Below are 251,706 nucleotides of genomic sequence, written 5' to 3'. Positions count from 1 at the left end.
TACAAACTTACAAACTTACAAACTTTTTTTGTTCAACACATATATAACTTGAGTTCAATATTTTTTTAACATATTTTGTTGAACATCGATTAAAATAGTGGCGGAGAAGTACATAAACCAATTTTTAAATGTAAGAACTAAGGTAAACATGTTATATAACTAATATTTATGTTTCTAGACCCTACCCAAACCCTAGAGGTATAGTTTAAACATCTTTTTAGATATATTCAACACAATGATAATTAGTGTTCAACACCCGATGTTGAACCCCAGTTATAAATGTGTTGAAAACGCGATTTATTTATGCGTTATTTTTAAAAATTGTGATGTTTTTTGAAGAATTTTCAACATGGATACTTTATATAACTAAGGATTAACACGATGGGAGAATAAAAAAAAGTTTGTAAGTTTGTAACTTAAAAAAGTTTTTATTTGATCCTATCCCTATATATATATATATATATATATATATATATATATATATATATATATATATATCAAAATACTTGTCAAAATAATATAGAAAAATATAATCGTTAAAATGGTGTCGATTATAATCGTTGGCTAAATTGGACCTGCAAGACATTATGTAAAATTTGGTGAACTTGTAAAACATTGTGCTTCAATGATATTGGCTATATTGGTTGGTTATAAATTAAGATTAGTATGTTATTAACATTTTAGACTGTTAAAATAGAATATATCAGTTTAATATGATAATAAATTATGTGCCATTTTCTTATAGATTTCTTACTAGGGATGGCAACGGGCCGGATCGGGCCGAATCTTTCAAGATCCAGATCCAGATCCGAAAATTATGACAATACCCGAACCCGATCCGAACCCGAAAAAACCCAAAAGGTAAGACCCGAATCGGATCCAACCGGATTTCGGATCGGATTTTACCCAAAACCCAAAATAGATCGGATATTACCCGAAATCCGGACTCGAACCCATAAGCTTACAAATCATCCAAATAGAAGTTTAATGGAAATGAAAAAACAGGAAAATCGAAGACTAAAGATGATGTCCTTAATTATGCTCTTCTGCCTCTTCAAAACTGAAAAAATCAAACAATACAGCAAAAATCAGTTCATCATACATGATATGAGAAAGTGGTAGATTGATGACGTGAGACGGAGGAGTAAGGATGTGGTAGGCTAATAGTTGCGGCCAGCGGCTGCGTCGAAGTGGAAGAACCCTAATAATAAGATGGAGTCATGTGAAGGGTGAACTTTGTGTCTGTGCCAGAGTCATGTGAGATTGACCGAGTGAAAGACCGGTAAGACTACCAACTATTCAAACTCATTTAAGTAATAAAATTATACAATAACATTTAAATCGTATATAAATTATATATAATACTTATATGAATATATAAATATAAATATATTATATCATTAAATAGTATATAATTATATATAATACTTATATGAATTTGTAAATATAAATATATTTATAATATATTTATATTATATGTATTGGGCTTTTAATCGGATTTCGGTTCTGGATCGGGTCTCGGGTTTCGCTGTTTCGATTCGGGATACCAAAGATCTAGATCCAGATCCAAACTCTTTCGGGTCCAAAAAAATATCCGGATCCGGATCCAGATCCAAAAAAATCGGGTTCGGGTAGATCTAATCTGGTCGGATATTTCCGTCATCCCTTTTTCTTACAGAGCTGTAGAGGTTCGGCAAATATAGTCATCCATAGGAGGTGACAACAGATAGGTACGCTTGGAGCGAGTTCTGTAGAGGTTAACTATATTTTTTAATTTTGTAAAACATATAAACCTGTATTGTCAAAAAAAATCACATTTCAGCTAAAAAAGTTTTCATGGCGGGAGATACTCGTCAAAATCCAACAGGTATTCGAGCATGGTTAGAATTTAGAAACCCACTCTCTCAAAATGATAGATAAATCACCAATGTTTTCAATCCAAGCCGTCAATTATCACACCAAAACTCTCGCCCATCGACGCCCCAAAATCCTGCCATCTCATCGATCCGCGTCTCCTCTTCCCCTCCAATTACATGTGAGATTGACCGAGTGAAAGACCGGTAAGACTACCAACTATTCAAACTCATTTAAGTAATAAAATTATACAATAACATTTAAATCGTATATAAATTATATATAATACTTATATGAATATATAAATATAAATATATTATATCATTAAATAGTATATAATTATATATAATACTTATATGAATTTGTAAATATAAATATATTTATAATATATTTATATTATATGTATTGGGCTTTTAATCGGATTTCGGTTCTGGATCGGGTCTCGGGTTTCGCTGTTTCGATTCGGGATACCAAAGATCTAGATCCAGATCCAAACTCTTTCGGGTCCAAAAAAATATCCGGATCCGGATCCAGATCCAAAAAAATCGGGTTCGGGTAGATCTAATCTGGTCCGAACGGGTCGGGTATCCATCGGGTCGGATATTTCCGTCATCCCTTTTTCTTACAGAGCTGTAGAGGTTCGGCAAATATAGTCATTCATAGGAGGTGACAACATAGGTACGCTTGGAGCGAGTTCTGTAGAGGTTGACTATATTTTTTAATTTTGTAAAACATATAAACCTGTATTGTCAAAAAAAATCACATTTCAGCTAAAAAAGTTTTCATGGCGGGAGATACTCGTCAAAATCCAACAGGTATTCGAGCATGGTTAGAATTTAGAAACCCACTCTCTCAAAATGATAGATAAATCACCAATGTTTTCAATCCAAGCCGTCAATTATCACACCAAAACTCTCGCCCATCGACGCCCCAAAATCCTGCCATCTCATCGATCCGCGTCTCCTCTTCCCCTCCAATTACATGTGAGATTGACCGAGTGAAAGACCGGTAAGACTACCAACTATTCAAACTCATTTAAGTAATAAAATTATACAATAACATTTAAATCGTATATAAATTATATATAATACTTATATGAATATATAAATATAAATATATTATATCATTAAATAGTATATAATTATATATAATACTTATATGAATTTGTAAATATAAATATATTTATAATATATTTATATTATATGTATTGGGCTTTTAATCGGATTTCGGTTCTGGATCGGGTCTCGGGTTTCGCTGTTTCGATTCGGGATACCAAAGATCTAGATCCAGATCCAAACTCTTTCGGGTCCAAAAAAATATCCGGATCCGGATCCAGATCCAAAAAAATCGGGTTCGGGTAGATCTAATCTGGTCGGATATTTCCGTCATCCCTTTTTCTTACAGAGCTGTAGAGGTTCGGCAAATATAGTCATCCATAGGAGGTGACAACAGATAGGTACGCTTGGAGCGAGTTCTGTAGAGGTTAACTATATTTTTTAATTTTGTAAAACATATAAACCTGTATTGTCAAAAAAAATCACATTTCAGCTAAAAAAGTTTTCATGGCGGGAGATACTCGTCAAAATCCAACAGGTATTCGAGCATGGTTAGAATTTAGAAACCCACTCTCTCAAAATGATAGATAAATCACCAATGTTTTCAATCCAAGCCGTCAATTATCACACCAAAACTCTCGCCCATCGACGCCCCAAAATCCTGCCATCTCATCGATCCGCGTCTCCTCTTCCCCTCCAATTACATCAATCTCCTCCCACTATATATATTCTAACCGCTACCCCCTTTTCTCACATCTCTTAATCGGTTAATCCCCCTTTCTTTTAGCCTTCCCCAACAAACTCAAACCCTAGATCTCAATTCTCAACCAATGGCTCCCAAAGCAGCAGAGAAAAAACCGGCCGAGAAGAAGCCCGCCGCCGAGAAAGCCCCGGCCGAGAAGAAGCCCAAGGCCGGCAAGAAGCTCCCCAAGGAAGCCGGCGCCGGCGCCGTCGACAAGAAGAAGAAGAGAGTTAAAAAGAGCGTGGAGACCTACAAGATCTATATCTTCAAGGTGCTCAAACAGGTTCACCCTGACATCGGTATCTCCAGCAAGGCCATGGGGATTATGAACAGCTTCATCAACGATATCTTCGAGAAGCTCGCTCAGGAGTCTTCCAAGCTTGCGAGGTACAACAAGAAGCCAACCATCACTTCTCGGGAGATTCAGACGGCTGTGAGGCTTGTGCTCCCCGGTGAATTGGCCAAGCATGCTGTTTCCGAAGGCACCAAGGCGGTGACCAAATTTACTAGTTCTTAAATTTCTGTTTGATTAAATGTCTAGGTTATATAATTGGTTAGGACTCTTTTATGTTTTGTGTCTAAGTATGAAGTTTCTGTTGGTAACTGAATATTTCTGATCTATTTTCATGTGATGTAACTACTAGTGTTCTCAATTAATGATATGATATTTTTAGATCTATCCGTCTCTTTAAATTGAAGCTTTGAGCCTGTTGTTGATTCTTCTGAACGAAATCTGATATAAGCTTGAGAAGTTAATCTATAACTTTGTGGTGCACATAATTCATGACTTATGCCTATAATTTGATTAATGATTTAACTGATGATAATTTTACTTCCACTCTAACTTCTCAAGGGCTGTTTGGTAACAGACATGCCATACAATTTATAGAGTATAAGCTATTGCGTTCTCTTGCACTTTTATATTACATTTGTTATGTTGCATTGTTTGGGCAACTCACTCTAATTGGAACTTAATTCACCTGCTAAATTTTCAATGTAGAAGCCGATTAATATTTGAAAGCTACCGACTTAACTGAAATGAATTGCTCAGTACTAGGCAAGTGGACTGCTTACTAGTATGTGTGTTTCTTAATGTAGTTGGTAAGAAACTAAGCAGAGATTGAAAGTCCCAGATCTGAAGAACAATGGATCATGAATTGCTTCCTTATGATTCTTTATGTTATTTTTTTGTTGCTAATAATTTTTTTTGCTTTTGTGTTGCATGTTTATACAAATTTTTATAAATATATTCCTGAAAGCTTATGTACATTCTAAGCTACAGAAGAATGTACTTCAAGCTTATTTACAATTTGAAGTTGCCACTGGCAAGTGATTGTTCCAGTTTTCCATATGCCACTGGACTGAGCAATAATGCGGTATGTCCTGTCTTATTTGAAATTTTCTTATTAATATTGCTGCAAGGTTGTATGTAGTCTTGTAGAGTTCCACTTACTCCTACTTACCTATTTCAAGTTCCTGTTTTGCTATGTTGTTGCACACCTGTAATTATATTAACTGAAAATAGTGATGATATCATGAGACAGGGTCTTTGATGAGGGAATCTGAAGTTATTTATATTCGAGTTAAGTGCTTGGTTTGGGTGAATGTATGTTATTTACAAACCTCTGAATCGGTACTTTGTTGCCAGTCTAGTTGGGAAAGTATTTAGAAGCTTCCATATAATTCGGACTGTTGAAGACTTGAAGCTGACAATGATCAATAACATGATACTGTGTAAATAATATTTGATAGGATTGTTAAATATTATAAGTGTTCTCAAAAGCTAGGTGTTTTTATTGGAAAAGCCTCTCTAGGGTAAGGTTTGTGTTGATCTCCCTTTCATAGATCCTGAGTTCGGTACATTTTGTTTTTCAGTTATGTATGCTTATGTGAATAGCGTCTTCAGGACATGATGGCTAAATCATCTCCAAACTAAAATGCATGAATATTATACAATTTGTCTGTACGTGATAAATGAATGAATGCAATGTCACAAGATATTGAAAATATGATATCTTTTGTGTATGACAGAGCTGGGCCCTAGTGTTTCAGTATGAATGCGCATAAATATTGTGTATTAATATTATATCAGAGAACAAGCTTTATCTTCGGATGAAATCTGGAGTCCTGCCGTTTTGTGTCTTTAGGTGATTATATACATTGATGATTGGTCCGTGTGTGAAAGCTGAAATCATCCGACCAAAGTGCTACAAAACTAAGTTACAGAGGTCTTACAGCTACCCTTATTTTTGAAAACCGTGCTAAGATGAGGTAACTTTGTGGAAATGGGGCGTGATGCTTTAAATTACAATCTAATAGGGTGACTTTTTTTTGGCTCAGTTGAACTTCTTTCAAATGTCATTACTGGATCAAGCAACATGCCCCCCCCCCCCCCCCCCCCCCCCCTCTCCCCCCTCCCCAACCACTACCCCACACTTTTTGTATTAGAAATTATCATTTTATGATTAAGAAGTTTTTAATTGCCTTGTAGCTATTATGTTCATGAGAAATGCAGCTATTATGCACATAAGATATTGGAGCTTTCTAAAGGTGTTATGTATTAGTACATACTAATATCAGTGCCAGGCCAGAATATCTCTTTTGCACTCGGAGGTGCAAATTTTGTACATCAGAGATGCTGAATTGGTGACACAGGCTTTGCAAAAGAATGGCATTTAAAGCTTTCAGCACTATCATGTAAGTGAGTTTTCTGTAGTTACCAAATTTGTGCTGAAAAGAATTGGTTTTCGGCAGTTTAAATGATTTATGGTTTTTAAGTGAAGTTGAATATGATAAAATATGTGATAGTTAACTTGTCATGATTTGGATTTGTGATATTTTGTTATCTACCTATTCTGATACAGACATGTTACTTCTCTTTGTTGTCTACTTTTAGTTAGTTAGGCCATGCTTGTCGGGGGATTGTAATCCTAAGAATGTTGCCTTATTCATGTAATTCTTAAGTTGTCTTATGAGTTATGATGTTACATTTCAATCATTTTTCTAGTTTACATCCATATTATTTTTGATACCTGGTGAGGGTGGAAATATGTAGTTGCCCCATATTGAACTGAAAACAGATCAAAACTTGTTCATGGGATATATTTGACGGATTAAGTATATGATAATGTGAGTACAAATCATATATAGCGAAAGGTTTTTCTTTTTGCTAAATTAAATAGTGAAAGAGTTTTTTTTTGTGTGTGTGTGTTAAATTAGATAGTGAAAGGATGATGGTCCTTGCAAAACAAACATAGCCTCATTAGTCATTACATTGTCATAAGTAAAGTTCATTAGGAAATTGGAGAAGGCCCGGTTAACTATTCTCTTTTTACACTTCAGCATTATTTTTTTGGAACAACACCAATTTACTTTAAATTGCTATGAAAGGTTTCCAAAAAAATAGGCTTAATTAGAACATCTGATGTTTACACTTAATGCATGTGACCTCTACTCATCTCCATCAAATAAATATCTTCTTAACTTGTTGGAACTCTTCTTTTAACAATTTTTACAGCCTTTTGCAAACAGAACAAAAGCTAGGAAATTAGTTTGTGAATTTTATTGAAGCTTGTTGAAGCTGATACTGTGAAACGTTGATTGTGAGTTCTTTATATGTTATTCTTGCTCTTATATCTTAATGTATTAATAGAGTGTTATCAAGTGAACTCAGTAAATGAAGCTATGAATAGAATTCAGCTAACTAACTTGGTGAATCGACCCATGATTGGCAGGGCACAAATTTTTTGGCTAGTTTTGGATTTTACTTGAAAGTTCTTTTTGTAGTTGAAGGTTATTTTTCAGTGCTCAAAATTTACTTGTTTGCAGATATGTTATATGCAATAATGGATAGATCTATAAATTCTATCGAGATCTAGGTGATAAATGAGTTCAGTTACAGAGCAGGATTTTTTAGGTTAAAAGAGAAGAGAAGGATTTGAAACAAAAACTCCTGCTTTAAAGATGTTTTTGCAGGTAAGTTTAAGTTTAAAAGTGGCTAAGAGTATGACAGGCATAATTTGGATGAAAGTGACATGGCTACGTATGTGGGAAGGTATGATGACCCATGGTTAGATTTGGAAATTATGAATGCTAATAGTCTGGACCAGGACGAGGTTGTAGAAGCAATAGAAGTCCTAATGCTCTTTTTCCTGAATTAACAAAAGGTAAAGATAAAACATTGACATATAAACAAACATACAGTCTGACAGTCTGTGACCAGGGTTTGAAGTTTACATCATTTTTCATGATTTTCATAATTTAATTGTTTTATTGTGCTGATGCCAAATCAACAATAATTTTAAAGAAAATTATCTTCTACGGAGTACACACTACTTCTTCCCCATCTCTTTTCTATTCTTGCCTTTTCATATATTCCATGCCTCCCAATTATTACCGATAAGTATACATATATGGTTGTCTGGCAGTGGGGAGACATGATTTACTTGCTTGATGTTGGTGTAAGAACCGTATTATTTTGTTAATTGGATTACTATCTGGTTTTAATGTAATTATTTTGTTAATTGGAGTACTATTCTGTTTTAATCTCTAATGTGTGCTGGATTGTATTCAGCTAGATTGCATAGACATTATATGGGTGGCCCGATCCAGCTGTGACCAGTGAGACACGGTCTCTTGTGTAGCTGAGCCTTCTCAGGTAACCTGCACACGGAAAGGAACCTACCTTGTGTAGTGCGAATTATTCAAGGAATTTGGATATGTTGTGCTGTCAAAATCAACAGTTTCCCTGTAAGATATTGTGCTGTCAAATCAACAGCTTCCCTGTCTATACTATACTGAATGGGGTATTATTATGATTGGAATTGGAATGGTGTATGTTTACTGTTTAGTTGGTACGGTAATTTGGTTACCACAAGGTTTAAAATAAAACAAACACTATATATATGTTTTATATTAGTTTATTATATAATTGAACAGAACTGACATACTGGAGACTCAACATACACAATAACTTCTGACAATATCAACATACGACTCTGTCTCTCAGCTTGCAGCTACTCAATTCTCCTAGAATCTTTAGGCAACACATTTATCTCTGTTTCCAATAGTAGCTTTATCTTCTTTTCTATAGTTTGGATTCATTAGGTGTTTCAATAATCGCTTTATCTTCTCACCCAGTCTAGTATGTTACTCCCTCTGTCCCTCTCATTTCTTTACAGTTACTATTTTGCGATGTCCCTCTCATTTCTTTACATTACCATAAATAGTAAGTTTTTTCCATCATTACACCCACTATCTCATATTTAACAATAAAAACTACTATTACACCCACTACTTTCCTCCACTATCTCAAATCTATTATTAAAAATTGATGGGTCCCATCACTTTACCCACTTTTCATCTAATTTTACTCATTTTTCATACATTATCTTGGTCTCCGTGTCCCCCTCCAATGTAAACAATTGAGGGGGAAGGAGGGAGTATGTGTTTGTGTGATTATCACAGTGATATGAGTTGTCTAATAAAAGTACTGAATTTGGGTATCCTCGTTTAGATTTTTTCATTATGTTATTGATGTGGGCTGTATAATTTTTTGTTACAGGCCCTGTTATAGACCAGTGTAAGAATTTTTAATCATGTCACAATATTTACACTGACAAGCTTTTACAAAGTTTTCTGACTTGATCCGAATATATAAGATTCTTCTTGCTTTCATTTGGTCATCTGGTTTGTGAGGTTGCAATAAATTTTTGGCTAGAATCGCAGCTAAATTTACATTATGGTGATGGAGGAAAAATTGTGAACTAAGGTCTAAGGATCCCTGATTAGCATGTATTTTCATTTTGTTGCTTCTTGATGAACCCTTTCGATTCGAGTTGGTTGTACTACAATATGATTCCTGGCAGGTAGCAATTTTGTATCACTGTTCACAATATACTGGAGTAGTAACAAACTTATGTATTTCCTGCACTGATTACATGATTGTCCTGATATTTATACAGCTCATATCATTAGCTATAGGCTCCGTATCATTTCTAACCAATTTGTTCGACCACTTTTCAAAAGTAACCAGTTTTTTTTCATGCTTTCAAAACTAACCAGTCTAAATGAATCGAGAAAGAGCGACCCGAGCGGGAGAGTTTTACAAGTTAGGGGCGCGCTTTGAAAACGCGACCCAAGCTTGAAAAAGCCACATACGGGTCGCGTTTTCAAACAGCGACCCAAGCTGTTTAAAAACCACCATAAAAACCCTACCCACAGGCCACAACATACAGTCAAGCATAAAAACTGAGAAAAAAACAGAAGAGCGGCGGAAGAAAGAAAGAGGGCAGCCGGAGAGGGGAGTCCGAGAGGGTCGACGGAGAGCTGAAAAGGGAGGAAAGGGTCGCCCAAAGTCTGATTTTAAGCTTCAAATCAACCCCGATTAGCATTAATTTGAAGGTATTATCCTAATCTTCTCTCAAGATTTGTGTATATATGTATGTATAATGCCTTGATTTTAATTAATTTGTTGTATGATATACTAGAATTTGCATGCAGATTTTATATGAGATTTGATATGAAACCGTTTAACAATTTAGAGATTTTAGGATTTTTACTTGTTAAGAATTTCTAAATTGGATCTTTAGTCTAAGTTCATGATTTTAGGATTTTAAGATTTTTAAATTCGAATTAAAATATACGAATATAATAAATTGGTAAATAAGGTCAAGTGTTTGAGCAGTGACAAAAGGTTCTTCTTGTGCTTGAAGAGGTCTAGAGCTTAACACCCACCTCCCGGTCTACCGATATTTAAAATACATTAAAAAAATACCCAAAAAAAGAATCTATATTTTTAATAAATACACATGGAATTCCAAAATTTGCTAAAATTAAACAAATCAATATGATGCACACTAGTGTTTTGGTTGTTACTGAATGACGAATATAGCTTGTGAATCTATATAAATTGTCACGAAACTGGGACTTAAACTCTGGCATCAGTGTCGCGTGTGATATTTGTATTGATTAGTACGAAGATATTTGGAATAAATATATTAAATATAATAATCGAATTAAAATATATATAAATATTAATATTCAAATATAATATATTAAAATATTAACATATAGTATAAACATGTAATATTCGAATATAATAAATTAAAATATGAATATTATTAAAATTCGAATATTATTAAAATTAAAATATGAATATTAAAATATGACTATTATTAATATAATCAACATAACTGGAATTAATATATATATATATAATAATAAAAATTTTAACATTATTCGAATTATTAAAATATTAATATTATAATATTCGAAAAACATAATATTCAAATTAAAATATTAATATTAAAATTCGAAATTAAAATATCAAATGAAAAACATAATATTCGAAATATTAATATTGTAACTAAAATATTAATATCTGAATTTAGATTTTAAATTATGCTTATTTTGACTTAAAATATAAATATTTAGATTTTAAATTAAAATATAAATATTAATATGCTATAATATACGAATATAATATATTCGGAATTAAAATATTAATATAATATTCATAAGAAAATATTAACATATATAAATATACTATTTGAATTAAAATTTCAAAAAATAAAAATATATCGAAAAAAATTCACTTTTAACACATTCGAATATATATATATATATATATATATATATATATATAATATTTGAATTAATAAAAAACTATAAAATCGGAATATATATATATATATATATATATATATATATGGGATTTGATATGAAATTTAGAAATTTGAAATAGTTTAATAATTTTAAATTTGAGATTTATATTTGAAATTAAGGGTACTTGTTAGGAATTTTTAAATTGAATTTTTAAATTCGACTTAAAATTGAAATTTATTTGTTGGCGCAGATGGATCCCGTAGTTTACCATCCCGGCCCAATCGATGGCAGCTTGTTGACATTGCAGAGGGATCACAGGTCTGAGGCGGTGTGGAACAGGAGAGGGGTAATGACCTGACTTATTGCTATTTATTAGAATAAAACGTCTACTTTATGATAAACTACTGACACATTTTGCATTTTAATTGTGCCAGCCACCGGAGGATTTGGTAGTGAGGGGCAACTTCGGTGATTATTGGAACACAGTTAAAAATCACCGGCCGCATGTCTCGATAGTGACTGCCATCACGGCCGCGGGTTTTGGATGGATTTTCAGGTTAGGGAAGGTCAGGCATGACAGGGGGTGATCACAACCTTCATTGAGAGGTGGCGTCCAGAGACGCACACTTTCCACTTTTCATTTGGCGAGGCCACCATCACACTGGAGGATGTTCATCACATTCTCGGCTTACGGACCACTGGCCGACCACTTATCCTGCACGGGTACACCTCCACTCCAGCTCAGAGGGTGGCTTTGGTACGGGATTTACTTGGACTGGCTCCTGACACCGATGATTTGAGGAAGGACAATTTGAAGATCCGGTGGTTGATTACACACTTTGGCAGATGTCACCGGTTGGACGAGTTGGCTGGTGATTTTGGTGCGCAGTCTATCTTTCACATTAGGGCACACCTACTTTGTGTGATCGGATCGTTATTCGGGGCACCTGCGTTTCCAGTTACACCGGCAGGGGTGAGGTCCACTCATACTCCTGTACATATGCATAGTTTTGGTGCGTACGCTGCTGAGAGTAGCCCGTGGGCAGTACGAGATTAGTCGGAACCCGAGGGGCCGTCCCAGCCTGAGCAGAGACAGCAGCCACCCAGAGATGCAAAGGGGAAGGGCAGGAGATGTCACACGGGCAGCCATATCTTCGAACATAAGAAGAAGTAGTTTATGTCTTTTGAGTTTATGTATTTTCAGTTTGTAGTTGCGTTGTTTGCTTATGTATGTTTATTTGGTACTTGTTGCTTATGTATGAACACTTGGTAGTTGTTGCTGCTTTTCAGTTTAGGTGTCATTATGTATGTAAACATTATTGCATAACATTATTCCGACAAACAATGACAAAGCCACATAAACATAGTAAGCATCAACGTAACACTTAAAATGCCACTCAAACATAGCATATTTAAATGACCTTATATATCTCATATTTTAATTACGCCTAATTTTCTGGAAGTTAAATTACGCAAGAGAAGAAGGCATGAAACACTCAAAATATATTTCTTCGTATGAAAATCAAATATTTCTTCGTTTGTTCATAAGCCCATTCTTCCATCCCCTCGTCTTCCTTTCTCGATCTTTTATGGTTCTCCATTCAGAGCTTTGTTTGTACGAGTCGATCTAGAATATGTGTGTATGTGTGAGAATGGCTAAAAACCTAATGGTATTTTATAGAAACATATAGGTTACAAAAATTCACAATTTTATTACTAGCTATGTAATTACAACATTATTAATTAGATACTTACTAAAACTTGAATTAAATATATAAATATAAATATATATATATATATATATATATATATAATTAACTTTTAAATTATACTTCAATATGAGCTTAAATATTTAAATATTACAATCTATAATATTATATTATATCATTACATAATATAATAATATAAAATATAATATCACAAATAATGTATAAGAATTATATGATTTTTTTTATATTATATCATTATATAATATAATATTATAAAAATATTATATTATTTTAAAGAAAATTATATTATAATTAGGGCTGTTTTAAAGAAATTACAGGGATCATTTACCCAGCTTGGGTCGCTGTTTGAAAACGCGACCCGTATGTGGCTTTTTCAAGCTTGGGTCGCGTTTTCAAAGCGCGCCCCTAGCTTGCAAAACTCTCCCGCTCGGGTCGCTCTTTCTCGATTCATTTAAACTGGTTAGTTTTGAAAATTCGAAAAAAAACTGATTACTTTTGAAAAGTGTTGAACAAACTGGTTAGAAATGAGACGGAGCTAGCCATTAGCTGTACATTGTAATTCAATGGGGGCATATATTGTTTTGAAAATACACTGCGTGTTTGTAGATATTATCCAGAAGAAATGTGAGAGAATCTAAGAAGATTCTTAATTTAAACTAATTTCAAAACATATTAGAAATTGCAACTTAGATTTACTTTTTAAAATTTGTCATTTTTAATTTAAATGATCAACTTATATGTTACTCGTGTTATATTTCGATGCACTCCCTCCGTCCCAGTCATTTCTATACAATTTCCTCTTTGGGACGTCCAATCATTTCTATACATTCCTAAAATAGCAACTTTTAATAATATAAAACACTATTATACCAACTACTTTTTTCCACTATCTTCATTTTATAATAATATAAACACTATTACACCCACTACTTTCCCTCACTATCACACATCTATAATTAAATATAAATGGGTCCCGCCACTTTACTAACTTTCCATCTAACTTTACTCATTTTTTTACATTTTTTTTTGGTCTCTGTGTCCACACCAAATGTATACAATCTGTTGGGACGGAGGGATTAACTTAGATCTACTTTTTAAAATTTATAATTCTTAATTTTAAAATTGTCACCCTGTATTTGTAGAAAGACTATATGTATATTTGCAAAAGTTCTCATTTGTTTGTGAGTTGTGACTAGCGGGGAAAAATAAAGGGAGGGTCGGTGGAAAGACTATTTGTATATTTACAAAAGTTTTCATTTGTTTGTGACCAACTGGGGGAAAAAGGCGAGGACGAGTAGATATAAAATGAGAAGTTCGAGCAGAATGGATAGTTAGGATGAGAAGTAATTGTATGATGAAGATAAGGAAGGTGCGGTATAATGTGAGTTCAATAATATCCTAACGAGACAAATAATTTTTTCTAGTTATAAATATTAGCATTTTGGATTTGAATACAACAGTAGATTGTGTACCTATTATTCACTAAATATGTAACTCGTATCAGTTATAATATGACATGATTTTCATAAATGCTCGACGAATGAGATTAAAATTATAAAACATTTATAAATATTACAGTATCGTAATCTATGGTACTTGGTCAATGTTGACTTGGTAAAACCTATAATGAATATTTGGTCAATTACTCGAAAAATCTCACATGAAAGAAAGTTTTAAGAATATTGTAAAACATAAATCATGTATAGAATAATATTTAAATGGTTAGTCTTAAGTTTCATTCATCTTGACAAGTGAAAATATTTTATTTATAATAAAAACAAAATTTTAAGCTTTAAGTTTCCGAAAAGAGTGTGATATCTCTTTTGATGATATTTTATAGGGATTTTGGCTAAAATTAAGACTTGAATAAAAGTCTGAAATTTATTTACTAAATATAAAATAATTTTGTGTGCAGTAAAATATTTTTTGAATATTTAAAATAATTTCCTGTAAAAAGTAGTGATTTAAGAAATATTCTTTGGAAAAATCGATTAAACCCTTTAACTAAAATTTTAAAATAAAATACCTAAAAAATGTCTTTCATGATAAGTCTTGATTTTTATTAGCTTAAAACACTTCACAAGGTCTATGAGGTAATAATTTTTTAGACGCGGAATTAATTACTTCAAATACGCGAATTTTAAAAATAATGCGGTAAGAATTGTTTAAAAATATCAAACCTTAATTGTTATTTTCAAGATTCTTATGAGTTTAATTTTACAACAATTATCAATATAATATCAAATCTCGATATTTGTTTATCTTAATGCATTATTACCTTTGAGATAAATTAATTTTGATACGGAAGAATATCAGATGAATTTTAAGACGACTTGTCAGAAATAGCTTTCAACTTAATATATATTAATTAAATTAATGCATATTAGGGAGAATTTTATGTGAATTTAGATTTTTATGTCATAAAAATCAAAATTATTATTATTGAGATACATTTTAAAAAATGTTAATTATGGTGTTTGAAAAGTAAGCATAATGTAACATAATATGTTTTAGCGATAACTCAACATGATAAATAAGACATGAAACAGTAAATAAGTATGACACTAGAAGCTACAGAATGAAGATTAGGTGATACAGGATTAGACATGCAAGCAAACTGAAGCATTCGTGGTCCACTCCAATGTTTTTTTTAACTCTCACACACACACAGGCAATTGTTCAAATACAAACCACTAAAATAAAAACTAAAATACAAACTAAGAGAAACTATACATAAATGACATCACTCACCCCCTATATGTCATCACCCACCTAGGACCCACCCTCGCCCCCACTCAATCCACCCAGGGCCCGCTGGGCCTCGCCAAGGCTCCACACAGGCCCTGGACAGGCTCCAGACAGCCTTAAGAGTCAAAAGTTGGCCCCAATATGGTTCCACTAGGTCCAGCCCCGACCCTACTAGGCCCCATTTAGACCTCGTCTAGGCCCATCGTGGGGTCCATTTCCGGTCCCAAAATCCTTACCATTCTACTTAATCAAATTGGTTTGTATTTAGTTTGTATTTTAATAATTTGAATTGGTTTAGAACCCCCCCCACACACATGTATACTCATTTATATTTGTGTGGAGCCAAGTGTGTTTTACTTAGTAAATTGACTAAGTAAGGCACCTAGCGCCACAATAGTGTATTAGTGTACATATATATGTATGGAGGCGCTAGGTTGGTTTAAAGGAGTGTTTTATTGGCTAGGGGAAGACCTAGCGCCACTACACAACAATTCCTATGTGTATGCGCCGGGTGGGAATATTGCTTAAAGATTCAACGAGCCAGACCTGATGCTCCATATAGTGCTCTCACTGTAGGAGGCGCTAGGTGATCCTTTCCCTCTCATAATTTAAGGCAAGGACCTAACGCAATCTACACAATAACCCTTGTGTACGCGCCAAGTGGTACAAACTGAAGAATATGCTAAGTAATGAAGTACATGGCACCAACAACATCCAATAAATGTATTGGGCAACAAGTTTCAATCCTTAACTACACTTGGTGCTAAGTGAAGATCATACAGTCATGCACATTGAATAGCTTGAGGACATAGATCCCAGCTAACCATAAGCATGAAAGTCTATAAATAGGGATTGTAATTTCATTTGAAATCAATTACACACAATCGTATTTATGCACACACTTCACTTACACTCTCCGTGAGTTTAGAAAGAAAGATCGATAGACTAGTCGAGTTCGTGATTTGTGTAACGTAGTCTTGTAGCCAACTTGATAGTTGGATCTATAGCACCTTCGAGATTAATATCAATACGATTATTACCCCGAACTTGTTAGAGTATTTATTTCGATTAAGGACGAACTGAAATGAACATTCCGCAAATCGACATAAATCAAACGAATTTGATGATGACGTATTCAACCCCTCCCTTCTACGTCAACTTGAGACTAACAATAATTATGGGTGAAAATTTATTTGCTAGCTCCATAAAAAGACCATGTCAATTTGATATAATATTTGTAAGTTTTAATAAAAAAATATAAAGACCAATCATTCAGACAAAATGTGTATATTGCTATAATCAATCATGATAGACATATGAAAGTTGTTCACCCCGTTAAAAGAAATGATCTCCACTCTTCCATATGAAGTTAACACTATAAACATGTTAAAACCACGTTATCATCCATCTCTTAACTATATTAATATGTCATACATAAGCAATTTATAGTTTTATACGTATTGTTAAATATACAATATTATCATGCTAAACCTTTTCTTAACACCTTAAGATTTAAAAAGAACTTGTTAGTTAACATGGTATTTGAACCCAGGTCGTCATGGGATGGAAATTTGACTCTCTGATCCCATAACATTCTCCTAATTTACATTATGAATGCGAAGACAAATATATAATCGGCGTCCGAGATCAACTTTTTAACCAAAAAATGAGCTTTCGACTTAAGGAGGGGAATTGGGCACTTAACACTCACGTGCGATCACGTGCACACGCACATATTAGATAAACTTTTGGTCTATACAAATTTAAAAACTATCCACGGATACTATAAAAAATAGGATACAGATACTATAAAAAATAGGATATGGATAGACTCTTATCGTATGACCATTACATTTTATTGACAATAACGCCTATATATTGAGTTCGATTGAACTCACCATCCATGAGTAGTGTTACATAATTATCAATAGGGTCAATTCCTCAATTTCTATCTAGGCAAACAATTTAAGAGAAATGTATCGATTTTTGGTAGTGGACGATGATGAGAAATGTCGAACTGAAATTTGTGATTTTCTTAGGGGATGGCAATATTATGGTATTATATTGTTAATCGTCAATTAATCAATTTATGGACAGTTGTTTCAGTATTTATTGCATAATACACACACACACACATATGATATAAAGTTAAAGCTCTTTTAATATGAAGAAAGATTTTATGAAATATATTTTCATAAATTACGTGTATTTTTTTTACTGATTTCTATGCTATTTATTTTAGCGACGGCTGCCAAAGATGCTACTGAGGCTTTAAGCATGTTGAAGGCCGAGTATTTTCATCTAGTAATAGCTGAACTGAAACTTCCAGACATAGATGGGCTTCAGTTGATGCGACAGATTTACTCGCAATTCAAGTTGCCGGTTATTCGTGAGTTCGTTTATAAATTACATATGACACACGGTGGACCTATTAAGGGTCCAATTGAGAGTTACCGTTATTAAGTTAATATATATGCCATATATTAGCTTAGTTACTAAAAAAAAAATAAGTACAGAAACCTTCATAAATTAACTGGATATTTATGTATACTTGTTATGCATGTGGACACTACTCTAGGCAAATCAAATATATTGTTATTTAATGTTATAACTTTTTTAAAATGCATTTATGTATTAATTGTGTTTGATTAAGTTGACTTTTATATATTCCTTCATATTTATCGTAGTCTCTAGTAAATTAAAATATCGGGTATGCTTATACATGCAGTTATGTCAGCTGATGTCAATAGGAATATTGTTATAAATGCACGCGGTGAAGGGGCAATGTGGTTCATTCTGAAGCCTGTTATAGCAGAGGATTTTAGATATATGTGGCAATATGTGCTTAGGTGGCAAAATGAAATTCGTGAGGAGGTAACTTAATTATTTTATTTGTTTATTTTATTAATATTTATGTGTTTGGAAAGAACATATATGGCAATGTGATTTTGTTTGTACTATTAGTATGCATTTTATTTATTTATATATTTGTGTTTGTATAGAAGGGAAAGGGAAAAGCCGATCCAGATCCAGATGAAGATATTGGCACCTCGTCATCTCATCGTCTCATTTAATGATGAAGAAAGATAACGAGGAACGTAATTACAATTTCATAGATCGATAAATGCAAATATTATTTTTATAGTAATGATCATGAGTTCAGAATTTGTGTATGCCATATCAACAAAAGTATATGGATATTAATGTATTGCCTAATACTTTATATAAACAGACGTCTTTATATACGTTATATTATATACAACAATATCAAATGGAACGTTAATAATTCAGGATTGTTGATTAGAAATTGCTCGATTCATATTTCTTTACATGCGTCTACAACCCTCAATATCAAAGAGGGCTTTAATGTTAGGGGTGGGTGTTCCATGTCCAAGTAAAAAACAGATCAATTCCGGATTGTGGCGAATACTATTAAAATTTATAAAATTGAATATTTGAGTTTGTGAGAATAGAGAATAAATTAGTAATAGATGAATTACAATAACGGTCCAATCATTTCGGGGGTCTTAAACCGAGTGTAAATTGAGACATTTTTTTGACTATTAAACATTGGAATTTGTAATAATTTTTTGCATTTTCATATGAATTTTGTTGTTTTATTATATTACAGATATGATTTGCTAAAATTTTAAAGAGTTTATTGAACTATTTTATAATATAAATATCATCGTCAATAGCTTATTATAAATATTATAGCATATGATTTACTAATTTTGCGACATGCTAAAATTTGGAGTATAGGCCATTACATAATTGGCTTAATGGATAAATCAACCTTGAGTAGTATGTTATTCCCTCTTTGTGAGAATTCGGTGTGTTTCTTGTGTGTTTTGGTGTGATTTAATGTTCAGAATCTTAGATCTGTAGGATTTTCAAGAGTTTGATTCAGTTATGAAATTTTGAACGAGATTGCAATTACGATCGATAACTCAAACTAATTGTGGTCAAGCCGATACATGTACATATATCAATTCCAATAAATCGCTTGATTGTGTCTCCATAAAGACTAGATTAATCAGCAATATGATCCGTTTAATATTTGTTCAACTCGGTAATTTTTTAGATGGCGTATAACTTTTCACTATTAAATTAATTTCTCTTTTTCGAAAAAAATGAAAGTAATGTTATAAAGTTTTATCAACCATGTTTATAAGTGAATATGATTATCTTTTTAATAATTTTTTATATCATTAACACTATTTAACAACTATACAGTTTAGTGTATGTGTGTGTGTATATATTACTGAAGTTTTGCAAAATAATGAATTATTTAAAGTAATTTCAATAATATAGTTAGACTATGATTAATTTCTTTTAAGAGATAATGATTTTGACTATGTGACCAACGCAATTGAAATTTATGAATAAAAGGCAAACAAAAAAATATTAAAAATAAGACGGAATAATAATTAGACGTATTAAATAAATTAAATTATAAACATAATTAAGGATTGTGTCTTAATTATAATATGTAAATGTGCTTTAATTTAAATAGAGTAAATTCGTCAATATTCCAACAAAAAAGAGTAGATAAGATTATATATATATATATATATATATATATATATATATATATATATATATATATATATATATATATTATACGATATATATTCATTTTCAAAACAAAATCACCCCTCCAGTTACAGACCGAATGATCAAACCGAACAATTTTTTTATTTTTTTAAATTTTGTGTAATACTAAATATTAGAAATTTTATATATTATATTAGTATAGATGGATACATTGAGTTTAGATATTTCATACCAATATAGCTACATTAGATTAGTTTTTGAGTTTAAAATTCAATTTATGCAAAAGATTTAATCGAACTAGAAACAGGGAAATTTGATCGTCAAAAAACAAATAGTTTGTGAACTGCTCGAACTTGGGTCGTAAAATATTCAAATTCGGTTTGAAAATAATCGAGGCGAACTCGAGCTATTCGAATAGCTTATCAAGCCGAGTTTGAGCTTCATATTACTTGGTTCGTGAGGCTCGCGAGCCTAATTGAGCCTGTATTATTATTATTAATTTTATATATTATTATATAAAAGATTTTATATTATTATATAAAATATATAATTTTTATATCTTTTGTATATATTTAATTGAATCGAACTCGAACTGAATCGATCATGTTTCGAGTTTTTGTTGATATTCGGTGAAATCATTTGAGCTGAACTCGAGCCTATCTACTTTCACGAGCCTATCTTACTTTCACGAGCCGAGTTTCGAGTTTAAAATTGAAGACTTAGTCAAACTCGAGTCTCAAATTTTTTAATCGAGCTCGTCAACTCGAACCGAGCATTATTCGTCTTGACTCGATTACTCTAGGTCACCCATGCTTCTTACGGGTCCAAAACAAAAATATTGAAAACCCCGGGCAACTAATACCCGCTCTCTCTTTTGCATTTTCGTGTTCAAAAATTTCAAAAAATCACAAGCTAAATCTACGAGCCTTGAAACTTGAATCACCCAATAAGATCTTTCTTTATCTTGTCACGCGGATCTCAAAACTCAGCCATAGGATCAAACCTATAATCCAACGACCGCGAACACACCCCGCCTCAGCTTGAAATTCCCAAACCCCCAAATCTGAATCTATAAAAACCAAACCTCACAAATCAACACTCCACCAAAACAAAAGAATAAAAATCTAGATTCAACAAATTCTTGTGAAAAAATGTCTGGGCGAGGAAAGGGAGGAAAGGGACTGGGAAAAGGCGGAGCCAAGAGGCACAGGAAAGTGCTTCGAGACAACATCCAGGGCATCACCAAGCCTGCTATTCGAAGACTTGCCAGAAGAGGCGGTGTCAAGAGGATTTCAGGTCTCATTTACGAAGAGACTCGCGGAGTGCTCAAGATCTTCTTGGAGAATGTGATTCGTGATGCGGTTACTTACACGGAGCATGCTAGGAGGAAGACGGTCACTGCAATGGATGTTGTTTATGCTCTCAAGAGGCAGGGCAGGACCCTTTATGGATTTGGTGGTTAGATAGATTAGGTGCTGTTAGGTGTGATTTCAGAGCTTGTTTCTGTTTCTCATCTAGGTTTTTATTTTGCTGTCAATTTAGATTCTATCTATGTAATTCGTGGTTTAGTGAAATGAGCAAATGAAATGATAAGTTGATATTTGATGGCACTACTACTACCCCAATTTCAACAACAGCAGATAAATTAAATTTAATTTGTGGAAGATAATACTCGTGGATATTGGCAGAATATTTGAATTCAGAGTTATTATTACCTGGAAAGATAGCATCATAATTTTTGAAATTGAGTTGGTATCTTAGAATTCTGTGTTATCTAGTTATGCTTTTGGAAGAGTTGTCATGGTTACATACAGATCGTTGTGTAATTGTTATTATTATCATTATAAGATGGACTATGATTTTCTGTTTTCCTTGTCTATTTAATAAGTGGGATAGAATCATAGAAGTAGTTATAAGGGAAGACAATTGGTATGAAAGAATTTGGTTTAAATGAGGGTAATCAGATATTAATCCATAAGTTTGTAAGTTCCAGCATTTACATAGCCTATTTTGTAATAATTTTAAAAGTTATAGACCTTTAAACTGCTGTCAGGATGAAGTCGACATTCTCCTGAATGAGATTTCAGCGAAGCAATGGAAATGTTCATCTGAAGCTGTTGTGGTCGGTTGAACACATCCATTACACACTGTCAAAGGATCAATCAAACAATTCTCAACAAATTCTTCTAAGAAGAATATGTTGGTGTGTGGGCGTGGAATAGGAGGCTAGGGGTTGGGCAAAGATGGAGCAAGGAGGCACTGCAAAGTCTTGAGAGACAACATTCAAGGCATCAGAAAACAGCTAGGATATATTTGGATGTGGTGGTCAGATATGCAGCTAGGAGCTGTGATTATTTTGTTAGCCGTAGCTGCAGATGTATGTTGATTATGAGTAATTGTTTTAACCTGAGGATGCATTCACAAAAATATTCCTGATTTAATAATTATAATTGTTTTAATATGAGGGTGTAATTGTGACAAAAAAAATAAAAAATCTGAGGATACCCTCAAACACAACAAGTTCTTGTACAACAAATCTCATAATCATACAAGACTTTGTGGTTCAATGTTAAATTCATACTATTTCATAATACTGTAATACATATCATATGTACTGGCTTTCTCTAAGATATATGGCCTTTTATCCCATTCTCAGTTTTGTGATGACATTATCAAATAGAAAAAGAAAAGTACATACAAGATTTGAACTTGCCAAAGTTGCCTCAGGTTTTATGAACAAAGAGGACTAAAAGTATCGGTCATAACGGAAGTACATTTATGTTAAGCAAAATTGAATTGAGGAACAACTACATCTATATGACTATATCAGTATCAGTAAAGCAAGTTATTTCTTTCATATCTATAACTGTTCTCGTCACCAATGATTTGTTTAACCTTGTTCTTGATTTCCCCTTGCCTGGTGATACCACCTTCACTTTCCTCAAAATCCAATCTTTCAAACATCACAATTGTAGCTCAAAGTATCTACTAATATTTAGTTTTCTGAAGGAAATTTCATCTAAAAAAAATCTTAAACGTAATAACTGCCTCCAACTTAATTAAGCATGTATCCCGCTTTGTTCAGTCTCTTAAAGGCATTCCTTTGATCCTTCTCAAATTGGTAGGTGTAACTCTTGGCCTGATCAAGTTTTTTCTTAGGCATGAACTTCTTTTCCATACGTAGAACAACCCTATCTTATAATCTGTGCTCTATTCACCTGATAAAAACCTAAATATAGACACTTCTACAATCCAAACAGCAATCCTAGCTTAAAATTGGTGTACTCAATATTACCACATCCTCAATCAAACTCATGTCATATAAATTAAAAGAAAAAACGTTTGTATTGATCTAACTTCACAAAAATTTATCAAGATGTAATTTAATTTAAAATGAGTGATGCAAATGAGATCAAAAAATTAACAGTGATCTACTTGATATATTGAGACAAAACAAGTGACGTAACTGATAATTAACCCGTTTAAAAACCATCTCTTGAGAAAGCAGGTCCCTAAGCTTTTTAAAAAAGTTGTTTAAACATTTTTGCAACAGCTAATTGTTACAAGCACACCATGATAGTTTTGAACAGCACTCAGCACTCCCAGATAGACCATAAGATAATCGGTGATACTCAATGTAAGCACACCAGAGAGCCGGATCACTTCACAAAACAATGGCGGAGGCAAAGCACCTGCAGGCAATAGATCCCCGATAAATCACTTCCCATCCTGAATTCTCCCTGTAGCGTTCGACCTGTCATCCAATATGCATGTTAGACAAGTGACTGTAAGTCCAGATTAAATAACTCAGAATATAGACCAATCACCAATTACATGAAATGCATCTTACCGTGTCTGTCATAGTGACACCATCTATAACTCCTCCTATTACATACATTGATTCCTTTACAACAGCCGCAGCAGAAAATCCCCTGGGTATATTCATTGCTGGTCCAGTCATCCATGATCCATTACGAGGATCATATATTTCAACACTTGGGACCATTTCCTTTCCGTCAAAACCTCCCAGAACATACCTGCATAAAAATTTCATAACTTGCGATTAAAGTTGCGCTAGCTTTTAGTGGAGACCAATAAATTCAACATAACTCTTTTCATCTATTAAAATAGCCTTTTGACAGGATTTATTCAAGATATATCTTATAGATCACAAAAGTTTTAACAGGATGTTGCATATGAGTTGAGAGCACCTACTAGCTGGTGGTACATAATTTAGGGGAAAAAAACTCTCAAATAAACAGGTGAATCGGAGATATCAACTTACAATTTTTCATTCATAACAGTTAAAGCAGGGCAACTCCGCTTTGTAGTCATGCTCTGGATTCTGGTCCATGAATGTTCCCTGGGGTCAAATCTCTCAGCGGACCTGTATCGCAAAGGATTTTCACGAGGCAATAGAATAAAATATCACTACAGATCCAACATCTGAGACCAAATAAAATTGCATTTCTATGTGAAGAATTCTAATTTCAATATATCACAGGCTATTGTACAAGAGATTTTATTAAAACCAGCCCTAAGACAAGGTAACAAGGATTAGGAATTCCATGTTTGTGTAGAAACCTTCACTGGTATTAATGTTTCAAGAAGGGTGCTCCACGCACAGATACAAATCTATAATTTAATGATAGAAAGATAATTCCACTTCTTATCTTACTTTAAGCAGTGCTTTCCATCACATCCACCAACAACATAGATAGCCCCATTAAGCTCCGCTGCAGCATGAGTAAATCGCTGGAATGATAAAGTCATAAGCAGACTGAATGTTAATTCTTATATAACACATTAAATTGATACCAGGCATACAGTGATGAGCAGTAAAAGACTAAAAGCTGAAGGTCCAGGCATTTGGGGGTCAGCTGCGACAGGCGTTAAAATGAACTAATTCAAGGGTAATGCCATGAACAAATTTAGCATGATTTTATTCAGTTTTCCTGGTTACTCGTGTTGATGGAAATATGTGATACAAATAATCAAACGTGATATACCAACCTTAGAATTGTCCTTAAACATGTACCATTTTTGAAATCAAATTATCCCAGAGAATAGTGCAGTACCTTTTCAAGCATAGATTGTGTCATAATCCAGCGTCCAAGATCTAAGTCTAGCATTTCAACCCCGGAGAAGAACTCAGACCCATTCTCCCCACCAATAGCAAAAATCTTGTTTTCTAATCTGGCACCAGCTAAGCTTCCCCTTGGTTGTCCACTCAGAGAGGGGCGAAGAATCCATTTGTTGTCAGTTGGATTATACGATTCAACTTAAGAGGCATGAAGCAATAAATGTAAGTGACAAACGAGGTTTAAATTAAAAAACATAGAAGAAAGGAGCCACAGTATAGACAAGCACCTGTGTTGTACCATTCAGAGTCTATGCGACCACCAAACACATAAAGCTCCCCACATATCTGAGCAACTGAGGCAGAAGAACGAGCAATACTCATTGGCGTCAGAGACTTCATCTTATTTTTTGATGGTAAATAAGCATCCAATGAAGTTAAGTATGCTTTCCCATTGTATCCACCCACAAGTAACATCGACTCTTCAATATTAAGATCAGGCTCGGTAGAGAACTCAATCAGCCCTTCTTTAACAGGTTCTATGCACGGATTAGGTCTGCATTCCTCTTCTATATACTGTTGTTCAAGCAGTTCTATTTCTTCCTCAACCTGATATATCACACGATGCTATGAGAGACCAAGGTAACATAAGCAATAAAACAGCAAATGTCATAGGCAGTGTCTTTGATTACATAGCCAGAAAACTTAAAGACCACATATAAGTTGTTACTCTCTCGGCTGCATAATGTTAGTTGATCTTACTTTTTGACACTGATTTAGGGCTATAATTATTCTGCTGATCTTTAATTATTGACTATTTTTTGAGATTATATTAGAGAAGTTTATATAAGTTTGAATCTGCAAGGAAGTCATCTAGATACTCCTCGGATAGATGTATTTGCTGTCCTGAGAGGTGATATATATGACTGAATAGCTTTAACCTTCATGACTCGAGGACATATTCATGGACATAAGGAGAAGGATGGTCGAAGTGGAGGTGGTAATTAGGTGGATAGAGAAAGAAGAGAAGGTTAAAATTTAGCTATTTTTTTTATGTTGATAATAAAGAAAGTGAAATGCCAAGAGAACTCATCAAAATACTATAAGAAGGGTCAAAATATCTTATATAAATACAACATCATGATCAAAGACATGATATATCGTACCAAATTCTGCTCTTCATATTCAGTCCCCCAGAGTTTTTCGTCTTCAAAAGACTCTTGCTCTTCTAGCTGTTTCGTCAACTGCAAATGAACACCAAAGAATTAATAGATGTCCATAGACAGGATACAACAATGGATATAAGATAGCAGATACTAGACAATAATAACATCAGATACCTGACTTATGACATCAAAATAGTCATACGAGGTATCAGGTTCAACTTTCTCTCTTGATACCTCTTGTCCTTCAGGAATGCTGCTCTGCTCCATGCTCACATCATTTACAATATTAGTATTTTCAACACTTTTCTTCAGCAATGAATCAGAATGATGGCATGCAAAGGATATTTCTTTTAGTTTCATTAATACATAATCCCTCTCGTCCTCAGGCACAGTTCTTTTTTCAAGGCGAAGTCCTGATGACTGGCCATTGCCGCTATAACCTGGAACAACATCTGAATTAGCAGATGGCATATCCAAGCTCGCTTCATTTATAATATTAGTATCTTCAACACTTTTCTTCAGCAAAGACTCAGAATGCTGACGGGCAAGGGATATTTCTTTTAGTTTCATTAAAATATAATCCTTCTCATCCTCAGGCACGGTTCTTTTTTCAAGGCCAAGTCCTGATGACTGGCCATTGTCGCTATAACCTGGAACAACCTCTAAACTAGCAGATGGCATATCTCGGTTTAATTCTTCTAACAGATAAAAGTCAACATCTGAATTAGCATCATTTCCTTCATTTTCCACTCCTTTGTGAGCTAAGGGTATTTCTTTACGCACATTTTTACATCTGGCTGCATTCTGTGGCAAGGAGGTGCTCGGAGAAAAAGCTAAAGATGACATCAAAGACATCAATTTGTCTGTTTGTTCATGGTCCAGCTCAAACCAGAAACGGCTCTCAGTGAAGTAATTGTCGTTGATTATTGGTTTGAATTGATCTTCATGCAACGCTTGGCACTGCAGCCGGAGACAAATTTGAACCTTCATGTACAAAAAAACAAAGGTAATTACCAGAAACCAATTATACTATTTCCACAATCTATCAGCATAACCATTCACTAGAAATTTAATTACAATTACCTGAGCCGGATACATTGTTCTTCCCGAACCATCTGCAGTCCACATATATGGATCAATATTCATCTTCCCAGAGCTAGCCGATTCAAAAATTCCGTGGAGTTTTCTTTCGTTGTAGTTAAATAGAAATAATGGCAAACCAGGGTCAATGTTACTCACATATGACATGTGTGAAGCAGGCATGCCTGTAACAAGTTGAAAAAGTAACCGTTATGGACTGCTGGTAAAAAAAAAGTAACCGTTATGGATTGCTGTAAAAAAAAATGTTTTTAATAATGTTTGATATTGAAATCTACAACAGTTTCTTTAAAAACTGAAAAACTACTTGTTAAAAAAGTTTGGGTAGACATGCTTTTTTCAAAAGCAACTTTTAACCGAAAAATTATTTTTACTTTTAGATTTATCAAACAATTTTTCACTTGCTTTTCAACAATTTGCAGTTGTTGTTTGCAACATCAATACCAAATAGCACCTTCAATAGTATAAAACGAAATTGTAAACCGCTTAATATTACAAATATGCAACTAGCAGCAAGAAGTGAATAATGTTAATCATTTGAAATAACTGACCAAAGAGTTGTTTAACAAGAGATTCTTTAAACGTAGTATTTGTGCAGCCAAAGATGACACCGCCAAGATTCTTCTTCTTCAAATTTCTGAAGTTTGTAGTGAGTGCCCAATTCTGAAACGCCAATGTCCTCCCTGCTCCCTTCCTGCTTATGTAAAGATTCACAAGTAATATGCAGAATTAGACATACAATTAGTTCCATGCAGAAGAAGTGTAGTTAATAGCACAGTTCCTACTTTTCAAATAGTATCATATTTGAATATGAATATGAGCAATGAGCATAATAATAGTGTATATAATTAACTATCCAATGTGATTTTTATTTTTAATGTGGCATTTTATAAACCGCAATTTTAGAAAAATACATATCCGACCGTTATATATCAAAATCTTTCGTAGTTTGAATATAAAAATAAGAATATACAGTTACTTTTCCAAATAAAACATACTCCACTGTCTTTTGACAGACAAAAAAGAAGAAGAAAAATCATGCTCCGCTCTCAAAAAAATTAGAAACCGATAAAAAATTTCTAACTTTAACTAATTTAATTTTACTTAATCTTGATCAGATCGGATCGAATATCCAATGAGCCGATTAAATTAATAAGTAGAAACTTCTAAATTTAAATTATTGATGAGTAATATAATACACACACTTATATAGCTGTATCACATCGCAATAAGCTCCATTTTTTATTAATTCAAATCATTTTTAAAAATTAGTTTCTACATGATCCATATAATCATGGATTGGAATTAGACTGAATATCCAAAACTTGTTAATACGCATAGAAATAAAAATAAAAATAGGAAACAAATTTAGGTATACAATGATTTCTTGCATAAATGTTTCTTACTTAATTTTGTCATAGTTTTCTTTTTTAAATCCTTGTCTTTAGATATGAAAATTTGCAATATTAGATATGATGATATTGCATCATATAATAGGATAAAAACTAACTAGGAAAAGGGAAAAATTGATATTACCTCGTCTTTAAGCTCCGGTCTTTTCGAGATTTCATGATGTGAGCCAATTATCCAGCAGTAAATGTTGTTTCCCAAGTACTTTCCAATTTACTACTACTTTGGTTTGATATTTTTATGTAGCCGCACTTTGACGAATAAATCGATGTAATTTCTGATCAACACAATCGATTAATTTTTTGCTAGTATTGGCTTTACAAAGATTTTCTCTTATTGGGATGAGGAGTTGGTAGGTGTAATATGTTATAGATGGGTGAAAAAAAAATATGAATTACCTATTCTGTTCGGTCTGTCTTTTATAGAGTATCATCGTCGATTTTTTGTTCCAATCTTATTGATGATAGGGCACAACTTTTTTCTCACTAACTTCTAGATGGTTCGCGAATTTGTTATCGTATCTTTTGATATTGCTGTTATAGATAATAATAATACTTTACGAGAAAAACAAATTAATTATTACGATCCTTGCACACTCAGCTCAGCCAATCAGATTCATTTGTATAGTTCACCCGGATCACAAACCTCAGCCGTCCTATCATATCCTCAATCCAACGACAACAAACACACCCCGCCTCAGCTTCAAATTTTTAAACCCCCAAATCAATCTATAAATACCAAGCCTCACAAACAAATACTCAACCAAACCAAACAATTAAAATCTTAATTTAACAAGTTCTTCTGAAAACATGTCTGGGCGCGGTAAGGGAGGAAAGGGACTAGGCAAAGGCGGAGCCAAGAGGCACCGGAAAGTGCTTAGAGACAACATCCAGGGCATCACCAAGCCTGCTATTCGACGTCTTGCCAGAAGAGGCGGTGTCAAGAGGATTTCAGGTCTCATTTACGAAGAGACTCGCGGTGTGCTCAAGATCTTCTTGGAGAATGTGATTCGTGATGCGGTGACTTACACCGAGCACGCTAGGAGGAAGACGGTGACTGCTATGGATGTGGTTTATGCTCTCAAGAGGCAGGGCAGGACTCTTTACGGATTCGGGGGTTAATTAGATGGATTAGCTTTTGTTAGCTGTGATTGTAGATCTCTGTGTATCTCTCTGTTATCAATCAATTTCTATCTATATGATTCTTCTTGTGTTTTACTCTTTTTTTTTAATCTAAATGCTGAACACAAGTCATATATGTTTTCTGGTTCATGAGTTTCCTAATAAATGAATTTAGAAACCAATCAACTCATCTCCAAAGTTTTGTGAACTTACACATAGTATTGTAGATATGACAAGAACAACTGGCACTTGGTTTTAAGTTTCATGGTGATATTTGATTTTGAAGTTTCTTTACAAGTACAATATTAAAGCCGGTTTTTCTATGGTGTGCCCATGGGCACATGCTAAGCGCGGAAAATTTTGTGCTTAGATCATTTTGATTGGTTCTTCTCTCTTGATAATGGTGGACCCCCCTGCAAATACACCAACCACCCCAATCAAAATCTCCCAAATACAAAAATTTCCGCGCTTAGCATGTGCCCATGGGCACACACTAGACAAACCGTATTAAAGCAGTGCTGAATTGGCTCTAAGATCAAGCACAATTAGGCATATGCCTAATTAAACAAAGAAATTGGATTGTTTATTTTATTGAGTTCAATTTCAATATCTTTAAAGTTTCAAGCTATTTTCATGGAATCTGTTGAATTAACTTTGGGTAAAAGAAAACCAAAATTTACAAAGAGTGAAGCTATCTACACGGCTGCTACGGCGTTCTTTTTGTCATGATATTATAATCTTTGTAAGAACACTAGCCCAGAACCAGATATTCATACCCTTGCTGTAGTCAAAGGCGGAATCCCAATCAATGGTTAGTCTAGCCTTCATTCCTCCTGCTTACCGAAGGCTTATGTGCATCTAGCTTAGTTCTATGGCCTTCTTAAGCTCTTACTCCGATAGCCAGGGTCTTGGAAAATTTGCCTTCTTGATTGATGGAAGCAGCTGCAATTGCTTTCGTGCTCCTGGGTGCCCCAATCATGCCAGCATAAGCTGTCTTCCTAAGCTTTGCTTTAAATCTATGATTTGATCAAAAATTAATTAGACACAATTAATGGTATAACATCCATTTCATAGAAACTAGTGTTGCCAATTGTTGGCATTATGACTCAATTAACCTCTAAACCATTAATGCAAAATCTGGCCAAGAAAAGTAACAAGAGTTTAGTAAATCAGTAAAGAGAACAACTCGGTAAATAAAAATTAATACTCCCTCCATCCCATTTTAAGTATCCACTTTGTAAAAAAAAAAATTCCCAAAATATGTATCATACTCTTTAACCCATGCAATTTTTTACTAGTTTCAATATAGTATTAAATACAACCAACTACTTCTAATATGAAGAAAGGTCAAATACACACTAGGAGTAATGTTATATGTAATTAATGTTTATAAAAACCAAGGTGAATAGGTGTGGGAAGATAATGATAAAAACATTACATTAATTGTTTCTTAAGATGTGTGAAATTTGCAAAGTGGACACTTAAAATGGGATGGAGGGAGTATAAGCCAACACTAAAATTTATATTAACTATATAACTGAACAGAACAGCTACATCATAAATCAATAAACGACCAAAAACCCATAATTTTCGACATAGTTTATGTAACAAAAGAAAATTCACTTACAATTTAGGAGTCGATACTGAAAACTTCAGAACTGAAGAGGCACCGCTCACCATCTCCACTATACAAAAGTATCACCTTCCTAGGTGCAACCAAAAAACTCTTATTCATAAATGTCAAGCCAAATTCTTTAAAAAATGAAATTAAAAATAAAAAAGAAACCTTGAGGCTTTTCTTTGAAATGATAATTTCAAATACAACAGGATATATATGCACACAACAAATTGCTTAATCCAACGACTGATAAGTGGAAATAGGGAGCTAGTAAAATGCTGGAGGCTCCTTCAATTTACAGGTCACAGCATACGAATCCATTTCCAAAACTTTGATCTTTTTGTATTATCTCTCAAAGGTTACCTAATATAAAATAAGGTGTACGACCCCATTCCCCAACTATCAGATCTTTGCGCTTAAAACTTCGTCTGGATAATTTTAGCTCAAGCACAGATTCGTAGACATATATTTCCCCAAACACAAAAGCAGAGGATCAATGAGGCGTAAGAACAAGGTAAAGCTTGTTTCACTATTTTTTTAGTTGCTCTCTGCTGCATTGTGCTTACTGCCAAGTAACTCCTATTAATCATTTATGAGAAGCGTGGTCATGCCAGACTTGGTCGAATGAGTATTTATTCATCCATCTCGATCCAACAATTTACATAACATACTTTCCAATTTCAAAATAAATCACCAGACCTTTTTCCAACTGATATTATTGGACAATTTTATCAATTAAAGTTTACAGTGTGTCATGTTGTTCACCAATACCCATTTCACGCTTCAACTGAGTTCAACATATACCAGTGATATAAAGATTTCTAATTATGCAGAACCTCTTTAGTACATTAGTAAACTGATAGGCTATAGATCAAGGACTCAGAGGTTGCTATACTTTAACATAAGATCACTAGATGAAGTATTTAAGTAAAAAAAACATGATAATTTGATTCCTTTGTCATTTTCCAGACTCATGGAAATAATAGTGCACACCAGTCCGGAGTATCAAGCTAGCCAGTGACTACGTGAAAACTACTGTCAACAAAATGAGAATCTGGGTGTCTAGAAATACCTCCTTTGGAAACTGGCAAATAAAGACGGGTCAAGATTATCCAAACAAAATGCAAATAGAATAAGTGAGACAGTATTAGTTCAACTAATATAGCTTAAATGACTAGATATTTCCAAGTACACTAGCAAAAACTTATATGAATGTGAAACTGTGAATATAAATATAGTTTTTTGAAATAATAAGCAATATGCTGAACTAGCTAACTGGCCTTCCTTCAGCTATCGCCTATGATATGGCAAACTCACACATGTAAGGACTTCAATTTTCTTCACTATTTTCAATTAACAGATGAATAGGTGAAGGCAACATGATTCCAGATATAACATGAGACTTAAAGCAAGTTGAGAGAGATTGAAAAAAGTTAATTCTAGCTATGCAATGTTATTAAAATTTTTGAAAAGAAAAAATAAACATAGTAGGAAGAGAATATTTACCAAATTGCTTGGTCCGCTCGCTTATGTTGAAGATGAATGACACAATGGCAGCTCCGTAGACTTAATCCTTTATAGATCTGGATCATTTTCTTATGCAAACTACGCATTAGGACAATGAAATTCTTCCTTTTGTAACTTTGCAGCAGAGAACTAAAGACACATGCATATGTACATGCAATACAGAAGCAGAAGTATTACGTAGATTTCAGAAGCAAAGCTTATCCCATTATGTGTTTGCTATTTTGCACTTTAAATCTCTATTAAGTTGTGGACAGCAACTTCCCTAAGAGACAACAATCATCAGAAGTTGGCTTCATTTATACGGTGTAATTCTTCTAATATATGGAACCTGACACAGATTTATCAGGGAATTGAAGTTGAGAAGATAAAATAAGTTACTTCAGCATTATACCACTTAAAATAAACACGATATACAAGTGCAATATGCAGTCAATACAGAGTTATAACTCCATAATGTATGTTGCATTGTCTATCAGTGTACAAATGAGAGACCACGCGTAGAGGGTAATCTCTGAGTAAGAACCTTAAACATCTGAAAATTTCACTTATGATAACAAGAAAGACTACAAATACACATTCCACAATAGATTAGATGTGGGCCTTAATGTTCCTCATCCTATATTCTTTCTTGCCTAAACATCGGTACCACAATTTCCATAAGCGTGTATTTTTCTTTCTTAAAAATACAAGACTAGATACATCGAGAAACAACGGCCAGATCTTAACAAGGCAAAAGTTAAGATGCAGAAAAAGGTAAAACATGGAATACCACATATTTCAAGTGATTCAAATGTCAAAAAGGATAAGTATACCACCACATAAGTGATAGGAGTGGCTTTTTTTCCTCCTTCAATACACAAGATTTAACAACAGCAATCAAGTGCAACAGAACACCTAAAGATGCTCTTAAAGGACCAGCCACCTTCAGGCCACAGTTAATATTTTAATTTAAGCACCTTGTAGAGGACAAAATTCAATCTATCCCCAACCTGTACTTCAAAAATAATTAGTAAACCTGGGAAAATATTAACCACAATGTAATCACCCACAAGAATATTTGGCAGACAAAGTGTTGAGACCACCTCTGTTAAAGCAAATATTGTAATCCCGACTACAAATAATTCTAATTATCAATGTAGGCTTCTAAATTAATACGGAAACTACAAAAAATATTTCAAACAATCAAGTCAATTACCCATTAAATCAAGCTATATACTGAACTGCCATACAAGATAATGATCACTTCAAATTCAAATAGGCATTACTAATGTTAGGAGGCAAACTATTCAAACCAACAACAGAAACTAAATTGATTCATAAACCTTTAGAAAATAATCAGTTAACAATACAATGTCACTCAGGATTTAAATATAGGGACAAGACAAGCATATCCTATTCTAAAGTGATTCTTATGTCAAACAACAATAAGTATAACTGCAGAAAACACTATGAAACCATATCAATTCATCATTCCTGTGCTCAGATATAGGTCATAAAATAGAATTAACAGAAAGAGATAAGAAAACATATCCAAGCTTCAAATCATATATATCATTAATCCAGAACCATGATAGTTACACAACTTCAGAAACAGATAACAAAGACCTAAGTCTATCTCCTAGACATTTAATCAAACACTTTCAGAACACAATCTAGACATTCAACAAACGCAAATTTAAGAGCTGGTAAATTTGGTGACCGCCTTGGTGCCTTCCGAAACAGCGTGCTTGGCCAATTCACCAGGGAGAACAAGCCTCACAGCAGTCTGAATCTCGCGAGAAGTGATGGTTGGCTTCTTGTTGTACCTGGCCAGCTTGGAAGACTCCTGGGCGAGCTTCTCGAAGATATCGTTGATGAAGCTGTTCATGATCCCCATGGCCTTGCTGGAGATACCAATGTCCGGGTGAACCTGCTTGAGCACCTTGAAGATGTAGATCTTGTAGGTCTCAACGCTCTTCTTGCTTCTCTTCTTCTTCTTGTCAGTAGCGGCTGCGCCGGCTTCCTTGGGGAGCTTCTTGCCGGCCTTGGGCTTCTTCTCGGCCGGGGCTTTCTCGGCGGCGGGCTTCTTCTCGGCCGGCTTCTTCTCTGCTGCTTTGGGAGCCATTGAACAAATCTAGTGTTTGAGAATTAGGGGGAACTAGAGAGAGGATTAGAGAGAGATTTGTTTGTGTGTGTGATTGTTGAGAAGAGATTGAGATGTGTATATATAGGGACATGTGAAGGAGTCTTATTGGATGGTTATGTTTCACGGGGATTGATGACTTGGCGTGTGTTATAATCGTTGGATTAACTGATTACACAGCGGATGAAATATTCACGGTCAAGATGTGATTTTGTTTTCTGGCCGAGATGAGAAAGGAGGGAACCTTCAAATTTTGGATTACCGCCCTTTCAAGTGCAAATTCAGTTTTTTCTCTCATTCGGGTACTCCCTCCGTCCCCCTCAATTGTTTACATTGGAGGGGGGCACGGAGACCAAGACAATATCTCAAAAATAGTAAAGTTAGATTAAAAGTGGGTAAAGTGGTGGGACCTACCAATATTTAATACTCCCTCTGTTCCTCTCATTTGTTTACAGTTACTATTTTGGGATGTCCTTCTCATTTCTTTACATTACCATAAATAGTAAGTTTTTCTCATCATTACACCCACTATCTTCCCCCACTATCTCATATTTAATAATAAAAACTACTATTACACCCACTACTTTCCTCCACTATCTCAAATCTATTACTCCCTCCGTCCCTATTTATCTGTCCATTTTGGAAGTAAAAATTTGTCCCTATTTATCTGTCCATTTATACTTTCAAAACCAATTTAATGATAGTTTTTCAAATATATCTCCATAATTTCAATTTTCAAGACTTGACTTATTTAAAACTTGGTTGAATTCATGTTTTCAAGACATAAAGTAGGGGTATTCCACCATTTTCAAGATATTAATTAGAGGTATTTAATGAAAAAGTTCATACAATCAATTATTCCTTGGTATGTGTTTTTTTTTCCAAAATGGACAGATAAAAAGGGACGGAGGGAGTATTAAATATTGATAGGTCCCACCACTTTACCCACTTTTCATCTAACTTTACTCATTTTTCATACATTGTCTTGGTTTCCGTGTCCCCCTCCAATGTAAACAATTGAGGGGGATGGAGGGAGTAGTAGATTTGAGATAGTGGAGGAAAGTAGTGGTTGTAATAGTAGTTTTTATTGTTAAATATGAGATAGTAGAGGAAGATAATGGGTGTAATGATGGGAAAAACTTACTATTTATAGTAACGTAAAAAAATGAGAGGGACATCCTAAAATAGTAACTGTAAAGAAATGAGAGGGACAGAGGGAGTATAATTTATTTTTCAGTAAATTTCTGAGTATAGTTTGTTTCGCTGGTTTCAAAATAAGAATTGAAAAGGTGAGGGTTAGAAACGAAAGTGGGTTACTTTTTCAAGCCAAGACCACTTGTGCCCTCATGGAAAAAAAATTATGGATTTACAAAATAACTTCTAGTTTCAAATTAGAAAATATATATTTGTGTAATAATTTAGAAAATGATTTATAATATTTAAACTTTTCACTTTGAACAATTGGAAAAGATTTGTTCATAAGTATTGATTTTAAATTTAAATTTATAAAGACAAACTCTTTACGCAAATGAAAATGAAAAAATTGGGTTCGACGAGTATGGTATACACAGAACGTGCTTCGATTAAGGGGCGGTCGGACTCGGTGCGTGTTTGGCTAACGTCGCTTATGATTTTTTTGTTGATAAAAAACTAATTTCTAAGTTTCTTGATCCGCTTATATTAAAAGTCATAAGCATTTAAAAAAACTGAGAATGCTGTCTTTGTTTTGGAATTTCTACTTTTTCATCACTGTTTAATCACTTATAAATCTTAATTTACTTCTCATTTCTATTTCACTTCTTTACATTAAGCAAGAAGCACTTTTTTAAATTTACCCAAAGGGTCTCATAGTTTGAATAAGGTCCAATCTTGACCCATTTTTAAAAATATTATTTGTGTCGGTAGACTTCGTTTATTTTTTAATTTAAACATTTTATAAAGTACAAATGTTGCTGCAACAATCTAAAATTAAAGTTCATTTTTATTCGTCTTAGCATGTTAAATTTTTGTCTTATGTTCTCCCATATGTTTGTTGTAATCTTTGCATGTTTGTAACAATGCATTGCAGGTATAACTAGGATTGTGCATTCAGTTATAACCAGTTTGAACAGAATTTTTTGGGGTCAAACGAAATCGAATTTTTGAAAAATCCCTACCTAGTGACTAACTGACTACATAATAAATTTTAAAATACGGGCTAACAAATCAATTAAGTAAGAAACATTCACTTCTGTCATAAAAAAAAAAAAAAAGTAAGAAACATTCACTAAGTTTTAACACAAGAAGTAGTCAAGCACAAAAATCAGTCAAGTGTTAATCAAAAGAAACAAAATAAATTCAAAACTACAAAAATTAAATAAGTTCAAAACTAAAAACATTAAGATATGTATAGAAATTTAGTTTCAAAAAAAAAAAAGATATGTATAGAAATTCAAAACCCTATCAGAAAACAAGCTAAGTCGTTAAATCTTCAACTAAGTCACGCATTAAATCCAAACAAATTAAGCTAATACCAAATCCATTCATTAGGGGAAAAAAATCTCGATATTCATGGTCAAAACTCTGTCGGTAAACGACTTGACCAAATTAATTAAGTCACCCACTGATTCAATTAAAAAAAAATCAAAATACTTCTCCTAATTAAATTTACCTTAGTATATACGCTCAGCAATCCAACTCGTAAGAGCATCTCCAACGGCGTTTGGCTATAATCGTTGGCTAAATTGGACCTGCAAGACTTTATGTAAAATTTGCTGAACCTGTAACACATTTTGCTTCAATGGTATTGGCTATCTTGGTTGGCTATAATTTAAAAGTAGTATGTTATTAATATTTCAAATTGTTAAAATAGAATATATCAGTTCAATATGGTAATAAATGATGTGCAATCTTGCTACAGATTTTCTTACAGACCTGTAGAGGTTCGACAAATTTAGCCATCCATAGGAGGTTGGCTAAAATTATAGACAACAGGTGGGCGTGGTTGGAGTGTACTTTTTTGACGATGTTGGCTATAATTTTTAATTATGGTATACCAACTCACATTTTAGCTAAGGGTACTCTATGGTTGGAGATGCTCTAAATTGACTTTTAAGACAATAAATCACTAATCACAAATACTCCCTCCGTCCCTTTTACATGTCTCAATTTAACTTTTGACCATTCAAATTGACTAAATTTTGATTAAACATTATAAATTATCTCTTTTTTATTTTCGAAATCTGAAAGTTGCATATTAAAATACACTAAATATACATTCTAATGATATAATTTTTATTATTTTTTGAATTATATGATATACGTAAAATTTCAATCAAAATATAATCAATTTGACTGATCAAAAGTCAAACAGGGACATGTAAAAAGGGACGGAGGGAGTACGCTCAATAATTCTCTCAATACATCACGATTTTAGTTTCGAAGTGTTTAAGTGGACTGTGCATGATTACAAAATGTTGTTATTTTCAAATATAAATACTTAGCGCTGACATTTTGTTTTGAGATAACTTTACTTTTTCAAGACGTATATTTGTGACAAAAATTTTCTCGGGCAATGATCTCATTTTTTCAAAATCACATCTATTTACTTTTCAAATTACCTCAACTTGTAAACCCTAGCTCTATGCTATGAATAATGGCTACATCCGAAAACACGCAAAAGGGAAGAAACTGGTTCCTCCTAGTCGTGCAGCTTACTCCATATTCTCTGTTTCTTTGTGTTTCGGGTTTCACGATGATGATTACAAATCAGCAAATAACAGCATGCCCAGAGGATCGATGACGCCGGCCAGGATTGTCGGGGTCGGGGTTGTAAGAGGGAGGGGAAACAGCTTGGTCAAGACGGCGGTTAAAGTTTACGCACTCGAGGCTGCGCCTTCGTTGATCATAACAAGGGAAGATTCTGTCTTTTTCTTCTTGTTTGTTTACATGCCCTACTTGTATTTTGTGGCTTGTCATAAGCACTAATATGATAAATTAAAGGTAATAGCCTAATGTTCGTGTAAAGACTACGTAACCTTGTGTGTGTATGAATGAGTGACATCGCAATCTCTTTCTCTCTCTCATATTATCACATGTCTCGTTGGAATCTCTATCTAATTCATAAATTTCATGAAGATTATATTTGTTTCGTAATTCCGGATAAAAGCAAGATCGGATGATAGGATCGATGGCATGCTATACATCTTACTCAATTTTGATCAAAGCGGTCGTGTGCGAGAGAGATAGCACAGAGGTGGTGGCCGAGGGTAGCGACGACGGCGGTTCCGGGATCGGTAGGGAATCCGGTTTCAAGAAGGAAGGCGTTTATTATGCCTCGTAATTAGGCGTTAATTGTGCCTCTTAATTGAGGGCTTAATTTGTGCCTCTTAATTGAAGGCGTTAATTGTGCCCTAATTGAGGGCGTTAATTGTGTTTAAATTAAGGACATTAATATTTTATTAATTGTGCCTTAATTGAGAGCTTAATTGTCTCAATTATGAGTTATCATGATTGTGAGAATATTTTGATATAATCTGTTATATATATCGACTTATATTCTTCTTGTTTCCTTTGTTCTATTTTCAGGATTCTTGGAAGAATACCGGTTTTCTTTTCGGACATTAAAATTTTATTGTTTAAATTTCCCCGGTCATCTTGCATGTCCGACGGTTAGATAATAAGTTTTCTTGAATGAAAGAATTATCACGGTGAATTGCCGATTCATATTCGTTGAGATTCATTCTCATTTTCAGAAGAAAAAAAAAAAGAAAAAAAAACTTGGCGCTATTTATAAGCTTCAGATCTAACCAAGATTATTTCTTGTAGTTCGTTTTTTGGCCTTTCAATGTGTCTATCAGTATAATTCGTTCGACGACACATAGAATAAATAATGTGATCTTAATTTGGGGCCTTTAAGTGTTCCCACAGAGATTACGCAAGATAAGATTAATTAATCAAGAGTTGGAGCCATAGATAGAGTTGGCTCATGTATAGTAACTAGCATAAAAACCCGTGCCTCGCACGGGACTCTAGTTTTTTTGTGTTTTAAATAATATTCGTGTGTCATCATATTATTTCGAGCATAATTATTATGTCTTTTTTAAAACAGAATATGTAAATATGAAATGTAACATTTGCAATCTAATAGCATTGATAGTAATAATATGTACTATATTTTAAAAAAATTATGGATCAAAAACAACATTTGAACTGATTTTTCAATATTCAAATTCGTTAGGATATAGAGGCCACTACCATATTATCTATACGTTCAAAATTATATTGGAAATTAATACTGAAACTTTTAGAATTTAAATATATTATATCTCATTAAAAAGATCTGTAATTCATTGTTGAAAATTATTAAATTATTTCATCCAATATGAAAACTTGTTCTTGATATGTGAATTACAATATCCTAAATCATGATTAGATGAAGATGTGTGGTCCGCGTTATTTTATATTTATTTCTCTTTTTTGAGCGTACGTTTGTGTAATTGTTAAATGATATATGATGGACAGACCATCAACACATTCTTTTTTATCATATGTTGCACACACCTTACCTTACTTTATCATAAAAGCATCAATTGAACTAATAACCTTATAATTGTACCCGAAAAATTCCGACACGTTTGATGTGGCTTACCCTTTTAATTTTCATATCAATTATATAGTATTTCAATGTCTTATATTTTTTTTTATTAATTTAAAATATTAGATGATTATTACTTTGATACCGCGTGTTATAATATTGTCTAGTTATAAAATATTAATTTTTTATCATTAGTTTTCTGAGCTTGTTGATTAAAACTTTCAATGAATTTTCATGTAATTGTTATAAACCAGATCTCAAATAGCAAAAATAGAGTAGATGTCAGTTAGGCACCATGAAGTTCATAAAAATAAGAAATTTTTAGTTTAATTAGTCCTATAGTTACTTTTTTAGTTTTGTGCAAACTCACATTTTTAAATATTTTGATACTCTTATTTCTTAGGGGTGAGCAATGTAGTATATCATGTTCAGTTGTTAAAGATCAAATCAGGTGTTCGATATTCTGGATCATGGAAAACTATTCTTGTTCTATTCCCGTTTAATCAGATATTAGTTTTCACCTTATCGCGTCGGATTATCCATTTCAGAATTAATTATATTTTATTAGTTTAATTGTAAATGATTAATTAATTTAATTATAGTTTGAATCATTTTATTTAACTCGTATGTTATACATTGATGGATGGCATATTAAAATTATAGTTTTAAGACTTTAATATATATATATATATATATATATATATATATATATATATATATAACTTATTTCTCTGTGTTATTTTATTTTAAGCAAGTAAAATTTATAACTCAATTATTTTTAGTATCTCGTAAACACGTTTTATTATTATTTGGTTGACTTTTGATTAACAACATTAAATTTCCCTAAATTCACCTTTGTATCACAAGTTATAATATTTCAAATTCATATATCACCAAAATCACATCATTTAGACATATTTTCTAACACCAAATTTGATGTCTTTGTCACTATTCTTATATCTATAAATTTTTTTTTGAAAAGATTTGGTTACACGTCGAATTCTGAATTCATAAGTTTAAAATAAAAAATATTTTAAACAAAAATATTCTTTCAGTTATCTTATTTCATTTTCTTAAAAATATTGTAATCTCTTTATAAGTCACCTTTTATAAAAATAAAAAAAAAATATGACATAGTCCATGTTGAAAGTCCATCAATTTTTTCTTTCAAATATGCTCACCGAAATCTTAGTTTTTGTGCTTATTTCTCACATTCATGAATTAAATTTCTCTAATATTGTATCGGTACTCGTTTAAAGTATTAAGTTAGATTTGAATTCGTCCAATTTTATTCAAATATGAATTATATCCATTTTTTGAAGTCTGAAACATGGCTCGAGCCCAATTGTTCAAATTATTTATCAAATTTAAATTTATTACATAAGTAATTAATTTATAGATATTAATCTATCATGTAAAAAATATATGAGACTTACCTGAAATAATAACTTATCTCAAATAAATAAAATATTGAAAAGAATATAAATACAACAGTTTTAATGTATGAGTTTAATGCATTTGAATAAAAAAAATTAATTGCCTGTGTAGCTCAAGTGGTTTGAGTGGTGTGATTGTAATGAACAGGGCTTGGGTTCGAGTCCTATTAATAACATTTTTTTTATATGTATGAGGAGGAGTTAGGTTCGGAGTTAGGCTCAGGTTCGGAGCTAGGTAATTTATTTGCTCAGGAGGGAGGCTTGACACGAACGTGTTGGTTCGAAGCTAGGTAATTTATTTGCTCAGGATGGAGGCTTGACACGAACGTGTTGGGCTATTACACGTATCAGTAGGCACAAACTCATTTTTACTTAACCATATATTGAGTCTGCGCCTCATACAAACTCCCCTCCTAACTTGGATGTTTTCCTTTTTTTCACGAGTTGGCACTGTACCATATAATACCATATAGGAGCATCTACATGTACCAACCCTTTTTTGCACTTTATAAAATAATTTCTGATAGAGTTGGAGCTGTGGTGTAATGGAGCCGAGCTGAGCCGAGTCGAACGCTGCCAAGCTTGGCTCGAGCTTGATTAAAAAATTCGGGGCTCGAGTTCGAGTTTGATCAAGCCTTTAATTTCAAGTTCGAAGCTCGGTTTGTAAACAGTTCGATAGGCTCGAGTTCGGTTCGAAAGCTCGAATCGGGTTATCCAATATTGACAAAAATTCAAAATATGATCGATTTGGCTTGAGTTCGATTTGATTAAATAAATAAATTATAAATAAAATATTAAATATATTTGTAAAAAAATATTTATAATAAAAAAATTAAAAAACAGTAGAGGCTCGATAAGGCTCGCGAACCTTACGAGCCGAGTAATTTGAAACTCGAGCTCGGTTCGGTAAAACATCCAAATAGCTCGAGCTCGAGCTCGGCTCAATTATTACCGAATCGAATTCGAATATTTTACGAGCCGAGTTCGAATAGCTCACGAATAGTATGGTTTGTTTGCACTCCTAGTTGGAGCCTACACATATATGCACCAGTGTACAAGTCCAGTTTATTGTCACAAATTCCTCCTACCTATCAAGAAAAAGAACATTTCTACTTATATATATATATATATATATATATATATATATATAGGGGAGGGTTCTGGTACAAACTTACAAACTTACAAACTTTTTTTGTTCAACACATATATAACTTGAGTTCAACATTTTTTTAACATATTTTGTTGAACATCGATTAAAATAGTGGCGGAGAAGTACATAAACCAATTTTTAAATGTAAGAACTAAGGTAAACATGTTATATAACTAATATTTATGTTTCTAGACCCTACCCAAACCCTAGAGGTATAGTTTAAACATCTTTTTAGATATATTCAACACAATGATAATTAGTGTTCAACACCCGATGTTGAACCCCAGTTATAAATGTGTTGAAAACGCGATTTATTTATGCGTTATTTTTAAAAATTGTGATGTTTTTTGAAGAATTTTCAACATGGATACTTTATATAACTAAGGATTAACACGATGGGAGAATAAAAAAAAGTTTGTAAGTTTGTAACTTAAAAAAGTTTTTATTTGATCCTATCCCTATATATATATATATATATATATAAACTAATGATCAAATACATACCACTAAATGCGAACCTTAAATACGAACATCACCCACCTCTTAGATATCAACACCCACCCGGGGCCCACTCTCGCCCCCACTCAATCCACTTGGGACCCACTAAAATCTCATTATGGCTCCGGACACGATCCAGAGGGACTCCAGACAAGCTGAGAGCCAATATTTTACCCCACCCCCTTCCCACTAGAGCCCACCCCCGTCCACTAGGGCCCACCTAGGCCTTGTCAAGGCCCACCTAGGGCCCATTCTCGAGGCCCACAAACCTTCCAATACTCTTAAGAGCATTAGTTCGCATTTAAGGATGTATTTAGTAGTTTGTACTGAAGCAAGACCCTATATATATATATATATAGAGTAAAGTTCTATGGAGTACACAAAATATTGGAGTATTGGAGTACAAAGTTGGATAAAATGTAATCTATTCATCTAAATTTCAATTTTTTTGTTCAATAATATTCGTAAACATTTAATAACCTGCACATTATGTTCTACACAACATAAACATTGTAATCAAAAGGTAGAATAATGACTTTTATAAATTATAGGACTCTATGTTCTGCAATATAACTAATAAGCAGAACAATAATGTTAATACTTGTTAAAGTTGAAATACATTAACGATTGATAGATAATTATGTGCAAGACAACTTATAAATGATAGATTGTATATAAATTTGTATAATCGAATATATTATTTATGATTAAACTAAAAAATTAAGACTTGTACTCCAATACTCCAATGTTTTTGTGTACTCGATAGAACTTAACTCTCTCTCTCTCTCTCTCTCTCTATATATATATATATATATATATATATATATATATATATAACTTATCATGGAGTTAGTGAACACAAGTATATTATTATTTAAAATAAGAAATATTCATATATAACTAATGAAATTATAAATTTAAAATCCTTCAAAAAATTTATTTTAAGTTATAAATTTCTGAAAATACAATTAGACACATCAAATATATAGTCAGAAAAAATAAATTCATCGTATATGTATTAGAAAGTAGAATAGTATCTTTATGCATAAATTCTTATATAATCAAATAAAATAATTGATGCATGCATATAATAATCCATATGCGTCCGATGTAATAAGTATATGAATAAAATAAATGATAGGTGGCAGATGGAAGGCGGGCTCAGGGGCTTAAACATGTAAAAATCAAATAGGGTGCTTCTCGGTGAGTAACCCAAAAACTAATAACTTAGAGAAGTCCGAGAGATGCCCTATATCATATCCTAAATTATAATTTAGGGCAATTGACCAAAAAACTTGATCCAACAATGTCCTAGTGATGCCTTATATCACTAGGACAACCTCCCCAAGCCCTATTTTTGGGCACATCTCACCTTGCCCTATTCAATATTTTATTATAAATTCTCATCACACTCTCTTTCTCTCTCTACTTTTATATTATGCTTAAATGATGAAAGAGAGTCTTTAATAATAAAATATTAAACATAGTGTGAGAATAAGGCACATTGTTGGAGTTCAAGTTAGTAAATAATGTCCTAAATTACTAGGACATAATATTTTATATTATATTTGGGGCATGAACTAGGACACTCTTGGACTTGCTCTTAGGAACTAAAACGGTATGAATAAACGCAAGGCAGGTGCATGTGACAAAAGCGGGAAGAAGTTACGTATAAACATAAAAATAGAGCAGTTACATTTTCATATGCAAATATATAACTTTGATCTTTCATTTGTTTTAATTTTTGGGTTTAATATATTTTTATTAAATACTTTTTTGTTCTAATTTATTATTGTGCTTAAATATTTTTGCTCATTGTATTTTTTTTTTTTGTGGTTTTTTACTTTTTTGATTTGGCATTGTTTTCCGTTATAATTTCTCTTTCATTTTTCTTGTCCTGTATATTACTTACTTTAGCTTTCTTTTGAACGTTTTATAGATTCTGTAGTTTTTTTTTATAGAATTAGTTATTGATGTTCAACCCTAATGAACTTCTGTAAAAATATACCATAAGTTCTGTAGACACATACTCATAAAAATCAAAAACTCAAGAATTAAAAATACAAAATACATAACAATCCAATGTCCTGTATATTTTTATACTCTAAAGTTCTGTGACATGTTGTTCTTTAGTTTTTAACGTGTTTGCTATTTTTCTTTGCGTAAATATATTTTTTCTACTTTGTAATTTTTTTTTAAAATAAAGTACTTTAAATCATATAAAATACAGGACATACATAAAAAAATACAGGACATAAATTTATAAGAAAATCACATTTGTTCTTATTTTTTCATATTTAAAAAACTTATATTCTGTATTTTTTATAATTTTAAGTGTTTTTTTATTAAAATTAATATTTACACCAGAGAACATTATGTTCTGTATATAAAAAAACTTATAACATGTAACATAAAAAATATTACAAATCACAGAACACAGAATAAAAACTTAAAAATATAACACCTAAAATACAGAACATGTGAGAAAAAATAAAAAAAATATTTACACAAATAAAAATACCGAACACTCTAAAAATAAAAATTTATAAATCATAAAAACAAATAAAATACTGAATTTTTGAGAGAATATGATATAAAAAATACAGGATATTGTATTTGCTGTATTTTATATTTTGTATTCTTTAATTTTTTATAAAAAAAATATTATAAATGAAAGAACAAACATATCAAAACATATATGACAAAAAATACACGACATTATATTTGTTGTATTCTGTATTTAATTTGTTATTTGATTTTTATTTTATTCTAAAAACAAAATAGTAAGTTCGAATATATTTATTTATTACGTATTAGGTGTTACTAGATAAATCAAAAAGTACGGTGAATATATTTAAAAATTAAGAATTATATTTATATAAAAATAGTGTGCATTTATTCTTATTTTTCAAATATTTAAAAATTTGTATCCTGTATTTTATATAAAAAATTAAAAACATATCACAAAAAATTTTGTTTGAAAATAAAAGTTAAAGAATTAATAACAATAAATAGAAAATCAAAAGTAGAAAAGTATACGTGGGTAGGTGTTTGAGGGTGTTTTAGGCTTACAAGTTTGCAGTTACAGAAGTATAGTCACAAAAGGAGAGCGCATGCGTGTGTACGGCTGAGATGTAAAGTTACTCGGTTACCCGTATAAAGGAGTTCCTCCTTGAACTATACCCTATATATATATATAGGCAAGTGCTCAAATACAAACTCCTTAGTGTACAAACGTACAAACAATCACTAAATGACTTGAACACAATCACTAAATGATTGAACATAATCACTAAATCTACCAGGAGGGTCTGATGGAGAGATAAGGGGAGGGGAGCACTTACGGGGCGGCATAGCCGAGTGGTGGTGCAGCGCGGCCGGCGGCAGCCGCGACGTCGGCGCAAGGGCAGTGCTAGAAACACGATTGAGGGATAGAGACACGATTGAGGGAGATGAGAAAAGCAGTGGTGAATGTGTGTGTTTGTGTGTGTATAGCACTAATCAGTGAGGGAACAACCAGAGAGAGAGAGCCGCTAGCAGTGGTGGTGGTTGGTGGTGGTGGGTGGTGATAGGTGGTGGGTGGTGGTGAGAGAGAGAGAGGCGCTGGGCAGTGGTGGTTGGTGGTGGATGGTGGAGAGAGAGAGAGAGTGGCGCTGGGCAGTCGTGGTGGTGGTGGGTGGGGTGGTCGTGATTGGAGGTGATTGTGGTGGCGGTGGTGATGAATGTATGTATGTATTTGTTAAATTAAAATATGCTAATCACTAAATATTATTGTTATAATCACTGGTTTGTACAGTAAGGAATTTGTACTGGAGTAAGACCCTATATATATATATATATATATGGCATTACTCAAAACAGAACACCCTTAAAAGAAAAGAAGAACAAAGAAGAACACTTTGGAATCGAACATAGAATCTCATCTAAAACTTGAATTAAATTCTAACTTTAAGCTAATTAACCATTTTTTATGAATAATAATAGTATCTAGCATGTTTAACCACAATTATGGATTAAAAATAACATTATTCTATGTGATATTAGTCATGTAAAGAATACGTACATGATTCTATTCTGGATTCTGTTTTGGATTCCGTTCTGAATTCTATAATATTTCATATTAATAATTTGGATAGATTTGGATGTTAGATTTCATATATTAAGTTTAGTTAGTGCTTAACTATGTAATTATAATCATAACAAATCATTTTTTATGAAAGAAAAAGTGTTATGATAGTGTTCTGTGTTGTTCTTTTTTTAAAGTGTTCTGTGTGGAGTGCAACCTATATATATATATATATATATATATATATATATATATATATATATATATATATATATATATATATATATATATATATATATATATATATATATATATATATATATATGACCTTATATTTAACTATTACTCCCTCCGTCCCCCTCAATTGTTTACATTGGAGGGGGACACGGAGACCAAGACAATGTATAAAAAATGAGTAAAGTTAGATGAAAAGTGGGTAAAGTGGTGAGACCTATCAATATTTAATAATAGATTTGAGATAGTGTAGGAAAGTAGTGGGTGTAATAGTAGTTTTTATTGTTAAATATGAGATAGTGGGGGATGATAGTGGGTGTAATGATGGGAAAAACTTACTATTTATGGTAACATAAAGAAATTAGAGGGACATCCCAAAATAGTAACTGTAAAGAAATGAGAGGAACAGAGGGAGTAAATCATAAAAAGTTTTAATATTAATTGAATCTCATTTTTTCAATTTTAGAGATCCATTAAGTATTATAATATATGCAAAATTTTGCACCTGTCAGATATATTAATATTATAAAATTTATAATAATATGTTGTATGTTGAATATTATAATTATTCAATTAACATTAAACAATCATGAAAATAATGTGTTAGGCAATTATAAATTACATGAGTATTATAATTGATACATATTGAGTATTATAATGTGTATAAATTTTTAACAGCGTAAGATACATGGATATAATAAAATTAAACTAATAGTTCATACGTTAAATTATAACTGATCAATGAATATATAATATTTATAAATATAACAATTAATATATGGCGGATATTATAGATTATATGAATAATGTAACCGATACATGATGTTGAGTATTATAACGTATCAAAATTTTAACTTACAGGTGAACTCTTGGTCAAATATTATTTCCGTTATGTAGCGAATGTTATCTCGTAACATTCTAAAAGATATATATTGTTTACTTAATAATAAAAAAAATCAATAACATGTGATGGTGTTATATATGTGTGCATGAGTCATAAACATTCTTTAACACTATTTATGAGTTAGTATGGTTGAATTATATACAAGAATATATAAAATAATAATTATTATATTTTAAATTTTTGTAAAGCCAGATTTATTTTTTACAATAATTTTTGGTGAGATTTTTCATTTTAACCCCCTATTAATATCTTGACAGAAATATTTAAATATTTAATTAGTTTATATTTTTACAAAGGTTCACATAATAATTGTATTAAACATGTTAAATTTTAATGTCATAATTTGAGATTATATAAATAATGAAGAAATTCGCTAAACCAGCCACATATACGGATATGATTCTTAATATAATAAACTTATGTCATGATAATGAAAGAGCATCTCCGATCCATCAAAATTCTTAGCTAAAATTCATTAAATCATACCACAAATAAAAATTATTGATAATGTGTGAAATTTGCTTAACTCTGATCACACATAACCTTTGTCTAAACACATAGTTAATCAATTGATGTTGACTATATTTGGTAAGATTCGTATCATTTATTACCATATGATAATATACATTCTATTTATAACAACTTGAAAGAATAATAACTTATTATTTCTAAAATATAGCCAACCAATATAGCCAGTACCATCGAAGTAAAATGGCTTACAGTTTCGACAAATTTTACCGGTCCAATTTAGCCAACCACTTAAAGCCAAACACCGTTAGAGATGTTTTGATCAACTATATTTGTATATTTAATAAAAAAAGAAAAAAACTACTCTATATGATTTTGTTAGAAGACTTTCATGATCACGTGATCAACAACGTAATATACAAAAGATGGCGCAAAGCAAAGGTGTGCAGATATATTGAACCAAATACAGAATTTTGGTGATTCAAATTTTTTCCATACTTTATATATACGATACAGATTCATAACTAATTCATGCATCTCATATCCATTCCACTAAATTTAGAAAAAGAATACCGTATTTAGAAAATTAAGGCCGGACTACTGTTATACATAAATTTAACTTAAATAGGAAAAAACTTAAATAGGTAAAGTATTATAAAATAGGTAAATTTTTTTTATATTTTTGAAATCATAAAATAAGTAAAGTTGTGCAATATAACCGCCTCCCGAATATGTCATCGGTGTAGACAAGCGATGCAGATTTTGAACTGAAACTTATACGATGCAGATTCTTAACTGATGCTTGAACGTTATAATTCACTAATCTAAATTTGACAAATCTTCTCTCAGAATTTGCCTATAAATTGGAGAGATTTGTGATGGAGTAGGAAAAAACACAATCGAGACTCGAAAAATAAAAAAACAATGGAGCAGACTCTACTTCTCTATGCATTTCCAGCTTTTGTTTTGCCAGTGGTTTGCATGATGGATGCATTTCGTGTGCTTGTGGTTTCAATGGTTTGTTTGGTGATCTATGTTGTTTATGATTTTATCCTGAGACCGAAATCGCTTCGAGCAAAGCTCGTGAAGCAAGGAGTGAATGGCCCTGAGCCTACTCTCATCCTCGGAAACTTTCCTGACATAAAACAGATTGGGGATGAGGCGCAGGCTGCAGGGGCTAAAACTCGCGATTCGAGTGAGGCGTTTTCGCTTGATTGTTGCTCTATTCTGCTACCAGAACTCAAAAAATGGACCAAGGAATTTGGTAAGTTGATATCTTTCTAGCCGTGTGCATATTTTGTGAAATAGAAATTGTTTTTGTGAATACATGAGTAAAGTTGATGTGAATGTGCAGGAAAAACGTTCACTTTTGCACTTGGAAAGACGCAGTTTTTGTATGTGGGAGATCATGAATTGGTGAAAGAGATGAGTACTTGCAAATCACTAGACCTGGGAAAGCCGGCTTACATGTGGAAGGAACGCGGGCCTCTTCTGGCCAGAGGTATTCTCACGACGAGCAAGGAAGCTTGGGTGCACCAGAGGAAAACCATCGCTCCTACTTTCTATATCGACAAAGTTAAGGTATAAATTTTAAGCTCAGAGAAAGCGGACCTCATATTTGTTTGAAATATTCTGTTTTTAACACTTAATTGTTTCAGAACATGGTTGGCATAGCGGTTGAATCTGGGAAAACGCTTGTTAAAGCATGGGAGAAAGTGATTGAAACTGAGGGTGGGATTGCTGATATAAAAGTGGACGATGATGTGAAGACTTTCACCTCAAGTATATTCTCTATGATCATGTTTGGCAGATATGAAGCTGCAGAAAAAGTCTTGTTTTCTAAGTGTAGGGATCTCATGGAGGTTTCTGGATCACCAACGGTGGTAGATGGCCGTCCTTTCCACAGGTGATCTGGACCTCCAGGCTCCTTAAAATTTTTTAATTTCACCTTCAAGTGAAAATTTTATAGTCGTGTTGAGTAACTTTTGGATTGTGCTAACTATGGTCCGTACTTTTTAATTTGCAGATTCTATCCCACCAAGAAGCATAGAGAGCAATGGAGGCTAAGAAAGGAGATATACTCGATCATCAAAGACTTGGAGAAGAAATATAGAAGTCAGGGGGAAAGCATAATACAAATTCTTGCAGAGGCTTCTAATCATGGAGAGCTCGGGTCCTGTTCACCTCAACAATTTATAGTTGATAACTGCCAGGAGCTTTGCATTGTAGGCCAGGAAGTCCCGGGCAACACTGCAATTTGGGGTCTGATGTTACTGGCAATGCATCCGGAATGGCAGGAACGTGCTCGTGCTGAGGTGCTAGAAATCTGTGGAGACCAGCCTTTAGATAATGAAAAGCTTAGCAAGATGAAATTAGTATGTATTTCACTACATTATCTCTACATTTTTTTAGACCCCTGACATTTTAACATGTGCATTTTAATACTGATTTATTTGGTGCAGATGAAGCTGATAATTATGGAAATTGTGAGGCTTTATCCGGGAGTAGGATTCACAGCCAGGGAGGCCTTAGCAGACGTGCAAATAGGCAAGAGCGTGTGGGTTCCCAAAGGAGTGAACATCTGGATATGGCCAGCAGCTCTGCACCGAGACCCGGAGCTCTGGGGTCCTGATGCTCTCAAGTTCAACCCGGAGAGATTTGCTAATGGGACCCCAGCAGCCTGTAAGATCCCGCAGTCATACACACCATTTGGCATTGGTCCGCGAACATGTCCTGGAATGAACCTGGGAATAATGGAGCTCAAAGTTCTGTATGCGCTGCTCCTGCCCAAGTTCTCTTTCTCGCTCTCGCCTAATTATCAGCATGTTCCCAACTTTGATGTTCTTCTGGAGCCCAAGTATGGAGTTAGACTCCTTGTGCGCAGGGTCTGATATTGTACCTCAGAATAAGCATAACATCTTTCAAGTTTCATTGTATTGTTTCTCATAAACCGTGTCCTTTCAACATATATGTTGATAAACTATTATGTTGAAAAGTTTGGATTCTAATAAACGGTGATTTTCAATTTTTATGTTATATGTTACGGTCTTTAAATTTTAATACGGTATTATTACTGTGCATGATTTGATAAAATCCAGAAAATAATAATAAATTCAACTTCATTTATGATAAAATAATCAATTATGATTTTAATAATAGAAAGGTTCTCATATATCAAATTTCGTTATCGGATGATCATAATCTTATTTGGATAAAAAATATATATAATAATTACTGAGTCTAGATAATAGTAAATGATAATTTAATATTTTATGAAAAAATTATGCTTTTTGTAATATAATAGTAAGACGCAGAAATTTATACTTCTAATAAATAATGTATGTAATATAATATAAAAATAACAAAACCAAAAAATTGTATATAAATTTCTAATATTTTAACATGATCATAAAAAGAGTCGAAAGATTTAAAGAAACTTATACATTAAATTAATCATAATTATTTATATAATTTTAAATCAATCAAACTATTTATACAATGACCGAAATATTTGGATCAATCAAATTATTATATATAATTACTGAAACATTTGAATTAATTATTTTTTTTAAAAATGTGAGTACTAATGGGTAAAAATGTGTACTACTAAATATCATATGTAATAGTATTGTCGACTATGACTTAGTTATCAACAGTGGACTCCATGCGTTTATAATATTTTGACTAATTAAAATATTACATTTTGATATTATATTATTTTATTATAATTTTTTGTGCTTAAATCGAGCTATCTAGGGTGCAGTACTCCACTGCTTCGCCTAGCACACGACGCTTGTATTGCTCTCCCACAACCTTTTTCACGATTTAGACTGCTCCCATTTCTCTCGTCGCCACTACGGGAATCGTATTTGCTTTCTTTTCCTCTTGTTAGTAAGATGTTTCAGTTCGCCAGTTTGTCTCTTGCCCGCCCATGGATTCAGCAGTTTGAAAGGTTGACCTATTCGAGAATCTCTGGATCTATGCTTATTTTCAACTCTCCGAAACATTTCATCGCTTACTACGCCCTTCCTCGTATCTGAGTGCCTGGGTATCCACCGTAAGCTTTTCCTCGTTAGGACCTCGTCCTTAACTTTAAGGCTATGCCATCCTAAGGTGCTGCTAAACGGATGGATCTTATCAACGTATCATAAATTAGGCACTATTATATAATTTTGTATCGGCTACGTTCACGAGTTGGAGATAAGCGGACTCGAACCGCTGACATCCGTCGTAAGGTAAACTACCGCCTCTCAGGTCCCCGACTTATTCTACCAGAGACCAGTGACAGACAATAAAAGTTACCCGGAGCAACTCTAACAAGATGATAACATCAAGTCAAGTAATTAAGCCTGTCAAAAAAATCCGAAAAATTCGTATCCATCCGAAAAATCTGTTACCGTGTCCAGGAAAAAACGGATATAATCCGTATCCAAAAGAAACCGGATATTATCCGTATTCGAATCCGGGGATTGCGGATACGGATATGGATATAGGCGTATCTGTATCCGAAATTATTTAAATAAATAAATACATAAACATGTATACATATTAATATATATATATATATAATAGTATTTATATAAATTTATTGTATATTTATATTTTTTAATTTTGTCATGTAAATTTGAACAAGAATAAATATTTTAAAATAAGAAAAATTAAGTCAAAAACAAAAAGAAAATCGAATACACATACTCACATGCATGATACAGATTACACTTTACGACTACTACATAGTGCACACGATTGAGCGACCAAACAAAACCAATCTGATACTGCCACAAAAACTCTTCTAACCCTAATATGACACTTTGGTGATGTTTTGAAAAAACGAATCCCGATATTATTCGTATTCGGATAATATCCGGCGGATACGGGTACAGATTTTTTTATTATAAAATTTGTGGATACGGATACGGATATCGTTTTAAGTTGGCCGATCCGGATACGAATATGGACCAATCCGTATCCGTTTTATCCGTTTGACAGTCCTAATGCAATGCAAGATGGATGGGGTACCATACCAACACGAGGTGTTTGGAAGTTCACATTTTTAAGCCAATTTATTGATGGGTTAATGTTCTGTTTCATACCAAGTCATAATTTTGAATTAATCTGTAGGGTGAAAATGCTTTTGAATATATAATTAAACATGTGAAAATTTACAATCATTAGACTGAATTTAAAAAAATTAAATCGTGTTAATGTTTGTTGATTGTCCTGGACATTTCATTAAACATCTTATGCGTATTTCATATCACCTCACATTTCACATATATATCCATTACATATCCATTACAGAACTTTGCATAGATGCGTCCAAAATAAACCCAGTTCATCTAACTATTTCATCATGTCGATTTGGGAGAGCTCGTGGCTAGCTAAATCATGTTAAATTTGCACAACAGTTAAATCATGTTAATGTTTTTTTGATTGTATCAATAAAATCATTATTTTCTTAATTATAATATCAATCACATATTTTTATTTAGATTTTTTTTTAAAAAATAATGATTTTAAATATGTTTCAAAAGTTTTAGAGAAATATATATCTAAAAATATATACATAAATTATTTTTTAAAATCCTAAATTTTATAAAATATTAATTTATAAAATTCAAACAAAATTTGGTTAATTTTGACTAAAAAAATCAAAACTGTACATGTAAATTAAGGGGATAGTATAATTCATTAGGGAATTTATCTAATGTATGCTTTTTTCAAGTCTTTTTTCTAAGAAAGCGTTCTTCCAAAGTAAGTTTTGAATATACCGTCTTCACTTTCTTTTATTCCAATTCTACGACACGGCTTTTCTTCTTACTCATCTTTAACTCTCTCGCTCTCTTACCTTCTCTCCTCCTAATATCTTGACTCTCTTACAATTGACCGATGACGACACTCAAATTTGTTCTGACGATCCATCTCCGAAGCTCGTGCAAGTCCAATCACTTTTCTGACAAGTTTGGATTCTAAATTCGCTCTAGTCTAAACTTCGATGACGATGATTAGACACTCCGTTACACACGAAGAACAGACGATGCTAGTGAGATTGGTGATTAAATATTTGGTGCACTTCATCTCTTGGCTCTCCGTACAAAACATCAGAACATGTTTGTGTATGTATTTATACGTGTTTAGGTGTGTATGATTGAAGATGTGGCGGAGAAATCAATGAGGAAAAGAATGTGATGTGGTTGCTTTTTGTGTTGATTTTTTGATTGCAATGCTTGTTAATTTTACTTTTGCGGTTATTTTTTGTGATATTAGTATTGGACCCGCAAGGGTATTCATTTTTCGGTTTTTTGCAACCGAGTGCAACTTATTATGCAACCATATATAATTTTTAATTTTTTTTTTCAAAGTTACGTTTCTGGTTGCAGGTGGTTGCTAGCAGGTTGCGAGCAGTTGCAGACATGATTACATATGCAACCACCTTATTTTTTAAAATATTTTCAGAAATATAGTATTTTCGCAATATGTTTTAAAAGGTGATAGTATTTTTGAAATATGTTTTAAAAAGTGATAATATTTCAGCAAAATTTTTTCTAAACTTGGTCATGTATAAAAAAAAGCCCATTCATTATAGTTCACATATTGTTATTAATTAATTTATTAAAATCTGAATTCTATACACCCTTATATTTAAATGTTATATTTAGAAAAGCTATAAAGAAAAATAACCAATAATAAAACAAATTAGTGAAACTGAGAAAATAAAAAACTCGTGTGCCGCTTGATGTCGATCTTAAGATCCTAACCAAAATATCCGAAATTTTGAAAATGCCGCGGATAGCCAGTAAGCCAGATACGTAAATTGTGCTACTTGCCCTCCCTTTTTCATTTGAAAACACAAATTTAATTTGGAAGCCATACACACTCGTATCAGCCAATGACATGCATTCCATCTTATCACGCGGATCAGAATCTCAACCCTAGGATGAGACCTCCAATCCAACGACCAGAAACACACCCCGCCTCAGCTTGAAATTCCCAAACCCCCAAAATCTGAATCTATAAAAACCAAACCTCACAAACAAACACTCATCCAAAACCAAACAATTAAAATCTTCATTTAACAAATTCTTCTGAGAAAATGTCTGGGCGTGGAAAGGGAGGAAAGGGACTGGGCAAAGGTGGAGCCAAGAGGCACCGGAAAGTGCTTAGAGACAACATCCAGGGCATCACCAAGCCTGCTATTCGAAGACTCGCCAGAAGAGGCGGTGTCAAGAGGATTTCAGGTCTCATTTATGAAGAGACTCGCGGAGTGCTCAAGATCTTCTTGGAGAATGTGATTCGTGATGCGGTGACTTACACGGAGCACGCTAGGAGGAAGACGGTGACTGCTATGGATGTGGTGTATGCTCTCAAGAGGCAGGGCAGGACTCTTTACGGATTCGGTGGATAGATTAGCTTCTGTTAGCTTACTTTTGTTGTCAATTAAAGTTCTATCTATGTGATTGTTATGTATTCGTGGTTTAGTGAAATGAACAATTGAAATGGTAAATTCATGCTAATTTACCCAATATCCAACAGGAGCAAATGAATCAATTAAACATTAGTCTTGTACAAGAAGGTTGTGAACTGAGAATTGTTCTAAAACACAAAATGAGCTTAATTGATATGCAAATGACTAAAATCAAGGAATAGGCACATCAGATGGTGAAAGTCAATTGTGATAGTATCAACTTCTTATGATATTCATGATATTGTTTAGTACATCAGATGTTCATGATATTGTTTGTTGTGAAACATCTTCTATGTAAACGTGGGAGAGTGAAACTCATGACTGACAGACCTCCGGTGCTTCCAAGTTCCAAGTTTACCATTATGTGATTGTTGAATGCACTAGGGATGAAAATATTGATCAGACCATCTCCAACCCATAACACCATTTTGGTGTGAAAAATACACCAATTTGGTGTGAAAACTACACCAAATCAAAATTTCACTCCAACCCATCAACACCATATCCTACACCAAAAAGAATCTTTTACACATTAAATGGAATATTCTCTCTTTTTAAGTTATTTATATCATTATTGAATTTGTACTTAAATTTTAACATGTTCAATAAACAAGGACCTAAAATAATTATAAATTCATTAATAAATTTAAGAGGACAACTTAATTATATGAATTCCGATGCTCTTCCCATATGTGCTCGATCAAGACGTTGCGAAGTTCAAAATGAGCTTCCTTATCTTTAATTTGTCGATATCTACCAAAAAAATCTTAAAATTGGTCATCTCCATTTCTTTCCATTTCGACAGCAGCAGAAGATGTTTCCACGTAATCATGTACATGCAAATTCAAGTCTCGTTCATCCTCAACTATCAAGTTGTGCATTTTATTTTTAATCATTGTGTATTTTATTTTTAATCAAATCTATTTAAAAAACATATCTTCTATATAAGAATATAAATTTATTGATATTTGGAAATAAATAAAAAACTTGAGTAAAATAGTAAAGAAAGAAAATTTAAAACAATTATGATTAAAGAATAAATAATATAACATAAAACAACTTTAATGAGACATAGATGGAATAATTTTGTTTTCATTAACATATGTGAGGGTATAGTAGGTATTTTGGAAAACTCCAAATTTGGTGTAAAAGTTGCACCAAATCAATACTTGACACCAAATTTGGTGTCAACCAATTCATTTGGTGTCAACTTTACACCAATTTGGTGTTGGGTTGGAGTGAATTTGACACCAAATTTGACACCAAAATGGTGTTTTGGTGTTGGGTTGGAGTTGCCCTCAAAGCCAAGCTTCTTAATTACCTCCAGCTTGCATATCTCGCATTTGCTTAGGCCCTGGTGATAGATAAAAAAAATGTAATGTCAATCTCATAATTTTACATGTCGCTGCAAGTTTCACATGTGTATCCAACTCCGAAGAGTATAAGTTCCAAACCCGTTGCAAGTTTTCTCTGATGTTCCGGGATAGCCCTGAACTGAGGGTGCTTGTGATACTCATGCTCTATTTTCCAGGGCTCCAGACAACAACATATATCAATATTTCATAAACATGTCCCAGACTCGTATACAATCCTTTGGTACATAAAGTTCAGGATTCACAGTAGTCTATTTGCAGTGAACCAGTGTAGTTACAGAGCTTTAAAGTGTTTCAAGATAGAGGGTACATTTTCCTGAGGGAGATTTATATGGTAATTGATTAGCAACAAAGTTACAAAGGTGTGGAGAAGAAAGCTGCAACTAATATTCAGCCATAGTAATTTTGACATAAAACTGTTGAGATCGGTATAACACATCCATTGCATACCGATATCTCATCCATACGGTTGTCATTGTCGCTCTAATTATCAACGTCATCATTAGAAGCACCATCACTAATTCACTATTACAACCATTCCAATTTCATCCCAAAGAATCAGCTAATGTCCCTATGACTCCAATCATGAATTACTGGACCCTCCTTTACATTATCATCATTTTCTTTTATTTTGCTGGTATGGACGGGCTTTCCTGATTGGTTCTATGTAATTATATCCGCCATTAACATATTTGTGTCAAGGCATGGAAATTGCACCAAATCAGGTTATGTTTTCCTATTGGCATCTCTGATTTCAGTCACATTTGTCCCCGGCCTGAAAAATGCTGATCCGTAAAATTAACAAGGCAATACAGATAGAAAAATAGGTACAACTGAAGAACTAAATAGCTATTGCTTTCTTATTGGCCGACACTTATATTGTGTTTGGTTGGGGAGAATGGAATGGAATGGAATGTAATGGAATGAGTAAAAATACTTTGAAACTAATAAAAATAGGAAGAAAGTTTTGAAAAAAAATTGAGGAAGTGCAAAATTGTTATGATGAGATTTGAGAAGAAATTGCGGATGGAAGAGAATGGAGCATTCCATCTCAAATTGAAGGTGTGATATCTAGCACATGATGTAAGGAATGAATGGAGGAAGGAATGATTTTTCTTAATAATTGTCTATAAGATAGTTCATTTTTCATTCCATTCCTTCCGGTATCATTCACCCCAACCAAACACAACATTTGACAAAAACATTTTATGTGCCTATAAAATTTGAGATGAAAGAATTCTTATAGACTATAAGTGGGGACAAAAGGCCTACCGCAGACAGCCCCGCAGAAATTGGTCACAAACTAGGGAATTATTTGGAAACTCGATCCTAACTCTACAAAATGCATATGCAGTTTGATCTTGCAGGTGCAACCTGCAGAAGAGATGTAGGTTTGAACCGGTGATACCCTTAAAAAGCCGTGTCATTGGTAAATGGTAATTTTAGTATTTCAAGGACAAGGCGGTGTTGTGGGTGCATGAGGTGTTTGATACCTTCTGATGATTTTGCACATCTTTTGTGAGTTGAACAAGGACTATGCTCCTGAGAGCTTGTCTAGGCAGGAGAGACTCCTATTATCTGAGCTTCGCATGACCACATGCAAGTTGTGGTGTAATGCTACTAGCATTGAATTGTTGTTGAGGACCAGTGGATGCTCATGGCTGAAATGAACAAGCTTCATTAACGCCATAATTACAAGGAACTCGCAGTGTGTTGAGGATATTCTAGGAGAATTTGCATGTGAGGATGAAGACCTTGACTGCTACGGCAGTGGTCACTTTGCTCGCAAAAAGTTTGCTGAAGGACTGTAAATAGTAAAGACATATCAACTGATACTGATGTAGGCCAAGTACAAATAATACAATGAACTATGACACTGTATTATAAAGTTAATCAGGAGAAATTCTTACCTGCTTCGAGTTTTAATCTCTTTGTTCAGGCTACAAGACTTTGCTCTCCAGAACTGATCTAAGTGTTGTCACTGACGGATCCAGAGATTTTCCTGAAGATGAAACCAAGTAATTTAGGAAAATTAGTTTTAAATTTTTTAAGGGGTACTTTCATAAATTTTAAAATCTGTCACATATCCTCCACAAAAGCACCACAGCTCAAATTACACCCGGTCTCCAAAGTATAGAAAGAAAGTGGTACATGTTTTAGACATTTCCACCTGCTTCACTGGAGATGACCCTGCTGCATTGTTCCACCTTCGTCGCCCTATAACCATATCAAATTGACTGGCCAATTTCAAATTAAACGGAAGTCTCCGGGAGACCGGGGCCAGGCAAGTTTCTTGAGAGTGTGGAAACATGTATAGCATATATCTACATTGTTAATTACGCAGGTGCTCAGAGTTCTCCACTTTTAACTCACAAATTCAATGTGCAGAGCTGCAGCCAATGATTTTAATTGTGATAATCAATCCCAATATTTTTTACATATTTTAGCTAAAAAATCATTTGGTGCTCCTCAATATGTTAATTTATTTCTTGTTGAGTCGTCATGATTATTAATAGTGTTTAGTTATTTCTGGTGAGAAGCGTATTCGAAAATAATCAAAAGTAAAATAATGCGGTATTCAATTGGATGTTAAATTATTTTTTGGCAAGTGATAATGATTGCTACAGTAATAATATTTGTGGATGAGTGACTTAGCTGTGATGAAGAGAGAAATTATTTATAGATATTACATGCTAACTGTAATACGTAGATATCATCTGCAATATATTTTTATTGCTACATTTTTCGTGAAACATATTTTTGATTAACAATTAACTTATGCACTTAATAAGAATGATATAAATATATAACATGTAAATTTATTCAGATATTTTTATCCATATTAATGTCAGTATGAATCGTGACAGAATTCGACGAACGAAAATTTTCGTCGAATTTAAAACATGTTATATACAAGTCATGAACTAATATTTCTTAGAAGGAATTTTTAAATTACTTAAATTTTATGTTATTTATTTTTGAGACGTCCGAGTACGATAATCATTAATCAGTGAGATAAGTTCACTCGACCAAGAATAAAACCGCAGTCGAATTACTAATTCATCATCCTGGTCCCTGGATATATTATTGAGGGTAACATGGTCAACGTACACAGTGAATCCTCAATCTAACCCGTAGTGTGCACATCAAGCTTTCAACAATCAACGGTCCAGACGCTGCCATATCACTGATCCGCGTCTACTCTTTCCAACCAATCACATCAATTCTTCAAACAATATAAAGTCTAAACACCACCAAACACTTTTTCCTCACATCTGCGATTCCCCCTTTCGTCTACCAATCAGTTCTTTAAACTCCCCCAATTTTTAAACCCTAGTTCTCACTTCTCAACCAATGGCTCCCAAAGCAGCAGAGAAGAAGCCGGCCGAGAAGAAGCCCGCCGCCGAGAAAGCCCCGGCCGAGAAGAAGCCCAAGGCCGGCAAGAAGCTCCCCAAGGAAGCCGGCGCAGCCGCTGCCGACAAGAAGAAGAAGAGAAGCAAGAAGAGCGTGGAGACTTACAAGATCTACATCTTCAAGGTGCTCAAGCAGGTTCACCCTGACATCGGTATCTCCAGCAAGGCCATGGGGATTATGAACAGCTTCATCAACGATATCTTCGAGAAGCTCGCCCAGGAGTCTTCCAAGCTGGCAAGGTACAACAAGAAGCCAACCATCACTTCGCGGGAGATTCAGACTGCTGTGAGGCTTGTGCTCCCTGGTGAATTGGCCAAGCACGCTGTTTCCGAAGGCACCAAGGCGGTGACCAAATTTACTAGCTCTTAAAGTGTTTGATGAAATGTTTAGGCAGTTAAAAAGTATTAGGTCGTTTTCAGTTTGTGTTGAATTATTAAGCTTCTGTAGTCTATGTTATCTGTCTTGATGTGCTGTAACTATCAGTGTTTTGGATTATTAATGAATTTGTCGTGTTTAGTATGATATGCTGTTATTGTTTCATATTTTGAAATCTATGCTTGATTTTATGCATCCAATTAGATCTGTTTAAAAATAATTAGGTTAAGATATCTGATTAACTATGAAAAGTTTATATTGGAGGGATGATGCAATGGTGTTGTTTGTACCACAACTGTAAGATTTTTATATATTGATTAGAATGATCGCATATTAGTTTTACTTTGATGTGAAACTTAGTAAAACTTCAAGTGGTAAAATTATTTTTAATCTCATGAGATTCCCAGAGTGCTTCAGTTTATGGTGATGAGAAAAGTTGAACTTTGCAGCAGACTTGAAACCCTTAGGTTGGTTAGTCCTTATATGTACAAGGAAGAAAATTCTCGTCTATGAAAGAAGAAAAATACATGTAGAATATATGCTCTTAAAGTTTATTGTTTAGATATTAGCCTGTAGTTTTATTTTGTTGTTGGAATATGCCATGTACATATTAATATCGTATATATTCTCATGTTATGATGCTGTAGCAAATAGTCTCTTGATTTGAACTTCGATGACTTTCTAAATCTGTGATTTAAAATAAAGCAAACAAAGTCAACATGTTAAAGCTGTGGAATCAATTATAAAGAATTGCAGATTAAAATCGAGGCCAACTCCTTATGTTTGGTGTCATTAGTCAAGTTGCTGAGCACAACTTAGCTGAGATTAAAACTGTGGGACATCAAGCACACTGGAACAAGGTTTGCTTATGTATTTTCTAAGAATCTTTTGATGAAAAATTTCATGTTTATGTGTATCTTTAGTGGTCATTGATTATACACAAACGAAGCTACAAAAGGACTTTTATTGTTCTATACCTGAATAATGATCCAAATATGCAGATACACAGGATTTCAAGTCTGTTAGCTGGCATTCGGTGCTTCGGTTTACATTTAAAATTCGCCCCCCATCAATTGATTGGTGCACCATGCAACTTCAGCGTCAGTGGGTGGACCCAGAAATATGGTAACAATGTTTTTTTTATTTAATTTATTAATATCTATTTATTTATTTTTACATTTGGATTGCAGCTGCTTAGCAAGCATGAAATTTGCTGCTTGGTTTGTAGAGTTTCTCTATCCTTGCTTTATATAACCGTCTACTACATATGGGTTTTTCTACTTGGGATTGCAGGTTTTTTTGGCTGAAATCAAGTCACTGCTATTTAAACAAAAAAAAAATGAAGAAATTTCTTTAACCTCTACTTATGATGTGTCTACTGATAGCTGAAATTAGGTGGATTAGCTGTTTAAAATATTGCTAAAACATAAACGTTATATCTGGACTCCTTATATTTTCTTCTTTATAATAGTTTTTTGCTTGATTTACCTGTGAATATTAGTCATGTATGCTATATTATTCAAAGAAGTGTTATTTCACTTCTTTAATCATGCATTTAATATTAATCCGTCTTTATATGCGAAAGTTACATCTGGCCTCCTAATTTTTCATTATAATCAAAGATTTTTTCCTTAATCTAGCTTGATACTAAGGAGTTGTGTACTCTGTTTAACTAGACGAGGCGGTATGTTTAATGCATTGAAAGGGTTATTACTATTATAATTTAGTTAAGTTATTGCTTTGGTAATTCTGTAATAAAGTTTTACAACCTTCGAATCTTACTTCAAGCTAATTATCTATAAGAAAGCTTCCGCATAGCTTGGATTTTTTGTGGCATTGACACATTGAACTGGGGAAGCTTGAAATGGGTAAGGGTGATAACACGATTCCATTGTAAATTTTATTTTGATAGATTGTTCAATAATTTAGTGAGGAAAAGAAATGGCAATTTATTTCAAAACTGGAATGAATCAATGTTATGTAAATGGTTCCAACGAGATGAATGTCTTGTTAATCATGCTCCTCATAAATGATGTATTTAATTGGAGTTGATCAGCATAATTTAACGAAGACCAACATAAAAATCGATAAAACAAGCTTTCTTATGTCTCTGTGATCTTTTTGTTTTTTATGTTTGGGTGGTTATATGTTTGTAGGATTCTCTGCCTGAAAGCTAAATTGTTCAAATGAAGCTTCAAATGCAAGAACCTCATAATTGGTACCTTTCCTCTGACTTCAGGAAATGTTTCATATAACTGAAAATTTACTTCGTGGGAATGGAGCCAGATGCTTAAGCTTACCTTTTGCAGGAACCTATATAAGTGATTAGTTCCTAATAGTCATTGTGTTGAGCACTTCAGTGCATATCAATATTTATATCCTGTTTCATTTGTAGTTATCATTTTTGAACCACGTTTTATGCTAATTTTTGTTTAGCTTGAAGCTATAATAAACAAGATTTTCTTGTTTTTTTGCACTTAGGGGGATACTACTTTTGTGGAGTGGAGATGGTGAATGGTCACAGATATACTTTGCAGATCAACGGACTTTTAAGTTCTGAAGCTCTCAGTACTAAAATGTAATTAACATTTCAATACTCAGAGAGTATATGTGTGAACTAATTAGTAGTTTTGAGATGTTTATGGTTGCATAATTACCCAGTCGAGTATAAATATGATCTTCAAATCAATGATGGTGTTGTCGAGGATGAGGTTAATGAAGCAGAAGCTAAAGATCCTTGTTTTGCTTTCTTAACTAGGAATTGACAATAAGAATGAAATAGATCTAGCAGCCTTGAAATCCGAGTTGCTTGGTTGCGTCAATTGCCATTTTCCGACTTACTAATCAGTCGTTGTCCAGTCGATGACTTAAGAGCAATGATATTAAGAATAAATCTAGCTAAGAATCGAGATATATTTAAATATTGGACCTTGCCCCTTGGTAGTTATAAGTTATAACTTATAAATTGATTTCACATTTTTCAGTATAATATTATACGGAAGTAGGGAGGGACTTACACTATTGGATCAACAGTAACATACACATATGCAAGTATATAGGATCAATAAGCTGAATTCAAAAAGCTTATAGGAGGATGACTATCTATTTGGAAGTTATATGTACTTTCTTCGAAGTAGTTTTAACTAGGATCTTTTAGATATTTTGTTTTACTTTCTTTAATCTTCTTACTTTATTAATTTCACTAGCTTAATCTTCTATCTTTAAACAACCATTTATATGGTTCCATAATTTGCTTATGCACGATGACATGATAGGTGACATAACATCTTAGCATTTTATAAACAAGGGCATCTGACCCCCGGTCGTATGATCCTATGGTTTTATAAACAAGGGCATCTGACCCCCGGTCGTATGATCCTATGGAGAGGGAGTATATTGTTGGCTTGTATTCATTGATGTGGATCTCTTTAAGAATTGTTATTGCATCGATGTTCAGAGTACCCTTTTGGTTATCTATATTTCACTAAATTTGGCAGGTAGGGATGACAACGGGTTGGATCGGTTCGGATATTTGAGATATCCAAACCTAAATCCAAATTATTTTTAAAATCCAAATCCAAATCCAAATCCAATCGGGTTTCACATATCAAATTCAAATCCAAATCCACGGGTTTCGGATCGGGTTCGGGTTTGTTCGGGTTTATCCAAAACTCGAATCCCAAAATGTAAGTAGTATTATAAAAATATTTTTTTTGATTTTTTCACCTTTGAATTTCATTATATTTAAAATTAAACTACACTAATAATAAAGTATTGCACACTAATAAAATCTCGAACCATATTTAATAATTTCTAAAGACAAATCTTCACTATATAGAGTATGAAATTTTAAAGTAATTCATTGGTTTAACAAAAAAAAGACACTATCGCCCAAGAATATACACATTTACACTTTATCTATATATATATTATAAACAAAATTAAGTATATTTAAATTTGAAAAAAAAGTATATTATAATACTCTATACATATACATACATACATACATACACACACACACACAGATATTTTTTCGGGTTTGGATCGGGTCCGGATCGGATTCGAGTTTCGGGTCTGGTTTCGATTCGGGTCAAAACGGTCGGGTATCCATTCGGATCGGATTTTTCTGCCATCCCTATTGGCAGGTAGACGTACTATGTGCATCATTTGGTGTCAGAGAAGTTAAAATACAGATGACGGGATAATTATATATCTCAATAATGTGTTCAATATTCATTGATCTTACTTCTGATATCCCTTGTTTATACATAACGGCACATCAATTAGCAGATATGCATATTTTAATACTCCCTCCATCCCAATTTAGATGAGTTTTTTGCTCATTTCACACATATTAAGAAGTATTAAATGATTGTTATTTTTTCCATCTTTACCCATATTTATTTTGTTGACTTTTTATAGTATAAGGTAGATGGTACATTGTAAATGATAAAAAAGAAGGGGCAAGGATGGAAGATTGTTGATAAATGTGCATTAAAAAGAGAGAAGCTCAACTATTTTGAGATAAATATTTTTTTCAAAAGGGTCATCTAATTTGGGATGGAGGGAGTATCATATATATATATATATATATATATATATATATATATATATATGTGTGTGTGTGTGTGTGTGTGTTTGTGTCATATATCGTATGTATCATATAAATACTACTCCCTCCGTCCCTTCCATTTCTTTACACTTTCCTTTTTGGGGTGTCCCATTCAATTCTTTACATTTCAAAACTTACCCAAAATAGTCAATGGGTCCCACCACTTCTTCACTTTTCTTTCCTTTTCACACTACTTTTACTCCACTATCTTCTTTTAATACATTATCAATCAATGGGTCCCACCACTTCACCCACTTTTCTTTCTCTTTTTCACTATTTTATACATATTTCTTAACCTCCGTGCCCAACCCAAACGATAAGAAATGGGAGGGACGGAGGGAGTATGTTGGTGTTTGGCCCGGGCTTAAAAGCCCGGCTTCTGGAGTTATAAGTTAGAAGCACTTATTCGTATCGTTTGTGTAAAAAATCAAAAAGTCAAAAAGTACTTATAAAAAACTAAGAATACTAGCTTTTGTTTCATGATTTCAACTTTTTTTCCAAATTTAGTACTCCAATGGGCTCTCTAAACAAGCTCTTAAGTCTAAAATTTAGGAGCAAATCAAAATTTAGTACTCCAATGGGCTCCTAGATGCTTTTTAAAAATTTAGGAGTCTACTCTCTCTCCTTTCTTTTAAAGAGCATCTAGTAGCTCGTAACTCAATATTATATTATTTTTCCTTCAATCTTCTCTCTCTTTTAGTTAACTTTTTCTCTCATTTATGTAAAATAAATATAAAATGTGAATAAGGAGCCAAATATAAAGAGTAGCATTGGAGTTCTCACGTTTTCCGGTGTATTAACTTATTAGGAGCCACATTTTATATTATTGTTTAGGGAATGATTTAGGAGTACCGTTGGAGATGCTCTTAATAAGTCTTAACTTGCTTTTAACTTTTACATCACTTTTTTTAGTTGTATAACTGTACAAGGCTAACAAATCCAACTCCGTATTATATTAGTGATGCTAATCATAAAATCTGCATTCACTTCCTGTCCTCGACCAGATGAATAGTTCAGAAGATGAAAGATGTCAAATTCAGTGATCAGTTTCTTGTGTCCTTCACGATAATCATCTTCTTGATCATCTTCAAGTCTTCAAGAATAGGCTGAACATGGACCACTACTCTTCTCTTATATCAATTATATTGTGCTTATCCAGTTATATAGTAGAACTTCCCCTTCTGCTGAAAGCGTAGGTCAACAAACTAGACGTGCATTCAGTATTTCGACCATGACCATTTCCCCAAGTACCGGTAGTCTATCTACAGATAATAACATTCACTTTAGTATACTTGCTATATCAAGACATGTCAAAAATGTATATGATAATAATGTGGAAGAACTGTTAAGCTTCTACAATAATTAATCAAAGAAACAAATCTTTTTGGTACAACTTCACTATGCAAATCCTGCTTCTACTGGGGAGTACAATTAATTGGTTGATATATTTCAATAATTTAAACTTGGTCATTGTTTAATTATTTATAAATTTTAATTTATGTCTCATTTCTAGTCCGATTTTTTATTTCAAGCACAACGAAGATTTCAGAAGTTGTGGGTGGTTTGGATTTCCATGATCATAATTTAGACACTAGCGATTCTACATGTTTCTAATAGTTACTCCTAAATATATAGTGGTATTTGAAACGTGTGTAATAGATATTTATACTCTTCGGTCCCATTTTATACGAACTGTATACGTGTATTTTAATTTGTTCGATAAATATAATTTTATATAATATTTTTTTTATAAATTTTATTTTGTATAAAAAGTAAAGTTTAAATTTTTGTAAAAAAAATCACGAAAAGATATTATATAGAAATAACTCTTTTATATATTAAAAAAGCGGACAAAAAGTTATAAGATCATATAAAATATATTAAGATCATATAAAATGGGACGGAGGGAGTATAAAATTGGAAATGATCTTATGCATTACAGAACAGATGAAAAGAGTTTGACGAACATATATATAAACATGTTAGTAACATGGATAATATATGTGTGTTATGCATTACAGAACAGATGAAAAGAGTTTGACGAACATATATATAAACATGTTAGTAACATGGATAATATATGTGTGTTAGTAACACAAATTTAACAGAATAATAATAGTGGACGTAAAAATCATAATTATCTGATACTGTGACATCAATATATATGTGTAATTTAGAATCAAGTTATTCAACATTCTCTTTCACATTTAACATATTTATCAAGTATATGCTTGTTATAGAAGATGAAGGACCACTGATGATGAGTGATGAGAATTATGAGTGCTCCGGGGTTGACAGCTGCTAGTGCCCAGCCGTGTCTAGCTTTGGGTTCTCACATCCCTTTCAGTCTTTCACTTCAACAATACACTGCCTTTTGACAGCTTTCTTGCTTGCTTGATTTTGTCGTAAATCACTGTCTCTATCTAAAATCTTGAAGTCAATACTTTTATCAATATTCTCTTCTTAGTAGTTTATTTTTAAAATTAATAATATGTTGATTCAATATATCAAGTAGTTAAGAGCTTTTTGTAAATATAATTTCATAATATTTTTTTAATTTAAACTTTTATTTGAAAAAAAACAAATCAAAAACCGTCATAGAACTATATTTTATAGGAGTCTCAAAAGGTAAACAAGATGATGGGACGAAGGAAGTATATCTTTGTATTTTGTTATAATAAAAATATATGTATTTTATTTTCTTTTTCCACAATATATTCATTTAGTCATTTTATTTTAATTGAGAAAATAAATCAAATACAACATAATATATATGAGATAGATAATATTACATTACAATGATATTGAAATAATATTTTCCATAAAATAAATTTTCATGAGATAAATACTTATATATTACAATAATATCGAAATAAAAATAATTTTTTTTTTATATGTTAGATATACAATATAGGACATGATATTCAACTTCCGCTACAACATTAAAATCTTTCAAATGTAAAAGTAGTCCAGATCTTAAACATAAAGCACTCCACATCGCTTATCAACTTTTTCTCTCATCTTGTAAAAATTATTATATATTTTCATTCAAATAAAAATTATGATTTATTATTGATAAATAATTTTTTTAAACATTTTAAATATATTAAATATAATAATTTACAAAATTATTAGAAAAACCCATGCATCGCACGGGTTAGTATTTATTCGATAACTATACCAAAATAACAAAATTATGCTCTTTATGTTTGTTATACTATATGGATATAGTATATTATAGGATATGTAAAATTCCTCAACTCTAATGAGACATTATTGCTCCCTAAAATTTTAACTAACCTCATAATGTTGGTTATATTTGCTCAACCTCTCGAGATGTGTAGCAAGATTTTATATCATCTATGTATATTATAATTTTCAAATGTGTCCACGTCACAAAGTCCACGCAATCGTCTGTTAATCCACCCCGATTCCAAATAATCACTCAATAAGCCACATCATGCATTGTTCAAATTTGAAAAAAAGATAGATTAGTAGTTTTTTATCGGGTTAATTATCAAATTGGTCACTAAAGTGGGCTTAATGTATCAAGTTGGTCACTGAACTGAAAACGGTATCAAGATGGTCACTAAAGTCACCGTAAAACAATAAAAATATTATTTATAGAATTTTACACATCATTTTTAAATGTTACCACAACCAACTAAAAGGTTATGATTTCTACTCCCTCTGTCCCTCTCATTTCTTTACCGTTACTATTTTGGGATGTCCCTCTCATTTCTTTACGTTACTATAAATAGTAAATTTTTCCCATCATTACACCCACTATCTTCCCCTACTATCTCATATTTAACAATAAAAACTACTATTACACCCACTACTTTCCTCCACAATCTCAAATCTATTATTAAATATTGATAATATTGATAGGTCCCACCATTTTACCCACTTTTTATCTAACTTTGCTATTTTTTATACATTGTCTTGGTCTCCGTGTCTCCCTCCAATGTAAACAATTGAGGGGGACGGAGGGAGTAGTATTTATGATAATATATTTAGATTTTATCAAGTTTATTTTTTTATTATATAGTTATTTTCTTTGTTTTAATTAAAAATAATAAATAAACTTGAAAAAATCTAAATATATTATTATAAATACTATAAATCATAACCTTTCACTTGGTTGTGGTAACATTCAAGAATAATGTGTAAAACTCTATAAATAATATTTTTACTACTTGAACTCATATTTCGAGGTACTTGTTTGATATTTATGATGACTTTAGTGACCATCTTGATACCGTTTTCACTTCAGTGACCAATTTGATACATTAAGCTCACTTCAGTGACCAATTAAATAACTAATCCGTTTTTTATCCTCTGTTTTTTCCTTGATCACAACAATAAAACGTAACAACAAAATTTAGAGTTTTGATCGTATCGATCATAGTAATTCGTTCCAAAAGATTTTGAACCAAATTAGGTTGCATGGCCAATTGTAACATCAACAAAAATCATTCCGAATTTTCCAGAATCGAGGACGAACCCAAACTGATTCTGAACACAAAATACGGCTAGAAAAAGAGGAAGACTTGCAAAATATCCCGTATTAAAAGATCTTGGTTCCGTTGATTCATCACTTGATAATGATTATGTCTGTCGCAAGAGGGGACATCCAAAAAAAAAATTCTGATAGGTCAAGCGTGTGGACAGTGTTTTTGTGATTTGTTTGTGTTTGGTTTAATCCATTCTTATAAAACTTAATTTTTGTGTGTGTTAGTGATTGATATCAGAACATGGAGAATTGGTAAGCCTCCATCTGATAAAGAGAACCGGCATGTTGACAACGTATGCTGTCCTTCTGGGATTTGTTGAAGGAGGTTCATTTAGTTCGAGGAAATCAAACATACATCAAGGAAGTATGCATATGGATACGCCTAATATTGATTTTGTTGTACATTGTGTTTTATATGGTTTCCAGCTTCTAAAATCCAGCGCGATAGTTTGTCTGACTGAAAAAAAAGTAAACCAGAGCAAAACAACATCCATTCTGGTATATTTAATTTATCTTTATATCATTTGATAAACATTAGTCAAGTTTGTGTTATTATATGTTAATTTTTTTTTTAATTTTATGGATATTCTCATAGATGACATTGCGTTGAGAAGGTTGGGTAAACAAACTATAGTATCGTCTAAAGAACACAACAACATGATTTGAATAGTTTCACTGTACAAGAGCAATCGCCCAATACACCCTCGAGGATACTCTCAGTATTCCATAATTTAAAGAGAAGCGCGAGAGATACAAAATTGGGTATAATGATACATACTGTCATATTTTTTTGTTGGTTATAACTTAAATAATAAAGATAGGCCATCTTTGCATGACCTTAGACTAGTCGGTAGATTTTTTTTTATTGAACCTTTTCTTTTTAGGTCCACGGATTTTGTTTTTCTTTCAAGTGTTTTTTTCCAAAGATCAAGATTTTTTTATCTAAATTTTCATGGGACATAGCATGTCCCGTGGTTAGGTGAAAGATCTTCATGTCTAATAGAAGCTCTTTCTTTCGGTATTGTATTTTGGTAATATGAAAGTGTTATGACAAAATAATAGTGCACAATAATCGATAATTTATAGATAAAGGGAAGAGATACAAAATTGGTACAAAGATGCATAGTGTCATATTTTTTGTTCGTTATAACTTAAATAAAAGTGGGCCCCTGTTGCTTTTAAAAAACAGTGGACCCCTGTATTCACATTAATTTTCTCAATTCACAGTATCACGTCATTTTGTAACAAAATTTTGTACCCAATATCATTATTGTGATTTATTATCTCTATAAATGCACTCACAACTTGACAAATATTAAAAATAGTACTCCCTCCATCCCATTTTAAGTGTCTACTTTGCAAATTTCACACATCTTAAGAAACAATTAATGTGATGTTTTTATCATTATCTTCACACACCTATTCACCTTGGTTTTTATAAATATTAATTACGTATAGCATCACTCCTACTTAAATACCGTGTATTTGACCTTTTTTCACTTCAAATTATACTCCCTCCGTTTCAATTTACATGTCCACTTTCAAGAAAATTTTTTGTTTCAAATTACTTGTCCACTTCAACTTTCAATGCAAAATCATATTTCCAAAGTCAATTTTCCCCCACATATCTCTTATTTATATTTCCTAGATCAATCTCACACCACATATTATACTCATTTAATGCAATTAATTTGTGAACAACCACTTTTCTTAAACTGTGTGATTTTTTGAAAGTGGACATCTAATTTGAAACGGAGGGAGTACTATACATTCATATTCCCTACATTAATGCATTAATGAATTTAGGAAAGGCTTGTTGGTTGTATTTAATACTATATTGGAACTAGTAAAAAATTGCATGGGTTAAAGAGTATGACACATATTTTGGGAATTTTTTTTTTTGGCAAAGTGGACACTTAAAATGGGATGGAGGGAGTAGTGCTTATCTCATTTTTTTAAATGACGTGACTGATAAATGATTGATTTTAATTAAATAATTTATACGCATGGACTGAGTGCCATTAGTGGGAATTTACCAACTAAGATTTGGAAAAAAATTGAAAATATTTTTTGGAGTCTAGCATTTTCCTTAAAAATATGAATTAACCAACCAACATTTTTTAATCTAAAAATATTTACTAAATTGTTATTTTAAAAGATTTTTTTTCATTTATGAAATCTAAGTGCATTCAACTCGGACTTTAAAAAATTCATCAGATTATTAGGGTATTCAATTAGGATTTTAAATTAATATGGTAATATTCAATCATTATTTTAAATTATGCTTAAAAAACGATGGTATTGAATTACTCCCTCCGTTTCAAATTACATGTCCACTTTTAAAAAATCACATAATTTAAGAAAAGTGGATTGTGAGAAAAAAGATGTGTATTAAGTCATTAATTGAACATAATATGTGGTGTATAATATGTGGTGTATGGTTGATCTTGGAAATATTATATACTTATATATAATAAGCGTAAGGGAGATAATTTGGTCGCATGGTCCTATGATTCAAAAGCTTATCATCCGTTGGATCGTATATTGAACAAATAAGTACCGTTAGATTAAGACAAAATTAAATTATGTTATATAAGGAAACTGATATCTACATGTTTATAATTCTTTTTCTAAATCCAAAACAAATTCTGTCTTTCATGTGTTTTTGGTTTTTTTTAATCCAAAATAAATGTTTCCTACCAATTTTAATTGTAGAATCGTATAAATCGCACCGTCACAAAATTATTTTTATCTAATATATTTTAAAATAAATATGCCCGATTTATGTGAGGAACGAATACTAAAACGTTTTCTTAATCCAAAACAAATTCTACTATCTTATTGCATGTTTATGATTCATCTTCTTAGTTCAAAATAAATTGTGTTTATCAATTTTAATCTCGAACCATAAAAATTTTTAGAAAAATATTTGAATCACAGTATAATAATTCTAATATAAAATATATTTATAAATATAATCTAATAGGAGTTGGCGTCACATATTCTACTTAAAAAATTTTAAAATTTGATAGAAAGAATTTAATACTTTGGCATGATACATATAATTTTAATTTATTATTTATAAATTTAATTTTTCACACCATTTAAAATATATTTTAAAAATTTATAAATAATTAAAAAGCTCCCGTGCCTTGCACGGGCTATAAGCTAGTAAATTAGTAATATGTGAAGGAGAGTTGATTTTGGGACTATAAATTAACATTGAAAGTTGAAGTGAACAAGTATTTTGAAACAATTTTTTTTTCTAAGGTGGACATATATTTTGAAACGGAGGGAGGAGGATTATTTAAAATATATTAAAATCTGATAGTATTTAAATGGTGATGGAGTTTTTTGGACATTATAAAATGATGAATTATCTGCAACTGATCGGTGTATTTCAATTTATCAAATCCTAAATCCTCTATATCAACTATGCGACATTTATATAGAATCTGTATAAAATCAATATCACATAAAATCAGTGAGTATTGCTTGGTGCGCATAGTTGTGTACATAAAATTTGTATATAATGACATGACAATTGATGTGGAATATTTTAATTGGGGTGCTTGATGTGAATGCAGGAGGGCCCATTCCAACTAAAATCCAGCACATTATGCACAAAATTTTGTACACATTATGTGCATCATGCATTTTCCAAAATCAATTAAAATCCGGGTTTAATACAACCTTCCAAATTTAATTATTGGAGATACTCCCTCCGCCCTTTTTAGTTGTCACATTTCGATTTTTGTCGGTTAAATTGACTAAGTTTTGACCAAAGATTATAAGTCAATTTTTCATTATCTTAAAAAATTGAAAATTACATGTTAAAGTATATTAAAAATTATTTTCGATAACATATTTTTTTTATTTTATCTATTGATAAAACATTAATAAAATTCAGTCAAACTTTAGTCAATTTAACCGGTACAATGTGACAACTAAAATGAGACAGAGGGAGTGAGGGACTACTATATAGGCCGGAATTGGTCGGAGTGAAACATTAACCATCTCTCCCTGAAGTGCGCTTTCTTTGATTACAAACACTCTCCTTTTCAAAATGTCCCTCACAGAATTTGCCGTTCTGCTTGTGCTTATTGCAGCCTTTTGGCCGTTCCTCCGTCTCTGCAAAACCATCTTCCCCAAAACCTCAGACAGCCACCAAAAACCACCGCCTGGTCCTTCAGGCCTCCCTGTCATAGGCCATCTCCACATGCTAGGAAAACTCCCACACCAAACTCTCTACAAGCTGTCCCAAAAATACGGTCCCATAATGTCCCTCCGTCTCGGCTCCGTTCCCACTATTGTAGTCACCTCTCCAGGCGCCGCCGAGCTCTTTCTCAGAACCCATGATGCTGTTTTCGCCAGCCGGCCCAAGATGCAAGTTGCGGAGAACTTATGGTATGGCAGCAAAGGCATGATTTTTACAGAGTATGGGGCGTACTGGCGGAATGTCAGGAAGTTTTGCACACTGGAGCTTCTGAGTGCCTCGAAGATCGATTCCTTCGCGGGGCGGAGAAGGAAGGAGCTGGGGATGCTGGTGGAGTCACTCAGGAAATCTGCGGGGGCAGGGGAGGTGGTGGATGTTAGCGAAAAGGTGGCTCATCTGACAGTGGACATGACTTGTAAGATGTTGTTTGGGGAGATCATAAAGGACAAGTGTGAGTTGAATGAGATTATACACGAGATGGCAGAGATCATGGGAGCCTTCAACATTGCGGATTATGTGCCCCTTTTGGGGGCACTTGATCTCCAGGTCTTTCAAATCTTATACTGACATTTTTAGATGATTATACTGTATCTTGATCTTGATTGAAAACTATGCTAAAACAATTAAACTTTTCATATCTATTATCTCGGATTTTTTAGGGGTAATTATCAGTTAGGCCACTTGCCTCGTTCCAATGTATCAAGTGGATCACCGATACATTTCTGGTCTTATTTGCAGTACTCATTTCAAATTAAATTACATCTTGGTAAATTTTGCGAAGTTAGATCAAAATAAACGTTTTTTGTTAAATTATATGACATGAATATATGATTGGGGGTTAACGCTGAAGTAACTTGCGTAGAGGCACATAAATTAAGTACTAGGGAGTGATCTCTTCTGGATATTATTCAAGTTTAAAAACATGTAAATAATATGATCAGATATAATTATTGTTTTTTCAGGGATGGACTCGGCGAATCAGGGCAGCTAGCAAGGCAGTAGACAGAATCTTGGAAAATATTATTGATGATCATGAAGAAGATGCTAGTAAAGGCCACAACAAGCCTCATGGGGATTTTGTTGATATCATCCTATCTTTGAAAAACAGTGAAAGGAGCACTCATGAGCATTTGGCGCAAATCGTTGACAGAACAAATATCAAAGCAATCTTGCTGGACATGATTTTCGGATCCATAGATACCTCCCAAATTACAATTGAATGGATCATGTCAGAGCTTATGCGGAATCCAAGGGTGATGCAACATCTCCAAGCAGAAATCAGGAATGTGATATCAGATTGCGAATTTGTGGAAGAATCACATTTGTCAAAGCTGACCTACCTAGATATGGTAGTCAAGGAAGGCATGAGACTCCATCCAGCAGGACCACTGTTGGTTCATCATGAGTCTATGGAGGACATTATGATTGATGGCTATCACATACCGAAGCAATCCCGTATCATAGTCAATATCTGGGGCATGGCAAGAGATCCGAAGATTTGGTCTGCAAATGCTGAAGAATTTTGTCCTGAAAGATTTATGGACAGTAACATAGATCTTCGGGGGAAGAACTTTGAACTCATACCATTTGGTTCAGGACGAAGAGTTTGCCCAGGTATGTACCTGGGCCTGATAAATGTGAAACTGGTAGTAGCTCAATTGGTACACAGCTTCAACTGGGAGCTACCTTCTGGCATGTCTCCTGCTGAGTTGGATATGGATGAAATGTACGGTGCAACAGTGCCAAGAGCAAACCATCTGCTTGCTGTACCAACTCTTCGCTTTCCATAATTTCCATTTTATTTCAATCATGTTTGCTTTATCTGCTAAATTGAACTGTTAGACTTTCAAACTCTTCAGGAAAAATGTAATGACTAAAACAGCTTTGCACCAGCTGGTTTGTTTGTTTCATTTTTTTTCTTTTTTAATTTTATTTTATCAGCAGTCGAGTTTGATCATACATATGGTGCCGATATCAGCTATGCATAGGGTAAATGAAAGACTTGTCAGTTGTCCATACGAGGGTCCGATTATCCATATAGAGTAAATGAAAGACTTGTCCATACGAGGGTCCGATAATGCATATAGAGTAAATGAAAGTTAATTTCTTTGGGTGATTCCATATTGCAGCCCTTTGAGGTCTTGTTTCAAAGCTAATCAGTTTGAGAAAGCTTCCACATAGTTTTGAAATTTCATGGCATTGAGTCCAGGTATGCACTTGGGCCTCATAAATATAAAAGTTGTAGTAGCTCAGTTGGTTAAAGAGCTTCAATATATGGATGATATTTTCGGTTTGCCATAAAGAGCAAAACATCTGGTTGCTGTACCAAGTCTTCGCTTTCCATAAATTCTATATTGAAGATATACCGGTTATGCATGACTTTGACGTTAAAATTTGTTAAATTTAATGTTTTTCGTGTACCTGTGATTGTCAGGGCAAAACAAGATGTATGGAAATCTAAGTAGTATGTGTGTTCAACCAGGCAATCAAAGATAGCAAGTTGTATTTTATACTCAAAAGAAAGCATGTTGGTTCTTAGCAATCAAAACTACGTTTTTTGATTTAGCAAGTTCAGAGATGCATATAGATTTATCCTTAAATACTTCTTTCTCAAAATCTACACTCTTTATAAATAAGTAAAATTATGTGGAGTATCAAATACGAAAAATACCAAATTTTAGTTATCTAATATTTATTTTTATTTAATAATTATTATTATAATACTCCTCTTGAAAAGATTTTCATATTGGCCACGATTTTGTAAGATAAAATTCTAGAATTACACCCCCAACTAATAATACTTTGCCCGAGCTTTTAAATCAGACTTCTGCAGTTATAAGTCAGAAACTTGTACCGTTTGTGTAAAAAGTCAAGAAAACTTGTAAAAAGCTAAGAATACAACCTTTTGTGTGGCATGACTTTTACTTCTTTCCCAAACACTTTAATCACTTATAAATCTTAACTTGCTTTTAACTTCTATTTCACTTTTTTACTTTAAGCAAGAAACACTTATTTTAAACTCTGACAAACGGCCCCATAATATTGACGTTTTTTAAACCAAAATTAGAGCGGATTAATTAGATTCTATGTTTAAATGTACATTTAACTAGATTATTTTACAAATCATAGAGCATGGAAGTTTTTTTGCTAATTTTGGAGGTGTTGAATCCTGCATGTATCCAGAAGAACAGGTATTGATGGAGACTGACTGCAGTAACGGGAACGAGTGCCAAACTTTCAGTTATTTTTGGAAAATAGTGAATAATTCAGTGTCCTTAAGTCTATAAAGTTCGGCAACAGTACAGAGTAAGAGATTACTGTGTTTGTATATTTACATGTTTAATGTCACGGCTGCCAAACAGGCCACAGATGGATTGAAGTACCTATGATTTGCATTTTTCTCAAATAATACAGGTTTTCGTTTGCTACAAGTTCTGAATCATTCGTCAGTTTTAGCCAGCTGGTACTCTAGTAATCAGTTATTACTCAACTCTTATTAGTAAGAAGAGATCCATAATAATAAGAGGAGTCTGTTCCTGACAAATGATTGATGCAGTATACTATCAACGATTTTTTGAAGGCATTAAGCCTAAATTTATGATGCGAATGTAGGGGCCAATGTCATGATATTTGATTTTTACATGTGCCACTTAGATGTTTAAATGGAAGATATCAGAAAAAGGCAAAGACACTTGTAGTTATCGGAAAATTCTCGCGGAGAGAGCATGAAATGGTAGTTCAGTGTAATTCAATTTTTCGGTTCAGTTTCGACCCCGTATTTGCACACCCCTAACTCAAACTTTAGGGGAACTAGTTGCCTATATATAGAGTAGCTTTCACTTGATCTAATTAGAACTAAATATTTTAGTCACTTGTGCTATATTATATGAGTGAAATATTGCTCTGATTTTTCTAATGTGTTCTTATACCAGGCAATAAGCATAGTAATACTGTGAAGTCTCAGGTTATACATTTTTTTTTCAGATTTGCGATGCTTAACTTGCGGAATTTGGGATATTCAAAAGTTTTAGTAGTATACTTTGATCAGAAGGTGCACAAAAATTACTGTCAAGAAAGTACAATGGAACAAAGATCGATTTCTAATGCATTAGCTCTACTTGTTTTACTACTGTGTTGCTTGATAATATATGCCATCTATGATTTATGCCTGAAAGCCAAAATTCTCCGAGCAAAGCTTCGAAGGCAAGGAATTGATGGTCCTCGGCCTAGTCTTATTTTAGGGAATGTTCCTGATATACAAAAAATTGAGTCCAAGGAACTGGATTCGGATGCTTCAACTTCCAACTTGAATGAGCCCCTGTCACTAGACTGTCGTTCGGTACTGCTTCCACATATCAGTCAGTGGACCAACCAATATGGTATGTATATTATCGACTCTCGTCTGATTCGGAACAAACATTTTTCCTTGAATATTTGCTGCTAGGTTTCTAGAGCTTCCTCACCATTGCTTCTACAGATGCTAAATAATAATATCAATGGCAGGAAAAACCTTCTCTTTTGCACTGGGAAACATACAAATTTTGTATATAGGAGACAGTGAATTGGTAAAAGAGATAAGCCTTTGCAGATCATTAGACCTGGGGAAGCCATCTTACTTGCAGAAGGACCGAGGCCCTCTATTGGGCAAGGGTCTTCTCACAACGAATAAGGAGGTTTGGACTCATCAGAGAAAAACCATTGCTCCTACTCTTTACGTTGACAAAGTTAAGGTACTTGAATTAAAATTTAATACGCTAAACTAGGAGTCCTGAGCTTACAATCTGTGTTCAAGAGTTAAGACAGCTTAATTGTAATTTCAGGGAAAGCAGCCGTAGTGCTTGTGTTTTAAATGTATCCTCACATCATATTGATAACTTAATCATTTCAGGACATGCTCAGTATAGCACTTGAATCTGGTAACACCCTTGTGAAAGCATGGGAGAAACTAGTTGAAACTGAGGGTGGCATTGCAGATATAAGAGTTGACGATGATGTGAAGAATTTCATGTCAAGTATATTTTCCAGAGTCATGTTTGGCAGATATGATATTGCAGAAAAAGGCTTGTTTTCCAAGTGTCGGGATCTCATGGAAGCTTCTGCCTCACCAGACGAACCCAATGGCCGTCCTTTCTATAGGTGAGACCACCACAGAATTACAATTTTTTCTTCCAATGCTGCATTATATAGATGTTTTATGCAAGAACTTCTTTTAGATGGAGTTCAGATGTTAAACATCCATACTTTCGATTCTTCAGATTTTATCCCACCAAAATAAATAGAGAACGATGGAGACTAGAAAAGGAGATATACCGGACTATCCTAGAAATGACAAAGAAATGTGGTGTGAGTGAGGCTAAAAGCATGATACACACTCTTGTGGACGGCTCTAAGCATGGAAAACTTGGGCCATCTACACCTCAACAATTTGTAGTTGATAACTGCAAGGAACTCTGTGTTGTATCATTGTTTGTTCCTGGTACCACTGCAATCTGGGGTCTAATGTTATTGGCATTGCATCCTGAATGGCAAGATCGTGCTCGTGCTGAGATATTGGAAGTTTGTGGGGGACAAATTCCAGATACCGAAAGGCTCAGCAAAATGGGAGTAGTATGTCCCTTTCTACAATTTTCTGAATTTTATGATTTGCTCCTCCTAAAGCAATGGGCATAAATTACACTAAAAGCCTAAAATGACAGTAAATGGAGTCTTTGATGATTATAAGCACGAACATATAGGACGCTGCCATATATTGATGTATAGTAATTTTTAACTTATACCTTTAATAAATTGAATAATCTGAGCCCTAATGATTTGTAAATGCTCACAGCTCAATAAAGCTCTCATTAAGGACGGTAGGATTCGACATGTCTAATTTATTAGCTTTGAGGCTTTATTGCTTTAATGGATATACATCAGGGACCTCATTTATGCCATGCCAATATAAAGTCTTGTTTTATTTGCTGCAGCTCAAAATGATCATCCAGGAGATATTGAGGCTGTATCCAGGGGTAGGATTCATATCCCGGGAGGCACTAGCCGATGTCCATATTGGGAAGAAGTTGTGCCTTCCAAAAGGAGTCAACATTTGGATATGGGCAGCAGCTCTGCACCGAGATCCTCAGCACTGGGGTTCAGATGCTCTCAAGTTCAACCCAGAGAGATTTGCTAATGGGGTCGCAGGAGCCTGTAAAATCCCACAGGCTTATATACCATTTGGCTTTGGGCCACGAACATGTCCGGGAAGGAACCTGGCCATGATGGAGCTCAAAATTTTGTTTGCGCTGCTCTTGTCAAAATTCTCATTCTCTCTCTCGCCTAATTATCAACATGTTCCTAGGTTTGGTGTACTTGTAGAGCCCAAATATGGAGTCAATCTCCTTGTTCAGAAGCTGTGATATCTCTAAACATACTTCAACCCATGCCCGGCTGCCACCAACTGTATACTTAGCTTACATAGGTATTTCCGGGATGGTGCCTGTGTTTGACAGCAATGTAAAATATAGCTGTTCAGATATCCTGAACACTAAAATAAAGTGTCCCAACTCCCAAGTACTCCTTGCTGGTTTCACTGTAAATTGTAAGAATGTGCTTGTTCTTGACTGAAATGCCCAAAGTTTTACATCAACCTAATGTACATAGTCAATTAACGATCAGTATTGCTTGACTACTGTCTATCAGTCCTTGATGATGATAGTAAACTGCCCTTCAATTTTGGTGAACTCGGGTTAATAGATGATTATATTTTAAACGGTAAACTGAAAGCTCGTTTATGTTACAGTAGTGAATTGCAGCGTGATGACGAAACCATCCAAACCGGCCGCACCGCATCACAAAACGCAGTTTTTAAATTTTGTGGTGTAGGTTGAATTTTTCACGAACCGCTCGGTGCGGGTTGCGATTTGACATATTACTAATACGGTTCAAACCACACCACAATATAATGACATATCCAAATATACTAGTTCAAATAATAGTTAATTATTATTCTATAAACCTAGCATTACTAACATACCAAATTTTTGTAAAACGATTATACTAATATAACATATCTCTTACTAATCATTATTATTATATTTATATTTTTGTTTAGGGTAAATTATCAAGTTGGTCACTGAAGTGGGTTTAATGTATCAAGTTGGCCACTGAACTCAAAACGGTATCAAGATGGTCACTAAAGTCACTATAAATATCAAACAAGTACCTTGAAATATGAGTTCAAATAGTAAAAATATTATTTATAAAATTTTACACATTATTTTTAAATGTTAACACAACCAACTAAAAGGTTATGACTTCTAGTATTTAAAATAATATATTTATATTTTATCAAGTTTATTTATTATTTATATTTTATTATATAGTTATTTTTTTGTTTTAATTAAAAATAAATAATAAATAAACTTGATAAAATCTAAATATATTATCATAAATATTAGAAGTCATAAGTTTTTACTTGGTTTTGATAACATTCAAAAATAATGTACAAAACTTTATAAATAATATTTTTACTGCTTGAACTTATATTTCAAGGTACTTTATGGCCACTTCAGTGACCATCTTGATACCGTTTTGAGTTCAGTGACCAATTTGATACATTAAGCCCACTTCAGTGACCGACTTGATAATTAACCTTTTTTGTTTATATTTTTTAATAATTCATGTAGCTATGAAATGATAAAATCATATAAATCTATCGTAAAATATGTTTGAATTATCATATTTAAAATTGTATTCATAATTTAAACTAAATTTTTATTTATAAACGTGCAACCGCAACCGCATCGATTATGCGGTTTTTATACGACGCGGTTGTGGTTCAAATTTCAACCAAACCACATGCACGGTTTGTTTTGCGGTTTTAGAGAAAACCCACACCACGGTCACCTGAATTGAGACCTACAAAGACCCAAGTTAATCTAGTGAAACAAAAGCACAGAAGAGTATTCATAGAAATTGCGACTCATGGGCAAATGTCCCGCCCAAGTTCAATACGTTACAATACCAAGAGATAATTCGTGAATCTCTGCAAATGAAAGAAAGATCCTACACTTGGCCATATTAATTTCAATAGGCTGTCAGGTGGTTTTCTATGGTATATCAGATCATACTGATCCTTTTTAAACAGATAATAGCAACATAACTTTCAGGTCTAGACTGCAATCTTCACACACAAACAATCTGAACCCCTGCATAAGTTAGTGATTGTTATGGATGTCGGTAACCACAGGTTCTAAATTTCAACTTGTATAGCAGGCAGCTACCAGTACCAGGTACTGAATTTTCACCAACTTATCTAAATGCTTCCTACTTACAAAGGTTTGCAGAATAGCAGCTGCCAATATTGACAAGAAAGAATCTATGGCAGGCATTAGAGTACCAGTTATATTTCTCAAATCATGATAACAAAATAAACGGCAAATTTTAAAATTTCCCCTTGGCAGTCTACTTTTTCTGAAAATCTTTAAATTATGATAACAAAATAAATGGCAGCATTTCACACAATCTCTCTGTATAGATAAATGCCAAAGTCCAAATGAACGTTTTTTTTTGGTTTGCTAAAATAAATTTCTAACTAGAGACTTGATATCGTGGTGGAGAATCCTTCTGTTACTAATAAGTGGTTGAATGTTCAAGTCGGCAGAAGCGCCAATTGTTTGTGTGAATTTCTATACCATGCTACTTTTAAAGAAGAAGAAAATCCCAATTTCTGTAGCTATATAAGGTAGTCATTCACTTGTTCTCATTGGGACTTTACATTAGTTCATTTATAAAGGTGCTTGACTAATAAATCTTGGAGTATTTATTATCACAAGCAAGATTGCCAAAATCAAAATGGAAATAGCTTCGCTTCCTTGTGCATTTCCTATATTTGTTTTCTTATTGTTTTGCATGATAATGTATGTTGTTTATGATTTGTGCCTGAAAGCTAAAATCCTTCGAGCCAAGCTTCAAAAGCAAGGAATTGATGGTCCCGTGCCCGGTCTTGTTTATGGAAATATTTCTGATATACAGAAGATTAAGCTTAAGGTATCTGCAGCAGATGCTTCAACTTGCAATTTGAACAAGCCACTGTCACTTGACTGTCGCTCTATACTCCTTCCACATATCAGTCAGTGGACCGAGCAATTTGGTATATTTGCATCTTTTTACATCTTAATTTTCTTCTTTATAGCAATCCTTCTTCAATAAATGCAATTTTGCTTCTAGGGTTCTAAAACTTCCCTTGGCTATGCTTTAGTAGATGTGATCGTAATGTCTATCAATTTGCAGGAAAAACTTTTACTTTTGCTCTGGGAAAGGTACAAATTTTGTATGTAGGACATGGAGAATTGGTGAAGGAGATGAGTTATTGCAAATCATTAGACTTGGGGAAGCCATCTTACTTGCAGAAAGACAGGGGTCCTCTTCTTGGTAAAGGCATTCTTACGACGAGTAAGGAGGTATGGACTCACCAGAGAAATACCATTGCTCCTACTCTCTATGTGAACAAAGTTAAGGTGTGTGTCATTCCTGTACTAAAAACAAAATTTTGATATGTTATGCTGACAGTTCTGAACAGCCCTGAGATGTAATTGTTTAAAATTAATGCTTTGATTCTTTCAGAACATGCTTAGTATAATGCTTGAATCCGGGAACACACTCGTCAAATCATGGGAGAAAATGGTTGAAACTGGGAGTGGTATTGCAGATATAAGAGTGGATGATTACGTGAAGAATTTTACCTCAAGTATATTCTCCAATGTCATGTTTGGAAGATATGATGTTGCACACAAAGGCTTATTTTCCAAATGTAGGGATCTCATGGAAGCTTCAGGATCACCTACTGTACTCGATGGTCGTCCTTTCTACAGGTAAAGAGTCAAGACCTCTGTAAATTATTACTTCAATGATACATTAAAACTAATGTTGTAAATCCATGCAAGAACATCTTTTGGAGGAGGGTCAAATATTAATACATTACACATCTGTACTTTCGAATTTTCAGATTTTTTCCTACCAAGAGAAATAAAGAGCAAAGGAGACTAGAAAAGGAAATATACTGGCTTATCCTTGAATTAGCAAAAAAGTGTAGAATGAGGGAGGGTGAAAGCATGATACAAACTATTGTGGAAGGTGCTAAGCATGGTGAGCTTGGGTCATCTACACCCCAAGAATTTATAGTTGATAATTGCAAGGAGCTCTGCATTGTAGCAATGGATGTTCCCGGCATTACTGCAATTTGGGGTCTAATGTTATTGGCAATGCATCCAGAATGGCAAGCTCGTGCTCGTGCTGAAGTAATGGATGTTTGTGGAGGCCAGACACCAGATGCCGAAAAACTTGGCAAGATGAGAGTAGTATGTTACTCACTTAAATATCTCTATGTAACTTAAAAAGCCAGATAACAATAATTGGATCTTGATGTTTTAGGCAGATATAGATAAAACCTAACATTCATAATGCATAAATACTCAATACAAGGTGTCTCATTAAGTACAACAGGGTCCGAAAAGTACTCTTATAGTTTTACCAAGAATGAGATTTTAAGTGATGATTTAGTACTGTGTTTTCTGTGTTCAAAATTTTGGTGAAGCTTCGAAACTTAAATTGTAATTCTTTTGCTGCAGCTCAAAATGATAATTCAGGAAATACTGAGGCTTTATCCAGGAGTAGGATTTACAGTCCGAGAGTCACTAGCAGATGTACAAATAGGGAAGAAGTTGTGTGTTCCAAAAGGTGTAAACATCTGGATATGGGGAGCAGCTCTACACCGAGACCCACAGCTCTGGGGTCCAGATGCTCTCAAGTTCAACCCAGAGAGATTTGCTAATGGGATCTCCCAAGCCTGCAAAATACCTCAGGCTTATATACCATTCGGCCTCGGCCCACGAACATGTCCTGGAATGAACCTGGGCATGATGGAGCTCAAAGTTATGTTTTCCCTGGTCTTGTCAAAATTCTCACTCTCCATCTCACCTAATTATCGTCATGTTCCCAGGTTTGATGTACTTCTAGAGCCTAAGTACGGGGTCAATCTCATCGTACGCAAGTTGTAATTTGTATGGAAATAGTCCTACCCACATGTGACACAACTATATACATCACCATTTCCAGAAGTATATATGTAATTCTTATGCATGGCATGGTCCAAAATAATAGCAGTTCAGTTCAGATGTCCTGAATATTTGAAATAAACTGACCTAAGCCATCCTTAATATCGCGATTTTGCTGGACTAAGATCCCAACAGCTTTACACCAAGTGTTTATGATCAAATGTAATTAACTAATTTTGCTTTGACGCTATCAGATGGGCCGTGGATAATAACCACAATATCCTTGTCCAAATATTGTGCCTTCATATCTGTTAATTGTTTCTATCAGCATATAGCAATAACTTGTAAAGCAGGGATCAGCTGGTACTGAATTTTACACCAACTTATCTATAGGCTACCTATATATGACTACACATAAAGTTATTTAGCAGCTGCCAAACTTTACATGAAAGAGGCTCTGGCGTGCATGAGAATACCCATATACACATCTTTCTCTGGATATGATAAAAATAAGTGTTGGCCTCACTATTTAAAATATACTTAAATTTTTAAGATAAAATAACTTTGTAAGTTTGTAGAACTAGACACTTCTTATTCTAGTGTTAACACAATCTCTCTGAAGGTAAAATGCCAAATGAAATTTTTGGTTTTGTCTCGATAACAGGTTGATGATTCAAGTCCGGTAAAAACAATTTAAAGAAAAGAAAAGCCTAAGTTATGTGGCTATAAAAAGGAATTATTCGCTTGTTATCACTGAGATTCCACATTGTCAATTATACCACTTGAGGGAAATGCCTTATACTGCTCTATTAAATTTATCTGATCTGCCATTTATATTTCTGTACAAATTTTCTGGTAATGCTGTGCATAATAATTGAAAATCAAGTTATCTAAAACTCTTGTTTAAATACTCTGCCAATAAAGGTGTATATATAGGAATAGTAAGTAGCACAATCAACACTGCCAGAAATAACAATGGAAATAGCTCTGCTTCCTTGTGCATTCCTTGCATTTGTTTTGTTACTCTTTTGCTTGATAATGTATGCGGTTTATGATTTGTTCCTGAAAGCTAAAATCCTTCGAGCCAAGCTTCAAAAGCAAGGAATTGATGGTCCTAAGCCCAGTTTTGTTTTAGGAAACATTCCTGATATACAAAAGATCAGGTCTAAGGTATTGGAAGCAGATGCTTCGACTTACAATGTGAATGAGCCCCTGTCACTTGACTGCCGGTCTATACTTCTTCCACACATCAGTCAATGGACCAAGCAATTTGGTATGTTTATATGCTCCTATAATTTTTGATGATTCATACGAACATTCTTTATTAAATGCAGGCTTGCTGCAAGGATTCTAGTACTCTCTCGACCTTTGATTTTATTTTTAGATGTAATGTTAATATCAATGGCAGGAAAAACATTCACTTTTGCTCTGGGAAAGGTACAGATTTTGTATATAGGAGATGGTGAATTGGTGAGGGAGATGAGTCAGTGCAAGTCATTAGACTTGGGGAAGCCATCTTACTTGCAGAAGGACCGGGGGCCTCTATTAGGCAAAGGTATTCTCACGACAAGTAAGGAGGTTTGGGATCACCAGAGAAAATCCATTGCTCCTACACTTTACATGGACAAAGTTAAGGTATATATATTTATCTTCTGCGCTTAACGGTCCTAAGCTTAGAAGCTGTATTTTGTCTCTAAGGCATCTTAATTGCAAGTATAGAGAAAGCAGCCTTATGCTTGTTTGAAATGCGGCCTCACTGTTTATTGATAATATACTCGTCAGTGTATTGATAATTTACTTATTGCAGAACATGTATTCTATAGTGCTTGAATCTGGGAACACACTTGTCAAATCATGGGAGAAACTGATTGAAACTGAGGGCGGAATTGCAGATATAAGAGTGGATGATTATGTCAAGAAATTTACGTCAACTATATTCTCCAATGTCATGTTTGGCAGATATGATGCTGCAACAAAGGACTTGTTTTCCAAGTGTAGGGATCTTATGGAAGCTTCTGGATCACCAACAGTACTGGATGGCCGTCCTTTCTATAGGTGAGGTCCTGCATAAATTAAAATTATAAATGAAAACCTTGATGAAAATTCATGCAAGAACATCTTCTGGAGGGGATTCAGATTTTTTAACGACCGGACTTTCTTGTTTTCAGATTTTTTCCAACCAAGAAAAATAAAGATCAATGGAGAATTGAGAAGGAGATATACAGGAGTATCCTAGATTTAACAAAGAATTGTGATGTCAGTGAGAGCAAAAACATGATACACACTCTTGTGGAAGCTTCAAAGTATGGTGAGCTTGGGTCATCCACGCCTCAACAATTTATAGTTGATAATTGCAAGGAGCTCTGCATCGTAGCAATGGATGTTCCTGGAATCACTGGAATTTGGGGTCTAATGTTACTGGCATTGCATCCTGAATGGCAAGCTCGTGCACGTGCTGAGGTTTTGAAAGTTTGTGGAGGCCAGATTCCAGATTCCGAAAAGCTTGGCAAGATGAGAGTAGTATGTCCCTCTTTACAGTTTATCTATATGTTTTGATATGCCCCTCTTGAGCAGTGGTCAACTAAATTATTTATCTAATTCACAATTTATGGGATCTTGATCTCTACACAAATGAACACATAGGCCATAGCACCCTGACCTTTATGCGTGGACATTTTAACCCCAACCTTAATTAATCGAACAATCAGATTTTAATAATTAGAAATACTCACTAAAAGTTGTCTAAATAAGAACTGCAGGGTCCTTGATGTTCTGTAGTAGTATAAGGTTTGAAGTGTGCATCATTGTATATCGAGGGTTTTAAATGTGCACACCTGTAACCATTAGAATCCAAATTTTCAGAGCCAAAATTAATTCGTGATTCTTTTGCTGCAGCTGAAGATGATAATTCAGGAGATCTTGAGACTTTATCCTGGAGTAGGATTTACAGTCCGGGAGGCCCTGGCGGATGTACAAATTGGAAGCAAGGTGCGTGTTCCAAAAGGTGTCAACACATGGATATGGCCAATAGCTATGCACCGAGACCCTCAGCTTTGGGGACCAGATGCTCTCAAGTTTAATCCTGAAAGATTTTGTAATGGTGTCTCGGGAGCCTGCAAAATCCCACAGGCTTATATACCATTCGGCCTTGGCCCACGCACATGTCCTGGGAAGAACCTGGGCATGATGGAGCTCACAGTTATGTTTTCCATGGTCTTGGCAAATTTCTCTTTCTCGCTCTCGCCAAATTATTATCATGTTCCCAACTTTAATGTACTTCTAGAGCCTAAGTATGGAGTCAAACTCATCTTTCAAAAGTTGTAATTTTGTAAGGAAGCAGTCCAACCCATGTGTGCTACAACTATATACATAGCCTATTTCAGAAGTGATCGAGAAGTATCTATGTAACTTCTTTGTATGGCATAGTCCAAATATACAAGTTAGATCTACTGAATGTTAAAAATGAAGTGGCCTAAGTCAGTCATTCTAGTTAGTGTTACTGTTCTAATGGGATCAATCAGTAGTTCAGTACTACGAGTGGTCTTGATAAAACAGCCAAAAGTTTTACACCAAGTGTATATGATCAAAACTGGTGAATAATTTAGCTTCAACTGTGCTAAATTAGGCGATGATAATTTATCACAATATCATCACCAAGTATCCAACCACAGCCACATAAACACACTAAATCTCTTAGATGCTTTACTGAAAATATAGTTTTGTTTGGAAAGTTGTGAAGTTTGCATTGAATATACATTCCATGATAAATATAATAAAAAATAGTGTCCTAGTGATTTAGGACATCATTTTAATATACCAACTCCAACAATATGCCTTATTATTAAAATAGTAATATATTCGAATTATTGTTGGAGGGAAAGGAAAAGGAGAGAAGAGAGGGATGTGTTGAAATGAGAGAAAACTAATTTTTTATTGGTAGAAATAATTTAGAGCAAGTCCAATAATATCTTAAATGGATGTCCTAAGTTAAAATATAAGACAAATGGATGAAATGTGTACTCCAACAATGTCCTAATGGTGCCTTAAACCACTAGACATCCAACAAGTGCCTCATTTTTGGGGCACTTCTAAGCATGTCCTAAACTAATTTTCTCATTAAAATATTAACTTCCCACCATTTCAATGCATCTCTCTCCTCTTACTTTTTCACTTCCCTCCAATTTTAATTCAAATAAATTATTAGTTTAATAATAAGGGCACACAAATAAGGCATGTTGTTGGAGTTCATGTATCAAAAAGATGTCCTAAATTGCTAGGACACTATTTTTTATTATATTTATAGGGCACTTGTTAGGACACTGTTGGACTTGCTCTTAGGGCATGCATACTTGTGCCTCAAAAATAAGGCATTTGAGAGATGTCCTAGTGCTTTAAGGCACCACTAGGACATTGTTGGAGCATCCATTTGCTTCAAATGCCTTAAATTTTGATTTAGGACATAAATTTGAGGCACTCTTGGACTTGCTCTAGCTCTGATATCATGTTGAGAACCAGTACATTTAAAACCTTAACGTGTTAGAGGAAGGCCCCAAATGGGTCTTATGCTATATTTCAACAAGTACAAATTCAGAGCCAAGTTGTCAAGTGAATTCTCCTAGCTGCCCAGGAATTACTTGTGAATTGTGACAATTATAGGTCATCACATAGACGTGCATAATCACATATTTGGATATTTAATATAGAAAAACACAGAAGGTATTTGATGGTTTTTTGTTCCAAAGCCTTCAAGCTTGAACGAGTCCGTATGAAGCCAGAATAGGGTGAATTGCATTCACAAGTCCGCAGGTTGAGACATATACACTTTTTCACTGAGCCAGCCACTGTTCATTGTGAAATGCACTATAAACTTTGCCCCATTGCTCATGTAAAGACGACAGTAAATTTAACTCTTTCTTATGTAGTCACGGCCACTCAACCTGCAACTTAAATACAAATCCATCAAATTTCACCAAATTAAATCCCCTAGCTGAATACCAATTGTCCATCAACACGGGCACATCACCTGAAAACTTTGATACAAAGCTACCACTTTCTTCAAATACAACTGCTCTCCGTGTCAGATTAGTATGTTTACTCGCCCATGATCCATTCTCGACCTGAAAATGGGCTTTCAAGTGAGGAGTAATATTAGAATGCGATATGATTTTGGTAAACTCTCTTCCTAACACCTACCTTCACAGTAATCATTTGTTACTTGTGTGGCCACTCCATTTTTGCAGATAACAGCCGACCAAACCAAGTCCATTGTTATTTCATTTATTCGGACTTGATTCTTTGACATGCAAGACACTTACAAATTAATCACCAATTTTGCGCTTCATATTCTGCCACCAAAAAAAAAAATTGAACATCTTGATGCATTTTGTGGTTCCGGATCAAATGAAATATATTGAATTATGAGTTGTTGCATTATTTCAGGATTCGCCTCTTCTACAGTAAGTAGGCACATCTGAGAATTTTGACAGTATCTAATTGACATGTATATTTATCTCCTGATATTTGGTCATCTTTGCTGTCAACACCCCACGCTTGAAGGCATGCCAATATATAGTACGTATCACGAGCCTGGAGACTACAGCTAGGTTTTTACATAGAAAAGATGGAACATGCACAATATCAGCAGCAGCTATTTAACACTAATATGGCGTTACGTGTTCGGGGAGATCTCCCCCAGCCGGGTGATGATCACCACCACTCCTTCCTAATAAAACACACAAATTGATAATTTCTTAGGGGGGAGTTCCGAATGTGCATAGAGCTATTTTTAACATTCTTAAAAATCTTACACAAGAAAGTGTACACTTTCTTGTTCCTGGGCTTAATATCATGGAAATGTATTTCCAAGATGATGCTAATTGATGAGTGATGACAATGGAGTTTTAAGCTAAAATAAGTGATTGCTGAGACTAAAATAAAGCATTCATAGAGATGGGAGCTAAACTGTTTATTCTCATTGCCAAAAAACGTGCCGGAGCACATTGGCTTTTATCTCATATAATGCAAACTTTGAGAGGTGGAAAAGTAGCTGAAAAAATACTAAAAACGGTAATGATAACAACTTTTGTCCCAACTACTGTTGTGCTAACCATGAATATGGTTTCATTTTGCTTGCGGTCCCTCAGTAAAAATTGCCGACAAACTGTTAATCACAAAATAATTTGACAGAGGGTTAGGCTTGGTTAGAATAACCTGCAACTTAATCTGGATGTTACGGGTTAACATGGTATTAGTGCACTCCTTATATATGGTGTATGATTTTCAGTTGGGAAGCACAGTCAAGCAGACACCGAAAATATATGAATGTTAACAATGGAACAATCTCTAGTTTCTTATGCAGTCTCGTCAATCCTATTGCTTTTGTTTTGCGTGATTATATATGTTTTCTGTGATCTGTGCCTAAAAGCTAAAATTCTCCGGGCGAAGTTACAAAAGCAAGGAATTGATGGTCCTAAGCCTAGTCTTATTCTAGGGAACATTCCAGAAATGCAAAAGATCAAGTCCATTAAACTGGCATCTGATCCTTCAATTTTCAACTTAAACGAGCCCCCGTCACTGGACTGTTCTTCTGTACTCTTTCCACATTTTATCCAGTGGTCGAAACAATATGGTATTTTAATACACAATGCTCTTCTTGTTGTATGATGTGGTTTTTGCTAATTTTTCCGGTATTTTTTAATGTGGCCTTTGTCCAAGACTCATTTTAGTTAATCAACAATGCAGGCAAAACTTTTACGTTTGCACTTGGAAAGGTACAAATTCTGTATATTGCAGATCCCAGCTTGGTTAGAGAAATAAATATAAGTAAGACTCTAGACTTGGGAAAGCCTGCTTATTTGCAGAAAGATAGGGGGCCTCTACTAGGAAAGGGTCTGATCACGACAAATCGCGAAGTTTGGTCTCACCAGAGGAAAACCATTGCTCACAATCTTTTTGTAGACAAAGTTAAGGTAATCTTTATTTCTAAGCTTTTATAATATATTTGTTATTTAAGTCATTCAGATAATATACGTCATGTAATAATTGGTTGTAGGACATGCTAAGCATAGTGATAGGGTCTGGGAGCAAACTAGTTAAATCTTTGGAGAGTGTGGTTGGGACTACTGGGGAAGTTGCAGAGATAAAAGTGGATGATTATGTGAGGAATTTCACATGTCATGTGTTTTCTACCATCATGTTTGGCGAAAACTATCCTACAAACACAGGCTTGTTTTCGAAATGTAGAGCTCTAATAGAAGCTTCTGGTTCACCAACCATACTCAATGGTCGTCCTTTCTACAGGTGAGGAACTCCCTACTTCTTTCTCATGCATCGTTCTTTTGAGTTACTCTTCCTCTCTAGATAAAAGGTGTTACGGGGAGGACTTACTATGCACGTCAATTTTATACGTTAATTAATACAGAACCACTGTTCTTGATGCCTAATTTCAGATTTCTTCCGACCAAGCAAAACAAAGAACAGTGGAGGCTTGAAAAAGAGATATATTCAATCATCATGGAGACGACGAAGAAATGCACCACGAGCAGAGTAGAAGGCATGATACATACTCTAGTTGATGGTTCCAATCATGGAGAGCTCGGCCCATCTACGCCTCAACAATTTATTGTTGATAATTGCAAGGATCTCTATCTTGCTGCATTTGAAGTCACAGGGATAGCTTCAATATGGGGTCTTATGCTATTAGCTGCCCATCCTGATTGGCAAGCCCGCGCCCGAGCTGAGGTTCTTGAATTATGCGGAAGGGAGATGCCAGATGCTGAAAAGCTTAGCAAGATGAAAGTGGTATGTTACAATTATCTATATAATAAGCCTCATGAAGCACGAATAAAAGTTTTTAACTAGCTGCCAATGATTTTTTGGGTGCAGTTAAAAATGATAATTCAGGAGGTGTTGCGGCTTTATCCAGGAGTGGCATTTGTGTCGAGGGAGGCCTTGGCAGATGTACAAATCGGAAACTTATGTGTTCCTAAGGGAGTCAACATTTGGATATGGCTCCTGGCTCTGCATCGGGACACTCAGCTATGGGGTCCAGATGCAGACAAATTTAACCCCGAGAGATTTGCTAAAGGCATTTCTGCCGCTTGCAAATCTCCACAGGCTTATGTGCCCTTTGGGGTCGGACCAAGAATATGTCCTGGCTTGAGCCTAGCCATGCTGGAGATGAAAGTCATGTTTGCTGTCATGTTAGCAAATTTCTCTTTCTCCTTATCACCCAATTATCGCCATGTTCCAAACTTTGGTTTATTGCTAGAGCCTAAATATGGAGTGGAACTTCTTGTACGCAAGTTATAAATTTTTCTGCTGATGTTCTATGGCAGTGTAATAAAAATGTAGAACATAGTTCATAAGAGAACTGTTATACATAATTTAAACATCTATTATTGTTTTGCAGCTATTTCTAATCTTTAATTAATATATACTTCAATTAAGCACAAGAAAACTAGCATGCATAGACTCCAACCAGGGGTGAACATAAACCCGTTCAACCCGCTAACCCAACCCAAACCAACCTTTTTTAGGCCGATTAACCCGACCCGTTTAAAACCGAAAAATAAATGGGTTAATTTTTAAAAAACCCGATAAAGTTGGGTTGGGTCAGGGTTTTACAGATTTTAACTCTAACTAGCCCAACCCAACCCGATTATATATATATATGTGTGTGTGTAATATTTACATACCTATCTTACAATTTTGAATTTATCTCGATCAATCTTTAACCTAAATTTGATTTATCTAGGGTGTGTCTATATATTTACAATAATAATATGAATAATTTTAAGTATCTCGATAACTATAAAATGTAAATGATGACTTTTGGAATTTGAACATAGTTAATGATCTGAAATACAACTTATAAATAAGAGTACATAACTGAGGGTGTGTACAATAATTTCCTATTATTTCACCATTGTTCAAATGTTTCACTAATGTAATAGTCTTCTCGCTTCAATCAAAAATTTACGCATCAACTAATATTAGTGAATGATTCATAGAAACTGAGTAACTATAAATATGTATGCCGACTGTTACTAGCTATCGACGTGCGAGTGAGCATATTTTTTTTTCCTATCCCGATGAATGATTAAATTTTTATTAATTATTATTTTCGCAAGTTTAACCCAAACCAATCCGACCCAACCCGAATTAATTGGGTTGGGTAAGGTTGGGTTACATAATTTTTTTCCAGTTAATGGGTTAAGTTTTTATTAACCCGCACTAATTGGGTTGGATCGTTTTTTTTTAAAAACCCGCCCAACCCAACCCAACCCATGTTCACCCCTAACTCCAACTTTGCTGAAACGATACTAAACCACTTATACTCGAATAGTCTATTTCGGTAACATTTTGTAGATGGGTGAAACCTTTTGTCATGTTTGAATCATATCATGACCTAACAATATCTTCATTTCTTTCTCCATCTTCAACGTCTCATCCTCTCGCACGATATTGAGCCATCATGATACTGATTTTTCTTTTTCTTTACATAATAATTCAAATTAAGTCTTTTTTAGGTTCCACAAAATTATGAACTTCGCATTTCACCTTATCATTAAAATCAATTTCAATCAGTTTATGATAAAATTTGGAACCCATCTTCTCCTCTTAAAAAACAAACACAAATTACTTTCAAGTTCCAAAAATTAGGTATGTTTCGGCCGGGTTCGAACCGGTGACCTTGCCGCAAAAACTAAAAAATTAAATTCCAACTTTTTGTATATATAATTGAACATATTACTTAACAGGTTTCTCTGGCTCTCGATCTCCGAGACTTCGACACAAGTCAGATCGAGTCTCCAGCTTCCACTACTTTTCACTTCTCACTTGTTTAACCCTAGAATTATACATTCACAGATCTGTATCTCCATCTAGGGTTTATACACACACACACAAATATGTCTGGTCTAGACCAAACTCTCGACGACATCATCAAAAGCAACAAGAAGTCCGGCGGCGGCGGCGGTCGAGGCCGGTCTTCCGGCCCCGGTCCTGCTCGCCGGTCTAATAATCGCTCTTCGAACCGACCTGCTCCTTACGCTTCTTCCAGGGTATGTTCTCGGACCGAAGAATTTTATTAATTCATCGAATTTAAGTTTGTAATTCTTTCTATTAATTAGGTTAAGTTTGTATTTGTAATATATGTTGGGGAAGTGAAAATCTGTTAATTTATTGAAGGTAGCTTAGTTATTGTTGTTCGATCGAGGTTATATTGGAGAATTGTAGGTGTATGTGTGAATTAGTTAAATGATTGAGTTTGTTTTGGTTGATATGTGTAGGCGCCAGATTCAGCTTGGAAGCATGATATGTTTAGTTCGGATCAGGCGATGGCGAATCAGGGATATGGAGGTGGGAATCGAGGTTCGTCGATTGAGACTGGAACGAAGCTGTATATATCCAATCTGGATTACGGTGTTTCTCAGGAGGATATCAAGGTTAATTCTTTTTCGCTGTTTGTTTGTGATTTTGTTAAGTGTTTGGCAGCTGATGTGATTTACAGAGTGATAAAATAGTATTGACTTGTTTCGTGGCTTTAGGAATATATTTTATGGTTCACTCAAGCATTTTATTTGGCCAAAAAATTGAATAAAACATGTTGAGGTTTTATATTTGCACGAAATTGTTACTTTAGTTTGGTTTGGAGGAATGGAATGAGGTGTGGAAGGAATGGAAAGTTGTGAACCAATTAGAAGAGGAGAGATGTTAGAGGAAAGGCTGGGAAAAAAAATGCATATATTGATGATAAGTCTTTTCACATAATATGTAGGATTTAGGAAGGAGAATGGAGCATTCAATCTCAAATTTGTGGGTCTAAGCCCTATGTTAAATTGGTATAAGAATAGAAATAGAATAAAGGAATTAATGGGTTAATATTTACCCACAATCTTTATATTTTATTTTACCTAATTTTAATCTTTTAACTGAGCAGAGCATATAATTTAAATCTTCAAATACCTGGGATTTAAGATGCTAGCTTATCTGTGTGCTTAAGATAATATAATGGGTTTGATGAATAAATTTATGCTGCAGCAAAAGACATATGAAGTATTTACGGCATATAGATCCAAAATTTCTGTACTTGTTTGCATAAGATGAATATTGTGTGAGATTATTCGACTCTATGTAGGGAAAGAGGTCACTAGGTCATTAGTTTTGTGTCTATTAAAATCTCAAGACTAATAATATATTAAGAATGATAATTAACTATGCTAATGCACTTAAGATTCTCTTGCACATACAAGATTTCAGATAGCACAGTTTTGTATATTTGGGGCATGTCTACCGTAAACACTCTTGTAGCTGGTGGCGTGGACATAAAGAACATTATGAACAAACTGATGGTAATCTTAATGTAGGTTTTGAGAACCTTGCGAAGAAAAGGATTAATTTATGTCAACAAAGCAACACATTCCAGTCTCTAGTGAGATTAGTTGTTACATCTCTTCTTTTATTATGGGCAAGAGTCTGATCTTGATTATTATTCATTAAATTAATTTAATATGACAGGTTTCTTATTAATTGTTATTACGTTTATTATACTAATAATGTTTTAGCATCTACATGTGTGTGCATATTAATTTGGGAAATTTGCAAACGTACCCATGTTTTCATACTTATTTTCAAAAATACGGTTGAAGTTGCATATGTGGTTGCAACACTGGTTGAAGTCATTTGATTTTCAGGTTGCAATCGAGATTGCATATATGGTTGCACTGTATTTTCAGGAAAAAAAATTGCAACTTGGGTATTTTGAAAAAACCCAATTAATTTTCTATGTTTTGTGCAATACCCTTCGATGAAGCATGTGCTTACTGCTTAGTGTTTTTGTGCTGCACTTATGCTTTTGGGATGCCTTTGCGCTTCAACGCTGATTGCATGTTAATTAGTCCCTAGATTTCACTTACATTTTTGGCATCCATAGTTTGATTGTTGTACATAAATGCCTACGACGTCGAAAGTAGAGAAATGCTAATGTTTTAACATCTCAACTGTCACGATTGCCTATGAAGTCCTTTTGTTCTTGTTTTTTTTTTCAAGTCAAGTAAATACTATAGGCTTATTTTTTGATGTGTGAGATGTCAAGAATTGTTTGGTTGCTCTTTTGTACTTGACAGTGGCAACTTTGACATCTTTTTGTGACTTTAATTTTGGATTTCGTTAGGATAAATGAATGTAGAAGGGATTAAATGAGATTTGAATTATATTATGTGTAAAAGTTCAATATTGTCATCCCTTCTCCATTCCATGTATAACAATTTAAACTAGAAATGAGACCCGCCAATATTAAATAGAATGCTCATGTTACCTCATACCCATTTTCTTTCAAAATCTCATCATAGAAGTCTTGTTTTTATTTAATTTTTGTTTCATATCTTCCCTCTTAACTCCATTATCTCCCTTTATTTTCACCCATTCTATTCCATTCTCCCCGACCAAACCCAACATAAGATTACACAGCCATGGCTTCTTATAAACCTCATTATTTATAAGTACAGTTCAGTTCACATCTACCTTACTGGTATGAACAAATAGTTCAGCTTTGATTTGTGTGTTTGATATAATATGATGGAAGCAGTCTGAGCACTGTATTAGAGAAAGAACAAATCCATTGGCGTGTCCTTCATGATTTCTGTTGTGTTTTGAGCAATTAACACTGAAATATAATTCCGATCAGTCTTTCCTGTTTTTTTTTCTATGTATATGACCCACAACGATATTGCACTGCTGAATAAGGATATCAAAGATTATAGTTGTGATTTTACTTATTTTTTACGTTGATTCTAATTGTACATCTAATAATAATTGAAGATGCCCTTGAAACTTTGTGCAGGAGCTCTTTACAGAGATGGGTGATTTGAAACGATGTGTAGTACATTATGATCGAAGTGGAAGATCAAAGGTATATATTTAATTTTCAGAAATTTATGCGATCTTCTAAGAGAGTATTCTGCGCTGCTGTGAGTTTAGAGAACATTTTATTCATAGGGAACAGCTGAAGTCGTCTTCTCACGTCGTCAGGACGCATTATCAGCCGTGACCAAGTACAATAATGTCCAGCTTGATGGGAAGCCGATGAAAGTAGAAATTGTTGGAACGAACATAGTGACTCCTGCAGCTCGGCAACCATCTGCAAATGGCAACGGCTCCAACTTTAATGGTGTCCCTAGAAGGTATGCACTCACTTCTAACTTAAAGTAGCTTCGACTGCCTTTGAATCTATCTGGTAGCACTTTATGGGATGGTGTATAAATTTCATTTCTTACACTTCGTAATTGTGTAATTGTTTGTGAAATAAGTGTTTGCTATTGCTTTGCGAATAGCCTATGTCATCTGGACTCTTTAAATCGCCTCGGGTATCTGTTTTGGACAGAATTTTCCGGTTTTGTTTGTTCTATTTCCTAAATTTTGTTAGGTTCAATTGGGGATTATTATGTATGTGAATACATTGCATTTTAAATTAAAAATCTTTTAGACTAACTTATTGGTGAGAAATATGTTACATCAATCAATGTTTTATTCGTCAAGTGTTAAATGCTAATTATGGATAGCCATTTTGGATGGGTTTAACAAGTTTGAGGTGGCTTCTAGATTCTAGATCTTATTGTTAATCATCTGAAGTTAAGATGGTAATTAACTTTCAGCATTATCTAGATTTAGCCTTATATGATCAATAAAAGGTAAATATATAAACCAGGAAATCTTTTAAAGCTGAAGCAAAAGGTTAACTCATGATTTAAGAGATCATACCTCAAAAAAATCAAGGAAAGTTTAAAAGCAAGACACAGCATATCTTCCAACTTCATTTTGGGTGAGCACATTTACCCACATTTCTCTTTAAGTATGTTTAATATGTATGTGGCATTTGGTTTTGAGTGAAGTTGGGAGCTGGAATTTAAACGTGTACCATGAGGGGTGTAAGAGAAGGATGAAGGTCATGAGAAGAAACCAAAGTAGTATCTTTGATTGTGTAAACTTTCGCAATAAATTTGCAAAGGACATGAGTAGGGCTGTAAACGAACCGAGCAAATTGAAATATTCATGTATATATGTAATGGGATGACTGGTTGAGGCCCAAATTCATAATAAAAACAAAATAATAACTAGCAGCTTGGGTCCGACTCGAAATCAGGTTCGACTCGCAAGTTCGTCGAAAACTCGATACTCGACTCGGTTGATACTGAACTCGAGTTCGAACAAAATTTTTAGCTCGATAAGCTAAACGAGTTTTAGCTTGACTTGGTTAAAAAAACCTCGGCCCGAACTCGAACTCGGTAGAACTCGGCTCTGGCTAGGTTCGTTTACAGCCCTAGACATGAGTCAGAAAGGAGTGACGCTTTATTTCAAATACGGAAGACTAACTTAATAAAAATATTGTTTAGTGGAAGTAAAGATTATTGAATTATTTTATGCTCCCTCTGTCCCCATCCATTGTGACCACATTTCCTATTTTGCTTGTCCCAAAACTATTGTCTACATTCAGTTAATGTGGTATATTCAGTGTTCATTATGTAAGCTTATTTGAAAATAATACAATATTTTGGTAACTATTAGTTTGTTTAATATGATTAAATAAAAGGTGGAAGTATGATTGTGGACAAAATGAGTGGGACAGGAGTAGTTTTCTAGACATATTACAGATTACTTATAGTTGAAATGAACCTGCAAATGTTTGCATTAAAAGATTTGGTTGTATTATGAGTCAATGTTCATGATGTGCTATATTGTGCATTAGTTCCTTGCTTGGTGAAGTTGTATCACTTTATGCTCCCACTTCTGATTTCTTCTTTTATATTGGAACAGTGGACAAGGAAGGGGTGGATTTGGAAGGTCACGTGGTGGTAGTCGAGGTCGTGGATCTGGAAGGGGACAAGGAAGTGGAAGAGGACGTGGGGAGAAGTTATCTCAAGATGATCTTGATGCAGATTTAGAGAAGTATCATGCAGAGTCAATGCAGATAAACTGAAGTACCTTTGTGGGGTTTAGTTGAGAGAATTTTCACACGTCAGACTTGATCTGCCTCTCCACAATATCCTGTAATTTATGCTTCTAGTTAGAGTGAGAAAGAAGAAAGTAATACTCTTGTAGAGCAACTAGTAGACCTTGGTTTGTGGAGTTTGGAGCTTGTAATATGATATTCTTTACGTTTTGGATAAGAATGTTTATTGTTATTCTGGACTTGCGATCACATAGTACAGATATATCTCTTTTGTTTGCCTAAATTCAATGGAGTTGAGGAGATTAATATTTATGGCAAATTTGTAGTAGATTTTTTTTTACCTGTTTTCTTGGTGGATTGGTGTAGATAATTATTTTCAATTTTAAGTCTGATCGAATCCAATCCCAACCCAAAATTTAATTAACAGAGCTGGGTTACTCATATATTTTTCAGTTAATGCATTGACTTGAATTTTTATCACCCAAAATATTTGAGTTGGGTCATTCATCACCTTTAATTTGAGATCAATCCCTCGACCCGTATTCACACAAGACTATATACAGTGCAGACAAAAACAAAATGCAGCCCCTGAGCCCTGAGCAATAAACCCACAACATGCGAGTGCATATAAACTCTAATGCTGCATTCTATTTTTGTGGCTTTGCACCATCTTTAGTTTAACGAGTCATTTGGGAAACACAAGAAATAATAGCGTTTGTGTAGATGCTCCAGAGGGCCATTCTCTGAAACTATGTTCTTCGGGCCATTTTGCACTCAAAGTGTGCTAAAAGAGTCCTTCATACAAATATTGGACTTTTAGGGCTTAACTGTTGGTGGTTGAATATGAGATCATATGAGCTGATTGAATCTCATATTTTCTATTCAAAATTTCAGATCGTTTAGCTTATTTTTTTTAAAATTTGGACGACTCAATAAATATTTCTTGCTGAATTTAAATTAATTCATGAATATGTTGAATTTAAATAATTAATATTTTACTGTGGTCAAAAACATAAATCAATCATTTAAAAAAATTCCTAATCATGCTATCGCAATCTTAACAAAATTACAAATTTAAACGATTCCATTAAACAACAAATTACAATACTTTCCAGGACCAAACCAACAGAAGCAAAAAATTGGAAGAGCAAGGGAACAGCATCATAAGGTTAATTTATAAAGACCAAAAAATATCATAAGAAGTTGTTACTGTCACAATTGACTTTCACCATCTTATGTGCCTATTCTTTGCTTTTAGTCATTTACATATCAATTAAGCTCATTTTGTGTTTTGAATCAATTCTCAGTTCATAACCTTCTTGTACAAGACTAATGTTTAATTGATTCTTTTGCTCCTGTTGGATATTGGGTAATTAGCACGAATTTACCATTTCAACTGTTCATTTCACTAAACCACGAATACATAACAATCACATAGATAGAACTTTAATTGACAACAAAAGTAAGCTAGATGTGAAACAGTGACAAGATCTACAATCACAGCTAACAAAAGCTAATCTATCCACCGAATCCATAAAGAGTCCTGCCCTGCCTCTTCAGAGCATAGACCACATCCATAGCAGTGACCGTCTTCCTCCTGGCGTGCTCGGTGTAAGTAACCGCATCACGAATCACATTCTCCAAGAAGATCTTGAGCACACCGCGAGTCTCTTCGTAAATGAGACCTGAAATCCTCTTAACACCGCCTCTTCTGGCAAGTCTTCGAATAGCAGGCTTGGTGATGCCCTGGATGTTGTCTCGAAGTACTTTCCGGTGCCTCTTGGCTCCGCCTTTGCCCAGTCCCTTTCCTCCCTTTCCACGCCCAGACATTTTTTTCACAAGAATTTGTTGAATCTAGATTTTTATTCTTTGGTTTTGGTGGAGTGTTTGTTTGTGAGGTTTGGTTTTTATAGATTCAGATTTGGGGGGTTTGGGAATTTCAAGCTGAGGCGGGGTGTGTTTCTGGTCGTTGGATTAGAGGTCTGTCTCATCCTAAAGTTGAGATTTCTCATCCGCGTCATAAAGTAAAGATGGATGTGATTGGCTGATTTGGGGGTGTGCGGATCGCACATTTATTTTCTGCCATAGTACTTCTGAAATGAAAAGAGAGGGCGGGTAGCATTTAATCATTTATCATTGGCAAAAAAAGTGACTTATTGCTTAAAATAAAGAAGTGTATTTGAAGTTATAAGTTGGTTTGAACTTATAAGTTATCAGAAGTGTTTGGATACAATAACTTATACTCCCTCCGTCCCACCCAATTCTTTACATTGGGTTTGGGCACGGAGGTTAAGAAATATGTATAAAGTAGTGGAAAAGAGAAGGAAAAGTGGGTGAAGTGGTGGGACTCATTGATTTTTAATATATAAAAGGGAGTTGGTGGAGTAAAAGTAGTGTGAAAGGGAAGAAAAAGTGAGAAAGTGGTGGGACTTAACTTATAAGTTAGTCAGAAAATAATAAAAACGCTCATGACTATATATTATCATATAATATTTCATAAAAAAATTATAATGATATTAAAAATAAAATTATAAACATTCAATTATGAATATTTTTTTTTAACAAGGACCTTTGTTTAACTCTTTTTAACTCTAACATGTTCAATTCAATTATTAAGTAACCCTTTCTAACTCTATTATGTTACGCAACAAATATCTTTTTTCATTAATTTTACATATTAATAACAGAATTTTTTTTATAAATAGATAACAAATTGTAAAAGCTAAATTTTCATGACAAAATATAATAAGTTGGTTAATATAATTTAATATAATTAAAATTCAATTTATTAATACTAAATTACTAATTAAACGATATTAAAATTTAAATTATTAATAATAAATTAGGACTATCTCTCAATCACATAACCAGAATAACATATGCCATCATTTTGTGTTGGAAAAGAGCCGATAGAAATAAGCTGGGTCAAATAAAAGCTACGATTTGTAGCTTCTTTCGTGAGCTTTTTTCCCCTTTAATTAAGTGCTTTAAAAACTTTGCCAAACATGCATCAAACTAGAGAGGAGCGGGCTTCCAGGCTTTTAAGCCCAGAAGCACCGCTGCTAAATACCCACATATTTTGGTGGCTTTTTTAAAACGGTTTTTCTATGGTGTGCTCATGGGCACATGCTAAGCGCGGAAATTTTGTACTTGGATCATTTTGATTGGCTCTTATTTCATGATAATGGTGGACCCCCTGCAAATACACCAACCACACCAATCAAAATCTCCCAAATACAAAAATTTCTGCGCTTAGCATGTGTCCATGGGCACACACTAGCCAAACCGTTTTTAAAAATGTGAATTTAATAATGGGTTTGTCTAGTATGTGCTGAATGTGCTGATGGGCACATACTAAGCACCAAATTTTATAAGTTTGGTGGATTTTTATTGATGTGGTTAATAAATTTGTAGGAGAGTTCAGCATTATAAAGAAATAAAAGTCAATCAAAACCTACTAAACTTATAGAATTTAGTACTTAGTGTGTGGACACACACTACAAAAAACGTTTAATAATTTATCGAAAAATTTGTAATCGATGAGTTCACCTTTTCAGATGTTAGTATTCGAGTGCTTTAAATGTTTTAAAATTCATTTTAAAATTCATTTAAAAGCTCGTTAGAAAAATTAAGAAAATAAGTTTTGAACTTAAATTACAGTTAGTTTATTTTGAGTTAAAATTAAATATATTTTTATTTTGAATGATACTTATAAAGAAATGAAGTTTATAATATTTGATTCAAAATTGTATCATATACAATGGATACATCCTGCAAATGAAACATGAGTTAAAAGATTAAGATGGAAAGGAATCCGTAAAAAATTGCCATGTTCAGACGAGAAGTGGCTTATGTATATGTCGGAGGTTAAAATGTCTATTTGGATAATTTGATTTACTAATTATTTTATATTATCAAAAATATGATAAGAAAAATAAAAGATTATTATTAAACCTGACGGGACAATAATAGTATGAATTTTTTGTGGAAGAAATGGGTTTAGAAAGATAGGAGATTGTGAGTGAAGGGAACTCGGGAAGAGCAAGCAGTGACAGCTGCATGCTAATATAATATATTTATGGTATTGCATGCCTATTTGATCCCGGTGTTAGACAAGAAGGTTTAGAAAACATGTTAGAACATTATTATAAGGTGTTAGGAGTTTCATATGATCATGTTTTATATGTTACTAATTGTCTCAATTTATTGCATCGTCTTATAGACATGTACCTTCCAAGTACTGAAACCGCTATACCACCAAAGACAAGTTCTTCAAATAGATTTAATAGTAAAATGTTAGGAATAATAACTAAAAAACAAAAGGTTAGAATTTCTACTACGTCTGCTCCTGTAGCTTCGGCTTCTACTACTATGCTTAGAGAATTTTTTTCTTATAACTATGAATTAGACGAAGATTTTGAAATATTAACATGGTGGAGAAGTCATGAGATACAATTTCCAGTTTTAGCTAAAATTGCAAGGGACGTATTAGTAGTCCCTGCCTCTACAATTGCATCGGAGTCGGCTTTTAGTGCAGGTAGAAGAGTTTTGGATGAGAAAAGATCAAGTCTCGCGTCAGATGCGGTAAAGATTTGCGTTTGTAAAAAAGATTGGGACCAAGCTGCTAAAAGACAACAAGGACTTCAAGAAGATGACTCGGACGGTGAAGAAGATCCTTGGATGTTGATGGATACTTCGTCGTCCGAAGGCGGCAATTCGGCAAATGAACAAGAATAAATAAAAAATTTCTTTCGTTATGTATTTCTTTATTTAGTTTGTAGAAGCGGTTTGTTCCGTTGAATTTTTTAGAGAGGAGTCCTCTCACATTATTTGTAAAACTTTTTTCTAATTTATAAAATTTACAAGAGGTACCGCCCTCTTTTTACCATTTATTTATTAGTTTATAATTTATTATTAATTAAACGAAACAATAACATTTAACAAAAATAAATTGAACAGAAAAACAGAACATTCACTAAACAACATTCACTAAAAAACAAAAAAACACACACAATCATCACATGTCAATTCTCTGCACGTACGGTGGTCGGTGGACCACTAGCTTTTGTACTGTCCACTCAGAGTCAGTGTCCAGACGTGGCTTAAACCATTTGAACCGCGTTTGGAACCGTGACCCGCCAACCCGCGTGAACCGCGAACCCGCGTGACCCGCACAACCCGCACAACCCTCCAAACCCGTATAACACGGTTCCGGTTACCATCTGCACAGCCCGGCCCGGACCGAACCGGACCGCCAGACTTGCCGTGCCGGTTACGGTTCCAACGGGGACGGTTCCAAACCCGTTTGAACCGGCACGAACCGGCACGGCCCGCCCGTTTGGCCGGGTCTAAATGATGACTATACCTTGAAATTCTTAATTTTGTCATATGGTGGCTGTAGTTTAGTGGTAAGAATTCCACGTTGTGGCCGTGGAGACCTGGGCTCGAATCCCAGCAGCCACATTTGACTTTTTTTCTTCTTTTGTGTTGAGCAGATTTGTGATCCCATTGGTCACTCGTCAAACAAGTGACAAGACTACAGTACTACACTCTTTGAAGACTACAGCACTAGACTCTTTCTTGGCTGCTGGATAATGAAGTCTTTATAGAGTTACCTCTCATACACTTGAGGGTTAGACATACTGACATGACATAAAAGAGTAGAGCTGGTCTTGCCTTACAAAACTATCTTACTGTCTTGTATACCTCTGCGCTGCCAGATCTCTATATTTGAAGAACGTTACTGTCTCAATGAATTGTATACAGTTTCCTTTTTGAACATCGCATCAATTGTATACATTCCAAAATTAGTAAATTTTTATAATATAAAACATCATTACACTAACTACATTCTTCCACTATCTCCATTCTATAATAATATAAACACTACGCAATTTTCTTGGTTTCTGTGTCCCAACTATCTGTATACAAATGGCTGGGACGGAGGAGTATACATTTGCTACCTTTTACTTGACCAGTCATGTCTTTGGCTTCTTCACAGCCTGACATCAAGATATGGATCCTTGACATTTCTGAAGTGTTACCAGTATGTGAATACCTCTGTAAAGCTGGGTGGGATATATCATGAATACGGTAAGATCATATGCAGTAAGTTAAAAGATACAGCCTTGCAGTTCTTAAAAAGACTTCGAACCCTTAATTTAATTCCTGGGCGTCTGCCAAAAATTTGTATTGAAAACCAAAACAAAATGTACCATCTGATTTTAGGCTTTTAGAGTTGGGTCAGATAGCAATTCAAGTTTATTACAGTAGTAATGTGCAAGCTGGCCTTATAGTCGCAAATATATATGTTCTGCTGCAGGAGAAGGTGACCGTAAATTCTGTAGAGAATACTCAGGCAGTCAGGCGGTGGTGTAATATAACTATACAAGAATGGTGATCTCAACTACTACCCGTCGTCTTCAGCTTCAACCTTCTAGCATGGTCACTCTCTCTCGCTCTCCCGCCCTCCCTCCCTCCCTCCCTCCCTCCCCCTCTCTCTCGCTCTCCCTCCCTCCCTCTCTCTCTCTCTCTACCTCTCTCCCTCTCTCCCTCATGATAAGTTGCTTAAAATCCTGTATTTCTTATGCTTTCAATTTTGATCATATATATATAGCACATGAAGGGGGTAAATCCTGTTTTTTTAATGCTTTGAATTTTGATCATATATATATATAGCACATGAATTTTGCGCTACCAAGGGAAAGCTTGGCAGGCAGTGTGATCGAGAGGACTGGTTCTTTGGTTACTGATCTAAATGTCATTTGTACAACACTCAACTTTGTCACCCAGAATATTATTCTCATGCTAAAGATCAAATATCCAATCAATGAACTCCCCAAATTCCTGGATTGGATCACATTAGCTGCCGCAATAGTTTCATGCGTCGGAACCATTGCTTCTCTCATTAAATATAACAACAGGCCACTGCACAAGGGACGTTGGTTCAACTTTTTTGTCGCTCTTGCATTGGTTGCACTAACAGGACTTTCTCTAGCTGTTCACAGTGATCCCAGAGTATTTACACTGGCAGTGTCAACCGTGTCTTCTGGATTGCTATCTGTAACTAACGCAAACTCTCAAAGAAAGGAGAGGTGTTTCTTATTGGGTGCCAAAAGAGTACCAATTGCTATATTGCGCATAGAAGACAACGTGATATCTTATCTGCAAGTGAGTGAAGAAGACATACACCTAGTCGATCCCCTGTATCAAGCTGGCAGGAATGTGGCTTTCTCGGTGTCCACTGGAGAAGGGGTGATGACAGAGTGCAAGATGAGAGAAGCGTAAACACATCGGGTCAGATACTTAGATGAGTGTTCATCTTGGTGCAATCCTTCCTGACATATTACTTAATTTTCACGCGCAAGCTTACATTTTCTCAAACTAAACTTATATTATCATGAATCCTTATTACATTGTGCTTCAATAGTTTTAATTGGTACGCAAACTTGTTATTCTGCTGCCAGCTCCTTTTAGTAATTTGGTTCATATGGATCAGCCAAGTTGCAGCTAATTAAGTCTCTACTTTTAAGTTGTACTGAACTTATGCTTATGGAAATATCATGACAGTTACCTCATATTATAGGCAAGAAATGATTTTACTTGCTGGTGTAATGGTTAAGCAAAAGAATGATTTTAATGTAATGGTTTAATTTGTTCTGTTTTTGAGCTTCCTGTAAAATTGTTGCCCTGCGTAGATTTTAAATTATTTTCTTTGAACATAGACTTGAATGAACTTTAAGTTCTTGGCATGTGATTGATGATTTCCCTTTTGATGGAAGGATGACTGGAGCAACTGTTATTTGGTTTCTCCTTGACTAAAACAATTACGACAATAGTTTTTTTTTTTTTTTTTTTTTTTTTGAAATTGAGAATAAATCTCACAAACAATTCGGCAGATAGTGACCGAGGAGTTCCTTTCATTCAAGAAAGTTTATCATCTAACCATCGGACATGCAAGATGACCGTGGACATTTAGATAATAAAACTTTAATGACTGATAAGAAAACACCTTTCTTCTCGACCAACCTGAAATTAAAACACATGATATCAATACTCAGTGATATAAAATAGCAAATTAAAATCAAATAGACTTTATTTTCACCAATTAGTAAAGGATTTTATATAAATCATAAGGCAAGCGATCAATAACAAGAAGACTAAAAATAAAATAAAAGGTAACATGTATAGCGTAAAAATATTGAGGGTAGAGGTCTAAACCAAAGGAAAACCTTTGGTTTACACCTCTAAACAATACTCGAATATTTATCCACTTAGTGTACATATTTCTACTCAAAGTAAATCTGAATCTAGAGTCCAGTTTAACATTATTTTGAAAAGTAAACATAAAACTAAAAAAGCCACGGTTAATTATTAGAACCAAAGAAATAAAAAGTGTGTCTTGACTTTGAACAAGGGAAATAGAAAATTTATTAACCAGATTTATGAGCAAGTATTCAAATAAAATTTCAAGAGGAGCCCAGCACAAAATAACAGAGATATGCAATTTTCTATTCACCTAATTTAAGTCTATCTTTAGATTTAATCAACTTTGGCCCTACAAATATCCATGGTGATGTATTATTTTGGCATGAAGAAAGAATTAAATAGGAGCGAATAGAATGCAAGATAATTTGATTGAATATTTCGCACCATATAGTATGTTCACGCTAAAAGGCTCCCAGTTAACTGTGTCCAGAGGAAACAATTGTTCTCGCTACCAATAAAATCACCGTACCAATCGTAAAGTAACAGTTAAATTTAAAATCTTGTAGATGAAACGTGTAGGAAAGGCAAGAAACTATATTTCACTAAAATGGATTTGTAATGCATAACATTCAATACAATGTTTACACTAGCATAAAATAGCCGGAAGAGTTGGAACCATATATAACCATATATACAGTACCAGAGCCAGCTTACAGCGTTATGCAGTACAGGAGCATGCTTACAGTTCTAGCCCAAAATGCTCAGCTGCTAGCTCTCCTTTGTAGCTCTTTTGGGATTTATCTGAGAGATTTTCGCAAAAGAAGAAACCTGGAACTAGATTATAAAGCAACTAAATCAGCAATAACTCCGCATAATAACTATGCATCACCCGTACTATTACTCTCGGTACAGCACAAGCCAAAGATTCTTTTACAATCCAGTAAAACACAGGTCATATAAACAAGTTTCTTACTAGAATCTTAACCAGAGACTACATTTTGGGAGTCAAACTAGTACCTAAACAAACTACAGGCCTGTATCAATACTACATTCTTCCAAATACCACAACTTATCTATCCATGAAAGGATCTGTTTCACATGAATATTAATAAAAAAGTTTTACCTACATATCTTCACTCTTTATTCCCTATGTAAATTTTCTGCTTATATAGTACAACCAGGCTCCAAGAGAGCACTAAAGAAGGAAACATGATGACATGGTTGATCTAATTTGTATAAATGAAATAGTATTCAAACAATGAGAATAGGATATACATACTCAGGAACACACATTAAAATTTCCAATCCAGAATATAATGTCATCACCGACCCGCACAACAATATAGATATATAATCCTAACTAAAAACAGATTGACTTCTGGCATTTAACACAATTTGTAAAAACATTAATATGTATGCATATTCAGATGCAAGTATGCACCCCTGAAGGTACAAATATATGATGTATTAAATGGAAGTTGGTTTTACTAGAAGAAGCACAATCTGTACTTCAAACTTCTAAGTTTTAGTTTAAAGTAGAATAATAATTTAACACATATATATGAGTTAGAAGCCATTGGAAAGAATTGAAAGAAATAGTCAATCTCAATTAGTAGTGTAACCAAAGATCCATAAGAGAAAAACTAACAGCTATAGTTCTGATAACATATACATAAATGAATATTGTTTAGAGTATATATGTCAAGTGAGGTCTGCTTCCATCAATTTGCAGAGGTCAACTAACTAGAAAAAGGGTTCAAGACCATTAACGAGAATATGCGGCTCAAAATCCTTCCACTGCAGCCCTCTTCCTGAATTATTTGCGGAGTATTAAACATGTCCTCCGGACCAAAGTCTGCATATTTACTAATTTTAGATGTTTACAGACAAGATTCTCCTAATCGAAATAATTATTAAAGAACCAGATCAATCTCAGTTATCGATCTGATGTGAACCTAGAGTAGTGGTCCAAGTTATTAAAAAAGCTGATTTAGGTTTAGTTTGCTTTTTATTTCCTAAATTTGAATATTTAAACTGATGTCACTCCTACTTTCTATCATGTAATATTTGAGACAAAAGAAGCCTTAGTTTCTGTAATCAACATGACTTCTTTTTTGCCCAGTTTTTAAACTTTGTTACCAGTGAAAATAAATTGGTTTTCAGCACAGAGTCTTTTGGCACAAACAAACTACTCATCAATGTTTCTGTTTTTCAACAAAATATTACAGCAATAATAGGAATGCCTTGAACATATACTAGTTTAAATTAAGATACATCGTAGTGGCATACCTTATCTTTCCTTAGGCTGCTTTTTGACAGACTATCCATAATTATAGCACTGATGCCACCAGGATCTTCTTCTCCTTGCCTGTAAAAGGGAATTAATTGAATTTTGTGAATTTTTCTAGACTCTCACCGCTGGTTTGTTTGCTGTTTTCCACTGTTATGCTCTGTTTGCTGCAGGAACATCAAATTTCAATTAAAAGTGAGATTTAATTCTTTCAAGTACTCATTCTGTGTGCACGGTATGAATATCTTGCCAATACCAGTCTTAATAAACACATGTTCAGCTCAACTGAAACAATGAAGGTACCTTTCAATTAAAATTAAAATCTTATCTACTGCCTTCCCTGGCCATATGGATAACCTCGTCTAAGGCCGAAAGAAAAACAGCTCTGTAGCAAACAGATATTTTAATTCTATACTCAGCATAAAGCCACTGTACACCAACTAATACCATCACATTACACAAGCAATTTACCAGGTCTTTATTATAAGGACATTGCTATTCAGTTTATACTTAAGAAACATCGAATAGCAGGGGATTATTCAACAAACTTACTACATCTAACCCACCACAATTAACTCTATTTCTTTCATTCATTCAACCCATCTTCCAGCCATGAAAATTCTTCATCCAACTGGAGTGCTTGCCTTGCCAAATTATGAGCCTGAACATTCAAATTTCGACTAACATGAGACGATTTCACCCCAGGGAAGTATTGCATCAGCTCTCTTGCATCGGCAATAAGTAAACCCAATTCATTATGGTATTCAGCTTCACTATTTAAGGCTTGGACCAAAGATTGCGAATCCGTTAAAACCTTTTTCAGTGTATAACCAGTAGTCTGTGCCCATTGTAGTCCTACAACAAGTGCTAGTGCTTCTGCGTGTAAAACAGATAATATACCTTCCAAAGGTTTTGACAGAGTCGCTTGAGTTTTATTGTTTGATGAGATAATTGCAACCCCTAAGCCTATCCTCTCTGTGTTTTTTGATAAAGCTGCATCGACAAAGAGAGTAGAACCAAAAGAAACTTCTTCCACTTGGTGTGCATTAATAGGATCCCCCCTGCTGATTGCTCTATTCTCAGACACATATGCATTCTTAATCTCCTCATAATAGGCAGATAACCATACTTTTATTTGAGATGGCGTTCTCCGCTTCTGTTGATGGATTAATTTGTTACGTTCGGTCCAAATCCCTCACGTTGTTAAAAGCATCATATCAACATCATCCTTTTCTAAGAGTTCAGTTATATATAATAACACATCTTTAAAAGAGATCTCCTCTTTTCGTCCTACTAGAAAAGGGTATGTCATCAACTCCCACACCTCTTGCGCAAAAGGGCACCAGAACACCGCATGTGCATTGGAATCATCAGCATAGCCACATAACGGGCAGTTGCTATGGAGGGATATTTTCCTTATATGTAATCCCTTAGTTGTTGGTAAAATTTCATGATATCCTCAGGGCCGGCTCAAGAGACTTTCGGGCCTCAGGCGAATCAATAAAACGAGGCCTTAATTTTTTTTAAAAAATAATATTTAATTAATAATATTAATACAAAATTTACAATATTTAAATGTTACAAACATAAAAATACCCACAACACACTACTATATATAATATTTTATATTATTAATTTTTTGATTATGTCTCTTAGTATATAAAATTAATATTTTAATCTATAATTTTGAAATGTAAAAATGATTTAAGTAATATATTAGAATTAGGCATTAATAAAATCAATAATTTATTCTAAATAAAAATATATAATTATATTAAAATCAGAAGCAAACACAATTAAATACTATATCTATTAAAATTAAATTGATTATATAATCTGTATATATTTATATAATTTATTTAGTATTCTATTTCAAAATAAAAATTCATGAAAACCAGGTTAGAACCGGAACTGATGTTCACCATATATATTCAATATAATCACATCTCATAAAACAATCATTTACATATTTTTAAATTTTGAATTCAAGTCAAGTATTTATAAAGTTAGTAAAAAAACATGATTAATACTTCTAACACTAGTATTTTAATTATTTTTTTGATAAAATTGATCACACATACAGATTCAGTTTTTCTACATATACTTATACATATACATACTAATAGAAATTAATTTTGGGGCCTCTTGCTCTTGGGGGCCTTAGGCGATGGCCTAAATGGCCTATGAATAGCGCCGGCCCTGGATATCCTCTCCACGCAAAGATTAAGATTTTCCTAGGAATTTTATTTGCCCAAAAATCTTTCCCACCATTTACCCATCACCTGCTCCGATGAAGAAGAAACATCTTTATTTAGATTTGTAACCAACTTATATCCACTTTTTACTGTATAATTCCCTTGGCTATTATAATGCCAGAACCAAGAGTCTGCGTGATCAAAACGACTGAGGGGAATTTCTAGGATGAGTTGGATATCTGGACTAAGAAAGGTTTGCCGAATGAGTTCCCTATTCCATGTTCCTCCAGTGAATCTGTTCTAGGATGAGTTGCATATTATCTGCTTTTTTACATATAATATCCTTATGTTAAGTAATATAAAAAAATATTGATATCAGATTGGAAAAAAATATATATTTGAAATTTTTGTGAAAAGATATGAAATAATCTCCTTTTTTTAATAAACAAATGGATTTATTAATACAAAATGATTAACAAAACAAGTATTTGAATCCAGTCGGGACAAACTCCTCAACAGTCAACTATAATTTGATTGTGAAACAAAGAACTAGACAAATAGTCGTTTTGTTTTTCAAATTGCTTTACACATAGAATATTCAAAATATTTAATCTAAAAAGTATTAAAATGACATCTCAAGCAATCCAACCTACATCCGTTCTACTAGCAGCATCGTAATTGACTTTCACGTAAGCAAAATCTAAGCCTAACATTCAAAACTATTAGTTACATCAACTGATATTGGAGTAACAAAACTACCAAAATATGAATAAATTTTTATTACGAAAGGTGAACTCTTGCCATATCCACCACCGTCTCAGAATCGACAATAGATCTTATAGATTACCCATAAATATTTCGTATAAAACCTTCTCAGAAATACTATCGATACCCATGCGAAGACATACAAAATTTTCAAAACATAACATGACATCCCAAAAATATGGGCATGACTAACAATCTTGGTAACAAGGTATTCAACAAGATCTCAGCCGAACAAGACTAGATCTTTGTTTTATTGAAAATCTGAAATATAGAAGAGAGGATGAGAGATCAAAGATGACTTAAATGAAGAGGGGATAAAGATCCAGAAGATAGAGGTGGCAATCGTTTCGTTTCGTATACTTTCGTTTCGTGTATTTTCGTGTTTCGTGTACTCGAAGGTGAAACCCGTATCCGCCTGTTATTGATTTCGTGTACCTAATTTGAAACTCGTATCCGATCCGAATCATTTTGTGTACTTTTCGTGTATATTATATATAAAAATATTAATATAATTTTAATCAAAAAATAGTTTTAATATATATTTTCCTGTATAATTTTACTAAATATGAATGATATATATATATATATATACTTGCATACAGTTCTCTACAAATTTGTTAATGTATCTCTAATATATATTTACATATACATCTAAATATATATAATATATTTTATGTACAAATATTTCGTATACTTTCGTGTATTTCGTGTACCCAAAATGAAAAGGGCTTTTTTTATTCATAACTACGTTTTCAAAGATATTTTCTCTAAAATATTTTCAAAAATACTGTGGTTGCATATGCAATCATATATATATATATATATCGATTCCAAAGATGAGGTCGAAAATGACATTTGAAATCTGAAACTTGAAATCAGGATTTGTAGTTGCATATATGGTTGCATATGAGTTTGCATGCAACCTCATATGCAACGGAAAACTGTAAGTTGCGACTGATGTATGGGTGCCCCTGGCGGGGGCCATTAGATTACAATAGAATCAACTGAATGCACCTCATATGCAACTAAATGCAACCTCATATGCAACTAAATGCAACTGAAAACTGTAAGTTACAACTGATGTATGGGTGCCCCTGGCGGGGCCATTAGATTGCAATAGAATCAACTGAATGCGACCTCATATGCAACTAAATGCAACCTCATATGCAACTAAATGCAACTGAAAACTGTAAGTTACAACGGATGTGCCCCTAGCAGGGCCATTAGATTACAATAGAATCAACTGAATGCAACTATATGCAACTGAATACAACCATATGCAACCATATATGCAACTGAATTCCTGATTTCAAGTTCCAGTTCAAATGTCATTTTCGACCTCATTTTTGGACTCCACAAACACACACACACACACACACACACACACACACACACATATATATATATATATATCGACTCCAAAGATGAGGTCGAAAATGACATTTGAAAACTGAAACTCGAAATCAGGAATTGTAGTTGCATATATGGTTGCATATGCAACCACCGTATTTTTGGAAAATATTTTCAAAAAGATAGTATTTTTGAAAATATTTTAGAAAAGGTAGTACTTTTGAAAATAAAATTGGAGAAGGTAGTATTTTTGAAAATAAGATTGAAAAAACAGTATACAAGATAATTCCCCAAATGAAAACCCATATCCGACACGAAATCTTTCGTGTAATTTCGTGTTCGTGTACTTTCGTGTTTTGTATATCAAAAATCAAAATCCATATCCATTTTTTTCGTGTCGTTTCGTTTCGTGTTAGCGTGTTACGTGTCAAATTGCCAGGCCTACCAGAAGATGGAGCAGTTACGACTATAACCCGAGGTCGACTCTCGATACATAAGAGATAGCGAGAAAATCCTAATCCTCCAAGATTGGTGTCATACGAGTTACTCTCATACATGAAATAAACTATTAAATTATAGAAATCAGAGGCAAAATGAGCAAGATATAAATATCAAAGTTCGATTATTAAGTTTGTTAGATCTCATTCACTTTAATTCTGTTTATATTCAAAAGGCCTATTTTTTCAAAAAAAAATTCAATTATATAATAATTTTACGATCTTAAATCAATTTAACTTATTTTACATAACACGAGGGTATATACGTGCAAAATCAATTGTACGGCATTACCACAAATAGATGTTTAACATGTGAAGATGTCATTGATAAAAATCAATTGTATAGATGACATTTTTATAATTTATATTTTAATTTATTAAATAATAACGATATTATCAAAGTAATGAATTACATTAACTTATCGAAATATAAACAAACAATATTTTCATTAATATTTAATATATTTAATTTTTATGAAATTATATAATAATGATTAGATTTAAATTTTCAAATCGAAATCAAAATGATGAAAGATTATTTCTTTTTTCATTTTTCTTACTAGGTTCAACTATTTGCATCTTGTTAATTTTATGCGCATTTTTATAGTATATTTTTAGTATTTTAGTTTGATTTAAACAATAATCAATCAAGTGAAATCGTATTCAAATTAAACTAGAGAAATCTATTGTGACTATTAAACGCGGGAGGCGTAAGAAAACTAAGCTACCGTTTGATATTGCTGTTACATGTAACAACAATAAATTATTTTTTTTTATCATATTTTAGTTCAAAAATAAATTTTAAAAAAGCAAGGTTTCTCATAATTTTATAAAAAATTTGTTTTTCAATATTTATGTGAAGTTGTCATAAATTTTATTGTTAACCTCATTATAAACTTTATTTTAATATTATAATTTAAAATATGTAAATATCAAATAATATTTCTGATTATTACAACTATAATCTTTTACGGACACCTTTTTTTTACGGTACAACGATTACTCCCAAGTCCCAAATAAATAAATGCTACACAGTACACAGAGACGTTTTCTTTCATTGTTTGGCTTGGTAAAATTAATTTTGGCGCTTTTATGTTAAAAGTTTATAATTTGAAAACAGTTACCGTAAATGCGTACCCTGATTATACGCTTTATAGTTGGGTATTGCCCAAATGTATCAGCAGCAATCCCAACGTTCTAATACACACAGATATACACAAACAGCTAGAGAGCAGAGTTGCTGTGGTGGTAGAATAGGAGAATGATATTCTCAACTGCAACTCCTCGTCTTCGACCTTCCGATATGGTACTTTCTTCTCACTCTCATTTCCTCTGTACTGTTTTTTTTTTTTTTGGGTATAATGATGCGGTGACTTAAAGTAAGTCTTCAAGTATGTAAAGTAGCTGTTTGATGAAAGTTCTGTTCAAATCGTTGCTGCTTTTTATTCTACTTCTCACTGTTTGTTGCTTTATCAGAGAGTGTGTGTTGATTAACCCTTCTCTCTCACTCTGTTTCACTTGATCAGAGTGTGTGTGTGTGGAGTAATTATTCTCTCTCATCCTGTGTTAGTTACTCTAATTATATATAATTTTCTGTTTACCAATTTGCTGTATTACAGTACACCGTTTGTATTTTGCTATAGATCAATGTGGTTTTCGTATTTTGCTATGGGGCAATGTTATTTTACTCTGTGTTGATGATGGAAGTCTTATTTAATGGAGAGATAGTAGCAAAATATTGAAGTTTGGCTAATTGTATATTCTAACTAACTTTGAAATCCTCCGTGTATACAGGCTAGTCTATCTATTAAACCAATTAAGTAATGACTTGAGGCCCCCGAGTTTAGAAGGCTCTATACTAAGATTGCTTGAAATAGTTATTAACAATAATGATTTTAATATAAAATAGCTCAGAAAATTTCTAGTTTTTTTACAAATCATATGACAGTATAAAATGATATAATGCCAAAAACAAATGTCTAAAGACAAAAAGAATTTTTTTGTTGAATGATTAAAAAAGGACCTTGATATATATATATATATATATATATATATATATATAGGCCAACATTCCAGAGAGGGACTCCTTATATAGAGTTACATAGTGCGTCACTATAAATCATCAATTTTTATTATAAATTTTGTTATTGAATACATATAAAACGTGATTCTAATATAGAATACTATAAAATAAATCTATTTTAAGTAATTTAACACTTAAAATTTGATTAAAAAAGTATATTTTCGAAACTGATTCTACAACAGAATAATTCTGGATGATTATTATTCTGTTACAGAATCATGTTGAGATATTGCATAATTTTAGATGATCTTTGGAATAAAAAAATTGTATAACTTCGTTTTCGGTTTAATAATCAAAATTTGCAATTATATTTCATAAAAAATATAATAGAATATATATTATGTATATATTTATAATGGTGTGCTACGTAACTCCATATAAGAGGGTATGCTATGGAGTGCTACCCTATATATATATATATATATGAGTTGGGCTCAATGGAGACCAAAAATTTTGGAGTCATTAGAGACTACAAGATCTACCGTTAAATAATATGGCAATTAATGGACATGATTAAATATTTTTTGTCCTGCATTTCTTGTCCTGCATTTCTAGTAATGTATTATTAATATTCTTGTCCTGCATTTCTTGTTTTTAGTTTTAATTCAAAACTATGTTTGTAATTTACACTATTCTTGTCCTACATTTCTAGTAATGTAATATTAATAATTTGTCTTGCATATTTGTGATATATCTAAGTGTTATATTGTCTTGCAACAAATTCAATTCGTTGCAGGACAATGACAATGAGTTCAGTGCCAATCATAGCAGTGTCCAACTACATCTTTATTTTGTATGCAATTATAATTTTTATTTGTTAGGATTTCGGTGATTGAACACCAATATTATGGAATTATTATTTTATGTTATGCAAGATTTAGAAGTAATGCTTGTTGTTCATCGATTTAGAAGTGCAGGACAGGATAGGGAGAGAAAACAAACGTGCAGGACAAAATATATGCAGCCGTTGGATGTTTAATGATTGGATGACCAGGATTAGGTCTCTATAGTCTCCAAATAATCCAGTCTCCATAAAACTTTCTTATATATATATATATATATATATATATATATATATATATATATATATATATATATATATATATTGGCTCGAGGCCCTCCAAAATGATTGGACCAGTCCTGGCTATATATTGCATTATATGGGCGGATTTCCATTTGTATATTGTAGCGTTCTTATGAAATAATCAGACAAAAGGTTCAGTTTCTACAGACGAGTGATACATGTAAAATTTGAAAAGGGAATTAATTGGATCTGTCTGTGGTTCGGTGCCTTTATATATGTGTTGTAGGTGTATTGGAATCACTAATAAGAGAGAACCTATGAGTTCATGTGAATAGTTTTTTTTATTTGCTGTTATTGCAGTTCATGCGTATTTAATTATAAGTCTAATATCTGAAATTTTATGCTGCTTTTTCATTATTCATGGCCTTGTATACTTGGTTTGATTATATTTATTTTTTCTGATGATTATGTAGCTCATGCATTTTACGATACCAATGGAAAACTTGGGCAACTATTATGTTATCGAGACTCGCAGTTCTGTGGTTTTTGATCTCAATCTGGTTTGTATGCTTGTCAACTATGCCGTCCAGCATGTTGTCATCATATTCACATCTGATCATTTTACTGACGATTATGATGGCAATCTGAACTGGGTGACTTTTGCCGCAGCTCTGATTTCTTGCATTGGGACTGTTGCTTCTCTCATTGCGAAAAGGAATAGGCCACCACACAAGGGACGGTGGTGTAAGTTCTTACTCACACTGCTGTTGGTTGCATCCTCAGGATATGCTCTCGATGTTCAGGGTGATCCAAGACCATTGGCCTGTTTGATTTCTAATCTGCTGTTATATTTAAACAAGGCCAATTCACTAAAAGAGAAGAGACGCATCCTGCTGGGAGACAGGAGAGTGCCAATTGTAGGATTTCGCATACGAGATGAGGTGATAATTGCTGCTATAGTGAGAGCAGAACATGCACACCTGGTCGATTCCCTTTATCAAGGGGGCCGCAATGTGGCTTTTTCGGTGTCAAGCGGAGAAGGGGTGGTGACAAATATAACTATGAGGGAAGAGTAAACCTAGCCTCTCAAGTACTAGCCGTGAACTTTGTGGTACAGACCAATCTGACCTTTTATTACTCATGTAGTAGCATATAGTTGCTCAAAGTAAGTTCTGCATTAGGTCTCATCATGAAGCAAATACTATTCTAGTCTTGCTTTGTTTAGAGTTGTTGATTGTATTGGCGAGATTGCATGTATAGATCTAATGTCTCTTCTTTTGAATAGTATGCTCTCCACGCACAAAGTGTTCGAGCATATAGTTAAAGGTAGTATCTTTTAGAGTTAATTACAGTTTATAATCCTTAACTTTAGCCTAAACACACATTAGTACCTATTTTTTTTTGTGTGACAGTTTGCGATCTAAACTTCATGATCCTTCTTATGTTTTGTTACCCCAACTAGCTTCTCCGTGAAAAATGTCGTTAACATTATCTATTTGTATTTTTACGACTATGTTTATATTACCTTATTTTTCAGAATAAAGTCATTCATTTATAAAAAATATAGAAATGTGTATTTTCTTTTTCCAAGTTCACGCAAACATACTCCATCTAAACAATACTTCAGAAAAAAAGTATTTTGGAAAAATATTGAAAAATATGAAAGTGTTTATCTGGTATGTATTTGGGTGAACTTGAAAATATTTTAGAGTTCCACAATTTTCTTAAAATAAAAGACTTGAATTGACAATTTTTGACGAAAAGCGGGTTGGGTTACAAAATTCAAAATTTAGATGGCAAACTGTCACAAAAAAATATAGATATTTATGTGTGTTTGAACCAAAATTAAGGATTAGAAACTATAATTAACAATATCGTTTATTAAATTTTATGATTATAGATATTGAATCGATGAAAACTATGCTTTTAAGTCATACGATCAAAATATCTTAAAATATATGTTAAAAATTTAAAAAGTAAATATTAAGAATATAAAAATATCTAAAATGTGATACGTGTCATATAAATTATCATTTAAAATTCACGCGAAACTTCCGGTATATATTTAAGATATGCGTCAGTACACGACGTATTAAATAAGCTAAATATAGGTTATGATGTAACTTTGACAACATTCATCTTATTAAACAAGTGATAAGTTCAGAAGGTGCTGCGTTACAAGAATGGTGCTTTCAACTACTACCCCTCGTCTTCATCTCCAACCTTCCAACATGGTACGCTCCCTCCCTCCTCGTCCCTCTCCTTCCCCTCCCTCTCTTTTGTGACTCTCTGTTTCTTTATGTAAGTGCTTCAGTAGAACTAAATTTAAAAATCATTTTTTGCTCAACCATGTTATGTATGCTTAATATTATGTATTGGAATCCAATTTTATGCATAAGTATGATTAAATTTTAAATTATTTATGAGATTTTAAAATAGATCATTATATATATTCTTGTTGATTTTTCTTCTGATCAATATTGGCCCCCAATTCTTAGCTTGTTGGATACCCTTCGGTCTTCATAGCAAAAGTGCCGAGGGGAAAATGTTCTGAGTGCAACAAGATTAGAATGATGCGTAAAATGAATATAGTTTATGATGTGTATCAAAAGTTTAAAATGTAACTTTTGGCGAAATTTTATCAACAATACTAGTGTTCTAATTATTATATGATTAAATCACGGATTTTTTTAATGCGAAGCAAATTTGTGAAAGAAGCAGGGTATTATATGGACAATATCTTTGTGCTATTATTACAGTTTATGTCTATTTAATTTTAAGTACAAAGATTAGGAAAATGTATGGTGTCTTCTCAATAATATTCGTGGCCGTGTATATTTGGTTTGTTTATTTCAACTTTTTGTACTAAATGATTATTTCATTTAACGTTTTCAATGTAACATATAGCGCATATCTTACATGATACCATTGAGACACCTCGTTGGCTATCAGATCCGGAATACCTCTACAGTGGTTTTTGATCTGAATGTGATTTGCACGCTTGTCAACTATGTTGCCCAAAATACCATCCTCGTACTGAAGATACAACGTTCAATTGAAGACTATCATAGCAGTCTGGATTGGATTACTTTTGCTGCAGCCATGATCTCATTGATTGGAACTGTTTCTTCACTCCTCAAGTATAAGGATAGGCCACACAAGAGAATCTGGTTTAACGTGTTAGTGTCACTTTTGTTGGTTGTGGCTTCATGTCATGCTCTAGCTGTTCATAGTGATCCAAAGGTTTGGGCCAATGTACTGTCCATTCTGTTGCTCTATGTAACTAAGACCAACTCGAAATATAAGGAGAGTTATTATCTACTGGGTGAGAAGATGGTGCCAATTGCAGGATTCTGCGTACAAGGCGATGGGATAACTGCTGTGGCAGTAAGTGCAGAACACGCACACCTAGTCAATTCCCGGTATCAAGATGACCGGAATCTGAAGCTTTTGGTGTCCAGTGGAGAAGGGTTGATGGCAAATATAAACATGAGGGAAGAGTGCCCCGCTCCTCCAGTTTTCATACCTATTACTAGCCTAGCCTACTAGTTTGTGTTCATTTTGATGCATTTTAATACAGAGCACTTCAACATTTTTCGTTTCATGTTGTAGTTATGTACTCTTATAAGTACTTCATGTTTTCACTAGTATGAAAACTTACTATTGTACTTCCTGCTTTTGTTTAGTATCTTTGGTTTATGTATTAACCAACTGGCGGGTGAGGTGTCTTCGTTAAATTGTACCAACCTTATGCTTCTGGAGAAATTTTAATAGTCACCTCATGTTATATTATATATCATGAAAGGGATTATCTTTAGTTGTTCAATGACAGCTAAGCAAGTAGCGAAATGCCTTGGGGTGCACTTTATTTGGTCAAAGACACGCAATTCTAATCGAGCCTGTGAATAAGTAAGTTTCACATTAGGTGTTGGTCCTAAACAATTGATTATTGGTAACATATGTCCAGTGAAAAAAAAAGGAAGTTTCACACCAATACAATTGATTATCTGTAACATATGCCCAATAGAAAAAAGGGCTAGGGGGTAAGTTTTCTGTTGGATGACACTATAGCGTCAGTGTACATCCGTAAAAAACTAAGGGTCAATCCATCAAACGTTTTTTTTCCGCGTGACATGCGATTGTCAGGAACCCGGAACCTTCAAAATATATTGTTTTGTTTCAAGTTTTAGCTAGTGTTACATTGTTTAATTCTAGGTATTTGGTAGAATTGTAAACAAGATGATCATGAATCCTAATGATATATTTGCTTTGTATCATGACGAGAGAGAAGATGAGATTGCTATGCTTTCTTGATTTGTAAGAACTATTTATTTAAATTCTTTTGGTTAGGAATCAGGTTGTATATAGTTCATACTCAGATATGATTTTTACTTCTAGTCATCTATGAAATGGCCTTTTATTGTTAAGTAATTTGAATTTGTATATGTACACAGTTGTAGAAGCTAATTTGAACTCGGGGAACTTTTGCAAAGGTTTGTGCAGTTCTCACCATCCTGGAGTTTTCTCCGGTTCATATTTCCAGCTCATTTAGGCCATCTCTGACCCATTATGCTTTTTTGGTGTAATATTTGCGTTATTTTGATATGAATCGATTAAAACTACGCTTCTAAGTCATATGATCAAAATACTTTAAAATAAATATTGAGAATATAAGAAATATTTAAAATGTGACACGTGTCTTATATATTGTCATATGAATCGTCACTTAAAATTCACACGAAGCTTCCGATATATATTTCAGATACGTGTTAGATAAGTTAAATATGGTTCGTGATGTAACTGTGACAAAATTCATCTTACCAAATAAGTGATACGGCGCCGCGTTAGATAATAATCAGACGGTTCTGCGTTTCATACAAGAATGGTGCTCTCAACTACTACCCCTCATCTTCAGCTCCAACCTTCCAACATGGTACGCTCCCTCCCTCCTCTCTTTGCCCCCCCCCCCCCCCCCTCCCCCTCCTCTAAGTCATATGATCAACATACTTTAAAATATATATTTAGAATATAAGAAATATTTAAAATGTGACACGTGTCTTATAAATTGTCATATGAATCGTCACTTAAAATTCACACGAAGCTTCCGATATATATTTCAGATACGTGTTAGATAAGCTAAATATGGTTCGTGATGTAACTGTGACAAAATTCGTCTTACCAAATAAGTGATAAGTTCAGACGGCGCCGTGTTACATAATAATCAGATGGTTCTGCGTCACATGCAGGAATGGTGCTCTCAACTACTACCCATGGTACGCTCCCTCCCTCCTCTCTATAGGCCCCCCCCCCCCCTCTTCTAAGTCATATGATCAAAATACTTTAAAATAAATATTTAGAATATAAGAAATATTTAAAATGTGACATGTGTCTTATAAATTGTCATACGAATCGTCACTTTAAATTCACACGAAGCTTCTGATATATATTTCAGATACGTCTTAGATAAGCTAAATATGGTTCATGATGTAACTGTGACAAAATTCATCTTACCAAATAAGTGATAAGTTCAGATGGCGCCGCGTTACATAATAATAAGATGGTTCTACGTTACATACAAAAATGGTGCTCTCAACTACTACCCCTCGTCTTCAGCTCCAACCCCCCCCCCCCCCACACACACACACACATAATAATCAGACGGTTCTGCGTTACATACAGGAATGGTGCTCTCAACTACCCATGGTACGCTCCCCCCCCCCCTCTAAGTCATATGATCAAAATACTTTAAAATAAATATTTAGAACATAAGAAATATTTAAAATGTGACACGTGTCTTATAAATTGTCATATGAATCGTCACTTAAAATTCACACGAAGCTTCCGATATATATTTCAGATACGTCTTAGATAAGCTAAATATGGTTCATGATGTAACTGTGAAAAAATTCATCTTACCAAATAAGTGATAAGTTCAGATGGCGCCGCGTTACATAATAATAAGACGGTTCTACGTTATATACAAGAATGGTGCAACCGCCCCCCCTGTGACTGTGTCTTATCTATGTAAATAGTGTAATAAAACAAATTTAAAAATTATTTTTTTTACAAATTTTAAGTGTTAAATTGTTTGTGCATATCTATGCTTAATATTTTATATTAGAATTAAATTTTATGCATAAGTATGATTGATTTTAAAATTATTTATGATATTTTAAAATAGATCGAATGATTCTTTACGAGACTCTGCATAAAATGGTTTTTTAATGACATAAATTATATATATAGGCCATTATATATATTTTTGTTGATTTTTCTTTAATATTGTGCCCCGATTCTTAGCTTGTTGGATACCCTTCACTCTTTGTAACAAAAGTTCGAAGAGAAAATGTATTGATGAAATGAGTATAGTTTATGGTGTGTATCAAAATCAAATCAATATAGAGAAAGTAACATAAGTTTAAATTTGTAATTTTTGGCGAAATTTTTATCAACAATACCTAGTGCTCTTATTGTATGATGAAATCACGGTTTTTTAAATGTGAAGTAAATTTGTGAAAGAAGCTAGGGGATTATATTGACAATATCTTTGTGCTATTATTACAATTCATATGTCTATTTAATTTTAAGTACAAAAATTAGGAAAATGTATGACGTCTTCTCATTAATATTCGTGGCCGTGTATATTTGGTTTGATTATTTGTTTTTTAACGTTTTCGATGTAATATATAGCACATGTCTTACATGATACCAACACTTCGTTGGGTATCAGATCCGGAATACCTTTACAGTGATTTTTGATCTGAATGTGATTTGTACGCTTGTCAACTATGTTGCCCAAAATACCATCCTCGTACTGAAGATACAACGTTCAATTGAAGACTATCATAGCAGTCTGGATTGGATTACTTTTGCTGCAGCCATGATCGCATTGATTGGAGCTGTTTCTTCACTCCATAAGTGTAAGAATAGGACACACAAGGGAATCTGGTTTAACGTGTTGGTGTCACTTTTGTTGGTTGTGGCTTCAGGTCATGCTCTAGCTGTTCATAGTGATCCAAAGGTTTGGGGCCTTTGGGCCAATGTACTGTCCATTCTGTTGCTGTTGTAACTAAAACCAACTCGAAATATAAGGAGAGTTATTATCTACTGGGTGAGAAGATAGTGCCAATTGCAGGATTCTGCGTACAAGGCGATGTGATAACTGCTGTGGCAGTAAGTGCCGAACATGCACACCTAGTCGATTCCCGGTATCAAGATGACCGGAATCTGGAGCTTTTGGTGTCCAGTGGAGAAGGGTTGATGACAAATATAAACATGAGGGAAGAGTGCCCAGCTCCTTCAGTTTTCATACCTATTACTAGCCTAGCCTACTAGGCTGTGTTCATTTGTTACATTTTGATACAGAGCACTCTAACATTTTACCTTTCATGCAGTAGTTATGTACTGTTTAACTACTTTATGTTTGCACTAGTATGAAATTAAACTTTCTATTCTACTTCCTTCTTTTGTTTAGTATCTTTGGTTTATGCATTAACCAAATTGCGGGTGAGGTGTCTTCATTAAATTGTACCAATGTTATGCTGGAGAAATTTTGATAGTCACCTCATGTTATGATATATTATGAAAGGGGTTATCTTTAGTTGAAGGGATTATCTTTAGTTGTTCTATGATAGCTAAGCAAGTAGCGAAATGCCTTGGGGTGCACTTTATTTGGTCGAAGACACGTAATTCTAATTGAGCCTGTGAATAAGTAAGTTTCACAGTAGGTGCTGGTGCTGGTCCTGAACAATCGATTATTGGTAACATATGTCCAACGGGAGAAAAGGAAGTTTCAAACCACAACAATCGATTATTAGTAACATATGTCGAGCAGAAAAAAGGGTTGGATTATTAGTAACATATGTCGAGCAGAAAAATGGGTTGGACGACGTAAACCCATAAATGGGTCAGGATGACACTATAGCGTCGCTGTATATCCATCAAAAACTGAGGGTTAATCCATCAAGCGGTTTTTTCTTGAATGTAGTATGTCTTGACATACAACATTATCAGGAACCCGGAACCCTCATAGTATATTGTTTTGTTTCAAGTTGTTAGCTAGCTTTACATTGTTTAATTCTAGGGATTTGGTAGAATTGTGAACTAGGTGATCATGAATCCTAATGATCTATTTGCTTTGTAACATGACGAAAGAGAAGATGAGATTGCCATGCTTTCTTGATTTGTAAGAACTATTTATTTAACATTTTTTTGGTTAGGAATCAAGTTGTGTATACTTCATACTCAAATATGATTTACTCTTAGTCATTCATCTGTGAAATGGTCTTTTATTGTTAATTAATTTGAACTTAGTGTTGTTTGTTGATTTGGAACCGTACAACGGAGTGCATCTTTTTTTAGTTTTCTTGTCATGAATATGTGTAGCATATGAATTAGATAGTTTTGTTCTTAATTTTTGAGAGTTTTGCCCTTTTTAAGTAATAGATATGTTAAGATTATACAATAAGTCTTGTCATCTGACATTGTTGGCTTTTGTTGAGTGTATCCCACTCGTTCTTTGTTTATAATTTGTAACCTTATTATTCTGTAACCAAAAGCTTTCAACTATTAGCTTTCATAATGGCGAGAGGGGATAAATCTATTCAAGAAATGGAGGAAGCGTTTGCATTGGTCAATATTGATGAGGAACATGGGGGAATCAATTATGGGGGAACAACCGATGATCTGAGTGACATAAACACTAGGTGGTGCCTGGTAGGGAGGTTTCTCACTGACTCTCCTATAGATTTTCAAGCGATGCAGCACAAAATGGCATCATTATGGAGGCCAGGAAGGGGTTTATATGTGAAGCAACTTGAAGGCAACAGATTCTTATTCCAGTTTTACCATGAGATTGACATTAAGCGGGTAATGGAGGGTAGCCCATGGATGTTTGGTAGATTTCATTTGATCATGGAGAGGTTGAAGGAAGGTGACAATCCTAGGACAATGGCTATCAACAATCTAGACATCTGGGTCCAGTTACATGATATGAGTGCTGGTTTCATGTCATTACGTGTTGCCACGGATGTAGGTAATTACATACGGAAGTTCATTGAAAGTGACTCAAACAATTTCACTGGGGTATGGAGGGACTATTTACGAATTAGAGTTACACTGCCATTGGATGTGCCAATTAAAAGACGCATGAAGCTTAAGAAGACGGAGGAAAATTGGTGCTGGGTTAACTTTAAGCACGAGGCGATTCCCACATTCTGTTTTATCTGTGGTATGGTCGGGCATGGTGACAAGTTCTGTGAGAGATTATTCGATAATCCAGGGGGAAATGTACAAAAAGCATATGGCTCATGGCTGCGTGCCGAACCAAGGAGGAAAACACATACAGTGGGATCAAGGTGGTTGAGAAACCCAAATTCCGTTCAGGCAACTAATTCCGGTGAGAAGTTTGGAGTAACCGCTGGAAAGATGAACTCCGTAATTGGTGGGACAATGCAACAAACCAGCGTGAATAACGGGATTGGATTAGATGGAGGTGCATTTCAAAAAGCTGATAACGCGGGAGGAGGTAAAGGAGATATGGTGGGAGTCAATAAAGGAGGAATTATAGAAGATAATGCACAACGTACTGATCTTAACGAGGGTAATGAGCATAATTTGAAAAATCAAGGAGATGGGCAAAAAACTGGGTTGGACTCTTCAGAATTATTTATAGTGGACCCTAAATGGCGTAGATTGGGCCTGGACCAAACTGTAGAGGATAAATAGGAGTTCGAAGATGATACAAGCATGGAGACAGGGGAGGATAACCAAAGTATTTCAAAAAACGAATGATTGGCGGGTGCTGCACTGCAGACCCGCCAATCATTATGATTTCTTTAGCTTGGAACTGCCAGGGGTTGGGTGCGCCTGGAAAAATTCAGTTCCTTCAAGATGTCACCCGGTATGAACAACCAAAGTGCATGTTTTTATGTGAAACCATTACGAGTCGAAGGAAGATGGAGGAGTTATGTGTGAAATTAAAATTTGAAGGCTTGTTAACTGTGGAACCTCAAGGAAGGAGTGGTGGTATTGCTTTATTATGGAAAGACGCGGAGGATGTCAACCTTATGAGTATGTCAAAGAATCACATTGATGTGTCAATAAAAGTTGAAGGTAAGGATCCATGGCGTCTTACAGGTATTTACGGTGAACCTATTCGTGCTCAAAGGCATAAAACGTGGGATCTTCTCAGACACCTGGCAAGAGATGCAAATTTACCATGGTACTTGATTGGCGACTTCAATAATGTTACTTCCCAACAAGATAAAAGGGGAGGTCATTCTTATCCAAATTGGCTTGTTGAAGGATTTAATGACTGTCTAAGAGATGCAGAGTTACAAGATCTTGAGATTACAGGACATCAATTCACTTGGGAGAGAGGGAGAAATTCGGACCAGTGGACAGAAATAAGGTTGGATAGAGTTTTGGCCAATGCTGCATGGTTAGATAGATTTCCAATGGTTACAGTGTACAATTTAGAGGGATCCCCGTCTGACCACAGCCCTCTATTGACAATACCAGCAGTAAAGAAAGTGAATAAGAATAATTTCAAGTTCAAGTTCGAAAATGCTTGGTTGACTGAGCCAATGTGTGGCCAAATTGTGAGAGAATCTTGGAAGGAGGAGCCTAGCGATAGCGTGTTGAACAAAATTCGTAATTGTGCTAACAATTTACAGGGTTGGGGACAGGAAATCACAGGTTGTTTTAATAAGAGAATAAAGGAATGTAAGCGGATTTTGAAGGCGACAAGAAATGGCAGAGACCATAATTCAAAAACGGAATATATGGAAGCAAAAAAGCAATTATTTTTGGTGTTGGATCAGAAGGAAATTCTTTGGAGACAACGGTCGAAACAACTTTGGTTACAGGCCGGAGAGAAAAACACTAAATTTTTTCATGCGGCCTGCAACAGTAGACGTCGTACAAACAGAATCCAGAGGTTGAAAAGTGAGGAGGGGCATTGGTTCGATTGGGAGAATGGGTTACATGAGCTGATTAAAAGTTATTACCAGCAATTGTTTACAGCCACTAATACTCAAGAGGGGAATGTTCTTGACTGTATTCCGAAAACAATTTGTGAAGAACAAAATGCGCAGCTCCTTAGTCAAATTACAGATGAGGAAGTTCGACACGCTATTTTTCAAATGCATCCCGATAAAGCCCCGGGGCCAGATGGCATGACCCCGGCTTTCTTTCAGAAACATTGGAATGTTGTTGGCCCAGATATAGTATGGTTGGTTAAGCAATTTTTTCATACAGGAGAAGTGGTGAAGGAGTTAAATGAAACAAATATAGTCCTCATTCCGAAGAAAAAGAACCCTTCATGCTTATCAGAGCTACGACCAATTGCGTTGTGTAATGTGGTCATGAAAATAATCACAAAAGTTCTTGCCAATCGACTAAAGCTAGTTCTTGATTCAGTTATTTCGAATTCTCAGAGTGCATTCTTACCGGGGAGGCTGATTTCAGACAACATTATGGTCAGCTTTGACGTGATGCACTATCTAAAGCGAAAGAAATTTGGGAAAGAAGGGTACATGGCTCTGAAACTTGATATGTCTAAAGCATATGATAGAGTTGAATGGACTTTTTTGCGTGGCATTTTGCTGAAGATGGGATTTTCTGATTGGTGGGCGCATTTAATAATGCAATGTGTCATGTCAGTTTCATATAATATTGTTCATGGGGAGCATGTTATTGGTCCTATTTGCCCTAGTCGAGGACTTAGACAAGGAGATCCTTTGTCTCCTAATCTATTTATCATTTGTGCGGAGGGGCTATCAGCTCTTATTCATCAATACGAGGAACGAAAGTTGATTCATGGAATTAGAATATGCAATAAAGCTCCAATAGTCTCACACATGCTTTTCGCTGATGATAGTTATGTGTACTGTAAAGCGGATACGAATGAAGCTGACAAGGTGCTGGAACTTTTAAAAGTGTATGAAGACGCGTCGGGACAGAAAATTAATAAGGAAAAGTCTTCAGTTTTCTTTAGTGGGAATGTTATCCAGTACAACAGAGTTGAAGTAAGCCATAAGCTTGGGATGAAGGAAGCAGATGAGCATAACACGTACTTGGGACTCCCTAACATCTTAGGTCGAAAGAAATCAGTGGTGCTGGCCTACTTAAACGATAGAGTTCAAAACAGAATTCAGAGTTGGAGACCGAAGAAATTCTCAAAACCAACGAAGGAAATACTAATCAAAACAGCTGCTCAGTCCTTGCCAGTATTTGCTATGAATGTGTTTTTATTACCCATCGAAATCACCAAAGAAATTGAAAAGATGCTTGCTAATTTTTGGTGGAGTTCGACTGATTCTGGTGGCCGTACGATCAACTGGATGGCCTGGGATCGTATGACTAAACACAAACATTCTGGAGGCTTGGGATTTAGAAGTTTTCGTGACTTTAATCTGGCAATGTTGGGAAAACAATGTTGGAGGCTGATCACGAACCCAAATAGTCTTACAGCTCAAATTTACAAAGCCAGATATTTTAAGGACACGTCGTTCTTGGAAGCCAGCTTGGGTTCTAGTCCGAGCTTCATTTGGAGAAGTCTGTTAGAAGCAAAGAATGTCATCTTAACTGGTTCAAGCTGGAGAGTTGGTACAGGAAATGATATTAATATTATTGGCCAGCCATGGTTGGGAAACAAGGAGAATGCATTTGTCACGACAGTATCTCCATCAATTGTCAATCAAAAAGTCAGCTCCTTAATGTGCACAGGAACAAGGAATTGGGATTGGGAAGTGATTGCAGATATCTTCAATAATAGGGATCAGGAAAGTATACAAGCAACTATCATTGAAGAAGAGTTGGATTCTGATATGCTACAATGGGATTGGGATATCACTGGTCAGTACACGGTGAAAAGTGCATATAACTTATTGCAGGTTCAAAAAGGAGCATGGACAGTTCATGACGATGATAGCTCTTGGAAAGCTCTCTGGAAAATTAAAGCTCCCAAGAAGGCTCTAAGTGTGCTATGGCGAGCCTTGACTCATTGTTTACCTACTAAAATGCAGCTTATCCAAAAAAGAGTTCAAGTTGACTCTTTGTGTGAAATTTGTAAGTCTGGTGTTGAAAATACAGCTCATATTTTTCTCCACTGCCCTTTTGCAGCTAGTTGCTGGGAGGTTTTGCAGGTTTCACCAGTATGGGACTCGACTTGGGAATTCGCGAATTGGTTTGAGCAGTGTTTACTACATGAATCAAAGGAAAACAAAGTCAAGATGATTATGCTCTGCTGGTCTTTATGGCGGTATAGAAATGATGTGGTGTGGAACAAAAAATTTTCGAGGCCAGAGCGTGTAGTTGCAGCTACTTTAGAATATCTCTCACAATGGAAGATAGCCCAGAATAGATTCTATAAGGTCCCTCTCCAACCGTCGATGCCTGGGGATGGGGCAGAAATTTGGGTAAAACCTCAACAGTACACAGTGAAGATTTCAGTAGATGCAGCCACATTCAATGACAGACATGCCACAGGGATGGGAATGGTGGCCAGAGACTATACAGGTGGTCTTGTGAGCGCGAAAACAAAACTTCTGCAGGAGCTTTTGCAACCCAGTATGGCAGAAGCTGTAGCAATCAAAGAAGCTTTGAGCTGGATAAAAGAAATGAAATGGGACAAGACTGTAGTGGAATCTGACTGCCTAGTGGCGATCCAGAGCATTCGAAGTTCAGTCCACATGCGCTCAAGGTTTGGACGCACTATTGAGGATTGCAGGAGGATAATTAAAGGGTTAAACAACATGGAGTTGTATTTCATTAAACGGTCTGCGAATAGGTCGGCACACGAGCTTGCTCGATTGTCACATATGTATCCTGATCGTATATTTGACGGAAGCTCTATTCCGGTCATAGTTAAAGATTGTATTGTGCTTGATTCAGTTGAGAAATAAAACTTCTGCATTTTGGTCAAAAAAAAAATAAAAAAATTTGAACTTGTATATGTACACACTAGTAGAAGCTAATTTGAACTCCGGGAACTTCTGCATAGGTTTGTGCAGTTCTCTCCTAAGACCCTGCAGTTTTCTTCGGGCCATATTTCCAGCTCATTTAGGCCATCTCCGACCCTGGGGTTTTCATTTAGGAATCGATGAAAACTACGCTTCTGAGTCATATGATCAAAATATCTTAAAATAAATGTTAAAATTTAAAAAAAAAATATTGAGAATATAAAAAATATTTAAAATGTCACACGTGTCATATAAATTGTCATTTAAATTCACGTAAAACTTCCGGTACATATTTAAAATATGCGTCTGTACACTATACACATATTAGATAAGTTAAATATGGTTCATGATGTAACTCTGACAAAATTCATCTTACCAAATAAGTGATAAGTTCAGACGGTACTGCGTTACATTATAATCCAGACGATGTTGCGTTACATAAAAGAATGGTACTCTCAACTACTGCCCCTCGTCTTCAGCTCCAACCTTCCAACATGGTACTCTCCCTCCCCTCCCACCTCCTCTCCCCGCCCTCTCTTTCTGTGACTCTGTGTTTTCTATGTAAGTGGTTCACTAGAACCAAATTTAAAAATTATTTTTTGTTCAAATTGTAAGTGTTAAATTGTTTATGCATGTACCTATGCTTAATATTTTATATTGAAATCGAATTTTATGCATAAGTATGATCAATTTAAAATTATTTATGAGATTTTAAAATAGATCAAACTATTCTTTACGAGACTGTGTATGAAATGGTTCTCACATATATAATATATATAGGTTATTATATATATATTTTTGTTGATTTTTCTTCTGATCAATATTGTGCCCCAATTCTTAGCTTGTTGGATACCCTTCACTCTTCGTAACAAAAGTTCGAAGGAAAATGTTTTGAGTGCAACAAGTTAGAAAGATGCGTAAAATGAATATAGTTTATGATGTGTATCAGAATCAAATCAATATAGAGAAAGTAACAAAAGTTTAAAATGTAATTTTTGGCGAAATTTTATCAACAATACTAGTGTTCTTATTATATGATTAAATCACAAACTTTTTAAATGCGAAATAAATTTGTGAAAGAAGCTAGAGTATTATATGGACAATATCTTTGTGCTATTATTACAGTTTATGTATATTTAATTTTAAGTACACAGATTAGGAAAATGTATGGTGTCTTCTCGTTAATATTCGTGGCCGTGTATATTTGGTTTGATTATTTAATTTGTTTTTGTGCTAAATGATTATTTCCTTTTTAACGTTTTCAATGTAACATATAGCGCATATCTTACATGATACCATTGAGACACTTCGTTGGCTATCAGATCCGGAATACCTCTACAGTGGTTTTTGATCTGAATGTGATTTGTACGCTTGTTAACTATGTTGCCCAAAATGTCATCCTCATACTGAAGATACAAGGTTCAATTGAAGACTATCATAGCACTCTGGATTGGATTACTTTTGCTGCAGCCATGATCTTATTGATTGGAACTGTAACTGCTGTGGCAGTAAGTGCAAAGCCTGGAGCTGTGACAGTATATTAGTATAATTAAGCGGTCTGTATACAATGTTTACTGATACAGTATTAGTGTTGACTGCATCACTGGGCTGTGGCCAAGCTCGCACGAAGTTATTTCTGAACTCTATGATATGGAGTAACCCGGGTCGTCCAGACCCGGGCCCAGCATGTCAGATCCTGCTTGAGTACGTCACCCGAGATAGGAACTGGACCCGGGTACCTCTCAACCACACCCCTCGACCGGGGTCCAAACATGTACCAGCCGACATCTACTGCGCGAAGCACAGACTGACACGATAAAGACAAGCATAACGATCAACTACGGGCGATAGAGACAAGCCAGGGAACATTCCAAAATACTTCTCCTACGCTGACACCTGGACACGTGTAGGGGATCGAACCCCTACACGTGTAGGACCAGGATCCAGGTACTCACCCTTAAACCCTAATCCTTGGCCTATAAATAGACCAAGGATCAGGAGTCTAAGGGTTACACTCTTTTTACACTCATCCTCACACACACTTACACTCAGCATATATTCAAACACTCTCAGCCACCAGCCACCAGCAACCACCACACATACACCTTCACCCACCACATATAGATAACACACACTTTCTAGTCTTTATCCTTCCAAAGCCTGCTCTTACTCTCACGCCGGAGGCGCCGCGGGGTCAAAACCCCCCTCCGGTGTTGTTTTGTAGGAGCCCTTCCAGCAGCTACACCGCAGAACCGTCATCCACGGTGGAGGAAGGACCAGGACCGGAGTTTGGCGTTATCAATCATAGCACTCTGGATTGGATTACTTTTGCTGCAGCCATGATCTTATTGATTGGAACTGTAACTGCTGTGGCAGTAAGTGCAAAACCTGGAGCTGTGACAGTATATTAGTATAATTAAGCGGTCTGTATACAATGTTTACTGATACAGTATTAGTGTTGACTGCATCACTGGGCTGTGGCCAAGCTCGCACGAAGTTATTTCTGAACTCTACCCAAAAATCCTCATACTAATAGAAATCTTCGGCTACTTATATTCAAGACAAATTTAAAAAATCGCCAAATATTAAAAATGAATAGGAGGGTGAGCGATCAAAAACTTATTGCTAAGCACAATTTGACCTGAAATATAAAATTACTACAGGGAATTTCTCCTTTGGCATAGACGAACTATGCCTGAGCATTGTCACCTTGCCAAAGGGGAAAAGCACTGTAAATATCTCGCATATCTTTGATCATACATGTGCAGGAGACTTATAATAAAGAACGTGATGATGTGCAGGAACAACATTGCGGGGCAAATCTCCTTTGGCAGCAGTGAACGTAGTTCTAGCATCAGGCTACGCAATCACATTTTACTGCTAGAAGAGTATTTGCCCAGTAATGCATCCATATGATGTACTCCGTGTTGTGGGTGGAACGTTTCTGGTATCATAATCTATTTATAGAAGCCCTGCTACATCTATGCTCCTTGCGTTGTGGTAGGATATTCCAACTACATCTTTTTCTTGTTAAATATTCCAAGGACATCTCTAGTAAACTGAGATTGTCCTGTTAACACGGTTCACCTAAATTCTGATAAGGAAAAATCTCAAATTGGTCCCTAAGTGAACATGTAGTATCAAAATTTATATCAAATTAACGGGCTCTCATTCGTACCACTTTAATAACGGATAATGACATGTCCGTTAGTTTGACTGGTTGACCAAACAGAAAAATGACGTGGTGAACAGAGTAACTAACGGACTTGTGTCTCAGATTACAACGGCCACAGTAGAAAAAAGAGAACAAAAATAAAATAAAATAAACAATAAAAACAAAAGCAATGGATTCTTCATTAATAGCCGAAACTCGCTGTTCATTAATCATTAGACTTCTAATTAATTAAGAAATTGAAAAAATCATAAATTTTGTATTTTTATTTTATACTATTTATATTTCATTAGTAATTATAATATTTTCTGATTATATATTTAAAACAAATTTTTAACTTTATTTATCCACTTTTCAATTTTAGTAAGCAACTACCTTTTTCTATTTGACGTTTTGATTTTCGAAGCACAATTTTAAATATTTTGTCAAAATAATAAAATTATAATTTATGATCAATTTTTTTGTGAATTGAAATTTTTATTACATATTTTTGTTTAGAGAAATAAAATTTTAAAATTAATATTTTTAATCAAAATGCAAACCTCAAATAAAATTAAATAATATTTTAAATTTTTTTTTAAAAATTTTAAATTAATATTTTTCAAATTTATTAAGTAACATGTATATTTTTTTTGATTGAATAATTTAAGATGACATAATTTTATAATAAAATTAAAATATTTTAAATATTTTTATAAATCAATCAGTTAATTTAATACTTACAAATTTAGAGATAACTATAATTACATAATATCATAAGAAAATCTGAGTTTTAGAGAACCATAATTAAAGTTAGAAAATACTAACAAGTGGTAAATATAAATAAAACACAAATTAGAATCTCCAGTTAAAATAGAATTTCTAACCATGTGTATATTATATAATATATGTAAGATGAATTACATAACAATCAGATAAACAAAAATAGAAAACAAATTCGTCCGAAAAAGGAAGGAACATGCAGTAGAGGGATTGCACGGTGACTGGTGACTGTTTTTATTTCTTTTATAGTTTATTTTATTTGTCTTTTTATGGCTTGTGACTGTTACAACCTGACTCACAAGCCACGTAAAGTCAATTAGACAAACTAACGTTCTTGTCATTATCCACTACTAGAGTGGTACGGGTGATAGCCCGTTGAGTTTGATATTACTTTCGATACTATACGCTCACTTCAGTGACTAATTTGAGATTTTTCCCAATTCTGATATCGGTGATTCTACTTGTTCAAAAAAGGAAACATCAGCTTGAAAGTTGGAATCTCATCATCATAATATTACCCTCTCCTAAAGAGCATCCCCAATCATATAAAAACCTTAGCTAAAAGTAATAAATATATGTTATAAATATAAAATATAGAATTTTATGTGGAAAAAAATTCGACTCCCATGAGATTTCCTTTTCGTCTATAATTTTAATCAAAATTGTAGGAAAAATTTAGAGTTTAATTTAGAAAGATCTTGCAAAACTGTTTTTATGAAAATTTAAGTTCTTGCAAATATTTTTCTTAAAATTTCTAGACGTTTCGATATTCTACGATTATATATGTCAACCATGTCTATCGTTTATTTTTCTAATGATATACCTTTTGTATTAGTAAACTTTTAATTTCTAGGGTGTGTAATTTAACTTGTGAAAACAAAAACAATTTGCTCCTCCTCTCACCGAATCTACTGATATTTGTAACCACGGCTAATACTCAAATTGTTAAGGAGATAGAATTACAGGTGGAAGAAAATTTTTGGATAATTACATTTGTGTACCTCTACTTTCATCTTTACAACATTTACAATATCGTTATAATACTCATTTTCAACCAGACGAGGAATTACCTACAAATCTCAAATCTACGAACATATATTCCAAATAACAAACAAGTATGATAATTTCTAAGTTAGTTTAAATCCTCTAAAATATTTTAATTCGAATGATACGAATATTTTGGCAATAATATAATATATTGATTATAAAATTAACAAGCTGAAGCAACAAAGGGCTAGGATATTTCATACGGAGATCAAATAGAATAAATACAAATACACACATTATTGAGTATCTAATTTGTGCAACAAATCGTATAACGTTTATGGCATATATAACGTTACCTCCAAATCACAAATTAAACTAAACTAGGTGCACCCATATGTCATGAAAAATAATCAAAATGCTCAAAGATCCTCCCTCCTGAGAGCTAAGAAGGGTACGTCGTGACCAATAACACTGTCACGAAGTGTCATCACAATGATGCGACAAAAACATGGTCATAATATCCTACAACTACATTTAGTTAACTCGATATATCTTATATTAATAAATTATTTTTATTTCAAAAATTATAAGATATATAGGTATCTATATATTCTTTTAATAACTTAAAAATAATTTGTATATTTAGAATTAAAAGAATAATAAAATAAAATTTTGAAATAGAATATATATATATATATATATATATATATATATATTAATCGGTCCAAACGATAATATATATATTTAAATTAAAAGAATTAAAATAAAATTTTGAATAATTAACATATAATTAACAAAAGAAATAATTTCTTGTCACACGTATTCTCAGTTGAATTACCAAAACAACCTCTTGCCACTGGCAAAGCGCAGAAAAATCAAGAATAATCTGGAAGCAGCTCGAATGAACAGAAAAGGAGGGAATGAATTAAACTTAATTAAATTTATTAAATAAGAACGTCCCAGAAGCTGTAACCGGTGAACCACAATCAGAATCCAGAACATTCTGGACTAATCTATACTTACACAGACATTGTATATATACACGCCCTCCTCATTCTCTCATCTCACTTAGAATTAAAAAACACTTAACATCAAAACACACTGTGATTTCTCCAAATTCTATTGTATTTTCTTTGTTGAAGTTAGTGAAGAGTGAAAATGGCGGGAAAAGGCGAAGGTCCGGCGATCGGAATTGACTTGGGAACGACTTACTCGTGTGTCGGCGTTTGGCAACATGACAGAGTGGAGATCATAGCGAATGATCAGGGGAACAGAACGACGCCGTCTTATGTGGCGTTTACTGATACGGAGAGGCTCATTGGTGATGCTGCGAAGAATCAAGTCGCTATGAATCCTATCAACACTGTTTTCGGTATGTTTTGCTCTTTCGATATTTCTCGGTTTATGAATTTTGGTTTGTTATGCTTAATTAATCGTGTGTATCTTTGTATCTGTAATGTGTAGTTAGTGAAATTTAAGTCTATGATGATTATGCTTAATTATGTGTATGTAATGCTTGCCTTGTGGTGATTCATATTTAAACTGGCTTCTGCTTAGATGATTTATGATTTATGTTTGTGCTAAGGGCTTTATAATTTCCGGAGCTTGTTTGTTTAGTAATTCAAGTATTTGATATGTTACTGTGTGAAGTGATGCAAATGCTTTAAGCTTGATTTGATTTGTCAATTAACATTAAATTTGTGAGGGTTTTATGGTTTTTCGAGTCTTGTTTGTTTGATTAGCTAATTATTTGAAATGCTTATGTCTAATTTGAAACACATGCTTTAAGCTTGATTTAAATGGTCAATTAAAATTGGAGTCTTATTCAATTAGTTTCATCAGAATATATTATTTTGTTTAATTGGAGAGATTAATTTCATGCTGATTGGATTAACAATGTCTGTGAATTAATCTGTATTGTTGCTGTTGTACTAAGTTAATTGTTTGAAGTTGTGATTAGAATGATGATTGTTAATCATATAAATGTTGTTCTAATTGGTGATGTGCTCTTTCAGATGCTAAGCGGTTGATTGGAAGGAGGTTCAGTGATGCTTCGGTGCAGAGTGACATGAAGTTGTGGCCATTCAAAGTTGTGCCTGGAGCTGGTGACAAGCCAATGATTGTTGTCAACTACAAGGGTGAGGAGAAACAATTTGCTGCTGAAGAAATTTCTTCCATGGTTCTTACGAAGATGAGGGAGATTGCTGAGGCTTTCCTTGGCAAGGCAGTTAAAAATGCTGTTGTTACTGTACCTGCTTATTTTAATGATTCTCAGAGACAGGCAACAAAGGATGCTGGGGTTATCTCGGGGCTCAATGTGATGCGTATTATTAATGAGCCCACAGCAGCTGCAATTGCTTATGGGCTGGATAAGAAGTCGAGCAGTGTTGGTGAGAAGAATGTGCTGATCTTTGATCTTGGTGGTGGCACATTTGATGTGTCTCTTCTCACTATTGAGGAGGGTATTTTTGAGGTGAAATCAACTGCTGGTGATACCCATCTGGGAGGTGAAGATTTTGACAACAGGATGGTGAATCATTTTGTTCAGGAGTTCAAGAGAAAGAACAAGAAGGATATTGGGGGCAATGCTAGAGCATTGAGGAGGCTGCGGACTGCTTGTGAAAGGGCGAAGAGAACTCTCTCTTCAACTGCTCAAACAACAATTGAGATTGACTCTTTGTTTGAGGGGATTGATTTCTACACAACAATTACTAGGGCAAGATTTGAGGAGCTCAACATGGATCTTTTCAGGAAGTGTATGGAGCCGGTAGAGAAATGTTTGAGGGATGCCAAGATGGACAAAAACTCTGTCCATGATGTTGTGCTTGTTGGTGGATCTACTAGGATTCCAAAGGTGCAGCAACTATTGCAGGACTTCTTCAATGGAAAGGAGCTTTGCAAGAGCATCAACCCTGATGAGGCTGTTGCTTATGGCGCTGCTGTGCAGGCTGCAATATTGAGCGGTGAAGGTAATGAAAAGGTGCAAGACTTACTGTTGCTGGATGTGACTCCATTGTCGCTTGGGTTGGAAACTGCTGGAGGGGTTATGACTGTTTTGATCCCGAGAAATACAACCATCCCCACCAAGAAGGAGCAGGTATTCTCGACATACTCAGATAATCAACCTGGTGTTCTGATCCAGGTGTTTGAAGGTGAAAGAGCAAGAACAAAGGACAACAATTTGCTGGGCAAGTTCGAGCTCTCTGGTATTCCTCCTGCTCCAAGGGGTGTGCCACAGATTACAGTATGCTTTGATATTGATGCAAATGGCATTTTGAATGTTTCTGCTGAGGACAAGACCACAGGGCAAAAGAATAAGATTACCATCACTAATGACAAAGGCAGACTTTCCAAAGATGAGATTGAAAAGATGGTCCAGGAAGCGGAGAGGTACAAATCTGAGGACGAGGAGCACAAGAAGAAGGTTGAAGCTAAGAATGCCCTGGAGAATTATGCTTACAACATGAGGAACACCATTAAGGATGAGAAGATAAGCTCAAACCTTGACCCTGCGGACAAGAAGAAGATTGAGGATGCAATTGAGCAGGCAATCCAGTGGCTTGATGGGAATCAGCTGGCAGAAGTGGATGAGTTTGAAGACAAAATGAAGGAGCTGGAAGGTATCTGCAATCCCATCATTGCCAAGATGTATCAAGGTGGTGCTGGTGGCATGGGCGGCATGGGTGCAACAATGGATGAAGATGGTCCTGCTGGTGGAGCGGGTGCAGGAGCAGGCCCAAAGATCGAAGAAGTTGATTAAGCAGGAAGTTGATTGAGCTTGTTTGATGTTGTTTCCTGGTGGTTTAGGTTTTTTATTAATTACATAACCATGTCTCTGGATTTTGATGGTTGGTTAAGACTTAAGATGCCCCCCTTCTGTTGGGGGCTTTAATAAGAATGGTACTTTTCTCTAGTTATGGAGCAATCAGTTGGGTTTTTTCTGTTTATTTGTTTTGTGTTTATGTTTATGGATTTTAGTCCTTTAGCTTTGGGAGCTTTGGGAACTCATTAGTTGGAAGTTTTGAGTGGCATACTTTGCTGCAACCTGTTTGATTTTGCTAAACACCATTCCGGAGATGCAATAGGCATGGAGAATAACTTAGGTGAAGACATCAATTAGTTAGCAGTATTTAATCTAAACAAATTATTTTAAGTGAGTCTTTAGCAAGAAATTAAAATTCATAAAGATTCAGAAACTAGATTGTTAAAAGCGGTCAAATGTAGAACACCAAAAGAAAAATTGCATATTTAGAGGAGAAGTGCAGAAGCAGGAAACTTGAGTATGTAAGTACAAGACGCATTGTTAGCCGGAATCACTGTTGGTATTCAGGATTTGGGACTACTCATTCTTGTGTCGGTGTTTTGCCCTCTAAAAAGAACGTTTTGATGTCGTCTGCTCCTCAACCTGCTACAAACATATTCTCCATCTCAACTAATCCCCTCCTACTTTAGGTATTTTCTATATACACTTCATTATTTATTTGCCTGTTCTGTTTGTATTTTGCTCTACTTCTTTGTTAAATGTTTCTGGAAATGGAGATTTGTGTAATGTGGTATGCCTTTTTATATGCTCCTTTCCTGTTCGGTAATTTTTACCGGTTTCATTTGTGTGTTTTAGTGTATTTGAATACGAGACTCGTGCTCTGGGCTTCAGTTTCTAGTTTAATAATTTTGCGTGTGGGTGGTATTGTTATATTTTTAGAATGATCTCTCAAAAGGTTGTTATGTATGGTTTCTTTATAGGTACTGGGTTTTTTTGATTTCGTGTGCTGCTAGAGTACAAAAAGGTCTTGTTAGGATGTGTCCAGCAGCTGTTTTCTATATCAGTGGCTAACTGTCTGGCCTGTGGACTGATATGCTCATTATCATCATCATCAATTATGTGTGTGTGTGTGTCTAATCGTCCTGCCAGGCTAGAGATGTACATAGGTCACTGAAATGATTCTTGAGAAGATATAGTGGGTGTTTGTTTACCCACTTAAAAGCCCAGCTTCTCGATTATAAGTTAGAAGCACTTATTCGTACCGTTTGTGTAATAAGTCAAGAAGTACTTATAAAAAGCTAGGAATCCTAGCTTTTGTCTCAGGACTTCTACTTATTTGCCAAACACTTTAATCACTTATAAGTCCTAACTAGCTTCTAACTTCTACTCCACTTTTTTATTTTAAGCAAGAAGCACTTATTTTAAGCTCACCCAAACGGCCCCATAGTCCTATGGCTTATTTCTAGGTAATCAGGGTATTCAATTTTCGTTAATCTTATGTTTGCTGGTTGTATTTTCTTAAACTACCCTGCCTTGTATGTTCCGCTAATTAACCTGACCGTTTCTCACTAATTTGGTTGGCAATGACCTGATTGCACTTTGCGCAAATCTAGTTTTAAATTATGTCATTCTCTAGAGGGATTAGATTTACTACTAGCTAAGAGTGGCGATATGTGCTGAAGTACATTTTTTGTGGGCCAGTCACTTGTGACTCGTCAAAAGCAGCGGCTGTAGTGGCAATAAACCATATTGCAGGTGCAATCACAGACAACACCCACAGAACTGATGGAGAAATTTATGTCCACTTGAATGTCAAAGGACGTGGTGCAGGTATGAATATATCCCAAAGCTCAAAACTAGAGAAGGAGATGGAGGAGATGGATGAGCTTATAAAGAAAATCCCGAGGCTCGGAATATGCACATCCCTAGGGAGAGTAATGAAGGGGCAGGTGAGCTTGCAAAACTTGGGAGTTGAAGAAAAAACATGATAGCATCATGGGTTTAAAGAAGTTCACAGAAGATGCTGATGCTCACAAGTCACAATAACAATAGTTATGGTCTTGAGTAAGAAGTCAGCTGGGTTGACTCAGAAGTCAGATTGTCTGCGTCTAAAAACATCAGGGATAATCCTGTACAGGGAGTATCCGATGAAGCCTTCTTTGGCTCTTAGTTTTGCCTAAGAATAAAGATAGGGAGTGCCATATGGACCCTAATTGTTGGCATAATCTTTTGCTTATGCCAGCATGGTGCATTGTTTCTTCAGGGGAGTTCGGCCCTAAAATTTAATACTTCTCATTGACTGATAATATCTATTTTGGACCAAATCTGTTCTCTGTGTTTGCAGTGTTAGTGGGTTTAGCAGTTCTTATTTTGTTCTAAGTTCTAACCTTAGTAGAATATAGTTTTATGTACGTTATTTTCTTTCCGTTTGTTTTACCAGGGAATATTACCTGTAAATGTGTAACAATGTGCATCTTGAGGCATGATATTGATATTTTTAAGCCCTGTTTTGAAAATTGCGTGAAAATGCTGGTGGAGGTACAAGTAATGTTTAACGCTACTCAAGAGGGTACTTTGGGGTCGAACCCGCAACAGCTTATCTGTGAAGTGAGAAGTTTGATGGCAGGATGGTGATTGTCACTAGGTTGAAGAGATTGAAGGGTAATAGGTTGTAATTCTAGAGCATTAACCCTGATGGGGTGGGTGTTGAAGCTGCAATTTTGAGTGGTGAAGGGGATGGGAGGGTGCAAGATTTGATACTGCTGAGTGTAGTCTTTGTTTGGTCATTGGCGAAGGGGTTATGGATGTTTTAATACCCAGGAGCACAATCATGTCAACCAAGAGGGATCAGGTACCGCTGATAAACAACCTGGACTGTTGATTTAGAATTTTAAAGGCAGAAGAACAAGTATTTGAGGACGGTATTTTGCTGGGCACATTAAGCTCCGTGGCAGTAAAACAGGATCACAATTCACAAGCATCATTCGCCTATGGCATGGTTGAAGACTTTAAAAGATAAGCAAGATTGAGAAAATGTTGCAGGGAACTGGACACTACTTGACCCAAAAATTTGAAGCTATTAGAATGAGCAACACAAGTATATATCATATTCCCCGTAAACAGGTAACGAGCCAAGTTACATGTAACGCGGGGGAGGGGGGGGTTTATTTTTTTGCGGACCCGATAAACCCACCATAGCTCATAACAAATAGTACATGTTAAATCTGGATGCTGCACCAGCCTCCTTTCCTGTATATATTAAATAAAATTGCTTAGAAATTGCAATTTATCATGACAACTGCTTAGAAATTACAACTTATCAAGACACAAGATTTTTTCCTTTTCTTTCCTAATTGTAAACACAAGTCTTTTTGCTTGAAACCTGAAATCGCTTAGAAATTGCAACCTCAAATAACACAAGTGTTTTTTTATTGCTAATTGTGACAGAAGTCTTTTTCATGAGACCCGAGTGTATAAAACCAAAATTCTTACCCGTTAAGTAGGGCCTAAAGGAATATAAAGGCGACCACATTTTCAAGACATTTCCTATGGCAACTCATTTTTGAAATTTAAATCCCACTCCCTGTGTCACAATCACACACTTATAAATACATATATTTATGTTGCTCTGTGTGTCATTCAGTTTATGGGCCTTGATAAAATAATCGATTTCATACAATAATATCCTCACAAACACACGGTTTTAGCCAACCCATCACCCATGTGAATATCACCACTCCAGTCTTCTAAAAATCTCTCTATATTCCCACCGAAAGTCTCACAAGTCATTCCAATTTTTCCTATATTGTGCACACAAATTTATTAAAGTTGTGTTTGAAAAGTAAGTGTAATATATTGCCACCTCTACACGGTGGACATTGCACGTAGTTACAATTTTTTGTAGCCAGAAACTAAAGTAATCATCACCCTTTTTGTTTATTTCCAGCATGTGAACTTTGGAGCACAAAAGTCTGTACATTTCTTGTGTGTTTCTTAACCAAACTCTTGACTTCTTGGTTTGGCTGCTTCTTTTTCCTTCTTATTTTTTTGGATTCATTTCTTTTGCCCAATCTTTGCATCTCTTTCTAGGGATCTCTGTAACTTTCTGCCATTAATATATCTTGGATTTTTGCATACACATCAAATTTTACAATAGTGAAATATTTGGCTCATCTTCACTGGGCTTGTTTGGATGCTAGTACTATAGTCTATTCATATTTGAGTGATGCTATGAAGATGGTTGCATAGATGTGAGTTACTAGTGCATTAAAGATGGGATCTTTCAGTCATTTAGGCATTGGTTTGAGTTTCTTGTTTGGTTGTCTTTTATTAGGCTTCATTGCAGAGCTTTATTATGTGTTATGGTGGAAAAAGAGATTGAGAAACAGGGCTATTCAAGATCCTTCTGAACCCACCACAGAGGTTTCCTATATGTTTTGTTGGAGAAGCCCTGTTGGAAGTAGCAGAAAACAAGAACTGCCCATTTCTATAAAAAGGCCAACAAATGGTCTTGACCAAGATTTACAGATGTTGAAAAACTACAATGGTGAAGAAGGTATTGAATCAGAGCTCATGAGGCTGCACAATCTCTGTGGGCCACCCAGATTTCTCTTCACAATCAAGGAAGAAACCAAAGAAGATTTAGAATCTGAAGATGGGAGATCAAGAGGTGAGATAAGTTTTAGTAGAAAAGGGTCAAGAAGTAAGAGCTTAGGGGAGCTTTTGGCTTGTGTTGAGACACCTTATTTGACACCTTTGGCTTCACCTTCCTTAAAGTCACAGTCTTTGGAGTGTTATAATCATCATGGATTCAACCCTCTTTTTGAATCATCAACTGATGCTGAGATTAACAAGCTCAGGTTCTCACCACCTCCAAAGTTCAAGTTCTTGAGGGATGCTGAGGAGAAACTGATGAAGAAACTAATGGAAGCTGCTGAGAGAAAGTGCCTGTACAAAGTTGAAGAGAAAGATGAATCTCTAGGTTCAGTTGTTAGTGAAAGCAAATCAGTACAGTCTCATCCTACTGCTTCTTCACAGGTACTTCCATTGTCAACTTCTCCTCCAGAACTCAAAACTGTTTGATTAGGAAGTTTATTGTGCAATTAGCTCAGAATTATGGTTTTGAATTTTTGTTCTAAATTCTTGTTTTTAACCCTTTGTTTATTGGAGTTACAAATCATCAATTTCTGTTCTTCTCTGCTCAGTTTCAGTCTTTTGCTAGAGAACAAAAGTTTTGTTCTTTAATTATTTGTTTCCTTTTTTTCCCTTCATTATTTGAAGTCACAGAGTAGTATAGTATACATGATTTGAAATCAAATTTAGGATTTGTGTAAAATAATTTAATTAGATTAATCAGGTTGTACTTAATACTAATTAAAATTGAATCTTGTTGGACAAAAACAATGAGTGAATGTTTTAAGGCACCTAGTAACCAAATATTGACTAGCAAATTTAAAAAATAATTCATAGTGGTGCACTGCAACATTGTCTGCAATGTGAATATGTGATCATTGTGCTGTTCTGATGTTCCTAATTGCTCAATTCAGGTAATGTTTTGTGGGTTCTTTTTGTTGTTAAATAATTATTGTCAGCTTGTACCTGCCTACACAATTCAAGCTATATATATTTTATATATTCTAAATTAATTACTCCACAGTTTTGAGTTCCTTTATTGATTTCTTTAGCGCATTCATATTCTTATAGAAAGCTTTTGTATTCGTAGTACCGTTTTAAATTTAGGATCACGCTACCTGACAGTCGATTGTCAGGGCATTTTAGGCAGCATGTTGATTTATGACCGGTGAAAGAATATCTTGCGGTTAAAATTATAATAAAATTTTAATATGTACGGCATTTTTTATCCGTAGGGCGGGTAAAATATCATGTTCCTGCCCAGCGATTATAAAGCGCCAGACTGGTCGTCCAATAATTAAAAACACGAGATATATAAAAATTAAATAATTTAAATTGTTGAATATTCATCCAATAACAAGAAATCATTATACTACTTAACAAATCCCGACAATCGACTGTCAATAACCACAACCCTTAAATTTAAATGTAACCTGAATGAATGCACTAGAACTTTGTTTCCCGCACAATAGTATGCATGACCACTGTTCCAAAAATCAACACATTCAAGTTTTGGTTTAGAGTAAGCTCCGGGGATCAGCAACACGTCACTTATCTTTTACGAACTTAGTTGATTGACCGTATAAACCATGTGATTTTTTATCACTTAATCCAGCTCATAATCGTGTATTAAACCACTTGGTTATTTTATATAAACTCCTCAGTTTACACGTTATCATTGTCTAGCTAATGCTGAACATACATTCAATCAAAGCTTCGAGAATAACTAGCTTTTCGAACAACACAAATACAGATCGTGTATCTTAATCAATGTACAGAGACAAAGATAGATAGAGGGCAGGGACGGCACTCTGGATTAACGTATAATCTAAACGTTAAATATTATTTTTGGATTTTAAGTAACGAAGTTAACTTTAAAAACCTTTTAGTATTGTAAATCACGGATAGCGTAACGTATACAACTAGTTAAACACTTTGTCTCTAGATCACGACTATAGCCCTGTTTGGAAATTAGAGATTTATGGTAAAATTAGAATTTTGAGGTGTTTTAGAAGTTTGATAAGAGAATCCGCTAATATTAGTGTTTGGTAGTTAGCAGATTGAAATAGAGGTTTTGATCCAAAAAGCTAATTTTGAAAAAGTTACGTTGAGTAGTTTTTTGGGTTAGCAGTTTTGGTTTGTGTCACACAAATTTAATCAATCAGCTATTTACCAAACAGTTTGATGAGATACAGCTAATTCAATCCGCCAGTCAAAATAACAACTAACCGCTAATTCTCAAACAGGCCCTATATAAATCATCCTCTGTTGTTTACATTTGTACAGAATGTTTGACAAATGTTACAAAAATTATCTTGAATTCTTTTCGAACTGAATAAAAGTAAATTGTTTAAATTTTACAAAAAGAGAAAATATTAAAAATAAATTATCAAATTATTTTTTTATATATCTTAAAATATATGTGAAGCAGTGATTTTTTTTTTTTTTGAAAAATAAATGAGACACGAGGAGTATTGATTATAGAAAAGAAAATTCATCGTAGATGAGATAATTGAAAATTTGAGTACTCCTAGTCATCATAATATAATAAGAAAAGGGTGTGTTGTTGGAAACAAGAAATGACAAAAAAGAGGGAGTTGTGAAGGTGGTTTCTTTGAGCACTTGCCTAGATTACAAATAAGTGTCGCTGTTTTCACATGTTTACTCATTTGGCTCCTTTCTCCAACCATCCCCACCACCTTTTCGCCATTATTTCCTTCCATCCTTTTCATTGCTTTATATTTTGTTAATATACTACGATATTCAATTTCCTATACATCTTCGTGACCAAAGTTGTTCAGAGAAAAATGATTAATCAAAGTTGTTCAATTTCCCCTGTTCCCTTTCTACTGTTTCATGTCAGAATTCATCTTATATTCAATTAAATTAACAAAGTTGATGAAGTTTTAAAATATAAGTTTTTGAAAAGAATTAGGTTTTGTTAAATTACTAACTAAATTCATAAAATTAATATTGTTATAAATATAACCGGAAACAAATATCAATTCACCAAAAGTATTATATTTGAACATTCGAAATTAAAAATGATCTGCTTAATGTGGGGGCTTCAACAAATTATTGTTTTGGACATATTATACTTGGGCCTGCAACAGTGTCCTTCGATTCCGTGGAGTTGAAATCTAATTCAAATTAAAAAAAACTTGTAAAGAAAAAGAAGAAGAAAATGGATAACCATAATTAGGATGTTGGTACATGATACATAAAGATGAAGATGATGCTCACAAATCTACTCAGAAAAGATGCATGGCAGCCTCAATATGTGGTTTCACTAATTTAATGAAATCCTGCAGCAAACTCCCTACAATATTCATCAATCAACAGAAACTCTAAAGCAAGAATAATGAAATAGCCAAGTACTCATCAAGTCACCAACCTTATGAAACAAACACAAATGAAAAGAATTGAACCAGAGTAACATTATTCCATCTAAACTTAATCAACTTCCTCAATCTTAGGGCCAGCACCAGTACTTGCACCACCAGAGGGAGCATCATCACCCACCGGGCCACCAGCATCTCCGCCTGCACCGTACATCTTGGCAATGATTGGATTGCAGATGTTCTCAAGCTCCTTCATCTTGTCCTCAAACTCCTCAACTTCTGCCAGTTGGTTATTATCAAGCCATGTAATAGCCTGATCAATAGAGTCCTCAATAGTTTTCTTGTCAGACGCGCTGAGTTTGGATCCAATTTTCTCATCCTTGATAGTGTTTCTCATGTTATATGCGTAGTTCTCCAGAGAATTCTTTGCCTCCACCTTTTTCTTGTGCTCTTCATCCTCTGCCTTATACCTCTCTGCTTCCTGAACCATCTTTTCTATTTCCTCCTTTGATAGCCTTCCCTTGTCGTTAGTGATGGTGATCTTGTTCTTCTGCCCTGTGGTTTTGTCCTCTGCAGACACATTTAGAATACCATTGGCATCTATGTCGAAACAGACAGTGATTTGAGGCACACCCCTAGGAGCCGGAGGAATCCCAGATAACTCAAATTTGCCCAGCAAGTTATTGTCTCTTGTTCTAGTCCTCTCACCTTCAAAAACCTGAATCAAAACCCCGGGTTGATTATCAGAATACGTAGAGAATACTTGCTCTTTCTTGGTAGGGATTGTAGTGTTCCGTTGAATTAAGACAGTCATGACTCCTCCAGCAGTTTCCAAACCAAGGGACAGAGGTGTGACATCCAACAACAGCAAATCTTGCACCTTTTCATTTCCTTCGCCACTGAGAATAGCCGCTTGAACAGCAGCGCCATAAGCAACTGCCTCATCGGGGTTTATACTCTTGCAAAGCTCCTTGCCATTGAAAAAGTCCTGCAAAAGCTGCTGTACTTTAGGAATCCTTGTTGAGCCACCGACAAGAACAACATCATGAACAGCGCTCTTGTCCATCTTAGCATCCCTCAAACACTTCTCCACGGGTTCCATACACTTTCTAAAGAGATCCATGTTCAGCTCCTCAAATCTTGCACGTGTTATGGTTGAGTAGAAATCAATTCCCTCAAAAAGGGAATCAATTTCAATGGTGGTCTGAGCAGTCGAGGACAAAGTCCTTTTGGCCCTCTCACAAGACGTCCTCAGTCTTCTCAAAGCCCTTGGATTCCCAGTAATATCTTTCTTGTTCTTCCTCTTGAACTCTTGTACAAAGTGATTCACCATTCTGTTGTCAAAATCTTCGCCTCCAAGATGAGTATCTCCAGCCGTAGCTTTGACCTCAAAAATACCCTCCTCAATTGTAAGTAGTGACACATCAAACGTCCCACCTCCAAGATCAAATATAAGCACATTCTTCTCACCAACGCTAGTCGCTTTCTTATCAAGACCATATGCAATTGCAGCAGCAGTCGGTTCATTAATTATGCGCATGACATTGAGACCCGATATGACACCAGCATCCTTAGTAGCCTGGCGTTGTGAATCATTGAAGTATGCTGGAACAGTGACAACAGCATTCTTAACAACCGTTCCCAGAAAAGTCTCTGCGATTTCTTTCATCTTCACGAGTACCATTGAGGATATCTCTTCAGCAGCAAACTGTTTTTCTTCACCCTTGTAGCTAACAAGGATCATGGGCTTGTCTTGAGCACCAGCAATCACCTTAAAAGGCCACAACTTAGTGTCACTCGATACTGAGGGATCACTGTGTCTTCGGCCGATCAAACGCTTTGCATCTGATGATCCATGACATAAACAACAATCAATATTGAAACAAACACAATCTAGTCATCAACACTTATATATATATATACACAGAGTTAAGCCCCTGTTCCCACCTTTCTAATAAATATAACAAAAATCAAATCTTAAACTCTCAATCTTAAGATTGAGTGGAGTTTTACAGATATATGATCAAATCAAGACTCTCTACTAGCATGTCAAGGATATGCAGAATAAAATCAATTGACACATGCATGCACGTATCAGGAGGTCATTATCATTTTGATCCCATGGTGTATACTCTGGCTTTATTTTTCATAAATAATTAAGTCCTTGTTTCTGAGAAAAAGTAAATATCTATTTTTCTGGAAAATAAGTACTTATTTTTGTAAAAACAAGATAGATTGTAGCAAACATACCAAAAACAGTGTTGATAGGATTCATGGCAACTTGGTTCTTGGCAGCGTCACCGATCAAGCGTTCGGTGTCGGTGAAAGCAACGTAAGAAGGGGTGGTCCGATTGCCCTGATCATTGGCAATGATCTCCACACGGTCGTGTTGCCACACACCTACACACGAGTATGTTGTTCCCAGATCAATTCCAATAGCAGCTCCTTCTCCTATTCCTGCCATGCTCACGTCCAAGATCTTTTACTTCTTGCTAAAATTTCACGTTACAAGTGAACCTGTGAAGCTTGGATAATGGTTATGCAGAGATGATTTATTGATTAATGATTATATATGAATAAACTTGTTCGAGAATGTTCTGAATAGATTACTGACCAGCTATTTTGAAGGAAAATCAGCTACTATTTAGACTAGCTGATCCTATTTCAGCGTTTCTCACTTAACTAAATCTGACCAGGTCGTTTTTCTTTTTCTTTTTCTTTTTTTTTTTTACAAACAAAGGATTATATTAATACGAATCGCAAACGCAGCCAGAACAAACCCCCGAACTGTCAACTACAATCTGATTGTGAAATAAAGAACGAACTAAACAAATAGTCGTTTTGTTTTCAGATCACTTAACAAATAGAATATTCATAATCTTTGATCTAAAAAGTATTACAATGATATCTCGAGCAATCCAACCTACATCAGTTATCTAGTAGTCTCGCAATTGACCTTCACGTAAGTATCATCTGTAGCCCAATATTCAGAACTATCAATCAAATCAACTGATCCTGGAGCACCAAACATCCCCAAAACATGAACAATTATTTGTTGTGAAAGGTGAACTCTTGCGGTATCCACCCTCGTTCTGAAATCGATGCGATGAAAATTTACTCAAGCTACATATGTGAGTTTAAATAAAAAATCTCCCCAGAATCAAATTAGAAAAACTAACAGCCTCTTGTGCGGGCCCAACCTATGAGCCCATAAAATGCAAAATCAGTCCAAACACATCCTCCCTGTAGTCATCAGCAATCCAGCACATATCAATTTAATGAATTATTAAAACTATATATATAGTACCTATTTTTTTTGAATAAACTATATATACAATACTACCTCCGTTTTTTAACATTTGATGTTTTGACTTTCGGCAGACATTTTTACGTGAGTTGATCGGATAGTAAAAATTATTCTTTTTGATTGATTTTTTTTGTGAATTAAAATTTTGATTATATATTTTTATTCAGAAAAATAAATTTTAAAAAATAATAATTTTAATTATTCGGTCAAATCACTTAAAGATACGTGCCCAAAATCAAAGCGTCAAATATTAAAAAAGAGAGGGAGTACTTGATTACTTTTTTTTTTTGGGAAATCAAGAATTTTATGAAATGGCTAACAGGTGTACCGTCATTTATTCAAAATCAATTTCATCATCCTAAATTTATATATAGGTCTTGTTTGGAATTTAACGGTTAGCAGATTGAATTTAATATTTTAACTAATTGATTGAATTAGATGTTTTGACTAACCGATTGAAATAGATGTTTTGACTAGCGTACCGAATTATCGGTTTTTTTGTAAAATTGTTTGGTAAATAACTGTTTGATTGAAATAGATGTTTTGACTAGCGTATTGAATTAGCAGTTTTTAATAAAATTGTTTGGTAAATAACTATTTGATTAGGTTTTTGTGACACATACCAAAATCTCTAACCCAAAAAACTCTCCGCTGAAAATTAGCTTTTTGAACCAAGATCTTTATTTCAATCAGCTAATTATTAAACATTAATATTAACGGATGGAAATGATCAAACCTATAAAACACCTCAAACCTTAAATTTTATCCAAAACCTTTAAATTCCAAACACAACCATATCTAAATTTCATATATGCATAAATGGATAATGAATTTTGAAAACCATCTATCATGGATAAGAGTTTAGACCCCAGTCTTGTCCATATGTGGGCAACGGGAGATCAAAAATCTCCGTCTGTATATAACCGGAGATCAAAAATCTTGTTAGAAGAGATTAGAAAAAAAAACTCGATAATTGAATTGCTAAACATCTATATTTGTTTTCTGCTAAATCAAAATATATATTCTCAGTTTTTCACCGTACAGATTTGACACATGACTCGTCAACCTGCACTACTTTATAACGTAGATAGTCCAATTTAACAAGCTACTTGCGCATCGACAGCCACCTCCATCAGAGGAAGAAAATAGAAAATGGGGGAGAAAGAACTACCCATTAAAACAAAGTGATTTGCTTGTACAAGGACGTATTATTGTTTTTCTGCATGCATAATACAGTGTACGCAGTATCCAACTTTGCATTTTGTATTTGTGGACTGGTGCATGCATGTACAAGTCATCTTTGTTTTGCTCAGTTCCTGCATGATTGATACTATCTTCGTGCCATTTAATTTATATTGTTGGATATTTAATTTAAAACTTGTCCTAAATATTGTCTGCAGTTTAGACGTAGTCAGAATAGTAGTTGCTTTGTTTAGGAATCATTCAAATAATTCTAGTCGTGGAGTCTTTGTAGGAATCAGTTTGGCCCATGTGCCCACTCCTAGTTTTTAGCATGCATTTTCTATCTGTAAGTTTATATTCATGTACTTGACATTCAGTTGAATCAAGAAATAGCAGTTGCAGACATACAAACGTAGTACTGCTCTTTATTCCAGTGTTCTCAAAACAACATTTATATTTATTTACAAATCTGTTTACAATATTCTGGTATCAGAGCTACGGTGCGTGTGGTGGTTTATGTCAAAGGCGACAATGGACGTGAACAAGCTGAAAGGAGGGTCGATAGGCCTGAGTTACCCGTTGTTGGCAAAGGGAAACTATACGGCTTGGTCAATGAAAATGAGAGTGTATATGCAAGCCCATGGAGTTTGGGATGCAGTTGAGCCCAGTGATCCGAAAGCTGCAGTTGAGGGTAAAACGGATAAAATTGCATTGGCAATGATTTATCAGGGAATACCCGAGGATGTATTGTTGTCGTTGGCTGAGAAGAAGACGGCTAAAGAGGCTTGGGAGGCGATTAAAACCATGTCTCAGGGGGCAGAGAAAGTGAAGACAGCAAAGGTTCAAACACTGAAGGCAGAGTTCGAGGCATTGTGTATGAGGGATACTGATCAACTGGATGACTTCTACATGAAGGTGAATGGAATCGTGTCTAACATCCGAGCACTTGGGGAGGAGATTGCAGAATCTTATGTTGTAAAGAAAATTTTGCGGGCTGCTCCTCCAAAATTTCTCCAAATAGCGTCAGCTTTGGAACAGTTTGGTAATCTTAACACTATGTCTGTAGAAGAAGTGATCGGCTCTCTTAAGGCACATGAGGAGAGAATAAGGGGGCCAATGAATGATGAGAAACAGAAGGGATCTGTGTCAGGAACAGGAGAGCAATTGATGCTGACTGAAGAAGAATGGAAAAAGAGAGAAAGTGAAGAAGGAAAGCTTCTTTTAACTAGAGAGGAATGGCTAAAGAAATCAAGTCGAGGATCTGACAACTCAACTGGGTTCAAAGGTCGTTTGGTGAGGGACAAGAGCCGAGTAAGATGTTTCAGTTGTGGTGGATACGGGCACTTTGCTGCGGAGTGTAGAAAGCCACGTCGAGGAAAGGAGCAAAGGCAGGAGGTCAATATATCGCAGATAGAAGATGAAGAACCAGCATTACTAATGGCAAAGCATGACAGTAATGAAGGATTCCAATTAAAGGTAAATGAAGGAAATGTTGTTCCCAGACTCGTGAATGTTATTAACGAGAAAGACAGTGATTCAGATTTATGGTACTTAGACAATGGTGCAAGCAATCATATGACTGGACAAAAGTTGAAGTTCAGTACTCTTGATGAACAAGTGACCGGGCAGGTGCGTTTTGGAGATGGCTCTACCGTCAAAATCGAAGGAAAGGGCTCAATTATATTTAAGTGCAAAAACGGGGAAGAAAGGATGCTTAAAGATGTGTATTATATACCAACACTGTGTAACAATATAATAAGCCTTGGCCAAATCTCTGAAGAAGGAAATCAAGTTACGATTAATGGGGAATTTTTGTGGGTTCATGATGATCGGGGAAAGTTACTCATGAAAGTGAAGCGGTCATCAAATAGACTGTACAGGATCATCCTAAAGACGTGCAAGCAAGTGTGCTTATTGTCAAAGTCGGAAGAAAATTCATGGTTGTGGCATTCGAGGTTGGGACATGTAAATTTTCAAGCAATGAGTCTGATGTCAAGGAATAATATGGTGACTGGTTTTCCAAAATTCAATCAGCCAAAAGGGGTGTGCAGTGGGTGTTTGATGGCCAAACAAACAAGAAAGTCCATACCAACCCGAGCTCAGTACAGTGCAAGTCGAAAATTGGAACTAATTCATGGTGATTTGTGTGGGCCGATCTCTCCAACGACTTCTGCTGGTAATCGCTATTTTTTCTTATTAGTTGATGATTTTAGTAGAGTTATGTGGGTATACATTCTTAAAAGTAAAGATGAGGCCTTGGATGTGTTTAAGAAATTTCATGTCATGATTGAAAATGGTCGTGAAGAAAAGATAGGAGTTTTTAGGACAGACAGAGGAGGAGAATTTATGTCTAATGATTTTAAGTCATACTGTGAACAATTTGGCATTACTAGACATTTTACAACTCCGTACACGCCTCAACAAAATGGCGTGGTGGAACGGAGGAATCGCACTGTTGTGGAGATGGCCAGAAGTTACTTGAAACAAATGAAGTTACCACCTGGTTTGTGGGCTGAGGCAGTTCGTCACTCAATTTATGTCCTGAACAGATTACCTACTCGTGCTTTAACAGGTCAGACCCCTTTCGAGGCCTGGACTGGGTCGAAGCCTGACATTGGCCACATCCGTGTCTTTGGGTGTTTGGCTCACATGAGGACTCCAGGAAATCAGATGAAGAAACTTGATGACAGAAGTGTTAAAGTAATTAATCTTGGTAAGGAGGCTGGGACTAAAGGGTATCGGTTGTATGACCCCAACAGTGGCAGAATATATGTGAGTAGAGACGTTCAATTTGAAGAAACAAAATGTTGGTCTTGGGATGCTGAGAAGGAAGTTGAGACTCAACAGTTGGATTCGTTTGTGGTGATGGATACTCCCTGGACTGAGACTGACAATCCGGAACCCAGATCGCCCAGGTCGCCCTCGAGTGGATTTAATTCTGATGCAGAAAGGTATGATGACAGTGCTACTCCTAAACACTTCATGTCACTCACTGATGTTTACAACGCCACAGAAGAAATAGAATTGGAGGATGAGTTGCTTCTTATGGGAATTGATGAGCCGAGTTCCTTCAAGCATGCTGTAAAGGATCGAGCTTGGAAGCAAGCCATGAAATCAGAGATGGAGTCGATTGAAAGAAATGGCACCTGGAAACTCACACAGCTACCAACTGGGCATAAGGTGATTGGATTAAAATGGATTTACAAGATCAAAAGAGATGCTAACGGAAACATTGTGAAGTACAAAGCGCGTCTAGTGGCGAAAGGGTATGTTCAAGAAAAAGGGGTAGATTTTGATGAGATTTTCGCCCCGGTTACTAGGCTTGAAACAGTGCGTTTGTTGTTGGCACTAGCTGCAAAGAACTCTTGGGAGGTTCATCATTTAGATGTAAAGACAGCATTTTTAAATGGTGACATAAAGGAGGAGGTGTACGTGATGCAACCGGAAGGGTTTGTAAAGGAAGGGCAAGAAAATTTGGTGTATAGATTGTTTAAAGCTCTATACGGTTTGAGACAGGCCCCTCGAGCCTGGTATTCAAAGTTGAATTCTTGTCTTGAAAGCTTGGGTTTTGTGAGATGCCCGTACGAGCATGCTGTGTACACAAAACGAGTGGGCAAGGAATCACTAATAGTTGGGGTATATGTCGATGATTTGCTTGTCACTGGAACGAATTTGAATTTGATTAAAGAATTTAAGGAGCATATGAACAGTAAATTCGATATGAGCGACTTGGGGAAGCTGTCTTACTATTTGGGGATTGAGGTAAAACAAGGTGAAGATTGTATACAGTTAAAACAGTCAGGGTATGCTCGAAAGGTTCTTGAGAAAGCAAGTATGTTGGGCTGTAATCCAACAAAATTTCCTATGGATCCAAAGTTACAGATTACGAAGGATGAAAAGGGAACCCCAGTTGATCCTACAAAGTTTAAAAGTTTGGTGGGTGGCCTAAGGTATCTCGTGCACACGCGACCTGATATAGCTTATTCAGTGGGAATCGTTAGTAGGTACATGGAACGCCCGACTGAAATGCATCTGATTGCAGCTAAGAGGATTCTACGTTATATACAAGGAACTCTAGAGTATGGACTAGTGTATTCGAAAGACAGCAGCAACAATGTTTTAACTGGGTATTCGGATAGTGATCTTGCTGGGCAGATTGATGACAGGAGAAGTACAGGGGGGATGGCATTTTATCTGAATGACAGTTTGGTTACTTGGGTTTCTCAAAAACAGCGGTGCGTAGCCTTGTCTTCATGCGAGGCTGAGTTTATGGCAGCCACGGCTGCAGCTTGTCAGGCCATATGGTTGCGTAAGGTGCTGATGAAAATTGCAGAAGAATATGTTGATCCGGTGGTGATTTACATAGATAACAAGTCGGCAATTGACTTGGCTAAGAATCCAACGTTTCATGGACGCAGCAAACATATCGATATACGTTACCATTTTATAAGGGAGTGTGTCGAGCGTGGGGAGATTGTAGTCAAGCATATTAGCAGTGAAAATCAAAGAGCCGACTCGTTGACAAAAGCTCTGTTTGCAGTGAAGTTTGACAGGATGAGGAAGCTTCTGGGAATGAAGAATCTGAATGGACAAGTTTGAAATTACGGGAGTGATTGTTGGATATTTAATTTAAAACTTGTCCTAAATATTGTCTGCAGTTTAGACGTAGTCAGAATAGTAGTTGCTTTGTTTAGGAATCATTCAAATAATTCTAGTCGTGGAGTCTTTGTAGGAATCAGTTTGGCCCATGTGCCCACTCCTAGTTTTTAGCATGCATTTTCTATCTGTAAGTTTATATTCATGTACTTGACATTCAGTTGAATCAAGAAATAGCAGTTGCAGACATACAAACGTAGTACTGCTCTTTATTCCAGTGTTCTCAAAACAACATTTATATTTATTTACAAATCTGTTTACAATATATATATATATTTGGTATTTGACACGTATTTTAGCGTTCTATGAAATATGATTTTATAATTTATATTTGAAACTTCTTTTTAAATAAAAATTTAAATATAAATTATAAAAATATAAGAGGAGTCGCTTCCCTGCCTATACACTTGGGGACGGAGGAGTACATACGAATGAATAAGACATCATGAATCACGCGTCCATGATTCATGTTGCAAATATGATGATAACTTTGATTTTTCTGAAGTCGCGAATACTTTCAGATTAAAGTTACTTGTAGTTCACTAAATAATTCAATCGGATAAATCAGAAATTCTGCAAGAAAAGAGAATGTGTATTGTTGTGTATTTCATATTAACCATCTATCTTGAAATGATAATGCAACATCTATATATAGATGTCAATAGATGTGTTTTTAGACAATAGACACATCATGATCCAAATAAATTTGTCTAGTGTCAATAGACGTGTCTAATGCCAATAAACATGACTCACAAGTAATAATAGCAAAATCATAATAAACTCGAACAAAGCATATACTCATACTCTCCAGACTTGTTCGATGTAATATTATGATTACATTGATCAACTAGTTAATTCGATTACACTAAAATATCCAACAATTCAAAGTAACGTACTTTATCAATACAAGCACCAGCTAACAGAATTAAGAAAAACACACGAAGAGGTTCCCCGGAGACGGCCGCTTGATCCACGCTCTATGCCTCTATCCCCAGCTGATTCATACTCATGATACATGAGTACTAAGTAATAAACAAGTACTCCCTCCGTCTCAATTTATAGGTCCATTTTGGAATAAACACGCATATTAAAAAAAAAGTTGGTTAGATAGAATCTTTTCTCATGTATCATTAATTAGTGCATTGATAAGTGAGAATATGGTTGAGTTTCAAAAAAATCACAATAAATATAGTGAGTTAGTGCATTGAGAAATGAGAATGATGTTGAGTTTCAAAAAAATCACAATTAATATGTAGATAAATTTGTATTGAAAGAAGAGAGGGACAAGTATTTTGGGACAAATTTTTTTTCCAAAATGGACCTATAAATTGAGACGGAGGGAGTAAAAAAAAAGGATTATGAAGTTAGCTGTCCTTAACGAATTTCATGATTATTTATAAGGAAATTAGTCTCGAACAAATTAGTTTAGCCCGACGAATTTATCGCTGTAGATTTTTTTTAACTAGTAGTCAGCTCTATCAGTAGAGTGCTTCTATTTCTTACTATTTTCCTTCAAAATTAACTTTGAGAACAATAAAAAGTATATAGATTTCAAAAAAACCCTTCATCTGTTCGGATTGTATACTGCAACCTAAAAATCACATGCAGCGCCGATTTTTTAAGCTGGATTAGGGTCGTCTTATTATTAGCGAACAAATCTTATATTTTATGATCTTAAAATTAATACTGATTTATGATAATACGTATATAAATTTATAACATATTAAATTTATACAAATTAGGTTCCTAGACATATGAACTTCAAAATAGTCATGAACAAGAATTGTTGAGTCAGACACGAGTCACGACTGCAAACAACGTGCATGTGTACGTGTTACAAGAATCGCCAACTTTAAAAAGCTGCAAAAATCATAGGACTCATGACTCATGTCTATCGTATTATAAATACCATATTTTTACGTAATTGTATGTATAAAAGCAGGGAGAGATAGTGAGAGTTGCTTTTAGCGTGAACGTTAACAACGAAAAAGAAAAGTCGGTGTCTGCAACATTTTCAAAACAAAAGTTTTCTTTTTCTCTCTTCTCTCTAGCCGCCTCCCTCTTTTCATTCTCGACGGGGCTTCCATCGGTTTTCCGGTGGAAAGCCCCAAATCTTTCCGTTTGATTGCTAGTTCTTATTGTTCTTGCTTCTTCCATTGATTTTCTTAATAAATCTCCTTCTTCAAGAGGGAAAGTTTCTTAGATCTATATCACCGGAACTTTTGATTTTCGTTCTTATTCGCTTCCGGAGGGCTTTTTGGATTTGTGGGTGGATCGATTATCTCTTACGTGTCGTGGTGCAGATCTAATTGCTTTAGTTTTTAGTTGGATTTTCTCTAGTTTATTTTGATTATAGTTTGATTTCTCTCCCTGGTGAGAGTGTGTGATTTTCTCTCCTCTTTTGTGAGAGTTGGTTTGGATTCATCGATAAAAGCTTTCGGGAATTGCATTTGTGGTTGATAGCTCAAACGGAGTTTTTTAAAAAGATGGTGAACACAGAGCAAGGATCTATACATGTACCATTGTCAATTTCAACATCGCTTATTTGTCTCATCTTGGCTATGAAGACAGGCATGTTAATTTTTTCTATGTTTGTTCGATTCGATCATTCTTGTAGATGCCGTATGGCTATTATTTAATGAATTATTTTCTTTTCTTCAAAAAAAAAAGTCGGTGTCTGCATGCAAAGCAGATGGAATTAGATTCTATCTAGCACGAGCAGTACTTGCGAACCTTCACAGGGACGAAGCTATGTAGGGCCATGGTCCCCTAGGGTTTCCGTAATACTATAATTTGTATTATATAATTTTGAAAAAAATTATATTTTCTTTTTATATTTATATAAATATAAAAATTTGGCCCCCCAAAAAAATATTTGTTCACTCTTAAGAGATAATTAACATTATAAGATGAAGTGTTAATTTTTAGATTTCTCTAATTTATGTATTAGACCAAATTTATGATTAAAAATAAACAAATATATATATATATATATATATATATATATATATATATATATATATATAATTATACTATTTAAGAAAAAGATTTATGTGATAAAGGTAAACGTCAATATAATTCTTTTACAAAAATAAGAATTTTTGGTGGAGGACTTTCTTATCCGAGAAACTTAAACCCCACTTATTCATTTTCGTAGAATAAATTAAGTTAGTCTTTGTGCATTATCAGTTTTTTAATTAATATTAATATTTTTCTACTCATCGTCAATTCAAATTTTATCATCCAGGTAATATTTTTACTTGTTTAAACTATAGTTTGTCATCTTGTAAATAAGTATAATATTTTTTTAAGGTTAATAAGCATAATGTTTAGTTTTTGAGATATTGAAAAAATTTTACTTACTCTTGTTTAAAATACAATATCATTTTTTTTGAAGTACAATTTCATTTAATGTGTGTTACTTGCTAATTAAAGATTATCGTATAATTTAGAGTTATTATGATGAGTTTCCTGACATTTTATACTCTTATATATCTAAAGACGAATAGCTAAATATTTTAACTGACACAATTATATATTTGATTTCCTGGTTTAAAAGAAGGCAAGGTTCTACTATAATTTTTTTATTAGTATTTTTGTATTTATTTTATATTGAATATTTCACTGTGTTGACGAAAAATTTTATTGTGTTGAAGAAAATTTTTTGACCCCCTTTATGGATGTTTGCTGGCTTCGTCCCTGCCTTCATACAGATCCCAGATTCGCTACTTATTTTTTTATATGTATGAAATTCGACCCGTTTTTTTTGGTCAAATTACATGTTTTTGTAGTAGTGGAACTGTTATAGCATTCAAACATAACAGAAGATTTAATTAATCAGTACTGGCTTTATATTTAAGATGATTATGACCAGATAGATGCAGGCGACACAAACATAATCTCTCGAGATCAGACATGCGTGACACGCATTTAAACAAGCACGCATGTTTGCTGACACGATATGTAGGGATGAAAAGCATATAGACTTATAGATATCCGATCCATTTCGATCCAAAAGTATTTTATAGAATTCGATATTTTGAAGTTCGAATTCATTTTATAAAATTTTGTATTTGATTTTGGATATTAGGTATTTCAAACCGAAGCCCGACCCGAATCCAATATCCTTATCCAATATGAGCTTTCATTCGTCATTTTCACTATTAAACTAGCAATTTTGGATATTAGGTATTATAAACTGAAACCCGACCCGAGATCCAATATCCTTATCTAATATAAAGTTTATTCGTCATTTTCACTATTAAACGAGAAATTTTGGATTATCGTAACTCATCCATCTCTTAATCATCTTGAGTATTTTGCAAGTAACATTAATTTGAAAATTCATTTTCAATAAAATACGAGCAGTATCAATTGAATGTATATAAGCCAGATGGGGCGAAATTGAACAATACTCCCTCTGTTTCTCTCATTTCTTTACAGTTACTATTATGGAATGTCGCTCTCATTTCTTTACATTACTATAAATAATAAAATTTTCTCATTATTACACCCACTATCTTCCCATGCTATCTCATAGTATTTAACAAAAAAAACTACTATTACACCCACTACTTTCCTCCACTATCTCAAATCTATTATTAAATATTGATAGGTCCACCAACTTTATACACTTTTCATCTAATTTTACTCATTTTTTATACATTGTCTTGATCTCCATGTTTCCCTCCAATGTAAAGAATCGAGGCGATGGAGGGAGTATAATTTATCCAGCCTAGCTCGAAATGGTGTCTTTATAAAATCTCGTCCCAAAAAAAAAAAAAAGCCTCTGCAATTTATGTATATTGTGGATTATTAAAGAAATAACTTTTTTTAAAATTTGATATTCAAATTTGGAACAAGAGTAAATTTACTCTTTATTTCAAAGATATATTTTCTTTTATGTTATCTTCTTTTATTTAGCTGATACTCTCGAGGATACGAGCGAGCACAGCGTCAATGTTGCATTTCGAAGTACATCTGCGTCTTTTAATGATCATAGAATGTTAATTTGAAACCAAAAGATGTGATACTCGATAAAAGAATAACATAAAGTACAAAACATGCAACCAGGGCCGAATGGACAATGGAGGTAGGGGGTGAACCATGGATGCGACCACCAATATATATCCCAAACTCTGGATTTAATGTAAAATTACTTATTAATTTTTAAAGATTTCCCCAAAAATTGGTAATATAAGAATAATTTTAATTAAATATTTGAAATTTGTCCCCTCAAAAATATATATTTCACTAAATATATTATGAAAAAGAATGTCAAAATCAAGGTTTTTCTAAGAAAAAATTATGAACTCAATCTCAAAAATCAGATTATATTTATTTTTCTTATAAATATAATTTAAAAATTCACATAATTTTTTTTTGTAAAACTTATATGCTTTTGCTAAATAAGTCCGCAAAAAAAAAAAAAAAAATTGCCCCTCATTGTCCGGAACCGGGGCCATTCCTGTATGCAACCTCACTCAAAAAGCAAAAAAGAAAAGTAATTAATCATTGACGCTTGATACAGTATATTTACTACGTGTGTCCTGTATTCATGCGTATACACACAGGAGTAGTAATCAGCATTATTGGTTCAAGTGACACATTGGTCTTGACAGCAGATGAGATCTCTGCGATATTCCATGTAGAATTTTGATTCCGTGGGGACGATCCATGCACGATAATATGTTTCTCTACTTTGTATATTCTAAAAGAGTTACTGAATTTCACTAACCGCTGTTCAGTTACGTCTTATATATACAGACCGATATATGAATTGCGGTATTAGGTACTTGATTTTATGGTCCATACAATTAAATCACTTTGTATTTGATATATGAATTGCGGGAGGTACTTGATACATCTGGGTGCTAGCATTTGTAGAGAGTAATCCAGGTGCTTCTAGCTAGAAAATTTTATTACAGAAAGGGTCCAAATTCCTCACATTCGACATTCGCATGTCAAGTGCTAATAGCAGAAAAAGAATTCTTCGATAGTTTAAATCTTAAATTTTTGATACATATGAAGTATCGGGTATTATTATTATCCAACAGAAAATTTCTTTTTACAGATTTTTTGGTTCAATGTCATTCTTGCCGGACATATGTTCGTGACAATAAGTTGTTACTCCCTCTGTCCCATTTTAATTATATACGTTTTTTTTAACTGTTCGGCACGCATTTCTATACTCTTATAAAATATAGCTCCGTAACTTATTTTTGAGATTTTCTTTTTCTGTATAAAAATATAACATCCAAACTTTAATTCAGAAAAGAAAAATTTTAAAAATAAATTGCACAACTACATTTTGCAGGAGTATTAAAGACCGTGCCGCGTTCCCGTCCCCCAATGTATACTACTCAGGGGAACGGAGGGAGTATGATCTAACACCCATCGCAAGAAAGGGTCATGTATTTTTTTTTTCATCACTAATATTACTCCTTTCGTCCCAAAATAAGTGTAATTTTGATTTTTTTTCACGTAATTTGAGGTGCAAAAAAAATACACTTCCATATATTATTTTTCAAATTTTCATTTTCTAAATAAAAGTTTAACATCTATATTTTCATTTAAGAAAAGAAAATTTGAAAAATAATATGGATAAGTAAGTTTTTTTACATCTTAAATTATGTGCAAAAAGTTAAAGTGACACTTTGAGAGAGAGGGAGTATTCGTTAAGCACTGGATTTGATAATGTTGCAGTACATGAACAAATACAAAAGACTTTAACCCTAAATAAGTTTATTGGGATATCCTCTAAATTCTTCTCTCACCAGTCTCTTTCTACATGTACTTTCTCTCTCTTCCATGCATGGATGTGATACTTTCACAGTTCATCACTTTTTATCAACCACTAAGACGCGCGAACCCTAAAGCCTAAGAAACTTCGGCCGCACTGAGCTCAAAAACCCTAAACAAAAAATATATATATAGTACGTAAAACAAAAAGAGCTGGAAAAGAAATAGAAAAATGAATAATAAAAAGCCTTATTGCAGCTCATCTTTCCCTTGTATTTCCTCTTTAACAATCTTTATCTTTTTCTCTTGTGTCTCCCTCTTGTTGGCTCTCTCTGCTGGTATTCTCTTCCCAACAGCTTGATTCTTTACCATATGTTTCCAAAATAATAACTCATCAAACTTTTGCAAAAGATATAAAGCTACCGCGATTTTAAGCCATGGCCTTCTCATCTTCTGTTCCAGTTTATAACTTCGATCAACACCAGAATTGGCATCATCAGGTACAACATATTTTCCAGATCGACGAGCTTGTTGAAAAACTGAATAATTAAAGTCGATATATTTATAATTAATTAGGTATATATGTGACAATAATTTTTTTTTGTTTGTTTTTTAGTTGCAGCAACAGCAGTCGCATAATAATCATCAGCTTCAAGTAGTCCATCAAAATCCTCAGCTTTTGCCGCCTCTGGAGCCTCAAGTTGACTCTTCAGGGTTTATAAAACCGGGTTCCACAGTTGACCGAGCCCGGCTAGCTAAGATACCTCTCCCAGAAGCAGGAGTAAACTGTCCGCGTTGTGATTCAACACAAACCAAGTTTTGTTACTTTAACAACTATAGCCTTACTCAGCCACGCCACTTTTGTAAGACTTGTCGGCGTTACTGGACCCGTGGAGGTGCTCTAAGGAGTGTTCCTGTTGGCGGAGGCTGCAGGAGAAACAAAAGGAGCAAAAGTAAGAGCACAAAATCACTAGACAATATCACCACAAACAGCAACCAGAAAGAGGCTAATAATAACAATACCCAAAGCCCGTCAAGCTCGGCTGACCAGGTGGTGGCTAATCATTTCAACCCCTTCTCGTCACAACAACCTCTTAATCTGGCTGCTTTACATGATCTCAACAATCACTACGGAGCTGCAGCTGGAAGTACTTCATCCTATGGTGGATTCAAGACGGGCCTGTCCGATATGCGTTTTCAATTAGGTCACCATACTCCTTCAAGTGTAAGCAGCAGTATTTTAACTGGTAAAGGGGGTCAAGGATGGAGATTACCTATCTTAAGTGGCTTTGAACAAGCACCTGGCTCGAATCTATTTTCGTATCAAGGACAAGCAAGTGAAGGAGCTTCTGCAGGTCTGGTGAAGGTTGAAGAGGCTGGAAGAGGATTGAATTTGTCAAGGCAGCTTTTGAATATTTCGAATCAGAACAATAGTAACCATAATGAGAGTAATCAGTACTGGGGTAGTACTAGAGGTGGAAACTCATGGACTACAGATTTCACCTCTCAGGTTACCAACACTTCTTCCCCTACTCCTTTTCTGTAACTTGAGATCTGATTCCATCTTATTGAAATGGAGATCTCCTTGAAGCTTCCGTTCTTTGCGCGCTGTGTGGTATAAAAGAGACTTGATACAAAGCCAGGTAAAGATGAAAGTTTCATGAATCTAGAGTTAAGAGATTGATTGATGATTCACACAATATATCGCATATAATTAGGGTTAGCCCTTGCGGTGATACCTGTTATTTTGTTTATGTTTAATGATTTTCTTTTCCTTGAAATACCTCTTCGGAGTGTGCTTGTAGCTTCTGAGTTTGTTTATGTTTGATCAAGCTTGTTTATTAGATGTGTGCAACTAATTAGCTCTATGATGGTTGTGAACTGGTCTTATTAGTGATCCCTTGTAACTTGTTTTATGAAAAAACTTTACATTTGTTTAATTATGAGTGTTCTTGCTAGCTAGCATATATATATTCTGAATGATTTCCTTCATTTGCTGAACCATTGTCGATTTCTCATATACACACTCTTTATTCAAATGCCCAAGTGTGTAATATATTATATATTACTAACTCTCTAGTATGTCCTTAATTTGCATTAAAATTAATTAATACAATTTTATCTTTGATGCAAATATATATTTTTTAGTTTATCAGCTAGTAGAGTTGCAGACCTGCGCTTTCTGTTTGTTTATGTTACTAAAGATTACATTTTTCCAAGTACAATATAGAAGACATTTCAAATTAATCTTTTCATTTAGTTGTCAAAAATACAGAAATATAATGAATAACTACAATGGTTGAAACACTGAGTAGGAATTTGATCAGAATAAACAGACAAAGAGAGATGAATAATGTTTGGTTTTGTGAGCTGGTTAAGTACTTCCAATTAAGTTTACCAGATTGAAGAAATGAGACAGAGCAGAAAGAAAATAGGATGCAGCAACTAGTACTTGCGGTATATATTGAATTTGGGTTCACCGAGAAAGCTGCATCTTATAATCAGAGCATTTTCAGATCACATTCCATCACTTGCGTTGTAGCATAATTTGGAACTTTACCGTATCACATGATGACACTCAATGGTTATGGCTATATATATAGAAGACTAAGAACGTGGGAAATTTAAATTTTAACCATACAACCCTTGGAAGAAATTATTTTTCTATTCAAAATAATTTTTCAACTTTGAAAAAAAATATTTATAATTGAATTTAATTTTAATGGAATAATAATGTGTTATACAATCATCATTCGTAAGATGGATGGTAAAATAATCCAATCTAATGGACAACTGATCACTTGAAACCCGAAATTTTGAAGTTATCGAATCTGATTTTTTGGATTTGGATTTAACTTTTATACCTGACAATTTTTGGATTTGGATATTATATATAACGATTTGAAATCTGAAATCTGATCTGAACCGATGTGAGTCCAAAATCAGAAAAAAAAAACCATATATATATATATATATATATGATATTTTATTTATTATACATTGTAATACATATATTACAATATATCTAAGTTCAATAATATATTGTATATTATGATATATTACAATTTATACCTCATTTAATATTCATTAATCTTTTACTAGTTAAATTTAAGATATGTCATATTGAATACATAATATAATATATTATAATACATTATACGTTTATCAATTAAAACCGATTTTCACTTAGTCGAGAAAATAAATGAGACAACGGTAAACATTCAATGCAGGGTTATAAGATGTGTGTAATTTATTTTATAAAATAATTATTAATTATCAATTGATGTATTCTAAGTATTAATGATGTATTATAATCATGCATATCAAAGAATATTAGTGTATTTAAAAATTAATAGGTAAGTATTAATAAATTCAAATTTTTAAGTTTTGATATCAGGTTCGGGTTTCGAATTTTAGTTATTATCCATATCCAATGTAGAAAAAAAAATCGGGTTTCGGTAATACCGATAACCAATTTCGAAATTCGAATCGGTTTGGATTTTCATTTTCGCCTATTTTTCAAGTTCGGATATGGATAAAAAAATTCAGATTTAAATTTGAATACTTGTATATCCGATATCTGATCCCACAGGAGCCGTCATCCCTAGTCAAAATATATAGAAACCAAAACCAAAGGGTTTTTTGAAAGTTACTGTTAACGGAGGAATTTGGTAGTTAACAAAATTTGAGGTTCATGGCCGGAATCACGATCTATGACGGTGGCTGAGCGGTGGTGATGAAATTTGAGGGGTGGCTGAGATTAGGGTTTCGAGTTGCCTCCATGTGCTCCCAACTCGTGTCCCCCTAATTTGCCTACGTACCCCTATATTTATAGGGGATCAAGCCAGTACGTAGTTCTTTTCTCCTTAGGAAACCTAAACCTAATAGGATTAGGCTTCCCCTTCTGCTATCTTCCTCCTGAAAGGGGCCCAATACGATGAGGCCTAGTCTTGGGCCTTGTAGACTCTCGAGCACCCAAAACTTACCCCAAATGCAAGGGCACTTCTCTACTCCCCGACAGGGACAACCCGCCAGACTACAGAGATAGAGCCTTCCAGGGCGTATCTTCGAGAAGGTTCCACAAGCTCCCCGACAAGGACAACTCGCAGAGCAAGGCCTCCTCTAATCTTCATTCTCTATCTCCCAAGGAGGGCAACTCCTCAGACTGCAAGGTAGAGTCTTCGACAAATTAGCAGTAGGATCTATACACACCCAAGGGCGTCCCCCTAGGTAAAATATGTCCCCTTCTGCCCTTCAAATGACGATCTTTCTCTGTAAGTTTCAACTTGGCGCGCCCTGAAAATAAGGCGCGCCCTATCTTCTTGAACTGGTCTCTTCTGACTGACATGGCTAGTTTGGGCTTGGTCCAATGTTGAGCCCATCATAGTCTTCTTTTATGGGCCAGGTCTTCATGGTGATTTTTGCGTATAACAACTACCCCCCAGATCTTGGTGGCATTGAAAATGTCGACGAGATCTTGATGTCCTTCAGCCCCTGAGATGTCCTATCTTGATTGTTCTTCGTTGATGCAGAAGATGTTGACGGTATATAACTAGGCGCGGCATATGTTGAAGGAGATTCCTTTGAAGCCGATGTTGAAGAAGTTGTTTGAAGATGATGATAATTCTGCTTGACGGAGGTGAAGGTAGTACTTGCTTGATGGATATGAAAGTAGTGCTTGCCTGATGGAGACGATGATGAGGTTGCTGAGGATGAGGCCGTGGAAGCCGAGACTGAGTCGATGAAGATGAGGCTGCGGAAGCCGAGGTTGAAGTAGAGGCCGCGGAAGCCAAGACTGAGTTGATGAAGATGAGGCCGCGGAAGCCGAGACTGAAGGAGAGGCCGCGGAAGCCAAGAATGAAGGAGAGATGAGGCTGCGGAAGCCAAGGCTGGAGATGAGGCCGCGGAGGCCGATGCTGGAGATGAGGCCGCGGAAGCCGAGGATGAAGCAGAAGAACGTGCCTTCTACCACGTCTTAGATGAGGATGAGGCGCGCCCTTTTTATCCAAATCCTTCTTCTAATTTGTATGATCACCCCCCAGTTTCGGAGTATGAGCTTGACTTGAAGATGCAGGTTGGAGAAGACAGTGTTGCGAAGATGTGTTGTGACATATATTTACTCTGGATCTTGAAGACTGAAGTGTTGGACGTGTCTCTGTATACAACATATATACACAATTATATTTAGCAAAATTATAAGGTTAGTATTTATCTCATGGCGCGCCCTGTTAGGGGAAGGCGCGCCTCTCGCTATTCGGGGGAGACACATCTTGTAAATATCCTCGATTCACATTACTTTCATCCTGAGCTCGCCTTACGAATTCTTTTCCTGTCTAAAAATAGCTACTAAATAAAATATTAGGTTAGAGATACACAATATTTATTATATAAACACCACACATAAATATATCAATATATTTTTGGTGTTATAATAATAATTCATACTCGACAAGAGGAATATATAATTCGATTACGCATAAAATATTTAAATTTAAAACATACATATCCAAGAATAAATATATGCATGACAAAAATATATATACCAAATGAAAATTACAAAAAATGAAAAACACTTATCTTTATATTGAACGCGCAAATCATCATGTACCTGCACTTATATTAGTTCAACTCTAAAATAATTTTCTATGACATGAGATAAGAGTTTAATACATAATTATTTTAATATAAAGAACTACTAATGAAAATTTCGTGCCATAATAATTAACGAGTTAAAATGCATGCAATATTTTATTTACAGAAAATTCACAAAAATATACCGAGAAGTACTTAAAAAGAATTACTTATCTCAACAAAACATGTTGTAGTCTCTTCCGGTGTTTGCTTGCACCATCACCGCATCTTTTACAAATTTATATCTCTCACTGCCAAGTATCTTCATCTACGCGTCTTCTATTGTTTCTCTGTGCCCCTGTATCTCTGTTTTTTCACTAAAAAAAGAATCGATATAATTTTGAATAAAAATGAATATAATATATTTCACACATCTGTCATAACACTACAACAACTATATTTTAATATACTTGATTTGTTTCTTTTTTATAATATATATTCACATAGAGCGATGAATAATGACATATTTAGACGCTATTGAAAAAGTGCATTAAAATTTAAAAGAACTTATCTGTTTGATAATGCTGAGGCCAAATAGAATATATCATAGTCACACGTAGCGCTATATTTTTTCTCTTTTGTTCGCTAAGGCTGGAGCTCCTGGCGTGTTGCCCAATTTGTCTTTCCTAACAACATGTGATGATACACTTTCGCTGATCACATTTAATCGCAAATCTTGGGTTGCAAGCTCTGCGAGTGTCTCTCTTTCTTTATATTTTTTTTTTTTTTTTTAAAGGCATGTTCCTGAAACAAAACCAGCTATCCGCACACGAACACAAATAAATAAACCACCAGGATTAGTCAAAATTATATATATATTATAACATAATTTATATGTATATAACTATTCATCTCGCATGAAATTTTGAATAAAAAGCAAAAACAAAATTCTTATGCATGGTGACATAAATTATATTTTACAGAAACATAAAATAAAATAAACGGAAAGAACTTATCTTTGTCACGTGAAGCTCGAAGTTAGATCCACAAATTTGACTTGACGCTTCTGCTAATAGATTAACCGACACGTCATACTCTTATGGTCGATTCATCACTTTATCTCACTTATCTCTCAACACTCCAGGAACGGCTCGCTTTTCTTTTGACTCGCCGGTCCCGCTTCACCCTAACCTGTGTGGTTCGGTGGTTGTATGTGCATGCCTTTCTTCTTTTGTGCAAAACACACTCCAAATCAAATTTTAAAACTGGTTGAATTATAAACTCCTAAACAATCTCCAACTTCAATATAAATCATGAGTTTATTAGGTAAACCATGATAGCAGTTAAAAATATATGAATTAATGTACTGAAAATATATTATAACCAAACAACTATATCAATTCAACATGCAAAAATATACTATATTTTTGAAATAATTATATTTATAAATATATCTAACATGGGATTTATTATAAAAATATTTTTGAGACAGGATCCATGCATGTATAATAAACAAACAAATAAATAAATATATAATGAAAAAGAAAAACTTATCTTTTTAGATGGTCGGTTCAGAATTGTACGGGAACCCCGGCCGGGTTGTCATGACAGGCGTACTAAAGTTAATACAGTGCATACCAATTTCTAAGAATTCTTCGTCTCGGTAAACATAGGCCAATGACACCTTTATGTGGTATTATTTTTGCTTGCTACGCCTGTCCAGCCGCACCTGAGAAGCAGCAAAAATAGGCAGTAAAAGACAAGTCAGAAAACACCTCAGAAGCAACAACCAAAACAAACTCCTTGATCATCAGACTCCCTGCATCATCGAATTCTCGCCTTCCTGAAATCCTGGATTCTCACATAAAAATTATAAAATTTTCTCATCCATAAGTAATAAAATTCAACATATAAAAATTAAATAAAATTCAATATATATAACACATGCTAATGACATGATTCAAATGAAATCTGCATAATTTTCACAAAATATAATGAGTAAAAACAATGAGTAAACGTATGAATATTTTAATGACATAAATCTCTCTTTTTTTTTTTTTGAAACACATAAATCTCTTTTTTAGTGCGTGAGATAAATTAAATTAAAATAAAAACTTATCTCTTCCATGGGCGGATTCCGTATTTTTGTTGCAAAATCTAGCAGCAAAAGCCTGCGGTGAGTCTGAAGTTGCATACATCTTCTCCTGCAAATATTTTCACACGGGCTTCAATAATATGCATGATCGCATGTCCCCCGTATACAGAAGTTTTGTTGTCACGCGTCTGCCGTTTCCGCACATGCAATTACCACCAGATTATATTAAAAAAGTTTTCTACATCCAGAATTACATAAAACTGGGAGGACTCTTAATACGTAACATGGTAATGCATGTAATTCACTGTCGAATCGTAAAAGTAAATAAATAAAAAGAAAGCTTATCTCCTCTAATGAGGTTTGTATTAGATCGAGTAAAATTAGATTCGTCTGTCCTCCCCAGACGATAAAGAGCCCCTCCTTCTAGCGCCAATTTGTTAACGGAGGAATTTGGTAGTTAACAAAATTTGAGGTTCATGGCCGGAATCACGATCTATGACGGTGGCTGAGCGGTGGTGATGAAATTTGAGGGGTGGCTGAGATTAGGGTTTCGAGTTGCCTCCATGTGCTCCCAACTCGTGTCCCCCTAATTTGCCTACGTACCCCTATATTTATAGGGGATCAAGCCAGTACGTAGTTCTTTTCTCCTTAGGAAACCTAAACCTAATAGGATTAGGCTTCCCCTTCTGCTATCTTCCTCCTGAAAGGGGCCCAATACGATGAGGCCTAGTCTTGGGCCTTGTAGACTCTCGAGCACCCAAAACTTACCCCAAATGCAAGGGCACTTCTCTACTCCCCGACAGGGACAACCCGCCAGACTACAGAGATAGAGCCTTCCAGGGCGTATCTTCGAGAAGGTTCCACAAGCTCCCCGACAAGGACAACTCGCAGAGCAAGGCCTCCTCTAATCTTCATTCTCTATCTCCCAAGGAGGGCAACTCCTCAGACTGCAAGGTAGAGTCTTCGACAAATTAGCAGTAGGATCTATACACACCCAAGGGCGTCCCCCTAGGTAAAATATGTCCCCTTCTGCCCTTCAAATGACGATCTTTCTCTGTAAGTTTCAACTTGGCGCGCCCTGAAAATAAGGCGCGCCCTATCTTCTTGAACTGGTCTCTTCTGACTGACATGGCTAGTTTGGGCTTGGTCCAATGTTGAGCCCATCATAGTCTTCTTTTATGGGTCAGGTCTTCATGGTGATTTTTGCGTATAACAGTTACAGTACATATTCAATAGAAGTGGGAACTTGGTTTGAGCAAATTCTTTTTCATTTAAAGTGTTCTACTGTTTCGAGATAAAGCACTGAAAACTATCAAAAAATTTATACATATAGTCCTATATGGTTACATACATACTCTGGTGCAAGTATATGCGGTTACTCTTGTAGAGATAAAAGTGTGCATGTGGTTGTGGGGTACATATGGACCATACAACGTAAACGAACTTTTGACTGCCAGATCCCAGAGCAGTTTGTTCAAGTTTCATCTCTTAAACAGTGTTCTAAAAATTCCCGATTTAATCGATAAATCCCCGATTAATCCCCTGCAAGGTCGGTCACCGATCCGATTTTTGAAATCCGATTAATCCTTATATATATTTCATAATCGAAGTATATATGTGATAAATTATTAAAATTAAAATACTATATTACTTTAAATATGAATAATTATAGAGTTTATGAATATAGTAAATATATTAGTTACTAAATAGCTAATATAATAATAACTAAATATTAAATAATATTTTATTATTAAAATAAACCCGATTTTAACTCCGATTAATCCTTCCGATTAATCCCCGATTTTCGATTAATCCTTGAATCGGTAGCTCAACTGATTAGGTCCGATTCCCCGATTTCTGTAACACTGCTCTTAAAAGACTCAGAGCTGATCAGTTGTTATAATGAACAGGCTAGGTTTAAAGAAATGCATGATGGTGGAGAGTGATTATTAGTTATGCAAACTAAACAATAGTATAAATGAGTTTGGGTCGATAGTCTAGAAAAGAAAAGGGAATCCAGATATGTTTAAGAAATGATGATTACTTGCTTTTGCAAGGACCAAGAAGGCTTTTATCCATGTAGACCGAATAAAGCAATTCGAACCTGCCACAGTAGTATGTATGAGTATGAATGAATGAATATTGGCAAAAAGGCTCCCACACTCTTATCCTTTTCCCTTGCCTCACAATCGTGGCGAGACCAGAAATTTGAAATATTAAGCCTCACAATCGTGGCGAGACCAGAAATTTGAAATATTAATTCGAATATAAGAGCAAGTCCAAGAGTATTCCAGTTAATGCCCTATGTATAATATGAAATTTCATGTCCTAGTAATTTAAGTTATAGTTTATCAATTTTAACTCCAACAATGTGTCTTATTCTCATAATATGTTTAATATTTTATTATTAAATACTGTCTTTCACCATTAAAGCATAATATAAAAGTAGAGAGAGAGAGAAAGTGTATGTTCATGAGAATTTTTAATAAAATATAGGCTAGGGCAAGAGAGGTGTGCCTCAAAAATAGGGTTTGAGGAGGTTAGCCTAGTGATATAAGGTATCACTAGGACATTGTTGGATCAATCTTTTCATCAAATGCCCTAAACTATAACTTAGGACATGATATAGGGCATCTCTTGGACTTGAACCGACTTTGAAGAACATATAGGTAACAAATTTGAAACTTACACTGAATTTAAATTGCAATATGAAGTTACGAAAATTTATTTCTTGCTAAATTTTTAAGTTGAGTGAGGGGTTAATTCAGCACTCGAGTCAACATAATTCGGTGCAATCAAGTTAATTTGTGAGTGAAAACTATAACATTTACTACATATAGATAGGTACATGTCATAGTGTGTGTAAAAAGAAGAGATAATAATAGGAGTGGTGAAGGGTAATTGTTGGTGTTGTGGGTGGCCTGGAAGTGGGGGACGTAAAACAAGTTGATTTTGGGACAAAACCAGAAGGGCTCGGAAATCCAAGGGGGGTCTTATATATGCATGGACAAGCGTGAAATGTCCCTCTAAATTAACGCTCCACAGATCTCTTTGCTGCTGTTGTTTTCTTCCGCCAGCTTTAGCTTTTTCTTTTCTGTGTTGGTCCCGTATTTCTCTTCATTCACTTCCACTCTCCCAGGTTCAGTAGTTAAGTGTGACTAGTGCTACCCATTCGGGAGACTGGCGGGCAGGGCCGGGCCGGGTTTAGGACGGGTTGGGCACACATAACACTATAACAGGCCCCTAGTGGAAGCCAGGCTCGGATTAGAAGTGTGAAAAACAGGCACGTAAATGACACGGCGGATCCCGTGCCGGTCTAGACGGGCCCAAGCCCAATTGCAGATTCAAAACCAATATTCGGCTTTATAAATCTACAGTTTATAGTTTGTACAGTTTATGAATGGTCGAGTTAGGCGGTCCAAAACCGCGGAATTGCCTACCTCTAAATGTGAGGATCGTCCCATATACAAAAGCGGATCTTAGTAGGGGTAAAGAGGCAACTGACCCCTTAAATTTTTTTTAAAAAAATATTATACATGTTTTTAGGTTGTAAAATTGAAATTGACCCCTCTTAATTTTTTTGTGACCCCTCTTAATTTTTTTAACAAAAAAATTGACCCGCTTAACTTTATAGTCAGATCCGCCACTGCCCATACAATGCATCATTCTCATCAAATTATCAACTTTTTTATGTAGCAAGTATAAACCAGCCGATAACTCTAATTTAAAATTTTGTCGATTTATTTAGTTTGGTATTCAATTAATCTGTAACTAAGAGAACATACTCCTGAGTATTATTGGCTGCGAACGCACAACTAAGACCTATCGACCTCAAAATGTCTTGCTAGTATGGTGACACATTTTCCAGACATAATACATGCTTAAAATATGGATTAGGTGCAACACAATCAGTCGAAGTCTATGATAAATAGTTTGTGGTCAGCAATCATCAACTGGTTACTTAGGAAATATTGTAGTTGATATAGTTTAAAATTCTTTTAGTATAATATTCTGTACCGATGGAAATGTATTGACGAATTAAACTTGGGCGAATTTTCATGGAGTACTACTGTCACTGTTTAGCGAATTGTTTGATTGATGTTGATACTTCTTCGGTGATTTTACAGAGATGCTTTTTTTTGGCAGTGCTTGTTTGATTCTGGGGATAGATTCATACAATGTGTTAGAGCCAAGATTCTGCCGGATGCCAAAGCCTGAATGTGACCTGAAAAAGAGAAGAATGCGAGGGATTGTCCCCCCATTCATCTCCGGCGTGAGAATAAATTAGTGGCTCAAGAAAGGGTTTAGAGAACTGCAAGCGTAAGTGAATGTGTGAGTGTATGAATGTGAATGTTTTACCCTTGATCATACCAGCTATTTATGGGGAGGAGTACCCCTGAGTTTGTAACGTTCCCGCCCGATGCGGGAGGGAAGTAATGGTGTGTTTATGAGGCGGGATTCCATCCTTCGACCGTTGCGTTAGTGACGTCGGTGAAGTTCAAACAGTGGGCTGGACCTCTTTGGGCCTTGGCCTGTTGGGATGAGAGGTGTATCCTCCAACAACATGTTTCCAGAATTAGTTTGTCGCGTCTGTCCTGATCACTATCTCTCTCATTCTTGATTTCAAAGAGCTAGTCTCCGCAAATACTGAGTCTGATCGTATATCTTGTTCGTTTTAGTTGGGACAAATTGTTGTTTTTTATGTTAAGACACTTACGAAATCACGATAGACATTCCCATTGTTGCTGTTGTGACCTTGACTTGCTGATCTTCCTTGATACACCTACTGAAATTGTACTCATCTATACATCAGGGACTTCAATGAGGCCTAAGCCCCTGATACTGATTTTGTGAACCTCAAAATTCAAATAGCTTGGGCTCAGGCCTGTTGACTGTGAGGACTCTTTAAGAATTTCTAAAATTTTGCTAAAGGTGAAAATGTTAAATTTTAAACTATTGTCTGAATGCTAGCTGGGGGTGGCCCTGTCCTAGTTCCGCCATTGATTGTAAGCTTATCAGATACGCTCATACGTCTTAGAAACAAAATTTATGGAACATGCAGCTTTTATTAAAAAGGCCATCAAATAAGACTAGCGAAAATGTCCAAGAACATCACTTCAAATTTAATAACAAATATCAATAATAATTTTGATCTCAAACTTAATATGCATCAAACAATTTTCAGCTAGTGAATGTGTTGACAACACATACAATGAAACACCAGAGGGACTCCGCATCGATTTGTATGACTCAATACTCCCTCTCGCCTCCTTTCATTGTCTGAAGAAGCCCATGGACTCAACTGAGGCGGAGCTACATGACCATCAACAAAAAGTGAGTTCTGTTCTCGACTCTCCTGGGCCAGGGCTATGTCTTCCGGTCCATAAATCATTGGGCTATGGCTTCTTCTGTGTTCTGCCCTTCTCTCCACAGCAAGAAAATGACCCAGTGATGCAGCATTATGGCAATCTGACTCTGCATCGGTCTGGTCCCTTGGGCAGAGGGAGAAACACCAAGTTTTCGGTCTGTTGTTCTTCTTGATCTGTACTGTCTGAGGCCTTCTCTTCCTCAATGATCGCCTAGAGAACTCTAAAATGTTCGACACTCCTATTAGGCTCCCAAGTGTAATGCTCTTGTCATGAAAGAAAGATCCTGTAGACTGTTGTGGTTTTAGGAAAAAAATAGTAAATTAGATACGCTTAATTTTTTTATTTCATTCATGAAATCCAGATGTATTCAACTGGGATTTTAAAAAAAGTATCAGAACCTTGAAGTATATCATCCACTAAAATCCATAGATTATTTATAATGCCCAATCTACAGACTCTCTTCTTGGAAGAGACCTTGAATTCGGGAGAAGTCTGAATTTCAGACCTTCTCCTCAAAATTCTAAAATATACTTGTTTGAAAAATAGGGAGAATACAAACGTAAAAAAAGTGTTCACAGTGATCCGTTCTTGAAAATTTCATCCTAGAAATATAGGTTAATTAAAAAAAGTTTAATGCAAACTCTTAAGAAAATCTTCACATTATTCAGATATTCAAAGGTGATGCAAGCTTTGTAACAATGTCAAGATGCAGTTTGCTCACAGTAGCACATGACTTTGTTATGTGGAGCAGCAGGTGCCCACTGCCCCATGTCAAGCAAAGGCATTATAAATATAATGTAATTCGGACCTCCCAATAAAATTTAGATAAGTTTTTCACATGAATAATAAGTTATATCAGCATTATTACTATTGACAAGTGACAAAAGAATAATGCCAGGTTTTAATGGTTAAATATACAACTTTTACCATCTGGGAGTTGGAAATACGAAATAGAATGCAGTTAAAATCTGAGACTGACAAAGCCTTGAGTTCATTAAAAAGGTCACAAGACATGTCTAGTACAGTAGTACTGTATTTGCTGACGATTTCAAACAGTCATCCCTTGGTTGATAATTTAATGAAAAGTATAAGTTCAGTAGTTGATATCGTTCTTCTCTTGACTCGACAACAAGAGGTTAAGTATTAGAATTTCATAATGAAAATTTGCACATTATGCTAAGATATACTTATCGCTTTTCTTGAAAATATTTGCGATTCTAATAAACCAATCCTAAAACGTCTTACTCAGTAAATCTACTCGAACTCAAATTGATAGAACGGTATTGACTAAAATTGATAAAGTCCGGAACTGACCTCTGTATCTAAATCTGAGGAACTAGGGGAAGCACTGGGTGAAGTGTTGAAAGACAATGATCCAGAAAACTCAGGCATATGAACCAAACCAACTCTCACATTCAAAGGTTGCAGGCCCAGAGGCCACCCTTCTTCCTACAATCAAATAAAATCATCAAACATAGTATAAATGGACCCATTATGCAAAAACATCAAGAAACATGCAAAAACACTCATAATAACAACAATAAATGTATTCAAGAAGTAAGATATATACCTGCTGAGCCATAGATAACAAATAGTTCTGAAACTTGATTAGTGTTAGTAAAGAGATGGCCAAGAAAAGTCATTTCAGAACTTCAAGCAGAAGATAAAAGGAGAGTGAGAGGTGACATTTCATCAGATTATGCACTGAGGGTGTACTAGTAGTATTGTATATGTAATGCTATGATTTTCTATAAGAATGAAAGAAAGGGATGGTCAAAAAGAGTGCCCAATGATAAGAAGAGGTCTTATCAGTATATTGCACTCTTCCTGGATATATGCTTTTAGTTTAATTTTGTTAGCAGGATTGAGGGAACAGAATAATTATGTGTCTATAAAATAATAAAGCAGACAAAGATTTTAGTCCAGGAGTGGTGCGCCTTTTCAGAAAATGACTCATATGCCTATGCTTTACTATTTTTTTTTTTTTTGTTGTTGTTATGAACTATATTCTGATCACCAGTAATCCAGTATACTGTATATGTTAACTAACCAAACATAATCGGTGTATCCCAGTACCATTTGGGGAATAAGAACTTATTTTCAGTCCAAAAGAGTAAAAATATTGTTTCCGCGGAGAATTCAGATAAGTAAAGAAATTGTATCAAGAGCATTACATATGTAGATGTTACCAAATTCTTACACTTATGTCCCAACTTGTATCTGACTCTGACAACTGATTTACGAATGAAAGAGTGTAAAACAGCTGCTAGAGCTTGAATTCTATTATCCGATTAGGAATTAGTGGTTGCCAATGAATAATTTTGTCAATGATAGATATCCATTTCATCACAGTCCAACTGGATTTTCAAAATTGGTGTGAATAAACATGAGAAAAATGAAAGATGTCAGAAAATAGTTTCTCTCAATTGTTAACTGATAGCAACCACGTAAGATCTGACTTGTGAACTAAAGACTGTGGACTACAACTAAGCAAATGCATTATGCACCATTAGTCAAGATTAATAGCACAATGGACTCAAAATTTTCAAAAGTAAATCGATGAAAGAGACCATGCTACCACATTTTTTCTGCTCCATTGAAAATCCGATATCTAATTCCATAATTACTATCTTTCGTCTTTTAATTTCTGTTTTCCGAATCATACCATATTATCTGCGTACATCTTATATATCTCTTTCGGAAATTCTACGAGTTGGAGGTAAATATGAAATACTTTGATTTTGTTTTGGCTCATCGGGTTGGAATTGAGGAGCATCCAGTAAAGAATGAAATGATGTGCTCAATTGCTTTGTTGTCCACCACTCTAACATAGAAATTATAAAGTGTTCTCTTAATTGAGTAATTGATTGATTGTGGCCTAACTTTCGCTCAACATAGGACCACCCGGTCTTACACTAATCTGGATCAATCGACCCCACAGCTGAATGTTCTGTACAAAATTCCCTGCTGCCGTGTCGTATAAAACATCATTTTGCTTCGTAACCGACACAAATTTAAACTCAAGAGACATTTCATAAGATCAGAATTACAGTGATTTTTATCTGCAGATTGTCGACCATAGCTTGTGACAGCACCTGGGCCTCGTATTCTATTGATTTGGGTCAGAATCGAATAAAGTAAAGTGATATTACCATCGAGTTGGTTTCATCATTTCTTCTTGAGGCTAGGAGGTGAATAGTATTTATTTCTTTGGGCTGAATGAGACCATTAGCAGTACACTAAAGCCCATCACAGAGTTGCCTACAATTTTATCCAGAGGGTAAACTAATCTAGTATGTCGATTTGATTTTTAAAATTTGGATCACTACAAATAAAAAGTCATTATTTATTTTAAGATATTTGATTAATTTTCTGATTAACCACTTCTGTTAATCTCGATTATCTAATCAAATGATGGATGAAGGATTTGCGATTAAGGTTTATTACCAAGGGTTCGCAGCACATCATAACCATAAAATCCGGTTTTTTAATTTTCATGATACTGTTATGGGTTTAAATTTTTCACAAATCACGCGATACGGGTTGCGAATTGACATATTATTGGTGCGGTTCAAACCGCACCGCAATATAACAACATTTATAAATATAATAGTGATACTTAATTTTATCGAGAAAGATCATAGCCTTTTTCTCTTTTCTCTCTAGCCGCCTCCATCTTTTCTACGGGGCTTTCAGCAGTTTTCCGGTGGAAAGCTCCAAATCCTTCCATTTAATTAATTGTTTTTTGGTTGTTCTTGCTTGTTTTATTCATTTTCTTAATAAATCTCCCTCTTTGGGCAAGTTTTCTTAGATCTAATCACCGAGACTTTCGATTTTTGTTCTTATCATCTTCCTGAGACTTTTGGATTTGTGAGTGGATCGATTATCTCTGTAGATCATTTGAGTTTGCAGTTGGATTTTCTCTCGCGTATGAAAATTATAGTTTGATTTCTTTCTGTGGTGAGAGTGTGTGATTTTTCTCTTCTTCTTTTGTGAGAGTTGGTTTGCATTTATCGATAAAAACCTTCCGAGTATTTTCGATTACATTTGTGGTTGATAGCTCAATCGGATTTTTTGGAAAGATGGTGAACACAAAGTAAGGATCCATAAATATACCATCGTCAATTTCAACATCGCTTATTTGTCTCATCTTGGGTATGAAGACAGACATGTTGTTTGTTAGACTCGATCATTCTTGTAGATGCCGCATTGCTGTTATTTATTGAACTATCTCCACCTCTTCAAAAAAATAAATATATTAGTGATTATTAAAAAAATTATGTTAATACATTAGGTATATTATTATGTAGCAAAAAAAAAAAATTATGTTATGCATATATTAATTAAACCTCTTCAAATATAGTTAATTATTATTTTATAAATCTATTATTATTATTATTATTATTATTATTATTATTATTATTATTATTATTATTATTATTATCATACCAAGTTTTTATAAATCAAATGATTATATTATTATAAAACCGATCTAGTATTCATTATTATCATATTTACACTTTTGTTTATATTTTTTTAATAATTGTTCTAGCTCCTAAATGATAAATATCGTATAAATTATTCTAAAAATTGTTTTAATTCATATACTTAAATTTTATTTATAATTTCAACTAAAAGTATTTATTTTTTAACGTACAAACCGCGTCATATTTTTGTGACGTGGTTTCACGATTTTTATGCTATCACGGTGTGGTTGCGATTCGAATATTCAATCAAACTGCATATATGAATTGATTTACAGTTTCCTAAACAAATCGCGCCGCCCGCACTGTGGTGATCCTGAACGGTGTTAAGAGTCATGTATGCTTCAAGGACACAAAATATAAGAATAATTGTAGTCGTGCTTCGCACTCCTGAACAAGAACCTTCGCTGCCATGTCATACTTTATTTTTTCCCAACTTCTGAAAGGCGAGTGGAGCTGTAAGAAAGTCTCTACCCATGTACTCATGCACAAATGTGTCAACACGCAGAACTTTCACCGGAGAAGGATGGTGCGAATGTGCGATACCAGCTCCTACCTGTTCTGCAATCAACTTTATTGAGCTACAAAATATTGCTGTTCTGAACAATGCTGAAATCAGTGGAGTGGACATCTTGTGCTCATGCGAGAGATCGAGTTGAGTCTTTCCAAATCAAAACAAAACTTCGCCGCAATCAGTATATTAATACCAGTTCAATTCATGTAGTCACAAATTCGCAATTATTCTTCAGATTCTCATGCTTGCAACATGATAAACAGTAACATGATGGCATGTGTTGACATTGCTATGCAATGACATTCCTGTCTGCTCAACTGCCGGCTTATCCTTTTTATGGGGAGCACTCATGTTGTGTCCTGGACCACATCTAGGCCGGCCCTAAACTATCTTCACATATTCAAATACCCGTACCAAATATTGTGACTCGGGTTCGACTTTCACTCACCCGAAATTAATTAAAGAACAGATACCTGTGAGTTACTCAGTTGTGAAGGACTCAGGCACATTATTAAAAGGCTTGTATCTACCTTGATGGACTTTAGCTTAATAAACAAACTGCTTTGCCAGACAGAAGGCAGTATTGTTGTAGTTTATTCACGTCTTGTTATATAATCACGTAGCTATCAATCAATTCAGAATCAAAAAATAAGCAGCAACGACCGCAAAAACTACAACAAGTTGAAATCAAACGCTAGAAACCAAAACACAATCTTTAGTAATCCTGGTGTGACGACAGTACACGACTAAGGCTTGATTAGGTTCAACAAAACTTGTTGTCTCGTGTTATCTAAAGTCACATGAAAAGCTTACACTAAACTACAGAACAAAAGTAGAAAACACACAAACCAATCAAGTTACCGTTACACAGTTGGATCATAATTCTCAGCTGCAAATTGCATATCCAGCTAGATTTATTTATTTTTTACGAGTCGGCTTATAGCCTACAAATTAGTATATGTTCTAACATAATTCTCGGGATGAGCAATTGCCGATCATAGAAATGCTGCATTATATCTTATAAGCTTCAGACAATATGTATATATAGTAGAATAGATTACATTGTGTGTTAAAATGACGATAATGAAAATGCAGATATAATTTCTTCACAAAATTAACAAACATACAATTACTGGTCCAAACCGATCGACTATCTCGTCGTTCTTACTCTCTTGATTTTTTTACCGAGATCTGCAAGAACAGCTTCCGGGAACATGGACTCAACCTCGCTAGAAAAATCCAACAAGATCCGACACGACGACGTTGCTCTCCGCTTCCTCGATGGAACCGGCCTGGCCTTTCGCGGAGCTGAAGGACAAATCATTGTTGGAATTTTCTGTTCCGTCGATGTCGGAGTTCTGCACCCACCATTGTCTTGTTCCACCTCAATTTCTCCCCTCCGCGGCAACTTGACCTCCAATTTTAATAAATTTTCTTCAAATTTATCGAAATCTTTTTCTTGAGTAAATATTTTTCGATGATCATGCTGTGATCCTTGCTCAAAATCCAACAAGGGTCTTGATAAGAAGCTGCATTCTTCCGAGAGTAACAATTCAGAAGTATTTAAAATGCCCATTTACGAAGTAATCTAAAGGCCAGAGAGTAAAGAGAGAGATATATAGATGTGCTGCAGTGTGAAGAATATAATGATGATCATCTTCACTAGCTGCATGTATATATTTATTTATTTTATTTTTTTGTTATTTTAAAAGTTTTAGGTTGAGAGTGTGAGAAGGTGGAGATTTGATAATATAACAACTTGGGCGAAGGATCCGAGGCGAATAAAAACACACATCTCTCTTTTACTATTTTGGAAGCTAGCTTCGTCAATCTACTTCTCTTTATTCATTGCATACTTTGGTATTTTTATACTCGTATGACTCGGTCAGATTTTAAGTTTAGTTTGTAATTGGGGATCGCTTTCTTGATTTTCTACGGACTTTGATGCATCAAACCACGTGCTTCGTGAAGCATGCATATGCGCATTTGTCCGTTTTAAGGTTGTACAACTTGCCAAACAATCCTCGGCGACTCTAGTGTGTTTTTCGGTGACGAATGGAAAATAAAAGAAATGTTAAAGGGTTTATGAAACTAATTTGATATATATGTGTGATAGATATAAATATAGTTTTTATAAAATTAAATTTGTAGTTTTATTATATTGTACTCCCTCCGTTTCAATTTACATGACCACTTTCAGAAAAAAAAATTTGTTTCAAATTATTTGTCAACTTCAATTTTCAATGCAAAATCATATTTTCAAAGTCAATTCTACTCAAAATATCTCTTATTTATATTTCCTAGATCAATAAACTGTGTGATTTTTTTCAAATTGGACATCTAATTTGAAACGGAGGGAGTACTATATATTAAAACACTATAATTTCATTGGTTGATTCTAGAGTGAAGTTATATTATTTTGTAAGCGAATTACTCAAATTGTGCATAAGATTATCAAATTTTAGCTGAGAACAAAAGTTTTTTTTACATCACAGAGTGTTTTACCCCAAACGTTTTTTAAAAAAATTAAAGTTTTACAGGACAAATATTCACATGCATTAAGACACTGCACAATTTGTAGCATTGGCATCTCAAACATGCCAGGACTTTGTTATGAATGCAAATAATGATGAGTACTGCTTGTTTGTACTCCATCACTTGTCTGAATTGGAGTATATTTTAGGATATAAGATTCCACACGTATTTTTAATTTTTAATAAAATATATTTATATGAATTTTTATTAGCAAAAAGTTTTAAAAAAATTATAAATATGTGGATACAATTAATAGTACTTTTTTTTTTTTAACGAGTGGTATTGCGGAAGCATGCGTCTGATACTGGAGAATGGTTTAACTGTGAAAATGATTGAGGAAGATGTTGCTACCCAAACCATTGACATTAAAATCTTAGGTTCTTGCTCAGATCCCAATTACACCTGTTGCTCCTGTACGTATACAACGTAGTACAGAGAATAGTAATGTGGTTCATCTGTTCCCTGCTCATTGTTAATTCTCTTAAAAATTTAGTTCATACTAACAAAATTCAACTTGAAGGAATATACTTTGTTTAACGGAAAAAAACAGATTAGTCTTCATATTAAAACATTGAAAATAATACGATATTAAATATGAATTTGAAGGGGTGAGAATATAACTACTTACATATAAATACATTTAAGAAATGGAATAATATCTGACAAAAAAAAAAAGAAATAGGAAAATATAAAATGGGACGAAAGGGAGCCAAGGACCAAGATCACAGCAGCACATGAAAATGGAGTAATGAAAATTAGATGGAAAACATTGGATTCCCGCGTTCATTAAATTTGGCGGGAAGACAATGAATGGAGAGAGGATTTGATTAGGCTGTAATTAAGTTAACTTTCTCTCCAAATCTCTCACACATGATCATCATTATACATTGTTGCGCGGTCCCAGCTTATTAGATTGCTTGGTTTTCACCGTTGCGGTGGACAAGATTTATGAGACTAGGAGTGCTAAGTTACTCTTTTTAAAAGTTCCCTTTGCTGTATCTCTTTATTGTTTGTCAAAGCTTTTGGCGTGAATATCCGTCATATGTATAATTATTTAAGTTTTTCGATATCGATCTTTATTTTTAGCTGCTTTGCAACACTTTAAAATTAAATTGATAATTTTTCATCAATCTTCCTTTTTTTTTTCTTTTGTAATTATTTTGAAATACTTGTTGGAGAGTTCTAAAATGCAATTCAAATTCAAGCACTCTTCCGGTCTTCCTTTATACAAGCTCCGTCCTCTTTTACATGAGCATTTTGACTTTTGACTAGTCAAATTAACTATATTTTGACTGAAATTTACATGTATCATATAATTAAAAATAATAATAATAATTATATCATTAGATTATATATATTTAGTCTGTTTTAATATGCAACTTTCATATTTTAAAAACAGCGAATGGATAATTTGTAATATTTAGTCAAAAATTAGTCGTTTTGACTCTTAGAAAACCAAAATGGATATTTAAAAGAGGACATAGAGAATACTTTAAACTCATCAAAAATAATAAAATTGTATAATATATGTTTAATTTAATTTCTGTACCTAATTTATTTATAAATAAATAAGAGTAACGGTAGGGTTTCAGTTACAGGAAACGGTAGGAGGTGAGATAAGTGAAAAAGTATTTTGTTTAAAAAGGAGTGTTATTTACAATACAAACTAATTAGCAGGAATATGTATACAAAGTGGTGCCCCAGAGATTGATCATGTCTAATTATACTACTGAAATTGATGCTCATGCCTAATGATTCTGCTTGCCACCTTAAAAAATCCTCTCTTCCTCTTTCTTCACACTCATTTTAACTTTCTTATTTCCAGCCTTTGAAATTAAAATTGAATACTTTACACATGTATTATGTTATATGTAAGTAGAGGACCACACTCCAATCATAATCAATTCTTAGTTAGTAGAGTACTAAGATATGACTGACTGATTAATTAGAAGGGGGGAAAAATAAATGATTGATTGGGATTTATGGGAACATTGGTTAGCGAATATTATGGCCATGAGAGTCATGAGACATGGCGTGTAAAGAAGAAATTAACACCTTCGTCTTGGGGACTATTTGACGTTTGTCCTCTATAATTTGTATATTTCGGATGAGCCAAGACCAAGTCAACTTGGAAAGTATGCTGCGACTTGCGACGCAGAAGCGGAACTTGTAAAATTATAAATTAAATTTTGTAATCAACGCGTAGTTTTATGGATATATATCAAAAAGAATAATTATTATATAAATAATTCATGATCAAGATTAATAGAATATGGAAATTAATCAAAGAATAAATTGACGCGTGAAGATTAGGATAGAAATTTATATATCGATCATGTATGATATTATATAGATGTATAAATATAAAAATATATACTATACAATAAAAACAAATAATACATATATTATTCGGTTGATTTGATAGGAATTAGACCGAATTTTCTTATTAGGGATATGATCAAACCGAAATTTAATTCAATCTAAACAAAAATATCAAATAGATCGAAATTTTGAAATTATAAAAGCATCCGAACAAATTTCCACTGTTCAATTTTTCGTTTCCTTGATCAGCACTCAGCACATCAGTCAGCATAGGGGTGTGTATGGTGCGGTTCCAGACATTAACCGTAATCAAACAGTTAAATGCGGTTCGGTTCGGTTAATTATCATTAATCGTAACCACACTAATTAAAACGGTTTTTCGGTTGCGGTTAACCATTAGTCGGTTGCGGTTTTTTTCGGTTTTTCTATTTTTGTCCATTCTAATTTTTTTTTAAATATAAAATTTTCATAAACATGTACAGTATGTTCGGTTACTCATGTTTCCATAAATGAGGATATAAGTAACATTACATATTTTCATCTAAAAAACTTAATACACAATAAAAACTAAAACACACATATTTCAACAAGAAATTAGATGATGTCAAGTCAATATAATTATCCAAAATTAACTAATCATAAAATTCAAATAAAAAGTTTTCAAAAAGTACATAAATAAAAAGAGTAGAATAGGTTTCATAATAAAATTTGATTAGCTTATTAACAATATAAATATTTCTACTTAGTGGCAAACTACAGTAGTCCTAGTCTTCGAGTAAGCGCTCCTCCAAATATTTGGGTGCCCTTTCAGTTATTTAAGTGACTCAACAAGTGAGTGTCTTTGGACAGAAAGCCTCGATATAAAATAAGATGTGAAGTGTAAAAATGATTGAGATGATTTATTACTATTATTAATATATATCAATGTACATTAATAATAGTATATATATTATTAATATATATATTTCGGTTCGGTTAATTTCGGTGCGGTTTTAGTATAAAACCGAATATAAAATCGCACCATTAATTTCGGTTTTTTATTTCAAAAGTTCAAATATATACTGACAAAGGACCTAGTAAACAGAACAGTTGTCATTGGGCTTTGTGCAGCACTGCAGCCCTTGTGTAGGAGGACTTGTATTGTCACGGACACAGAAAAGGAAAATGCATGCAGATGAATTGCCTCACACAAACAAGAGGAGGCCCATATTGCATGTTAGCCCAAACTTATGAACTTCGGGACATGATATATAGGTTAAGGAATCTCGCGGATTAGGTATAACAAAATCACATTTTATGTTCACTTGCAAAACAATTGTACGTGATGAACACAATTTAAGATTGTTTAACAAATCGAATTTGTTGTGGGATTTTCTTAATAGATACTTCAGTGTTCCCATTTTTTATCATTTTGATACGTATTTAATTCGTTCTTATAAAATATATTTATAAAATATTTTAAGAAATTTGAACAATAAAAAGTTATTTTCTATAAAAAAAGTTAAAATCAACTAATGTTACTATAATTTTTATGCTAGGCTATATTTGTTACTATAAATCATATATTCATTTCAAAAGCCCACCTATATAAATTCCTAAATAACTAAATACTTAGCGAATTTCACACTATTGTTACAGATCGTCAGTAAATAATTTTTAAAACCCATGTCGTTGTCTTTAAACGTTTTATGTAATGAGCAATTTTTGAAAAAACATAAGTAGAAACAGAAAAGAGTTGTGAATCCATTGATCAATCTAGAAGAAGCGTTTATCGACTTCGAACATCTTTTTTACAAAATATACATCATATATATATATATATATATATATCTATTTATTCATTATTATTGTATAGGTAAAAAGAAACTGCATTATTGTTACTTTCAAACATGTGATCGCATATATTCTGCGTAGCCGACATCTAGCAAGTACACTAGGGAGCCTACAGTCCCATTTCGATCTTTTATTCTGAGAACTATTTAAATTTATGTATGTTGTTATATAATCAGGATCATAAATATGATTGATTTTAAAATTATTAATAAGAATTTAAAACAGAACCAAATAGTTCTTCATCAAACACCATAAAAACCCTATATAAAATAGTTTTTATAATAAATAATGACTCTGACATGATATCTTATATATAAACTGATATCATTAATCTTATAATCACTCGCAAAAGTTTTCTTTCACGGAAAAGAATAAACTTTTTGTACCTTTTTTCTCCCGACAATTGAGGCTTGTTACAAATGAGTAACTCTTCTAATACTTCTCGGAACGAATCATAATCGAACTCAGTTATTTCAGGATTACAGAGGATAAATCCATCATTTGGGCAATTTAATCGTGCTCGACTTTCTGTACTTTTAGATTTACCAGCATATTTGAAATTTGAAAGTAAATGTGGACATGATATTAACTTTGCGAAAAAAGTTACTATACCAATAACAAAATTACGAAACGGCGTCGATCTACAACCAAGCATATATACACATAAGAAATATATATAGCACATTCCACATTTGACACATTGAAGAACCTTGGATTCGGTTGACACTTAAACAATTTACACGCTCAAAGTATATCACAACATTGTATATATTATATGTACCATCATATTCGCAGACAATTTGGAAACATAGACCATGAGTGTTTTTAAATAATTACATAATGATAATTAACTTTGTGACTCTACGTAGGCGTGTGAACATAGCGTAGTTGATGTTAACTATTAAACATGAATTAATTTGATTTAACGAAGTTATTAGACAACACGTTGTTAACCTACCAATTTCCTTTGCAAATTTAGTGGCTCCGATCATCATGTAGGCTAAGCAATAGGAAATCTTGTGCTCACTATGTATCGAGTCAAATTCGGCGTCCTAGTAGAGGCCTGTACTGATACCTTCTTTTTGTTAACTTGTGCATGGCTATATATACATTATGCGCTCAATGGGATATCAATAACACTTGAAATTAATCAAATATATAAATTAATTCTGAAATATACTAACTTTTTCAAGTAAGTAGAATTAAACATATATGTGATTTATAGTGATTCACTCACCCTAGTTTGGAAAAAAAAATCTCCCAAATTTTATAGAGTTGCCATTTATGTCGGCTCTTTTTTTCCCACATATTACCTAGGATATATTTAATAAAATTATAGTTAGATAATTTTTTGGATAATATATAACTCTTTTTGAATAAATAAAAATTATAAATGAATTGTTTATATAATCTCATAATGCAATTTAATGAGTGATTTAACGATAACAAGATATTGATTTTCGACAACTTAATGCTAAGAGATTAATTTGGATCAAATTTTTAGATAAGTGAAAAAGATGAACATTGAAATTTTTGGATGAATAAATTTCGGAATTCAGAGCGAGAAGATTGCGTTCTGCAAACAAAACATATAAAAACGTAGTCGGAATTTAAACGAGAAAAAAAGTTATACTTAAGCTTGTTTTTTTTTTTTTTTGTAAAGAGTTATACTTAAACTTGTTGACTGCATTATAATGTAACATTCACGTCACACATAAAAACATAGTTGGAATTAAAATAAGAGAAAAATTTATACTTAAAACTACTAATTTGATTACAATGTACTGTAACATTTATGTCGCTATATATCTAGAAAATTAAGTCGTAATGCGTGCACACATATATGCATAACAAAGAGTTCCTGTTCTTGGGATGCCCTTTTTGATTCTAAGGTTTTTACTGACAGGGAAACCTATTGTCATGTCCATGTTCTTCTATCTTGATTGATAGGTTTGCATGAACAACTCAGATTCTCTGTTTCCAAACAACAGCCATACATATACATAACGAATATGAGCAGTGATTGTAACCGAAGCTCTGTATACCTAACAGTTTGCTTTGTGGGTTAAAACTGGAGTAGTTTTAACGTGGGTAAATAGGATAGAATATCATCAAAATCAGACCATTAACGTGTAATTAATCATGCATGCCATGAAATGTGTTGCACCGTTTAAGCCAATCCACTTGTCCGTTTTAGACAAGAAAAATGTAAAAAGACATTCGTCATTTCGGAAACTTTATATATGAATGATTAGTGTACAATTTTTTCAAAAAAGGGAGATGAAATGTCCCGCGAGCAACCTCTCATGTCAATTCGTCACAGTTTATAATCACATTATGTTAGTTATTTTAATATTTTTACTCGAGCATTTATTTTGTGTTAGTGTCATGCTGTCATGTTTAACCGTGTTAATGTCAAAAGTCTTCATTTTTATACCTTGTACTCGTTATTTAATGATTTATCACAAGAGTAGAACCACCAAGCAAAAAATTGTGTTACTTTAACCTTTGTGCAAAGACATGAGAAGTTAATGAATAGTACTCATGTTTGAAATAAAAACTCCAGTATGTGACAAATCAGAGATTAATAGATGATATAAAATTAACTTTTTTTTTAGTATATTTGAGTTCCACAGAATATATAAAACTACGTTTTTATTTGAAAATTTAATATCTTTCGACATTGTTATTGAGAGGACTGATCATTTCGTCAGTTCTGTTAAGAATCAAACAAACTGAATAGATCGAAAATTTGATTATCAAATATTTTGAGACCGAATCAAATCGAATTTATAATATAAATTATACTTAACTGAACTGAAAATTCAATCTGATCCGGTTCGGTTGCTTTTAAATTTTTTTCTATCCAGGTAGAGATCCACATATATGTGAAAAACATAAGATAACATGAAGGTAATCATCAGATAGACAATAGAAAGCGCAATAATTAGTGTAAAAAGGCACAAATAATTACTCGAATAGTGTTTGTGTCTCGCCCATGTGGGCGGAGGCTATCTTTTTTGGAAGCCATGGAGCTTTGTTCTCTTCGTAGACAACAAACAGTAATTGGACAACTGAACTTCCCACGCTCCAAGAATTTGCGTATTTTATTTTCATCTGATCTTTCTCGCTTCCCACAAATTACAATACCATTTCTGAATACCAGTGATCAAGAACTAAAAACTTACAAATAATTACTTTCCAAAAATTTAAAAACATACAATAATAATATAATTTTTGGACCCTTTTGGCCAACTAACAAATCCAATTGTGAATTTTGCATCATAAGTGATCTTCCCCTTACGTAGTGGGTGTTTGGCCCCCCTTATAAGTTGGACTTCTCGACTTATAAGTTAGAAGCACTTATTTCGTACCGTTTGTGTAAGAAGTCAAGAAGCACTTAAAAAAAGTTAGGAATGCTAGCTTTTGTTTCAGGGCTTCTACTTATTTCCCAAACACTTTAATCACTTATAAGTCTTATCTTGCTTCTAACTTCTACTCCACTTATTTATTTTAAGTAATAAGCACTTATTTTAAGCTCACCCAAACGGCCCCGTAGTATATACAGGCGCCCAAAGTCTACAGGCTACAACCAATTAACTGAATAGCTGATGCAAGTGTGCGTGGAAAGTATATATTCTCTTTGTGGATAAGAATCTAGAGGTGATCGCGTTTTTTTAGACTCCGGCCACTGTCTTTTGTCACCTAGGATTTGTAATGTAATGCAACTTTGTTTATACCATATTGTTGGGATCGAGTGCCTTTTCTTTTTCCCTTACTTTCTCTATCGTTTATTTTCTGCACATTTGTCCTTAGTTTTTTTTATTTTTAGTGGACTCTAGAAAGCCAGCAGGGCTGTTTAGTAGATCGGAAATTCAATTTAATCGAATCCGATCCGGTAGTTAATAAACCATATACATAAAGTCCTAAATTTCTCTTTGACCTTGAAGTAGCCGTCGTCTTTTTTATCTGAGGGCTTTCATCGGTTTTCACCGGTGGAAAGCCCCATTCTTGTCTTCTTTTATTATTATTAGTTAATCACCTGAATAAGTTCCCAATTTATTTGAGTTTTGTTTGGTCTCTCCTTCTATGAGAGTTTAGTTTTTGTTTGGGTTTTGTGTGTTCATTATTTCCGGGATTACAGATCTGCGGGGTTTTCATGGTGTTGATTCAGTGATAAAGGTTTGTATGGTGATGCAATTATAGTCGATTGCTCAAAACAATATTAGGAGTATTACAACATGTATATATCTCTTCAAAAAATCGTTTGGTTGCCTACCGAAGAAGGAATGATTCAACGACGATATGATTATGTGTTTGTTCAATTTCGATTATATCGATAGATGCCGTATGACTTCTCATTATTGAATTATATTCCTTTCTCAAAAATAAACCATATACATATTATATTAAAAAATTTGATCTAATCGATAAGTATTGGATACGAATTTAGTTGGAGTTAACTACCCAATCCAATATATTATAAATATATATTATTTTAAGTATATGACACTCACTGTCCCACCAGGTTCTTTACGTTATTTTTTGGTAAGTATTTTGGGTCTCCAATAAAATATACTTATTCTCTTAAAGAAATTCCTAAAAAAAAAAGGTTTTATGTTTAAATTTTTATTAAAAAAAATATTTGGAATACTTTATAAAATAATACCTTACAAGAGATTCAAAATGCGTGTAAACAGTGTATCTCGCGGGACAGAGAGACTACCGGGCCACTTATTAATATGATCATTCATTTTATGCAATAAGGTTAATTCGAACGGAATCATCAGCGTTTTACTAGGATTAAAACAACAAAACGTTAAACGATCCAGCATTTTCTTCTCAAATTGAAAACTCTATATTTTCAGACGTTAATAATTGATATTTGGAGTCATTTTTTTCAACTCTGTACATTACTTTCAGATTTTTTGAGATCAGGATCATTTTTCGTGCGGAAACAAAAAAACATAGGTTCGCTTAGCATACCGTTGAACCATGAATTCGAGAATGAGTGAGAATATATGAAGTAAAAAGGGAGTTGTTGACCCGTAAAATAGGTTCGCCTAGCAATTAGCATTGACATCGTCTTGTTCATATTTGAAACTGGGAAATTATGATTTCTTTCAAATTATGTTTAATCAAATTCCGGGTCTCCTAGTCCTTCGTCTGTCTTCGTCTCCGTCTCGGTCCTGGTCTTGGTCTCGGTCAGTCTCCGATCCTATACACTTGCATAATTATAAATAACAAAAGTTTATATGGTTATATAGCGAATGCTTCTTGGTTATAAATAAAAGTTATTTATAAATGAAAAATAATTTTTAATTTACCTATTTGAATGATTTTTTTTTGATAATTACAACTTATTAAGTACAAATATTTTTAATAAAATAATTAAATACTATAAATTATCTTATAAACTAATTCTATATATTTGTGTAAATTCATATTTAGAAAATAAAATAAATCCCTAAAACAAGTTAGAATTTTCAACTTCTCACGCTTCTAGTTCTTTATACAAATAATGTGGGTGTATGTTTAACACTTATAAGTCCAGTTTCTGGATTATAAATTAGGAGCACTTATTCGTACCGTTTGTGTAATAAGTCAAGAAACACTTATAAAAAGCTAGGAATGCTAGTTTTTGTTTCAGGATTTCTACTTATTTCCCAAACACTTTAAGCGCTTATAAATCTTATATATCTTGCTTCTAACTTCTACTCCACTTATTTATTTTAAGTAAGAAGCACTTATTTTAAACTCACTCCAACGGCCTCAATATAAATAAATTAATTGCGACTTATAAATTAAAAGCCGGGCTTTTAACTCCCAACAAACACAATCACATTAATAGATTAATTTAGTTGTGCACATAAATTTATCTGTGCACTTATAATTTGTAAATGTGTTCATTGCATATGTTTCGATATTTATTGGATATTAATAAAATACATGAATAAGCTTAAAATTTGATGATAAATTAATTATATTTATATTGAATATTTATTTTAAATCGCACCAAACTGAAACACCAGCTAAAACTATTCAACAGTTTAACGAGTCTCTTTTAGAGTCTTTTCAGTTTTAAGCCTTCACTTTCATACTTTTATTTTGTGTTAGCCTTCACATTCATACTTGTTCTGTTTTATACTCGGTTTTGTAGCTCCTAAAACTATTACACCTTCAAGCCTTCAATATATGTAAATTAATTCGCATGCTACCAAAATTTGTGACCACCCTTTTCTTCATTCATTCCTCTGCAGCCTGCTTCGTCTCAGAGGTTAGATTTTACTGTTTGGTACTTCTTTCTTGTTTTCAGATGTTTTCACTATCAGGGTAATTTTTCTCTTGTTTTCTCTCGAGTTTTCGGTTGCATGATTGCTATATCACTTCAGTTTGTTTCTTCTTGCCGGATTATGATTTATCCTTGTGTTTGTTTATTCATTTTTTAATCTTTTGGTTGAGATGTTTTGACTAACTTGAGCTTTTTTATAAGAATATTTTTGTATCGTTCGTGTGTTTTTGACAAACAACCAAACCATGCCTCACCAAACAATGTACTACTAGGGTATCTCGCTCGTAGAGCATGTCTGAGTGAAATGTAAGCAAATTATAGAGGTTGTTTTCGCGAAAACTCGGCTTTGTGAAATCCAAAAAGCTTGTTAAGGTTGAGTCTATAAGCAAATTATTCACTTACATGTGAAAGTGTATGCTGCTATTATAAGAAATTTTGTGTTTTACTTTTGTTTGTGCGCGCGTGTGAAGCTTGATAATAGCAATTTGAAGATTACTAAGGTGGTATATGTGGTTTTTTTTGTCATCACAGCAGGAAGGGTGGTAGTTGAATCCCAATTTTAAAGAAATTCAAGGATTTGTATAATTTTAGATGGGAAAGCACTTTCCAGCTTACCGGAATAATGATCAATCAGAGGGTATTTTTCCGAGCTGCATGTGGGGGATATTCTATGCTCTTGACTACCATCAATGGCATAATAATGTAAGGAAAATGCTTCCTCACAGAAGGCACAATAAGCGGAAAAATGTCAAATGTATGTGCTTTTTAATCTGACAGAGTTTCAGTTTTACGTCTCCTTGTTCTTCTCTTTCTGTTCATCTATTCTTGTCTAATAGATCTTGGAGGATGTTATGAGAGCATTTGAAGTAATTGACAGACATCGAATTTATTGTGTATGAAGTCAATTAAGTCACTCCACTGTGGATTTCTAAAGTTTTGCTTTAAATTTGACTTACTTATAAGTTCTAATTCAGTTATTTGATGTGTTTAAATTTTACTTTTATACATCAATGGTTCAACTTCTTGGCTATATGAGGTTCTGTATATGCAGCTGTGTTTCTTTTTCTCAAAAGATATGTTTTTTAGTTTTATATGTGCAGTAGTTCAGGAAAAATCGAACTGTATCCTTATTTGGACAAATCAACTGAATCGGAGCTGTCAATTGTTCTATAAGCTAATTTCAATGTCATATTTTCTGTAGTAGATAAGAAGCTATTTTATTGATGGGAGTTAAGTATGCGCGTAAAAGTTCTGTTCCGACTTCTCTTTTCAGGCAATAAAAATCCCAAGACAATATCCAGTGTCAATGGCGCTGCGCAGAAACTCATGGACGCTAAAGCAAGTCATTTTCTTGTAAGCTACTATGCTACCTAGCCGACATTTGAAATCTAATATCTTGAAGAGTCCTAATTTCTAATCAAAAGCAATGTTATCAGGTAAATCCGGCTACCACCAAGATTAGCTCAACATACAAAAGGTCTCTGAAAGCTCGCATTAAAGCACTAGTCGCTGAAAAGATTCGCAAGGCAGATGACAACAAGAAAAGGGGTCCAAACTTTCCTGCACTTCCGCAGCTGGAGAGAACTCTTTCAGTTAAGCATGTTGAATCACCAAAGAATAGCTTCGGTAAAGCAAGTAATGAATGGAAAAGTCCCATCATTTTCTTTCCTAGGAAGACTGCACCTGGTGCCACCAAATTGCAGCATCCAGCAAGGATGACGGCCAGTGACTGGAAGAAGTTTAATATGTGCACTAAAGAAAATTTGATGGACTACATTGAGCACCAAAAGCTTTCTCAAAATTACACTTTTACCACAACAAGGGAAACATCCGCGGATCAAGCACGTGCTAACCTCCTTATGCAAAATGCTTCCCGACGTCATCTTAAAAAATATGTAGATGTTTTGGAACTATTTCAGGTTAATGAAGATCTATTTCAAGAGTTTCAACAACAGAGAGATGTTGGTAAAAAAGATCGCCTTCACATGCCTAATGATTCTACTGCAAAAGCTAGATTAACGAAGTCAGGGACATTCCCTGTGGCTAATGTTTCATACATGCGCAGAAGAAACTTTAAGCCTACTACACTTAAAGACAAGCAAACCGAACATTGGTCCTTCCCAGGAGGAGTGAAGTTGGGCAATGGTCATCAAGACCCTGAGGTGGATAGTAAAGTGGTTGCCCATTCGAAAGACGAGAGGCAAAGATTAGACCCTCAGAACAGGGTGGATAAACATGAGCTTAGTTGCACCTCCAATTCATTAATTGATCAGGTTACAGATGGGAATGAGCCTTTAAGAACTGGGAAACAGAGGTCCAGAATTTACGATACGGTTATAGTGGATGATGATACCAAGGACTTGATCAAGAGTGATTTAACAATTGACGGTTCTGGTTATAATCGTAGAAACAGTAATTCAGGTCACAGAAGGACATCCTCTTTAAATGATTCAATGCACAGATATGTTCGTTTGTGTGATTATAGCTTCCACATAAAGAGCAAATCGGATTTACCTAAGAGCGTCACATGGACAAATGAATATGACCTCTTAGCAACTAGAAGTACTCCAATATCCTTTAGAAGAAATCACTCTTTACCTCATTGTACTATAAGTTGGCCCCTTCAAGATGAGGAGTTTCGTGAAATATTAAATCCAAGTGTGCCAAGTATGACTGCCATGGTTGTCACAACAGCTACGGAAGATGATGGTTTGAGTGAATCAAAGCTAGTGGGGCTCCCAGGGAAAGAATATCCAGAGAATTTCCCACTGTCAGATGCAATGGAAGAAAATTTGCATGGTGAAACAATTGTAGAAAACAGTAAATCTAGTCCAGAAGTGGAAATTTTGGATAGCTTAACAATGGGCGTGGGTGATTGTGGTTCTGCTAAAGTGGACAGACATCACGAGGAATCAGATGAACTAACTGATGAAAAAAGCAGTTCCAACGATGATCTTCAAGTCAGCTGCTTAAAGATTGACGACAAGAAGGTAGCAGAAACAAGTCAAGCTGTTTTAATTAGAGGAAGGTGTTTGCAACAGGAATCCTTAACCCCTGCAAATTCAGCATTCGAAGGTATTTATGTCATTTTGGGATTTTCTTGATAATATATTGAAATACAAAAGCATGACCCCCTGGGTTTTAGTATATAGTGTCATCTTCTAAACTTATACCTCAGACTTATTGCTGAATAAGTAATTTCCTTTGGTCTAGTTTCTTTATACATTTCCCCAAAAGACTGCATCCAAAACTAGTATAACGCTCAAATATTCATTTCTGCATAACTGGAAATTTGATTTAATTTATATTATGTCAAATTCAGGTTGTGAAAGTGCATACAATTATTCTCATGAGAGAGAATCTCCACTTCACTCGTTCAACAGCTTGGATGCAGATTATGTTCCACAATCATGCAGTAGTAAAATGTACACTGGAAAAGATCTTAAAAGTTTTAGAACAAAGAATCACATCCATAGCAGGTTACATTCAGATGATGATGCTGATTTAAGTTACGCCAGAGAAATTCTCAAGGTGGCAGGCTTTAACGAGAATGGCTTCCACGGGGAATGGTACTCATCTGAGCAACCATTAAGCCCTTTGATATTCAATGAGGTAGAAGAATCTTGGTGGCCCCATGAATCAGAATGTTCACAAGCGAACCTCATCCTCCTGTATCACCACCAACTTCTGTTTGATTTAATAAATGAAGTAATTCTTCAAATATATGAGACATCATTCACATACTACCCAAGGGCATTATCAACAAGTTGCCAAGTCCATCCACTACACAGTACATCCCATGACGACGAGGTGTTGAAGAGTCTTACCAAGTGGATTGTTCTCAAACCAGAACTGGACCAACAACTAGATGATCCAGTGCCACGAGATTTAGCAAAAGCTGATGGTTGGATGAATCTTCAGATGTACTCTGAGTGTGTGGTGCTGGAGTTGGAGGATTTCATTTTCGATGAACTCCTAGAAGAGCTAATATATGCTTGATTATGTCTATGAGGCTAGCTGGATTAAGGGCAATATCATGCTGATATTAACTTGAATCAGTTCTGTACATGGAATTGTGTTTTTTAAAGGCAAGCAGGGTTGTTAAAGAGGGTGCCTACTATGTGAGGATTCGAGACCTAAAGGAGATGGAGCTTTTCACTAGGATTCGAGTTCACCATATAGTACTGTAAGTGTTTGTAATTTTCTTAGACTACAGCTATTGCTGTACAGAGCATGTTAAACTGTAATGAAGATGTAGATATGAAAGTGAATCACATTTTTGAATGGTACGCATGACTTTAAGAGTCAGTAAAACATAGCTTAAATAACTCCATTCTAAGCCTTTAAAGTTGATGGCTTTACCATAGTTCTATGGTTAACTGAAGCCTTGGTTGGCTTACAACTTCTATCATATATATTATTTTCAAAATGAGCTGCAGAAGCAGAATTTAACTACGACTTTTGATTTTTAGGTTTTTTCATTTTAAGCATACACAAACAATTAACAAGAAGACTTGACTCTTTAGGAAATTCTTATCCATAAATTTTCTTCAATATTGTTGTAGACTTGACGATTGTGAAATGTGGCATGAAAAGTTTACCATCTTTTCCATCTGCTGCAGAAATTATTTGTAATTCATTTTGTCATGTTCTAATAGCACATTGCAGGTGAATTTGGTATATTCAGTTGAGATGCTGCAAGTACGTATTCTTAGAATGCTAGAACCTTTTTCTGATCACTATGCAGAAGCACTGATTAAGTGATTTGATGTGTTAAATTATAACTAACCGCAAGCGCACGGTGTCTGGTGTCTGTTGTAGTGCAGACTGGCAAATGCGGGTCGTATCCTCAAGGAGACAGATGCTATCAATTCTATTCAGTTATACTCAATTGTTTCTAGATCAAAACGATTATCAAAGATATTTTTAACTAACTACTACAACTAAATAACACTAGCTAAAAAGACAAGAAAATAATATATTAAAAATCCAGGGCAACCAGGTCCACCATGCTTACACAATGACTGGCTCTAAGCTAAAGCAATTAAAGTGGTCAAATAACAAGAGTATGTTAATCTCTCTCAAGTATCAACACTCTCGAAACATGATTACACGTATAATCACTTTTAGTAATTCGATTAATCAGGTAATTAAAGCAAGGTTAATCTCTCTCGAGTATTAACGCTTTCAGAAATCCAATGATGCTCTCGCACTCAAATTCAATTCTGCTAATTGTATGTGTGCCTCTAGTAGTATATCTCTCGATTATACTCCTATTCGCATAGAATCAATACATGATATCGGCCGATTACACAAATCAATATTAAAACATATCAATCAGAATTACCACAACAAATCAAATCACTGTAAAATCATGCCAATATCATAGTGCAAACATGGCTTCCCCTTAAGCCCTAGAACACACTACTCAATACTAATTAAACAAGCAAAACAATAAAAAGACATCATAAAGCTAACAAGAAAAGAGAAGAAACTAAAGAAGAAAACCTTTAAGCTTTAAAGTTGTCACATCCATAAAAGCTATGGCCTCTCCATAAGTCTCTCTCCCTAACCCTAATTCTAATCTAATATTGTACAATGATAAAACTAATCCTCTCTCTAATAATATCCAGTCTTTTAATATTTAAAACTAATATATAAATAAAACTCCAAAACCAAGTAGGATTTAGTCTCAAAATTCGCAGCTTTCTGTTCTGTCCAGTTTTCGGGCCTTTACAGTTGGACTTTGCTTCTTGGACCACTTCTGAATTAAAGAGAATTTCAAGGGCTTCGCGTGGGCTGTAAGATCGTCCAATTCTGACACCCGGAACTCAAGATATGGCCCAAACAGTGTAGAAATCGGGTAGAACCGAATAAATCCGAATTTTAGTAGAAATTAGCTCCAAAATAGCTTATTTATCTTCAAATCCTTCTCAACTTGGAATTCTTTATTTCCTACAATAAAACAATGAAATCTATTAAATAAATATCCAAATCAGTGCAAAATATAATTAAATATGAGAATAAAATCATATAGAATATATATAAAAATATATTCTATCAAACATCCCCACACTAAGCTTTTGCACGTCCTCGGCAAATAAGCGAAATAAAAGCTAAGTCCTAACTAACTAACACCATTTTCGTAGATGACACGATTGCATTGAGCATATGCAATAAGCCGTTAAACCCCTAGGCAGCCCTAGTAGGACGAGTGTTGTCTCGTGAGGGTTTATAGTGAATCTACCCACAAAATTCATTATTTTCTACCAAGTCTCAAAAATGCAACTAATATGGATGCAAACTAAATGAAAATGCATGTGATACAATCATGAAAGTTTCAACCTCGTCAACGAATATCCTCAGAATTTACAACAATCAAGGCATTCATCTATCTAACATGTTAGTCATACAACTCTTCCACTGCAAGTGCGGAGTGCATCGTGTGTGCTCAATATGCTCTCTAGTGAAACAAAACAGAGACCAACAAACTTCAACAGAGCCTTAACCATGAGTCGTTAATCAGAATAATGCTTAAACACTTCGTTACATTAGAGTCAACTACAGCTCATGGTCGCAAAGGAATTTCTATGCCTCTATTATATTTTCTACTCTTTTTTTTTTTTGATTTTTTTTCACGCTCAGTCAAAGGTTGGGAAGCTTCTCAGGGTAAGTGAGTTACGACCACCATAAGACTTCGCTAGCTTATTTTTTTTTTCTTTTTTTTTTTTCAAAGTCAAGTAATTCTCCAGTAACCAAGGGTTGTGAAAAGTCACCAAGAAAATTTATTTCTAGTACAATTGCACTTAATACCAGCACAAGTACATGGATCGTCCTTTTCAAAATTTACCACCCGTTGATCTCAAAGGAGTACTCGATACTTTATTTGCAATATTTCTTTTTTTTTTCTTTTTAGAAAGGCATATACATCTCAAAGCTCCCCCAAACTTAAGATTTACATACTCTAAGCTCAAAAGGGAATAGTCAAAATTCTACGCCCGACTCATAACTAAAACTCAAGAATTAAATTAGTCTAAGTCTTGTCTCTAGAGCATCAAATAGTGTAAATAAAATTTCCGCACAAGCAATTTCTAAGCATGCAAGACATCGCACATGATCAAGACTACAAGCCAAGAAATTATGCAAATAAAATCATCACGAGAAATTAACTTGGTATTATTTACTTTCATGAAATATGCAAGCTAAAAGAAATAAAAAAAACTACTCAAAAAAAAAATGCAAACAAAATTAATAACTACATGCTCTAATTTAAATGCAACTAACATGAATTTCCTAATTTAAGACATGACAATTTACAATTTTTCTAATTTTTTTTATTTTTTTTCAATTTTATAATATATAATTTTTTTTTGATTTTTAATCATTGAGAAGCCATCCCCACACTAAAGTGGTTCATTGTCCCCAATGAACAAATATGACATAGATATATAAATGTAATAATATAATAGTAGTTAAAAAGAATACTCCCCTGAAATGCGCTACTTGAATAAAATAGTGAAGTAAGCTTGTTTGTGAAGTCCTGGCCAGCTCGTTTGTTTTTATAAAGTTGGTGCCATTATTTAAGCAAGATTCCTGTAGCTTAGCTGGCTAGCAGTGCCACTTCAAGGTCACTAAATTCTGTTGTAGGTCTTTGGTCCAGGACTTGAATGGGCTGGTTGGGCTTCTGGACTTGAATGGGCTGGTTGTGTGGAATCCATGAAGAAGAACACGGAGCAGATGATCTTAGGAGTGCTTCAGGTAGTAGATTAATTGTGTTTGGCAGAAGCTCTTGAGCCGCAGCTAGACATCGTAGCACCACAGCTCTTCCTTTACTGTTTACACCTCTGTTTTTTTTTTTAATTTTTCTGCTGTGTAAACATAAATTCCGTATCACAATTAAGCCACACGAGTAGGTGATTCCTGCAATCTCAGTGTTTTATCTTTTCGTATCTGAAACACTTCACACAAATTTATCAAGGCGTCTTATGGGAGTAAAAAAAATGAATATAAGATTTCTAAATTCCTAAAAATACAAAACATATTATATAATATATTAACTAATATGGACCTCGGGTTGCCTCCCAAGTAGCGCTCTTTTAGAGTCATTAGCTTGACTTTTTACCTCCAAAAAGAATCTGTAAAAGGCGGAGTTTCCGCTTTCTCAAACATGATCTCACCACCAAAAATAAAATCCTTAGCATCAAATGTTGTCTTTATCCTGCAGAAAGTCTCCAAACAAGAATTGATAAAAGTAATTGTCGCATCAAGATATAACAACTGATCAATATATTTCATAGATTTGGAGAACTTTGTGATAAAGCAACGATAGAATTCACATCCATCAACAGATTGAACTCTCTTGATATTCACATGAGGTGGAGGTTCTGGTGGTGGTTTTTCTGAACTCCTCACTTTCGCAGGAGTTAGTTGAATCTCTTGGCTTCTTCTTGTTTCAATGAATAAAAAGTCAGTATTGCAAGCACCTTCTTTCGAGACTTGAGGTGTAAGAGCCTTTTGAAATGGATCATAGGACAAATTCTGAGAAATCTCATCTTGGTCAACTTTAAAACATGTGCTCTCAAATATTGGAGCAGAGGTCCGAGTAAAAGCAAAGTTTTCCATATCAAATTGTTGATCTACCTTGATTAAGTTGATTCCTTTCGAGAATGGTAATTTAAGCACACAAGACGGAGGAGAAACTACTACCAACTCGATATTGCTTTCTTCACTTAGCTCATTATCACGCACATGGTCCACAACATCAACAACATCATCAATTTCATTGGCAATGACATGATCCTCCCCTTTATCAATAGGCGCATCATCATCACAGATCGAAAAACTATCACAGTCTTCATCACTTGCAAGAATGATAGTATTTATGTCATCTTCAACTTGAAGACATGGAGGTAGAGAGGATTTGGTTTGCCATGTAGAAGAAGAACTAGACAATTGTGCAATTTGACCCTCCATCATCAGTTGTTCAGCTTTTAATTCTTTAATCATCATGGTACTCTCTTCAATGCATTTCCGGAAGTTCATGATACCATCCTCAAAACTCTTGGTCATATATATCAACATATCACATACCTCATTCGTCTGATACGATGACACATCTACATTGGTTAAAGGAACCTGTAGCTCTTGTTGAAGTGGAGAATAGTGATACTGCTGAAACTGGGGTTGCTCATATTGAGGTTGATGATATTCCTCCTCAAACTGATCATATTGCTGTAGTGGTGGTTCTTCATAACGATGTTGCTGAAATTGTTGTTGATCATGATATGAGAAATTTTGAAAATTGTTGTCCATAAAAGAGAAATCTGGTTGATCCACCCATTGTTGATCACAAGAATCAAAGTACCGATTGTACTCATGTTCTTCTTGAAAATCACTCACTTGTCCCGATTGAGCATTATGAGAATTAAAGACACTGTAGTCGCATTCATAATCATAAGTCCCTGAACACCACAAACTTGACAAAAGTTGTAAGTTTTAGGGGCAACTTTTGACATCTCGTTGATACTCATCGAACGTGTAGTGGGCTCTGTAGCATTCAATGAGGCATTTTCACCAGTATATGCCTCGACGAGGGAAGCTAGGTGTGCAAAGTTATCAACTCTCTCCATTGAAAACCTGAAAAAACACAACAAAGCCAAGAAACGTAGTAAAATCTACCTCACTTGGAACGGAAGGTCCCAACGAGGCAACAGAAACAATTTAAATAACCAAACAAAATAAATAGAAACTAGCCGCCTCCCCGGCAGCGGCGCCAAAAACTTGATGTGTTAAATTATAACTAACCGCAAGCGCACGGTGTCTGGTGTCTGTTGTAGTGCAGACTGGCAAATGCGGGTCGTATCCTCAAGGAGACAGATGCTATCAATTCTATTCAGTTATACTCAATTGTTTCTAGATCAAAACGATTATCAAAGATATTTTTAACTAACTACTACAACTAAATAACACTAGCTAAAAAGACAAGAAAATAATATATTAAAAATCCAGGGCAACCAGGTCCACCATGCTTACACAATGACTGGCTCTAAGCTAAAGCAATTAAAGTGGTCAAATAACAAGAGTATGTTAATCTCTCTCAAGTATCAACACTCTCGAAACATGATTACACGTATAATCACTTTTAGTAATTCGATTAATCAGGTAATTAAAGCAAGGTTAATCTCTCTCGAGTATTAACGCTTTCAGAAATCCAATGATGCTCTCGCACTCAAATTCAATTCTGCTAATTGTATGTGTGCCTCTAGTAGTATATCTCTCGATTATACTCCTATTCGCATAGAATCAATCATGATATCGGCCGATTACACAAATCAATATTAAAACATATCAATCAGAATTACCACAACAAATCAAATCACTGTAAAATCATGCCAATATCATAGTGCAAACATGGCTTCCCCTTAAGCCCTAGAACACACTACTCAATACTAATTAAACAAGCAAAACAATAAAAAGACATAATAAAGCTAACAAGAAAAGATAAGAAACTAAAGAAGAAAACCTTTAAGCTTTAAAGTTGTCACATCCATAAAAGCTATGGCCTCTCCATAAGTCTCTCTCCCTAACCCTAATTCTAATCTAATATTGTACAATGATAAAACTAATCCTCTCTCTAATAATATCCAGTCTTTTAATATTTAAAACTAATATATAAATAAAACTCCAAAACCAAGTAGGATTTAGTCTCAAAATTCGTAGCTTTCTGTTCTGTCCAGTTTTCGGGCCTTTACAGTTGGACTTTGCTTCTTGGACCACTTCTGAATTAAAGAGAATTTCAAGGGCTTCGCGTGGGCTGTAAGATCGTCCAATTCTGACACCCGGAACTCAAGATATGGCCCAAACAGTGTAGAAATCGGGTAGAACCGAATAAATCCGAATTTTAGTAGAAATTAGCTCCAAAATAGCTTATTTATCTTCAAATCCTTCTCAACTTGGAATTCTTTATTTCCTACAATAAAACAATGAAATCTATTAAATAAATATCCAAATCAGTGCAAAATATAATTAAATATGAGAATAAAATCATATAGAATATATATAAAATTATATTCTATCATGATTGCACAGAATAAAACATTTGTATTGGTCAATTTGCTAATCTCTGACTTGCTCTACAATGCGATGAGTATGTTAGTGTTCTTCATTAGCTTGCATTCCGCTCAGAATTTGACAAGCTTGTCGTGTACTTCAAACTCAAATGATAGTTGTATACATATTGGATCTGACAATTCTTCCTCTTAAGTGACCAGTTCTCTTGTGTTAGGAGGAGGGCTTGCCACGATCATATTGTATTCTAACATTCCCTCTCACTCGAAAGCCCTTTTTTCGGGCCGAGAGTGGATCATGGGCGCCCATCTTTTGGGCATAACTCTACCTTTCGAGTCCATAATTAAGTATGGGAATATTAGGGTTGCAGGAAGTTGAACTCGAGTCTCCCACGAGTTTGAACTCTGATATCATGTTAATTGTTACTAAAATCTCGGGAAAATTGGTCACTTAACACTTCCCTATCCAACGAGTCTCTTTTGGTTAATTGAGGATGATACAAGTTAGTGATCTTCAGAAGAGAATGTTACGGGTATAATACAACCTTAAACTTTCTATTTTTTGATAAAATCTCAAACTCCTTGATGCATGAACAACGCAGAGTAAACTTCATCACTTTTGTTCTTGAGTAACCAAGATAGAAACTACAAAGCCTTTAATTTGTCTCATTTTTAAGAGTATACTACATGTTTGAAAAATACAATCCACAAACCCCTCTGGCTCTGAGACTGTTACAGGCACAAAACAGTTTTTTACTTAGCCTGGACTACTGACTAGAGGTTAGATTTGCATACATATCACCCTCTCCTCACCCTGTTACTTTCAACCTTGACATACTATTGTGTTTGGTGTCAAATGTATAACTGTTGCTTGGCTAAGTACGAGAGGCGGCTGAGGGAAATTCATGTATTTGGAGCCATCATTAGACCTCGACATTTTGAAGACAACGGAATAGAAGAACAACGGGGCTGATGATTTGTTTTCCAGTGAGTGCTGGTAATAGGGGCACATATGAATTCTGGAAATGGACATTCTTTTCGTCCCAAAGAGTGCACAAGAGTTCTTGAGAGCAATTGAAAGATTTATTTCACGTGCTCAAGCTTCTTATTGTTAAAGTTCAGTTGCAGAAATTTAATAATTCACATACATATGTCTATACCGAGTCCTGAACCTTCAGCCTTTTGTTAGGTTACCAAGGGAAGAGGGAATTCAAGGCTACAATGCAAGTAACATTGTGAGAGTCTATCAAGTCAACCTTCTATACAGATAAAATTGATGAAACAGGGGCAAATGAAGTTTACAATTCCTTCAAAAGAAGGGTTAACGGTGCTCCTCTTCTTCGTGTTGCATCTACAGAATTAGAGCTAAAAAAACAGTCTTAGGATGAAAATATCAGTCTGGCTTGCTTCCTCTTATGGATTTTCTTAGAGATTTCTGTCATTCGAACTTATCTGTTAGAACTTTACATGTTAACGTCGCCAGATTACTTTCTGAGATTGTTTGATGGGTAGATATCAACAACAAAAGTAAAGTGGTCGATTGATCAAGTGGTTTAGTTTTCTAAGAGAGATTCTCAAATGTCAAATTTTCTTGACCATCGAATTTTATTTGCATAACAATATGCAGTGTACTTCACCATATAAAATAGATAAAGTTTACTTTTGTACATTTATTCCAAGTCCACCATAGACGGATGAAGATCATTCTGGACCCGCTATCAACACTGATCACCGAAGAACATTGTGCATAGTTTAGATTTTAGGTTATATTATTGGCATGAAATCTTTGCATTGGTATAGATATAGCATGCTGAGTGGAAAGTGTTTGCTAAAGAGATTGCAATAAAAGTGGGGTAGGCAAGAACAGAGTCTTGAAGACCATTCTTTTCCAGAAAAGATTCAGTGCTCTCAAATCATGCACCAAAAGCTTCTTCATTCCTTTTCAGATAATATCAGAAAGATAATTGCACTTCATACTGAGTGCTGATGGTAGTAAAACTCCTCCTAGCCACTGCCTGGTTCGAATGAAATTCTACCCTCGACTGGCAAAGTTGGTCATCTAACATTATAATCGGAAAAAATCATAGTTTTTTTTGGCAAAGTTTCTGGAGACACTTACTATAATGGCTCGCGATGACGGTTCTTTAAGAAAGATATAATGGTTAGGGCAAGCAGGCTTGGGGGCAACTGCATTCTGCTTTTGATTGATTGCTTGGGTTCCTTATGCAAAGTAACTATCTTTTTTTTTAGTGGATGTCTATAATTTCAATCCATTGTCACTTTCTAGTGTAGGAATCTTTTTCTCATTGGACCGAAAAATTGCTCTTCAGTCTCTCCCCGAGCCATGCCTGAGAAAACCAAATCAAACACGCCCATGCTATCCGCTCGTTGAGAGAGGGTTTTGGGACGGTAAGATGTACGCAAATCATATCATACTTCTACTCCTATTAGTGGAGGCAAATACTTGTTCTGTAGTATACAACAAACTAAAGAATCCTGCATAATGTATATATTAATACACATAAGAAACTAAATAAAATTTCTATTACTTGCTTAAAACTGCTACTATATGGACTGCTATCGCATAGAGATTACACTGATACCTTAAACACCATCTTAAAAATAACAAAATGAAGTACAAATAATTTAGTACTATCATAACTATAAGAAATGGAGTACAAATAATGTAGTTCTTCAGACCACAGGCAAAGCTGTATCAGAGAATATATAACTTTTCCTCTGATTGGTACACGTGAACGGTCGATTTTGGCCTTCTTTCTCCTTTCTGCACTATAAATAGGCTCATGACTTAACTTAACAAGTCACCAGAGAAGTAAGAGCGATTAATACAGAGTCCAGCACAATCTTATAATCCTAATCAGCCTCTTTACTCTCCATTCGAAAATGTCTTGCTGTGGAGGAAACTGTGGTTGCGGTGCTGGCTGCAAGTGCGGCAATGGCTGTGGAGGGTAAGCTGTCAATCTTTTATTTTCTTGATACAGTCTAATGCAAAAATTAATATAATCACACATTCCTAAACCCTTTACTTAGAAATTAGCATTATTCAGATGTTTCACAAATTTCTGTGACAAATAATGGCATAAATTATATAATTGCTAGTTATAAATGTTTTTTTCCTTAAATCACAGATGCGGAATGTACCCTGATGTGGAGAAGAACACAAATGCAACCATCATTGAGGGAGTTGCACCAACAAACACGTACGAATTATGTGTTTCGTTACTGAGAAATGCATAGTTATAGTAGCCATTTTTAAAATTTTAGTAACTTATTTAAATTTACCATTGCAGGTTCTCTCAGGGTTCAGAGGTGATCTTTGCAGCTGAAGGAGGGCATGCCTGCAAGTGCGGATCAAACTGCACCTGTAATCCGTGCAAATGTTAACGATGCAATGCAACTGAGTACCTAACAAAGCAGCTAGTGTTTCTCCATATGTTGTACTATAATAATGCCGCAGCCTATGTATTATATGCAGTTCCAGTCTTGGATGTGTTTAATATTTTTAGGCTGCTAGATCTATTTGTGTTTTTCCATTATAATTCCGCTCTCTGCTTTGTGGTACTGTAACAGTCTCAAGGTTTATTCATCTGTATGATGATACTAATGGCATGAAAATTTAAGTAAGCTTGTGTCTGCTATTTCACTAGTAAATTTGTTTTACTTTACTTGCTGTTGCTTTGATCAGTTATCTGGTCACCTTCTAATTGGCTAATCGAGTACATGAACTTGAAGCTTTAAGAACTACCACATAAAAAGGGAAAAACAGTATTAACTTTGGACCATAGTTGAAACGATAGCAACGGATGATATACACCACTGGTTGCGCTAGTTTAGACAAGGCTGAAGGCTCCAGAAAGGAAAAGAAACTTTTCCCTAGTAAAACCACTGAAAATTTCAAATCTTTCTTTTGGCAGAAAGATGTAGCAAAGCACATTTTCTGTAAATAAAACAAATGGTGAATGCCACAAAAATTAATGACTTTATAAGGTTGGTTCTTCATATTTGGCTAACTTCTTTATGGTGTTGAAGGCCATGTCCAGTTGATTGGGGAACCAGGCCAAACTAATTGAAAGCATATGTTTGTCGTCCTGTTAACGTTAAGACAACATATTTTAAGCAACACTTGTTTCCATGAACTTATCTAGTTTTTATCTGATGATGGTTGATTGAAAGAGAAATGGACTAGAAAACAAGAATATAATATAACAAGTAACAGAGTAGAGTTAAAGTTTCATACCAACATGCTACATCTTACAACTAATCCACCCATAATTTAATTTACTTGATAATATTAAAGGTTTAAGGAATCAAAGATTCATCGGCTTTAAGGTAGTAAGAAGCCCATCACTTTCATGTATCCGTAAGAACAATGTGATTCACACACGTGTACGGTGGATAGCCTTACATGATCTGCTCTTGCGGTATAAGTAGGAGGGTTATGAGTGTATAATTTCACCAAGAACTCAAAGCCTTCTCAGAGCTTACAATACAAACCTATAATATTTATATTTACTTCATATTATTTACAGAAAATGTCTAGCTGCGGATCAAATTGTAACTGTGGTTCTGACTGCAAATGTGGCAGCAATGGAGGGTAAACTTTCACTATTTTATGCACTTTAAAAAAGTAAAGTCAATATAGGTTATGTAGTGATTGCCCTTGAAATTCTTAATAACATAGATCATAAATAATCTTATGACCTACATCTAGGCCATTTTTGTTTTACCTTAAATTTTTTTGCTTACTAGACCTAAACAGGAAGTAACTATGGATATTTTGAATACTTGCAGATGCAGCATGCACCTTGACATAGAGAACTCCTCAGCTGCCACGACAATCGTTGTTGGAGTTGCACCTATGAAGACGTAGGATTATATATGTCATCTCATATAGTAACTTTACTTTGAATTAGCACCAGAATTTTCGAGTGTAAAATATAATTAAAATTACGGTATGTGTTGCAGTACTTTCGATGGAGCTGAGAAGAGCTTTGGAGAAGGAGGAAATACCTGCAAGTGTGGATCAAACTGCACTTGTGATACATGCAACTGTTGAACATTGTCATGCATGACAAAGGGTAGCAGCATATAACTGGCAGATTGTGTTTTCTATACCGTATGAATGTTGGCAAATAAGACAGCCACGGACGTCTAGGAAAATCTTGTATTCTTAGACATCTTAGGCAACTTGTGTACTTGTGTTGTTCTGATCTCTGCTATATGTTGGTATCAAGATTTGCTTTGTGGATAAATGGCTGTGAAATTCTGTTATTTTTATTCTTGATGCTCATGTCTAGTTTCATTACACATAAAAGGGTTGTTTCTGAATTCAGATGCTAGTAACAAAATTAGGTCCTCAGTGCAGAGAATGGATGCACAAGGTGATTAACAATAAACGATTGGCATATAAAGGGTAAAACTGGAGGCAATTATAAGATTCTTAAGCAAAGCACGTACAATTTCAGTGTTCAGTTGTGATATATAATAATGGATATGACTAAAGAACCAAATAACTATAAGGGGTGTTTACCAGAAACTTCTTAAAGATTCAACCAAGTAGATTCATGACATCTATGTTTGGATTCTTAGAAGATTAGTCTTTTATACAGGAATCTTAAACAATATGAATTAGAGTTTGCAGAACTCTCACTTGATACTGTTGAAATGAAAAATGAGTTAGATAAATGGTGATGTTAATATTTTAGAATCATCGTAGGGTCTTTTGTGTTTTATGTTTAATATTTTGAATGTTGAATATACCTCCGTCTTTTTAAAAAAATTATATTAATATATTTAGTGTCATATCGTATTCTATAATTTTATAATTGTCAATCCATCCTATACTTATAAAATTACTTTTCAATATTACTGTCATTGTACCGGTACCCGTCTCCGTGCAACATTGGCCAGAATGAAGTGTTTTCTGAGGTGGAACCGTCCCTTTCTTTTCCTTCAGATTGCATAACATATCACTTGAAAGATGAGGTTCTTAATAGTTGATGGATCCATAGATAAAAATAAATTAACTGGACACAATTTTACTTCTATGAAACAAATTTATTTTTGTTTCAAAATTCACAAGATCAATATGTTTAATAAAGTGTAGATATTATATTAGTAAAAAAAAAAAAAGAAACAGGATTTCAAATGAGAAGAGTATTAAACATGATGTATGATCAAGTTCTCCTTCTAACATTCTGAAATTTTAGTAGAGACGTGTAAGAATAATCTATTAGGGAAATTTATCACTCAGCACTCACCAGTCACTCTTATGTTATCTCTTTAACTTTATATATCAGTTTCTGATGATTTTGTCACAAACCTATTTGTTACTACTAAAATTTGTTTAGTCTAACATAATCTCAGTGATTCGTATATTTCTTTTTTTCTCTGTACTGCCAGCAATAATCATGCAATTGTTACTATTAATCCGATATGAATAATACTCCAACATAAAAGTTTAAATTTCATGCAACTGGGAATGTAGATTGTAGGATGTATCAGCAGTCTGAAAACAGTACTTTTCTGTAATAAAACCTCAGTTTTTTCGCTTAAAAAAAATCTAAGAAAGTTTACTGATAGGCCATTTTAAGAAATATTATATGTTTCAGCTTCGACCTCTTAGCTCTTACTACCAAATGCAGAGAGTTTCAGATAGTTAAAAGGAAGGGTTTGATAGGTACTGTCAAAGTCTACAAGGCTGATTCTTCTTATAAGCCGGCTAAGTATGATATCCTGTTCGTCCTGATAACCAATTACAGAGTAGTCCTTTGTTATCATAAATCTCTCTAGTTTTTATCTAGTGATGGCTGATTGAAAGGAAAATGCTTGAGAAACAAGTGTATAAGATTACAAGTATCATAGCTACAGTTGAATATTTCACATCAGTAACATACAACTAATCCACCACTAAGTTAATATACTTGTTAAAACGAGTCGTTTAAGGAATCAAATATTCTTTAGCTATTAGGTAGGAAGGAGTTAAAATTTTCATATATACCCAGGTGAAAGGGGATTCATACACGTGTACGGTGGGCAGCATCATACAATCTCTTCTCTTGCACTATATATAGAAGGGCAATGTGTAAATGATTTCACAGAAAATTCAGAGTCTGCTCTGCATTGCACAATATTTAAATATTATATAAGAAAAATGTCGAGCTGTGGATCAAATTGTAGCTGTGGTTCTGACTGCAAATGCGGCAGCAATGGAGGGTAAACCTCTCACAAGTTATAATACCTTGCACTTGAATAACTCAAATCACCAAAAAGAGAGTTCATGACTAATCTGATATTATACATCCAAGTTTTTTGAGCTATACCATTATAATTTACATTTTTTTCATCCCTAAGAACATATTTCAAATTGCAGATGCAGCATGCACGTTGACATAGAGAACTCCGCTGCTGCCACAATCATTGCTGGAGTTGCACCTTTGAAGATGTATGATTATTAATTTTTCATTTCATATGATAACTTTACTTAGATTCCCTGACATTTAGATATTTAGTATGGATTAGCACACAAATAAAAGAACATAAAATAATCTTAGGTACTGTATATGTTACAGCAATTTTGATGGAGCTGAGCAGAGCTTTGGAGCAGAAGGAGGAAATGCCTGCAAATGTGGATCAAGCTGCACTTGTGATCCATGCAACTGTTGATCGCCATCATTCATGATGAGCTGTACCAACATATATATATTTAGCAGCTTGTGCCTTTTTATTGTGTATGAAAATTGAAAAATAAGACAGCCACCAGAACATCTCGGAAAATCTAGAATTTTCTGATGTCTCAGGCAACTTGTGTGCTTATGCTGTTCCACACTCTGCTATATGTTGGTACAAGGAATTATTACTTTCGGTTCTCTTCTTGTTATCTTGGATTTGTAGGTCGAGATTTAAAAGGGCGGTTTCTGGATTTAGATCCTATTGTCAAAATTTGAGAACGAAGTGCAGAATGAATGGATAAGAAGTGATTAACATAAAAAAAATGGCATACTACGTGTAAAATCAGAGACAACTATTCGATATCTAAACAAAAGAATTTGAATTTTATATTTTCAAGCCTTATCTTTGATAATACAGAGGAACTGAATAATTAGAATAGGCGTTAATTTGCCTAATAATCACAAACTTCACAAAAAAATATAAAAGATTCAGCAGGTGGTTGATCATAACAGCTTCCATTAGTAAAAAACGATACAGTTCATGCTGCAGTACTTACGATGGAGCTAAGAAGAGCTTCGGAGAAGGAGGAAATGCCTGCAAGTGTGGATCAAGCTGCACTTGTGATCCATGCAACTGTTGATCAGTGTCATGCATTACGAAGGGTTTCAGTATATATATAACAGATTGTGTTTTTTTTTACAGTATGAATGTTTGCAAATATGTTAGCCACCAGACGTCTAGGAAATCTTGTAGTTTTTTATGTCTTGAGTAACTTGTCTACCAAAATCTTTTTAAAGATTCAAACCAAGTTAAGTCTGCATTCGATCATATTCATATAGTACATAATGATCTTGTTGTGACGAGGTGCTTAATGAGGTGGAAACGTCTCTTTCTTTTCCTTCAGGTAGCATAACATATCATTTGAAAGATGAGGTTCTCAACAGTCGATTGATCCCTAGAAAAATTAACTGGGCAAAACTTTGCTTCCATGAAACAATTTGTTTTTTGTCTCCAAATTCGACAAGATCATTATGTTAAGCGTTGACATTATACATAGGAATCAATATATACAACTTTTTATATTTGCTATCTTTCTTTTGCAAAAATGCTTAATTCCAATTTCTTTTTGCAAGAACAAGTATGATATTCATAACCAAGTATTTTTAGGCGGCAATATTGTATAGAGAACCATACGTATACAATATATGATCCAATTAAGAGCTCTTCCTAACACTTTAGTTTTTAAGAATACGGGTAAATTAACATGGTATAGAGGTCACGAGTTTACTTACCAAAAACAAAAAATGGGCTTTCCACTGAGCAGAGTGTTAAACATAATATATGATTCATCCAAGTCCTCCTAATACTTAGTTTCAGTAGAGACATATAAGAATCAACAAATCAAAGAAATTTATCACTCAGACACTCACTAGTCACTCTTATGTTCTCTCTGTAACTTTATAGATCAGTTCATGATGACTTGTCATAAACCTTTTTGTTACTAACAAAATTTGTTTATTCTAACCTCTCATGATTTTTATATTTCTTCCATTTTTTGTATGGTTTTACTCTGTACTGTCAAATATAGGGGGCATTTGCATGAAGGTTGGGAATGGGAATCAGGAATGAGAACGGAGGGTATGGGAATGGGGGTTAACAGGAATGGGAATGGTATGAAGGTGAGGTTCAAACTTCAACCTCTTACTACCAGCAGTAGAGAGTTCTCAGCTAGTTGAAAGCAAGGGTTTGATAGGTAAAAGTTTACTGGGCTGATTCTTATTATCAGACGGCTAAGTTTTGTATTCTGTTCCTTCTGATAACCATTTACCAAATGTAATTATCTAAAGAAGCACTTTGTTATCATAAATCTATCTAGTTTTTATCTTGTGATGGTTGATTGAAAGGGAAATGAATTTGAGAACAATAGTTTCATAAAAGTAACATACAACTAATCCAGCACTAAGTTAATTGACTTCTGAAAATGAAAGGTTTAAGGAATCAAACATTCTCAAGCTTTTAGGTAGGAAGAAGTTAATCATTTTCATATATACCCAAGTAAGGGGTGATTCATACACGTGTACGGTGGATAGAATCTTAAAATCTCTTCTCTTGCTCTATAAATAGCAGGGTGATGAGTAAATGATTTCACCAGAACTTTAAAGCCTTCTCTGAAGTGTACAATACCTAAACATTATATAAAGAAAATGTCTAGCTGTGGATCAAATTGTAGCTGTGGTTCTGACTGCAAATGCGGCAGCAATGGGGGGTAAACCTCTCACAATACCTTGCACTTGAATAACTAAAATCACAAAAAAGAGAGTGATATAGTTATTTTCCTTGAAATTCTCATTAACATGAATCATAACTAATCTATTCTAACTTCTTCATCCTTTAGAGGTAGTAACCAAATGTGTCAAATTGCAGATGCAGCATGCACCTTGACATAGAGAATTCTGTAGCTGCTACAATCATTGCTGGAGTTGCACCTATGAAGACGTATGTTTGATATCGTTCCATCTTGTATAATAACTTTACTTAGATCTTCTTGCATTTAATTTATATTAGCACACTAATATAGGAACATAAAATAACTTTGTTGTTATATGTTACAGCAGCTTTGATGGAGCTGAGAAGAGCTTTGGAGCAGAAGGAGGAAATGCCTGCAAATGTGGATCAAGCTGCACTTGTGATCCATGCAGCTGTTGATTTCCATCAATCATGATGAACTGTACCAACATATATATATATATATATATATATATATATATATATATATATATATATATATATAGCAGCTTGTGGCTTTAATTCTGTATTAAAATTGAAAAATAAGACAACCACCAGAACATCTCAGAAAATCTAGAACTTCTGATGTCTCAGGCAACTTGTGTACTTGTGCTGTTCCACACTCTGCTATATGTTGGTATAAGGAATTATTACTTTGGATTCTCTAATTGTTATCTTGAATTTGTATGTCGAGTTTTTGTCACACATGGAAGGGTGGGTTTTGATCCTAGTGCCAAAATTTGGGAACGAAGCGCAGAATGAATGGATGCAGAAGGTGATTAACACTAAACAAATGCAGGATGAAGCCAGCAAATATCCATAAGGGGGCCAAAAAAATTTCTTTGACACTAAAATTTTTCGTTAACACAATAAAATATTCAATATAAAATAAATACAAAAATACTAGTAAAAAAATTTATAGTAAAGTTTTGCGTTCTTTTAAATCAAGATATCAAATATATAATTGTGTCAACTAAAATATTTAGCTATTTATCTTCAAATATATATAAGTATAAAATGATCGGAAAACTCATCATAATAACTCTAAGTTATACTGTAATCTTTAATTAGCAATTAATACACATTAAATGAAATTATATTATGAATAGAAGCAAGTAAAATTTTAACAATACCTCAAAAACTACATATTATGTCTATTAACCTTACAAAAACAACATATGATTATTTAGAAAATGACAAGTTACAGTTTAAACAAGTAAAAATGTTACTTGGATGATGAAATTTGAATTGACGATGAGTAAAATCAATATTAATATTAATATTAATTAAAAAACTGATAATACACGAGGACTAAATCTATTTTACGATAATGAGAAGTGAGGTATAAGTTTCTCAGACCTCCCCCAAAGATTCTTGTTTTTTTAAAAAAACTATATTGATGTTTAACTTTATCACATATTACATTCTACATTTTTTTTTTTAAATAGTATAATTGTATGTATATCCATATTTTTATTTATTTATATTTTTAAATTTGGTCTAATACATGAATTAGAGAAATCTAAGAATTAAAACGTTATTTTACAATGTTAAATATTTATTAGGAGCGAACAGATATTTTTTTTAGGGGGGCTAAATTTTTATTTTTATATAAATATGTAGATAAAATATAATTTTTTTCAAAATTATATAACACAAATTATAACATTATGGGGGGCCATGGCCCCTTCTGGCCCCTGTGTAGCTTCGTCCCTGAACAAATGGCATGTTATGTGTGAAACCGGATAATTTCTTAGACTACTCGGTAAAAGCATTAAAAAACTCAATTTTCAAGCGATATCTTTGACACGACAGTTGAACTAAATAATTAGAAGGGTGTGTTTATAAGATTAATAATCAGAACCTTTTAAAAAAGATTTCACCAGGTGTTTGATCATGACAGCTTTTCATTTGTAACAACCCGTAAGCTTCATACTGCAGTACTTAAGGATTAGGAACATGTGTTGATCATCTCACTTTGTTGCAGGAAGGGTTATGAAGGGCCGCGATGATATTTAAAAAAGAGCAGAAGATAGGCCTTTTTAACCCAAACAAAAACAATAAGCATTAAGCTATACAACAGAGGCTGCGAAAACATTATCTAACCAAGTAAATCTAGCAAGCTAGCCATGTATCGCTATAAAACGACAACATTTAAGGAACAAGAGGAAGTGTTAAGGCTGATTATGATCTTATTCAATTATGTATAGAGTACATAAGGATGTTGTTGGGATGAAGAGCTTCCTGATGGTGAATCAGCTGTTTCTTTTCCAACAAGTAGCGTAGAATATAACTTGATAAATGAGGTTCTTTACAGATCCATAAATATTATAGCTGATCTAATATTTGATTCTATTGAGCAATTTATATTTGCTTAAAAAATTGATAAATAAATTCTTGAACAAAGTGTGGGTATCATAGTACAAAAATTAGTTGAAGAGAGATCACCATATGTTCTACTTGACAATTTTCTGTTTGAAGAATTTCTTTGTTATACATTAAGAAAATTGTATAATTCCATAAAATTTACTTCCGCCCAACATACAGGCTACTCAAACTCAACATACAGGTTTCTCTTTGAGTTTTTTTATTGAAGAATATGCTCAAAACTATTTTTAATATCTGTTCTGTTAGTTTGTTATGTTATTTTGTCTGTGTCTGGCTACTGGTATGGACCATCTGCTGTTTCCTTTTGTTGTCATTTGAGGTTGTTATTTGAGCTGTTAAAACTATTTGCCTGATAGCTAGATGCTAAGTGCTATAAGGCTTTTTGTTATCTCCCATATATGGTCAGGACAAGATTTATTAAAAGCAGACTTCTTTTTCTCACATATCTTGTTTCTCTCACTGCTTGCTCTGGTTCTTGGTTTGATTCCTACTGAAACTTTATGTTCATAGTTGTCAACATGGTATCAGAGCCATACTGAATCAGAGCTTGATTTCTTCCTTTCTTTCTTGCTATTTTTTATCTCTCTTCTACACATTTGAAATCTGTCCTTTCTTCCTGAATAGAATATGGCTCAAAATAGAGTCAGCTATCAAGATCTCACAAACCCTCTTTTCTTACACCCGTCTGATAATGCTTGTTCTATCCAAGTAGATAAGCTACAAGGAAGCTCTGACTATAGAGCATGGAGGAGATCCATGGAGATAAATCTCTCTTCTAAAAGAAAGCTTGGGTTCATCAATGGCACAGTTTCCATTCCCACATATGATGATTTGAAGGCTGAGTTGTGGGAGACCTGTAACAACATGGTGATAGCCTGGATTACAGGTAATGTTTCTTCCACAATTAAACAGTCCATCATGTACATGACCTCTGCTAAAGACATTTGGGTCAATTTAGAAAAACGTTTTGCCTTAACCAACGGTTCAAGAAAATACAAACTTTGTAAAGATTTGTATTCTTTAAAACAAAGTTCATCATCTATCACTGAGTATTACACTTCTCTGAAATCTGTTTGGGAGGAGCTCGACTCTATGAATATGTTGCCTTCTGTGTCAAATCCATCACCTGATGTCGTCAAACTTCTAGAAACTATTAATACACAGAAGGAGGAGTTGAGGTTATTTCAGTTCCTTAATGGTTTGAATGAAGTGTTTAATACACAAAGAAGCAACTTGCTTATGCTTACACCCCTCCCAACTGTGGAAACTGCATGTGCTACTCTTGAACAAGAAGAAGCACAAAGAGCAGTTCTCAATTATTCACCTGCAAATGAAGTCCTTGCTATGTATGGTGGTAAAACACACCCTGAAAACGCTACTGCTTGCGCTGTTTGCGGAGTCAAAGGGCACTCTAGTGACAAATGTTGGCAAGTGATTGGATATCCCAGATGGCATCCAAAAAATACTAAATACAATCCTGCTGTTAAATCAAAAAACTTTAGTGTTAACCCAAACACTAGATGGTCTGGCCAACCTAAACCAAAAATGGCTGCTGCTGTTCGTAGTAGCCACACATTTGAATTCAATCCAAGTACATCTGGTCTCCTCTTCACACCACAACAGTTAGAGCAATTGGCTAAACTTGTGCCGCAACTCCAGAATAGCCAAGTGAAAGATTCGGATACTGATGAAGAAATAGATCACCATTTTTCTGGAATGATTACTTGTAACACAGCTCAAGGTTCACCAACAGAATGGATAATAGACTCAGGGGCTTCAGACCATATGACTCCTCATCTGTCTAATCTGATCAACTCTAGAGAGTTCAAGCTTAATCAAACAATTAACTTGCCAACTGGAGCAACTGTGGCCATCACACACTCAGGAACAGTGTGTTTGAAGGCAGATTTGATACTCAAGAATGTTCTGTGTGTTCCCGGGTTTAAACACAACCTTCTTTCAGTCCAAAAACTCATAAAAGATGGTGACTATGAAGTGCAGTTCTTCTCAAATCACTGCACTATCGTGGACAGTAAGACTCGTCAACTGAAAGGCTTAGGCAAGGCAAGGAATGGACTCTATTACTTGGATGCTGTTGTGCAATCTGTTGCTATCATATCTGCATCTGCACTATCATCCGGTAATCCTCCAACTAATCATGTGCCTTCTGTTCATATATCAAAGAATCTGGCTTTGTGGCATCATAGGCTAGGACATGCATCTTTAGCTAAACTTAAACATATTCCTTGTGTTAAATCATACACTCATGATACCTCTCAAATGTGCATCACATGCCCTATGTCTAAGTTTGCTAAATTGCCATTCAATGATAGTTTGTCACATGCTTCGGTTCCCTTTGAGTTAATTCATATAGACATATGGGTAGGGGTGTACACGGTTCGGGTTGGGCGGGTTAAAGAAATTTAACAACCCAACCCAATTAAATCGGGTTTTTAAATTCTCAACCCAAATCATAAAAATTATATTCATAACCCAAACCAATTTGTATTACTTCGGTTCGGATCGGTTCGGATCGGTTTGATCGGGTTATGAAATATAAAATAATTCGTTTCCATGATCTAGCAAAACCAAATTTCCGACACATTAAAAGATAAAACTTTAACTGAATGTACTACAGCAAGGTGAAATACCCAGTGTATACAAAATGAGTTAAGCACTATAACATCTTAAAAAACGTGCACTACTTATCAAAACAATTAAAGCTCGATACCATGTTAAGCTCGATACCAGAAGTTTCAAAATTATAGCAATAAATTTAAAAATTAAGTTGAACAGAAACAATTAGTAAAGCACAACAAATCAACAATTAGCAAAGCATAACAAATCAATAAATCAGTTAAATGGACTATGCTAACATATTATGGGTTACTAGGGTGGGGTGAATGATTTTTATATGTAATTTAATATTTTTTAATCGGGTTGGGTTGGATCGGTTAAAAAAAACCGAAACCCGTGTCCAACCCAATTAAATCGGGTTACTCATTTTTTAATCCAATTATCAATCGGGTCAAAAAAGTTCGGATTGGTTCGGGTGAAATATGATCGGTTTGGGTTGGTTCGGTCGGTTTCACGGATCCGTGTACACCCCTACATATGGGGACCCTATAAACTGCCATACAATGGGAAATATAGATTTTTCCTCACAATTGTTGATGGCTGCACTCGACATACTTGGGTTTATTTGCTTAAGCATAAATCTGATTGTCTTGATAACCTGAAATCCTTCTATAAATATGCTCAAAATCACTTTGACAAAACCATCAAATTTCTGAGGTCTGACAATGCGTATACTTGGGTTTATTTGCTTAAGCATAAATCTGATTGTCTTGATAACCTGAAATCCTTCTATAAATATGCTCAAAATCACTTTGACAAAACCATCAAATTTCTGAGGTCTGACAATGCGTTAGAATTCACTGACCAAGCTTCGAAGCAATTTTTTTCTGAGAAAGGCATCCTACATCAAACAACCTGTGTTTACAGACCCCAGCAAAACGCTAGGGTTGAAAGAAAACACAGGCATATCCTTGAAATAGCCAGATCACTCAGATTTCATGCCGGGCTTCCACTTCACTTATGGGGAGCATGTGTTATGACAGCAGTGTACATCATAAATAGACTCCCTTCATCTGTTTTAAACAATCACACTCCATATGAATTGTTATACAACAAGCCTCCTGAGTATGACGACATGAAAGTGTTTGGGTGCTTATGCTTCTCTTCAAATCCATCTGTTTCAACTGATAAATTCAATTATAAAGGTGTGCCATGTGTTTTTCTCGGCTATCAGCCTTTAAAGAAGGGATACAAATTGCTCAATCTTCTTAATAATGAAGAAATTATTTCGAGGGATGTTGTCTTTCATAAATCTATATTCCCCTTTCACAAAGACAGCTCAGCTTCATTCATGAGTCCAGTACCTCCAACATTCCCACACATCACACCTGTTATAAACACAGATGATTGGGTTGTTGATTCACCTGAATCAGATAATGAGGATGATGTGAATAACACCAACTCACAGGAGGAGCCAATAGAAAGCGACACACCACAAACCTTAGCTTCACCACCACTTGTTCTCAGAAAATCCAATAGAATCACAAGAAACCCCTCCTGGATGAAAGATTTTGTGTTGCCACCAAACATCAGTTCCATATCTAATCTGGCCACTACTGTGATTGAACCTCAATTTAACTGCTTCATGACAACCATTGCTAAAACTCATGATCCAAAAAGTTTTAAAGATGTTGTGCAATATGCTCACTGGAGAGATGCTATGAATGCAGAGTTAGATGCCCTGGAGCTTAATGATACTTGGGAAATCACTGAACTGCCTCCAAACAAGCAGGCCATAGGATGTATGTGGCTGTTCAAGACAAAGTTTCAACCTGATGGAACTATTGAAAAATACAAGTCTAGGCTTGTGATTTTGGGAAATAAGCAGAAGTATGGGGTAGATTATGCTGAGACGTTTGCCCCTGTGGCAAAACTCACTACAGCAAGAACTTTATTAGCTATAGCAGCTATGCAGAACTGGTTTACTTGCCAGATGGATGTGAGCAATGCCTTCCTACACGGGGAATTGCGTGATACTATTTATATGAAGTTACCTCAAGGATACACACACCTAGGCTGCAGGATCAATGTCGAATCTGCCAACATTACCAACTCTACATTGGTTTGCAAGTTGAAAAAAACTTTGTATGGCCTTAAACAAACGCCGGGGTTGTGGTTTGGCAAGCTTTCTTCAACACTGCTAACAATGGGGTATACTCAGTCGAAGAATGATCATAGTTTGTTCTTCACACACACATCTGCCACTATAACAATGGTGCTGGTATATGTTGATGATTTACTGCTGTGTGGTAATTGTATGACAACTATTCAACAGCTTAAAGGCTTCCTTGCTCAGAATTTTCATATGAAGGATTTGGGAAACTTGAGGTATTTTCTTGGCATAGAAATCTCAAGGTCTGCAGATGGCATATTTCTTTGTCAAAAGAAATACACTAGTGACATTATTTCTGAGTTTGGCATGGCTGGTAAGAAACCACTCCAACTGCCTATGGACATACACTTGAAGCTCTGTCCTGAGAAAGGAGACATATTGGCTGATCCAAGTTTGTACCAAAGACTTGTGGGAAAACTGATCTATTTAACAATAACAAGGCCTGATATCAGTTTCTCAGTACAACTATTATCTCAATACATGCATCAACCTACTACCATACACTTGCAGGCTGCTAAAAGACTTCTAAGGTATCTGATTGGTACTAAATCTCAAGGACTTCTGCTGGCTTCTAGCTCTTCTGCTCAATTGACAGCATACTGTGATAGTGATTGGGCTAGTTGCCCTGTTACTAGGAGATCCACATCTGGCTATTGCATTTTCTTGGGAGAATCTCCGATTTCATGGAAAGCGAAGAAACAAACTGTAGTTGCGAGGTCGTCTGCTGAGGCCGAATATAGGTCCATGGCATTGACAGCGTGTGAAGTGAAGTGGCTCTCATCTCTGCTCAAAGATCTTGGCTTAAAAGATCTACCGCCAACTATCTTGAAGTGTGATAATAAGGCAGCTATTGCAATTGCTGCCAACCCTGTGATGCATGAGAAGACCAAGCATGTAGACATAGATTGTCATTTTGTGAGGGACCAGATCAAGGAAGGGTTCATCAAGACTGAATACACACCCTCTCATCAACAGGTTGCAGACATTTTCACCAAAATTCTCCCAGTCAAGGCTCATCAGGAACATGCTAGCAAGCTGGGATCCACTCTGTAGAATGCATCCTCAGCTTGAGGAGGAGTATTGAAGAATATGCTCAAAACTATTTTTAATATTTGTTCTGTTAGTTTGTTATGTTATTTTGTCTGTGTCTGGCTACTGGTATGGACCATCTGCTGTTTCCTTTTGTTGTCATTTGAGGTTGTTATTTGAGCTGTTAAAACTATTTGTCTGATAGCTAGATGCTAAGTGCTATAAGGCTTTTTGTTATCTCCCATTATGGTCAGGACAAGATTTATTAAAAGCAGACTTCTTTTTCTCACATATCTTGTTTCTCTCACTGCTTGCTCTGGTTCTTGGTTTGATTCCTACTGAAACTTTATGTTCATAGTTGTCAACATTTTTCCCTATGGGTTTTGCACTTGAAGGTTTTAATGAGGCCTTAAAAAAAATGCAGGTAAGATTCATATTTTAATTTCTTACTAGCCATGGTGGAGAGGTATCAACAGGTAAAAACAAGTATGTCAGGATAAAGTCGAACAGACTAATTCTTCATAGCCGTCTAACCTCTACATCATGTTCCTTCTGTTAACTAATGGCCAAGCATATATCTTGAGCAATACTTTGTTCATATAAATTTATTTAGCTTTCATCTGCCGATGGTTGATTGAAAGGAAATGGATTAGTAAACAAGAAAATGAGATAACAACTTTCAGAGCTAGAGTTAAAATTTCATACCAATAACATACAACTAATCCAGCACTAGTAAATTGACCTGTGAAAATGAGAGGTTTAAGGAATCCAAGATTCATTAGCTATTAGGTGGGAAGGAGACAATGATATTCATATATACACAAGGACCCTGTGATTTGCTCTCGTGTATGGTTTAATAACATTTGGAGTCGTTTGGCTACACTTATTTTTCAGAAAGGGCTTATTTTTTTAGGAAAAGTACATAAAACTTCACTTTTTTCTGAAATAAGCCTCTTTTTTTTCCAAATAACAAATATGAAACACCTCAATTATATGATCTCTTTTTTCGCACTTTCAGTGGGAGGGTAATGAGTGTGATTTCACCAACTCAAAGTCTACTCTGTAATAATACTGTTGGCCGCATGACACCCATTAACTCCGAATCTTTATGATATTGTCCACTCTGGGTCGTGGCCAAGCCAACAAATACGATATATGATCATATAATATTCGTACAAACTTTTAATTATTTGAAGAAAATGTCTAGCTGCGGGTCAAGCTGCACCTGTGATCCATGCAACTGCGGATCATGAGCATACTTGATGAAGTGAATCGACATAGTAGCAGCTTCTATTTTTCACGAAAATTAATTTTGATAAATAAGACTGCCATCAGAACATCTAGGAAGATCTAGAGTTTTTAGATGTCATCGGCAACTTGTGTACTCGTGTCCTTCAAATGTCTGCTATAATGTTGGTATAAAGAATCATTTCTTCAAAGTGAGGGTTTTGAAATGCATGATAGTCTCGAATTATTATTCTTGATTTCATGGATTTGAGTTCCATCACACCTCGACAAATTATAATGTTTTTAGCAAACTAGCTGATGCATGAAGGGTATTTTCTGAAATTAGAACCTAGTGCCTAAATTTTATACAAAGTGCAGAATAAATGGATGATTAATCTGATTAACAATAAATAAATCAAAGCCCAGTTATATGATTATTATGCAAAACATTGACAATTTCAGCCCTTGCTTTTGCAGTGATCAAAGAGCCAGATAACAGGATTACCACCTTAATTAAAACTGCAAAAATTATTTTAATCTTTATGAACATGATAACTTTGTTTAGGTCAAATTAAGCAGCATGCTTCCTGCCTCATCAGTAATTTGTTTACAGCTTACTGATAAGATGTGCCTCATCTTTGCTTCGGTCACAAGATGCTGTACTAATTTATTTCACTATAAGCAACAATTACTTCTATGAATTTACCTAGTTTTTACCATCAAGATTCACTCTGAAGCAGGATCTGCATAGATATCCATCGAAGATAATTGACTGAAAGGGAATTTGATTAAAAAATCAGAAAACTATGAACTAGGTGGAGTGCTTGAATCATCACCAATATCATATACAAAGTTGCTATAGCTACTGTCTAATGACTACAAGAAGACACACCTTAGGACAAGATATCACCAATCTAGTATTAGCATAGTACAAGATATCACTAATCTAAGATAGTGTAAAATTGTATATTGAAAATGAAAAGTTAAGAAATGTTTTAGGAAGATTTAATTATATTATCATATCCATCAAGCGGGAACAAGCAATTCAATCATGTAACACGTGTACGGTTGATAGCATACTCTGATTTCATCTGTTTGCACTATAAATACAGGAGTCATTAGCTATGTAATTCAGCAAAAACTCAAACCCCTTCAATTTAAAATCTCTTGTTAGAATTTGAAGAAGATGTCTAGCTGTGGATCATCATCATGTAGCTGTGGTTCTGGCTGCAAGTGTGGCAGCGGCTGCAGGTTAACCTTCTACCTTGTACTATATACAAAGAATATTAAACAGGATTTACGCATGTATTTTAGTTGCATTTATGTTTGTAACTGACGAAATGTTTATACTCATGCAGCTGTGCTCACCTTGACCTTGAAAACAGCACAACTGCTACACTTATCGTCGGTGTTGCACCAGTGAAGAGGTTTACATCATTTTTAACCAAATCTTATATACTTATGAATACTATAACATATTTCTAGCATTAAAATTTAATTTACCATGTTTTTAGTAACTTCGGTGGGGAAGAGCAGAGCTTTGGAGCAGAGGGAGGGCACGCCTGCAAGTGCGGATCAAGCTGCAGCTGTGATCCATGCAACTGCTGATCATCTTCATCAAGTATGATATTATGGAGAGTACCAACAAAGACTTAGCAGGTGTCACTGTGTTTTATTCAAGTTCAGTAGAACTATATGAATGTCAAATAAGACTGATGAGATCTATACATCTAAAATTTCCATAGATTTGGATGTTGATGATGTGTTAGACCAGACTATCCTTGTCACCTTGTGTAATTATGTCGTCCCAATGTAATTAACTGCTATGTTGGTATAAATCTCTGTTTTTATATTTCTTTTCTTGTCCGATTCCAGAGATTCAATATTTAAATGTCGTACATGCCTCTTTCAAAGTTCATTGGCCAGTCGACTCTATCCTAAAATGAAAGAGATAAACTAGGTGCAACAAAGCCCTGTATGGAGAAATATGTAAAAGCTCAGAGAATTTTCATACACACTGATACCTGAATCAGCATATTTGAGTAGCAAACGAAACCAAATTAAAATGCCTAACTTTGTTTTAGAAATACTGCATGAAGACATAGGTATCTGCAATTAAACATATAAGATGATTTTATTTATCGAGAATTTATAACTGCAAAAAGGAGGTGTTGGTGACGAATACAAATCTTTGTGACTTATTGAATATAATTTCCCATGATCTGAAAGTGTTGGTGACAAAATTAAGTGAAAATGGAAGGAACAATTTATTAAAATTTCGTCACAACTGTGAAACAACCGATGAGAAAAAAAAAAAACTGCATGTATTTCTGCTTATGTCAGATAGTTGATGAACTGTGCAGCAGTTGCAATTGCCCCTCCTGTGATTGCATCCTGCACAATTTTGTCCCTCTTGTTATTGCCAACTGCAGACGCCAGAGCACCCGTGGCTGCACCAGCAAGTAACGCATTCTTCTGAAACATGAGAACATTTTGACTCAATAATAGGCACTTAGGCAGATACACAATTACAAAGCATAGGAAAAGAATTAAAAGAGCCAAGACTAGTTTTATTTTCGTCATGAAACAGCAGCAACGATACCTTTCTAAAAAAGATTTATTGTTACATCATGAAAAAAAAACTCAATGCTATGCCCTGTTAATCAGATGTTACACTGTCTAGATGCAAGAATTAAGTTAACAGCCGAAGACCCCTAAGGTCATATGATCAGACCCTCTAGCCAGATTATTTCAGCTACGTGCAAGGATGTTTAATAATGAAATATTGATGTAAAGCACATGAGGGATTACCCAGTCTCTGGTACCACGGATCTTCTCCATTCCATAATCCATTCCAACATATACCCCAGCTACTGTTCCTGTTAAATCAAGGAATTTTTTGGAGTTGGGATAACTTTATAGCATTAAAGAAGAAAAGTGATTATAAGAACCAAGTAATAACATAGAGAATGACTCTCTTATTCTACTATATTTATTTAAAGGAAACTTACCGAAAAACACGCCTTCTTTACACATCTTTGTAAGCTGCAATATAAGAACTGTTTAATTATATCAACAAAAGAACAACATTACATGCATGTATTATAGGATATTGACCCCAAAAATATTGAAGTGTCACGGACTCATGGTATGGAAGCTACTACATATTTAAACACAAATATTCTTTCATGTTCACAGCCCAGAGATGTTTACTTTTCTAGTCATTACCAGTCAAAGGCTTATGATAAACAACATCTAAGCAGAACGTTGAAAATTGTAAGTTTACCAGATTTTGGCATGTTATTAGTTCCAGAATATGATATGAATAGTAAAATGTATCTCAAAATTAGTTTTTTTTCCTTCTGATCAGGTTTACTCTTGACAAATTGTGACTTATGAGAACTAGGGCTGCACATATATATGCATATGGAGCACTAATCTATGATTAGCTAATAACAAAGTAAGGACTTAATTAAATCATAGCAATCTCACCGATTTCTCCAGATCAAAATTTCCTGCAAAATCCAATTAAAACGAAAACCATATCAACCACTATAACATAGAACATATAACCAAAAACTTATTTATACTTCTATCTTCATATGTGTGCATTAGCATTTGCAGATTCACAGTAAAAGCAAGGAATATATGCTATTCATACATACAACTTACAAGGTGAAAACCCAAGTTTAACTCAATACTATCTACATTAAATATGTATATCTACATTATCCCTATTCCCTACCATAGATCAAAAAAAATATGAGCGTCCAAATGAGACTTATGAACTGATGCAAATAGTATTACAGTGTAAGATTTATGTATGCATGCATTTTATTGAACTGTTTGTTGATGGTTACTTGGAATTTGGATACAAAAAATTCAATATAGTGCTAAAATCGTTAATTTAGGTAAAATTTAAGATCTAGATTTAACGGATCAATTCAGTGCACTATAGATGCAAATGGAAAATAGTACAGATAAACGTCTTCTGGTGACAAAATATAGATGGCTCCTGATGAACCATCCTGTAAAACATGAGTTTCTGGGTGAGGAGGATTGCTAAAATATTATATAATCCAATCAAGTCGTTCTTCTCAGATTTCAAAATAGCTCATAATTTAACCGATCATTTTTTAAATTTATAGCCACATGTATGTTGTATATGAAAAACCTCCCTAATTCTAGAAGTATAGCAGGAAGATAAGGTTTGCCAGGAGGATGACTAGACCTGACATCCTCAGACTCTACTTTCAAGTGAGACATGCTCAGATTAAGGGACACCGAACAAGTTCTATGGACATGCATAATTTACACATAAACACACAAATCATTTAAAGACAAAAGAATATAAATAAAAATGTGGATGGTGAAATGGCTTTACGTACCTTGCACAACAACATTATAAGTTTCCTCTGCAGCTGCTCTGGCCACAGCAACCTGAGGAACAAATAACAATGTCAATGTGGGTACTAACAATATACATAACAATGAAAGGATTTATAGAGGAAGTTTGTGTAAACACATACAGAACCAATCTTTAAGAAACCATCGACAGTGTGATTAAGAAACTGACTGCCCGTGTCAACGTAGACATCCACCTTAGGCGACGAAACTGACCCATTGAACCCTGTCTGCGGCATTCTTTCAGATAGACTGATCCTTTTTTTTTCTCTGATACTTTAGGACACACTGAAGATATCACTTCTTGGTCAATATATACAGGCCGTATTAGGAAGTTAGAGGTTTGAGGTTATTTAGAGGTTTGACTATTACAATCAACTAATGTTAGTGTTTGATAGTTAGCCGATTGGCAGATGTTTGGACTCAAAAAGTTAATTTTCAAAAAGCTGCTTTGAGGAGTTTTTGGGGTTTTTGGGTTAGAGGTTTTGGTATGTGTCTTGAAAAACTAATCAAACAACAACTATTTACCAAACCATTTTACAAAAAACAGTTAATTCAATCCGTTAGTCAAAAAATCTATTTCAATCAGCTACTCAAAACATCTAATTCAATCCGCTAACCGCTGATTCACAGGGCCATAACTTATATAAGTCACCTTGGCTACCCTTATCTTATCTCTTTTGTTTTCCATTTTGCAATCCCTTATCTTGTATCTTGTGGTGTGATTCATGTGACTCAAAAATGTATCTTGTGGTGTGATTCACGTGAATCAAGAATGTTTCAAGACCCTATGTACCCCCACTGCCGACCTCGGTAAAATACCTTGCCGACCATGCAAGTAATATAATGATTAATGAAGCCAATATTCACATTAACCACCTCTGCCTGTATGGACCTCAAACCTCTATATGTAGCTAATATTCAGGACACAAAATGTTCCAGAGTATAGCTTAGGTCTATATAAGTGGAATTATGGTGTACTCTTCTTCTTCGAGCTTCATTTTCATACTGCATCAATGGCGTAATTGACATTTATGATATGGTTATCCAAGGCTAGTGGTCAGGGCTGTCCGGGACTTTTTTGAGTCTCTGTGCTAACTTTAAGAATGAGGCCCTTCTGAATAACAAAACAAAATTTTAATATATTTAAAATAACAAGATATCATAAACAAAATTGTACTACTACAGCTGAAAAATTGTTTGTTTTTTGGGTAGTTAGACTTAAATATGTGTGTAGTTGTGTGAGATTTACTGCTTGTACAGTGTACTAATTATTGTTTAAATAAAATAATGATAAAACTTAAAGAGAGATTAATTTATCATAAGTATACTAAAAGATAGAAAGAAATAGTCATAAATTATGGGCCTTTGCTGTTGCACTTGCTCAAAACCGGTGCTGCTAGTGGTTTACTAGTTTTGGTACATATGATCGGAATTTAAGGTGGTCATATAAATTGCCTTGAGCATTTAACTCGGTAGGTTCGAGGCCGTAAGAGACTGCAGGAGAAACCCAAGGTTTTTATGTTGTATATTGACATGGCTGGTGTACCAACTGGTGGGATTGTTTTCGAGCCTTAGCTGACACAATTTCCCAAACTGCTGAAAATTTTCGCGCACTTTGCGCAGTTGAAAAGGTTAATAGGAAAGTCTGGCAAGCCTTTGGATACAAGGGACTGAGTTTTGGCATTGTGTATTCCGGAGAGTATGTTTCTGTCATCGGCAATCAAGAGTCAATTAACAGGAATAATAATGGGTAAGATAAAAATGAGCCGAAGTTGTCAATTTGCATCTGCAATGAACCATCAGGATACGTCTAATGTGGTATTTGGGCAAGTTGTATATGGCATGAATGTGGTTCAGGTTATTGAAAATACTGGACGAGTACATACATATCAAACGTTTGACCATTGTTGATTGTGATCGGCTTAATGAGTATGAATATATTTGTTTCGAGCAATATTAAAATATCTTATTCAACAAGTACATATCAAACATGTGAGCGTTGTTGATTGTGGTTGGCTTAATGAGTGTGAATGTGTTATATTGGAGCAATACTAAATTATAATGTGTTCATGTGGAGCAATATTAAAACGTCCTCCTATCATAAGTTTGTTTAGGTGTTAACTTTTACATTTTATTGAAGATATAACATATCAGATAGAGAACATGAGAATCTTTTAGAATTTGCAATAATTATCTGGAGCATTGTAGATAGTAGAAACTGTGACGGTGTGCGGCGATGGAGAACGGAGTGACTTGAGTTTTATCAATTAGCGGGAGTTTCATGTGTAATCTAAAAATTCAAATTTGGGGCATTTTTCCTCCCAAACCACTTTAATGGTGGACTAATAGCATCTTCAACCATCTAAAATCCTCGGCTAAAAGATGAGTTGGCATACTTAAAATAAAAAAATTTAGCCAACAGCTCCAAAAACTCAACTCCAACCATGATCAACTGTTGTCTATAAATTTAGCCAATCTACTATGGATGGCTAAATTTGTCGAACCCATCTAAAACCCTCGGCTAAAAGATGAGTTGGCATACTTAAAATAAAAAGATTTAGCCAACAGCTCCAAAAACTCAACTCCAACCATGATCAACTGTTGTCTATAAATTTAGCCAATCTCCTATGGATGGCTAAATTTGTCGAACATCTACAGGTCTGTAAGAAAATCTGTAGGAAGATTGTACATCATTTATTACCAAATTGAACTGATATATTCTATTTTAACAATTTAAAATATTAATAACATACTATTTTTAAATTATAACCAACCAATATAGCCAGTATCATTGAAGCAAAATGTCTTACAGGTTCAACAAATTTTACATAATGTTTTACAGATCCAATTTAGCCCACGATTATAGGCAATGCCGTTGGAGATGCTCTAAATAATGATTCAAATTTGGAACATTAAATACTAATGGTCCATATTTAGATTTTTGAGGATCTAAATTTGAATACTCAGATCATTCAAAGATCCAAATTTATATATAATAATTGGAGTTGGCCGTACTTTTTTTGACATATCAGAGTCATTCTTTTTGTCTTATAAGTTGTAACGAAGCTTACGGCCCATCAGTTTAGGGCATCTTGGGCCAGCCTTATCAGTTGGAGAAATATGCTAAGCACTTTCAACTGGCTCTGGAGTCTGGTTGATGCCAAATCTGCTGCATGTCACGCTATTTTTCTTAAGTAACCCATGTGCATCTGCGAATGCTAAAACTATGAAACTGTGTTCTTCGAGTCCGGTACATTGCTTTGATATTTTTAATAAAATATATTTTCATAACGTTATAAATTATTTTAATAAAATACTCTTCAAAACAAACAAATTATAAAAATATATTTTATTAAGAATTATAAAATACATGTGAAATAATGTAAAAATAATCATAAAGAAATTAGAGTGACTGAGAGAATAAATTTTAGTTAAGAGTTTTGGTATATGCTCCAACGAGATTATCCATAACTAATGCGATTTTCTATTATTAGAGCATCTTCAATGAGTTTTAAATGTGTTTTTATCCTCCTCAGCGATTTAAACGGTTTTTAAATATCTTTTAAATGTTTTGTTGAATGAAAAAATTTAATCAACATCTATTTTTCTCGAGACTGGTGCAGTTTTGTTGTGTTGAAAAATACATAAACGCGACAATTTTTACAAGATACTGTGATAATTCGGTCCGGCTTTGTGTAAAACTAAAATTAATTATTATCAATTAAAAATTATAAATAATTATTAACTTATAAAATCAATATACTTATATAAAGGAGAAGCGGGTGGCGTTTAGGTGGTGTCTCTCATATAGCTCCGTTCTATTTTTTTAATTTTCTGGAATTTTTGGATGAAAAATATCAAAAAAAATAATAATTGTATATGGTATATATCTTGGCATAAATTAATCTGATTCTGTTTCAGATTATTTATGGAATATAATAAATTGCAAGTATTAACCTGATTCCATTTCAGATTATTTATGGAATATATTGGCTTGCAAGTTTTTTAATCTGATTCTATTTCAGATTATTTAATTATGGAAAAAAATAGCACACAAATCTATCTGCACCTATAAATACCCCTATAGGGTTTTGTATCATCTAAACACAACCTGCACATTATCTCAATATCACAATTAGGGGTGTGCATTCGGTTCGGTTAACCGAAAACCAAACCGAATAACCAAAATAATTTCGGTTCGGTTAATCGAAATTTATATTTCGGTTCGATTTTCGGTAGCCAAATTTTCATTTTTCGGTTTTTTTAACCGCGGTTAACCAAAAACCGAACGGTCAACTGAAGTTTTATTTACTTTATAAAAAAAAATATCAGGTGCAGGTGCAGGTGACATTATCAAATGAAGATATCGGTGCAGGAGCAGGGACTGGCTTCTGGATGAAGACTTTTTTTATTAACTTGGATTGTAAACTTAAATATTTTTAACTACTGTCTTAAAGTGACTCATTGGAGACTTGCAGTTGTAATTTTTAAGTAACAAATTATCTTAATGCTTGATGTAATGATGTTTATTTCAAATTATTTTCATATTTTTCACTTTTTAGAGGTTTTCTGAAAATTTTGATTAATAATTTCGGTTTCGGTATTAACCAAAATTTAAATTTTGGTTCGGTTACAAAACCGAAATTAATTTGGTTCGGTATTCGGCAGAGTTTTTCATATTTCGGTTTCGATTAACCGAATGCACACCCCTAATCACAGTGATATATGTTTGTTGGTTATTCTTTTATAATATTTGTTTTGGTTGTCGGACGTTACTGTCTATCTTATTGGGCGATCGATGTATATGGTTGGATGTCATCAATCAGTTTTGTTAAAGAGTCGTATGTTTATTATATGCAGGGAGTGGTGTATATGTAGTTTGGAAAAGTTAATGACAATGTTAGTCAAGAACATGATTACTTTTCAAAAAAAGAAACACAATTAAAATTAAGATTCGTCGTGCTTTAAATCGTTAATCACATTTAGAAATTTATTATTGGTATTGCATCGAGATGTTTATAATATTAATATATGTTTGTTGGTTATTCTTTTATAATATTTGTTTTGTTCATCGGACGTATTTGTTGTTGTTTGCAAGCTTACTATCTGTTTTATTGGATCGTTGTATATGGCTAGATGTCATCAATCAGTTCTGTTAAAGAGCCGTATGCTTTTTATATGCAGGGAGTGGTGTATATGTCTAAGAAGTTGTGTTCGGAAAAGTTAATGATAATGTTAGTCAATAACATGATTACTTTTAAAAAAAACACAATTAAAATTAAGATTCGTCGTGCTTTAAATCGTTAATTACATGTAGAAATTTATTTTATTCTACAAATATTAATTTTGATACATTAATATAATTTTTATAAATCACCGCAAATTGATTTTATTCTATAAATATTATTTTTAAATTATTAATATAATTTTTATAGGTCACCGCAGCGCGCGGCTTCTCAACTAGTTATGATAAATTTTGAATTTAATACACCCATCTTAGTCGGCACATGTATTTTTCGTGTTCTAAAAATCGCCGAGTCCGCCGAATACTCATTGTGAGTACTCGTTTTTAACCCCTCGTCCGATTCGAGTTCCGAGTAATCAGGTTCAAAACTGATTTATTAAAAAATCGGTCAAAACTCAGTTTGACTCCGAGTACTCGAGGTCAAATCCGAGTTTGACTTATCAATTTATTTTTTTTGAACTGGACTTATCAATTTTTTATTGTTTTATTTGAAAATTATTTCAAAAGAGACTAAATGTATATTTATATATGCTTTGGTCTTTTTTTGCAAAGTATTAATATTAATTAGAAAATATATGTGTTTTATCATTAAAACTTGTGAATGATTATTATGTCAAAAACTATTAAACAAGTAACTTTTATTTGAAATTCATTATTTCAAGTGTGTTATTAAAATATAATATTATTAGATAGTTTTATTATTAATCAGTATATAACTATATGTGAAAAAAAAAAAATTAAAAAAATATCTGATTAGTTATCCGATAACTCATTCCGAGTACTATTTTTCCGGAACCAAACCGAGTTGGACCGAGTTCCGATTTTTACAATCTTATTTTTTCCTAAAGACAGGTGCAATTTGTCGCGCTGAAATAATTCAAACTTCAATTAATTACTTGTTCTTGTTGATGTTTGATTATGTGAATACATATTTGGTGGTTCAAAATTATCTAGAGTGAGCAAGTTAATGGGTCTGGAGGATCCGGCATTGACATTCAGCTGTTTATGATAATTTTGTTCCTGCTCATCGGGGCCGTGATGTGAGTAATGAGGGCTGACTATTAGACCAAAAAGTGAAGGAAGAAGACAGGCAACGCAAATTCACAGCCACAAATCCAAGAGATAGGAGCTCCAAGATGTACTTGTACAGTAGCAGAAGATAGGTTGACAGATGCATGCCCCCAGGAATACAAAGAAAAGATTCGATGTACAAATCTACAAGGACCACCTTGCACGCTTTTACTTGGGTCTTCCCCGAACCGCTTTCTTTAATTTCCAGCATTTTTTCAAACATATTTACATGTCTACAATCTACAAGCTTATTAGTATCGAAGAGAAATAAAAAGATCATTCCCATAAAAAGTCAATTGAAGTGTAATTGTGACTGGTGCCTCTTGTTGTTTAATCCGTGTACAGCCTACTCACAGTTACAATCATTAGATGTTGTTACGGCCGTTTAATATACTAGTGAGTAACTAGACGTCCATTTTGAAAAATGATCGATCTGACTTTGATTTGATATATAAATGAATCGATATTCAGCATAATATTACAGATCGATTTATAAGCGAGCCAAACGTAATTATAGTATAATTTGGTTCGATAGTTCGTGAATAGGTTCATTAATGTATTCTTGAGTATTGCTTGTAATTATAGTTCATGAATTGGCTCTTAAATAAGTTCGATTAATAAGTCTAAACGTTTGTTGAAATGTCTACAATTTAATATTTATTAAATATAAATAGTGTCTCTATTAAGGGAACCAAATATTGAATAATATATTAAATATTGTATGTGTTTTAAGTAATTATAATATATATCATAATTAATGATTGACTTTATTGTATAATTAAAAAATCAGTGTGCGTTTATATATATAAACGTGTGCATGAATAAGTTAGATGGAAATCACAATTTATTGGAAAACTCGGAGACCATGATAACCATATATATTATATAAAAAACATATTTTTTATAATAATATAAAATACAATCTTCAAATGGCCTCTCTATAATCCAATCATATAAATAATCTTAAATTGGTCATATGATTTGGTTCATTAATTTCAAAGAAGTGTGTGAAAATAAGTGAACAAATATTAAATATAGATATAATCATCGTTCATTGTTCATGAGATGTGTATAAAAAAGTTAGTGATCCAGCGTGGACAATATCGATGATTAGTTTGTGAGTATTGGATGAAACAAGCTCAAATAATATCTGTGCCTCTTCTGCTGAGACTTGAGTTGACACCCACACAATAATCTCCCCTCAATTCAAAAATAGTAATATGCAATTTTTTAAATTTGTTTTTAAACTTCTCTCATATTAATGAAGTTCTTTAGCTATTTATATTTAGGATAAATCTTTTTTATTTTTACAATATGTGTCTATTATTAACATCCACTCAACCCTTCTAACTTAATTAAAATAATCTGAATTATCATTCAAATGAGATTGATAATAAATTTTCTTTTATACATACCTTCTTTCTCCCAGTCTCACTTTATGTCGATATCTTCTAGAATGCAAGTTTAATTGTAATCCTGGAGACTTCGATAATGCAATTTGACTCCATACTTTTTACGTTGAATTAATAAAAGAAAGTCTTCAGTCAAAACAAAAAAAATATAAACAAAATCGTAAGGGATTGTAATACTGTAAATTACACCAGTTGTGAGTTGTGTAATTAACTGTGTGAGTGTGGGGATAGGTCTACAACGACATTTATCTACCACAAAGCGGAAATTTGGATTTATTCATTGAATAATAGTCAACGTCGTGTATTACTATTTAGAAATAAAATTAAATTATTTATTTCTGAAAACTTATATAATTATGTACGGTTATATGTAACTTAACTGCACAAACAAAATTGTGAACACCTATTAAATATTATTAAAACCCCATAATAAAAATCATCATAATAATATGAAATATTTACTAAAATAAATACTTATTTTGATTAAATAAGACTGAGACAAACGTGTGCTTTATGCTGCGGCGGACTCTGGAGGAGTATTCTTTCGGTTAGCGTTAGTCACATGTTGTCGAGTTAAACCAGTTGGGTAGCTTAATTTAAAAAATTCTTTATTATTTATAAATCATAAGTATAAGTAAAAGTTAATTTTTTAAATTATTAATTTAAATGTTAGTATTTATAAATTATAAGGGATATTACTAATATATAAATTAGCTTTCAAAATGATCACATTTACATTTTTATAAAGTCAAATTTGAAAATTCGTAATCAATCACAAAAGACTAAAAATTTTTGCTTTTTTAAATTCTGATTTATAAACCAAAAATTAATTAACACAAATAATATGCAAAAAGGGATTCAGATTTATTAGTCGAATTCTGTATAAATCCATCTAAACGGGGCGTAAATTCTTCAGAAGCTGAGAAGCATTATTTTTTTCCGAATCTCTTTTGTAGTCTGTATATATGACTGCCACTGATCAGCTGTATAAATAAAAAATTATTTGTATTACAACGTGAGTGTAAACATCTGTTTAAATATTCGGCCAATGTCAACATGTGTCTATATCCATAATAAATACGCCATCTACCCTCTCCGAATCCATCAAATTAAACACTTTAAAACAGGTAACCACTGCAATCCAGACTCAGAATTCAGGTCGTAGAGAGAGATTTGAATTAGGAGAAAAAGGGGAGTCCATTTTTAGTGCATATAAAAGAGTTTTAGATAAGTAGAAATCTAGCTCTTGCCCAAGGGATGATCATAATTTGTATATATAAAAAGTTGGAATACTCGAACGGTGAACACGATCTACATACTACTTCTTTCGAAAATAAAAATTGTGCAATAATGTGTAGAATTATTTCATAATGTATTTTTATTTAATATATTGACACGGTTTATTCGGTTAAATTATTTAAAGAAAAGATCCCACGGTGTAGTCAAAATCTTTTTTAATCGATAAAATTTATACGAGATAGCGTCCCTCAAAATACTCGAATAATTCATTTAAATAATGAACACTTTAAATTCAAATAAATTCTAATTTACTAACGAGTATGCCCTTTGAAATAAAATAATTTAAATTCAAATTTATAATCACTAATCACCGTTTAAAATCTTTAATTTGTCAATAAAATCTACAAACAATATAGGTTACTATTTTCCAACACAAGTATGTGCCACCTCACTCCTAGGTGGGTTTGTGAAAAATTTATAATATTTTGTAGGACCATATAAATTATTATTACTGGTAAATATATATAATTAAATGATTTTATAATATAATTTGAAATTTAAGTTATTAGTATTAAAATTGTAATAATCATATGAAAGTGATTAAAATTTTTGAATATAAAAAAATGTCTCATAATTAAAATACATCATATTATTAAAAAATATGAAATAAAAACAGCACACTAAGAACATTAATTAAACATTACAATATAAAAAAAATTAATGATTATTGCGACAATACGAGATATGCTCAACCAAATTATTTTGTAGCTGACGATGTGCCGTCTATCACGCATCTGCATGTGATATCTATAGATCAGATGAAGCAACCGCCTCTAATATTATTGTTGCAACTCCTTTGTGACCACTCATGAACATTTCTTTCCAAGCTTTTGGACAATTTTTGTATTGCTAGTGCATGCAGTCAATGGAAAGCCACGAGCTTCACCCATTTGTAATAGACGTTGCATGTCATTCGAGTTTGGTTTTCGTAACTATTCACCCTCCAATATCATAATTATATTTGAGATAAATTTTTTCAAACATTCAACTGCGGTACTCTCTCCAATACGAACGTAATCATCAACAATGTCAGCAGATACACCATATGCAACATACGCATTGCCGCAATATTTTTTATGAAAACATTTACCTTGTATTTTATGGAAACATCGTTTTGGTTTCATTCTTCTATCAAAAATAATAATGCTTCACTCCATCACAATTATATTTTATGGAAACATTTACCTTGTATTTATGGGCTTTTGCTTTGGCAAGCAACTTTTAAATATTACAAACAAAAATTCAATATTGTCTAAACAATAATTTAACAATTTAAGTGAGCAAATTTGTATTTCTTTTGGTCCTGTTTTCCTTTTCTCAAGAAAACTTATGCCGGCTTTTCCAATCACAATTCACAGTCCAACTTGTCGACTTGAGTTTAAAATAATGCTGCAAACTTACACAAACACCGCCGTTTGACTCCTCGTCCTCGGTTGTGCATATTGAACAAAAGAAAAGTCGCGAGGAATGGCAGTAGTGTAAAATAGCTGTGGCTACGGCCTACAATGACATGTATCTGCCATAAAGTGAAAATTTGGATTTATTCACTAAAATGGTGGTAATAATTAATGGTCGGCGTCGTACTGTATTAGCAAAAACAGATCTATCTTGATTTGTTGTTGAAGCGAAATTACTGGTGTGCGGTTGGATGCACTAATGTGAGCAAGAAACAGGGCCTAAAAGTAACTTTTATTTTTCTTGACTTGTTTTATATAAAAAAGTTAGAAATACTTGTAAAAGATTGATGTTAACTTTTTTTTAAATATATATACAAATGACTTCTCAAATAACTAAGATATGGATGTGACATGATGATTTAAGGATATACCTCCTTAGTAGTAGAAATCTTCAAGTGAAACCTTATGTCCCACATTAGTAATACAGAGAGTCTTTGGACGTTTTATGCAGTAGAACACTTGTGTAGTGCCGTTGAGGGTGAAAATATGGAATTTCGAGATAAATTTTGTGTCTTCACAAGTTGGGTTTTTATACGTGTGCAACCTGCAGACACGAATGTAACAGAAATTGGGATCGAATAAAATCGACTAATTCTGCTAATTTATTTTTTCCCCTCGGCTTGTGCTCAAATTAAATTGACTTAAACTAATTCGAAATTATAGGTAGTTAGATAGTTAGGGTTGATAATCTCGCAGATACATAGCCGTCATACCCCCTTTCTCCGTTCTCCTTTGGTGAAAATTCTCTTATTCAATTTCTAACTTGTTATTGGTGTCTTTCTTCTACAACAACATTGTAATTTGTTTTATCCTGGGAGCGCCAATTCTACACATACAATGAGTGACAAATAAGCTGTAATGAAACAGTTTTGCACTATAATCGAATTTTACTGACCTAATTAATTAATGTGTTTGATTAATTATGTAAATTATATAAAACACAAAATTGTCTACGCCTATATATATTCCTATAAGTCGTTAGGGTTAATAATCTCACAAATACTTAATCGTTAGTTCATTTCTTCGTCCTCCTCTAATGATAATTCTCTTGATAGATTTCTAACTCGGTGGTGGTGTCGTTCTTTTATAACGACATTGTAATCCATTTTATCCCGAAAAGCAAATCGTCACATACGCTAATGTGGCGAATAAGTTTAAAGAGACGACTTTGCACTGGACTCGACTTTGTTTATATTTTTCATTTTTCATTTCCTCTATTTTTATCTGCTATTACATATACAAACACGACTTTATTTATTTTTGTCCATAATTGATATGGTTCTTGTTTTATTTAGTATAAGTAGGTAATTGTCTGTGTCCCAAAAAATCAAGCAAGTCATCATTGTAAATTTGACTCAAATTGATCATCAATTAACTTAATTTGATAATTCCGTTAAAATCAAAAATTGAAATTATCCTAAATTAAAAAAATGATAACATAAAAGGGTAGAATTTGTTTGGACTTGAATGTGTTCACTAAAACTTACTATTTGGCTCACGAAATCATGATGAAATGTGGTTTTGATTTTTTGAAACATCAAAAATAAGGAGAATCAAAGATTGATTTTAACATGATTATGTGAGTCAAACAGAAAGTTTTAGTAATTATATTGAAGTCCAAAATGAGTTTTACCCTTCTATATTACCATTTTTAATTAAAGGAAATTTTAATTTTCGTCTATAACAGAATGATCAAATTAAGTTAATTGATAATCAGTTTAATTGAAATTTGAAATGAGTAACTTGTTTTAGTTTTTTTAGAAGCAACAATTCATCTACTTGATATTTAATCCGTGTTTAAATCATATACCGGAAGAAACAGATATTTGACTAATTATTATAATATAAAAAACTAATATGTGCGAAACACATGCATAATATTATTGCTGGTGTGTATAAAGGGTTTGTTTCGTGTATGCCATGAGCACATGTTAGGCATTAAATTTTATATTTTTGAAATATTTTGATTGGTGTGGTTATTGTATATACAAAAAGGTCTATCATTATTAAAAAACAATAGCAAATCAAAATGAATTAAATTTATACTTTTTAATGCTTAGTACACACTAGAAAAATCGATATATAAATACATGATATTCCGTATGTGAATGGGATTTAACATTACAACGGCCAAGGACACGAGGACACATTCTCCGACTTCTTTTTATCTCCCCAGGAAAAGGTTTCCACTTGAGCGGGACAGTCCCCACCGCTCACTTTTCTTCCAATCTTTTTATCTTCTCTCCTTACATATTCATCAAAGTCTTGAAAGAAAGAAAAAAAACCTTTAGCCTTTACACATACAAAGGTCAATTATTAACATATTCTCATTTCTGACTACGAATTGAATTTTGATACATTAGAATTTCAATTATACAACTCAGGTAGAATTAAATATTTTATCCCCATCCAAATTTTATATTGATCAAAATTGATAATATAATCATATTTATATATGTAATCCAAATTTCAAATAATCAGAAAATTTTGCATATTTATTGTATTTTAATTATAAAAAAAGTTTCTTGAAAACAAAAGCTTATCATATTATTCTTGTAAAAATACAGGAATATTGAAGCATATACTATATACTGTATTTTGGTGGGCTAGTTGAAGATAAACTTTGTGATCCTCATAAATACAAGTAGTTAAAAATTCAGCAGCTCAACCAATATGTAACCCCATCCCCTCTCTTTATATCTCCAATTTCCAACTCCAAATTTATTATTACTGCTCATATTTAAAATCTTTAGCCAGCTTAAAATCACTAGCCTCAATATCTTGAATGAAGCTAGTATATTCTCCTCTCACTCTCTCAAGGTCCTGTTGAGTTTCAGATAAAAAGAGGTGAATCATTTCTCTCTAGATTATGTACTCTGTATATGCTTGATTCTATTCTTTCAACTATCATGTAGTGTTGGTGATTAACAGGACATGGTTCTTGCAGCAAAAAGATAGGAACTTTTTAGTGTGTGTGTGTGTGTGTTTCTTTTTTTGCTTTTTACACCCAGATCTATGTTAGTGAAAACTAGAAATTTATTATGTTTATGTGCAGGGATTTTAAAGAAGGTTTTCATTTGGTTGGTTTAGGTTGAAATGGGTGTTTGCTTCAGTTCTCGAATCAAAGCTGAGAGCCCTTATCACACAGGTACCTACTGCCACCATGCTCTGTTTTGTTAGTTCTTGTAAAAGTTGGAACATCAATTTATTGTAAAGTCTGATAAATACATGTTTATAGTTTCATGTGTGAATATGATATTTTGATACAATCATATGTGTGTATGTATATTTGATTGTATGGTTGGTGTTGCTCAAATATTAATCTGTATTATAGAGTTGATGTTAGCCTGAGCTCTGAAATCATGTTAAGTTATCGCTTTGTTAACACCGGAAAAGGGGTGCATGTGGATTGTATCATGTCTTTAACAACACATGACAATCACGAAGGTTCAACAAAATTCAACTTGTCGAATCATTTTAATTCCCCTCCATGGATTATTGATCCCAACTATGGAAATAGTTCTTCTTTGTTCTTTATTAATCATGGTTCCTTGTTATGAACCACATCTATGTGTGTTCATATCTATCTGGATGATGTAATTCACTGGATGGAGTACACAATACAATATCATTTAGGTTTTTAAAACTAACAATATGTAAATTAAGTGAAAAATAAGCGTTAGGCGGTGGGCGTTGAGCGTTGGGCGCAGGGCGTTTTCTTATTTTGCTTACGAAATTGGCAAAATCAACTCCAAAATTAATTTCATAAGTCAATATATGGGTTACAAAATCATTGAATATCTATCTGGATGATGTAATTCACCGGATGAAGTACACAACACTATATCATTTAGTTTTTGAAAACAATTAATATGAGGAATACGCGTTAGTCGGTGGGCGGTGGGCGTCCGGCGGTGAACGTTGAGCGTTTTCTTATCGTGCTAATGAAATTGGCAAAATTATCTCCAACATTACTTTCATAAGTCAATATACGGGTTACAAAATCATTGAATACAATCAAATACCACGTATATCGACATATATATCTAGATCTATCTAAAATTTATATATGGGGTTGTAGATTTTCTGATATAATTTTTTGAACATAATACATTGTGTGCTTGATATATCAAGTAAAATTAATTCTAGTATTCTTTCTTGCTTGACATCTTTAACACTAATATATAATATATATTTTATGCTTTTTTAAAAAAAAAAAATTTTGTTAGGCAAGGTCAATTACAAGAAAATTAAACACTTGCACACACTTTGCCTCAATTGAAACCTATGGTATAACTTAGGACTAGGGATATCCGATAGGCTAAGCCTTCAGATTAATTTTGTTTTGTCTATCTGATGATGTTAGTCTAATGTAGACATGACATTGGCTTTCAGGGGTGAATTCAAGAAGAGTTAGCTCTGATGGAAATGGAATAAACAGTTCAAGCACCAAGTTCTCATCATCAGTGCCACCAACACCGAGGAGTGAGGATGAAATTTTACAGTCTTCTAATTTAAAGAGCTTCAGTTTCGCAGATCTTAAAACTTCCACCAGGAACTTTCGGCCTGATAGTGTGCTTGGAGAAGGAGGCTTTGGTGCAGTTTTTAAGGGCTGGATTGATGAGCAATCGCTTTTGGCTGCAAAACCTGGGACTGGCTTGGTTATTGCTGTAAAGAGGCTTAATCAAGAAAGTTTTCAGGGGCACAAGGAGTGGCTGGTGAGTTGCTAAATTATATTTAACTAGAGATGCACTCAGTCGTACTTGCTCCTTTATAAAGTTTGCCTAGATATATATATATATAGAAAATAATTTTAATTCTTTCGACAAAAAAAAAACATAATTCTGTCATCCTAGTTTTTATGATAACAATGCTGAATTGGAGTTGTTTCTTTAATGTGCGTTAATTACTTCTTTTTTTTCCCTCTGGTCATGTAGGCAGAAGTGAATTATTTGGGACAGCTTCATCATCCTCACCTAGTGAAATTGATTGGATATTGCTTGGAGGATGAACACCGTCTTTTGGTGTATGAGTTCATGCCCCGAGGCAGCTTAGAAAATCATTTGTTCAGGAGTGAGTTCTTAATTCCTAACTGCTTATTTATATTAAGCGCCCCAGGATGGATCTATAAATCCACCAAGTGAGGGTGTGAATAGAATTATATACTAAATGCTGGTGCAGCCAATTCCCGGTTCACTTTGCCCCCTACTTTGATGAAGGAGCCAAACATTTATGAATTGACTGGGAGTATTTGTTTACAGGAGGCTCATACTTCCAACCTCTATCTTGGAATCTTCGTATGAAGGTTGCTCTTGGTGCTGCAAAGGGGCTTGCTTTTCTTCACAGTGCAAAAACAAAAGTAATATATCGGGACTTCAAAACTGCTAATATATTACTTGATTCGGTACGTAGCATTATCTGGCTTGAAGTATATGATATAAACATTTTCTATAGCATGTTTTGAACTAGAAATATTAATATATTCTTTGCTGTTCTAATAGTTCACTAATATAATAACAGGACTACAATGCAAAACTTTCTGACTTTGGATTGGCCAAGGATGGCCCAATAGGTGACGAAAGCCATGTCTCTACCAGGGTGATGGGAACTTATGGATATGCAGCCCCTGAATATTTGGCCACTGGTACAAATACAATATTACAATTAATTACTTCCGTCTCGTCCTTTTTGACTTTTCTCCTACCACGCCAACACAGCTTGTGTATCGACCATCGACCGATTAAGCAAATCCTCTTATTGTTTCAGTCAACCAAGTGTCTTAAGACTACATTTTCCCCAACTGGCTTCAAACTGTATAAGAATGACATGTTACTTTTCGGTGGATTTATACACAAATTGGTACTGTATATTTGTGCTCCTTTGTCCCTGTTCTTGGCAGCGTAATTTGAAAATTTTAGGATAAGAAGCTGATTGAACATGATAGGATACCCGCCAAAAATGAATTTATTGCGACTCAAAGCAGGTGAATTATATGTATTGTTAACTCTTGCAATCTTTCTTCTAGGTCATTTGACTGCTAGAAGCGATGTATATAGTTTTGGTGTGGTACTGCTTGAGATGATATCTGGCCGACGGGCTATTGACAAGAATAGGCCATCAGGAGAGCACAATCTAGTGGAGTGGGCTAAGCCTTACCTTGTCAACAAACGTAAAGTTTTCCGCATTGTTGACAATCGTCTCCAGGGTCAATACACCTTAGATGTAGCCCACAAGGCGGCCAACATCGCCCTAAGATGCATATCAACAGACCCAAAGTTCAGGCCGCATATGGATGAGGTGGTAAAAGAGTTGGAGCAGCTTCAGAATTCAAAGACAACCGGAAACACTCAAAGAAATCCAAATAGCCAGCAGAGGTATCGTAGACGAAGTACTGGTGATGCTACAGATGCAAAAGCCGTCCCTTATCCCAGGCCATCAGCTTCTCCCCTCTAGAGCAAGTACTTTAATTACTTAATTACCCTCATGTTTTACTTAATAAACATATTGTAATCGACAATTTTCTCAGGAATGTGAAAATTTACATGTATTTTATATCCATGTATAGTCTGTCTTGCTATATTGTTCGACTAATTAGGAGTTCTGCACATTAGTTTCAAATTTTCCTGTTTAAGTCACCCTGTTCTGGTTATGCAATTGAGGCTCGCTCCTAAGGAAGCATTATTGTACCTTGTAGCGATTAGTACTAACTAGTTAGGGTTACCACCCACAACACATGGTAGGAAGGAGTCGAGAAGTAGAGCTGTTGATTTTGGAGGCCTTTCCACTTCTTCTTTCCCGTCTTAGTAGTGTTATAACTTGTAATCAGGAACTGAGTTAGCATGAGCAAGTGGGGGTACTTGCCCCAGTGACTTCTAAAAGTCTGCATTGTGATATGAATTGGAAAGGTATATGTATAATCTTGCCTCCATGGTGTTAGATCCGTCCCTGCTTGTGCTTGTAATTGTTATTGATATGAATCTAAAGATACAGGGTAATCCGGCAAGTCTCAAAGCAGAGTTCCGAAAGTTAAAGGTGTAAACTTGGTCTTCAACTTGAACACTCTTAGCATCATAGGATTCTACTCTACTTATTTCTTAATAAATGTAATAAATTGATGAGTTGCAGCAGGGAAAACTAAACCAGATATCGAAGCTGTATATTAACCATTTCAACTAATAATCTTTTTAGAAGATGATCCTCCAAATTTGTGTCACACCCCGAAAGCCATTGCCCCCCTCTTTCATTCTACCGTTTTCTCTAATCAGGATAAATTGTCAAGGATCTATGTTAACAAATCTGATGTGGATGATGCACAAAAATTTGATGATGAACAATTATTGCACAATTGAGCACAATAACACGTGCAGACCTTGGATCATGTATCACCAGATTGGGCCGCCAACAAACACCACCTACAGAGTGATCAGAAGAATCTACAAGTCCAATATTTAATTAAGGGCCTGGCTAACCTGTGCCCTCAGGGCACAGGTTAAGAGCATTTATTACTTTTAGTTTTTTGTTTATCATGCATTACCGCTGACACACATTAACTACTCATCAGTAAATTCAAATGCTCATATTTATAAAAGTATATTTGATATTTGTTTATTCATGTATTCTATTATAATTCTAATCATTTATATTTTTTAATAATATTTAAATAATAAAAAATTATAAATTTATTATTAAATATCAAAGTGGTTGTTTTTAATTAGAATATTAGTGTATATGCAGGGGGGCTCATTATTATTTGTGGATGAAATCAATTAAAAATTGTCATATAAAATATGACAAAAATATTATTCTATATTCTCACTTTTTTTTTGAAATTAAATATTATTTTATTATAAATATAAACTTGAAAGATAAATCAATAATAGATATAGTGTTAATATTTTAATAAAATTTGAATGTTTTATATACATACACAGATAATCATGCAAATTTAATGATAGTCAATGACATTTAATATGACTTATCCTGTGCCCTCAGGGCACAGGTTAGCCATTCCGTTTAATTAATAAGCACAAAATTTCCCTCGTCTTAGTTTGCTTACATTCTTTAATAATGATGAATCTCCCGATATTTACAACAATCATACCACTAAAAAACATCCAAATTCACAGATTTTAGTGATTAATATGTGCCTATGTATATATCTTAGACATACTCATACTCCTATTTAATTATGGAGCTGGAGGAGAAAATATTATAACAAGAAAGAGGAGATAACCGTTCCAGACGGTTAGATTAACTTAGCAGTTAATTGCATTTCGCAACATTATACTTGAGCTCAAAAATAATTTAATATTCAAATTTTTGTAAATCACGCATCACAATTAACTGGTATTTCGTGTGCTATATTTTGCACTCCTTCCATCAAAAATTACCATTCCGTTAAAAAAGTGAGGGCAACTGAGACATTAATAAGATACAAATCCACTGTTAGGGAGTTAATCAGACAGTTATTAAGGTAACTTTAATAATCCCGCTTACAACCTTGCACTAGCCACCTATAGCAACCGTGATCACCATCTCTCTCCCTTTTCTGCTTTGACAATCCACTGGCATCACTCCGTCCGCTTCTCTTTCAACAACCACCGTGACCCATCCAAACCAACAGCCACCGTCGTATATCTTTCAACTCCCTCATCTTTTCCGTGATAGAGAAATAAAGTGCTCAATAAATTAGGACTAAGATACATATATTGAGGCTTATATTCTG

The 251,706-nt window shown here is 34.2% G+C and overlaps 29 protein-coding genes, 3 long non-coding RNA genes and 1 other non-coding gene across 40 annotated transcripts; 27 read left to right on the top strand and 6 right to left on the bottom strand.

The window, feature by feature from the left end:
- Positions 1-3,651: 3,651 nt before the first annotated feature.
- Positions 3,652-4,328, top strand: LOC108208659 (histone H2B.3). The gene has a single exon (XM_017379195.1). It carries the CDS (start codon positions 3,740-3,742, stop codon positions 4,166-4,168), a length of 429 nt encoding a protein of 142 aa, XP_017234684.1. The 5' UTR covers positions 3,652-3,739; the 3' UTR covers positions 4,169-4,328.
- Positions 4,329-6,061: 1,733 nt separating this feature from the next.
- LOC108207997 (uncharacterized) lies at positions 6,062-12,583 on the top strand. Of its 2 annotated transcripts, XR_010288843.1 has the most exons (5): positions 6,062-7,817; positions 8,225-8,400; positions 8,590-10,053; positions 11,507-11,602; positions 11,691-12,583. It is a non-coding gene; the product is annotated as an uncharacterized LOC108207997 (long non-coding RNA). The 2 variants fall into 2 exon arrangements; XR_001804253.2 differs by having other exon boundaries at positions 6,062-8,400.
- Positions 12,584-17,680: 5,097 nt separating this feature from the next.
- LOC135150194 (uncharacterized) lies at positions 17,681-18,977 on the top strand. The gene is made up of 2 exons (XR_010288476.1): positions 17,681-18,608; positions 18,737-18,977. It is a non-coding gene; the product is annotated as an uncharacterized LOC135150194 (long non-coding RNA).
- Positions 18,978-21,379: 2,402 nt separating this feature from the next.
- On the top strand, positions 21,380-21,889 carry LOC108209429 (histone H4). The gene has a single exon (XM_017380330.2). The coding sequence runs from the start codon at positions 21,443-21,445 to the stop codon at positions 21,752-21,754; it is 312 nt and encodes a 103-aa protein (XP_017235819.1). The 5' UTR covers positions 21,380-21,442; the 3' UTR covers positions 21,755-21,889.
- A 1,959-nt stretch (positions 21,890-23,848) lies between these two features.
- LOC108209426 (uncharacterized) lies at positions 23,849-27,797 on the bottom strand. Its single transcript, XM_017380326.2, has 9 exons — positions 27,621-27,797; positions 26,712-27,521; positions 26,538-26,615; positions 25,662-25,980; positions 25,370-25,572; positions 24,970-25,046; positions 24,577-24,678; positions 24,142-24,328; positions 23,849-24,045 (listed from the first exon to the last, which is right to left on the bottom strand). Exons 1-9 carry the CDS (start codon positions 27,783-27,785, stop codon positions 23,956-23,958), a joined length of 2,031 nt encoding a protein of 676 aa, XP_017235815.2. The 5' UTR covers positions 27,786-27,797; the 3' UTR covers positions 23,849-23,955.
- A 1,997-nt stretch (positions 27,798-29,794) lies between these two features.
- Positions 29,795-30,262, top strand: LOC108209430 (histone H4). The gene has a single exon (XM_017380331.2). The coding sequence runs from the start codon at positions 29,855-29,857 to the stop codon at positions 30,164-30,166; it is 312 nt and encodes a 103-aa protein (XP_017235820.1). The 5' UTR covers positions 29,795-29,854; the 3' UTR covers positions 30,167-30,262.
- Positions 30,263-34,840: 4,578 nt separating this feature from the next.
- Positions 34,841-35,503, bottom strand: LOC108209428 (histone H2B.3). Its single transcript, XM_017380329.2, has one exon. It carries the CDS (start codon positions 35,413-35,415, stop codon positions 34,987-34,989), a length of 429 nt encoding a protein of 142 aa, XP_017235818.1. The 5' UTR covers positions 35,416-35,503; the 3' UTR covers positions 34,841-34,986.
- Positions 35,504-50,496: 14,993 nt separating this feature from the next.
- LOC108209427 (cytochrome P450 714C2) lies at positions 50,497-52,795 on the top strand. Its single transcript, XM_017380327.1, has 5 exons — positions 50,497-51,028; positions 51,119-51,345; positions 51,423-51,670; positions 51,791-52,139; positions 52,227-52,795. Exons 1-5 carry the CDS (start codon positions 50,689-50,691, stop codon positions 52,653-52,655), a joined length of 1,593 nt encoding a protein of 530 aa, XP_017235816.1. The 5' UTR covers positions 50,497-50,688; the 3' UTR covers positions 52,656-52,795.
- A 3,993-nt stretch (positions 52,796-56,788) lies between these two features.
- On the top strand, positions 56,789-57,289 carry LOC108209431 (histone H4). The gene has a single exon (XM_017380332.2). The coding sequence runs from the start codon at positions 56,858-56,860 to the stop codon at positions 57,167-57,169; it is 312 nt and encodes a 103-aa protein (XP_017235821.1). The 5' UTR covers positions 56,789-56,857; the 3' UTR covers positions 57,170-57,289.
- Positions 57,290-61,862: 4,573 nt separating this feature from the next.
- LOC108206776 (histone H2B.3-like) lies at positions 61,863-62,538 on the top strand. The gene has a single exon (XM_017377179.2). It carries the CDS (start codon positions 61,957-61,959, stop codon positions 62,383-62,385), a length of 429 nt encoding a protein of 142 aa, XP_017232668.2. The 5' UTR covers positions 61,863-61,956; the 3' UTR covers positions 62,386-62,538.
- A 13,005-nt stretch (positions 62,539-75,543) lies between these two features.
- LOC108208149 (cytochrome P450 CYP736A12) lies at positions 75,544-77,694 on the top strand. The gene is made up of 2 exons (XM_017378645.2): positions 75,544-76,281; positions 76,698-77,694. Exons 1-2 carry the CDS (start codon positions 75,586-75,588, stop codon positions 77,523-77,525), a joined length of 1,524 nt encoding a protein of 507 aa, XP_017234134.1. The 5' UTR covers positions 75,544-75,585; the 3' UTR covers positions 77,526-77,694.
- Positions 77,695-79,384: 1,690 nt separating this feature from the next.
- LOC108208805 (cytochrome P450 714C2-like) lies at positions 79,385-82,360 on the top strand. 2 transcript variants are annotated; one of them, XM_017379346.2, is made up of 6 exons: positions 79,385-79,468; positions 79,720-80,114; positions 80,239-80,465; positions 80,624-80,871; positions 80,991-81,342; positions 81,702-82,224. In XM_017379346.2, the coding sequence occupies exons 2-6, from the start codon at positions 79,727-79,729 to the stop codon at positions 82,128-82,130; spliced, it is 1,644 nt and encodes a 547-aa protein (XP_017234835.1). In that variant the 5' UTR covers positions 79,385-79,468; positions 79,720-79,726; the 3' UTR covers positions 82,131-82,224. The 2 variants fall into 2 exon arrangements, with proteins under 2 accessions (XP_017234835.1, XP_017234837.1); XM_017379348.2 differs by lacking the exon at positions 79,385-79,468 and having other exon boundaries at positions 79,587-80,114; positions 81,702-82,360.
- Positions 82,361-84,630: 2,270 nt separating this feature from the next.
- LOC108207479 (cytochrome P450 714C2-like) lies at positions 84,631-86,771 on the top strand. The gene is made up of 5 exons (XM_017377921.1): positions 84,631-84,865; positions 85,006-85,232; positions 85,339-85,586; positions 85,721-86,072; positions 86,343-86,771. Exons 1-5 carry the CDS (start codon positions 84,631-84,633, stop codon positions 86,769-86,771), a joined length of 1,491 nt encoding a protein of 496 aa, XP_017233410.1.
- Positions 86,772-87,631: 860 nt separating this feature from the next.
- On the top strand, positions 87,632-90,316 carry LOC108208317 (cytochrome P450 714C2-like). Its single transcript, XM_017378833.2, has 5 exons — positions 87,632-88,041; positions 88,177-88,403; positions 88,576-88,823; positions 88,937-89,288; positions 89,664-90,316. Exons 1-5 carry the CDS (start codon positions 87,744-87,746, stop codon positions 90,090-90,092), a joined length of 1,554 nt encoding a protein of 517 aa, XP_017234322.1. The 5' UTR covers positions 87,632-87,743; the 3' UTR covers positions 90,093-90,316.
- Positions 90,317-93,041: 2,725 nt separating this feature from the next.
- Positions 93,042-95,152, top strand: LOC108208364 (cytochrome P450 714C2). Its single transcript, XM_017378894.2, has 5 exons — positions 93,042-93,396; positions 93,510-93,736; positions 93,820-94,067; positions 94,217-94,568; positions 94,653-95,152. Exons 1-5 carry the CDS (start codon positions 93,090-93,092, stop codon positions 95,076-95,078), a joined length of 1,560 nt encoding a protein of 519 aa, XP_017234383.1. The 5' UTR covers positions 93,042-93,089; the 3' UTR covers positions 95,079-95,152.
- Positions 95,153-96,270: 1,118 nt separating this feature from the next.
- Positions 96,271-102,058, top strand: LOC108209929 (THO complex subunit 4A-like). The gene is made up of 5 exons (XM_017381145.2): positions 96,271-96,832; positions 97,061-97,216; positions 99,613-99,681; positions 99,768-99,952; positions 101,583-102,058. The coding sequence occupies exons 1-5, from the start codon at positions 96,680-96,682 to the stop codon at positions 101,743-101,745; spliced, it is 726 nt and encodes a 241-aa protein (XP_017236634.1). The 5' UTR covers positions 96,271-96,679; the 3' UTR covers positions 101,746-102,058.
- Positions 102,059-103,101: 1,043 nt separating this feature from the next.
- LOC108206824 (histone H4) lies at positions 103,102-103,615 on the bottom strand. The gene has a single exon (XM_017377239.2). It carries the CDS (start codon positions 103,546-103,548, stop codon positions 103,237-103,239), a length of 312 nt encoding a protein of 103 aa, XP_017232728.1. The 5' UTR covers positions 103,549-103,615; the 3' UTR covers positions 103,102-103,236.
- Positions 103,616-107,109: 3,494 nt separating this feature from the next.
- Positions 107,110-107,181, top strand: TRNAH-GUG (transfer RNA histidin (anticodon GUG)). Its single transcript has one exon. It is a non-coding gene; the product is annotated as a tRNA-His (tRNA).
- Positions 107,182-107,910: 729 nt separating this feature from the next.
- On the top strand, positions 107,911-109,295 carry LOC108208464 (uncharacterized). Its single transcript, XR_010288467.1, has 2 exons — positions 107,911-108,162; positions 108,397-109,295. It is a non-coding gene; the product is annotated as an uncharacterized LOC108208464 (long non-coding RNA).
- An 8,731-nt stretch (positions 109,296-118,026) lies between these two features.
- On the top strand, positions 118,027-121,412 carry LOC108208236 (uncharacterized). Its single transcript, XM_017378751.2, has 2 exons — positions 118,027-118,329; positions 120,604-121,412. The coding sequence occupies exons 1-2, from the start codon at positions 118,285-118,287 to the stop codon at positions 121,204-121,206; spliced, it is 648 nt and encodes a 215-aa protein (XP_017234240.1). The 5' UTR covers positions 118,027-118,284; the 3' UTR covers positions 121,207-121,412.
- Positions 121,413-128,710: 7,298 nt separating this feature from the next.
- On the top strand, positions 128,711-129,856 carry LOC108207477 (uncharacterized). Its single transcript, XM_017377920.2, has one exon. It carries the CDS (start codon positions 128,711-128,713, stop codon positions 129,854-129,856), a length of 1,146 nt encoding a protein of 381 aa, XP_017233409.2.
- Positions 129,857-139,924: 10,068 nt separating this feature from the next.
- On the top strand, positions 139,925-142,928 carry LOC108208857 (heat shock cognate 70 kDa protein 2). Its single transcript, XM_017379433.2, has 2 exons — positions 139,925-140,387; positions 141,031-142,928. Exons 1-2 carry the CDS (start codon positions 140,174-140,176, stop codon positions 142,773-142,775), a joined length of 1,959 nt encoding a protein of 652 aa, XP_017234922.1. The 5' UTR covers positions 139,925-140,173; the 3' UTR covers positions 142,776-142,928.
- A 3,403-nt stretch (positions 142,929-146,331) lies between these two features.
- LOC108208859 (uncharacterized) lies at positions 146,332-147,981 on the top strand. Its single transcript, XM_017379435.2, has one exon. The coding sequence runs from the start codon at positions 147,051-147,053 to the stop codon at positions 147,858-147,860; it is 810 nt and encodes a 269-aa protein (XP_017234924.2). The 5' UTR covers positions 146,332-147,050; the 3' UTR covers positions 147,861-147,981.
- A 2,696-nt stretch (positions 147,982-150,677) lies between these two features.
- LOC108208858 (heat shock cognate 70 kDa protein 2) lies at positions 150,678-153,408 on the bottom strand. The gene is made up of 2 exons (XM_017379434.2): positions 153,002-153,408; positions 150,678-152,596 (listed from the first exon to the last, which is right to left on the bottom strand). Exons 1-2 carry the CDS (start codon positions 153,213-153,215, stop codon positions 150,864-150,866), a joined length of 1,947 nt encoding a protein of 648 aa, XP_017234923.1. The 5' UTR covers positions 153,216-153,408; the 3' UTR covers positions 150,678-150,863.
- Positions 153,409-166,848: 13,440 nt separating this feature from the next.
- Positions 166,849-168,577, top strand: LOC108206832 (dof zinc finger protein DOF3.6). 2 transcript variants are annotated; one of them, XM_064087305.1, is made up of 2 exons: positions 166,849-167,137; positions 167,260-168,577. In XM_064087305.1, exons 1-2 carry the CDS (start codon positions 167,075-167,077, stop codon positions 168,181-168,183), a joined length of 987 nt encoding a protein of 328 aa, XP_063943375.1. In that variant the 5' UTR covers positions 166,849-167,074; the 3' UTR covers positions 168,184-168,577. The 2 variants fall into 2 exon arrangements, with proteins under 2 accessions (XP_063943375.1, XP_017232736.1); XM_017377247.2 differs by having other exon boundaries at positions 166,851-167,137; positions 167,254-168,577.
- Positions 168,578-179,403: 10,826 nt separating this feature from the next.
- On the bottom strand, positions 179,404-181,502 carry LOC108206723 (uncharacterized protein At3g17950). The gene is made up of 3 exons (XM_017377111.2): positions 181,243-181,502; positions 180,987-181,121; positions 179,404-179,962 (listed from the first exon to the last, which is right to left on the bottom strand). The coding sequence occupies exons 1-3, from the start codon at positions 181,252-181,254 to the stop codon at positions 179,489-179,491; spliced, it is 621 nt and encodes a 206-aa protein (XP_017232600.1). The 5' UTR covers positions 181,255-181,502; the 3' UTR covers positions 179,404-179,488.
- A 15,954-nt stretch (positions 181,503-197,456) lies between these two features.
- On the top strand, positions 197,457-201,941 carry LOC108205885 (uncharacterized). Of its 3 annotated transcripts, none has more exons than XM_017376004.2 (5): positions 197,457-197,637; positions 198,187-198,406; positions 198,926-199,005; positions 199,089-200,727; positions 200,975-201,941. In XM_017376004.2, the coding sequence occupies exons 2-5, from the start codon at positions 198,244-198,246 to the stop codon at positions 201,649-201,651; spliced, it is 2,559 nt and encodes an 852-aa protein (XP_017231493.1). In that variant the 5' UTR covers positions 197,457-197,637; positions 198,187-198,243; the 3' UTR covers positions 201,652-201,941. The 3 variants fall into 3 exon arrangements, with proteins under 3 accessions (XP_017231493.1, XP_017231492.1, XP_063943374.1); XM_017376003.2 differs by having other exon boundaries at positions 198,184-198,406; XM_064087304.1 differs by lacking the exon at positions 197,457-197,637 and having other exon boundaries at positions 198,219-198,354.
- A 9,584-nt stretch (positions 201,942-211,525) lies between these two features.
- Positions 211,526-216,618, top strand: LOC108205616 (uncharacterized). Its single transcript, XM_017375594.2, has 6 exons — positions 211,526-211,687; positions 211,868-211,939; positions 212,030-212,121; positions 215,744-215,954; positions 216,112-216,183; positions 216,311-216,618. The coding sequence occupies exons 1-6, from the start codon at positions 211,623-211,625 to the stop codon at positions 216,402-216,404; spliced, it is 606 nt and encodes a 201-aa protein (XP_017231083.2). The 5' UTR covers positions 211,526-211,622; the 3' UTR covers positions 216,405-216,618.
- On the top strand, positions 213,174-213,991 carry LOC108205617 (metallothionein-like protein 1). Its single transcript, XM_017375595.2, has 3 exons — positions 213,174-213,333; positions 213,531-213,605; positions 213,705-213,991. The coding sequence occupies exons 1-3, from the start codon at positions 213,272-213,274 to the stop codon at positions 213,793-213,795; spliced, it is 228 nt and encodes a 75-aa protein (XP_017231084.1). The 5' UTR covers positions 213,174-213,271; the 3' UTR covers positions 213,796-213,991.
- A 1,906-nt stretch (positions 216,619-218,524) lies between the features above and the next one.
- Positions 218,525-219,364, top strand: LOC108205619 (metallothionein-like protein 1). 2 transcript variants are annotated; one of them, XM_064087307.1, is made up of 3 exons: positions 218,525-218,676; positions 218,835-218,906; positions 219,026-219,364. In XM_064087307.1, the coding sequence occupies exons 1-3, from the start codon at positions 218,615-218,617 to the stop codon at positions 219,114-219,116; spliced, it is 225 nt and encodes a 74-aa protein (XP_063943377.1). In that variant the 5' UTR covers positions 218,525-218,614; the 3' UTR covers positions 219,117-219,364. The 2 variants fall into 2 exon arrangements, with proteins under 2 accessions (XP_063943377.1, XP_017231087.1); XM_017375598.2 differs by having other exon boundaries at positions 219,023-219,364.
- A 9,816-nt stretch (positions 219,365-229,180) lies between these two features.
- LOC108206707 (metallothionein-like protein 1) lies at positions 229,181-229,950 on the top strand. The gene is made up of 3 exons (XM_017377093.2): positions 229,181-229,341; positions 229,449-229,517; positions 229,605-229,950. Exons 1-3 carry the CDS (start codon positions 229,277-229,279, stop codon positions 229,696-229,698), a joined length of 228 nt encoding a protein of 75 aa, XP_017232582.2. The 5' UTR covers positions 229,181-229,276; the 3' UTR covers positions 229,699-229,950.
- Positions 229,951-230,198: 248 nt separating this feature from the next.
- On the bottom strand, positions 230,199-232,796 carry LOC108206829 (outer envelope pore protein 16, chloroplastic). The gene is made up of 6 exons (XM_017377245.2): positions 232,620-232,796; positions 232,479-232,530; positions 231,583-231,605; positions 231,102-231,135; positions 230,902-230,969; positions 230,199-230,565 (listed from the first exon to the last, which is right to left on the bottom strand). Exons 1-6 carry the CDS (start codon positions 232,731-232,733, stop codon positions 230,425-230,427), a joined length of 432 nt encoding a protein of 143 aa, XP_017232734.1. The 5' UTR covers positions 232,734-232,796; the 3' UTR covers positions 230,199-230,424.
- A 12,845-nt stretch (positions 232,797-245,641) lies between these two features.
- Positions 245,642-249,539, top strand: LOC108205605 (probable serine/threonine-protein kinase PBL9). Of its 2 annotated transcripts, none has more exons than XM_064087303.1 (7): positions 245,642-245,828; positions 246,072-246,129; positions 247,377-247,699; positions 247,919-248,054; positions 248,243-248,385; positions 248,502-248,625; positions 249,007-249,539. In XM_064087303.1, exons 2-7 carry the CDS (start codon positions 246,078-246,080, stop codon positions 249,432-249,434), a joined length of 1,206 nt encoding a protein of 401 aa, XP_063943373.1. In that variant the 5' UTR covers positions 245,642-245,828; positions 246,072-246,077; the 3' UTR covers positions 249,435-249,539. The 2 variants fall into 2 exon arrangements, with proteins under 2 accessions (XP_063943373.1, XP_017231062.1); XM_017375573.2 differs by having other exon boundaries at positions 245,648-245,828; positions 246,037-246,129.
- The last annotated feature ends 2,167 nt before the right edge of the window (positions 249,540-251,706 follow it).

This window comes from Daucus carota, chromosome 2, assembly GCF_001625215.2.
Source record: "Daucus carota subsp. sativus chromosome 2, DH1 v3.0, whole genome shotgun sequence".
NCBI classification, from domain to species: domain Eukaryota; kingdom Viridiplantae; phylum Streptophyta; class Magnoliopsida; order Apiales; family Apiaceae; genus Daucus; species Daucus carota.
The sequence above is the reverse complement of the archived record's forward strand: the minus strand, read 5'-3'. Positions and strand labels throughout refer to the sequence as shown.

What these genes read in the sequence shown, in the direction of transcription:
- LOC108205617 (XM_017375595.2), top strand. Translation starts at nt 213,272, where the DNA reads ATGTCTAGCTGCGGATCAAATTGTAACTGTGGTTCTGACTGCAAATGT. An exon ending in AAATGTGGCAGCAATGGAGG is followed by an intron (nt 213,334 to 213,530) that starts GTAAACTTTCAC and finishes GAATACTTGCAG; the next exon opens with ATGCAGCATGCACCTTGACA. An exon ending in GGAGTTGCACCTATGAAGAC is followed by an intron (nt 213,606 to 213,704) that starts GTAGGATTATAT and finishes TATGTGTTGCAG; the next exon opens with TACTTTCGATGGAGCTGAGA.
- LOC108209929 (XM_017381145.2), top strand. Translation starts at nt 96,680, where the DNA reads ATGTCTGGTCTAGACCAAACTCTCGACGACATCATCAAAAGCAACAAG. An exon ending in TTTCTCAGGAGGATATCAAG is followed by an intron (nt 97,217 to 99,612) that starts GTTAATTCTTTT and finishes AACTTTGTGCAG; the next exon opens with GAGCTCTTTACAGAGATGGG. An exon ending in TTTAATGGTGTCCCTAGAAG is followed by an intron (nt 99,953 to 101,582) that starts GTATGCACTCAC and finishes ATATTGGAACAG; the next exon opens with TGGACAAGGAAGGGGTGGAT.
- LOC108208364 (XM_017378894.2), top strand. Translation starts at nt 93,090, where the DNA reads ATGTTAACAATGGAACAATCTCTAGTTTCTTATGCAGTCTCGTCAATC. An exon ending in CCAGTGGTCGAAACAATATG is followed by an intron (nt 93,397 to 93,509) that starts GTATTTTAATAC and finishes TCAACAATGCAG; the next exon opens with GCAAAACTTTTACGTTTGCA. An exon ending in AGCTTAGCAAGATGAAAGTG is followed by an intron (nt 94,569 to 94,652) that starts GTATGTTACAAT and finishes TTTTGGGTGCAG; the next exon opens with TTAAAAATGATAATTCAGGA.
- LOC108209427 (XM_017380327.1), top strand. Translation starts at nt 50,689, where the DNA reads ATGGAGCAGACTCTACTTCTCTATGCATTTCCAGCTTTTGTTTTGCCA. An exon ending in GATGGCCGTCCTTTCCACAG is followed by an intron (nt 51,671 to 51,790) that starts GTGATCTGGACC and finishes TTTAATTTGCAG; the next exon opens with ATTCTATCCCACCAAGAAGC. An exon ending in AGCTTAGCAAGATGAAATTA is followed by an intron (nt 52,140 to 52,226) that starts GTATGTATTTCA and finishes TATTTGGTGCAG; the next exon opens with ATGAAGCTGATAATTATGGA.
- LOC108205605 (XM_064087303.1), top strand. Translation starts at nt 246,078, where the DNA reads ATGGGTGTTTGCTTCAGTTCTCGAATCAAAGCTGAGAGCCCTTATCAC. An exon ending in AGAAAATCATTTGTTCAGGA is followed by an intron (nt 248,055 to 248,242) that starts GTGAGTTCTTAA and finishes ATTTGTTTACAG; the next exon opens with GAGGCTCATACTTCCAACCT. An exon ending in CCCTGAATATTTGGCCACTG is followed by an intron (nt 248,626 to 249,006) that starts GTACAAATACAA and finishes TCTTTCTTCTAG; the next exon opens with GTCATTTGACTGCTAGAAGC.
- LOC108209426 (XM_017380326.2), bottom strand. Translation starts at nt 27,785, where the DNA reads ATGTCATATGTGAGTAACATTGACCCTGGTTTGCCATTATTTCTATTT. An exon ending in CTCTGAATGGTACAACACAG is followed by an intron (nt 25,573 to 25,661) that starts GTGCTTGTCTAT and finishes ATGCCTCTTAAG; the next exon opens with TTGAATCGTATAATCCAACT. An exon ending in ACTGTTATGAATGAAAAATT is followed by an intron (nt 24,329 to 24,576) that starts GTAAGTTGATAT and finishes ATTTTTATGCAG; the next exon opens with GTATGTTCTGGGAGGTTTTG.
- LOC108209429 (XM_017380330.2), top strand. Translation starts at nt 21,443, where the DNA reads ATGTCTGGGCGAGGAAAGGGAGGAAAGGGACTGGGAAAAGGCGGAGCC.
- LOC108209431 (XM_017380332.2), top strand. Translation starts at nt 56,858, where the DNA reads ATGTCTGGGCGTGGAAAGGGAGGAAAGGGACTGGGCAAAGGTGGAGCC.
- LOC108207477 (XM_017377920.2), top strand. Translation starts at nt 128,711, where the DNA reads ATGGCGAGAGGGGATAAATCTATTCAAGAAATGGAGGAAGCGTTTGCA.
- LOC108206723 (XM_017377111.2), bottom strand. An exon ending in CCTCAGATTTAGATACAGAG is followed by an intron (nt 179,963 to 180,986) that starts GTCAGTTCCGGA and finishes AAACCACAACAG; the next exon opens with TCTACAGGATCTTTCTTTCA.
- LOC108206829 (XM_017377245.2), bottom strand. Translation starts at nt 232,733, where the DNA reads ATGCCGCAGACAGGGTTCAATGGGTCAGTTTCGTCGCCTAAGGTGGAT. An exon ending in TTATAATGTTGTTGTGCAAG is followed by an intron (nt 231,606 to 232,478) that starts GTACGTAAAGCC and finishes TGGATTTTGCAG; the next exon opens with GAAATTTTGATCTGGAGAAA. An exon ending in TCCGTGGTACCAGAGACTGG is followed by an intron (nt 230,566 to 230,901) that starts GTAATCCCTCAT and finishes CTCATGTTTCAG; the next exon opens with AAGAATGCGTTACTTGCTGG.
- LOC108205619 (XM_017375598.2), top strand. Translation starts at nt 218,615, where the DNA reads ATGTCTAGCTGTGGATCAAATTGTAGCTGTGGTTCTGACTGCAAATGC. An exon ending in AAATGCGGCAGCAATGGGGG is followed by an intron (nt 218,677 to 218,834) that starts GTAAACCTCTCA and finishes GTCAAATTGCAG; the next exon opens with ATGCAGCATGCACCTTGACA. An exon ending in GGAGTTGCACCTATGAAGAC is followed by an intron (nt 218,907 to 219,022) that starts GTATGTTTGATA and finishes TATATGTTACAG; the next exon opens with CAGCTTTGATGGAGCTGAGA.
- LOC108206776 (XM_017377179.2), top strand. Translation starts at nt 61,957, where the DNA reads ATGGCTCCCAAAGCAGCAGAGAAGAAGCCGGCCGAGAAGAAGCCCGCC.
- LOC108208236 (XM_017378751.2), top strand. Translation starts at nt 118,285, where the DNA reads ATGATATTCTCAACTGCAACTCCTCGTCTTCGACCTTCCGATATG. An exon ending in GTCTTCGACCTTCCGATATG is followed by an intron (nt 118,330 to 120,603) that starts GTACTTTCTTCT and finishes ATGATTATGTAG; the next exon opens with CTCATGCATTTTACGATACC.
- LOC108208805 (XM_017379348.2), top strand. Translation starts at nt 79,727, where the DNA reads ATGCTTAACTTGCGGAATTTGGGATATTCAAAAGTTTTAGTAGTATAC. An exon ending in AATGGCCGTCCTTTCTATAG is followed by an intron (nt 80,872 to 80,990) that starts GTGAGACCACCA and finishes TCGATTCTTCAG; the next exon opens with ATTTTATCCCACCAAAATAA. An exon ending in GGCTCAGCAAAATGGGAGTA is followed by an intron (nt 81,343 to 81,701) that starts GTATGTCCCTTT and finishes TATTTGCTGCAG; the next exon opens with CTCAAAATGATCATCCAGGA.
- LOC108208857 (XM_017379433.2), top strand. Translation starts at nt 140,174, where the DNA reads ATGGCGGGAAAAGGCGAAGGTCCGGCGATCGGAATTGACTTGGGAACG. An exon ending in TCCTATCAACACTGTTTTCG is followed by an intron (nt 140,388 to 141,030) that starts GTATGTTTTGCT and finishes GTGCTCTTTCAG; the next exon opens with ATGCTAAGCGGTTGATTGGA.
- LOC108205616 (XM_017375594.2), top strand. Translation starts at nt 211,623, where the DNA reads ATGTCTTGCTGTGGAGGAAACTGTGGTTGCGGTGCTGGCTGCAAGTGC. An exon ending in TGCGGCAATGGCTGTGGAGG is followed by an intron (nt 211,688 to 211,867) that starts GTAAGCTGTCAA and finishes CTTAAATCACAG; the next exon opens with ATGCGGAATGTACCCTGATG. An exon ending in AAATGCGGCAGCAATGGAGG is followed by an intron (nt 215,955 to 216,111) that starts GTAAACCTCTCA and finishes TTCAAATTGCAG; the next exon opens with ATGCAGCATGCACGTTGACA.
- LOC108208659 (XM_017379195.1), top strand. Translation starts at nt 3,740, where the DNA reads ATGGCTCCCAAAGCAGCAGAGAAAAAACCGGCCGAGAAGAAGCCCGCC.
- LOC108208317 (XM_017378833.2), top strand. Translation starts at nt 87,744, where the DNA reads ATGGAAATAGCTCTGCTTCCTTGTGCATTCCTTGCATTTGTTTTGTTA. An exon ending in TCAATGGACCAAGCAATTTG is followed by an intron (nt 88,042 to 88,176) that starts GTATGTTTATAT and finishes TATCAATGGCAG; the next exon opens with GAAAAACATTCACTTTTGCT. An exon ending in TTTACATGGACAAAGTTAAG is followed by an intron (nt 88,404 to 88,575) that starts GTATATATATTT and finishes TACTTATTGCAG; the next exon opens with AACATGTATTCTATAGTGCT.
- LOC108208149 (XM_017378645.2), top strand. Translation starts at nt 75,586, where the DNA reads ATGTCCCTCACAGAATTTGCCGTTCTGCTTGTGCTTATTGCAGCCTTT. An exon ending in TGGGGGCACTTGATCTCCAG is followed by an intron (nt 76,282 to 76,697) that starts GTCTTTCAAATC and finishes TTGTTTTTTCAG; the next exon opens with GGATGGACTCGGCGAATCAG.
- LOC108206824 (XM_017377239.2), bottom strand. Translation starts at nt 103,548, where the DNA reads ATGTCTGGGCGTGGAAAGGGAGGAAAGGGACTGGGCAAAGGCGGAGCC.
- LOC108209430 (XM_017380331.2), top strand. Translation starts at nt 29,855, where the DNA reads ATGTCTGGGCGCGGTAAGGGAGGAAAGGGACTAGGCAAAGGCGGAGCC.
- LOC108208858 (XM_017379434.2), bottom strand. Translation starts at nt 153,215, where the DNA reads ATGGCAGGAATAGGAGAAGGAGCTGCTATTGGAATTGATCTGGGAACA. An exon ending in TCCTATCAACACTGTTTTTG is followed by an intron (nt 152,597 to 153,001) that starts GTATGTTTGCTA and finishes ATGGATCATCAG; the next exon opens with ATGCAAAGCGTTTGATCGGC.
- LOC108206707 (XM_017377093.2), top strand. Translation starts at nt 229,277, where the DNA reads ATGTCTAGCTGTGGATCATCATCATGTAGCTGTGGTTCTGGCTGCAAG. An exon ending in AAGTGTGGCAGCGGCTGCAG is followed by an intron (nt 229,342 to 229,448) that starts GTTAACCTTCTA and finishes ATACTCATGCAG; the next exon opens with CTGTGCTCACCTTGACCTTG. An exon ending in GGTGTTGCACCAGTGAAGAG is followed by an intron (nt 229,518 to 229,604) that starts GTTTACATCATT and finishes CCATGTTTTTAG; the next exon opens with TAACTTCGGTGGGGAAGAGC.
- LOC108206832 (XM_017377247.2), top strand. Translation starts at nt 167,075, where the DNA reads ATGGCCTTCTCATCTTCTGTTCCAGTTTATAACTTCGATCAACACCAG. An exon ending in ACCAGAATTGGCATCATCAG is followed by an intron (nt 167,138 to 167,253) that starts GTACAACATATT and finishes TTTGTTTTTTAG; the next exon opens with TTGCAGCAACAGCAGTCGCA.
- LOC108208859 (XM_017379435.2), top strand. Translation starts at nt 147,051, where the DNA reads ATGGGATCTTTCAGTCATTTAGGCATTGGTTTGAGTTTCTTGTTTGGT.
- LOC108209428 (XM_017380329.2), bottom strand. Translation starts at nt 35,415, where the DNA reads ATGGCTCCCAAAGCAGCAGAGAAGAAGCCGGCCGAGAAGAAGCCCGCC.
- LOC108207479 (XM_017377921.1), top strand. Translation starts at nt 84,631, where the DNA reads ATGTATGTTGTTTATGATTTGTGCCTGAAAGCTAAAATCCTTCGAGCC. An exon ending in TCAGTGGACCGAGCAATTTG is followed by an intron (nt 84,866 to 85,005) that starts GTATATTTGCAT and finishes ATCAATTTGCAG; the next exon opens with GAAAAACTTTTACTTTTGCT. An exon ending in GATGGTCGTCCTTTCTACAG is followed by an intron (nt 85,587 to 85,720) that starts GTAAAGAGTCAA and finishes TCGAATTTTCAG; the next exon opens with ATTTTTTCCTACCAAGAGAA.
- LOC108205885 (XM_017376004.2), top strand. Translation starts at nt 198,244, where the DNA reads ATGGGAAAGCACTTTCCAGCTTACCGGAATAATGATCAATCAGAGGGT. An exon ending in TAAGCGGAAAAATGTCAAAT is followed by an intron (nt 198,407 to 198,925) that starts GTATGTGCTTTT and finishes TTCTCTTTTCAG; the next exon opens with GCAATAAAAATCCCAAGACA. An exon ending in TGCAAATTCAGCATTCGAAG is followed by an intron (nt 200,728 to 200,974) that starts GTATTTATGTCA and finishes TGTCAAATTCAG; the next exon opens with GTTGTGAAAGTGCATACAAT.